We start from the raw sequence: 288,358 nt of genomic DNA, 5'->3' as shown, positions 1-288,358 counted from the left end.
AAAATATATATATATATACATCTGGAAATACAAATATGAATTACCCCCAAATGAGGATTATTGTTAAGTTAGAAAACAATGAAGTAAATTTTTTGCCATTTATAAGAGGGAACACACTCTAACCTCTATATGGAAAATACCTTTTGAAAATGATTATATAAGCTTTGTGCAGTGGCAGTATCGTAGCCAATGAGGTTTATCCGAGGCGCGATTATTGCTAATTGAAAATGATTATAAAACAGCAAAGCCCTTCAATCAGGCCCCTTTCTGAGGTTATCTAATTCTACTCACAATAGGGGTCTCATGGCCTAAACACCTGAAAAGGGCTCAGTCTCTGAATATCATCCTATTGACCATTATGGTCTAACATTTGGGGGCTGATGCCGTGACTCCACTGGCTGATTGTCTGCTTGCAAGTCCTGGCAGACCACGTAGGTGTTTGTTTGGGTACCAGCTACTCCAGTTTTAATCCAGCTCTTTGATTATGGCCTGAAAAGGCAGTGAGATTGGCCTGAAGCTTTGACGCCCTGTACTCACATGGAAGACCGTGAGGAAGCTCCTAGCTTCTGGTTTCAGATTTGATCAGCTCTGGCCAATGTGGCCAATCAGGGAGTGATACACAGATAGGAGATCACTCACTTTCTGTTTGTAAATCTGTTTTTTTTTTTTTCAATAAAAATAAATAAATCTTTAAGAAAAATAGATTTAACACCTGATTTTTGGTGGGGGCGATTTTCTACCACAACAATAGAGCACATGTTGAACCATGAAATGAAAATCAACCTAAAGAATTCTGGTTATATGAAATATTCTCTCTGATCACACTGAATTAAATTATGAATCAATAAGAGTATAGAACCCTGGAAAGGTTCCAAAAATACTTACAAATACTCAGAAATTAAATAACACATTTCTAAATATCTCATGGATTAAAGGACAATTAAAAATAGAATTGTAATAGAATGGAATAAAAACATGTAAATTGCTAGTAAACTGTACTGCTAGGAGGTTTATAACACAAATGCCTGTTACATTAAAATAATGCTTATTGGGCCCGGCGCAATAGCGTAATGGTTAAGGTCCTTACCTTGAACGAGCCAGGATCCCATATGGGTGCCGGTTCTAATCCCAGCAGCTCCACTTCCCATCCAGCTCCCTGCTTGTGGCCTGGGAAAGCAGTCGAGATGGCCCAATGCACCCGCGTGGGAGAGCCAGAAAGAAGTTTCTGGCTCCTGGCTTCAGATCGGCACAGCACCGGCCATTGCACTTACTTGGGGAGTGAATCATTGAACGGAAGATCTTCCTCTCTGTCTTTCTTCCTCTCTGTCTCTCTTCTTCTCTGTCTCTCCTCCTCTCTGTACATCTGCCTTTCCCATAAAATAAATAAATCTTTTAAAAAAATAAAAAAATAAAGCTTATAAATAAATGACTTCAGCAATAATTTTATAGAATTAGAAACAGAAGCACAAATTAAAATCCAAGTGAGAAGATTAAAGGAAGTGAGAGAGATCAGAGATGTGGGCGTTTAGCATGGGGGGCAGCAGGTGGTGGTTTAAGTCATTGTGCTCTTTGTACATCACAGGCCTTGGTGTGCGTTTAGAGAGTCAACCATTAGAATAGGAGATCTTTCTCTCTCTTTGTGCATGTACGTGTGTGTGTGACTGTATTTCACATGCTTTGTAAGTGAACAAATAGAACAAGTATCGGTGAATATAACAATGAAACAAAAATCAGCAAAATAGAAAGGCAGGGCCAGTACTGTGATACAGCAGGTTAAGCTGCCAGTTTCAATGCAACTTCCCATTTTGAAGTGCCAGTTCTAGTCCCAGTTGCTGCACTTCACATCCAACTACCTGCTAGTATCACTGAGAACTTACTAGAAGGCCACTGAAATATTTGGGTTTCTATCACCCATATTAAAGATTGAAATGGATTTCCTGGCTTAACCTAATCCAAGATGCCTGTGTTTCAGAGAATTTCTGCTTCCTTTTTGATCTAACTTCTTACTAGTGTGCATCCTGGGAGGCAGGGTGATGATTCAAGCACTTGCCTACCTCTCAGTCAATAGGAATACGCAAATTGCACCCTTGTTTGTACCACTTCTTTTGTGGTCATTTGGAGAGTGAACCAGAGCATGTAAGATCTTTTTCTCTCTCATTCTCTTTAAAAGAAATGATATTTTAAGAAAACCTATGCCATGCTGCATTCAAGTGGTGATTCTAACCCATACATACCTGCTATGCATGTGAGAGAAAAAAAAATATGACCCCACAGTTAAGAGGAAATACCGTAATGTCATGAATATGCACAGAAATATCCAAATAGCCAATAAAGTGAAGTTGCAATTTCTCTGGAAATTGACCAGTCAAGCTAATATATAAACAGACTCACACACTTTCACATGTAAAAGTTCTGAGATGGTAATTGGGGACGGTGGTGTGGAGCAATGAAGGCTGTCTGGATTGCACTGATGGCAGTACACAGGCACAACCAACTGGAGGGCTCTCTGCAGTGCCTTCCATTTCCGGATTTCACATTTCCATTTCCACGAAATAATCCTAAAGTGGTACCTGAGACACATGGAAAAGTATGGCTTGTCACAACATTATAATTATTATATGGTTTTAATAAATATAGATAACAAGAACACATTAAAACTATGCACAGAATATTGTTTCATAAAATTATGAAATTAAATATTAACTGTAATAGAATAACTGCAATGATACATAGCTATGGTGTGATAAAAGGCAGATTTGAAATCACATACATTATTATCTCATTTTTGATAAATATTAAGAGTGTATAAACATACAGTATAAAATCTTGATTATAAAAATGCTAACAGAGTTTTGTTTCAGATCCTTTGTTCTCATATTGTGTGTATGTGTATTTAATGTTTTACGCTGTACATGCATTACTATTACACTAGAGTTTTAAAACCCATCCCTTTAGTTTTCCAGCATTGTATGAGTTTCATAATCAGATGATTCAAGGACCTGTTGATACTCGGATTCTTTGGAATTGCAGATGCTTTGCTTTGAGATGCATTTGGAAGCAGCTCAGCAGGATTAGTGTGACCTAAACAACACCCCTGAGGGAGGAACATTCCTTATGTGTACGTTTTGGAGCTATATAAATACTGCTGAGTTGAACAGTCTACAGGTACTTACCCTCTTCTGCCATGCTGTGGAAATGCAGCAAAAGACTGACTCACTTTGTTGAGTCATTTAGCTGGTGATGTGACTGTGGGTTTGGTTATCCACAGGCATTTCTGCTGTGCCATGTATCCTGGGGGAAGTTTTATTTGAACATGTTGACAGAGACTTTTCCAGCCCAAATGAAAGATTGTAAATGACAGTGAGGGAGACCATACCTGCTCATGTATATCTGTTTAGCTTACAAGGACTGGGGCAACCTGGCCTCTCTGGAGTCTCTTCAAGAATTTTCTCAAACTTCTGACTTTCAAGATTTTGACTTCAGGGAATATCTCATATTCAATTAATTCTATACTGTTTGAGGAAGCCCTTCACCATCTACAATGAAAAGTCCACACCAATGCTACCTCTGTACATAGGATACTGGAGTGCGCTTCCTAAGACAATGATCTTCTTTTGCACCTGGGTTGAAAGATCTGTGCTCTGTGTTATGAACAGTCTCTCCATAATTTCTTCAATTGAATCTTTTGACAGCCTTCATTAAAAATAACCACTTATATTTTACTTTGAAAGCATATACTGACATTCAGATATGTGTCAAGAGCTTTGATAGATGCTGAGAAAAGAAAAAATGAATTAGACAAATCCCTGACAACTATAACAGAACCCAAAGATGCTTCATGTGAATAAATATGAAAAGTTCAGAAGACTGGATACATGCATGTAAGCATGTTAGGACATTTCCAGGATATGAAACAAAAATAGCACAGCATCTCTGTGATATGGTATTTATTGTCACTCTGTTGAATATAAAATCGGAAAGTTATATAGTGATAGTACAGAGTCAAACCATAAACCCCAGCGGCTAATCAGCAGCTTGGTGGATGTTAGTCAGGGAAGGAGACAGAGAGAAGGTTGTAGAGGATGATATAAGGTTCTTCAAGTAATGGAGCTGGGATAGGTGTTTCATGTAAAGAACCAGCACTCGAAATGACAGAGTAAGGGTAATGGTTAGCAGAGTATACTTTGATTAGCCATGATCTAAGCCACTGGTTCTCTAACTTGGCTGTACTTTGGCATCTGGTGAAGAATTTTGTAAAACTCTGATCTCTGGTGCATAAGCTACAGATACTCCCTTTAATTAATGTATGTGGAATATCAAGAACAAGTGATAGGAGAACTATTCAGGGAAATATATTACCATGAAACGTAGTATGGGTACTAAATGGTATATAGATTGTATGGACTGACAGTAGTCCAACAGAGAGTTGGATGCTTGATGGATGAATAAAATGTTAGCTGTTAAGTGAAAAATCCATAATTTTGAGAAGTAACTTTTGGAGTGTGATCCTTCTTAATAAGCTTTGGCTAGTGTTCCATAGTGTTGTCTGTTAAGTAATACACATTTTACAATGTAGATTCTAGACTACATTATAATACGCAAACCCAGTTCTTTAGAGGGTAAACTAAATTATCTGCATGAGTAAGAAGAACTTTCCTTGTACTAATGTTTAATAGGCACTTGTTTAGATAGTCTTGGCTAGCTATGAAGGGTCAATTGTCAATCTAATTTGAACAGTTTCGCAATTGGAATGCTTTTGGTACATGTTTAGGCATGACAATTCTTCATTGTACAATATTGACCCACACATCACAAAATATTTAGAATCTTTGGCTTCAACTAATAAATTGTGTGTCACGTCCTAGTCATAATGAAAACAAAAACACCCTATCTCACATTTACAGTGGTGTCACCAAACTGCAAAACACTAGCTGACACAAATTCTCTGCCAGGATTGTATGAAAGGTTGATAAAATGTACAGAACATAATTTATGTATAACTCATGACTACTAGAGATTGGGGTTTAGAGAAATTAAACCATAGCTCCCAAAGTTTGAATCCATACAAGTGGCAAGGTACCATGTAGAGGGCAAATATCACTGAAACTAGGAAACCTTGAGTTTGATGTCCCTCCCTAGCCATGTAGTTTACCAGTATTTCCCCCAGACCTATTTCCCTTACTGTAGCAATAACATTTGGCTCAGATCACTTTAAACACAGTAAATTTACATATAAATAAAACATTTCTGCCTTTGCTATGGGTAGCCTTTTGATCTGAGCCCTCAGAGTACCACAACACTGTGTATTCTAGAAATTCTCAAACAGCCCTGGTAGCACCAGCCAGCAAGCCCTCCCATTGGTTGAAATATGTGTATCAAATTGCTCAAATAAAAATAAACTGCAGCTGCAATTCTAAAGGTTGTTTTTCACTCTAGCCCCTGAATCCTAAAGCCTCTTAGAATTTCCCCCACACACATTTAAAAGCAGGTGGTCAATGGGAAATTCCCATAAGTGCCCTGCATGGCATTTTTTAAGCTTGCCTTAGAGAGTTATGTTCTGCTCTCTCACTTTCCTTTTTGCTATCTTTTCCTGTGTGTCTTGTTTTTTAAGTTTAGTGAGTCTGGTAGAGTGTGAGACAGAAAGAAATTGTAGTGTGTGTTTTTGAAAAAGATATCTTCCATCTCCGTATCAATACTCAGTCTCCATCAGTCTGATTGCAGAGACTGTATTAATATGTCTTCTTCCTTTCAGCTATGTTCAGCCATTGCGCAGCCCCAAAAGGAGATAAGAAGTGTGGAGGACAGAGAAACCAGGCTGTTTTTGGGGGGTTTGCAATTCCTGTAAAATTTGAGGCTGCCAGTATTCCTTACTGAGGTAATTTACACTTTAAAGACACCTCTTCTGTGTATCTCTGTATTCAGATTCATTTCTCCCACCCTCTTGACTCACTGTGGTTCAAGGTATGCCACTTTCTGTGCTTGAGTTTAATTCAATACTATCTCTTGAGATACCCCAATATGCTACCTGTATTTGTATTTAATCTTTTTCTTTGCTTTAAATTGCAGCTCTAGCATATAAGGAAAAATATGGTGTATTTTAATGACCCAGCTTATAAAATGTTCTACTACTACAGTGTTATTGATCTGTATATTTAATCTTTTTGAGGATAAATTCACTATGATTTATCATATTTTGAGGGGGGTATCTTGTATTCTATGGAAAACTTTAATGGGATTAAAAATGAAAGGCAAAACAACAGTGAATATTGGGAAAATGGGCCAACTGTAATGTTTCTCTACCAACAATCTGCCACAGACCTTCTGATTAAGGCATCATTCTTCTTAACTTGTGATAAGTATGTTTTGTTCTTAAAGCTTCCTTCCCTATCCTTCTGGTAAAGAGTTTATAAAAGGAGAAAGTAAGAGAAATTATTGTAAAAACATGAGAATTTGCTAGATTATGATTAGGTGAATTTTGCATGCCTGTGTTCTTTTTACTGTCATTCCATCAAATGTGACTTTTGGCTTCTTTACAGGTGGAAAAGGTACTTTCTGATGTTTGAATTACTTTTGCAATTAATAATGCATGTAGTTCCTGACGGGCAATGTTTTTGATTGTTGTTTGCTTTTTGAAAGTGGAATTTGCATTAAATTTAGAAATCTCTGATTGTCTGTGTTGTCCAAACGTGAATGGTTTCAAAAAGGAAACACAGCTTTCTGTTCTTTTAGACAACATCCTTCATCACCCATCAGTCAATCAACTAACTGTCTTGGAACACATACTGTCACTCATGTTCATGTCAGCTTTTCAGTTACCATTCTTTTGAATCGTGGGAGGCAAAGAAAAGCACCCCGAGAGAGGAAATGACAAGGAGTGGTTGACCATGGCAGCTGTTCATTTGGAACCAGCAGCGCCACTGTTGGCTTCCTTCAAAGCAATGCTGTTATGTTGTCATGTTACAATTCTTAAGTAAATCTCCCTAATTAAAAAAAAAAAAAACTTGCAGTTTACTGTTTTTGGCAGTCAAGATCTATGGAGTTGAATGTTATCCTGTCAAGACTCATTCAATACTCAAAAGCCACTTTCGTTTCATTTCAATCAAATCTAGTGTTGCTCATTTTTCCTCTCCTAGTAAACTAATTCTATTGTTTTCTAACCAAAAGTATTTTATAAATTAATAGAATTTGTATAGCACTTGATATTGTTTCATGCTGCATAATTTTAATTCATCAAAGCATTTTTAAAATATACTTTGGGCTAGAAGCATCTGATAAACATATATAATAGTAAGTCTTTCACATGGATTATGCCACATTGTTTCAATAACCCAAGTCTGTGTATTCTAATTACAAAATGCTATCCACATGCAGCTTCTTCTTTATACACCTGCAATATCTTGCATTATCTGTGTCCCAATAATCTGTCTTCTTGATTTTGCATTGAGATTGATCCCACATGGTGCCCATCTCCATCCCCAAGCTGCCATCAGATTAGTCTTCCTATGATCATGGTAGATGCTCACCAAGGGCTTGTTTGGATGGCTTGTATTAAAGAAGCTGGGCACAGATGATCATGAAAGCATCCAAGATATATTATAGAAGGTTTACACATTTTTCTTGGACAAATTCTAAGAAAGCTCTTCAAAGGAATTTGACATTATAATAGCTTGTGTTGAAGAAACATTCTTACTTCATGCTCCACATTTAAGACTGATTAGTTCTTTTTGCTTGTTTTTGTTGTATTTTGTTTTTGTGATGGGCTATTGGAGAAGAGCATTTAGCTCACTGGCTAAGATACCAGTTAAGATGTTCATGTTCTGGCTCTGAGTACTTGGGTTTCCTTCCCACCCCCAGATCCTCATCCCATATTCATGTTAATACACACCCTGGGAGGCAGCAGGTGAAGGTTCAAGTTGTTGGGTCCCTGACAAACACATTGGAGACCTGCCCTGAACTCCTGGGGTTCAGTTCCTGAACAACTGTGGGCATCTGGAGAGTGAAACATGGCATCAGAGACTCTCCATGTCTCTCTGCTTCTCAGAATAAAATCAAAGCAAATGCTTAGAGTATAAAAGCAACTTGTAAGAGAGTTGCTGTTGTCAGTCCTTGCATTCCTGGTCACTTTACATACTCCTGCTTTAAGTGAGGGTCACACTGTGTGTGAAATGAAGGTTTAAGGCTGAGCCTGAAGCTCTTTCCAAAGGGAAGATTAAAAAAACATCAGGCTCTCAGCCAGCCTTTGTTGATCACACTGGTAGCCTCTCATGCCTAATTTCTCCCTCTGAGCTGACAATCAGAATCTTCCCTTTGAACTTCCCAGCAATGTCTATTCCAGAGCAGCAACAGAACTTACGTCCACCACCAGCAGTAGTTCTCATTCAAGAGAAAAGTTCTAGAACTACAGTCAGAATTGATTCAAAGCCAGTCATTATTATTTACTCTCTATGTGATACTGGGGAATTCACTTTACTAAAAATGCTTTCTCTGTGAAATAACGACAACAATCTTCATTTGGTATAAAGATAAATGAAATAATATGCAATATAGTGACATTAAGTTTGAAAAGTTATATATAAATTTTAGTTGTGACTATTAATATTAAAAAGAAGAGTTTAACAGGTAGCTGTTTCTAAATGTTTCTAAACGACAGTGCTTCCTGTCAATGAGAAGAAAAAGTAAGTGAAAACTGACTATATGCTTAGAGAAGCAATCTTCAGATTGTGGCCCAATTATCCCAGGAGGGAATCCAAAAAAATATAAGAGACAAAAGAGAATGCACAAAACTGTCTATATCCTCCATATCCATATACCATCTCTCCATAAGAAAAATCCCTAAGTCAGGAGCTTGAGGCATTTTCTTTTTTCATGTTATTCTTTACTCTTCACCACCATCACACCAAAATCTCTCCCCAATATTTCCTATGCTATCAGGACTTAATACATAATATTCTCCAGGATTTAGATGTAGAAATTATAAGATTGATATTGCATGATCTATTTTAATGAAAAGCTGCTTTAATGATTTTAATAATTGTTGTGTTGCCTTAGCCCATCAATAATATTTGGCACAAAAGCATCCTATGGCATAATGAATTAAAAATATTCTTAAATTTCCATGTGTACTCTATTGCAGAGACCTAGGTTCTGAGTAGTCTTGTAAAAGATCTCCCTGGGAAACCAGCGCTGTGGAATTTTCACCTACAATACAGGAGTTTCTCATGGATGCTGGTTTGAGGCCCGGCTGTTCTACTTCTTTTAAAGATTTGTTTCATTTATTTGAAAGCCAGCATTATAGAGATATAGAGGGAGTCACAGAGGGATAGAGGTCTTCCATTCACGGGTTCACTCTGCAAGTAGTTGCAATGACAAAAGCTTGGTAAGAACAAAGCCAGGAACCAGGATCACCTTCTGGGGTTCCTCTGTGATTTCAGGAACCCAAGCATTTGAAGCATCTCCTCACGGCTGTCCCCGGCTGTTTAGCAAAGAGGTGGACTGGGTGTGGAACAGTGTCAACTCAAACTACAGGCGGTGATTTAATCTGCTGTATCACAGTGTAGACCCCCACAAGTTACTCCACTTCTAATCAGCTCCTTGGTGTGCCTGGCAAAGCAGGGGAAGATGGTCCAAATGCTTGAGCATGTGCCAACCACATGAAAGACACAGGAGGAATTCCAGGCTCTGGCTTCAACCTGGCCATTGCTTTCCTTTGGGAAGTGAACCTACAGAAGGGACGTCTCTCTTATTCTCTCTGATTTGCCCCCTCTGTATCTCTTCCTTTCACATGGATAAACAAACCTGTCAAAAAATCTGCGCGTGTTAAATATATATGTGTGTGTGTATATATATATACAACCTATAAATAATATAAAAACAAAAATTAATATATGGTTGAGAGAAAAAACAGGTATCCAATATTTCTAAAAAGAATATTTACTCATTTTTTCAAATGCATTTATGTCAGAACACTGCAGTATTTATAATTCAACAACTAATTAAAATTTGTATTGATAACAATTTAATTTACAATGTCAATATTTACAATAGTCTGTTATATTTTTAAATTCTTCCATTTATGATAATCCAATATTTTGAAATTTATATTGCAAACATTATTTAATTTACAATGTCAATATTTACAGTACTCTTTAGATTATTGTTAAATTTTCAAATTCTTCCATTTAGACAAAATTTTTGAAATATCAACTTAAAAATGTGAAGAAAACTACAAAAATTTCAACATTATATTAAGAGGCATGCAAGTAAGTTTTTGAATCAATATGCTACAGTTCTATATTCCCAAAGTTTGATCCTAACATCAGTAACTTTTTAGGCGCTTCTCAGAAACACAGCTGTAATACTTAAACTCACACTTTAAACTTCTGAGAAACACAAATGGTGAGTTCCCTTCAAAGCTTTTTCTTTTTTTTTTCCTTTTTTTTAAGATTTATTTATCTTCATCTGAAAGGCAGATTTACAGAGAGGAGAGGCAGAGCGAAAGATCTCCCATCTGCTGGTTCACTCCCCAGCTGGTTCACAGCAGCTGAAGCTGAGCCTATCTGAAGTCAGGAGCTTCTTCCAGGTCTCCCACATGGGTGCAGGGTCCCAGGAATTTGGAACAAGCTCCAGTGCTTTTCCAGACCACAAGCACAGAGCTGGATTAAAAGTGGAACAGCTGGGACAGGAACCAGAGCCCATTTTGGATTCCAGTGCTTAGAGTAGATGATTAGCCAGCAAACCATTGCACAGGTCCCCTCACAGATTTTCTAAATCAGAAACTCCTGACGCGCAACCTATCACTCTGCATTTTTAAGTCCTGCATGTGATTTTGGTGCATGCTAAATTTTGAGAGATCTTTTCAACATATAAGAAGAAACTTTCTTAACATATTTTAAATGTTAGTCCCTTGCCTTCTTTTTTCAATTTTATTCCTAATATATAAAATTAATGAACAGTATGAATTTTGGAAACTTGCGTGATTTATGAAGCCTCTGTCTGGAGGGACTTGTCACAGCTGTAGACAGAGGTAATAAAGAGTCTAGACTCTAGAACATGTAATTCAGCATTCTTTAATAATAGAATTTTAAAGATTTATTTATTTTTATTGGAAAGAAGATATATAAAGAGGAGAAGAGAGAGAAAAGAAGATCTTTTGTCCATTGATTCACTCCCCAAGCAGATGCAACGTCAGAGTTGTGCTGATCCGAAGCCAGGAGCTCAGAGCCTCTTCCAGGTGTTCCGTGCGGGTGCAGGGTCCCAAGGCTTTGAGCGGTCCTCCCCTGCTTTCCCAGCCACAAGCAGGGAGTTGTATGGGAAGTGAGGCCATCAGGATTAGAACCAGCATCCATAGGGGATCCTGGCACATGCAAAGTGAGGACTTTAGCCACTAGGCTACCTTTCAGGAACATCCTTTAACAACCACAGCATTGGTGAAACTAGCTAAGCTGTCCAGTGCTTACACATTTGCTTCCTTATATGTATGTTGACTGTCTGAAATTATGTTGCAACTGTTCCTTTGAATCACCTCACTGTCTCAACTCCTGCCTCAGGTGTTGGATCAGCCAACTGGCTATCCTCCTAGACACCTCTAATGGAAGCATCAGATGATAGAGAAAGTAAAAGGTCATTTTCAACGGTGAAAAGGAAGATAAGACCCAGACAATGAACAGATGCTGAAGCCTCCTAAGAGACAATGTCATAGTTCCTGATTGATCATTGTTGGGCCATTCAGTTGGAAGTAGTAGCAAGTGATTTGCCAAAGTACCTTCAACTATGACCTCTGCTCATTTTCTGAGGTTCTGCAATAGTCTCAGTGACTAAGCAAAACTTTACTCTTTGCCAAGCTCAATTGCATTGCCTTCCTCCTAATCAGTGTCAGTAATACTGTCACATTCTTGATCCATTACTATGCATTTGGCACTGCATTCAAGTAGTAGTTTTTTGCCTTTAAAATTTTTATTTCAAAATAAATATAGAGGAAAGTACATAGAAGATTACAATAAGCAGAGATTTATAAATTTTAGATTTTTCTATATACACTGTATTTGTAAACATCAAAAATGGAAATATCAATATACATTATGGGATTAATACCAAATAACAAAGTGATGAAAGAAGAGTAAATTATATGATGGATTGAACTCAATAAAGAGAATATTTATAAGTCTGTATATAAACATAGAAATCATGTCCTTCTGTACCTGCTCCATTTTATTTAGCATATCTTCCAGTCATTTTGTTGTAAATGTTAAGATTTCATTATTTCTATTGAGTAAGATTTTAATTGTGTATATCTAAAAATTTTATTCAATCATCCATTCAAAGATATAAAGGTTGATTCCATATATTTATTATTGTGAAGTGAGGTTTAATAAACATGAGAGTACAGATATTATTTATAAATACTAAATGTGTTCCATTAGGATAAATTCTCAGAAATGATTAGCTGGGTTACATGTTAGATTCATTTGATTTGTGTGCTTTCTGAAGAACCTCCATGCTGTTTTACATAATGGCTATATTAAGTTCCGTTTCTGCAAAGAATGTATTAAGGTTCCCTTTTCTCTACAACTTTAAAAGCAGTTGTAGTTTTGACCTTATGACAATTGTCATTCTAATGGGATTGAGATAATATCTCACTATGATTTGCATGTATACGTAATTGATTTCTCTGATGGTTAGTGATCTTCAGTTTTTCAATGCATTTGTTAGGCATTTGTGTTTCCTCCTGTGAAAAATGACTATTCAGTCCCTTTGAATTTCTTAACTGGAGTATTTATTTTGTTGTTGGATTTCTTGAGTTCTTTATGCATTCAGAATATTAATCTTTTATCAGATGCACAATTTAAAAATATTTTCCCTGTTCTGTTAGATAATCTTTCACTAAGTTATTTATTTGTTATTTATTTATTATATATTTGCTGTTTGTTTTGGCAGTGAAATAGCTTCTCAGTTTAATATAAGCATACATACTTGTTTTGGTTTTTTATTGCCTTTGCTTTTGAAATTTTACCCAAAGTGAGAATGTTTCCCTTGTTTTTTTTCTAATAGTTTCATTTCTTGTGTGATATTCTTGATTTACTTTGAGCTAATTTTTATATAGGCGGGGGTCTTGTTTAAAATTCCTGCATTTGGAAATTCAGTGTTTTTAGCTCCATATATTTAAAAGACTGTTTTTACTTCAAAGAATTTCTTTAGCACATTTGAAAACAAGCAAAGGAAAGTTTGTAAGAGTATGGATTTATTTTCAGGGTTTTTGTTCTGCTTCATTGATTCCACTCTTCTGCCAGTGCCAAGCTGTTTGGCTAGGATAGTCCTGAGGGCGTGATGGTGCCAACCTTCTCCTTATCATTCACGATTTCTTTAGTGTTCAGGGTCTTTTATGTTTCCAATATGAATTTTGGAACTTTTATTTCTAATTCTGTGAAGAATGATTTTGGTATTTTGATTGACATTGGATTGAGCATATAAATTCCATTTGATGGCAAGAACATTTTGATAATACTAATTCTCCCAGTCCGTAAACATAAGCAGTCTTTATATTCGTTTTATTAGTATTTTCTGTTTTTCACTGTAGTGATCCTTCACATCTTTGCATAAATTTATTTCAAAGAATCTATATTTGTAACTATTGGGAATGATATTGATTCTCAGATTCTTTTTAAGCAAGACTAACTGTTGTATATTAATTCATATCCTACAAATTTCCTAGATTCTTATTAGTACTTTTAAATACATTTTTTTAAAGATTTATTTTATTTTCATTACGAAGTCAGATATACAGAGAGGAGGAGAGACAGAGAGGAAGATCTTCCTTCCGATGATTCGCTCCCCAAGTGAGCACAATGGCCTGTGCTATGCCAATCCGAAGCCAGGAACCAGGTCTCCCATGTGCGTGCAGGGTCCCAAAGCTTTGGGCCATCCTCAACTGCTTTCCCAAGGCCACAAGCAGGGAGCTGGATGGGAAGTGGAGCTGCCGGGATTAGAACTGGCATCCATATGGGATCCCGGGGGGTTCAAGGAAAGGACTTTAGCCACTAAGCCACAGCGCCGGGCCCCTTATTGGTACTTTTTTAATGATAAATTTATTTTATTTTTGATGATGTTTACATAGTTAAGTATGTATGCCCATGAGAACCACAGATTTGGGTAGGGAGGGTCAAGGAGTGGGTGAAAGTAGATGAAACAACTGCCTCCAATGTCTTTTTTTTTCTCTCTCTCTCTCTCTCTTCCTGTACCTAGCGAAAAAAGGGGAGATGGTGGCTTCCACCAGCCGAACTAAATCTGCATCCAGCGATGGGGGATGGGCACTTAATGTCATCCCAGGGTCCCCACTGTGAAGGTATAGCTCAAGCAGTTTTGATAGTTCTGAAATGCTGTTTATTTCATTGCTCCAAGGTTAAAGAAATTGTTCCAAAGTCCACCTGATATAGTCCACCTTAGAGTCTCCACTCATACAGATATTTGCTGTCAAAGCTTGACCAGGAGAGATGTCCAATTTGTTCTGCCCTACATGGTACTAGACATCCTCTGCTGGTCTCAATGAACTGATTGTCATGTCTCTCATTTGCATCTTGGCTTGCCATCTCCTGAACAACAACAAAGGACGCCCGGTTCTGACACAAGCACTCCACAGTCAGAACACACATCCTATGGTTGGAGTTCCAAGTCTAGTTGTCCAGTTGACAGATCCCCAAAGACACCTCACTAGACACCTCACATCACCAGACCTGATTCCTGTGTATGCCAGCTAGTGTGGGGTCCTGCTTAGTCTGTCACCCACCCCAGCCTACATACACACTGGTGGTTGCAGTCTCCCTGTAGATTTATAACCAGGTCCATCTCATATGCAAACCAATGGATGCTACAGTTCAGCCCATTCCTGCCCACCTCACCCTCAGCCCTCATGCACACCTACTGAAACTGCAAGTTAGTTGGAGTGACTCTCAATGATTCCCATTGGCCCTGCCCCCAGCCTTGGTTCTTGTACGTGACAGTGTGTGTAGAAGACTGGTCCAGTCTGTTCCGCATCCAAATTGTCTCTCACACACATCAATGGATATTGCAGCCATTCTCAGCCTGACCAAACCTCTGTATCCCGACAACATTTATGCTGCTGGGTACCACTGCCAGTCCAGCCAGGTCTGCTTCCAACCCTGATTCCCATGATCACTGATGGGACCAGCAACATATTAGAGGGATGCTGACCTTTTTTCTATTAAACCCACTTCCAGTCCCAGATCTTACACCTTCCAGGGGATTCGGTGGTCTAGCCTCACAAGACTTGCCCCCAGTCCCAGCACCTGTTTGCTGATGCTGCAGCAAAGTCCAACAAGCCCACATTTACTCTGGCTTATGCATGCTCCAGTGGATATGGTCACTTAGCCCAGCCTGGTTTTCCCTCAATGCAGCTCACTTGCAGAGCAATAAGTTTTATAGCTCTGCCCTGCCCTGCCTTGTGTGCCCCAGTCCCATCTCTCATGCTCACAAGCAGGAACAGTGGCCCAGCAGGGTAGTCCTCACAGCCTCCTTACCTGGCTCACCACCCCTGCCATGTCTTATGTGTGGGTGCATTGTGTGGCCGAGACTGGCATGGTTTACCTTGTCTTGGCATTCAGTGGTGGGTGCTATCGCCTGGTTTGGCCTGGTAAGCCCACAGTAACAGGTTACACTGGTGGGTGTTGTTTCCTACCCCTGCCCAGCCAGCATGCAGTCCCGGCCCTAATATCAACTGGCTGGTGTTTTGCCATAACCTAGCCTATTCTCTACCTCATTCTAATTTTCACATCTGCCAGTGGGTGCTATGCAGTGGCCCAACATGCTCCACCCTGAGTCCTGATTCACGCATGTGCCATAAACTGCAAGTTGGCCAGGTCTGGGCTGCTCCCAGCCTTGGTTCTTGCACTCACCTATAGGAAATAGATAGCAACAGAAGTGTTCTCCAGTCTTGTATATCGGGTCACTTTCCAAGGGCAGATCTTGTGCACAGTGGTAGGTCCTTGGCGTAGCCTGACTTGGCCCACCTCCTGTTCTGCCAGTTACAGTGGCCTTGCCTGACCAGCCCAAACCAATTTTAGCTTTTCTACAATCCAGCCCTGCCCTGCCTGGCCCACCCCCAGACACAACTCTTACATGGTTCAGTGGGTGCCAAGGCCTAGCCCAGTCTATGCCACAACCACTCTGGCTTTTGCAAGTACCACTAGGTGCTGGAGCCTTGCCTAGTCTGGCACACCCCAAACCAAGTCGACACTCATGCTGAATGATACTGCACCCATGTCCATCCAAGGTTGCCACCCTCATTCCAGCTGTCACACTTATTACTGGGAATTGCAGCCTAGCTTGGGCATCCCCTCAACTCCCTCACCAGGCCTGCTACCAGCCACATATCTTGTGCATACCAGTGGCTTCTGTGACCCATTTTGGCCTTTGGCACTGATGGTGCAGCTTGACCTGGCATGGCCCACCCCAAATCACAACCTTTTCTGGTGCTTTCTGCTGCATAGCCTTGCCCTGCCTGCCCAAATCCCCAAATTTGGGGTGTGACTTTCATGCAAACCACTCAATATGATAGCATAGCCTATCCCAACGTAAGCTGCACCAGATAAGGCTCCTGCACATGCTAGTGTGATTCGATTTGCCTGAGTCCTGCCTGGTCCACCACCCCAGAGCAAACCTACATACCCTCTGACAAAGGAAGCAGGCCTGCCCAGCCCAACCAAAACCCAGTCAACTCACATGTTCACCAATGGGAGTTACCAGGGGAGTTCCCCAAGTTCCCTGGCCAGGTCTACTCCCAGACTCAGATTTCATGAATGCCAGGGAGTGGTAAGCCCTTACCCTGCACAGTCTGCTCTGCTCCATAGTGTTGGCCTCTGTGTGTGCTGATGGAAATTGCAATATGGCTTGTCCCACACCAAATTCTTATGTGTGCCTATAGGTGCTGCAGTCTGGAATTGCCCAACCCAGTACCCATGAGCATTAGTAAGCTCCATGGACATGCTTCGCTTAGCTCATCATCACTTCCAGCCTTGGAACAAACCAGCTGGTAAGGCAGTCCCATAGGGATTAGCCCACAAATTCCTCACAGAATCTACTTCCAGACCTGGCCCTCTCATTTTCTGAATAGTGTCATGGCCCAGCCTGACATGGACCACTCCCTGCCCTGACACACATTGGCAGGTACTGCCAATGGCAGGTGTTACCCCCAGCCCCCAGCTTTTGTGTGTGCCAGTAGATAATGGTTGACACGAAAAAAACCAGCTCAGGACTCCCATGTGAGCAGATGTATTGCTGCAGCCATAAAATGTACTTTGGTTACATTCCTCCAAATGACCCTGTATTTACCTACAAGTGCAGTAGCCCAATTGGTAGAAGTCTCCCAAACATCACTCATAGCCTGTCACAGTCACTCTTCCTAAACATCCCCAGATCCCCTTCCCCAAGCAATCCACTGCTCCCCATGGCTGTGCGTACACAGATCCTCAGGCATGGTCCTCTGGCAGTGTGTTATGCCACTCTGCCTGGGGCTTGCCTTCCCACCACGTCACATGCATGCTTGGGTACAGGTACCTAGATTCCTTTTGCTGGGGTGCTGACATCTGCCACCACATATCTTAAAAATATATAAATAGTAAAGAATAGGTAACTATACCAGGCACACTGGTATAATTAGTACAAATGTGTCATTATCCAGGCCCAGAATGCCCACCAGCTATTAACTGCTTTTCTTCTAGCATTGTAATACTTGCCTAGGTACCTCCCTTATGGGTAATAGTGCATGAATAGAGAAATGGGGAAGGCACAAAGAATGCATAGGTTTTTTTTAAGATTTATTTATTTTTATTGCAAAGTCAGATATATAGAGAGAGGAGGAAAGACAGAGAGAAATATCTTCCCTCCCATGATTCACTCCCCAAGTGCCTGCATCAGCCATTGCTGAGCCAATCCGAAGCCAGGAGCCATGAGCCAGGAACTTCCTCCAGGTCTTCCATGCGGGTGCAGGGTCCCAAGGCTTTGGGTCATCCTCAACTACTTTCGCAGGCCACAAGCAGGGAGCCGGATGGGAAGTGGAGCTGCCGGGATTAGAAAAGGCCCCCATATGAGACCCTGGCACATTCAAGGCAAGGACTTTAGCTGTTCCGGGCCCAAGAATAGTTTTACGTGGCATGTTATACATGGTAATTTTACATGGATGTTCTCCACCATAAATAATGCACCACTATGGAATCACTTAATAGCCAAGTAGACAGAATAATCTGGCTTGAGGTTGGGCATCTTTTGTCATTTGAACACTGCAAATCTGGCACAAACAATACAAGCATGAACTTGTTACATGGGTAGACATGAAGACTGTTCATAGGCTCGAGTCCAGGGCTTCCCATTGAATGAAGTTGGCTAAACTTTATTGGGTGTCTGTGAATGTCGAAAGTTTCAGGAAAAGACGCAGACACTGATTATTTAATATGCTGTCCCTCCTCTAGGAGATTAACTGACTTCTTGTGGCAAACTACTTTGGTCACCACACCAAAAGACCTAGCAATTTGGCATGCAGAGATTCCCATTTCAGGCACGAACTTTTTCTCCATTGACAACCTTAGCAAGCTCCACAATTCCTGAATCCCTTGTGGAGCCACCTGTCCTCAGTGCAGCTAGGTACTCTTCCCTGATACTGCCAATGCTTCTTTATATACCCCAACTAGATAACTTACTGTAACTATGTACATCAATATTTATAGTTAATAAGTATCATGTGCATTGTTTGACACTAAAATCTCTAGGATTGTTATACTATCCCTATTTCTAACATGAGTATTTACTCAGGCTATGAGAGGATAAGAACATTCCCATAAGACAAAATGATTTTGTTCCATTAGGCTGTAATTATGAATTTTTCATCTGTATAGATTGTAAAACTTCAAGTTAATAGGCGGTTCTTACTGAGTTTAATGTTCTCAGGAGGTGGATTGCACTTACAAATAAAAGGGAACAAGGAAAGGAACACATACTTGGGGGAAAATAAACTGTACTGTTTGTTGTGGAGTAGGAATAAATTGCCATTATTTTTACATTTTACTTCCAATTTCATTGAAGAAAGCACCACGTCACAAGCATTGTATCATTACCATTCCCTTTCCCATTGGTATTTCAGTTCTCTGTTAATGAATAACAGATATCTCCCGTCTACCTCTAAATCATGATTTATCACATGAAGAATGATTGAGGGGCTTATCCAAGCAACACTTCTACTCTACACGGGTAATCACTCAGTAGGTTTAGCAAGTAGATGCTTGGTTTAGAGTCTGAGCTCCATGCATATGCTTTGTGCCTTGGTCCTCATGGGTCAGAGATTGGAACTGACAGATACTTTTCACAAGGGCAAGTACATATTGCAAGTATATAAACATGATGCTTTTATGGCAGTTGACCTTGGACAGTAACTCAGCATTCTGAGCAGCTAATGCTTCCAGGTGCGAATCTTCTTAAAGCTGGCCTTGGAAGCCCCAAGATTTCCATTCTGCCAAGGTCTATGGATCAGGCAAATCAGTAAGACCTGTCTGGGTTTGGAGTTAAGGAACGACTCTCCATGGTTTAATAGAAATGTGCAAAATGTTTTGCCATTTTTAGTTGTCCTCATTGGGTTATGCATTTGCAAAACAATTATTTAACTCCTCATTGGTTGTTATTTTTGGATCTCATCATCAAGCAATCTCTACTTAAACTGATAGATGAAGAAAAGTAGTTCTTTATGTAGCTTTAAAGTTTATCTACTTGTTTGAAAGTCAGAATTACAGGATGGTGGGCAGAAAATGAAAAATGGATTTTTCATCCTCTGGTTCATTCCCCACATGGCTGCAGTAGCCAGAGATGAGCCAGGCAGAAGTCAGGAGGCAGAATCCAGAAACTGCAAGCCTGTCTCATGTATGTGTAGCAAATATCCAACTACTTGGGCCCTCTGCTGCTTTTCCCAGAATGTTAGTTGGTAGTTAAATAAGGATATCCAGGTCACAGGTGATAGCTTTATGTATTATGTTAAAATGCTGGCCCCTTGTCATAAAGTTTTATGGACATTGCAAGAAGCGAGAACAGAGTTTCCAGTCTTTGCATTTTGATCCTTGTTGGATTATTCCACTGTGCCGTCTATTGTCTCAAGGCAGTGATACAGAAGAGGAACTAACTATGTCAAGGACATTGGACTGACTAGTTATACTTCTTGAGCTTAGAATTGCTTATCTTAAAAAGCAGAAGTACTTGCCCAAAGTTCAAAACTGCCCATTGGATTTTATCTTAGTCTGAGAGAGCTGCTGTGACAAAAAATCATAAACTGGGTAACTGATAATTAAAAAAAAAACTTTACTTCTTACAGATCTTGAAACTCAAGGAATCTAAGAACAAGGTACTGGCAGATCATGTGCAAGGTGCAGACCCATTCATGAAAGGCCTCTGAGTGTTCCTGGACTTTGTTATTTGTAAGGGCCCTAATGTCCTTCCTAGGAGTTCAATCGTCATGACTGAATCACTTCTGGAAAGGATACATGTCATAATACCATCATGTTGGGGGTTAGAATTTCAACACCAGAATTTGAGACGTGAACATTCAGATGCACTAATAAGGCTCTCAAGAATGAATATACAGGAATGTTTATGCTATAGATTACTTTAAAAGGCCACCTTTATTAATATAAAAATCAAGTTAAGAAAATAAGATACAATTAAAGTGGGATATAACATAACTACAAACAAAAAGCAAATTTTGCTATGGAATATGGGACGTACCTTCAATCAGCTCCAACCAAAGTTATATTGTTTCAAAGGAGAGAAGGCTTGAATCTAGTTGCAACAGTGAAGAAATCTGTGCTATGGTTTAATGATTCCATTATTTAATTATGCAGGAATGTAATGAGTGATATCATAGTAAAGTTCAGGGAAGTCAAAAAGTCTCTTCATTGCAGCCGCAACTGGAGATTTCTGGGAGAATGTTGTACGAGATGAAAATGATCTGGCTTCTAGAAATTCATCTGGAAAACTCAGTATTGCTGTTAGATTTTCCTCTGTGTCTTTAATGCTAATAAGACCTGTAAAATAATCTGATGAAGAAAGCTAAGGTATGCGAGATCTCATCAGAAAGGGCTGCACCCATGGCCCTTGGGAATTTTCACCCTGTGGTTCAGAACCCAGGGTGCCTATCTGGAAATCAGGAGCCTTAACACCTCAGTCATCAGCCCAGCTCCACAAGCAGAGGAGCATGTTTCCTGCATTAAATACACCTTGCTGCAGCAAATTGACTCAGATGTGGTATTTTAATTGGCATTAGCCTGAATTATTATTTAATTAAGGTAGAGGCCAATTAATTTTCTGAGTCATTGTTTGTGCAAAAGGTGCTCAAATTCAGTCAAAACCAACTTAATTGAATAATATCAAATACTCAATTTGGTGCCTGCAGGAGGTCTATTTTGTTGCTTATATTTTCACAGAGATTTTATTAAGAAAACCTTAAGATACGCTATTTAGACTCATTAAATATCATGTTGTAAAGGAACATGATAGAATTCCTGCATTTTTTTCATTTTATAGATTGCAAAATTGAAATCCTGAGAGCAGCATGCACCTCTTTACATTTCATTTTGAAATATCCCAAGAGCAATATCCATGGTTATATTGTCTCATGTCCCGGGTATGAGTATAGCACTCAATACCTATGCAATGTAAGCCTATCACATTGACTTCCAAGGCACCCAAACTCAACAGATGAAGAACAATTAGATCTCCAGATTGATAATTGCTTATAAGAACTGCCGAGCCAACAAATCTCTATAATCAAGATACATAAGATCTATTTCTTATTTGAAATGCAGAATTTTAGAGAGAAATAGTGGAAGAGAAAGAAGAAATCATCTATCTGTAGTTCACTCCCCAAATGGTCAAAATGGCCAGACCTGGGCCTACCTGAAGCCAGGAGCCAGTAATTTCTTCCAGGTCTCCCATGTGAGTTCAGAGGCCCAAGGCTTAGGCCTTCTTCTGCTGCTTTGCTAGGCCATTAGCAGAAAGCTGAATCAGAAGTGGAACTGCTGGGATTCAACCCACACCCCATATTGGATGTTGGTGCCACAGTGGGAAGTTTACCTTGCTATGCCAAGGTGCTGGCCCCAGGTAGCTGGATCCGAAACAAGACTCTTTCTGTTTCTTACATTCTTGTATTCTATAGCTCAATGAATCATGTTACAGTAGTCATTATAGTACTCCCCCCCCCCCCACACACACACTTACAATATTGCCAAAATGGTGAAGTGAATAAAATATATTGGCCACTTAGATGGTGTCTGGCAAATGGTAATTATCAAAGCAATATAGTTTCATTTTCATGTTGCTTCAGACTCCAGAGACCAAGCTGCTTCACAGCATCTGCTGTTCCAAGAGGACACCTGGCCTGGCACTCCTCAGGAGAGTCTAGGTCCTTCTACTTTGGCTGAGTATGTTGAACAGGCGTGAAGATCATGCTTGGCTCCCTGCTCTGCTGCCCTCTCATCTGAAATGCCCTCATGGCTATGTGTGCAGTTCTCAGAGTGCTTTCCAGAGGCAGGGGCTAGAATAACATCTGTGAATCTGTCTCAGTTCTGACTAGATCTCCCTTGTTTCCCCCTGACTAAACCAAGACAAAGAAGAAGGGACAAAATTAACATGACCCACTGTCAAAAGTTTCTGGGAATGTTTGTATCACACAGAGGAAAGGGGGAAGGTCAGTGTTCTTCGGTTAAGGCCAGACTTAAGCTGGCAGTCTGCTCTTATGTCATGAGTTCAGCGGGAGTGAGGGAACAAGCCTGCACCTGAAATGGTTGTCTTCATGCAATGCACCCTTAATGGCAAGTTATTGGTTGTACATAATCCCCAGCCATGCCCTGGGGAAAGAAGGGCTAGTGCCAAGTTCTCCCTTCAGAAGCACGTGCGTGACTCGGCCTTGCATATCAGGGTGAATTGGGGGCAGCTGGGTGTGTGGAGAAGCAATGTGATTCAAATCTGTCAGCAATTGTTGCATCAATAGTTGTGTGAGCTTTCCTCTACCCAGGGATCGCTGAACCACTTGGCCTGATTTTACCCTTACGTGTGCATCTGTGCGTCTGAGCCAAAAAGCTTGGGGACATTGAAGTGGCTGTGCCAGGGAAAAATACTTTAATGAACTTTAGGGACAAATCCATGAGGAAGAAGCAATCTTCCCAAAAGGCTCCAGGGCCCTTGCAAAATCTAAGGATGGAGGGTGGAGAGGGAACTGTGGGTCTGTCTGGAGACAAGCAAAGACAAGACTGGAAGAAAAGCAAGAACGCCCCTGGGGAAGAGTTTGGCACTTCAGACACAGACTTTGGAGTGAGGGAAAGACTTAGCTATTCCCACAGGTCCAGAGCAAATCCGTCAGGAAGGATTCCCGCAGGCAAGGCAGGGCCAGATCAGGCCATCTGATGTCCTTGCTGCCCTTTGTTCTCTCTGATCTACAAAGAATTCTCCCCTCTTATTCCCCAGTACTCACACCAAAAGGCAGTGCTAACATTTTCCAAGAGCAGCAACAAAACAGGTCATTTAGATTGCAATACACAGTGGATAAATTTTGCATTTTAGAAAAAAAGGAAGACCCAGTTTTGATTCTCTGATCCTATCCTGCAAGTGATTCTGAATCAGTCACTAAGGTTGTAGTCTACATTTTTCAGCTGTAAATGAAGAATGATACTGACCATGAGATTTTATTGTGAACATTAAAATAGATCAGATAACCAGATGTACAAAGCAGCTATTAGATACTCAACAAAGCAACCCTATTGAAAGAAGTATAGCTGTCTCCTCCTTACTTAACCAATGCCTTCTTTCCTATTTCACTGTAAGTACAGAATGATGACTTAGTCAGATGAGGTTGGGACAAGAGAGATAACCAAATCATAAAAAGCAAGAAAATCTTCCCCAAGGAGTGTCTGAGTTTCCTCGTAGTAAAGGAAACAAAAGATGAACTTAAGTAACTTTGAAACTTTTGCTTTGAGCCAAGCATTTTACATGTTTTATTCCATTTGACCCTCACAAAACTCTTCAGAATGGATGTACTACATTTATAGAGGAGGAAACTACGGTTCAAATAAGTTACTTCTCCAAAGTGACACATTATTTCAGATGGAGAAGTTAGGACCCCTTGAGCATAAGTACCCTCTATTCTGCTTCAGGCTGTTCTAACATCTTTTGATACAACAAAGCAAACACACACAGGTATAAAGGGAAGAGTTCCAAGAGACTGCAAAACAGTCGTGCAGTGTTGGCAGGGGTAGTTAAGGAAGTCTTTCTGGATGACATTTGAGCTGAGATTTTGACAAGTATATAGGATTTGGGCCAATGGAAAAATCGTGGGATGATTTTTCCAGAATAGACAGCCTCAGAGAGAGAAATAAGAAGAGTACCTTTAGGGGGTTGTGTTTCAATGTGCACTAGGTATCTCCATTCCTGTAAGTACTTTTTCAATGATTTTGAAAGAGTGGACATGTTTGGCAAATCATTCTCTGCTGACCTCTGGAAGCTCAGAGTTTTTCTCCCATCAAAGAGAACATTCAGGCTATAACTGAATATCTCTCAAAAGAGCTGCGGAACATTCTCCCACAAAAAGAACATATCATAAAAGTTCATATAAAGTTGAGATTCTAACACCTTTTGGAAGCAGTACAGCTTCAAAGGAGAAGAGATGATAATTTTAAATATGTTAGCCACAGTGAAATGGGACTTGATGTACTTTAAGTTCCTGTGTTAATTACAGCAGAATTCCAAGCTTGGGGGAGTTCTTGCTTAAGTCTTCTTGGAAGATGTACAGATTGAGTGTTCACTGTTTCCTCATGAAAACAGTAAGTCCCCAAGTACTGAATGATGTACACTGAGTACCTCCTTCGACCAAGCCAATAAGTGGGGCCAGTGAATGTGCAGGAGAACTGATGGGAGGAAGCTGGCCTGCTTATTCACTTGTTAAGGGATATATTAATGCTGCGGCATTTCCTTCTTGCTTTGTATGTGAATGAACAAAGGAGCTAGGCTCATCTCAGAAATTCAGAGACAAAAGCTGATGGAGGAAGGGTTTCTTTTGATGAATACTTCCATGATTGCAGAGGGAAGATCACTGACTCACCTCCTGATTCTTGAAACTTCCGTTCAGATTCTGGGAATCAAGAATGGCGTCACACTACCTGAGTCTGTAATTCCCCACCCTTTTCCCTAAGGGATTACTAAGCATCCCAGAATTTTCCTTTTTATTTCAAAAGAAATATTATAAATCCACATTTCCCTTTGTGATTCTGATCACAAGACAGCATTATTCCAAACTTTCTGTTTCCAATTTTGTCAGTCCTTGGAATTAAGCTGTGGGTTTTCATTTGTGAATTTTGAACCTAAGAAAGTTAGATCTAGGTAGGTCCTTAGAAGTCATCATCCTTTCATTTTGTAAATGTGGTAAATGCAATTTAGCAAAATAGCTGAGTCTTCTGGAGTGTGTGATGATTCAGCAATGGAGCCTTCCAGACGTAGATTGTGCAACACTCTTTCCAGTGATCTTTCTATTTTTCATCTGTCCCCAGCACTGTTGGAAGATTTAATTTTACAGTGTGTACTGCACATTACATAAATGTGTATGACCTCAGAATTGAAGCCACAGATATGAATAGCTCTCCACAGGACATTCTTTTCTCTTTTGAATAGGCAGAGGTGGATAGCTCAAGAACACAGGACCTCAGACATGTGAATGGGTAAAGACAGATCACTGTATGTCAGAAAAAAATGAAAGTAAAAGGCAAGAGGAGAGAACAAGCTAAACAACACCATGGGTGCTTGGGATCACTTTCTGTTATTGACTGTGTATGCCAATGGTAGCTATACACAATGAATTTATTATGTCTACAAATGCAGTGTCATTGAAACATTGTCACTGTGCTAAACGACATGAGGTAGCCTGATTTACATGCTTATGAGCTCTTGTCAATGCTACCAATTTGATTATAAAGGAGCTTTGTTCCAAAGACCGTGTTGAGGTATCATTGTAAATTGAGGTATCAAATAAATGAAGCTTAATGATAGAATTAAATAAAAGAATAGGGCTTGGCAGTGTGGCCTAGTGGCTAAGGTCCTCGCCTTGATCCCATATGGCCGCTGGTTCTAATCCCGGCAGCTCCACTTCCTCTCTGTCTCTCCTCCTCTCAGTATATCTGACTTTGTAATAAAAATAAAATAAATCTTTTAAAAAAAAAAAGAATACACAGTACCTATATAGAACACAGATAGAGAAAAGGTACTTTCAATATGTAGGAAAATGCATTTCATCTTATCCTGCCATCTCTTCTCCCAAGACCTTACACTGCCCTATGGAAGGAGATACTTCCCACTTGTGCAAAGAGTAACTAAAACAGCATTAGCTTTGCTGTGCTACTCCAGCGTGACAATCACCCCCATAAACCCTTGGGCCCACAAAAATGACTCTCCAGGCCAGATACTATCATTCTGCTACATATCTTGTTCCAGATCCACACCAGCCCCTATTTTGCAGTTTTCTAGACATACTCTCTCTACACTATAAGGTAACGATATGGATTTGACATTTCTGTATCTGCATCAATCAATAAACATGATCCAGGAATCATTAGCATCTGGTAGTTGTACCCTAACCCAGAGCTAGACTTGGCTTAAGAAACTCCATTCAAAGCACTAGGTCACCCACTGCATAACCATGTGTCAGACTCTGGCCCCAAGTAATCTCTCATAAGAGCTCAAGTAACAAGCCCACCAGCAGGTCTTACCAGGAACGGCTCAAAATCTCTGGATCAAATGAAGAAAACTGTTTACTTTTTAAAAAACTGTGCAGACACCAATTCAAAATATGCTAAAGAGGAACGAAAGTATAAGAATATAAAAAATAACCAGAAAAAAATCAGGAATTACAAACATAAATTAAATAACAAAATGACAATAGTAATTCCTTTCCATTGTTCCTTTAACCCCTCTAATCATAGTGACTAAATAAGTTTCATAACTCCTAATGTAATAATTATTATTATTTTTAATTTCATTTTATGACACCTTTTCATAGGCTCTCGGATTCCCTCAACCCCTCCAAAAACCCCTCACCCATACTGAATTCCTCCATTTTGTTACAATAGTATAGTTCATATGCAGTCATGATTCCTGCATTGCGGGCATGGACCATGCAGAGAGTCCAGCATCTTATTGTCTGGATAAATTCAACAGTTTCATTGGGAGACCATCCTGGTCTGAAAGTAGAGCTGACAGAATATCATCCCCTCCAATGAAAAGCCACAACACAACTTCAACAACAATTTACAGCATCATGAAGTTAATTGACATGGTATTGAGTGACCGATATGTTAAAAAATGCAAGTTCTTAACCACATGCTGTGACTACTTCATTGACATTCCAATTTTAGTTTATACACAACCGGCTGCTATAAACCTTAAAATGGTTATAGGGTACTATTCAGCTGTCTCGTGTCTATTTTCATTTTTATGTTTAGCAGCTTATAGTATTCAAGCATGATTTTTACTGAACTTTGCAAATTTTAGGATAGTCCAAACAGGCTTATAACTCAAACATGCCATATGTTAACAATTGAGGAGCAGAACAGCTTTAGGAGGGGTGTGCAGAGAAATCTTCAATACCTTAGTGAGGAGTAACTAATCTTTGTGTTCTACCTAGTAAGGTATGTGGGAGTCCAAGCTGACTGTTCTAAATTTTCTTTATTGGTCTCTGTCCAAAAAAATTAGATCAGATAGACAGAGACTAATGTAATAATTGAATGACTGTAAGACACTCAGACTGAAGGAGAGGGAATAGAAAGGTATCGTTGACACAAATGACAGCCAGAAGAGAAGTGGCTATATTTATGGTCAGACAAGATAAGATTTGAGTCAAAAAAGTGTCTCAGGAGAAAAAAAAAAGTTACTGTTCAGTGATAGATTAAAAAATTAGCTAAGAATGTCTAATAATGATAAATATGTATCAAAAATTAAGGCATGCAAATATGCAAATTAGGGGGCATGCAAATACATAAAGAAGATATGAATAGAAATTGAGAGAAGTAAACAACAATGCAATAACAATAGACAACTAATTCCCCCTTTAGCAATAACAAGTCATCTAGTCAGAAAAACAATAATGCAGCAACAGACCTGAGCAAAACAGCAGCCCAAAGCACTTGGACTACTTCAGCAGCTTTCCCAGGCTTCTCCACCGGAAGCCAGATTCTAAACCGAAATCCACCCAGAATCTGACGTGTGGATGTGGACAATGCATTGAGCATCTACAGGATTTAGTTTTTAATCTTATAAAATGAATAAGCTGGTTGAGCTGGATATTAGCACAAATTGGACATTTACTACATGTCAGAAACCACTGTAAGTGTGTTACATATATAACTAATCATTAAAATAACCCTAGGAGGAATATGCTTCTATTATTGTTGCGTAGCATGCAAAGAAATAAAAGCACATAAGGTTCAAGTAATTCGCTAAAGATCTAACCACTTGTAGGTAGAAAATTTGCGTGTCCAATTAGACAAACCAGCTCCCACATTAGGTACTCTATTAATAATAAAAAAAAAAACAAAACTTGCCTGTCATGGAATTTCCAAAGACAGAGTCAATACAAGCTGCAAAAGGGACTAACTGAATCTGGTAATTACATGTTAGTACTTAATCTTTCCATTTTTTTAGTTAAATACTTTTGAGGTTACCATAAAAATTTTTTGGAATCAGCACTTATATAAATTCATATCTCACTAGAAAGCATACATACTATCTAATGCAGTTGTCTTTGCTAATTGAAACTTTGATAACTACAACTGTGCTGAGTTTCAGCATTGTGCTTTTGTTACCTTAAGATCTGACATGTAAAAACTTATACATGATTTTCTGCCTAGAAAGTTGCTACTTAGCCTTGCTCTCAGAATTGATGCTTAGATTTTAGTTTAGTTACAATGGAGGTATTCTTTTTATTTTGGTCTTAAACTATAATCTGGTGAATGATTCCAGGCAGTTTTGAAAGGCCTAAATATTTGGGTGGGAAGGAAAAAAAACTTAGAAATTTCTGAATTGCTTCTTTTTTGGAATCCTTGGAAAAGGACATATGTACTTATTTCATCTTCAGAAATGCCTAAATCATGCTTCCAGAGAGAATCTCTGTCGTCTGCCAGTGTCTAGATGCTGTAAAGAGGCTGCCAAGAACTGAATGTTTTGCTGGCTGCTCTGGAACTGTCCATTATCTTTTGACCTCCTGGATATCTGCATGGCTGATTTTTTTTTCTTTTTTTTTTTTTTTTTTTAGTTTTGAAACCATGGAAATGTTTAAAACTAACAAATTAACTTGGAATTTCTGACTTCCCTACCTGGAGTAAGAACCCTTGTTCTCTCAGATTTCTATCCTATCTCTACACTGAAAGGAAGGTGTCTAGTTGAATAGCTTAGCTTATCCTCATATTCAGCCAATTCAAGTTCAAAGATAAAGTGGGCCTTTGCACCAAATATGTTTTTTGTTTTTTGAAGACACATAGACATACTTCCCATATCATGTGGCATTATGGTAAACTACTTGTAGCTATCAGTTGGAAAAGCATAGAAAGCTATGATTAATAGTTTGGGTCTACTGTGCAGCCTCAAAATGGTGGCTAACTTCCAGGTCCCAACACAATGTCACTGAACATAGCGTTGCAAAGAATTAGCCAACATTTGCTCCTGTAACTGTGAGCTGGCCCCACTACACTCTGTTAATTCAATGAAAATTCAGTTTATGTGTTCAAAGGAAGCAAGACAGTAATGTTTGTTAATGAGTACTAGCACATTTGGATGTGCCTTACAGATGGGTTCTGCCACTGATCAACTGTTTTAATTGAAAGAAAACCTTTATGTTTTCCATGTATTCCACACTCAAATAGGACATTGGGAGCTTTTTCAAAGTAGGATTCTTAGGAGCTAACAAGATGTTTAAAGTAACACTTATAAAAATGTAAAACAGAATTATCTTTAAAGGTAGGGACTCTACGTTGAAAAGTATATATGAACAGGAAATCACATATGACAGTGGGAAGGGTGGGCCAAAATGTACATAATCATGGTAAAAGACAATTGTTAATGGATGGAACAAGCTCAGACACTCAGCCCTTCTGGAGTGATTGGTGTGTCACAAACATTCTCTTGATCTGTTCAAATACACCGTTGAAGGGAGAATCCACAGGCCAAGAAAGGAGGGGAGTGCAGAGCAAGCCTGTCATGAAATCCCTCAGATCTTTTTTATGGGTGGGAGTTGTGAAATGTGTCTTGCATCTGTAATTAGGGAATGAAGTGGAGCAGATGGCTACAGTGCAGTTATAATTACAGTGTAATGCACAGTAAAATCACCTTGTACAGCCAGTGGTGCATCCACACCTGAAAATACTCTCTTTGACTGCAATTTTAAGCTTCTTCTATGGGCTGCCAGGAAAGGCTCCTACACCATAACAGTGATGCACACATATTTTTCATATCACAAGTTCTGTTTTCAAATTCTGGGTTAATATGTATTAAATTCTATAGCTCATTGAGTCTGCTATTAAATAATGAACACTATTGTTACCATAGTGGTCCATGTTTCATTTTAATAGCACCAAGCCAAAGAGCTGCAATAGATATATTCCCGGGGCAAGGATTCATTTATAAACTGCTCAAATGCACTTGTAAATAATCTCTTAGGGGCAATACTGAATGAAAACAAATGGTCTTTTTATTTATCTAATTGCCAGATGTCAATCTTTTTTGCCTTCTCTGTCAGGAATAATGTAGAGTGGGACTAGTACTGGCTTCAAAGCAGATGGCTATGGTGCTCGTCCCACCTTCCCAATTATTCTAATGTCAGTCATGATCTCTCTTTTGACTTCTTTTTTCTCAGAAGGTGAAGAAGTTGGATGACACAGTCTATCTAGGCCTTCTCAATCTGCTCCTATTTCCCTTGCCCCTCACCTTTTCTCTCTTTCCCATCTTCCTTCCACTCTACCTCCTTTTTCTTTCTATTGCTTTCCTATTCCTGTCATTTATTCCTGAGTTTACTGACGTATCTAATTTATCTATAACAAATATATAGATATTGATTTTAAGTTTTCATTTTATAAAGCTCTTTAATGTGTATTTATTAGAGGGAGCACGAGATGGGAAGACAGAAACCTCCCATCTATCGGTTCCTTCTCCAACAACCATAATGCCTGGTTCCAGGGTCGGGTAAGAGCCATGTGGACAGGAACCCAGTTACTTTCATCATCGCTGCTGCCTCTCATGTTCTACCTTGGCAAAAAACCATGGAGTTGGAGACAGAGTTAGAAATCAAACCCTTGTCCTCCAGTAGGGAACATGGATAGATAAACCACTTGGCTAAACACACACTCATCACACATTGATTTTACCACCGCTTAGAGGAACATAGGAAGCAGAACTATTTGGCATTGCGGTTTTCTTCTAAGTTTCTTTTGTGTTCTCCTGGAGACCACAGGTAGAATTGAAAGAATACTGACCTCCTTTGGGTACAGTTCCTACAAATAAAGAGAAATGAAGAGGTTGCCTTGCTGATTCATAATTTTAAATCTAAGAATGAAGGATGTTCTTAATGTTAAACTACAAATTATTGCAACTCAATGACTGTTTCATTTAAATTTGAGAAGAAATCTCACATCATTAGTCAACATGTCATTGGAAGAATAGTTTTTCTGAAAGCTGTGTGGTCTGACTCAGCCCTGACTATTATAACCATTCTGGGAAGACAGCTGGAGATGGACTCTCTCTCTTTCTGTAACCATTATTTTCAAATAAATAAGTCATAAGAAAAAGGTGCTCACCTAATGCAAGGCTTATTTTTATCTGTCTTCCTACATTACCATTAAGGTATCCAAGACCACATGCAGCATGAAATATTTTCAATAGCTTCATACAATTATTTTCCACAATATTATTATTATGATTATTATTGTTATGATTGGCGCAAATATATACAGAGAAAGGGAAAGAGAGAGAGAGATTGAGATAGTGAGACAGCACTCACTTTGCTGGTTGTCTCCACAAATGCTCACAAGAGCCAGGCACGAGCAGGGTAGAAGCCAAGTCCCCACTGTGGGTGGCAGAGACGTGGCTACTTGAGCCGCAGCATTGCATCCCTGAGTCTACTTTAACAGAAAGCTAGACTGGGAGCTGAAGCCATTACTTGAAACCAGGTTTTGATTGGGAGGATTGTTTATAGCAATTTCTCTAGTGAATGGCATTTATTAAACATAGGGAATGTCAATTTCAAGATATGTATGACAGTGTCTTCTGTCAACCTTTTATTTCATGTTTTCCTAACATGCTTGTTTTGACAAAGCAAACTGGGAAGTTGGAGACGTCCATGTGGCAGAGAACTGAGTGTGACCTCCAGGCAAGAGTAAGTGAGAAGCTTACGTCCTAAATTAAACAGCCTGAAAGAGGCTGAATCCAGCAAGCACACAAGCACACACATACATGCTTAAATTCAAGTCTCCAGATGCAGTACAACCTTGATACTGGAGTATCAGCTGTGTAAGAATCATCAAGCAGACATACAGCTGCATTCTGTCTTGAATCCTAACCCACAGAAATTGAGAAATAATAAAATGATAAAGTTTTAAAACACTAAGTTTTCAGATAACTTGAAATGTAACAATAAGTCATTAATTAACGTGTTTCTTTAAGCGAATGAAAGCAAGTATGAAAACTACATGTGGAAACTATACAACATCCAAACATTTTGAAAATATTAAAGAAATACTAGGTATAAATATACATACAATGAAACTTAAAATCAGCTATGTATTCAGCAGTATACTGACATAGTCGAGTTAACAAAGTAAAAGGCAAATTTGAAGGAATCATCCAAAATGCAACACAGAAGCACAGAGATTTTTAAAAGCAAGAAAAAAGTGTAAAAAAGGAAGTTGAAAGACAAGAATAATGGAATATAGACAGTATTTTAATAGAAAATTGGCTAATGATTTTCCCATGCACATAAAAGATAGTCATTAGTATCAAGAACACCAGGAATCCAAAATGTTTTTCACAGAAACAAATCAATCGCACGGTTAGATGGTTTTTAAATAAAATCTCAATGAAAAATTATGATGTATTAAGCATGAGTGTCATCTCCCAAACAACTAGTGTTATATTGTCATCACTGGAGCTTTAATTAAAATAAGAACAAAGATAGAGAGGGAAAACACAAACACTAGTACCCATGACATAATATTAAAAGATTAAATGCCCCTCTATCATATTCTAAAATGCTGACATGTAAATATAATGATGCATGTTTGATCTTTCCCATTCTTTGCAAATTCGTATGTATTTTTTTCCAACTGTAGAGAACATCAGAATTTGTAACACTCATTGGATTGTCCAAGCCGATTTAATCTACTATTACAACTCCTGGTGCCATTTTCAAAACATGGCAAGATTACCATAGCCCTTGACAAGTTATTATATTACACAGAACCCAGCATGAAGCAACGAAGAAACATCTTCTGTTTTGTATTCTCTTCAACTCATAACCTCAGTGAATAACTAGGAAATTACAGTCTAATGAAAGTGCAAACACCTTCTACCAAACACCTGCTGAGGATTCTTCAGAAGCTTCAAAACCAGGAAATGAAAAAAAAAAAAAAAAAGAAAAGAAAAAAAGAAAGAAAGAAAACCTGACACAAAGCAGAGCCACCACGGAAGCCTCAGTAACCAAGCACTGGGGTGTCATGAATTATATTCTGGGGCAAATAAACAGAAACTACTGGGAAAACTAATGAAAAATCTCTAGTGTCTGTAGTTAAAGCTAACTTTTAGTCTCTTTGCAAATGTTCTGTGAACTTTTATGTATCTTTGAAACTCTATAGAAACTAGTTTTTATTTATAAAAATGGAACATATTTGGTGTATTTTATATATGCAGCTTTTAAATTGGAAAATCAGAGAGAGACAGAGAGGAAGATCTTTTGTCTAATGATTCACTAACCAAGTGGCCTCAAAGGCCGGAGCTGGGCTGATACAAAGCCAGGAGCCAGGAGTCTCCTCTGGGTCTCCCAAGCGGGTACAGGGCCCCATGGAGTTGGGCCGTCCTTGACTGCTTTCCCAGGCCACAAGCAGGGAGCTGGATGGGAAGTGGGGCCACCGGGATTAGAACTGGCACCCATATGGGACCCCAGCGCAAGCAAGGGAGGACTTTAGCCTATAGGCTATTGCATGCAAGGCAAGGACTAAAGCCACTAGACTACTGCACTGGGCCTTTATATGTGCAGCTTTTTTTTTTTTTTTTTTTAGATTTATTTATTTTATTGGAAAGGAAGAAGTACAGAGAGGAGGAGAGACAGAGGAAGATCTTCCTTCCGATGATTCACTCCCCAAGCGGCTTCAATGGCCGGTGCTGAGCCGATCTGAAGCCAGGAGCCAGGAATTTCTTTCCGGGTCTCCCACGCGGGTGCCCTTTGGGTGGGGAGGGAAATCCCAAAGCTTATGGAAGTGTATCGTAAAATAATAATAATAATAATAATAATGATAAATTTTAAAAAATCAGATTCCATATATCGCTTCTATTTTTAATTATCATAGTATCATGAGCATTATTTGATTTCTGAAGTATCCCTACAAGAAAAAGCATTGAGACAAAAGTAATAGACTTGAGTTATTTGCTAGGTGTAGCATCAAATGGTTTTCCAAGTGACAAACAGCAAATTATAATTGTGCGATGGTACCTTCCACAGCATCTAGGATATTTTCTGACTTCATAAATAAAAATGTCATTCTTTTAATAGGAATTCCCTTGTTTGCTAGTGAGATTAAAAACATTTCGATATGTTCATCAACTTTTGTGTATCTTTCATAAGTGACTTGCTCATCTCCTTTGTCTTATTCCACACCTGCACCCATTGAGTTTTGTTAATCCATTCATATAGTTGTCAGAATTTTCCTTCCCAAGTTACTTCTTTTTACTATTATTTACTAAGATACTTCAAAAAGTTGTTAAATAAAATTTTTCATAATATGAAATTTGAATTTTCTGAAGATCCATTATACTTAGGAATAAAAACTTTCATTACTTTTATAAATAAAAGGATGGCTTTATTATATATATTGTTTATTTCAAAAATATGCTGTTAAAATGTAGACAATATAAATTATTTAGAATAAAATGAAGTCAATATTTCTGAAATACTTCTGCAATAGTTGTAAAACCTATAAACAAAAAAGAGCTGTAAATTTGCTTCTAGAGTTAAATATTACAGACACACTTGTTTTACAGAGTGTATTCATGTGATTAAACAGTAAAGAAACAAATTTGAGTACATGTGTGCACACGCACTAACATGTACGTGTATATTCAGGGCAACTCTTTAAAATTAACTTGCTAATATGAATATATTCTTAGATCATTAAGCATTTTTAAATGATTTTAGGCTTCTATATAGTCTTAATTAATTAATATACCATTGACTATTTGATTTGCTTCCATTTTAAAACATTTTTTTTAAGATTTTTTTATTATTATTGGAAAGCCGGATGTACAGAGAGGAGGAGAGACAGAGAGGAAGATCTTCCATCCGATGTTTCACTCCCCAAGTGAGCCGCAACGGCTGGTGCGCGCCGATCCGAAGCCAGGAACCAGGAACCTCTTCCATGTCTCCTGTGCGGGTGCAGGGTCCCAAAGCTTCGGGCCATCCTCGACTGCTTTCCCAGGCTACAAGCAGGGAGCTGGATGGGAAGTGGAGCTGCCGGGATTAGAACCAGTGCCCATATGGGACCCCGGCGTTCAAGGCAAGGACCTTAACCATTACGGCATCGCGCTGGGCCCTGTATATGCAGCTTTAAGAGCATAATGACACACACACCCCCTCATCACTGACTCCCACACTCACTCTCATACACTAACCCTCTTTTCTTATTTTCCTGTAATTTTTAAAATTCCATATTTTCAATTTTCTTCATAATCCAAAGATTAATCCACCATTATTTCAAAAATTTAAAAGGTTATGTCAAGTTTAAGAAGTAATTCGTAAGATGATACACATTGTGACCTTATTTGTTCATTCAAATAGCATTTTCCCTTTGTGAAAATCAAAAAGTTTGTTGCAGTAAAATGTGAAGAGGAGGCATTTCAAGTCAATTCATATGAAGTATAAAAACATGAAATATCTATGAAGTAAAATATCACAAAATGATGATTACGATTATTTTTAATATAATAGAAATTGTTTTCCATCATATGGTTTTTAAATGCGGACTACATGGGGTTGGTGAAACCACTGCATGTGATGCTGACATCCCACGCAGACAATGGTCCCCGCTTGGTAAAGCCCCACTGTTGTATGTCTGATCCAGCTACTTGCTGTTCCTGGCAAAGCTGCTGAAGCTCAGGTGTTGGGACTGCTGCTGTCCACATTGAAGACCTGGAAGAAGCTGCTGGTTCTCGGCTTTATTCAGGTCCAGGGTTTCTGGTGGCCATCTGGAGAGTGAACTACCAGGTGGGAGACATCTCTGTCCCTCTGTTTCTTCCCCCCGCCTCTCTGTTACAGAAATATAAATAATGTTTCCATAAAGTCTAATACACAAAAAGTTTTTATGTTGTTAGTAGTACTATAGTATATGTGCCACTGAAGCGAATGCAAGAGTACTAAATATGTAATATATATTTTTATAATTCAAACTTTCAAATGTCTTGTGAGTAGAAAAATGTGTATGCTTTCAAACAAATCTAGAGGGCAATAACAAATATTGAATAACTATTACAGGTCTATAGTATGTTATATTTGCATGCGTTTATGCATTTTTAAGATGAACAGAGTATGTTTAAATGCTATATGCAATGTTTCAAAATTGAGATTCCATTTTTTTGAATATTTACTTACTTAGGCGAAAGGCAGAGAAATGCAGTGAGAGTGCCATCCACCAGTCAGTCGCCTCGCCTGGGAGTGTGCTGCAGTCCAAGCAGTGAGCTGGGGGCAAATCCAGGTCACCTACACAGGCAGCAGAAGCTCAGCTAACTAATCCATCATGGTTGCTCCAGGGTCTGTATTAGCAAGTAGCTGGACCCAAGGGCAGAATCTGCCTACTGAATCCTCATAGTCCAATGTTTAACATGCTGTCTTAACTGCTAGGCTAAACATCTGCCCTGTGATTCCAATATTCTAATATTTGATGAAAGAACTAATGAAAGGCTAGCAAATATAACTAAATGCCTTATTTAATTCAAAGAAAATACACTAAGAGGGGAAATTTGTAAATTGGTTTAGATGCAAAGATCTTGAATCATAAAAATTCTTGAGATTGTAAGATTATTAATTAGAGCAATCTGTTAAAATATACAATAATCTATTTTGGCCTGTAAAAAGTCATTTACCTTGTAGAAAGTAGTTAAGAAAAAGATGTGTATGCTTGCACACGTTTGTGTGTGTTAGGAAAGATAACCTGTATACTCTTGAAAAACTGGTGAATCTTGAGGAGAGTCGTTTCTTCAGTTCTCCATCACACTGGATAGGCTCTGCATAAAAACCCCAGGTCCTTAACCCTTACATTCCCAGGAGTTCTAGAAATGAGCCCCCCCCCAATTTATTATTTAGCTCATGAATCTGGATTCTTAGACAATTAGTAAGCAGGGCTAATGGAGACAATGATGTTTTCCACAGTGAGAAAAGACAATGACAGATCATTAAACCATGACAGATCAAAATTCCAGAAAGTGCAGGTGATATAAAAATTGCTTCATATTTTGCTATTTTTGTTCAGTTGATTTGACTTTGTTGACATTGAGCCTCATGTCTAAACAAATTTAAAGCACAATGTGACTTAAATACATTATCAGCTATTTACATAAATCATACCTGAAGTTATTTTATCCCATGTTTTCTTTTCAGCTGTAATTAAGAATCCCAATCACCTCTGCCATAATTTGTTTCACAAGCACTAACATTCTATTAGTCTCTTTTCAAAGAAACCCATAGTTACAGCACTTTGGATACTCAAAACAGTTATATATCCTATAAACTTTGTAAATTCCTAACTTTAAGTAATCTCCAATCCTTGATTTAGAAATGCAAGTGTGAATTTAATTAATAAATACAATAAGACTCAATTTTAGGATTCAGAGAAAAGCTATTGTAATTTCATATAATGATATTTTCTTGGCTTTTTCTTGTTATCTAGTTGAGATACTACTAGGCTATATTATTGCCATGCTCTTAAATTGTCTGACTATGTAACTAAGGGCAGTTTTCTGAAGAAAAATATTCACAAACTAGAAACACGAAATCACTTGAATATGGACACTTATTTTCTATTTCTCTCTCTCTAAAATTAATTAATTTATGTAAAAGCCAGTTACAGAGAAGAAGAGGCAGAAGTCTTCCATCTGCCGGTTCCGTACCCGTAAGGTCAGGACTTTCTTAGGCCAAAACCAGGAGCTTCCTTTGGGTCCTTCAAATGGAGGGGCCCAAGCACTCTGGCCCTCTTCTACTATTTTCCCAGGCATGTTATCAGCAGTGAGGAAGCTGAGATTCAACCTGGCACCCACTTGGAATATTGGCAGTATAGCAAGCAGCTTGAGCCACTACACCACAGCAATGGCTTAACTTGATAAGCAAATTCTAATTCAAGCTTATATAAGTCAACGCTTCTTCTTTTGTCTGTTGGAAAACAGCAACATTCAATCTGTTGACACCATTAATAGCATGCACATGAGAATGGAATTACGATACTATTAATGGACTTGTGGGTCATCATCACCCACTGGTTGTTTTAAGAGTATTCCAAAGGACTGCATCTGGGGTTCCCAGGATTCTTTCTGTGACAAGTAGTGCCTTGTATGATCAGCATCAAGGCAACCATCAAGGCAGTTGCATTGGCTCAATAAAGCTAAGTGGAAATGTATTCCTTTCCATTTCTATTGCATTAATACCTTTGTAAGAAGTCCTAAAATATAAGTCCTATGTACACTACTCTCTATACCCATTCCAATTTAATTTCCCCTTATTACTTTTGTTCTTTTGTTTCACTTTCATATTGGCTTGGAGAGTGAAGACTAAAGCTGAGTGTATCTGATTCAAAATTGATATTGCAGGCTGAGTTTCAAATTCTATGTTTGAGAGGATATAGCACAGGGAATGATGTGTTAATGTCAAGCCAGCGTGATTTTTTTGAACTTCATGTATAGCCTATCACAGATACAGAGGGAACTTAACTGGTTAGAATGTGAAAGGCTGGTAGGTCAACTGTGACAGTAAAGTCATACAACTATATAGTTAATTCTCACTCAAGGAGGAAGATGCACTTCTTTGATTGGAATGGTTATTAATGCACATGAGGATCATTGTAGTTTCCTGACGGATCTTTATATTTCACTTCTGTGCTGGAGGCATGCCAGAGTAATATTTTAAACACAATATTTTTACAGTAATATTTATAACACATGTTATATCTCTCAGTAATATCTTTCAAATTTTGCATTACTTTTTAATTAAACTCAGATACTTCTCATGATTTGGTATCTTACTGTATCTGCAGGTGTCAGTCTTCTTTTGTGCCATCACTTTCTCATGATAACCATATGCACTGCCCTCTTTCCATCTGCTGGGTGTTGCTAGCCCTCTCCCACCTCGAGGTCTGCTGTGCCCCACCTGACACCTGCTCTCCTACTACTCTTTCTGTGACACCCTCTTCATCTCAATCACTACTAACTTTTTAGTCTAAACCATGTTCACCACTGCAACTGTACTTCCTTCTTTCCCATTATTCATCTTCCCAGGCTATTTTCATGTTCATCGACTGGTGTTTGTTACATGTATATAATTTTTACTTGTTTGATCCCTTTTTCTGTGTTGTAATTAGAGTTAACATGACAACGCTAGTGGCATTGCCTTTCTCGTATGGCCATAATCTACTTATCTACAGCCTTCCTGACCTTTTTTTTTGGGGGGGTGGCCTCTGATGAGATGCCAAGCCATTAGTCACTGCCCAGTCAATATTTCATTTATTACCTCAGGTCGTTTCTCTTTCACAAAGTAGGTGACCAGGGTCACTACTAACACCTGTACCCTAAGGGAAATTTTCCTCTGTCTAGTGTCTTCCGAGGACATCCTCATGCGTCCCTGAAGGCTGTCACTGTTCAATTTCAACCTTCCTTCACCTCCTGAAGCAACATCTATAAATCAAGTAAGGACTCCTTCTAAGGACAGAGTTCAGTGCACATTCTTAAAAGTAGCCCTGGCTGTAGGTCTGTCTATAGATGCCTAAAGGAATTGCCACAGGCTCAACTTTCCATAGTTTTGCAGGTTACTTTGTCTTAGAGATCCGGTACCATAGTGTTTCTATCATTCTTTCCACCACATTCTTGATGATCTTTCTGAATCGTGTGTGTCTTGGCCTCCACATCTAGTGTATTCCTCTTAAGGATCTTTGACTTGACATTGTATAACTATTTTGGCATGTCTGTTTCACTTAACATTTGGATTTACTTTATGCCATCCTACATGGAAACTCTTGTAAATTTTCATTTGGCCAAACTCCTAACAGCCTACCTAGTAGTAATTTTGCCATATCCACAGAAGTACTTAAAAGGATCAGTGAAAAATGAGAAAATTTGCAGTGTCCAATGAACTCTTCCTTATTTGGTCTTTTATAACTCCCTCAATCGAATACCCTCAAAATCCCATCCCAGGAATTTTCATGGCTTCTGTTAATATATGCAAGGCCATTATGGAAATCCCTTTGTTGCTTTGCATAGAAAGGATTCTGTAACATCTTTTAGTATGAGATTTATAGCTCCAACCCGGAAAGTGTGGTCCCCAGGGGGATACCTGGTGCAGATGTTAAGATGCTGTTTAGAACATCCATATCCTATAATCAGTGTCTTGTTCAAGTGCCAGCTCTGCTGTTATTCCAGCTTCCTGCTAATTTTTTACTCTGGCAAATTATTAGATGACATATACGTGGTCCTTGCTTCCCATGTGTGGAGCCTGAATGAAGTTACTGGCTTCTAATTTGGCCTGACACATCTCTGGATATCATACAAATTTGGGGAGTTAGCAAGAAAAATAATTATTTTTAAAAACCAAAATGTGTCCATCTTTATGTATATGCTTTTTTCTTAGTTTTTATTTGATTTGATGTTTACTATTTATTATACAGTTTTATAGACATACGGCTTTCCCTGTTTCACTCCATTTCCTTCTGTCTTCTCTCCTATTGTCCCCTGTATTTTACAATAGCATAATCCTTCAGCCGCAGTCATGACTCCAATATTCCTCTCTTTATATGTGTTATGACATTGTAGGCATGGACAATAGTAAAGAGTCTAGTATCTTGTTGTCAAGGTATATTTAACAGTTTTGTTGGGGACCTTCTTTTATTTAGATTAGAGAAGCATACCGCAGTGCTTTGCTCCCAGTACTCTGTTCTCCATTTCATCATTTGTCTATGTGCTGAGTTATGTTTTGTATTTTGCATGAACTCTGTCTTGTATCAGAGAGAATATATGATGTTTTTCCTTTTGAGATTGGCTTATTTCACTAAACATATGGTCCCAGTTGGGACTATTTTGTTACAAATAGCAGAATTTGATTCTTTTTAATGGCTTAGTAGTAATCCATAGTGCAGTCAATTAGGGGCTCTGCATCAGAAGAAATACCCTGCATTTCCATTACTGATTGCCGGCTCCTCATCATGAACATATCAATAACAGTCACTTTTTGCTGTGAGTCAGTGATTGTTAGTCAAGACAAATGTGAAATGCTACACTCTGGTCTGGTGATACTATGTCACACAAATCCACAACCATTAACAAAATCAAAAACGCACTGAATTCCATTCAGCCTCATATTATACAGCAAATATGGTCATATTTCACATTAAAATCATAAGTCTTCCCCATTCTTTATTGTACATTCTGAATGTAGAATCATCAGAGTTCATTAAATAAACAACAAACATTCTTGATTCCCTTGAACTCCATATAAATATGGCCACCTTTCTATTATACACATCTTTCAGTGATAATGATTTTTGATTCTTCATCTTTTGATAATTAGAACAATCCAAGGCATAGTTTGTCATATACATCTATTTCATGTTTACACGTTCTCCAGAAAATTATTTTACTGCTTTTTTTCTCTTTTGGATTATATCTTTATAGAACAACAGTATATTTTCATTGTACAAAATTGAAAAACTATGAAAAAGTAAAAAGGAAAAATACCTTTTTCCATTCCAAAACTCAGAAATAACTACTATTTAGGACTAATTAATATCCTGTTCTTTGCTTTGTCTTTTACAATAATTGCCTGGATACATTTTCTACACTATGGGCTTATGCTGCATAGATTGCTATGAATTTTCCATAGCTATGCAAGGGGTCTTTGAAAACTACATAGAAAATATACTTTATGAAAAAGCTATGTGCGGAATTAAAAATATTTTGCACCACATTAAACAGCTTTTTAGATTTTAAGTAATCACAGAACATTAAACTCTAGTAGTATAATATTCTTAACTATTGGTTTGGCAAAATTATTAATGGACTTTTACAAATACCTCCATTCATGCACATATATGTGCATATACACATACATGTCTATATACATAGTATCACTATGTCTTATAAATGTCATCTATTTAAATCTATTATTTCAATTTGCATGTGTCTATGCATACCTGTAGTCAAGTATTGTAATCTGAAAATGAAGGAAGATACTTATTTTGAAAATATTTTCCTGGAATCATTATCAAAGCAATGCTTATTCTGCTTAAAAATGTTTAGGGGTAACTGCGTCTAGGAAGGTTAAATATGTTAGCAGCTGAGTGACAGAAGAGTGTAATAACAACAAAGCTAGCTTTGTTTTCAGATTGAGGTTATTACTTCAAAGGAACAACTTAAATTTATATCCCTTACAAATGTGTCTCAGAGTTGGTGTTGTCAACAAGACTCACTCAAGTATTATTCCATGTGGATTTCCCTGTAAGAATGCCTTAAAAGTCATTTCCATCTTATAAAAGTGCTTTATCAGTGCACTAACCCCCATACAGTTAACACTGTGCATGACCCAGATTTCAAAATAAGCAGTTAACATTCTTGACTTCTGGCCCAAATATGGGTTCCCGTCATGAGCTCATGCCTCCTTTAGGGATTGGCATTTGTGTGGCTCATGTTATCAGAGGTTTACAGAATCAAGGAAAAGATACTTAGGAACATGGGATGCTGAGATTTAAAAATATGCACATGGGCTGTCGTCCTTTTTGATAATCAAAAATGTGATCACAATTTTATGAAAAAGGTTTGTCTGCATTCAGACACTTGTTCTACCACTATCTGGCTGAAGGACTATTGCCAAGTCACAAACTGTCTCTTCCTGTGTAAAATGAAGATAATGGTTTCTAATTTGACTGCTTCACAAAGATTTCAGTGATCTTGCACGTAGATAATGGACATATGATATTTAGGAAATGAGAAATAGTCTAAAATTTCTGGTTTCAAAGATGAAATCTAAGGAGAAGGTCTTTATTCACCCTGATTTCCTCGGAGCCCTGCACAACATCAAGTATAATGTGGGCATTTAATGAATGTCATTTTACTCAGTGTTTGGATTCAACCCTGAGAGTCAGAGCTTGGCCCATTACAGCCACGGAAACTGGTGGTTATATGACTATGTGACTGTGCGTTTGCTCTTAATCTGTCTGAGTTGTGGCTTCCTCATGCACGAGATGGGCGTAATGACATCACTCATCCCGGGCATCCACTCCACTTGACAGTTGGGAGGCTGCAATGAGATAATGTCTGTGAAAGTGTTCTTCAAAATCTAAACCATTCTACAAAGACTAGTTATTTTCAAGTCATTCTATTTGCTGGGAGGATTTCTAAGTGTATTGTCTCTGAATTCTATTTCTAGTTTGAATATGATCATTAGAAAAGACATGCAAAACATTTTCAGTCTCTCTTATGTGAACCACATTCCATAGGTAAACACTGTGTTTCAGGAAGCTGCATATCCAAAAGATGTCATCTTAACATAGGTACTAGATAATGCCAAAGAAGCCTTTGGTTTCTTGGTTCAGTTTCATCTCCTTTTCTTCCAGAAACTGTTGCTTTTATAACTTTGTGATGATCAGTACAGAAATAAGGCACACATTTGCAAATATGTGTCTGTGCTTGAGGTTCAGCCCCAGCTGTCTCTCCAGGGATCAAACTAACCACAGGAAAGTAAATATGAATGTTGCATTCTGTTCTCTCCCACCCACACACATGTTTTGCAACTACTAGTAAACATATTGTTACCAGTATTAATCAGGCACCAGACATCACAAGCCAAAAGCCCAGTAGGGAAATTGGTTATTAGTAACTCAGGGGAACAGCTATGTCATCATCACTCTTTTGCCTACAAAGTTTGAAAAGCAATCAAGTTAAAGAAAATCATTGACAACTCTACTGAGAGCTATTTACACATAGAGGATTATTATTTCTATTCTGCTCTCTGTAACACCAACCAACACATGGATGTCTACACAGGGAAGACTCTCATGAAACCTTCATGTTATATGTATTGATCACTCGTTAAATCAAGGGGTACTACACTGTTTTGACAGAGAATCATACTGTAAAACCATTAAAATTAATCTCATCACATAATTCATGCTCATTAACTTGCAATCAATATTCAAACAAATACTAGAAATAAGCAGTGAACCTACAGATCCATTTGTATGGAATATTCAGTATATTCTATCACCTTAAAATTCATTCAGCAGATATGACTAAACTATTACTGTGTCCATCTCACATAGGCTGCTTGGATGACCATAGACAAGTTCAAACAAATGTGATTTCTTCTTATTTTTGTTAGCCTTGTTATTTATCCTGATTATTAACTTCTTAATTTTCCTACATATCTTTTAGAATTAAATAATGATGAAAACATTTAATATTTACTGTCTTAACTACTTTTAGGAATAAAGCCTGGTAGTATTAAGTATATTCACATCATCATGCAACAAATACAGAGAAATTTGTTATTTCAAAATTGAAATATACCTAATTAAATGCCGTTCTTCATTAGCCCTTTCTTTGTCCCTGAAATTATCTGTCTGTTTTAATCTTACAAATATTTTATAAGGCCTGTCAATGTTTATTTCTCTTTTTAAAATTGCTTTTATTATTATTTTATGATACAATTCCATAGACTCTGGGATTTTCCTTACCCTCTCCTAAGATCTGCCTCTTTACCACCCCCCACCACCACACACACTGATTTCCCCTATATTTTTACAATAGTGTAGCTCTTGATAAACAGTCATAACAATGTAGGAAGGTTGCGGGCATGAACAACGACAGAGTCCAGCATCCTATTGTCCAGATATATCCAACAGTTTCATTGGGAGTCCATCTCTGATCTGGAAGTAGAGATGCACACTGCATTGCATCCTCACATCTAGATATGATAGTCTCCATTACAGTTACTGTACATACCCTTAAATGAAAAATCCACAAAACAAACTCAACAACAAGAAGAAAAGAAACTTATAATGCCCCAAAGTTGCATTCAGAAATGAAAAACAATGCCAAGAACCTTCTTGAAGAAAATTATACTATTGTATGATCTATGAGCCAATGAATAATGTGAGAAAAAAACTGTTTTGAAGAAATGAAAATAAAAATATCAAAGTTCATGAGATACAGTTTCAGCTGATCTTTGGTGAGATGTGCCTACTGTAGGCAACAATTAGATGGGATTTGCTTTTTGACTCAGTCTACTAATCTATGACTTTTGTCTGATGAGTTTAAGCCATTTACATTCAGAGTTAATATGAATGGGTGCTAATTTGGTCCTATCGTTTTAGTGATTTGTTGTTCATTGTTTGATTTAGTCTTTTGTTGTTACTTTATAGGAATGTTTTTCATATTTGCCTTTGGTTTTGGTGGGTGCTATTCCTTTTCTCTGTCAAGAAAACATCTTGAAGTATTATTTGTAGGGCAGGAGGGCAGGTCTGGAAGAGGCATATTATTTGAGCTTTTTTTACTGTGAAAAAAAATTATTCCATTTTCAAAGACAAAGGAAAGCTTTGCTAAGTACATTATTCTGGGCCAACTTTTTTTTTTCTTTTAGAATCTGGAATGTGACACTACATTGTCCTCTGGCCTGTAGAGTTTTCTGTGCGAAGTCAGCTGTGAGTCTGATTGACATTCCTCTATATGTCAATTGATTTTTTTCTTGTGCATATTTAAGGATCTTTTCCTTGCATTCACTTGCAGATCCTTGATGTTGAACAGAATCTCTTAGATTATGAATGCAGCTATTTTTTCTGTGAATCCAGTCTAATACTGTTCAGACATATTTGGTGTTTATGTTACTGCCACATATTTGTGTTCCTACAAGCACAGGATAAGAACAATTCAATTTCCTGCATTTTCATTACAAGTGACCACATAACCTAATATACTTTCATAATTATATATGCTGAGTAATAAGCATGATAAAACCTATTTTGAGTAGCTGTAGATGATACTGATTTATGTGTTCACAGTATTATATGTCTGATAAGGGAAGGGCACAGTTCATATAGTTCTTACCACAATTATCCTAGGAAATAGTCACACTGTGACTTGGATTCTGGTTTTGAGGCTTCAGTGACTTTCCACATAATGAATCAGTACAGAAGCAGTAGAATGCTTGGAAGCCATTCGTAGTGCCAGGATAGGTAGCAATAATTTGTCCATCTAAACAGAACTACATGCCACATAAGTGCATTTTCTCAAACCCAAGCTTAACATATCCTGTACTCAATTTGCTCTTGCCTGGATCCTAAATCGCAAAGCTGTTACATCAATCTGTGATAAATTATGATGAAGGAAAAATCCAAATAGAAAACATTATTAATGCTAATCAACCGTAGTTCAAAATATCACATATGTTTACATTTCACAAGAACATATGACAAAGACAAATAACATTGTGTTGAGGTTTAGTTTTTTCAGGTCTGCAGAAAAACTGCTTCTGAAATGAGGTCTGGGGAAAACCCCATTGTGGCTACTTAAACTTGCTCAATTCCCAATATACATAGATGCAAATAAACTCATTTCTATGATGTTTCTGACAAAAGTGCATAATTGATTCTAACAATTAAGGAACATCAGTTAGATCTAAAGTAAGGTACATTCTACCAAATAATTAGCCTGATTTCTTTCATAACCTTTACATCATGAACTACAAAGACTGAAGAACTCTTCATGAATGTGACTAAAGAAATAGAACAATTAAATGCAATGCATGAGTGAGGACTCTGTCTTGCTATAAAGGACGTTATTGAGACAGTTAGCAACTCTGAATAAAGTGTAGTGATTATAATATTTATGGATGCTAATTTCATGATATCAATGAACTGTGATTGAGTAAGAGATGTCCTAATACTAGGAAACACACAGAGAAACATTTAGAGTCATTGTACATCACAGGCACAACTGACAAGTGGTTCATAAAAAAAAAAAAAGAAACAAAAACATGGCTAGTCCCAAATAAGTACTTCCTGTGTGTCCTTATTTATCTCTCACTGTGGGCTTTGTGCAAAGGAGGCGTGGGAGTAAGGAGCAGCCTCCACACAGCTGTTCGGGGATGTCTGGAAAAGAAGCCCACCCACATTGCTTTCAGACATTGGGTGTGACTTTGAGGGTATCGAGTTTGTCTCTGAGGGAAACTGCCAACTTCCTCCCTCCCCAATTTTCTTCTGTATTTTCCACCTATGCCCTCTGAACAGACGACTAGGGATTGCCCTGCCTGAAAGCATCTCCTTCCTCTCAGTACATTGTGACAGTTGCTTAAGCATGTCTTTCTGGTTGATAAATTTCAATGAGCTGCGATAAGATCAAGGTTAAATTAGAAGAAGCACATGGGTAAACTCATAGTGCCTTTCATTTTCATTAAATTAACACCAAGAACAACATTCAGCCACCTTTCGTATAAGTTAAAAGTTCTGTCGTACTTTATACCTGGTAGATATGAGATTGGCAAATAACCCTTCTGGTTAGCAGGATTTCCAAATTCATGGCTTTGATGTGAGGCTCTGTAAAATAGATGGTAGCTTTGAAATGAAGTTTCATATGAAAAAGTGTCGTGAAACTGAAAATCATTAGACTGCTCAATCTCTTCTATTTTGGTGAATTTCTGGTAAATTTATCCCTTCACATGCTATGTGATTCTTTCCTGGTTCTCATATGGTAAATGCCAGAATGAAGTGGAGAAAATAGGACCTGTTCAGTTTCCCTGACACCGTGGAATCCAGCTTCTCTAATCACACAGTGATCACACAATCATAACCTTCCAGCGTTGGGGAGAAAATGAAGTTCATCTGTTTCAAGGCCCTGCTGGTAGCCCCTGTGGTTTTCCACTGTCTTGTATCTGTTGTCCTTTCTTTGGTTAACAGAACCTCTGTTTTCCTCTGAACACTCTCTTTTCTGGGTCCCAGTAGTGACTCAATCAAGGTACTCAGATATCTCTTGGCTAAACATGAAATCTTTCTTCTGGAAACTTGACTTTAAACTGACTAAAGCAGCGAGTTTGCTCTGAGTCACACCTTGAAGGAATTCTCTGTTCAGTTCTACTTAGAGCACTCAGACTACTGGTTCCAGCCCCTTGTAAGACCTCATTTTTCAACTTTCTTTTCCTTTCTGAATTTTGAAATTTACATATTTTTACATTTGGTGCTTTAGTTAGAGTTGGTTTCTGTTGCTATATCAAAGAATGCTAAGAAAACTGTTACTGAAACTACAACTACAGCCTCGGTTTAAAGGCTGAAGATAGGGATTGATGAAAAGAGACAAGCTGTATTCAAAATATGGCAGTTTTGATCCTTTGAGTATTTTTGTTGTTATCATTATTACTGTATTATATTATTCTTCCTTAGAGATGCTAAAACTCAAAAAGAGTTGCCAGTAGCACTGTGTGTGTGGAGGCTCATCATGGTACATAGATAGGTATTATATTTGGAGTCAAGAATCAGAGAAAGAATCTAAATCAGGCTTGAACTTAAAATAATAACACTTGTGGGAGAACCACTCTTTCAGTGGTGCCCCTAATGTCTTAAGATACCAATTCCACCTCTCAAACACCTAAATCAAACTTGAAATTAAAATAGCAACCCTCATGTGAGAACCATATTTTGAGGGGGTGCCCCTAATATCTTAAGTCACCAATTCCACCTCCCAGGTACTAAATTAAACAATATATTCACCTTTACTTAATCCATCAGCAATTAAGATGAAGACATCACAATCTAAAATGTTGCATGAGTTTGGGAACACAAATGCTGAAGTGCTGCTTTACTGCTAACTGCATTTGCCAAACATCTCCATCTCAATTCTTGGGTTTGGTGAATTACATGGCATGCAATTTATAGCCCAGGAAAGTTGATTCAAATAAAGTGATAGATCGGCATTTGGTACAATAGGAAGATACACGCCTCCCACATCAGAGAGCCTGGGTTTGAGTCCCTGCTCTGCCTCTGAATCCAGCTTCCAGCTAATACACATGATGGGAGGCAGCTCAAGGCGTTTGAGCTCTGCCGCCTAAGCGGGAGACCTGATTGATTTCCTGCTTCATGCATTTTACTTGATGCAAACTTGTAGCTATTGAGGACATTTGAGGAATGAACCAAAGGCATGCTCTCTCTCTCTCTGTATACATATACACTTTTTCTTTGTGTACATATTTGTGTTTATCTGTCCCTCTGCCATTCAAGTAAATTAAAAAATGAATCAAAATTAGTTTAAAAGATAAGTGTTTACAGAAATATTTTTTGATCAGTTGTTATATTTTTTAGATAATTTATGGGAAAATGTAAACATGTTATTCATTCATTGATTAGCATTTTGCCAGTCCCTGTAGATACAGTGATGAACTAGGTAGCAAGTTTTCTTTCAATTATTCATAGCCCAATACAGAACATGAATTTTACTGAAGAAGTTCTGGGATCTAGAAGAAAATTGTAGATGCTGTTGTACAGACATATGTAGATAATGATGATTTAGAGGCAGGGGAAAATTTCTTTTGTCTGGAAGAAATAAGGAATATTAGTGGATGGTCATAAAGAAAATATGTGCAAATAGATTAAAAACACTTAAAAATATATTTATTGGAAATTTAGAATGGAAGAGGTAGAAAGACTAGGAGCAAGAAAAAGAAGGGGAGAATCAGAGCTATCTAATGGCATGCCTAAAAGTATCCTTACTGGAAGACAAAATATTATTCAAAACAAGAGAGCAACTAAAAAATCATGCATCCTAGGGGCGACTGTGTATAAATTAGAGTATTTGTGACATAATTCCCACAGCTATAAATGAGAAGGTTTGTATCATAAATACTTGAGTTTTGCAGTTTATATATTATTGACTGCCAGGAAAATGGAAAGGAGAAAGTGTCTGTTTCTCTTACAATCTGTTCTGTGTTCAGTGTCTTAAATTCTGTTGTTTCCTTAAGCCCTTTCTCATTCACTTCATACAAATCACAGATCTTCCGGACATCAATTAATCAAGTCATGTCTTAGGCTTCTATGCACCCTATTTTATAGTTCCTGAATGAAAGGTTAAAGTCTTAGGAAAGAATCAGCCTTGTATATTGAAGAAATAATTCATACATTTGAAAAATCACATGATTCCAGCGGGGGGAATGCAATGCAAATATAAGAGTCAATTATATAAATTATAGTATAGTTGTTCATTATTTTCCAAGTCTGTGGCTGCTTGGGTGTGCTACAAGTGTACTAATGATTTTTATAAATTTTGCTTTTTTTCATACCCAAGATAATATTATATTCATAACACAATGAAAACGAACACTTTCCATCATTACTTAACAAAATTTGTTTTCTTCCTAATAATCCTTAGATAAGTAATTAAGATTTTGTATCAAATACCGATTCCAGTGGTATTTTAAAAAATATAAAATAACTAAGCTATGAATATTTCAAAGAATATACTTGAAATGCTTACAAGTTAACTATACAAGGTTAACTCTGTAACCTTGGATGGCAATTAAAAGTGTTTAGAAGTGATATTTCTTATTTCCTAGAGCCACTGTTTGATCAATACCAAAGCTAGCAAACTTTGCTACTCTAAAGGGTGGACAAGGAGCAGCACTGGCAGAGCCTTGGAATGTGTGAGCCATGCAGTCTCGGGCCGCTTAACTAGTAGTCTCAGTGCTACTTAACTAGAAGTGCGATGAGCAAGATTTCTAGTTGACTGGTGGTCACATTAACATTGGGGAAGCTATGCATTAAAAACCATCGTTTCATCCTTTGTTTTATAAATGCAGAAAGTGTGCCTCCTGTAATGGAACCACTTAGCTATGGTCACAGGAAATAAATTATTTTCAATTTGGAACTTTGTTTTCAACTCGTGTTTTTGTGAATGGCCTGGAAGCAAACCAACCATTATAACTCCAATTAACAAATCTATAATTAATTAGTGAAATGATCCTCCCTTCAAATTTCTCATTTTTTTTTTAGAACAAGCTGTTTGATTTGGCTGGAGCTCAGGCCAGCTTGTTTGTGAATTTCACAATTCACAGATGTTAGACACTCTTAGGCTAAGTAAAGGAAGAGAATGTCAAGTTTTAAATAGCTTCTCTCTTCCATCTTGGCTGAAGCAATAAAGTATTTTTATGAAACATGTTTTAAACTAGAATTTCCTATAGGGAAATAAGAAATTTATCTGAAAAGGATTTTAAATTGTTCCACAACTTTGTCATCTGGGACTGTCACCAGTTTACAGATGTCCTCTGATGAAGGAATAAATGGAAGACATGGGCTATCCATGTTAGTGACACTGGACACACACCTTTTTTTTTCTATTGCAGTCTAATTTAGCCTCTGAATCATATTTCATTCAATTTCCAGAACCACAGTCAAGATAGGCTTACAGTCATATTCAAAAAAGAAGTAAAGTTTTCTGAATGTAGCGTTTTTCACTGCCACTAAGTTTTGGAATGTCTGAGCAATTTTATGGTTTCCTTCCAAAGCAGATCAAGTAAAAAAAAAAAAAACAACTAGATGACAAAAATAAAAAAGCATTAGTAAGTGAGTCTAATGGGCTGATAGTGATGAAGACAAACTAGAATGCTTTAAGTATCAAATGAAATATTTTTTCATTTGAAAAAATTTTGTCAGCCTCAAAATATTGTAAAATGTCATATTAATACTTACCTTAAAATAACTTAAAGAAAATTATTTTGTGTGTATGTGTTTCAGGTAAGATATTTAAAAAAAAATCAAAACAATTTATTTTCTTTTACTTAGGGTAAGTAATACTTCCAAGGAAGAGGTGAATGGATCTCTCTTTCTCTTCGTTGAGACGAAGAGTGAGTTCTAGGTTAAATATAATCAAGGAATTTCCCTGTCTTTGCTATTTGAGATTGTGACCACAACAGGCGGTTGGCTGAAAGGGAGACTGAAGGGGGAAAGGGAGGGGTGGAGTAGAAAAAAAAAAAAAAGAAAGAAAGAAAACTTCCCCAAGCAGCTCTGCAAAAACATTTTAACCCCGGAGGCTGTCACTGGAGTCTTCAGATCAGAGTAGTGTCCAGACAGAAGAAAATGCTAGTTTGTGGGAGCAGGGTGAACTCTGATCAGTTCAGATCTGTTACAAAAGTCCAGGCTGCTGAAATTAAACTGTGATGCCATTCATGCCAACATCCAATCACAAGAGAGATCAGAAGTTCAGCGATGCCTCCAAATTGCCAGCAAGAAGAGTGGCTACTATATGTCCAGGACTCTAAAGCTGTGCGACAGGGCTAAGAACAAGTTTAGAGAGGATGCCCAGTTGGTAAGAATCTACTGTTTATGATGTCTGAATCACTTGATGGATTTCATTGGCTAAAATGAAGAAACGCTCCGCCTCCTTGTGAATATGTGTGAAGGAAGGAAGTGTCTCCACTTCTATGTCTGATAGCTTTTGACCCTATTGCCTTTGGACTCTTGGCTTTGTATCTATATCTACACAGGTGTATGTGTATATTTTCTATAATTTTCCATTTGTTGATATCAAAGAGAGTTGGAGGAAATGAATTTTGAAACTTCACGATGTGCCACCCTACAGTACTGCCCTGACCCTTACATCCAGCGGTGAGTTTGTGACGTAGCTTCTGTGAAAACTGACTTGTGTATGAGTGCTTCTGCTACGCAGGAACTGTAACCCCTCCTTGTTTACTGATTTCAGTGAGATTATGCCAGAGTTGCTATGGATTGATAGTGGTCTATGATTATCTCTTCTGAATTGCCTGTTTAGTCAATGTCTGGATCTACAAAGTGACAGAAATTGGAAACATTCTCCTCATTTATTAAAGAATATTATAATACCAATTTAAGATGTTAGAAATTTACTACTTTTCTTGCTCAGCATCCTTCCACCCAAGAACAAGATATTTCACTGGGCATGGATATAATGATCTGTGGATGATCTTCAACACAAAATTATTTTGATTTATTTCAAAAATAGATAAATAATCATTGTTATGTCACACACAGATTGTGGCTTGTCATTTGGATCTAAAGAATATTTTCTCTCTGAGTTGGTTCATAACAGACATCTTTTGACAAATCAAAATTTTAAGCTTGTGAATTCTATTCGTATTTATAAAAATATTTGCCTAGCATTGAGAAGAAATATTAGTGAGAGCACACAATTGTGTGTATGTTTGTGTATGAGTGTGAGTGAGTGTTTCAAATTGGGGCTTGCTATTTTTAAACTGGTAAATGAAATCTGAACAGTGTTTTTCCAGTCATAAAGTTATGAGAGATATTTGAGTCGTGTGCAGCAGTGTGATGTTGTTAATTTAACAGCATTAGATTTTATGTTGGGATTTCATCCTTTATAACACTGAGATGTGAGGTCCTCTGTGTTGAAAATGGTAGGGAAACAAAGGGGTTAATTTGTCAGTCACCACCTGTGCCTGCTGGAGCTGTGTCCTGGAAGTGGAGTCTGTTCCTTCTGGACAAGACTCGGTTACAGTGGCATTGCCTAGGGGATTATGAAAGATGGGTGATCTTTCCTCATTAATATGATTTGCCAATATGTAGGACACCAATGTGTTTCTCTTCTTATTGGGTTTCAGTTGGTTTATGTGAAAAAGCAGAGGAAAGGAATTAAGGTAGACAGATAAATGGAGCAATGGAGGGAACGGGAAAATACAAGAGGAAAAGGAAAAAGACAGAAAGGAACAAGCTTGTGGTTGCCCTTCCGGGTAAAAATGTGAATGAATGAGAAAGTGCCTGCCTCTCTCTGATTGCCAGCAATAACCTTGTCTTAGGAAAAGTTAATGACCCTTCTCTGAAATCTTAACAATTAGATTTAGTTGGAGTTTTGGTGATTGGTTCAATAAAAGTGCAAAATAAAGCCTTTTTGAAATACTATTTCTAAGAACATAATTGGGATGAAATATTAACGTTATAACTTCCTTTCAGAATATTTTCCCTAAAGTGGGTATTTGAATTCAATAGCAGCTAGAGAAGAAATGTTCCTCTATTGATGAACAACCCACATTCCAGATTGGCACACCACTGTCTAGACCCGTTAGTAGCTTTACATATATAAAATGAGAGAAGTTGTGTTTACTGTTGTTTTCACAACCTGTCAGTTCATGGAGGATTATCATCTTCATTTTTGACACATTGTAAGAGTGTAAATAGCAGTATTTTATACTGTATTATCTCTTCCTAGATTGCTCTAAACTTTCATCATTTTGAATAACACTCTTGGAGGAGATAAAGATGGTTCTGTCAAGCTGTTAGACTATGATTCAGAGGGATGAAGGAACAATCATTTAAATAATACATTGTTGTGTCCAAGAATACTTTCTGCCTGTTGGAAAAAGAATATAACACAAAATAAACTGAAACTGAAGAGAATCCAAGTACCTATGAAACTGTGTTACATAATACAATGTAATTAATGAATTAAAAAAATAATAAATAAAATAAAATAAAATAAAATGTCAATCCTATCAAAAAAATAAAATAAAATAAACTGAAGAGGAAAAATTCATGTTACTAAGAGAAGAATCCATAGAACACACTGCAGATACAAAAAATGAGTAGACATGGAATAATATTTATTTCTACAGTATGTAAATATTCAATATCAGATATGTTTTCCACAAGTATTTAGCTTTCATATAGTGTAAAGACTCAATTGTCACCAATTTTACTTACCCAATAAAATAATGGACAAATGCAATATAAGTATAGGAAATGTATGCTAAACTATATATTTTCAAAGCAAAGACAAAATAGTATTCTCTTTGGTGCTAGTACGTGAATGGGTTTTTCTAGCAGACAAACCAGTAGTTCTCAGTTTACAAAACCTATTTTAAGAAAGACCAAATTTAATCATTCCATAATCATAGTCTTTACATAGTTAAACTTGTCTTTCCTGACCTTGTCTCTAGAAAGAAATTGTGAAAGGGAAATTTTATATTTTCATTTTGTCTCAGAATAGTTAATTAATTTTCATTTATTACTGATTTTTTTAAAAAAGCTATTAATTTGAACAGCATAGAGAAAGAATGAGAAGAGGTTCAAAGAAGAGTGAAAGAGAGAATCTTCTACCACAGTTGGCACCCTAGAAACCTGCGATAGCTGTAGTTGGCAAGGCTGAAGTTAGTGAACTTAATCCAAGTCTCCTACCCGGGTGATTGAACCCCAGCTAGTTGAGGAATCACCTGCTAGGTGCCAGGATATTCACTAGCAGGAAACTGAAATGGGAATAGAGTTTATCCTTAAATCCAGGCACTCCAAATTGGATGCTGATGTCTCAAAAGATACGTTAATGTCTCATAAAATGAATGCCCAGACATTGAATGTTGATGCCTTTCTCAGAAAGCAGATTATAATACACATTTTTGAATTTTAGGGAGAGAAATACACACAGACATCTTTTATCTGCTGGTTCACTCTCTAAATGCCTTCAGTGGCCAGGGCTGGGCTAGAATAAGGGTAGGAGCCCAGAATGCAATCCCAATGGCTACATGAGTAGCAAGTAGGAGTGCTTAAGCTAGCACGTGGTGCCTGCCAGGGTGGCCAGTAGCTGGAGGTTAGATCAAAAGCAGAATAGCAGGAATTTCAACAAAACATTTTGAAATGAGATACAAGAGGTATATGACACAGCGATTTGATTGCCATGTCAAACTCACACTGTTAATTTGCCTTTTGATGAACTGATGGTTTCAAAGTATGAGAGGAATTGAAAATAATCACTTGTATTACCATTTTATTACCAAATTAAGCCTAGTAGAAATAACATTTATGATTATTTTATTCGATAAATAAGTAAATAGTTTTAGTTATAGTTTTTTTTTCAAACAAACAACACAAGAGTTATATCTCTAGGATGTTAATTTTTCGTAGTTGAACTCTCAATACGAATCTAAATTTCAATAGTTTATAAATTAAATCTTTGTTCCTTAATTTGAATTATATTTGGGCAATTTTACATTCTCTGAGTTTTAGAATTTCCTTCATTACAAACTGATACATTTAATGAGTTAATCACCTTTTACATTTTGGATTAATATTTATTATGTATCAATTTTATGGGATAAATATAATGTTTCAACATGTGCCTATGATGTAAAATGCATTGTAACTGAATAACGGATTAAAAACTTTCAAAATATCTTTTCAAGACATAAGTTAAAGTGATAAAAAAATCAATCAAAATTAAATTTTGAAACATGGTGATCTCTTAGGGCTAAAAATAAATTTAAACATCATTATAGTCTGAATCTGTTGTACAGTGTTTTGTTCTCTTTCTTTTGTTAGCCTGTTCTCAAAAGAAGCATCAAACTGTTAAAATAGTCTATTGATGAGTAAGATGTGTTTCTTATGTGAATTAACAAATTAATTGCAAATTTTATGCTTTCTAGCTTAACAGCCAACTTTATTAACTGTGCTTTCTAAATATACCCTCAAACGGATGGTGGTGATACTGAAATGACAGTGGCAGATCATTTCATTTGTCAGATAGCATCGCATCCAGCAGGGACATGACTTGAGTCGGAGGTCCTCGGTCTGACCCTATGTGTGCAATCTGTGTATATTTTAATCTTCTGTGCCCACAAAGCCGACTCGTAAATACGACATAGACTGTTCTTTCTCTTCTGGTTTCTTGTGGACCTTAATCAGTGGGAACCTCTCAGGACAGACTGCATGGCCAGGGGAGAGGGAGAGACATGGGCACTCCCTGAGGATATTCTCGGAAAGACTGTGGGTTCTATAGTCAGTAGGTTGATATCTGTTCCCAACCCACCTTTTCCTTCAAACTTAGCTATGGTAATCCTGTGCAGCCACTGTAGATTCCAGAGAGCCACATAATATCTGTCTTCAATTATCCTTTCTTTAGCCAGGTTCATGTTTTTTTTTAAGTTTCTTTCTTTTTTCCTTATTGAGAAAGGAGATCTACAGAGAGAAGGAGATATATGAAATGTTCTTTGTTCACTGGTTTACTCCCCAAGTATGCGCAACAGCCAGAGCTTACCCCATCCAAAGCCAGCAGCAAGGATCTTCTTTCAGGTCTCTTATGTATGTGCAGGGTCCCAAGACTTTGGGCCATCCTCTACTGCTTTCACAGGAGACCAGTTGGGAGCTGGATGGAAGTGGAGCAGCAGCTGGAACAGGAACCAGCACCCATACAGGATTCAGGCCCGTACAGGGCATGATTTAGAAACTTAGCCATCATGCTGAGCCCAATTGCATAGTCTTCTTTTCTGCTGAATAAAAACATAGGTGTTTCTGTGCATATGAGAATTTTCAAAACAATTTTTATAAAGCATATAATAATTTAATATGCCTTCTTTTAAGAGAAGATTTATGTACTTCTAAGGCAGTGTGACAGAAATAAGGGGAGACAACCACCTACAGAGAGAGAATCTTTCATCTGTGTGCATGTGTGTGTGTGTGTGTATGTGTGCGTGAGAGTTTGCATGTTTTTCTCCCCACATAGCTGCAAAACCAAGGATGAGCCATGTTGAAGCCAGAAATCACTGAAACTGGGTGCCCCACACAGGTGTCAATGGTCGAGATAATTTGGTCATAATCCTTTGCTTTCCCAAGTGCCTTGACATGTTGCTGAAGAGGAATTAGAGTAGCCTGGGTGGAAATCTGGTATTTGATATGGAATGCCAGCACCACAAAGGTGGCTTAACTGGCTGTATCACCAAGCAGATCATTATATGCTTCCTAAAGTGAAGCAACTATGGTTCATTGAACAAATGAGGTTTAAGCCTTCTCTGATATCATTTAGGGTCTCTATCTGACTGAAAGGAATGAGCCTACATGCTTCGATTTGTTGCCTTTTTTTAATAACTTGATGTAAAGTAAGGTGGAGGACAAATCCAATTGGGGGGTCTTTAATTCTAGAAATACTGTTATGCTTATTTATAGGCTATAACTTCAATCATATTCAAGATAGATGCTATAAATCCTTCTAATTCTCACTAGACTAAGTTTCAAAATACCATTCTGATCTATGGTAATTTGCCAGTGGTGCAGTGCTATGGTGATTCTAACTGCTGGTTTTGAGCAGAGGGAGATATGGAAGTGTGTTACCAAGCACATATAGAATTGTGTACAAATCTGGGTTGTGGTTTTAACTCCACCAATAACTGATAATGAGTCCTTCATGAGATCCCTTTAGCTATCTAAATCAGAGTTCCTAATAAGCAAAGCAGGAAAGTAGGGAAAACAATTTAACCCACTATTCACAACTTGGAACTGAAGCCAACTGACCTCTACTAAACTTACCCCATTAATGTCAACAAGCTGATATTTTCTTCCCAGCAACACCATGTTTTCATGTAGGCCTACCTTGAGTTTGGTTTTATCCTGTAACAACTGGAAGTGAAGAACTAAAATAATTATGATTCTTAGCAACAAGTTGACTTTTATCTCAATTCTTGTACTTAGAATTGAAAAATCTAAATCCAGAGTTGAATTATCTGAGATTATACAGTAAAATTGTAGCTAAACCACAATAACAATTCAAGTCTCTTGAGTTTAATGTGGAACACACCATTTTGTTAGATTTGTATAAAATATTATAATTAACAAAGTGTTTCTCAATGAATTTATATGTTTGGTCTGCTTGGGAGGTAGGCAGTTGTGTTAGGTAGAATAATCTTTCCAAAGACAGTCACTTTACAAGAAATGCTTGATACATATGAGTGTGTTGTATTACAAGGCATAGGAAAATTGCCACTGTAGATAGAATTAAGAGTTTTAATGGACAACTTTTAAGATATGTAGATTAGCACATTTTTTCATGCAAATATGATGTAATTGCAAGTCCATAAAAGTAGAAGGAAGACAGAAGAGTGAAAAATGAAATAATGTGAAAGACTCGACAGGTTGTTCTGAAAATGAAAAGGAGTCATGAGCTGCGGAACCTCTGGAAGGAGGAGAAGGCAATCCGTAGATATTTGCCTACAATCGTCTACAGGTATACAGTCTTGCCAACACCTTGATTTCAATGCAGTGAAACCTATATTAGGATTATTTCTTATAGAACTAAAATGAATTTGTGCTTGTAGAAGCCACTGAATTTATGGGAATTTATTATAACAGCAATAGAAAATTAATCTACTAACATTTATACCTAAGTTGTATTTATGGAAATTAAAATTATGCTTTAATTAATTCTTGAATTAAACAGTTTTATGAATTGTTTTTGTTTGTTTTTTACTACTGAGTGGGAAACCTCAGGATTCCAAAGTAGAATTAAATGTTTAGCAATCCTGATAGGTGAAAGGGAGGTTAGACAGGTGCTGGATGGAAGCCAGAACTGTGGCATGGCAAGTTAAGTCTCTACCTACTAGAATAGAATCCCATATGGGTGCAAGTTGACGTCCCATCCTTTTCAACTTCCATCCAGCTCCCTCTACCCTCTGCTCCTGAATCCATATTGGAGACCTGGAAGAAGCTTCTGGCTTCAGATTGGCCCAACTCTGTCTGTTAAAGACATTTCAGATTGGAAGATCTCCGTTCTCTCTGTCACTCTGTCTTTCAAAAACAGTGGGGTCGGCAGTGGTAAGTGTGGATGTAGTGTGGATGCATTTCAAACAAAAACTGTTTTGCTTTATATGTTTACGAAACTATACTAGTACAATTAGATTTCCAGTTAATTTTTAGTTTGAGATTATATTGAAGTCACTCTTTGAAAGCATAATAATGGAAATGAAGGTAAAACCAGCATTTTTATCAAGCACCACAGATTTTTTCTCTTGTCCATACTCTTAATTTTAAAACTACTACCTACAATGAGACAAAGTGAGACTTAATGCCCTCATGACCTCGTACATAAAGATGCCTGGAGAAAATTCATGAAGAGATTCATGCCCTGCCAGAGACTTCATGTTCTCATTTTATTTGAAAGTCAAGTGGATTGTGAGATTGAAGTAGCAGTTTTCAATCTGTTTTAAGACAGGAGAGCCAAATTCTGATTAGTTGTTTTGAAACTGAAATTTGTTGTGACACACTTTCTATCTTCTCTAAACAATTCAACAAAGAATAGTTCTCAAGCAGCAAGTGATGGATGGATAATGCACTGTAATTATGATCAAAGTCCAAAGACACCGGTCTATGTAATTATGCATTTTCCAAACCCTGAAAGTCACTTTGTTCTATTAAAAATAGGATGAGAAACGGACATGGCTGATGTGTACTTGTTGGTTAGTCAAGGTTTGGAAAATGACAGTTATTAACATTTCTATTTTATCTGAAGCTGTAATATTTGTGGGATAATTTAGATGCAGAGCGCTAATTGTCTTCATTCTTACTCTTGTTACTGCTGTTTGCCTTCTATTTCCCCACTTACAACTGATTCTGTTATTATGAATGATTCTTTGAAGTTAAACTGGAATTATACATTTAAGAAGAAGAAATGTAGCAGTTCAGAATTTCATTGCTTTCATGTTTTCACCTTTGTTTTGGTTTCAAATAAACAAATGTAATCCATCAAGACGAACAGGAAGCACCTATTTTCAATTTCCGTTAATTTAATTAACTCAATTAAGGGCAACATTGATATTTAATGGTGAGACTGAAAAGCTTTTTGGATCTGAAATATAAAATTAAAAGCTGGTGCAATAATTCAAGCAACTCCATGGGTATTCAGCAAAGCTTTTATGATGTCAGATTTTTAAAAAGTGTTATTGTGGATTAGAATAAATAACAGGATTCATAAATGTTCATGCTACAGGTAACACTACAATGAAACTCTTGCGTTTGAATTATGTCACTCTTTAACATTGTTAGCTGCATTAATCCTAACCCCTGCAATATCCTGCTATTTCATCAAAGTGACTCATTTTTAGGTCTTGCTTAATATGCCAAATTTAGGAAGTGAGTGTTCAGTCTAGTGCTCCAGATATCTCCAATCCGTATTGGAGAGCTACATTTTGATTCCAGGCCCTAGTCACGGACTGTAACTTTCTGCCAATGCAGAGTTTGTTAGGCACTTGTTACAGCCCAAGCAATCAGTTTCCTGCTATGCTCTTAGTAGGCCTGTATCATTGGGGCCGATTCAAGTATTTACGGAGTGAATCAGAAGATGGGATCTCTGTGTTTTCTAAGTTAAAAAAAATTACCAAACAAAATAATTTTTCTGCAATGTATCATTAGCTTTTCTTCTTTAATTTTTTTTTTTTTGCTCATGAAAGCCATTTCTGTGCTTAAATTGAATACCGCCATTTACTTCATAACCACATAGAATATGTTCATTGAGTTGTTTATTGAGGAAATCACACTTTTTTAAACTTTACAGCAACTTCTAAATAGAATACCTTCATAAGTTTTATGGTTCCAGTATGACATCTTTCTTTCAATATTTTTGTTCCCTCAGGCAATAAATGAAAACTCTCCAAATGATAAGAATTTTCAAACTACATTTGAAACAGTCAAAAGATTTTCAGTAATTTTTTTTGTTTCAACTTGATGCCAGTATAATTAATATTTGTACCTTAATAAGTTAACTTTTAACATTGCAGGGATGAATGTGACATTAATTCACATTTCTTGATTAATACTGAAATATTAATAAATGACAAACTTCAAGTTAGTACTGATATGAATGTGTACCGTCCTGGTCATGGGGTTTTTACTGATGCTTTGTGTAGACTCATGTTGATTTGTGTCTTCTTACTGAGTATGAATGTGCTATATTGCTCTGTTTACATACATATTACTGGCCATTCCACAGGACACTCAAGGTCCCAAATTAACTTTTTTACTTAAAGTACAAATACAGTTTTACTATTAAAAGCACTGATTACTTTGAAATCTTAACCAGAAAGCATGTTTTCCCCTCTATCTTTTTATCTCCATGGTTACTTTTTTATCACTTTCACAGGAGCCCAGCATTTCATTACTTTGTGAGATAATATACTATATGCCTGAAGAAGCTAAAAATATTGCAGACTATTTTTTTAACCAGTCCTGGCCTTATAAAAGTGAAATTGGCAATTTTATAAGCTAAATTAAGAAACCTTTGAACATTTTATATGTTCAATGTGTATGTGTGTATGTATGAATGTGTGTATGTATGCATACTTATAACAAAGAAATCTCACAAAATAGAGCTGTTTACTTTATAGAAAATTTGTTTCAGTTCATTGTATATCTAATTACATTTTAATGAAGAATTGGAAACTAGCCGCTCAGCTGACAAATGGTGTTTGTGGAGAAAAGGAATAATAGAAAAGGGAAAATAAGAATGGTTTATAGTTCATACTCATTGCAAACTACAGACAGACACAATGATAATCAATAAATATTTACTTTTAGTTTAATATTGTTTATGCTATTTATTTGATAGACACACACATACACAGAGGTAGGTGAGTAATCTCCACCATCTCCTGGTTTATTTTTCAAATGACCTCAACAGCCAAACTGAGCCAGACCAGTCCTATAATATTTTTATGCATAAAGATAGAATGATAGTTAGAAGTTGTTTTCATTATATAAACTGTATAGTAAGTACTTTCTGGTTGTGATACATTTTACTTTTGTCATGTAAGCCGCTCTACCAGGATCGCACCACGCTAGTACAGCTTACTATTTTTGCTAATTGCCTTTTTATTGAACCTTTATGTTGGTTGCCTGTTTCATTGTAGATTTTAAACGTTATTTAAGAACCCAGGTTTAAAGTTATTTTGTTAGCACACACCAATGGGTCATCTATTTCTTAAAAGTAAAACATACAACTTGATCAATACAAGGTATCACATAATTTACTCTTACTAAATCATTCATGTAAATTTTAGTTAAGCGGTAACCCCAGTTTGCAGAGGAAGAAAATAGTTGAACGTAGCTAACTTGACCAAGACCATCCATTTAGAAGTGGAAAGCCTGTTTCATATATTGACTTATTTGAGTCAGGACCACCTAACTCAAAACACTATTTCTGCCCTCAAATATGTGACCACCTACAAAGTAAGACAATTGAAATTAAAATGCTACAGACTTATGCAAAATTCTGGAAAGGGACTGGTGCTGTAGTATGTTGGTTTAAGTTGCTGCCTGCTGTACCAGCATCCGTACATGGATGCTAGTTCAAGTACTGGCTGCTCTCCTGCCCATTTGGGAAGCCGTGCAGCCATTTGGAGAGTGAGCCAGTGGATGGAGACTCTACTTCTCTCCCTCTCTTTCTCTGTAACTTTGCCTTAAAAGCAAATAAAAAGTCTTTTTGTTTTAAAAAAATAAAATTCCACTGAAATGAGCATTTTTTCGTTGCCAAACAAATCTAGCTTTGAATTTTACCTATCGTTTTCAAATTTTACTAACTTAATAGCTAACAATGATAAGTGATTTTTAAGCTCTTGACTAGGAAAACAACATGTAGGAGCCACAGTTACTAATTTTGAAAGATCTTGACTTTTGATTCTGTAACTTTAGAAATAGAGAAATACAAATAGCAACATTTTTAGAACTTATGAAATTCTTGCTGTGTAATGCAGAAACTGTTCTAACCTCTTCACATATTTTATTTCACAATTCAATCTTCAAAACACCTTCAGATCTTTTTTCACTACTAGTGTTATTTGTAGCTCATCAATAGACAGCACACTGTGTCATGAGATCACCGTGGCAAATGTCATTGTCTTCATTTCCCCTTGTCTGTTTTCTTTCTCTTGTTTCAATTAAAACAAAAATTAGTGTTGCCTGCTTAATTTGGTTGCTTTGAAAATTAAATAAATTAATGCATGAACTGTTTAGAACATCATCTGGCACATAGTAAAGACCAAATAGTAGTAGTTATGTTTCTTACTGTGTAGATTAAGAGACTGAGTTACAGAAAGTTTGCGACTTGCTTAGGTAAAGCAACTAGATACTGCTAGAGAAAGTAGGATCCTGAATTCAACTGTATTATTTGTTTCTGTGATCAGTGCTTTAACTTTCAGTACATTTCATGTGGGAATGATTTTTCAACATAAATGAAACTTATGCCTGAGACCTAGAAAACTGCTTATTTTATATTCCAGAGGTGGTCTGATTCTAAAGAACGTGTTTCAATCTCACTATTAATAATACAAGCCCAGAGAGAAAAAATCCAGGGCAAGCTCAACCACTGAAGGGAAATACTTTTATTGAAGTAAGATCTAAGAAAGGATCTCAACTTTAAAAGCTTGGAAATAGCCTATTTGAAAGCTTGGGGTCATTTCTTTAAAATCTCTCATCTTTCATGGATTCTTAAAACTCAATGCTTTTTCTCTTGAATTTTTGTGGAAAACTTTCATGTCTCTTGTTTATTAAATTTCTTTATTGAAATTCATGAGTTTACAAAGAGCACACTTCTACAAATATTCAATCCTATCAGAATCCTAGTTCTTTTCTAATTTTACCTGATGATTCTGAGTTTTCCTCCAGTAGGGTACCTTGATTCACCATCATATATGGAATCAGCTTTTTTTTTTTTTTTTTTGTGGTCCTTTACTCTCATACTAGCTTGTCTTACCTGAAAGCTTCCCATTTTCAGAAAGCATCTATGATGCCCATTTTTCAGTGAAGCAATTCTTTCCAAACACATTACTCCTTTCTTAAGGAGCCAGCAGAATATACTAACATACTGCTCGGGCAACACTGCTGTTATCAAATTATTTAATGCAATGGATCAGCAACCCCATGTCTTCCAAAAATTATGGCAGCAGATTTATCCCCTGAATTTCATGATAACATCACTTTGTTACCTTGTAACATCCCATGTTACTTTGTAATGTGGTTTCTTTTTCCTCTTTACCGCAGCTTCTTTCAATCTGTTGGAAACTCTTTTTCTATTGAGAAAATATGATAAAATTTAATAAATGGAAGTCAGAGAAGTGAACAAATTCATTTGAGAGTGAAAATGTTCACTGGCCGCTGCTAGGATTTATTCTTTGATAAGATATGTTTAGCTGCTGCACTGAAACAGGTGAAAATGTGCAGTGCAAATGCTGTTGGAATTCGAGCCTCACACGGGTCTGAAATCAGCTTCCCTGAGCACAACATCGTGCTATGATTTTCATGACATAAAGAATGCTGTCAAGTTTCAACCAATGACATCCCTGACACTAATTGCCAATCTGGCTAACTAATGCTTCTTTTGGCAACAGAAGCTCATGGGTCCTTTTTATTGAACAGAAGCAGACTATAAATAATAACATCTGTCCAGCACTTTGTCACTTCCAAGAACTCCAACAGCCCTAACAATAGACACCAATGTTGTTTGTCAGCCTGCAGGTGGATAATTTTAAATACACAATGAGAAAGATCATTTTAAACCAGAGAGGAACATGAGTATCAATATTGTCGTTCAGTTTGAGCTAGCAATGGCTATTGTGACATTCATACTGTTTCATAATGAAGCATGTTGTAAGACTTCCTTATGTTCCTGCAATTCTAAAATGGTGACCATTTGTGTTAAGACAGTGATTAACTCATATCTTTTAAGTTTATGAGAAATCCACCAGTTAAAGACAGAATCAGATTTCAGGAATATACAAAATAGTAGAATTGGTATTGCACACTTCTCATTTTAAAATATGAATTTATGAACCACGTCTTACTCTACACTCTAATGAGCAAAAAGACATTCATGTTATCATGGAATTATTTCTTCAGTTCAAAAATAAGGACAGGATATATGGAATAGTAATGTCTCTGTGTGAAAATGAAGCCAAATAAGGGGTATAATGATAGAACAATAGAAATAGTGCTCTATTAAATGTGATAATCTGGTATTGGCACAAGGCTGTATCAGGTTAATTCTCTGCCTGCAAGCATCAACATCCTGTATAGGCACCAGTTCGTGTCCAGGCTCTCTGCTGATGGCCTGGAAAAGCAGCAGAGGATAGTCCAAATGCTTGAGCCCTTGCACCCATGTGGGAGGCTGGGAAGAAGTTTCAGGCTCCCAGAATCCAGTCTGCTCAGCTCTGCTATTGTGGCCATTTGGAGAATGAACCAGTGAATAAAAGATCTTGCTCTTGCTCTCCCTCCATGTCTCTCTCTGTAAACTTTTAATGAATTAATTAATTGTGATAGTCCTCTGAGACTGCTCATATAATGTAACTCTGGACTTTTGAGCAGAAATCTAAAAGAAATGAAAATGAAATTTGTGGTGCAGCAGGTTAAGCTGCTGCCTGTGTGGCAAACATCTCTATAGGTGCTGGTTTACATCCCAGCTGCTCCACTTTTGATTTCTGGCTTCAGCCTGGCTATTTGGTGAGAGCATCTGAGGATAGGTGTCACACACTCTCTCTCTCAACCTGTTTTTTCTCTCTCTTTTTCTTTCCCATCTCTCATTGTCTCTCTGCTTCTCTCTGTATTTGCCTTCAATTCAAAACATGATGTTTTTTTTAACGAAAATTGACAGAGAAAGAATTGCCTTCCAGGCAGGGAATGCAAGGAGTTTGGATCAGAGTGAATAAGAACAGTAAATTGGCCATGAGATCAATGAACAGGACTATTGAAGGATATTAAAAGTGAATTAATGGGGGATTAATTTTTCTCTGATACGGGATTTTATTGTTTTTGTGTGAAGGAATTATTTTTCTTGTGCATTGCGAAATAGATGTAGACACTAAGGTTAAGGATGATTTCCTGTGTGAGAATTCATGGTGCTCAGTTTAGTCTCAAGATGGCTAAGTATGGTAGCGTCAAGGACACATTTCAAAGTCAACCAAAAGAATTGTTGATAAATATGTACTGTACTTTGGGCTTGGATGACATCTTTGGAAACACATCTGCTTCCCACATTGAATTAAAGTACTCCCATATGTCAATCCAAAGCTTGTTCTCAACCTTGACAGCTTAGAAGCCTGATGAGTCAGCACAAACAAGGTCAACGTGTCTTGCTTCATGAAAAACAAGATTAAAATGTATAAACAAGAAAGGCATTGATTTACCTTTTACAATAAAAAAATATGACTGACTTAAATAGAGTTCTATTGGCTGGCATATATTTGTTTTTCCTTGTAGTTGTATCATAGGAGAGTCTTCAAATTAACTTTAAAATGTTGCAGGGAGCTTATGGCATTTTAGAAACTATGAGAGAGATTGTGTCAATTGGACTTTTGCTAGTCTGAATTACACAAGAGGAGCTTCTTTTGAAGGAAAAAAGTTGATTTCAGCTTTTGATTTTGGTAGCTTATGTTCAACATTGAGTGAAGCCATTAGGCTGGTATCAGATGAAGGCAGTGAATAGCAGAGTACCAAAGAAGGCAAGATCACTTGATGAGCAATGAAGCAAAGGGAAAACAGCTAGAACAAATTCGGCTTGTATAGTCAAGTCTTGTGACTTTCCAGGGGCACACTCCCAGTTACCTAAAGATCTTTCCCTAAGTTCTCTCTGACACTATAATAAGGTCAAATCTTTATGTTTAATCCATTGACCATTATCATTATTTTACAAACTGTTGCTAACACACACTTTAGAGATCATGTCCCCAAAATATGGGCCATTAGAGGTCACCTAAACTATTACCCAAACCATTACATACATGTAAAATTAGAAGCCAAATATATTCATCTTATAACTAATGCCATAAAGATATACTCATTTTAGAGACACAATTTGATTTATGTGTTTGGTCAAGAGCACATATCTGGGAAAGACCTGGATGCATTATAATCAGAGAATACCTCTTTTCCTTCATCATAATCAATGACCAACACATCCTTCTTTTACCTGACTAGCATATTCTCCCTTTGGAAATGTTAATGTTTGATGGTAGTCATTCTGTCACCTTGATGACATTGTCATTCAGATGCATATTTTTGCTTTACTCCTAAATGTTATAATTTTTCTTTTCTCTAATTTGTCACTATTATAACTTATTTCACATTATGCTCATAAAATTCCATTCTATATACTTTTCAGCTAAATTTACATAGATCAAATCACACAAAATTAACCTTTTTTTTTTCTTTCCTTGGGAGTATTTTTTTTTCGAATTACTATTAAGTTCCATGATACAATTTTGTAGGTATAGGGATTCCTCCCTCCCCTTTTCCTTCCTCTTCCCTTCTGGCTTTCTGCCATTTTCCCTGTATTATCACAGTAACTGTAGTCCTTTAGTAACAGTTACAAGTTTAACAGTTCGTTATTTGAGTCATGGCCCTCCGGTTATAAGCAAAGGTAGGATATACAGCATCATACTGCCAAAGTATATTCACAGAGACGTTACCCAATTTTTAAAAAATCACTCTTCCAAAGCTAATTTTCCCAAGTTCACTTAAAATTAGATTCTGTTTGGACCCAGCACAGTGTCCTAGTGGCTAAAAATCCTCGTCTTGGATGCACTAGGATCCCATATGGGCTCTGGTTCTAGTCCCGGCAGCTCCACTTCCCATCCAGCTTTCCGCTTGTGGCCTGGGAAAGCAGTCCGGGACGGCCCAAAGCCTTGGGAACCTGCACCCACTTGGGAGATGTGGAGGAGGTGCCTGGCTCTTGGCTTTGGATCAGTGAAGCACCGGCCATTGCAGTCACTTGGGGAATGAATCATTGGAGGGACGATCTTCCTCTCTGTCTCTCCTGCTCTCTGTATATCTGCCTTTCCAATAAGAATAAATAAAATCTTAAAACAAATTAGGCTCTGTTTGCATATATAATAGTCAAATTCCTATGCACTGCAATTGTTAAGTGTATGCTTCTTGATTCATTAATTTTTAAAGTTTTTGTCCTAAATTGTGTATAATTTATATTAAAATGAGTGTCTAGCTTTGTATAGCCTTTTGCATTTTTTATATTATTATACTACATTAGATCCTTAGTTTTTCCTAATTTAGTGACAAAATTGTATGCTGGGAGAGACTTCTCTATCCTTTAATGTGATGTGGGAAAATGTGTGAATTTCAGTCTGTCTTCTAGTAGGGCTGAAAAGATTAAAGAATTAAATCATCAAATCCATTGTATATGTGTGTTTATGTTATCCACAAGGAATGCTGTATATCTAATCTCTAATTTATTTCATAGACAACCTCGTCCTTCTTTGTTAAAGCTGAGAAATTGTGTGTCCCATTTGTCTGTGAAATGTCAAAAAGCATTCAAAATCAGTTGAAAAGTCCTGCTAAATAAATGAAATATTTACTTAGATAAAGTAATGTTAGAACTAAGCTTTAAAAATATGTCTACATGCATTCCAAAGAACCAGAATAGCAGAGGTCATGTCAAAATGCAAGAGAGAAAGAATTGTTAAACTGAAATATCTGTGAATGGTGACACATTTTCCTTTACATTCTATATGACAACAAATCAGATTAATATTAGATGAAATCGTTGTTTTGTTTTTGGCATTTTATGTCAGAACAATAAAGTATCTCATGCTGCTGTTCAAGAAATTTGTTAAGGGGTAAGAAGTGAACAAGTTGCTAGTAAATGTTTTAATTTTGTATGACTTTGACATATATTCTTCCTCTGAATCTTTGTATGAGAGATGCATTACTTATGCTAATGCTGAAGAGACTCGAGTTCTCAGTTGTGCTAATGCTTAGTGACTATTTAGAAAACTACATATAAATCTCTCTATATAAATGAATGATTAAGAGAATAAATAAACCAAAAAATCAGAAATTTTAAAGTAATTTCATATATGTTAATGACACATTATTTAGAAATTTGATCTGGACCAATAGACCATACACAGATTTCAATATTAAAACGTCCTGACCCAGCTTTTTCCATGCCATGTCCACTTATTTTCCATTGTCACATGCCCTTACTGTAGTTTCTTATTCAGCTTTGTGAGCTGGAAGGAATCCTAATTGTATTAATGGATGAAAGCCAAATTTTAGTTTCAACACTGCATTGGGAACACCTGGGTGGAAATATCATGAGGCAAGGATTGATCTATAGCACTCTGCGATGAATTTCTGGTGACTTCAAGCCTTGAACATTATTTACGAAGAAATGCTATAGTTAATCTGCTCAGGAAGTGGCAGCATCTGAGGGAGTGCAAAGAGCACTGATGAACAATTTTAGTTACTTTTAGTTTACTGGAGCACAATGCAAATGGAAATTAGGTATCTGCTACTGTAAATATATTTGAAAATTGTTTGGGGAACCTTATTCAAATGCATCATAGAAGCTTGGAGATTTTCACACCTTCTCTTACACCAAGAAAAAGCAATACAAATGAGAAACTTTTCTTGGCTCTTTCAGAGAACTTATTTTAGGACAAATGGCCACCACAAAATCAGGAGAGGCTGAGGCCTACAGGGAAATGTTTAGCTGGACAGAAGCCACAAAGTTGCAAGAAGCACCTAATTGGAACCTCTGAACTGGTGATTTTCATGAATTCTCAGAGGTTGTGTGGACTATCTTAAGAGGAAGGAAATTCTTAGGCCTATCATCTTAGGGAAAATGCATATTTTTTTAAGACATTGCTACTAGGAGCTCCACTAGATTCTTGTGAGGATCCCAAAAAGATCCTTCAGGGGACAGGAGAGTGTGCAGAACCTTGTGAAACACGCATGGAGATCTTACCAAAACTCCACATGAGCATATTCTCCAGAAGGCTGCACTTTTCTAGAGGCTCAATCCTGCTAAAGCAAAAGATATTTTCCTAACTAGTGTTCCGTCACAATTAATGTCCTGGTAGAGAAAAAAAAATTACATGAGTAATTGGACCGTGCAATCAGTGAAAAATAGAATATAACATATTAGAAATATAGAATAGAAAAATAAATGAAGATAGGATAAAATCCCTTCTAATGCTTAATGGATCTAAAAGAATATTGTCTGGGGCAGTAAAAGCAACAATGCCCTGGGTGATTAAGACATTTAGTTTAATGAACAAAATATCACATGAGTTTAGATATGAATTGGCAGCTCTCTCTATTCATTTAAAAATGATTTGTTTGAAAGGCAGAACTACAGAAAGAAAAGAGAGAGAGGAGAGAGTTCTGTTTTCTAAAATATCCTCACTATGAATGACAGTGATAGAGTGTTATTAGAGGGTAGGTTTAGATAAATCTATAATACATTTTTGAAATCTGGGAAGACTGGACATTCATAAAAACTCATAAAACTTTACAATACAAAGCATGAATTTTAATGAATATGAATTAAACAAAGTTCATTGAGGATATTCAAAATCTCCCAGTGGAGGGCTTAGTGTACAAAAAGAATGTCACTGTAAGACAAATATATAAAAGAACATTAATGAAGGAAATAGGGGAAAAAGTGCAAACCCAAGAGACTTCAGAAATAAACAGAAACTATTACTGACAACATATATAAAGCTGTACTCTTGCTGATTGTTTCAGATTGTTTACCAATTCTATCACATTATGTATACTGATGCTGGAACTCACAATGCAGTGGATGGTGAGAATGAAATTCTAAACACTGAGGTGGGAATCTGCAGAGAAGCAATGGGAGGAGGTGAGGATAATCCGTTTGGTAATGGTTTAGCTATAAATATCGCAAATATGAATGGTTATTCATACTTGTATCTATTTCTGCCTACATATGTGTGTATCTACTCATCTATGTGTCGAGATATCATTCAACAATTAGCTAAGGTAGGCTTTGTTCCACCTCAGAGTGGGTCATTTTATGAATAAACATCAATTATTTGTGTTCATCTGCAGTTATAGTATGTGAATACTGAATGTAACTGAAGTAATTTCTTAGACAAGCTCTTTTTAAAAAATACATGGCATAATATTATAGATATCTGGAAAAATAATAGTATTGTTTGTCATTGATGGGAAGGAAAACAATAATTATTTTTAGGTAAATACTTTGATTTCTACGTCAGCTTTCGTTTTTGTGTGTATGGGGAGGGGGTTGATAGGAATGTCCTCCATCAATCCCTTGAATCTCTCTAAGGATGTGATATGCTTTAATGAGAGGATCAACCCTAAGAAAAAGTTAGAATCCGAATTTGGCCACTAATTTCCTATTTAAATGTGGTCAGGGAATTCCTCTGTGTACAATGAAGAATCTCTAAGATGATTAAGATTATTTTAATCTGTTTTATAGTTTGTGTAAATCCACCAGTAATGTTTGTAAATTTATTTTTTTTGCAAAATGAACATCTTTCAGGAGTAAAGGTGTATGCTTTCAATCATATTTCTAAAAGTAAACTATAAAGTGTCCCTGCTGATTTCTGTAGTTTAAGTCATTCTACGAAGAGCTGAAAGATAATCCTCCTGGATAATTTTTATGAATATAAGTAAATATCAAGGTGATTGTTTTAATTTGGAAGTGAGACAGAAAAAGGCTCAGATAGATCTCCCACTTGCTGGCCCACTTCCCAAATGTTGACAATAGCTAGGGCTGGGCTAAGCCAGAATTGGGAGTCAAGAGCTCTGTTCTGGTCTCCCATGTGGGTGGCAGGAATCCAGGTGCTTGGTGTGTTGCTTGCTGCCTCAAAGAGTGTACATTTGCCAGAAGGTGGTATCACGAACAGAGCTGGAGCTCAACTCCAGGCACTCGATAGCGAATGCCTGTCTTAATAATGGTGCAAATATCTGCACCTCAAAATGTTTTTAAAACATTATTTCAGTTTCACAAAATGGTGATTTAAAAAATGTGTAAAATGCAATTGGAAAGAACTTTGACATTTTTTAAGAACATAGACTGCCTACGTTTCCAGTTGTGTTTTACCAATAGAGGAAACTGAAACTCATTGGAGTATTAGAGGAATGACATCTTAAAGCATTTTAAAGATTCCTACTCGAGTCCTTAATATCCGTTACAGTCCACCAACATTATCTGATAAAGAGTTAAAATAATGTCCTCACTTGTCTAAAGCTATTCTGAGCAGCAGAATTGCATTTCAAAATTAGGTCTGACTTCCTACGCTCTAACTCTATATTCTTTTATGATCACTACCCCATGGTAAGACCTAGTCTTAAAGAACTTAGAAATATAGACTGGTATGAAAGATCTTCACAAATATAAGGCAAAATGTGATTTATGAAAAAAGCTATGTATAGATTTCAAACAATTTTGCACCAAAATAAAATTTTACTAAATTTATGTATTGATTCTGGTGAGAATCTACTTTAAGGAACCGAGAGGTGTAAAGATGCTGATTGAAAAGAGCCTCTATCAGAGCAGCATGAATTCTAAAGGTGAAAACAGAAAAAAAATATCAAATTCACAGTTAAATCTTGGTGCAAAATGATATAATCATTGATCCTTTTGGTCGAGAAAGTGTCTGGGAAACTCTAGGATTATACAAATGAATCTCACGTTTAAAGGGATGAGATAGGGACTGGAAGCTGATTCAATTGGCTAATCCTCTGCCTACAAGTTCTGCATCTCATATGGGCACTGGTTTGTATAGCAGCTGTTCCACGTCTAATGCAACTCCCTACGTGTAGCCTGGAACAGCAGTAGATGGCCCAAAGACTCATCCATGTGGAGGACCCATAAAAAGCTCTTGGCTCCTGGCTTCATATCAGCTCAACTCCAGCCATTGCAGCTTCTTGAGGAGTGAATCATCAGACAGAAGATCTTCCTCTCTGTCTCTCCTTCTCTTTGTATATCTGACTTTCCAATAAAAGTAAAATAAATAATAAAATGTCAGACTTTTATTTGTGCATAAAGTAAAAGGCTATGATTTTATAAAAGCAGACAAAAGTAGCTTGTATGAAACCATGGTGGGCTGGAGTGGGCTGCCACCTGCTCTGGGCAGCTGGATCTTTTACTGTATTTTCAAGAAATTTGCAAATATATTACAAAAGCAGTGATTACTAAAAAAATCACATAAACTTACAACTACATAAATTATATTAGAATGAAAATACAAAGATTCAAAGCCCATCACTTAATTTAGCACAGCTTATTGTTATGTGTTTTATAAGTTATTTCATATTCAATTGCATTTGTATACTGAAAATATTACTTGTAAGAGTGTGCTACTGCAAAGTATTTATCCATTCTGCATTCAGTGACATAATTTTCAGAACTTAAAATCGATCATTTTGGAGTTATTTAGACCATAGACACTGTTTTTTCTTCCAAAGATCCATTTAAAATCATATATCAGCAAGTTACTGAGTAGAGGAATATCAAAAATATTAATCAGCCACAGCTTGCCATGAAATCAGCATTAGTTTAATGTTACAGCTCAGTGTCCAAAGTTCATACCTATTAAATGCCTATGCACAGAATTAAGTCACAGTTTTTACATACTCTGTGCAAAAAAAAAATCATAAATAACTTGGAGTCTTGGTAGCTTAAAAAGGCATGTTGTCATTCAGCAGGTTAAGCTGCTGTTTGTGATGCAGGAATCCTCCATGGAGTACTTGTTCAAGTTTTGGATACTTTACTTCATATTCAGCTATCTAATGATGCACTCAGGTGCTTGGGTCCCTGCCACCCTGGTGGTAAACCTCAAAGGAATTTCTGAATCCTGACCTGCTTCTGACCTAGTCCCAGCCATGAAAGCCATTGCAGAAGTGACTCTGCCTCCCGAATAAAAAAATAAATAAAGCTTCAGAAAAAGATCAGATTAGCTTGAGAGGGAGTCAAATGAAGTATGTGCAGCCTTTGCAATTAGCTTGCAATATGCTGACAATGGCAGGTCAGGAAGAGTAAAAATGGAGGTCTTGATGTTGCTCTTGAACCACTGCATTAATTAATCTGGAGTCACTCTCTAGGCAGTTTGGCGTTTGAAAAACATAGTAGTTTAAAACCCTTTTAACTGGGTTATCTATTACTTGCAGTAGAGTAACTTAACTGGGCTGATGTGAAAGTCTAGTGGCTAAAACCTCGCCTTGCATGTGGGTGCCAGTTCATATCCTGGCTGCTCCGCTTCCCATCCAGCTCCCTGCTTGTGGCCTGGGAAAGCAGTAGAGGATGGACTAAGGACTTGCGACCCTGCAGCAATGTAGGATACCGGGAGGAATCTCCTGGAACCCAGCTTTGGCTTGGCTTAGCTCTGACTATTGTGGCCACTTGAGGAGTGAACCAGAGGATGGAAAATCTTTCTCTCTGTATTTTCTTCTCTCTGAAATATCTCACTTTCCAATAAAAATAAAATAAACTTTTAAGAAAAGAAACCTAATACATCATTTACCCTTTTATACATAAAAGTCAGTTGATTTTTTAGCATCGAGACAGAGAAGTTCATGGAAGGTCTTATTAGCACTTCTATTTTAAAGACTTGTCTGCTTTTTAAATACAACGTTGACTTAATTATAGCTTCCTGTATATGAAAGTGTTATTTGAACCTGTATATTATTTGTGAAATGTAACTAGAAAGAAATTTTAAAAAATGAAAGTATGAATATTTCAAATATATGTTTGTATAATTATCATTGAATATCTAACATCTAACTGAAAGTAAATATAGTTTTCCATTGTAAAGGAAGATACGTTGTTATTCAAATATTTACTTGGGTTTCTTAGTTTTCCATGTTGTTCATGGCCATAAAATGTTTGTGAAATATGTCACTATTATCCATATTTCCTATTTTTGAATGAAGAACAATGTTTAATTAAATATTATCCTTGGAATTCTGCTAGCTATAAAAACAGCAAAGTATTCTTATTTTAGGCTATTAAAAATGTGAGTCTAACAGAGAAATTCATCTTCACTGAAAGAGATAGAAATAAACATTATACTCTGACTCAAAACTCCTGAATAATATCACACCAAATAGTGTAAAAATGATGACTAAGAGAAATTATTCCTTTAATGCATTGAAGGAAAAGAAAAATGAAATAAATGGGTAATGATGTTGGATGTTTTTGCCAAAGAATAAGGTTGAAGCTGTTCAAAATCCACCTACTGTGAATTCCAACATTATACTAGTGAAAAGAGAAAAAAAGAGAAATGAATATTAACAAATGATTGGGAAACATTAAATGGAGAAAATTAGTACTAAGTAATACAAAATAATTGTTGATCTGTTAGATAATCTATTTTTTTAAAAAGATTTAGTTATTTTTATTGGAAAGACGGACATACAGACAGGAGGAGAGACAGAGAAGATCTTCCAACTGATGGTTCACTCCCCAAGGGGCCGCAAAAGCTGGACCTGAGCCAATCCGAAGCCAGGAGCCTCTTTCCAGGTCTCCCAGGTGGATGCAGGGTCCCAAAGCTTTGGACCATCCTTGACTGCATTCCTAAGCAACAAGCAGGGAGCTGTATGGGAAACAAGGCCACCAGGTTTAGAATCGGCGCCCATATGAAATCCTGGTGCGTTCAAGGTGAGGACTTGAACCGCTATAGTATCACACCAGGTCCTAGATAATCTATCTTGTAAGGTATTAGGAATCTCAAACACTAAAGTGTTTAGTCTACATGCCTAGTTCTCAAGCTATATCATGGGAGTAGTCTCATTGCAGGTTCAAGATCTATTGAAAATGTGTAATTGTGCAAATACATTTATTTAGTCATATGCACTTGCAACAAAATAGGTGAGATATTTTGAAATGATAGTAAAGAAACCTATGCCTGTTACAATAACCGAGCATACTAATATTGGAAAGAACACAATTGTACACATTCAGTTCTTAAGAAAATCTCAGGAAGTGTGTCCCATGCTTCATCCAACATTTGGTAAAACAACAATTTGCTACATTTTGAAGTCCAAACAGGTCAGAACAGTTCCACCTGGTTGCAGCAAATATTTGAATTCAGAGTTACTCAAGAAATTAGCATCTGTGGGACTGAGTGAGTGAGTGCTCCTCCCAAATTATCTGGACAAGGGTTGAGCTTTCCAAGCTCTGAAAGAGATTGTTAAGTACTAGAAACTTGAGCAGAGCAGAGGGAATGAAGGGTTAGGGATGGTTTGGGGAGACTGGTCCTCAAGCTCATCCAGAATGGGGAAACTTTATTAATATCCTCAGCATCCATTGAGACATCAAAAAAGCCATGACTTACGTTATGGTCATGCCTTATAATAGAGGACAACAGATAATTTCAGTAAGTGGTCTCTCTTGCCATGATTTAACTCCACTTTTTGTGAAATGAAAACATCCATAGTCAATATTTCAGTAAATGGGTGTGGTTGCATTGCAGTAAATGTTTAATGACACAGTTACCAAGCTTTGGTCTAGATTTGACCCACAGACCATGGTTTGTTGAGTCCTCTTCTAGCGGAAGGCCTTTTATACCTGTTCATTAAAGTTTAGCTTTAATAATCATAGTATAAAAAAAGGTCTAGACACGAAATTTCACCAAAGTGGTAACTGTTGAGAAACAATTAAGGCCTTGGACAGCTATTTCTAACACAGCACAAATGAAACTACCGTAAATTTGTGGTAAATATTTAGCTACAGAGTTTCCTACTCAAATTAAAAATTATCAAAGAAAAAGTAAAAAAATATGGCAAATCTAAAGCATATTAACCAATATAAAATAAAAATTTATTACAGACTCAAAATGAAGTCAATAAAAACCAACTTTGAGATAGCTCTGAAGTTTGATTTGGCAAAGAAAGACATAAAGGAGGCTACTTAACAACAGTTACAGAGGATGAAAGGCAAACAAGTGCTTAGTGTTAAACATGTGAAGAACCTAAATGGAGTAATGATAACTATAAAATGAAATCAAATAGAAGTCAACAGAAAAAAATTAATAGCTGAAAACCGAAAATCTGCCTTGGAACCTCACAGATGACTAACAATAATATCTCTCATGGGCAGCATATTTAATGTTTTTCCCCAGAAATGCAAGATTGGTTTAAAAACTGAAAATCAATTAATTTAATGCACTACATTACCAGAAGAAAGGAGAAAATCACATAGCCTCCGGAACGCATGTAGAAAAGCATTTGGTATATTTAGTATTTGTTCATGATAACAACTCCAGGAAGTGGGAAAAAAGTAGCCTGTTATCTTCAGTTCAACCAGGACTCCGCACCGCAAGTTCCTCCAGCTGCATTTGACCTGTACAACAGGGAGACGATATTTCCTTTGCCAAATATGCAGTGTACTACAGAAGTTCCAGTCAAAACAAGGCATCTAAAAAGGTGAGCAGTATAAATCAGAAAGACTTGAAGTATCTAAAATAATCAAAAAAGTCTAATAATAAAGCACATTGAAATAAATATGTAAACTTGAGAATTTTATATATTTATACAGAAACTCTTCATTTCCTTATAGCATCAGTTAATGATTAGAAAATAAAAATACAGTTTGCCATTGGATTAAAAATAACACCATATAGTATTTAGGAAGAATTTAACAGAAGATAGGCAAGATAGCTCTATTAAACTGCCAAGCACAATTTGGAATGTGTTTTGGCATCTGATCTACCTAGGTTTAAAAACTCACGGTTCTGTAATGTGCATCTCTTTCACTTCATTTACCTGACTTGAACTCAGTTTCTAAATATCATCCTTACCAAAGTTCACATTTATTAGAATTAGAAATTATAAGGTAATTAGTATTATATGGTCTAGTATAAGTTTATCAAATGGAAACAATTTTATTGTATTATGATGCATAAGTTGAAAACTGAGATATCCATATTTATTACTATCACAATCAAGACATTGTAGGCGAGGTTTTGAATACAGCCAACACAATGGGGCCTGGCACAATGGCTCAGTGGTTATATCCTCACCTTGCAGGAGTTAGGATTCTATATGGGTGTGGATTTGTTTCCCATCTATTCCTCTTCCCATCTGGCTCCCCGCTTATGGTCTGGGAAAGCAACAGAAAATGGCCCACATCCTTGGGACCCATAACCACATTGGACATACAGAAGAAGCTCCTGTTCCTGGCTTCAGGTTGGCTTAGCTGCAGCTGTTATGGTCACATGGGGAGTGAACCAACAGATGGAAGATCTTTCTCTCTGTCTCTCCTTCTCTATGTAAAATCTGATCTGCCTTCCTAATAATAATAAAATCAATCTTTAAAAATATCCCACACAATGGAGTTGATAACATAAATGAAAATTACTTGTAATAGTGAGAAAAGCAGGGGCTTTTTTACCCCTTTATTTACTAGTAGGTATTTTATTTACTAATAAATTCTGAAGATAAATAATAAAATACCATGAACTTGCGCACATATATTATTCCAGATCTCTAGGAAAGTGGCAAATGGCACTAGAGAATGTCAGTGTAGGAAATTCTGTCCGTGAGAATGAAACTGCGGTATTCCAGGACTTCTGATTAGGACCCATTCATTCTGAACCACTCCTGAATCTGCCTATTTCTGAAAGTCATAGCTGTCTTTATAGTTTGGTATGATGATCTGAAATGTCTTAAATCCGGTTCCCAAGCTGAGCCTCAAGAAGGTCTTGGAAACTGGTACTTCATGTAAGGGACAGTTCCAGGAAGTAAGAACAGAGGAACAAAAGTTACAGTGATTTGATGAGATTATCACTGTGGACAACAGACTTGTTTCCAAAGAGATGTAAAAGAAACACAGGACTTCTGAGATTTTCTCTTATCAAACAGGAGGCCAGAGTGTTTATGGTCAGGCTCCTTCAACAGAACACCATTTGAGACATTCACTCCCCTGACACTGTACATGATGTGAATGTATTAAGATGAGCAGGTTTCTGCAGTATCTGAGAAAACATTGAAATGGAAAGCATGTAAAATGAAGTTGAGATGGGACTGTATCCAAGTGGCAAGTGAGAGCTGGCGTAGAACTGAGTCCAGTGGCTGAGGCTGAAATGCCAGACAAGCAAAGCTGATGACAACCACGTGTGAAAGAATCGATCTAGAACAGCGTGTAGGGAGACCATGTACATGTTGTTCATTCCGCTGAGGCTGTATTTTGGAATATTTGGAAAGTATTAGCCTTTTATGTTTTTAGGGAAAAAATTCCTAGGTGACTCACAGATAACAGAAATTTGTTTCTTATTTATTTCCAGTAGTACGCAACACACGTGCTAGAGAGTGTGGTACCTGGTGAGGGCAGGTCATAGCAGTACCATCTGTCTGTCTTCACATGGTAGAAAACACTGATTCCATGGAGGATGTTTCATAAATGCATTAATCCCAAATATAAGAACTCTCCCTCATGACCCAGTCACTTCTTAAAGACTTAATTTAAAAATACATTTATTTAAGAGTCAGGGCATATAAGAGAGAAAGAAAAAGAAAGCTCACATTTGCTTGTCCACTCATCAGATGTCTGCAATAGCCCAGATTGGGCTGGAGCCAGGAGGTTAGAATTCAATCTAGGTATCTCATATACAAGGAGTACATTAGCAGATAGCTGGGATCAAGGGCTGAAATCAGGCATTTAACCCAGGCACTCCAATGTGGAACCCCAGCATACTAACCAGTATCTTCATTGCTAAGCCATATGCCCACATCAATCCATCATCTAATATCACCACTAGAATTTCAACATTTGAATTTGACTGAGAGGGTACAAACATTCAGACCCCAGCAGAATGAGTTCTATCAGAAACAAGCATTGTATATTTAGTTGTATTAAATTAAAAAAAAAGTTATGTTCATGGGTCATTTTTTTCCAAAGGTTATAAAAGATTTTTGATTACACTTAAGAATGTAGTGTATCATCATGGGTTGATAAAGATCAGATTGGCTATAGTGTTCCCCAGGTCATATCACTAAATCAGAAGGCAAAATAGTCCCCAGAGCCTCAGCTGAAATATTTTTCTACTAGACCACTTGGTTTGTATCCACATTGCCGCCTTCCTTTCCAAATAATCTTTGAGTCATGAACAGGTTTTCATGGAGGAATGCTGTGGAGCGCTGGTGTGCTTCTGCAGCCCCGTATAGACCAGTGGGCTGAGCAGGCTGCATCAAAGACAAGGAAACCACCATGAAACCACTCAGAGCCTGGAGATAGAGTGTTACTTAATTAAGTCCTCTGATCTACTGAATGTCAGCCCATTTATGAGGAACAAGATAGTGGTTTAGTTCTTACGCAAAATGCTCTTCTGCTTTTTAAAATTAGGTCACCCAAGGAATGAAATTGGCTTATCCTCCCACAACCCCTTTTTCCAGCAGAGTCAGAAACCTTCCTATGGCCATTGACATACTCATTCCTTTTAGAAACATTAGTATTTTTTTCATACTTATCAAGTCATAATTAAAACATCAATTTATGTATACACCATGTTTTTTTTATATCCACCTACACTGTTAAAAATGTTTCTCCATCAAGCAGATTAAATATTCATCTTCCGATGCTGGTTACTTGTGTTTGTGAGATAGGAACATTTAGAATCCACTGTCTAAACTTTTTGCAAGCATGTAATTGACAGTTATTAATTGTAGTCACCATTGTAGTACTTAACTCCTCCACTTGACCTGTCCTATATCACTGAAATTCTGTGCCTTTTATCCAACATCTATTCGTTTACAATAATCCCTCTGACCTTGGCAACCATCATCCTATTCTGTTTCTCTGTTTCACTGATAAAGTATATCATGCAGTACTAGTCTTTCTGTACAGGGCTTATCTTAGTTAGGTTAATTTTCTCCAAGATTGTTGAAGTTGTGAATGATAGCATCTCCTTTCTTAGGAATAGTTACAAGTTATAAAGTTTTTATTTTTAGAGTTGAGATACATTTTCCTTTTTCATTCTTCATTGGTGGAGCAGAGTTTATTTCACATATTGTCTAATGTTAACAGTAACAAATATCTTCAAAAGATACTAAATTTATCTTTTTGTTGTTGTTGGATATAAATCTAGCAATGGTATTTCCGGCTCATACAGTAATTTCTTCCTGAATTCTTTGAGGAAACTGTGTACTTTTCTGTACAGTAACTATTCCAATTAACATTCCTACCAAACTGTTCAATCATTCTATCTTCAAATATTCAACAGCACTTGCTTTCGTTTGTATTTTTGATAGTAGCCATTCTACCAGGGGTGAGGTGATATCTCATTTGGCTTTTAATTCCTGTTACATTAACTATGTTTACCATTGTTTCATAAGCTTGATGACAATTTGTAACGCTTTGTTTGAGAAATGTGTATTCAGCTACTGATCTATGTTAAAAATTAGGTTGCTTATTTTCTTTTCATTTAATTATTTGAAGTTCAATTATAAATAAGTACTCATTAACTGGCAATTGGGTTGTGTCCTAACAAACAAATTATCCATTAAAAATATTCTAATTCAAAAGTGTATTTCAACTGTCAGATTAACAAACATCACAGTTTATCATCTTGTATCTTAAATGTACTCACTGGTAGCAGACAACTGGAAAAAAATTTATTACAAAGCCTATTTTATACTAAAATTTCTAATCTCTCAGGTTGTTCATGTGTAACGAAAGTGAAAGTTATATTAGTTGCACAGGAATATATTTGTACTCTCATAAAGTAAAAATTAAAAAAACATTGTGTTAAGTGAGGAACCATCTGTAATCTAATCATTCAGCATAGGTGTTTTCTGCGACATTTCTAATATTTCCTGTCGCTTCATTCTGTTCATTATTTTCTCTGCTGCTCAAAAACCCTTTCAGTGGGATGCAGTCCCACTGACTTCCTTTTGCTCTTGTTCTCTTTGCTTTGGGGCTCTATCTAAATATTGTCTAGACTGATAACAAGAAGCTTTTGGCTTACTTTTTTTTTTCCCTCTTTCTCATTTTATTGTCTCTGATTTTATGTATGTCTGTAATTCATACTGAATTGATTTTTACCTATTATGTGAGATAAGAATCTAAAGTTTTTTTTTTCAAGAAGATATTTTGAAGTTTTCCTGCAGTGCTTATTGAAGAGACTCTCTTTTTGTGTTCTTGGCACTTTGTCAAAAATAAACCAAGTGAAAGTGCATTTTTTACATTTTAGCACTTATTCTACATATATATGTATAATTCATAGGATATATCACACTATATATGTGATATATACAACGCAATATATATCATAATATATATATGTCATGATATACATATATATAGTGTTATGGTAATGCTGTTTTGATTATTACAGATGTGTAGAAATTTGACAGTCAGAAACTATCATGTCTCAGTTTTTATGCTTTGAGTGCTAGACTTCTTTATCTGTTTTGGAGCCTTCTGTGTTTCCATGTAATTTTAGAATTCATTTTTCCTTCAATTTCTTTGAGAAACATGAATGGAATTTGGGTGCTGATCATATGGAATAGTTAGGTCTTTTGGGGAAGTTTGGACATTTTCTAACATTGATTTTTTCCGATCTAAGAAAACAGAATACATTTCCATTTATTTAGGTCTTAAGACTCTTTTCACTAATGCTCTATGTTTGTGTGTGTGTGTGTGTGTGCACAAATATTTTGCTTATTTTAAAATTTATCCCTGATCGCTTTAATTTGTTCTATTTGTTTATTACATGTTATTATACTAGTTTGTTATACTAGTATTGCTGAATTAGTTGATAAATTTTGTTTTTGATGTAGTTTTTAGGCTTTTGTATAAGTGAGATTATGATGTCTGTGAAAGGGACAAAAGTGTACTCATTTCTTATTTGTGTACATTTCATTTCTTTTTGTTTCATTAATGTTTTTGTATATTGGGCTTTCGTTTTCGCTTTGTCTTCTGATTCCATCTTTGATTCTTTGATTGTTTGGGAGTTCAACTTCTGTATTGTGTAAGACACAAACTCTCCAGTGTTCTCTGAATATTGTTGAGTATTTTCATGCGTTTATTATTGAAAAATATGATTTGAACGTTCTTACATTTCTTAAAAATTAATTTATTCCTGTGATTAATTAATGTGAGAAATTGACTAGTGTATGAGATATTCACTTAGCTAACCACTATTTTTGCTGTGTCTGGATGGGTGTTTCTAGAAGAGAACAACATTGAACTGGGGAGGTGAGTAAAGCCAAGGACCCTCCCTGATGTGGGTGAAAATCACCCGGTGTGTTAAAGGTAGTTATAAATAGAAAAAAAAGTCCTGGTTGAAATGTCATCCTCTAAACTTAAGATAATTATTGACAGATAAGGACTTACCATCCTCATTTTCTTTTCTGATTCTTTTTATACTTTCACTTTCCCCTTCTTATTCTTTCTCTGTGATTTTGTATTTTCTTTTTGAGTGCTTAATTTTGATTCCTTCCTCTTCATCTATTATATGTCTACTTTAAGGTTTTCCATGTGGTTATTGTGGGCTTATATTAAAAGATTTTACAGTTTTAGCAGTCTGATAAATTTAAGCTGATAATGACTTTTAATGGTACAATTTAGCATCTTGTACCACCGTACTGTGAGTTACTAATGTCACAATTAACAGCTTATATACTAGATATAAATTAATGAATTATCGTATCCATAGCTATTTTAATTATTTTATTTTTATTCCTTATGCAAGAACTAAAAATAATTTGGGAAACATTATCACAATATTAGAACATTCAGAATTTAAATATCTTATCATTATGGTGAGTCTTGTACTTCCGTGTTTTTATATTATTAGTGCTCTTCATTTCAACTTGTAGATTCTTTTGAGCATTTCATGTGAAGCAGGCCACTTTATGGTGAGCTTTTTGGGTTTCATCTGAGAAGACGTTTATCTCTCTGTCTCTTTTTCTGGCTACAGTTCTTTTGTTTTGCATTTTTTCATTTTCTTCAACACTGTGAATATATCCTTACACTCTCTCCTGGCCTGAAATATTTCTGATTGTAAATTTTCTGATAGTCCTGGGATTTGAAATATCCTTTTATGTATTTTGAGTAATTCTGCTCTTGCTGTTTTGAAAATTCTCTCTGAGGGTTTGTGTAACTGGCTAATTCTCTGCCTGTTGTGCCAGCATACCATACTAGCATAAGTTGAGTCCCATACACTCTCCTCATGATCCAGCTTCTTGCTCATGGCCTGAGAAAGCAAAGGAGGATGATCTGTATCCTTGGGCCCCTGTACCATGTGGGGAACCTAGAAGAAGCTCCTGGCTCCCAGCTTCAAATTGGTGTAACTCTGGCTGTGGTGTCTTCAGTGGAAGAACACTCTCTCTCTTTTCTCTCTCTCTCTCTCTCTCTTTTCTCTCTCTCTCTCTCTCTTTCTTTGTACCCTGATTTTAAAGTAAAATTTAAAATCTTTAAAAATTAATATGAAAATTGTCTTTGGTACTCATTCAGTAATATGATCATAATGTGTCTCAGCAAAGATCTCTTTATATTTAACCTAATTAGCATTGTTTAAATTAGATCTGAATATTTGCTTTCCTCTCTAGCTTTGAGAAAAATCTGCATTTTTAAAAAAATAAACTTTCTATTCCTTTCTCTTATTATATACATATGTTGTTTTATCTCAAAAATCTTACATGACTATGTTATGGTTTGGACATGGTCTGAGTGTGCCAACACTCATACTTTAGAAAGTTGGTCCCCAGTGGGACAGATTTGGGTGGTAGAATCTTTAAGAAACTGGGCCTAGTTAGAGGTGACTGAGTCATGATCACTTCTGAAATGGCTCATGGGGATCTCCCAGTGTGGCCATTCTCATGAGAGCAGGTTGCATAAAATCAAGGCCACCCCGCTTGGTTAATCTGTTCTCTAGGCAACCATTTCTCCTCTTGCCCTTCCTTTCAACCTTCAGAATTGTGAGATAAATAAGTTATTTTCTTTTTCTATTATTGTTTTATTTTGATAATCTTTACATAGTTGATTAGGGCGCAAGGGGTCAAGAGCTACAGGAAAATGAGCAAGACCATGGTTTCCACATTATTATTATTTTTTTCTAGGTCTGGAGTAAGGGCAGAATAAAGGGAAAAGCCCCACCCAGCCTACCATCCATCCCAGGTCCCTGACATGGAGCATGCTCTGAGGATCTGCTCAAGTAGTTTTGATAGTCCAACAGTTCTGAATTACTGCCAATCTCACCATTCCAAGCATGATGAAATCTCCAGAATCCACTGGCTGACACAATCTACCATAGAGTCTCCTTTAGAACACATGCGTGGGGTAGATATTGATTTGTTCTGTCCTCCATCTTATGTTGTAGTACCAGGCATCCTCTGTAGGCTCCAATGGACTGCCATATCTTCTATGTACACCTGTATATACTGTCCACTGTTACGTTGGAGCCTCTGAGGAGGCTCAGCTCTGACACTTGCACTCCATGGTCAAATCTTGGAACCTGCACTTCTCTTCATGGTTGGGGTTCTGAGATCAGCAGTTCAGTTGGAGGGATCCTCAAAGAAACTTCGTCTGAGGTTATCCCAGGCCTGATTCATATGTGTGTATGCCAGTACAGGGTCCAGCACAGTCTGTCGCCCCAGTCAGCTTACGCATGTGTTGATGGTTGCAATTGCTGGATCAGTTGTTTCCAGCCATATCTTCCACATGAATCAATAGGTGTTGCAGTCCAGTCAGATTCAGCCCACCACACATTCAGCCCACCACACATTCAGCCCATAAGTTCTTTTATTTGTACATTGTTCATCCTGGCATATTTTGCCAAAGTTTCAAAATGCGAAGTAAAATTGGATTCTTCCCAATTACTCCCTCCCTTTTTCTCCTAATTTGCTCCAATATCTGGAGCAAATGATCTCTTTCAAACTGATTCTTTGATTGATCATACCTATTATTGGTGCTCTCTGGGGATTTCCTTTTAGTCATTTTTTTCCACATTTAACAATTTGTTTTCTCTCTGTTGAACTTTTTGTTTTGTCCTGTTTGCTTGATGATTCGTTTCTTGTAGTGTGTTCTTATGGTTCACTAAAGTTCCTTAGTATGATTATTCTTAACTATTTCTCAGAAGTTCATACTTCTCCTTCTCTTGTGAGAAAAGAAGTCAGTGGTACTTCACTTTGTTCATTTGCCAGATAATCATCATGTATGATCCTTGTGGCCCTACATTTGTGCTTACACATCTTGGAAAACAGGGACCTCCTCAAATTTTTGAGTATTGACTTGGCAAGGAAAACCACCCTTCCATCCATCCAGAGACTCTGAGTGGCTCTAATTCAGGGCTCTGTGTTGAATTTGGAGCTGGCATTTTTAGCAAGGTCAGTTTGATGCCTTTGAGTATGCCTGTTGGTGAGCTCACAGGACCCTTCCTGGAGCCTGAGGCCAAAAGAGAAGTCGTTGCATCTGTTTCTGTTGTTTTTGTCTTGCACTGGAGAAGGAACTGGAGAAGGCCTGACAAGTAAGCTTGTAAGGGAGTACTTAGAGTCCATGTCTGTGAGGGCTGTCCTGAAGCCTGGATCTGAGGGGCCCAGACTGAGATCGCATTGAACCTTGAACTTGATCCTACCCTGTGGGTTTTGTAATCACTCAACAGGAAATAAATTTAAAATTCACCATTGAAAAATGCAAAAAGGAAACATGATTTCATGCTTATTTTCAAAGCTCAAGAAGACTACAAAACAAAAGATCATTAAAACTTTATTTTATTTTTTTTAGCTAATGTGTGGTCATTATTACTCTTTACAACTCTTTGCAGTGTTGGGATACTAAGTTATGTTCTTAAGTTAAATGCAATACATTGTGCAGTGTTTAATCATACCAAAGAGCCTTCAGAGTGAACTTGGATTACGTCTGCAGTGTCGGCAGAGGACACTATGTGGCAGGCCTGGTTTCAGGCTCATGCTAGAGTCAGCGCTTGCTTAGTCCTTCACTTAAGTAGGTAGTATTTCCTTTCACACTATACTACCAAGGTTTGGATGGAAGCGCAAAGCACCCATTCACTCTCACCTAGCTTCTCTGACTCCTGTGAAGTTTCATAAGTCAGTGTCTCAAATTATGAAGGGGATGAGAGCTGGAATCTTCTGTTTCAAGATCTTGTTGCTGTCATTCCCGTACTAATGAATTGTATGGTTTGTAATTTAGTTGGGTTATAAATCATATTTAATTACTTAAACACTAGTGTTTTCTAAATAAGTTAGGAAATTATGAGAAAATTGTAATGGAAAAATGCATTATTTAGAATAACACTAGAAACCAAACATTTAAAAAAATAACAAAAATGTACCACATATAAATGATAAAAACTTTAAATGATCATGGATAAATATAAATGAACAAATGTAGGAAAATATAAAAATAATAGTTTCTGACTATTTGACTATGTCAAGATGGAAATGCTTTCCTAGAAATGTAATATAATTTCAATCATAATTTTAAAGACTTTATTTTGTTTTTAGAACTTGATGAAAGATCTGAAGAAATAAGTGATTAAAAATTTAGAAAATGAAACTCAAATTATCACTTCCAAAACCAAAGCACTATAATATTATGTTAACAAAATAGAAATAATAACAAATAGTTTTAGATCTTAAAAAGAAAATTCTCTAGTCAATATGAAGGAAAATAGGCAACTACCAAACCTGATATAAAAATTTAAGTAGTAGATTCTTTTCTTTGATTTATATATCAGAGCTAAGGAGAAATTACCAGTAGTCATTGCCAATGAAAGGCAAAGGAAGGATAAATATTGAAGTGTCCAAGATAAAAAAAAAACAGCTTGGGCCCGGCGGCGTGGCCTAGCGGCTAAAGTCCTCGCCTTGAAAGCCCCGGGATCCCATATGGGCCGCCGGTTCTAATCCCGGCAGCTCCACTTCCCATCCAGCTCCCTGCTTGTGGCCTGGGAAGGCAGTTGAGGACGGCCCAATGCATTGGGACACTGCACCTGCGTGGGAGACCCGGAAGAGGTTCCAGGTTCCCGGCTTCGGATCGGCGCGCATCGGCCCGTTGCGGCTCACTTGGGGAGTGAATCATCGGATGGAAGATCTTCCTCTCTGTCTCTCCTCCTCTGTGTATATCTGGCTGTAATAAAATGAATAAATCTTTAAAAAAAAAAAAAAACAACTTATGTAATTGAACATTATCAAAATTTGAAGGAACAGACTCTCAATGTGAAACTAACATAGATGTCATTAAAAAAGACAAATTGATTTTTTTTTTTTACTTTTTAAACCTCATGGTTAACATAAATTTTTATTATTTTTTTAAAGGCACATTTACAGAGAAAAGGAGAGAGAGATCTTCCTTCCACTGCTTCACAATGCCCAGTAAGGTCACAATGCCCAGAACAGGCTCCCAAGGCAAGAGCCAGGAGCTTCTTCTGGGTCTCATACACTCATACAGAGTTCTAAAATTCTGCGGGCCAGCTTCTACCACTTTTCAAAATTATAAACAAGGAGCTGAGTTGAAAGTGGAGTAGCTGAGACACAAACTGGCATCCACGTAGGATGACAGTGCTGTAAGGATTAGCCAGTTAAGCCATCACAGCAGCCTGACAAATTTATATAATGACACTAGCATATGTAAATTGGAAATCAGACTAGTGGAAATATGTTAATATATGGTAGACTGCAGATGTTAGTAGTAAAGAATCTCAAATTAATAAAAGGCATTAGTAGGTAATTCATCAAAGTAAGAGGGCAAGTGGCCATTGTACTACTGAAAACTGACCAGCTTTGCCAGAAAACAAAGAGAAACAAATCACACACAAGCTATCCTTTTCTGATAAACTAACCAACTGTACATGGTATTGATCATCAGAATACTTACAGTTCCAAAAAAAAATCCTTAGGACAGCAGCAATAAAATATTTTCAATGACTTAGCTAATTTATTTACCTGCCTTCTTCATCTTTAGATCTTCTCTATGTATCGCAAGTGCTCCTTTGTCTCATTGCCCCAGGCACAATTTCATTTTCACTGGGGCTCCTAGAAGTTGACTCCTTGGGTCTCTGGAGCCTTAATCACTGAATGTCATGCAGAGAGAAGATATCATACATGATCCAAGTGACAACTGCTTCGATTACTTCCATAAACTAATTCATTTAATGGTCACAAGTTTTTTTTTCTTTTTTGCTTTAGATGTTTTATCATTTCCGTGGCACAGAAAACCCAGTGATATTGGGAAATTAATTTGCCTGTTCTGTAAATGCTAGTAAATGTTAAAGCTGAGATATAAGTTCAGGTTTATCTTGTTCCATGATTCAAATTCTTAATAATTATGGAGACATACAAAGAAGCAATGCTATCCAGCTTGTATTGAACAACAATATTTTAGGCTTACAGCTTAGTGTTTTGTATGTGTCTGTTCATTTGAGTTTAATAAAAAAGCTTTGAGTTACATGTGCATATTATATATGTTATTATTACATATGTATAAATGATAAAATAGGCATAAAGGAATCCTGTAAATAGCTGAAAACCCATGCGACAATCAATGGCAACATTAGGATGAGGCCCAATATAGTAACTTTGGCTTCGTCTCTCATCTATGTGATGTTTTGTTAACAATTTGTAACATGTGTAATTAATCTAATTCCAGGGACAAATTTTTCTTTGATAACTCAGTTGCTGAAATACAAGATGTCAAAGCAGCAGATGCAGTTGGCTGCAGGAAAAAAAAAATGACATTTCTAAAACATGAAGAGTTATATTTCTTCCCCTGCATCCAGTGAATCATATCCACCCCTATCATGTTTAGTATATTGAATGCCCCACCATAGAATGGGACAGTTTCAGTTCTCAGACACAGCCAAAAAGATGATTTCATTCTCTGCTCCTTTGTTGAGACTTGGTCTTCTCTTTATACTTGAACATGAAGTCATCGCAGTAGCCCGCCAGTCCTATCCTCTGCTCATGACTTCTGAATTTATAGAATCTCTGTCTTGCATGACCTGGAATAACAACAACTCAACACCTGCTCTCAGAGTGCAAAATGCCCACTGTTCTCACCAGAAGGAAATCTGCAGAATTCCAACATGTCACCTAGGAGAAAAAAATAGGTCTAGTGAAGTTTTACTTTCAAAATTTGAATATAACAGGATTTGATTACACCCCAGACATTGGTAGCTTCAGCAACTGCAGCAAGGCAGTTGGTGAAAAATCAATGTGACTGTAAAACAGGATATGAGTGGCTAAGAAAACTGAATGATGTGGGCTTTCTATAAAATCACTACCACACTTTTAGATTAGCTAGTGCTATTACCTTAAAGAGAGATTTTTCATCCTTTGTCCTTCCATTAAGTAACTCAATAGTTACTCGATAACCCTGCAAACCAGGTGTTTGCTAGGTATCATGAATTCAATCCTGTTCAAGAGAAAATCTTTGTATCAAAACAAGCAAGCAAGCAAACAAAAACCTAAAATCCTGCAGTCAAGACAATGAATTGGTCAACTGACACACACTATAAACACCTGAACGACAGAGTGTTTTGAAGGTTAAGGTTGAAGAGTGATCAACTCCATTCAACATATTCAAACAAGTGGGAAAGGAAATTTCAGAAAAGGAGAATTGCTTGTGAGTAGTGATAAAGATTAAATAAAGTTGTGTTTTAGTGATTCTGAATGTTTTAGTGATCCTGGAAATGAGAGGAGGAGACTAGAACAGATTAGGGCAGAAGGAGGATGTGACCCTTGTAAGTAGAATCAAATTAACCTAAACATATTTTAGCATATTACACAATTTTTGCCCTCAGGAAATGGGAGCATGAAGAAATCTATATGTAAGTAAAAATAGAAAAGTATGTGATAATTATGCTGACTGTGAGAATGAAAGTATGGGTAAAATGGAGACTCTCATATGCTACTCTATAATCTTCTCTGTAATCTTCAGCATTATTTGTACTTTTATAGTGAGAATGTGCTCATATACTTGTATGTCAGAGAGATAATCAAAGAAATAAATATGGAGTAGAGTAGTTTAGAGAAAACATGAAAGATGTTATGGGAGGCCACAAAGCAGGAAAAGCCCTAGGCAAAATTAAAAGGAGATACAGCCAAGAAGGATATGCTGAAAGTAATGATTTTTCCTAAAACACATATGGCATTATTTTAAATGTAAGGGAAACAGTGCAGAATGAGCTTCTGAACAGAAAGAAGATTGCAAGAGATGGGAAGGGGTGTGTTACAGGAGAAGGCTGGGAAGGCAACTACGTTTCTAACCGGGAAATCCACGATGCCACTGTTGTCTGTGCTCGCGTTGGCTCTTCCTGTTCTGCCTCCTGTATGTTGTTCTTCCTCTGCTCTCTTCTCTGCTCTCTTGGTTTTATGTGCCCCCATCTCTTCACGGTCCTCTGCCTTGATTCTTCCCACTCCTGCTTCTTTTCTTCTCTAAGACCCATTCAGAATGGAGCTCTCCAAAGTGCCATTGAGTTGTAGATATTCTTTCTCCAATTTTATGTAGCTATTACTTTGAAAGTCTCTGTTAAGTGCATTATGTCCTGTAGAATTCATAAAACCATAAAGTCTGATCTGTATATTTCCAGCAGGTCTGATTTGTAACAGGAATTTAGTAACTGTGTATGTGATGGAAGACTAAAAGAGAATGGTCTCTTTTAAATGGTGGGCCTGAATCCAGATAATTTATTTTTCTTTCGTAAGATAACAGCTCTAAAGCATTACGAACTCAAACATGTAGCTTAAAAATAAGGATGGCACGGTGCAGTAGCCTAGTTGCTGAAGTCCTTGTCTTGCATGTGCCAGAATTGCACATGGGCACTGGTTCGTGTTCTGGCTGCTCCACTTCCCTTCCAGCTCCCTGTTGCTGGCCTGGGAAAGCAGTAGAGGACAGCCCAGAGCCCTGGGACACTGTACCCATGTGGGAGACCCAGAAGAAGCTCCTGGCTCCTGGCTTCAGATTGGCTCAGCTCCAGCTGTTGGGGCTGCTTGGGGAGTGAATCATCTGACAGAAGGTCTTCCTCTCTGTTCTCCTCTCTGCATATCTGACTTTCTAATGCAAATAAATTAATCATTTTTTAATATGAACAGGGAACTGGAAGAGCAGAAATATTGCCTTACAATGCTCTGAAATGCAATAGATGTCTAATAAATACTTATTTCCCCTTTATTTCAATTAGTACAGCACTGTGATTCTATTATAAGTAAAATGAAGAAATAGTTATGTGAAACAAGCCAGAAATTAGGTTCACTGTCATATTTAAGAGACTTGAGGCCAGGGGCAACTGAGGTTTAAGAAACTTTGTTTTTGAAGAAAATGCAAAATAATTAAAATTTTCTATATATAATGTGTGTTAGCAGTGATTTTCTATAATTCTCTCATCCACATTTTAGAGGAACTTGAGACCTATAAGATTATAGTTTAACTCAAGTCTCCAGACCTCTAGGCCCCAAACATTCACAAGTGTTAACAGTGAAGCGTGAACACAGGGTGTGATCTTTCCTAAGATAACAAAGATTTATTCTGGTCCTCCTGTGCCTGGGGTAAACGCCTTGATTACAAGCAGATGTTTAGTTGTTTAAGAGAATGCAGTTTATACAGACATTTGACACTTTGAATATTGTCTACCATGCCCTTATGTCTACAAAACAGCTGTTTGGTCTCCTCTGGCTCTCAAGACACTTCCTGACCTATTCTGTCTCAAACTTCAACTGATTCCTTATCAATGTGCCCTTTTGCTTGTGAAGATGTGGCAGCTGATAGGGCTCAATTCTTCAAAGGTTTATGGCCATCATGCTTGGCAAAGGAGCTAATCCAAAAACCGGATAACCACTGCTACAGCTCCCTCCTCCCTGGAACCTAGCCAGAAGCAAATAAGTTGTCTTGTCAACTAAGTGGTGGCTTGAGAGGTCTTGAAAGAAATTCCGTTTAGAGCAGGTGATTCAAGCTCTAAATGTCTATTAGACAGATAAAGATGTTCCCTGCCCCATCTTAAGTATGGGACATCTTATATTCATTCCTCACTTTTCAGAGGCATACAGAAATCTCAGAGAAGCAAGGTAACTCGTTGAATTGTGTCACTGGTCAGCGGCAGATTTTCTGACTCGTGGTGTATTATCCGCATACTTCCTTCTTATCTATCAGCAAGCTCATGTGATGTGTGAATAATGTCCAAACCTACTTGTGAGAGAGATGGGGAAACTGAAATCCCGAGGTGTGTTTAGCATGTCCAGGGATATAGTACTGACACTGTTGGTGCTACAACATAAATTCTCCACGGAAAGAATTCGTGATTTATTTATGAATTTCTAAGGTCTCCATAAAAATTATGTATGTGCAAATGTAACAAAATTGTGTACAAAATGAGCACTGATGCACTTTATTAGATGGTCATGACCCGAATAGAATAAATAGCACACTTTTATTTTCTTGGTAAGTTCTGATATATATTTTCAAAATATTTTTGTCTGGGAGGTACTTTTTCTTTGCTTTCAGAACTAATGCCTCTCAGTTGCTTCTTTTTCTTCCTATTTTCTCATCTTTCCATCTGTTTTCTACAGATTTCTTCCTCGCATTTTTCTATTTTCTTTTCCTGTCTCTATACCTTTGTCATCTGTTCTTTCCACCTTTTCTCTTCCTTTTCTGTTTTCATTCCCTAATATAGATTACATCTCATTTCAAAAGGAACGTGACATGGTTCACAATTCAATTGGCTGAAGATAGAAAATAGTCACAGTGAAGAAAATAGAGCCTTTTCTCATTCCATACACAGAGATGGATTCTACATTATTTAAAGGCATAAAATTAAGGAGTTATAAAATGCTACACAAATTCAAATACTTTCTTCTTAAAGGTGGGATGGAAAAAAAAAGTCCCTGTGTACAACTGAGCAAAGGGTGCCTTAACAGTCTTTTACATGGAGAGAGTATGGCAGTATGAGAGGTGAAGCTATTGAGATACTGGGAGCCAGGAACTGCTGGAAGTCAATCACACCTACCGATGACCATGTGCCTACTCAACTCCAGGTCAGAGTTTGTCCTTTCTAATCCCTGAAGTCAGTTGCAGTGTGGATTAAATCATTACAGGATCATTGCAGGGCCAGCCATTAGCAAAAGTATAAGTATGTAAATACTACAGCTGTAGTGCAGACACAAAAAGTGATGCCCTTGTAATGAAACTATCTTAAGAAAAAAATGTATAAAAGAATAGACAGTGATGCTTCACAATGTTTATGGATAAGAAAATTAAATGGCTAACAGTATTTTAGTGCCAAAAAAGCTAAAATGAATTCACATGAAAGATCTTCAAAAGATTCATGGTCAAGGCCTGGCATGGTAGCAGCCTAGTGGCTGAAGTCCTCACTTTGCATGCACAGGGATCCCCTATGTGTGCCGGTTCGTATCCTGGTTACTCCACTTCCCTTCCAGCTCCTTGCTTATGGCTTTGGAAAGCAGTCAAGGACAGCCCAAAGCCTAAGGACCCTACACCGCATGGGAGTTCAGGAAGAGCTCCAGCTCCCAGCTTGGTAAGGGTTCAGTTCTGGCCATTACAGCCACATGAGCAGTGAACCAGTGGATGGAAAATTTTTCTCTCTGTAAATCTGACTTTTGAATAAAAAAAAAATCAATAAAATCTTTAAAAACATTCATGATAAAATGTGTATTCTGATAAAACTGTATGGTTTTAATTCTTTAACCCAAAAATAAACATATTTTTAAATTACATGTTTCATATTTTAAAAAGAAAAAAAGACATTTCTCTTGGAAAGGCAGATTCAGGCAGACAAGCAGAGACAGAGAGAAAGAACTTCCACATGTTCTTCAAGCAGCCACAATGGCCAGAGCTGAACTGACAAAAAGTCAGGAGCCAGGAGCCAGGAGCTGTTTCTGAGTCACCCATGTAGGTGTAGGTTCCCAAACCTTTGTGTCATCTTTTACTAGTTTCCCAGGCCACAAGCAGGGAGGTGGATGGCAAATGGAGCAGCCACAACATGAACTGGTACCCAAATGAGATCCCGGCACTTGAAGGAGGAAGGATTTAGCCACTGAGCCATTTTATCAGGCCACATCTTTCTTAAACTTTATGGGGGTACTCTCATATCTCAACCTGTATCAACCAAATGGAATCATGTCTCTAACATAACATGTCATAGGAGCCCGCTTTTGCAATATTTAACTTATGTCCAATTTCAATAATCTCCTCAAGTGTGACTGCAAGACTAAAGAAATGGTAATAGTTCATATTGTTATTTTGATTCCAGAATTTAAATTGTATTATTATTTAAGGAAAAATGGCAAATGGAGAGAAAGTGATGCATTAAAGTATGTTCATTTTAGAATTCAAACCAGCAGTATGAACACTTACCTATTAAACTTTGGTTACTCTTTCCTTAATTATGTTATTCAGAATGATTTTGAAGAATAGATACCCAAGAAATTATTTCCATCAAAGTACACATTAAATAAAACCAAGTAAAAAGATGGAACCATGTATTTCTGCGATAATGAGAACTAAATTCAAATCGATTTTGTACCAGGAACCAACAAATTATTTCATAAAGCATTAAATGCTATGAATGCAAAGAAATGAGCTGTTGCATTAAAGTTGAATAAGGAAGATTATTTGCAATTTGTGCCAATGTGAAAAGCAAGAGAAATACTTATTTGGGTAGAAGTGACTATAGCAAAATTGAAGCAATGCAAGATAACATGCAATAGCATGTGTTTGAACCTGGGGAACGTGATGCTGTCTGATCACTAAGCAATGCTGGGTAGGGTAATTTATCTCTGTGTACATGGTGTTCTCCTCTCTAAAATGGGGATGGTGACGACAAAGATCATATACAATGACCTCACAGGGTTATGGGGAAGATCCAGTGAGTGGAAAGTTGAAAATCATTTTGATGTTTCCCATATCTAAGCAATAATCTTGAAATTTTATCTGCTACTCTGTGATTATATTATTTCACATAAAATGTGCATATATACTGATGTAATTCTGTAAATGGATTATGTCTCAGAATGTCTTAGACTGCTATATTGATGTTATTTCTGCTAAAAGGGTGAGGAGAGGAACAAAAATTTGGCTAAAGAATTAGGTAAGATCAACACAATAGTAAATCCTTAACCATTTTGAATTATTTTCAATCTTTAGCAAACTTTTATATTTAGAACATTTTTGAGACTTACATAAGTATTCAACAGGTAGTAAAGGATGTACCCATACACCCACCCTTAGTTTTCCTGGTTAACAATTTACCTTATAGTACCTTTCCATAATTAAGAGACTCAGACATAATCCTTTTCGTAATTTAATGAGGAGGTAAAGTGAGATTTATATGTTCCAGAATCATCCTGCTTATTTCCAAATTCAGTGATAGAATCAGCTATTCATCCAACTGTACTCACTCCTGGTTACAGGAGAATGATAGTAACAACTGAGTCTGGTGTTCAATATTTTCTTTGCTGATAGAGTTTTGTCCTTCTAGGCTCTACTGGGGACACAGGAACCAATGTCAGTACTCATATCCATAGGAACTTCTTTTTATTAACATGTATTTATTTTACTGGAAAGGAAAATTAGAGAAAAGGAGAAAAAGGAGATACAGAAAGATCTTCCATGTGATGTTTCATGGATAGAACGCTTTGGAGTTCTACAGATCTTGTCATGATTCAGTAGCTCATTACATCTTATTGTTTAAAAATATATATTCTCTAATGTATTAGAGAGCATATTGATTGCTTTCAGTTTGTAGTGATTATAAAGAAAACGCAGTGTATCTTACTATATAGACCTAAGTATTCAAATCAGTTGAGTAAATAGAAGAACAGTTTGGTGGGTGTAACAGTGATGCTGTTATTGAATGTAAGAAGCTGTGTACCTGTGTTACCATGAGTATAGGCCATTTGCATTCCAACAAACACCAAATAAGTAGGTATATTACTCTTTATTCCACTAGCAATTGATGGGTATGTTTACAGATTTTAGCCATTATATGTAGTATTAGCACCCTGTTTTAAAATAACATTTTCCTAAGAATAAATGATGTTGAGAATCTCTCAATCACCTGTATCCATATTTGTTTGGGATTTTTTTCTAATTGTTTGCCTACTTTTTTATGTTTTATTTTTTATTGGAAAGACAGATAATCAGAGAGAAGGCTATACAGAGAGAAAGATCCTCTGTCCGTTAGTTCACTTGTCAAGTGGCCACAACAGCCAGAGCTGAGTTAATCCAAAGCCAAGAGCCAGGAGCCTCCTCCAGGTCTTCCATGTGGGTGCTGGGTCCCAAGGCCTTGCACCATCCTCCACTGCTCTCCCAGCCCACAGCAGGGAGCTGGATCGAAAGCAGGGCTGCTGGGACACGAACTGGCACCCAAATAGGATCCTGGCAGATGTAAGGAATTAGCCACTATGCTATGGCACCGTGCCATTATTTGCCTATTTTATAATAGGTTCTCTTACTGAATTGGGTGTTCTTGTCCATTTTGGAAGCATGTTTGCTGCCAGATATGTGTACTTTTTTTTTTAACAAATTCTTTCCACCAGTCTGGGACTTACTTTTTTATCCTCTTACCAATTTCTTTAATAAAGTGATTTAACTTTAAGAAATTACAATTAATTATTTTCTTTCAGATAATCTACTTTTGGTGTTTTGTGTAAAATTCATCATCAAACTCAAAACCATCTAGAGCTTACCTGTATTTTCATCTAGAAATGTTATTTATATATTATATTGCACATTTAGTTTCATGATCCGCTTTGAGTTTCTTGTTAGAACAGTGTGAATCTGCATCTGATTTAATTTTAAGTTATAGATATCAGATTGCTCCAGCAACATTTTTGACTATTGTTTTTTCATTGAATGATTAATATTTGCTTCTTTGCTGAAGATCGGTTAATGATATTTGTATGTGTATATGTCAGAATCCTCTATTCTGTTCCATTGATTAATGTTCATATCCTTTTACCAGTTCTACACTGCCACAATTCCCACTGCCTCATAGCATGTCTTAAAATCAGGTGGAGTCCCCAGTTTTGTTTCTCTACATCTTTTTGTCTGTCTTCTTCAAAATCTTTATAAATATTTTGACAGGATCAAAGAAATAAGTGAACCCTGCTCAGCAGCCTAGTAGCTAAAATACTTGCCTTGCATGTGCCAGGATCCCATATGGGCACCAGTTCATGTACCAGCGGCCCTGCTTCCCATCCAGTTCCCTGCTTGTGGCCTGAAAAGGCAGTCAAGGACAGCCCAGACCTTGAATCCCTCCATCCACACAGGAAACCTGAAGGAAGCTCCTGGCTCCTGACTTTGGATCAGCTCAGCTCTGGCTATTGCGGCCCCCTGGGGAGTGAATCAGTGGATGGTAAATTTTCCTCTTTGTCTCTCCTCTCTGACTTTCCAGTGAAAAGAAAAGAAAAGAAAAGGAAAGGAAAGGAAAGGAAAGGAAAGGAAAGGAAAGGAAAAATAAAAGGGAAGGGAAGGAAAGAGAGAGAGAGAGATGAAAGAAAGAAAGAAAGAAAGAAAGAAAGAAAGAAAGAGAGAAAGAGAGAAAGAGAGAAAGAGAAAGAGAAAGAGAAGAGAAAGAAAGAAAGAAAGAAAGAAAGAAAGAAAGAAAGAAAGAAAGAAAGAAAGAAAGAAAGAAAGAAAGAAAGAAGCATGCTAGGACTTGAATTCAAAGTGTTGAGTGTACAAATCAAGTTGCAAAAAGTTTCTTCTACATAATGTTCAGTTTCTAAATGTAGAGATATTTCCTTTTGGTATGATTTAATGTTTATAACCTTTAATTTCTGATTTTTTATTTCTGTAAAGGGATATAGCTTCTGTATACTGATTTGTGTTTTAGACATTTCTTTAATGGCATACTAATTTTACATAATTTGAAGAATTTTCTCCCTTTAATAATTGTGTCATCTATGAATAAATGCAGCTTTCTCTAGACCACTAGTTGTACTTTCCAGAAGAGTATTGAAATAAGAGAACACATCCTTGCTTTGTTCTGGGTCTTGGCATTCTAGGAAACATGTATTTTCTCACCATTACATACGATAGGTGTAGATACTTTTTTGTAGATTTTTTTTTTTTTTTTGCCTAGCTGAGAAAGTTCCACTCTGTTCCATGTTTTCTGAGATTTTTTTTCTAAATTGATATGAAATGGTTATAAAGGCTTTTTTCATTAATTGAAGTCTAATTATAATCAAACGTTTTTCAAAAGTTTACAAAGCATATACCACTCCAACAGCTGTCTTTTCCTTCTTCCTTCGTGTTTTCCTTGTTTTGTTTCACCCGAATTACAGGTAGCACTCCTTCCTTCATGTAAGATAGAGGCTATGGGTTATCCCACAAAGGAGGACGTAGAGTACTTAATGATACCTTTCTGAAGACAAATATGCCAGCGTTCACAGGCCAGCTTTACTTTTTAATTTGTTAAAAAGCCATAATGAGATTACTCTTATTCTCTCCATCTATAAATAGGCTAATAATAGTACCATCTTAGAAGGATCAAATTTGCTAGAGTATCTAATATTCTTGGAAGAGCTACATGTGTGATTTTTGTTTTAATATCTCTTTTACTCATATTTGCTATCATATTAACATTATAAATGTTTCTGGGTTTTGTTTAAACCAGATGATATTTAAATTACTTCTCACGATAATGTTCAAATAATTGGTGTCATCTGTGGAGAACAGACTATAGTATACAGTAAAAATAACATGTCTAACATACTTGCATCATAGAAATTATGTTAAAATACACAGAAACAGCATAATTTAATGGAGATATATTAAATGTCTACCAAGTGCTGATGGTAGTGAACTCTCAGGTGCACAGTAAATCAACACATCAACCATGGTTCCCGTAATCACAGAGCTAATAGTTAAACTAGTAAAGAAAGACTACTTTTTCCTACAAATTATTTCTCTTATGTAACATTGTGTCTCCTTAGTCTAAGAATTCCCAATTAATATCATTTTAACACTCATAGTTATCCTCTAAAGTTGTCCTTCATACTCAAATTTTGTTGATAATAAGACTGACACAAAGAAGTTGACGCTTTCTTGAGGTCAGAAAACTAACAAGAGACTGACAGACATTTCTAACTCAAAGTCATTGCTTTTCACGTCCAAATTTGCAGATACTGCGTGCTAACATGTTGTCTGAGAAATATTTTATTAGTTTTTAGCTTATGAAATTTAAACAATAGAAAACTCAAGCACAAATTGTGAACATCTTTCCTATGTTGTGTTGAGACTGAAGGGGAACCTAGAGACTATTCAAATGATTGGATAACACTGAGTCTCAGTGTAGTTATCATCAGTTAACCACTTCCGTACTATCGTGATACAAACAAGGGTGAACACAAGAACACTGTCGTACATAGCTGTTCCTGAAAATAGAACAGAAGTGGTATCTAGAAACCCCAACAACAACGATATAAATCTAAGTGTTCTCTGTTTCTTGAGGAATATGCACCTTGCCAGGTAACATATAAAGAAGGGCCTGAGGTTGCTGCAGGCCATGAACGTCAACGCTGTGAGCTCTCATGCTGAGCTAGCTATCCAGGATCTCTGTAAGCCCCATATCTCAAAGGGCGCTAGGCACAAGCTCAGCTGATTTTCTGACAATGTCCACTCCAAGCTCATAGAGTGAACCTGCGTCTACCTTGCCAAGAATCTTAGACTCTTCTAGCCAGTGGTTAAGGCTAAAACTACAGCTTAAGTTCTAGTTCCAATCTCAACTTTTAGTTTTCACTCAGGCATTTGAACATACTCAGATCCTCAAGAAGAACCCACAAAGTCACAGCACTGTCTGCCAATGTGAGAACAGATGGAGAGGTATTATCCTTGAACTGAATTCTACATGGGGCTGATATCCTCCTGTGCCATTGTACAAGTAAACTTGAGTCAGAAAAATGATATTACTATATATGTAAGTTAAACCTGATATTGTTTATTGAACTGTAAATCTAAGTATTGTGATACGCCCTTGTTTACAGCAGCATTTGATTTTGTTGAAACTCACCTCTGCTATTAGAATTTGACTCTCTTCTCTCGAGCTAAAAGAAAAACAGAATCTTCATACTTTAAATTTTAATAGTGTTAATTAAGCCTGAGTTATGACTCCTTGCACAAATGTTTACCAGTTTGGATGTTAGCAACTAAAGGAATGTATCTTATGCTGTCCCAGTTTGGCACTATCTTGATTTAGAAACACAGGAGTTATGAGTGCTGATGCTCTTTGGTGATGAGGGAACGTTTGTCTGATTACAGTGCTGAGTGGATAAATCCCCTTGTACCTTTTAGAAGTCTTAGCCACTTAATCTGCATGGACATTTGAAGTGTCTGGAGTGAGCCTTGATAAAAGGTGGATCAACAGGTTGTGCAATAACTTGAGGTTAAATGCCTTCCCAGAGGCTCCTAAAGATGATCCTTTTGATTTTTCTAATTGAGGTTGTTAAACAGCAGCTGTAGGGCAGTGCTATGCTGAGTGGAAAAACTGGCAGGATGGTTTTCTGATATGGCTTCATCTTAAGTAACACAGTGGTGATGAAACAATAGTGCCCTGGTCAGCAGATCCAGCTTTATCAAATATATCGACCCCTACTATATAGATATCATTGAAGATCTTACTCTGAGTCAGGCACTGCCTTTGCTGCTTGCTGGGCAGTGCATCATTAGTTTCTATCTATAACCCTGAGACTTCAGTGTTTACTCTTCTCCCAAAATTACAGATGAAAAATGGGAGTCCCACGTGGTGTAGACCACATACTGAGCAATTCTCTAGTTGTGAATGTAGGAACCCAGTATCAGGCAGGCAATTAGGTAAGGCAAAAATGTGTAATCACCACTTAGCATCAGAGATTCATGGGAATTACTGACTGGACAGCTGTCATACAATAAGCTGTTTTATCTCCCTTGATGTGGTCAAGGCAAAATTCTCATTTTTATCTTAATAATGCTGTGATGTGTCTAATGAGATCAGTAGATACACAAGAACTATAAACACAAGTATCTAGTGGCTCTGACTTCTCTACTTCTTGAAGCTATGACAGTGAATTTCTTGATATTCTGTAACTATTCCAGAACTAATTTGAGAAACGATTGTGGGAATGGTAATAATCATAATATCCCATACTGGGATATGAGGAGGCTGGATCATACTAATATCACCAAATATTTTTTTAGAAACTAAAATGTAGCAGATATGATTTTACTAAACTGTGGTTAGGTAGATTACCAAGGCCCATTCAAACCAGAAAGTCCATGGTATTTGATTTCAGAAGGAAGCATAATTATTGGTTTCATAGCTTTTTAAAATGAGAGCTATATGTTGGAACTAGAGATTTCAGTTATTTCCTTGCAATGCCATGATGCAATTCAGAACTATTATTTTCTACAATAAAGAAAATTAAATAACGCAGGCTTAGAAGCTAGTCTAGGTTAGAATGATTGTTCTGCCTGGCTGTCATCTTGTTGACTTCTTAAAGTCATGAAGCTTTTGTGGGACTTAGTGTCCTACTTTGGGAAAAGAACATAAATGGTACGCATCTCATGGCTAGTGTGGAGCAAAGGAGGAAGAAGGAGCTTCTAGTCCAGCACAGAATAAAACTCAATAGAGGTTATTTTTATTTTCATTGCTAGCCTATCATTGCATTACATATGAAGAAAGGCTTTTGTATTGCAGGGACGTCGCTTCAGAATCTACTCATTAAGAGTTATTGTATTACAAGAAGGAATTAAGAATTAGTCTGTGTCTGTGAAAATGTAATGGTTATGGAAATCTCACTTGGGATTACAATGTATTTGAGTCTCCATTCTTAGGATCATAACAAGAGAAAAAGTGAAATTGCTAAAGGAAGAGATTAGCATAAAGTTTGAGTGAGCCATACCCATAATAAGAGCTCAGAGAAATGGGCCGGGCACAATGCTTCTCTTGGCTAATACTGCCCCTTTGAGCACTAGGATCATATATGGGTGCCAGTTGCTCATGTCCCATCCAGCTCACTGTCTGTTGCCTGAGAAAGCAACAGAGGATGGCCCATGCCTTGGGTACCTCTACCCACATGGGAGATCTGGAGGAGGCTTCTGGCTCCTGGCTTGGGGTAAGTTCAGCTCATACTGTTGTGACCACATGGAGAGTAAACTAGCAGACAAAGGATTTTTCTGTCTCTACTTCTTTCTGTAGATCTGCCTTTCCAATAAAAATAAAATAAATCTTTTTTAAAAAGGGGAGGGCCTATTGCAGTAGCTTAGCAGCTAAAGTCCTTTCCTTGCACACGATGGCATCCCATATGGGCACCAGTTCTAATCCTGGCAGTCCCACTTCCCATCTAGCTCCTTGCTTGTGGCCTAGTAAAGCAGTCAAGGACAGCCCAAAGCCTTGGGACCCTGTACCCATGTGGGAGACCGGGAAGAGTTTCCTGGCTCCTGGCTTCCAATCGGTGCAGCTTTAGCGGTTGTGGCCGCTTGGGGAGTGAATCATCAAATGGAAGATTTTCCCCTCTGTCTCTCCTTCTCTCTGTGTATCTGACTTTCCAATACAAATAAAATAAATCTTAAAAGTGAAAGTCCATCTGAACATTGAAAAACCAGCTTTCAGTACATCGGAGTAAAGGACATGTAAGAACCAGTTGAAGTGGGCTAGCTCTGTCAAGTGAAACCACAGAACCACCTGGAGAGTGAATCATCTGGGAGTGGGAGTGGCCTGGGAGGGAAATAGTGGGCTCCTCCTTCCTGGGTTACCACCCCCCATGGAAGGCCACGAAAACTAGGACAGAGGCTGGGGTGGCTAGACAGACACAGAAGGCTGGATACTTGAGCTGGTTAGATGGAACAAGGTTTTAATACCCATTGACATGTGTGAGAGCAGAAGGGGATGTGGGACAGACTGGACTAGTCTGCCACACATACTGGCAAACCAGGGTAGGGGGCGCGCCTGGTGGGGGTTATTGTGGATTGCTCCGACTAGGCTTCAGCTCCCACTGGTTTATGTGAGGGCCGAGTATGTGCTGGGCAGAACCAGGCTGGACTGCAACACCCATTGGTTCCAGTGGAAGACAGGGATGGAGACAGAACCAACCCAGCAATTGCAACCACCAGCTGATCGGGGTGATGGACTGTGCCAGGCCCTGTGCTTGCTAGTACATACAAGAATCTGGTCTTGGAACACCTCAGACAAAGTTTCTTTGGGGATCCACCCAATCGAGCTTCAGGACTCAGAACCATAACCATCAAAAGAGGACGGAACAAGTCAATCAACCACCTCAGGTATATGTTGGCATTGAAAATACTGGGCAAACGGAGACTCTATGATGGACTGTGTCAATCAGTGGATTCTCCAACGGCCTCATCATGCTTGGAGTGGTGAGAGTGGCAGCAATTCAGAACTGTGGAACTATCAAAACCACTTGAGCAAGACCCTTGGAGCATGCCCCACATCTGGGACCTGGGCTGGGTGGGAGACTGGGTGGGGCTTCTCCCTTAAAATCCCCTTTTACATCAGATATGTTAAGGAAACAATACGGAACTAATTGTTTTGCCCATCTTCCTGTAGTGCTTGAACCTTTTTACCCTAATTATGTCGACTGTCAATAAATAAATAAATAAAAAGAACACATGACAAAAAAAGAACCAATTGAAGATACATAATTTTTAAGATTAGTAAGAAATATAGGAGGAATGCAAACTAATAACTGATTGGATAATATTTACTCCAATAGAAATGAAACAGGAGGTACAAATTCCAAGTTCTCATGAAAAGAGGGCTGTACTTGAACTTGATATAGAGGTCACTTTTTCGTACCCAGTACATGACCTTGAATAGGTTATTTCTTTCCTCTGTTCTTTGCTATTTTGAAACAGCTAAGATGCTAATGAGTGATACATAGTGATATTTAATATTAGTCAAATGCATTCTTGAATCTGATAGGCTTTTGTTAATTGGAACATTTTTGATGTGATTATTCTTTCCCAAGTAGATGAACATCTTCTGCACAATTTAGCCTTAACAAAACTTTTCTATAAACTTGTATTTTCTGAGCGTAAATGCATCATTTCAGGGAGCTAGAGATTTCCCTAACAGTGTTGGGTTAGCCAGAGAACTCTGCTTCAGTTACCTAGAGGAGTCTGGGAGCCTGTGTTTGGCTATTCTTGTTCCTGATGATTTGGCCTCTGGGGTTGCTTTGGTTCTGGGGCTGCATTAGCAGGGTAGTTACTAAGCTTCCAGTGGGCTTTTGTTGTTTCAGCGGCTTCCCTGGGGGGAATTAAAGGTTTTAAGTGAATGTTGAACATCAGACACAAACTGCAGGGAAGATTTATGGACAATGAATCTCCACTTTCCAAAGGCGCATTTGAAACCAACTTCCTTCTGAGCCAAAATGATTCAGATTTGAAACCCTCCAGGGGCCCCACTGGAACTTGAGGGCATTAGGGAGCTCTTTGCTTGCTGTCATAGATTATCTCTCTATTGTTTTTTGACTAAGAGAAGAGGAGGTTTGATTGGTAAGTCACCTCTTCCCTAAGGCCTTAAATTCTTTACTCATTCACAAGGTAAGTAGGAATCTAACAGTGCATTCCAGAAAGCTTTCTCCCATGTCTGGGTCCCAGGCCCAGTGACCTGGGCCCCAGCAAGTGTGTGAAACGCAAGGGTATGTGAGACAGGAAAGAGTTACGGAGAAGGATGAGCAGTACAGAAGGTTACCAGGGTTGCTTTGTTGTTGCCAACAAAGTTATGAAACAGGATTAAGTACATCAAGATGCATAAATTTATACTGGAGTGTCTTAGTTCTGTCATTTGAAATGAGATCTTAGGGAACTCAATAAGACCTTCCCCTGCTCTTCTGTAAAGTGATCGAAATAATTTCTGTCCTGACGTTTGATTGATCATACCAGAAATGATCGAACTACATCATTAATGATCAATGATAGACCCTCACTCAGGCAATGTGCGCCAAGCATTGTGCTATTTAATGCACATGAATTATCAAGTTTAATCCTGTTGAGGTGTATAAGAGAAGAGAAGTTATCATTTCTGTTTTGCAAATGAGCCTGGAGAGCTTACATCACTTGCCCAGCCTGCTGGAGAGTGATGCAGACAGAATGAGAACTGGTGTTGAATCCAAAGTCCATTCCATCTCTCGCCGCTGTGTCCAAGCAGAAGGAGAAAAGGGAGGTGGCAGCAGGGTGATTAGGGTTTGAATATTATAGAACTGAAGGAACACATGAAGAGCAGAGCAGTTAGGATCTCAAATAAATGTGATTTTCAAAACCCAGCTTCCCTAAATCCTGACCTAGAGAAAAGCCAGAAGGCACACTGACACCCCATGTTGTGGTTATAGATAGGAGAATTTTGACTTGTGACCACTTGGGATGTCAGTACTGGAGTATCTGATTAAAGTCTCCACTCCTTGGCTTCCAGTTCAGACTCCCTTTAGTGTGGACCCAGAGAGGCAGAAGGCGATGACTCAAATCCGTCCACGTCTCTACCTGATATGGCAGCCCTGGATGTGGTTCTGGGACTCTTGGTTTTGGCCTCGCCTGATCTGGCTGATGTAGGCATTTGGAGAGTGAAACAATTGCCCTTTCTGTTTCTCTGCTTTTCAAATAAAATAGAGATTAATAAAAATGCTTTAAAAGGACAAAACAGAATGTCAGCTTTCTCTTTCCAAAGAAATAATAAGCTAAGAAAGTGGTCATGATTATTCAATCACGCAGTTAATTACTGAAAGAAGTGAGGTCAAAACATAGTCCTTGTTATGTCAGTTCACCCAAAACAGTCTCATCGTCACTGCTGCTGACAGGGCATCATCAATGAGATAAATGAGGTAGCCCCCAAATCTCCAGTACACATACATTTACGTGGAAAATGAAATAACCAGCTACATGTTAGTGTAATTTAAAGGTATTTTTCCTTCCCTATCCTAAAGAAATTTTCTTTGGATTTCCACTGGAACAACCAAGCCATACATACTGTCCATTCACTTATCAATCAGATTTGACCCATACCTCCACACCGCAGCGCAATAAACTGCTTGAAAATCAGTTTATTTTGCTCTGTAATATGCTCTGTACACAAAAGTGTATGTACATACAAGGGCACATTTGTATGGGCTTCTGTCCTGTGGTGAGGTCATGCTGGCTTGTGGCTATTTTCTTCTTAGGATCTCCTTTTTCGGGTACTCTACATGGCAGTATTTGAAGCTGCTCTTTCAAAATCCAATTGTCCTCACTTGCCTTGTGAAAGTACCCATAGCATACAAAGCAGCTTTTACAGCTTCCTGAGCATCTCAGTGCTTAGGTAATATATACTTAGAGTTCCTATTTCAGTTTAAGTATTACCTTGAGATCAGGCAGAGACAGCCTAATGCACATGTTTATTGTACCCTCTGTTCTTCACACACGTGTCAGCATCTATGGGAGCAGTCACTATGCTTCATTGCTGTCTATCTCCTGTATTAGGCTGCAAGTTCAAGCAAAAACAAGATTTTTCTCTCCAGAACTCTGTTCCCAGGGCTTTTCATGGCGCTCACACAGAGTAGGCACAACATATTCCCTGTGTGAAAGCATAGTGGATGTAAATTTATATTGAGCATAGTTTTCCCACAAATGGAATATTTCTTTTCTGACAAAAAAAATTAATTAATTTTTATTGAAAGTGTAGATCAGATTGATGGACAGGAGAGACAGACAGAAAGATCTTCCATCCACTGGTTCACTCCCTAAATGGCCACAACATCCAGAGATGAGCCAATCCAAAGTCAGTAGCCAAGAGCCCCTACCAGGTCTCTCACACTGGTGCAGGGTCCCAAGGTTTTGAATCATCCTTTACCACTTTCCCAGGCGAGGCACAGAGAACTGGATAGAAAGTGGAGCAGCCAGGACAAAAACTGGCACCCATGTGGGATCCTGAAGCTTGCAAAGTGAGGATGTAGCCATTGAACCATCACGCAAAGCATTGAAAAATTATTTATTTACTTATTTGAAAGGATGAGTGACAGTGAAAGAAAAGGAGAGATAAAGAGACAACTCTTTCTCCCTCTAGTTTACAGTCTGCTTGGTTACAAGGGATAGAGCCAAGAAAGCTAGAGCCAGCAGCCAGGCATCTTATCTGAGTCTTACGAGTACCAGGGGTCCAAGGTCACCTACTGACTCTCAGGCACATTACAAAGAAACTTGATTGGAAATGGAGGAGCTGAGACAGTATCCAAGACACTCTAATACAGGATGAGGGTAACCTTTTAGGACACAACTTCTGTCTCTATTGACACTTTTGCTGAATTTGTTTCCTTAGATTGTGTGTGAGTGGAAAATGACTTTGAATTGCTCATATCAGGGTGAAAATGTCACTCTATTGTGAGCTAATGATTCCTATGGTCCAGTAATAGCATCTGTGACATGTTAGGGTCTTTGATGTTCACGAGAAGGCTGAGATACACCTGACTAGCAGAGCTAAAGAAAAAGTTATGATCTTGTACAGCTCACCCACTTCTTGCAATTTACAAGCAGTTGGCACACAATGAAAATGATGAAGAAGATTTTAAATTGAAAAAGGAAAGAAATAAATGTGCCTTTCTGACTTTAGTCTTTAATTCTCATCTTTGGTCTGGAGACTGTCTTCTTGCTAGGAGTTGTCAGTACCTTGTGATGTTCAGCTAACCAACAGATGGCAGGGTACTCTCTTCCACCCAGCACCAACAAATCAGACTCAGAATAAGCTACTTTCTTCCTCCGTACAAGCCAGGTGAAAATTAAAACTAGAACACTGTTTATTACCAGTTTTGTTTGTGGATAAGGTCTGGCCTGAGAAAGGGGTCTGTAACATTGCTTAGCGCGGAAGTGATTGAGAATTCAGACTCCTGCTTCCTTAGCCAGCTTAAACAGATCAAATAATTCTGGGAGGAGTTTGCTTCAATATCTTGCATACTTATTTCTACACACGCAACAGACCCCTAAATGGACAACTCTCACTTCTTTTGCTACCATTCCTTGAAAGCCTTCTCTTACTTGCTGATTTTGCTAACATTTTAGTGGCATATATATATATACAAGAAGTGTTTTAGCTTCGTTCATACTTGTTGTTAACATCGATTACATGTTAGAAGCAAACAATCATTTCTAATATTACGATTTTATGATAAAATTATGTAAAAATAATTATTAAATAGCACATAGCAATATCTGTTTGATCAGTGCAGCAAATTAAACTTCTATTTTCCTATTCCCATCCAAACTCTAGCTAGATGCTTGCATACTATTTGCATGCATGTTTGTAATCACAGCCCAGACAAAATTGTATTACTTAAATATATCATGTACACATTTTTCTAAATTTGCCAGGGACATCATTTTAATGATTATCTATAGTATTAGACTGCATGGATTTGCTGGGAAACACTAAGACCAATCTTTTATGTTGAATTTTCAATGCATTACTTACTCTTTGCTGCCATTGAGCTACAATCATTGTGTACATTTTTATATTTTTACTGTTTTAAAATGCTCCTTACTCTCAACGTACATTTCCAGCCACAGGCATGCCATGTCAGAGAAAAATAATTCATTTACAGCTGTAGTATAATCAAACCTTTTGGTTTTTTTACATGATTTATAATGAAACATTATGAAGGAAAATGCTACTTATTTATAATTTAAATCACTATCTTAGAAAATGATTACTTTAAGAAGCAAAACTGTTATAAATATGAATCTTAATAATATTACAAGTGTTATAAACAATAGCATAATAAAATATAAATCACCAAGGAGGATTAGAACTTAAAATTAGAATTTCAAAAAAAAAGTTTGCTTTTGTGAGCTAATGTTAATTATCTTTAGCAATTCTTTAGAGTGTATTCCCAATAGTCTTGAAAACTAGCTATCAAAAAATAAGCTATTTATATACCAATTGTGCAATATGTACAGGTGAACACACAAACATGCAAAGAAGGTTAGGTTTATAAATTAAACCCAGAATTTCATAAGTAAATGCTTATCCATACTACAGGAAATTAGATTTGCTATACTTTATTTTGTTTTGTTGCACTTTATTCTATTTCATAGTTATGCATTTTTATTGCTTTCTTCTTTGCTCTTCATTTAAATTAAGTTGTTGGGGATTTTTTTTTAAGATTTATTTTTAATTCAATTGGAAAATCAGACTTACAGAAAGAATAATCTTCCATCTGCTGGTTCACTTCCCAATGGCCACAGTGGCTGGAGCTGAGCCAATCCAAAGCCAGGAGCCAGGAGTTTCTTCCTGGTCTCCCACATTGTCAGTGCAGGGTCCCATGGCTTTGGGTCCCCTGCTGCTTTCCCAGGCAGGCCTCAAGCACGGAGCTAAGGGAAGTGGAGAAACTTGGACAGGAAGCGGTGCCCATATGAGATCTTGGTGCATGCAGGGCGAGGACTTTAACCACTAGGCTAGTGTGCCAGGCCTAAGCTGCTGTTTTTATAACCTTGATCATCATATTGAAACTAGTCTTAAAGCAACCATGAAAATAGCCAGCATTTAAAAATGATTGACTTGGACTGAATTCGATAACCGTATGTACTATCTTTTAATTTCAAATTTGAGAGTAGTTTCAGAAGACAATTTCTCTGCCTGTGCTGGTAGTCAAAAGTCACATAATCAATTAAGGAAATCTATCTGCTATTGTGGGAGCAAAACTCTAAAAGAAAATATAGTCTGTGTCTATGTCTGGCTTTCTGGTTGTGTGTTTTATTAGTCAATTTTTTGTTGCTTTAGATAAAATATCTGAGAGGAGCCACATGGAAGAAATGATTTATTTGGACATTCTCATTGGGAGTTCATGTGGCCTCATTAGCCTGGCAGTGGTGGAGCCGGTACAGGGGAGTAGTCACAGGACGAGCCAGCAAATAAAGAATCTGAGGACAAGTCAGCTTAAACAGCTAGTTTTCTTGAAAGAGCTACTAAGTTTTCTTGAAAGAGCTATAGCCAGTGCTTCCTGCAAGAAGCCCTCAGTAGATCAAGTACCACCCTCAATCCACGAAATGTTAACATAAAACTTTGGAGTTTAAATGTCTGACTGAATTCAATCTTGAGACCATAGCATTCTTCACTACCTCCCCCACACTTTTATTTCCATAAAACATCACTCCCTCCCCAAGGTCTCAAAGGCTAAATCAATCCCACATGGACTCAAAAGTTCAATCTCATCTGAGACGCAAGACAAACTCCTTTAGCTGTGAACTTGTAAAACCAAAACAAAACAATGAACCAACAAACACAAACACCAAGTTATGTTTCCAAAATACAGTGGTGTGACTGGCACAGATACATTTTCATTCCCAAAAAGGGAGACAGAAAAATACATAGCATGTCCAGGCCAAAGTAGGGCAGCAGATGAGACGTTGAAACCTGAAACCCTGGGTCCAGCCTGCTGCTCTGTCCAGTCCTGCCATGACACCTTGCCAGTGCCATGGAATGCTTTAATCCTCTCTGTACTTCTTTGTGTTGCTCTCTGGTCGTAACTGTCTTCCACATTGCCACTTGGTCTTCCTTTCTTGGAGGTTCTTTATGCAGCAACTCTTTCCTAGTGCCAGATCTTATCTGACCTCCAGTTCATCCAGAGTATCTTTTGGAATCTATGTAGATGCCACCATATGCTAGGATTTCGTATTCTTTAACCACATGGCTTATTTCTGAGGCTAAGCACTGAGCTTGCCTGGAATATTGCTTACAGCCTTCCTCAGTAAGTCACTGCCACCGCCAGTTTTCTGGGTTTTCTGCTGCATTTCTGTTCTTCCAGCTGTGCTATACAGTGTTCCATGCAGCACCTGCAGGCCTGTAACCCAGCTCTGCCTGGCTTGTGGGCCTTGCTTTGAGCTTCTCATGGACAAACACACTATCACATTACATTTGCAATTTCTAAATCTGCAAAACCAGCATGAGATGAAGAAAATGCCAAGGTTCTGCCCCCATAGTATCCCCATCTGTATCCCAAAACCAGAATCTTGAATCATTTTTGATTGAACAGGATGAGAGCATATCCTAAGGCTCTTGTCTGAAAGAATTCTGCCCTGGTAGTGTTTTGAAGCCTATACTCAAGTATCATCCTCTCATGTCTGTCACTAAGATCTCTGAAATGCCTTCCTAGACTTCTTCCTATTATCTTCTTCTCCAGTAACATAGGTTTCCTATTTATTTATGCACATTACTTTCAGAAGTGGTTCCTCTATCTGGCCTTCCTGTCCTGAACAAGAGTTTTCCACCTCCTTTTACTGGGCAGGCTAAGAATTGCCCAGCTCTTTCTGTCTGCTCCTTTTTGACTGCTGATTATCACTGTAAGACTGACACAAGTCAGTAACACGGAAGCTGCCACCTGATTATTTTACTGCTTGGAAATCTGTCAAACAAGCCCACCTTCCCAAACTCAGCCTTCCACAGTCTCTGAACATAGACACATTATAGCCTGGCTCTTTGCCACAACATAACACACTGATCTTCACTCTGATCCCCAACAGAACGATGACTTCCATCTGAGACTGCACCAGCATAGCCTTCCTGTTCACGTTTTGATAAGCATTCTGGCGTTCTACTCCCTCATCTGAATGGTCCCTAAAACACTGTTAGAGCATTGTGGGCTTCCTCTAGGCTGCTCCTCCCAACTCTCCTTGATCAGTTCCTGCAGGTTGTTTTAATAAGGACAGCTGATTCCAGTATTGAGGGGTCACTCAGAAGAGAAAACTTAGTTTGGTTCACAGTTTGGAAATTCACAATTCAAGATCCAGTGGCCCCTGAATATGGCATCTCATAGCCATCTTACGAGCAAAGGAACATGGTGAACCAGGAAAGTGAGAGAAGCTAAGCCTAATTCATCCCTCTCTTAGGAGTTGTTTTCCACAGGTAAAGCCCTGTCAACTCTTAACACAGGACTTGGGGATTTAAATCTTCCTGACGTTGGCAAGTTGCCATGTCCTGTTCAAACCATAACGTATATTAACTACCAAAAGTATGAACAGCAACAGATGTGCCAGATAACTGAATTTGGATTGATTGGTTAATTTCTTCTATAGACTGTGAAAAATTAGTTTCAGAGAATTAAGTCAAATGACATATCATTAGCGAGAAATAATGTGCCACAGTGGCTAGTGGTAGACTCAGAAACAGGTGTGCAGAACAAAGGGCGAGTTATAGATGAGAGTCTGTGTGTTCAAAAAGACTAACTAGGATATGAAACTACACAGTACCTTGAGATACAGGGTTCCATTATTGATGTACTTATTATTTTATTGTACTCTATAATGGGCATTGCCTAAACTGCTAGGACATACCATTATCTGCCCAGGGAGGATATTTCCTTTCTACAATATTTAAAATGTGACTACTCCTCTTAGATTGTTTTATAGCATGACTCCAAGAAACTGGTAGAACAACAGACCTGCAAAAAGGAAATCTCTCACAGACTAAAAAATTACAAGTGGTTTTCTGCAGTATATATCATTGTTATTCCCATATGGTTGTATATGTTTTTCCCATTCACTATATTTTACTTTAAGCCATTAGCTTATATTATTTATCTTTTGCATAATTTAAATTTGCATGTTTGCTGAAATGGTATTTTTCTTCCAGACATGCTTTGTTTATGTCAATGAATATTATATAACCTTACTGAAAATGCAGACAATGCAGTATTAAATAATTTTTTCCTATTTAATATGATTTGAAATTTTCATATATAACAAATTGTCATGATGCTCCTGTTTTTGAAATCTAAATAGAATCTACCCCAAAACATTTTAAGTTGTGGATTTGGTATAACTTTAATTCACAGAACATTAACAAATAGCAAGTGTGTGTGTGTGTGTGTGTGTGCGCGCGTGTGTGTGTTCATGCATGCCTGATTTTTTTCATTATTCCTCTTCCCTATTTATTCTTTTTCTTTGCTATTTCCACTATGTGTTGGGGCTTGAGCCAGGGAAAGAAAGGGAAAAACAAAACTGCATGCACTTACAAGTTAATTTTATCAGATAACTCTCCTAGGGAGCTACTAGGTAGTGGTAATAACTACACTGCAGAGGAGGAGAAAGTAACCAAACTAACTGGCCTGGCTTTCATGAACTAACTAAACTAACTGGCTCGGCTTTCATGAACTAACTAAACTAACTGGCCCGGCTTTCATGAACATAGGATCCTGAGCTGGAAAAGGATCCTGAGCTGGGATATGAATTCAGCCACAAACCTGAGCTTTGCAGAATACTAGAAGTGTTCTCGATTTCAAACTGCTAATCTAGAAACTTTTGTTTGCAGCCAAATTAAAAAGGGGAACAGATAATTAAGTTGAAGGAAATTCATTTATAATAGTAACCAAAGACATATCTTATTTAGCCTCCCTCAATGTTTCCATTACCATTTCAACTGAAGATCTGGATCATTTCTAATTTTGGCTTGCTGGTTTTTCCAGTTCTGGTCCCTGGATTTACAAAACTACGTGTGCTAAACTTGAGTTACAAGGCAGATCTTATGGTATCATTTCTGTGCTCAGTTATTTATCTTATTAAAACGATTTTCTCGGAGAGTGCCTGATGGAAGAAGGGATAGCTTGACAGCGTTAGGGAAATTCCAGATGCCTGGGATTGCCAGATTTCCTGCTGGCTCTTAATTGCCAAACTCCTCCTCCTGCTCTTCTTGCACAGCTGTGTGCTTCATTAAATAGTGATGTCTACAAATCACAGCAGTGTTAAAATGCAGAGCGGGGGGAATTCCTGCACTCTGGTTGCTGCCAAGTTCCTAGAGTTTTAAAAGCACACTCATCAAACTGCTTTTCTCTCCTCCAAAAACTATAAATAACTTCAGTTTCAAGAGTGTTTTCACCAATTATGCCTCTCCATTCTCTTGGGCATTTGGAAATTGTGTGTAGAGCTGTTGGGAATCATGCCACCGTCTGAGCAACCTAGTGCACGTCCTATATTATAAGGCACGAGACTTCTGACTTTGATGTTGCTGCTGGTATTCTAGTTGACTCAAGGACCTCAATCATTGAAAGCAAATAGCTTCTCTCATCTATATTTTGCTTTCCAGAAAATGTTCTTGTGGAAGTTGGAGCTAAGAACCCAATTGTTACTGCTCTGGTATAAAATGGATGTTCATTTAAATCAACATTATGTTTTGGGAGTTTAAAGTGCATAAGGTCCTTTGCAAGGTAGGTTAGAGATGGACAACATGGTTAAGTCAAGGCTAATGCAGCAACAAGGTTAATGTGAGGAAAATGCTGACGGGTAGTGCACTAGTGCTTTAGGTACTAGAGTATCACAAGGGAATCACAGAAGTTGCACCTGGAGGGATGGGAGAAATTTTGAAGAGGAAGTTGCACTGGCTTCAGGCTTTAAGCAATGGGGTATTAGATGCAAACTGAGGTGTATGACACAGTAGTGAAGACACTGTTTGGGATGCTGTACCTCATATCAGGGAGCCGGAATTCAAGCACCGGCTCTACATCCGATTTCAGCTTCCTGGGCATGTAGAACCTGAGAAGCAGCAGGTGATGACCCAAGTACGTGGGCCACTGCCACTCACAAAGGAGACGTGTAGTGAGCTCCCTGTTTCTGGCTTTGACCATGCCCGCTCTAGGTTATGGGGTTGGGGGGAAGGGCATTTGGGCAGTGAACCTGCAGGTGGCGTCACTGCTTGTTTGTGACTTTTTCATCCAAATAAATAAAATCAAAACAATTTAAGAGATGGAAGTGATTTAGTAGAGGGAAAGAAAAGCAGAAAGAAAAAGTGCTGAGAACTAGAGAGGTTTAGTGGGGGCTATCAGACCTCTGTGATGTTCTGTACTGAAGCAGCGCTTTTAGAACTGGCACCCCTGATACGCTCTGACAATTATAAAACTATCTCCTGGTTACCTTCAGGAAAGCATGCTGTCTCTAGTTAGGCCCAGCTGAATCTTTTGGTATTACTAGTAGGAGCTTTAGTAAAGAATATGAATGACAATTAGGTGGATTGGTGGAGCTTCATCATTGATAGGAAAACGTAGGTAGGTCATTGGATTGACAGAAGAAGAGAGGCAGCAACAAGACAGAAAGTAAGGAGAGTACATAGGATTCCGAAGTAGATCAGTAACAAGCTAGGCAGAACCTGCCTCCCTTTCTCTGGAGAGTTTCAGAAGGAACTTTGGAGAAAGGAAACAGAGAGACTCAAATAAATGTGCTTTTACTGAGTACATATCTTGCACGAGCACTATAATGAGGGAAGTAGTGGATATTGTGACACAATAATTCATTTTACTCTCAACAGACAAAAAGATAGCAGAGAATCATATAAACAACTAAGAGTTGTACAGTTTAGTATTCAGGAACAGCTAGTTCTTTGACACAGAACTATACAAGATGACACAATTACTTTGGGGAACAAAAATAAAACTCTAAGATGAATGTGAAGATAAGCAAGGTGTTTGATAGATTGCTCATTCAGGATGCCCTCCAAAACTACCATAAAGTTGGTAACAAAAGAAACGGAAGAAATTTATTACAATTTTGGTGGCTTCTCAGTCTAAGATTAATGTGTCAATAGATTCATCATCTGGTTAGACTCTATCTTCTCATGGAGGATGTCTTCTTTCTTTGTCCTTACTTCATGAAGGGACAAGGCTAGTAAGGCATCCATTTTATTCAGGAAAGCTCTATCTTATCTAATCACCCGCAGCCCCATGGCTTAAGATGATCCACTGAGATGATTAAGTTTTAGGACATGAGTTTTGGGGCGCATGAACATTCAGGTAACAGCTGTGAAAAGGTATTTCAGATTGAATAAAAGCAAAAGCAAAGAGTGAAGCTATACATTGCAAGGACTTGGCAAATTACGGTTTGGATATAAATAATATTTCATTGCAAGATGTGGTTAGGGTCAGATCATCATGCATGTTCAAAGTCATGCTGTTGAGTTTGGATGTCCAACTTGACAGGGAGCCCTTAAACATAACTGGGACAAGAAGTGACATGGGAAATCTCTGCATAAATGCAGGGATTCTGGGAGGTTTTATGATTGCCACATCTTAAAACACAAAGGAAGGAGTAGGCTTGAGTAGGAATTCCCCCAGATAGCACAGAAAAATGTCAGGCCTGAAATTCAAACACAAAAGGCGAGATAAACAAATCTTGCCTTCACTCTGGCCTCCATGACCAATACATCTCCATCCCCACCCTCTCTTATGGGTTCTTTCAGTATTCTATCCATCATCTGTATTTCAAGCCCTTAACATACTACCTGGGAAGTCACCAATGCTTAGGAAATGCTTGCAGAATGAACAAAGTACTAACTTGTTTCAACAGTGGACAAGAACGTGGTTATCAGCACTTGAATAAATAATTAGTGATTTATTCATTCTTTATGACTATATAATATATTAATAAAAATTCTGTAATAAGCACTACATTAATCAGATATCACATATTAATCATATTTAATCAAGATAGTGAAAAGTGTTGGATTCACTGTAGAAATCTCTCCGATTTGCTCTACACTACATATTTATTTAAAAATTTAATTATTTTATTGGAAAGTCAGTTTTACAGAGAGAAGTAGAGACAGAGCGAAAGATCTTCCATTCACTGGTTTATTCCCCAAGAAACCACAATGGCTGGAGCTGAGCCAATCTGAAGTCAGGAGCCAGGAGCTTCTTCTGGGTCTCCCATGTTGGTTCAGGATCCACCAGCTTTGGGCCATCCTCAACTGCCTTCCCAGGCCAGTTGGATGGAAGAGCTGGATGGAAGTGGAACTACAGGATAGGAGCTGGCGCCCATATGGGATGCCAGCGCATGAAAGGTGAGACTTCAGCCGCTAGGCTATGGCACTGGGGCCTCCAGTGCATATTTTTAATTCTTCCCTTTTATTCTTATATATCTGAAAATGAAAAGGCATTTTGGACAAAGTTAGGCTGCATCTCTCCAGTTTAAATGATATATTCAAATACTAAGTACTATATTATATTGCCTCTTATAGGTGAATAAAGACATCATGTAAATAAAATTGCACATTTGTGTCTGTGAATGTGTATTTGTCATATAACAACACATGATTCTTACACGATATAATGTACTGAAGGCATTACCAAATATGTAAGTATTTTCTCTTCCAAGTCCTGAGTTCAGCTACTTTCCACCCTGACATTTGGTAACTTGGTCATGGTTTCAGTATTCCCTCTTAACCCTGGTACTTCTGTGAAAGCTTCCAGAGTTCTATGCAGACATCAGGGCTTAGGAATTGTCCCAAAGGTTATCCACCTAAATTTGGTAGACACATAGCCCAAGATCTAAATACAATATAGAATATTGCAGAAATGTCAACATCAGAGGATAAGTACAGGGGAAACTATTTTGTTTTGGCAGGGGTTGGTAAAAGTGTGTGCCTGCAGTCAACTGACTGGAAATCCAGGGAAGTTTCCTTTCTTTTCTCTTAGGTGATAAATGACGTTCTTTCTTTTTTTTCTTAGGAATCTCTCTGAAAAGGTTTATTTTTTTCCATCAGTGGTGTACTTCACAGTCATGATAGAGTCTCTTTAATTGGACAGCAATTATTATCTTTCCAACGTTTCCTCATAAATAGAGACCTCTGGTTTCTTAGGTGGGAATATGAAAAATAGGGATAAACATATGCCATAGAGTTAATCCAGCATACCATTAAGAGAAAAAGTTATCTTTTGTTCACCCACATTCAAATGAAAGGCATCTTTTAAAAAGGAAAATAAAAGTTTTTTTCTAAAAGCACAAACCATAACCATACCAAACAAAATCAGAAACACTAGTTCTGTCACCAATTCAGAGAGGTGACAATATTCTCTCTTCATCAAGCAACTTTATTCTTCTCTTGGCACCAGTTGGCAATATAATTCAGCTTCCTGTGAACTTGGACACATCTGTGGGACTCGGTTTCAAGAGATGAGACATGTGCAGGAGCACTTCATGTGACTTCAAGGCTTGTCTTCAGATTACCATACCATCTGCTGCTTTCTTTCCTTGTCCCCTCTCCTCCTCTCTTCACTTAGGGGCTGGCTGGAGAGGGGCCCAAGAGAAGTGTTCGAGGCTTAAGAAAACAGCTGAGTCATTAGATGGGAAAATCTGAAATCTCTGAGTCATCACCTATTGTAGGAAAACTTCACAGAAAATCTCCTCAAAAGACTTGATGCAAATGAGCAATACTATTTGATGGTAGCATTTGCTTTGACATGATGACATTTTCTTTCCATTTGGTGTCAGTCTGCAGCAAAAAATCATTGTGGATACTTCCTGATCAGGTGAAGATAAATTCACAGGAATGATACGCTTAGTATATCAAGGTGCTACATTTCCTTAAAGACTATGCCTATATAAACGCTGACACCTATTAAGCGTAGACATATCAGCACATCATTATAATCATATACTGACATGGATGGTGAATGATTTTACATCCTTAACAAGATCCCAAGAACTGATTCTGAGACCATTGCCATATTGGTAGGATGTATAGCCACCGCAGTATGTTAAATCCTACGCAAAGACTAAGAGCACCTAACCATGTGAAGAACTTAAGTACCACACATAAACCACAGAGAGTGTCATTGTTCAGAAATGAGGAACTCAAGGTCAAATGAGTAGTGTGCCAAAAACACAATTCTGAAAGTTGCACTCTTTATCTTTGTTGAATTTTCTGTTACAGATGTTGATATTCTTTAACTGTACTAGATGCCTTCTTTTTGTGAATAATTCTACTTTCTGTAAAATATATTTGTATTTATCCTTTTTCTGGTAAGGTAAAATTCCAAATTCCAAGGGAACTGTGTTTGTTTAAGACCATGGTTACAGTGAGATTTCATTATAAAACTTTTTCTTCAATTTTTAATAACTTGATTTTAAGAATATTTTGAAAGTTTAATATTTTACATGTTTTATGATAGTCTTCACATATTATAATTTGCGGTTGCCAAAGATCCTGGGATCCTCTTTTTTCCCTTTTAGACACAATTCCCCATCATGATCCAACATAGGAATGTTTCAAAAATATTCAGAAAGAGTCTTTTCAAGTTTCACATTAGTAACTACAATTCAGATGCAAGAAACACATAGTTCTGACCCTGACAGGACTGAAGAATTTTATGAGAGGTCCACATTCTTTTTTTTTTTTTTTAACTACGGCACTAACTCATTTTTCCTTATGTTTTCTTTAGTAATTTACCTATCTTGGCAGTTATCTCATCCAAGAGTTATTCCAATCTTTTGGTATTTTAGGTGGATTTCACACTGTCGATAGCCACAATTCCTGAAACATTAGAATGCACATTTTGATGCTCATACTGTTTTCTACTATAAATTTGTTTCTAACGTTCCACATCTTTTTTAAAATTTTACTTCTTTTTATTATTAGCATGTTATGACACAGTTCCATAGATCCTAGGATTTACCTAGGATTTATCCCCTACCAATTCCCTCCGTCCTCACTGAGTTCCCCTATATCATTACTATAGTATAGTTCTTCATACACAGTTGTTTGTCCATCATTGCAGGCATGGACAATGGCAGAGAGTCCAGCATCCTATTGTCAAGATATAGTAAACAGTTTCATTGTGAGTCCATCTTTGCCTGGAAGTAGAGATGCATAGTGCATTGTATCCTCACATCTGGATATGATAGTCTCCATGTCACAGTTGCTATACATCTCCTTAAATGAAAAGCCACAGTATAAAATCAACAACAGGAAGAAAAATAGAAATTTACAATGCCATGAAGTTAAATAACATGCTACTAGATATGATAGTCCCCAAATCAGCAACAGGAAGGAAAAAAAAAAAGAAATTAACAACACCATGAAGTTAAATAACATGCTACTGAATGAGTAATGTTTTCCTGAAGAAATGAAAAAGAAAATCAAGAACCTTCTTGAAGAAAATGATGCTACTGTACGATCTATGAGTCATTGAAGAATTTAATCTGAAGAAAGTGTTTTGAAGAGGTGAAACCACCAAACAAATCAAAATCCATGAGATACAGTTTCTGCTGATCTTTGTTGGTGAGATGTTTCCTGTAGGTAACAAATAGATGGGTTTTGTTTTTTAATTCGGCCTACTAATCTATGACATTTGATTGATGAGTTTAAACCATTTACATTCAGGGTTAATATGAATGGGTAGTAATTTATTTGGTTCTGTCATTTTAGCAATGGGTTGTTCATTGATTTAGTCTTCTGTTGTTATTTTACTTGGATATTCTTCCCATTTGCCTTTGGTTTTGTTTGGTGCTATCCTCTTCTCTATCAAGAGAACATTTTTAAGCATCATTTATAGGACAGATTTGGAAAAGGCATATTCTTTTAAATTTTCTTTAATGTGGAAGAACTTTATTTCATTTGCAAAGACAAAGGAAACTTTTGCCGGGTACATTATCCTGGGTCAACAATTTTTTTTTCTTTTATAATCTGGAATATGTCTCTCCATTCTCTTCTGGGATGTAGAATTTCTTGTGAGAGGTCTCCTATAAAGGAAGTGAGTTTAATTGGCATCCCTTTATATGTCAGTTGATTTTTTTTCATATGCACATTTAAAGATCTTTTCCTTATGTTTGATTAAAGAGAGCTTGATTATCATGTGTGTTGGTAAAGATCACTTTTGGTCAAGCCGGTTGGAAGTTCTATGCCCCTCCTGGATGTTATTTCCAAATTCTTTCTCCAGATTACGTAAATCTTCCCTTATTATTTCATTAAATACAGTTGTAAGCCTAGCTTCTCTTTCTGCACCTTCTGGGACTCCCATAACTCTTATATTTGGCCTCTTAATAGTGTCCTTCAATTCTTGAATGCTTTTTTGTCCTGATCCGATGTGCTTCCAACTTTCTGTTTCCACCTGGTGACAGGAAATATCTTCCAATTCTGAGATTCTTTCTTCTGCCTCCTTGATTCTATTTTGGAGACTCTTCACTGTAGTTTCAATTTGCTGCACTGCATTCTTCATTTCTGATATACCAGCTTTCATTTGATTCATTTCCGGTGTCACATATTCCTTCAATTCCTTGAATGCCTGCTTTATGTGCTTCTTGTTATTGATAAGAAGTTTTATAACAAATGTTTTGAATTCTGTATCCCCCATTTCTCGAAGTCTTCCTCAGTTAACTCTGAGGTTGGCAAAGGGTTTTGTTCCTTTGCAGGGGAGTTTTTAGTAATATTCATTGTGCCTCTGTCCTTTTGCTCTTGGTCATTGTACTTCCGGTTAGCAGATTGTTCTCCATGGGTGGGCCAGTTTTCTAAGCTGTGTCACCAACAGGTCTACAGTTTGATTTTATTTATTGCAGTTGGTACACGGTTCTTTGTTTCCAGTCACTTGTGCCACTCCTTCCAGCGAGCTCCAGGTCTGGGTTCTTATGTTAGATTTCCACCATGCTCTCTCTAGCCCCAGCTCCTGGCTCACCACTCGCCACCTCCTGTGACACGATGGTGAGGCTGCATCCTTGTCTGTACAGCCTTTCTCTCACTTTTGGTTGGAGTAGGTCCCAGGATGAGGGAGACACCAGGTGTCCTATACAGCTAGGTTGCTGGTGGTGCTGATCTTGTTGGAACCTGTTGGTCGTTAGGTCTGAGGGCCACACGGACCTATTTGGCCCATACAATGCCATAGTTGGTATTATTTTCCTGTGTGACCAGTGTAATGCAGTGAACTCAATGAGTTCACTCCCAGGTCAGCGCATGTGCAACTCACTGTTGTACCCTGCAGTCTTAAATTCTTTGCCACACTGTAAGATATGGTGCCTGATGAGCCACTACTAGAGTTCTTGATCTGCTGGCCATCAGGTCTGAGGGCTACCCAGACCTATTTTTGGTGGAACCTGTAGGATGCCACGTTGTTGCAGTTCACTGAGCGAGAAATGAGTTCACTCCCAGCTCTGTGCATGCGCAATCCTGCTCCATACCCCTTGCCTCCTTAAACAAAACGCCGCCCAATACAGTTCTAGGAGGCGGATTGGGCTATGAAATCCACCTGGTTCCCACACTACCTGTTTAGGACCTGTCACTCTGTCTCTGCTCCTGGTCAAATCAAATAGACCAGCAGGACGGGCAGTTCTTTGTCTGGATTCACCACTGGGGCTCCCAGTGAATGTCCCTTCCCACCTGGTTGCTGGTGGAGTTCTGGCTGCAGTGGAGTTCAGATTGCCCTTTGCTGAATGCTGCTGGGGTGACAGTCAGTGCAATGCCACACCATTTTGTCCATTGCTTTCCTGTGTCTGTCAGTCTCCAGGCACCCCTCTGCTGTTGTTCTTTCCTCTTATAATTCCTGGAATGTGCCCTTTCCGATTCACACTGACTAATATGTCTCCTACTCTTTAAACATGTCCTTGCCCTATTCTGCCACCTTGATTCCAGTTTCCACATCTTTAAAATTAAACACCTGCTGTACTATACAGTAGTATTCACAACAAACACTCTAGACTGGATGATCACAGATCACTCTATCAATAATGCACTAAATATTTCTTTAACACTAAGGAAGAGAGAGAATGCCACATTAACTTAGGACAGAAGAAATAACTTTGAAAAATAATTAAAAGAGAGAATTTTCTAATAACTGAGATGGGAAGTGGGGCTGAATGCTTCCAGAAACACTTAGAAAGAATGGAGAGCGAAAAAAGCTCTACCGTGTCTGGGCATCTATATGAATTTTAATCCATTTGAGCTCAAAACATTAAAAACATAACTATACAAGGCTGTAGGTCACAGAGAGAATTAAAATCAGTTATGGACATCCTAACTCAATGAGATCTCTCTACTTGAAAGTCATCTTCCTTGTCCAATTCCTAAGTGGTGTTTCGCTTCCAAAAATCTAGAAATTGGGTTGTAGAGTATCCATTCTGCACTAAATTAGCCCTTTCTTTTGGAGTTTTCTTATGAGTTCTTTTAGCCTGAAATTAGATCCATCCTCCAGCTCAGAAAGGGAAGACACAGAGTTAGTAATAACAGGAGCAATATTAAATGTAACAGATAAGCATTAAAAGTTATGCTAAAGTTGGAAAAGAATAAAGCTTTTTAAATAATCTGTGACTTTCATGAAACTCCAAGATGATAAAATTTTAAAAAATAATTATTAAGGCATAGGAAATTGGTGCAGTGGATAGAAGGCTGATTATGTTACAAGCATTCCGCACTAGAGTGCCTGGGTTCAAGTCCAAGCTTCGCTTTGATTCCAGGTCCTGCTGATGAGTACGCTAGGAGGCAACAGACAAGGGCTCAAGTGCCTGGGTCCCTCCTTCCATGTCAGAGACTGGCATGGAGTCCTTGCTTCTGGCTAAGATCCACCTCATCTTTGGCTGATCTGGGAATTAGGCAAATGAGCCAGCAGATGACAATTTCTCTTTCTCTCTCTCTCTCTCTCTCACACACACACACGCACACACTTTCCCTCCTCCCCTCTCCCTCTCTCTGTTAAGTGTATGCGTGGAGATTGGAGGAGGTGGGTTGTTCATTTAAGGGGATGCTCTGGTATACAGAGAACACATAGTATTCACCAAACAGATAGGGATCATGTTTAAGAGAATGAACCAGATCAGATAGCCAACAGGTCAGTCAAAAGCATCTACAGGGCAAGGGCTTTGATTTCTCAGTTTCTTTAGAGACAAGTTTCCATGATCAAGAAGCCATGAATGAATAAGAGAACATGAGCTACCGAGAGAGGAATGATCTTATTATTTTGGAATGGATTATTTAAAGGGAAAAATAAATCTAATTATACTACATAAATAGTATTGAGCAAGCTAAGGTTAAAAATCCCTGTCATCATTTAGAAACTTAACACTTAATACATTTTAAGTTAGCTAACTAAAATAGCAATTCTGCTTTTCAAAGTGAGCAGAGAGATTATGAATTTCAAGTGTCATATGCAAGAATCTACAGCATCTCTCAACCATAGATAGACATGACTTAGCCAACTAGTACTAATTCTTTAATTGCTAAAATAAAGATCACAGTAACAATAAACTAGTGACATGTACAAAGTCCAGAGTACAAGAGGGAGGAATGAGTCCATTTTAAAAATGTGTTCCTAGCTGGTTTGTTTGAATCAAGATTAGAAGCAAGGATTTAACTCCCTGGGAAGCGAGGATGCCCGCTTTAACTGCAGGTTCTTTTTTTTTTTTTTTTTTTTTTTTTCACAAACACACACAAACATCATCTATTTAAAATTACCCATCAGCCTGCTTTTGGACTGTCTCCCTTTTTTTGCAGAAGTCTCATGAGCTGATTGTTCAGCAGCTATACTGTAAAGTGTGCCCACACTGCATAATTTCATGTGTTATCATTTCACATCTAATTTGTCCTAAATAGGTTTATATTCTGAAACCATTTGGAAACATTTGAGGAGGGCACTTCAGTTTGTGGAAAATCGGAGTAAAAAGACAAATATGGGGATGGCCATTTGGCCCACTCGTAGTTAAGACAGCCACATTCCGTACTCTAGTGTGTGTCTCACAGCCCTGCTCCAGTTCCTGACTCCAACTGCTGGCTAATGCAGTCCCTGGGTGAAGCAATGGTGATAGTTCAAATCCCTGGGTTCAGGCCACCCTTGGGGAGACCTGGACTGAGCTCCTGGCTTCCAACTCCAGCCTCAGTCCAGCCCCAGCTGTGTGGGAATTTGAGGATTGAATTAGTGGATAGGCATTCTGTCTACATGGACTTGAATGTCTCTGAATAAGATATTTATTTTGTTGTAAAGAGGTTTGAAGTCCATGAATATGCTATATGCATTGCCGTGAATGTTTTGGGAGATCCTCTTAATCTAAATCATCATTAGATTTCCCCACATCTTCTTTTATGATGTTAACTAATCAAGATTATGCAGTTAATTACTTCAGTCAGATCAATAGTTTTTTTTAGCAAAGTGTCAGATAGAAATATTTTCAGTGATCAGCATGAGGCAGTCTCCATGGTGACTCTTCAGCATTGTCATGAGATTGGGAAAAGCATCAGAGACAAAACCCAAGCAAACACATATGACGTCACGACGTTACAAAAACAGGGTAAGCACTTGTGGACAGCAGTTTGTAGACCATTGCTTCAGAGAGAAACAGATGAGCCAAACTTCCTTTCAGACCTCTTTTCCTGTGAAATTATAACTTCCTTTTCCTTTATGTCATTTATTTGTAAAATCCTCCTTTCCTGAGATATAAATGAATATCTGTCATATGATCATATGGTGGGCACTTTGTGTCTGCGGTCAGACTGGGTTTGTCCTCCACATGGCATTGCATTTAAAAAGCACAGAACAAAGGAAACGTGAAAGGGCTTTCACTAATTAATTCTATTCTTCTAAAATTCTCATTTTGTTCTCTGCCTCCAGACAGATATTAAAGAAGACCCCGTTTGTAGGCTTTGGTGACACGTTCTTTCCTCTTTCCTCTTCCCCACCTTAGGATCTGCTTATCTTTCCTCTGCCAGATGCTGCTCCAAACTCCCGCTCACCACAACCTCAGCCCACGAGGTTTTCATTTTTTCCTTGGTGTCCCTTTCTCAGAGCCCTCTCTCCCTCTTTTTTTTATATCTTCTTTTTAATCCTTATTTTCATGATATAATTTTATAGGGCTGGGGTTTTGCCCGTTTCCTTCCCTTTTACAGACAGCCTATAATGCCTCTCCTACATGTGCTTGCTGGTTTTTTGTTTGGTTTTTGTGTTTTTCCTTCCACTGTCCCAGATGCAAAAAGTTAATGAACCAGGCCAAAGTGGAGAATCCAGCTCACTGGAGGAAAGTCTATGAACATTCCTTACTTTTTTTTCAATCCAGTTAAAATAGCATGCCTGTATTATTTCCAGAATCATTATAAGCAGAATACCTTCATTCAATGACCTAGAGGCCTTTCTCACTGATTTTAGGAAGTACTTCTGTTTCAAGGACATGAAGCAGGTAAGGAAAGAAAAGGGCGAGAGAAGCGGCTACTCCTCTGCTACACATTCATCACGCAGCACTTTGGAGCAGACTTAGGTCTCTCACACTAACTGAAGTAAGCAAGCAAACCCATTACAGTTATGAGCAGGTACACCTTTGTGCAACACTGCACAGGTGGAGAGTTAGTACGTGGATGCCTGTCCACAAACCTGCAACGTCTCTTTGAGCCACTTTCACAAAACATTTACCTGTAGAAGATAGGAGTGCTAGAAACGAGGAGGGACTGGCCTTCAGATGGGATGACAATCAGAGAAAGCCAGCATGGAAAGTCTTTGTGGAGTTTCAGAGACTTGACCTCAATTTTGGTCCTATAGATCTTGGGTCATAAGGAAGTTGGAGGAAAATCATATAGTCATGATATTGATGTACACTGAGCTGTCTTCATCGGGTGTCATGAATAGATTTGTCCAAGTGGAATACCTATTAGCACAATGTAGACACAACTGGTGCTGCTTGTGTAAAAGGGCGGGACAATAGATGGTGGGTCTTATAAAAACGACACATAAACTGGGAAGGAAGCTTAGTGATTATCTAATAATCCAATAACCTTCTGTTTCCCAAATGAGAAATGAAGCCAAAAGAGGAAAAGGTGTTCTCCAAGTTACTGGCCAATTAGTGCAGACACTGAAAAAGAATATGGACCGTATTTGCATCTGTTTTTTTTTCCTTTTGTGGTCAGAAATATTCACTTGGGGTTATTCTTTGAAGGTAGGTGGCAGGAGGGTGCAATGGAGGTTCAGCTAGAAGTTTGTTTCTTAAAAGGGCTCCTGCACACCAGCTGGAAGTCATTTGCTTGTTAGCAGCACATGCCTGGACTTCCCCCACGGCAGTAGTGAATCTGCAGCTGCCCAGGTGCTCTGGATATGTTTAATTTCAGCACTTGTGAACCATTGGGCCCAACTTGCAATGGTTCTCAGCTGGTTTAGACTGTCTTTGAGAACTTCTAAATAACACACTTGTCCAGAATCTACTTTTCCTAAACTCTGATTTGAAAGGACTGAGGTCATGGCCAGTCATCTCAACCATCTCAGGTATTCTGACATCCAGGCAGATTTGAAAAAAATCCAGAGTTAATAACCCCACCTGGAAGGGGACGATAGTGACTATGTGAAGTGGTGGGAACAATAGAATGGAAAGTTGTCACCGAGGATGCCTTTGGTCCCAAGAGTGCTGTTGATGAAGAGAGTTGGGAGGAGGGGCCAAGAAGAAGCCACTGGGCCGTCCTCGGAAAGTAATGAGGCTCAAGCAGTCTCAGGTGGATGCAGCCAAAAAGCCAGATTCAATAAAGGCGGCAGGCAGGCTGCAGAGAAATCTGTGAAGACAGGTTTGCCCTCACCACTGAAGGATCTTTGGTTTCCTCGGCAAGAAAGAATAAGGAAGGACAAGTGACTCAGAAGGAAGTATCTTGAACGGGCAGGTAAAAAAGAGAGAAATAATGGGGCAACCCTAGGAGAAGGAGCATGCCTTTGTTGTCGGGAGTCTTTAGGCCTTAGTCCATCAGATAACAAAGTCAGAAGGCTCCCAGGAAATGAATGATAGAATCTTTGGACCAGAGACGATTAGAATTCATCAGAGTCAAGTGCTGAGATGAGAAACCTGAACTTCAGAGAACAGGGACTTGCCAAAGAAACAAAGTAGTGAAAACTTAGGACTGTGAAAGAAGGATCTGCTCTCCATTCAGGGTTCTGACCTGGAAAATTCAGCACAGTGCGAGAGTTAGGAAGCAGTTGGCTAAGTTTGGATATTTGCTCATGTTATTTTCTAGGTATGTAACTTTGGGTAAGTTGGGGCTGGATATGTAAATGGGTCTGAGTTTCCTCATCTATAAAATAAGGTTCTAATAGCAAAATTTTAACATGAGACTGTTAAGGGAATTATGCCCAAAATGCACTTATGGCGATGCCTATCATGAAGCATGTATATGGGTACTAATTGTTATATCAGTTCTAAGTATTGTACCACACTGCTCCATTCATGACATCTAAACCAGAATGACTGTGATGTCTTTCCTGTGTGGGGGTGGATAGAGAAAATCTAAGAGTTAACAGGGTGCTTTGCATTGAACAAATAAGCTAAATATATGGGAATTTAGGTGAATTAAAATGTCTTTTCTACGTGCAGTTGTAAGGGCCTCATAGTAAGTCATTTAATAATGAAATTTCTGGGAGGTAAGCACAGGAAGTAATTAGCTTGTGAATGTGTTCTGAATGATTTTGTTGAGCTTAAAACGTAATGCCTCCTTTCCTTGTGAGGGAAAGTAAGAATTCCAGGCCTTTTCTCCCCTGGTGAGGTTGTGGTCTCTTCTTCATGGTTGCAGATAAGCTCTGACATTGACAGAGCTTGAGTAGCACCCCCAAAATCAGGAACGTTGACAAAAAGCAGACTACAGATTGAGAGCTCGTTTGTATAAAAGCAGAGACCTGTCTTACAATAGGCCAGTAAGCACTTCCTTATCGGCAAAATGGGATAATGTTGATATCTACCTCCTGGGATACTGTGAAAATTAACGTCAGGTTCCCTCAGACTACCTTGCTCATGAAAACAGTTGAACGTTAGCAGTCTACTCTGAATGTTGGCATTGCCATTGGTTGGCATACCTCTCAAATACTTTTGCGGCAAGCATTTACTTGATACTCTGTCAGTTTGTATGAATTAAAAAGTACAAAGACTAGAAATTTAAAAAAAAATTTAAAGGAGTATTTCCACTTGAATTTAGGCTATCCATTTATTAACAGTGAAAACATATTTATCCAAAGTGTAAAATGACAAAATACAGAGAGAGCTTCTACTTTCTGAATGTCAGAGAGGAAACAAAGAGATGCTTTTATATGCTAGTTTACTCCCCAAATACGTATAACAGTTTCAATTGTACCAGGTCAAAGATGTGAGTAGGGAACTCTGTTCAGGTCAGCCTGCCTCCCAGAGTGTTGAATTCAGACGTGGAGCAGAACTGGAACAGACATTCTGGTACGGAAGGACAGCATTGCAGGTGTTGTTGCCATGCCAAGTGCCCACCCCTGAAATGTTTCCTATCTGTAAGAACCAACCTCTGTAGTATCTGTGTGAATAGAAAACTTTCCCATAAGTTGAAATGTGATCTATATCAGCAGGAAGCAAAAAAGACCCTTGACGATTTGGTAAAAAGGAATGTATCTGCATGGAGCATTAATGCTTGTACATATATTCTTAGATAACATTTTATTCTTTATGTGTGAAGACACATTTCTGAAATAAGGCATACTTCACTCTAAAGCAGAAATAGGATCATTGTATAAATTCCTCTTGATCTCTCAGGTTTACTATTGGGAATCTTATCTTATAAATTTTACATTTATAATATATAATTTAAAATTTTTGCACTATATAATTACATATAATTAGATATATTTCTACATGAAATATTTTCCATTTATAAATATATTAACACAGAGATTTATGTATACTTAATATGTTTATGACATACGTCAGATTTAAAAGATAAGTTTCACAATAACAATTCTTGGCGAATCAAGAGATATTTTCACAGTGTACTCTATTTCTGGTTTGGGAAGAAATGAAAGTGCTTACTTCATACGCACATATATTAAAACTGGAAAGTGTTTAGCTATAAATATTATATATAAACATAAATATATAATACAAATATAAATATATATTTATATATAATATAATGTTGTATATAATACATATAATTTTTAGACCACAAAGGCCAGAGTTGGCCTGATCTAAAGCCAGAGGCAGGAGCTTCTTTCAGGTCTTCCACGTGGACGTAGTGACCCAAGGTCTTGGACCATCCCCACTGCTTTCCCAGGCACATTAGCAGGCAGCTGTATTGGACATGGACCGGCTGGGTCATGAACCAGTACCCATATGGAATGCTGGCACCACAGGTCGAGGCCTAGCCTGCAACAGCACAGCACAGCACCAGTCCCAATTAGAAAGCCTACTTATTTGCTATATCATCACACTGAAGTCTTCCTTGGCATTTGGAAGATATCAGTCTTTTCTAAGTTCTTGTGCTTGAGTTTTACAGTTTTTCAAACCCATTTTTGAAAAAATGTTTCACTCTTCACACAGATCATTCTGATGTATCAGAAAGAATAAGTACTATTAAGTCATTCCAACTTTTGCTTTTATACCTACTCTGCCAGTCTATGTGAACTCAAGCCACTCATTTACTTAGTCAATGGGTGAGCATGAATGTCCTGATTGCATGTGAGAGATTCTGCTAGGAATAGAAAGGAAGAGATACATTCCAAAGATCCCCCTATTACCATTCCCAGTGTCTCCATGCTACAGCCCTGACCTGCCAAATCCCAGTAAAATAGCAATGTGATTTTTGACTCCCAGTTTTTCATTTGTAAGTTGGGGCAACAGACTTGCATTAACCAGATGGAAATGGTTTTTTTTAAAGATTTATTAATTTTTATTTTTATTGAAAGCCAGATATACAATAACAAAAACAAAGAAAAAAAACCCAAAAATGGAAGTCAAACATGCAGAGAGGAGAGAAGGAGAGGAAGATCTTCTGTCTGTCAATTCACTCCCCAAATGGCCACAACCCTGGAGCTGCACAAATCCAAAACCAGGAGCCAGAAGCGTGTTCTGGGTCTCCCACGCAGGTGCAGGGTTCCAAGGCTTTGGGCCATACTCAGCTGCTTTCCCACGGCACAAACGGGGAAACTGGATTAGAACTGGTGGCCATCGGGGATCCTGGCACAGGCAAGGTGAGGACTTTAGCAGCTATGCTATTGTGCCAGTACCAGAAATACCTTTTAAACGTTGTCAGATTACCATGGAATGAGACAAGGAAAAGAAGACTTAAAACATGATGAATAGAGAACCTCATGCTAGCTCAACTGGTTAATCATCTCCTTGCAAGGGCCAGGATACCATAGGGGCATCAGTTTTCCTCCTGGATGCTCCAGTTCCTATCCAGCTCCCTGCTTGTGGCCTGAGAAAGCAGCAGAGTTCCGCTCAAATCCTCGGATGCCTGCACCTGCATGGGAGACCGGAAGAAGCCCCTGACTTCTGGCTTTGGATCAGCTCAGCTTGAGCCATTGCAGCCTTTGGGGAGTGAACCAGCGGAGAGAAGATCTTCATGTCTGTCTCTCCTTCTCTATATAGATCTGTCTTTCAAATAAAAATAAGAAATTCTTAAAAAGAGAGAGAGAAAAAAGTGATTACACACACACACACACACACACACACACACACACACACGAGATTATAGTTGATTGAATAATTTAGACAAGTAGGTTTGCCCAAAGGAATGAATAGGCTTTGCCTGAGGCACAGTTACTGGTGAAGTCTGAGGGGGTCCCCTGAAGTAAGTGCTGCCTGTGGGGTGCTTGTCACCCTTTGGATGGGAGAAAATGCTCACAGGAAATGAAAGTAGCACGAAGGCCTCGTGGAATGGAAAGTGAGAAAAATTCACCGCCAAGGCAAAAATTGGCTAGGCTAGAGAATGAGTAACGGAGTGGCAGTGTTAGAGGCTTTAGTGCTTGAAGAGGAAATGGTCAGACCTTTGGAATTAAAGGCTGCTGTGTCACAGCCAGGGAGACCTGGCAGGGAGACCCACCTGCACTGTTAGCTCAGCCTCTGCCATCTTGGCTACATGGGAAAGTGAATCGGTGTATAGAAGAATTCTTTTTTCTTGGTCTCTCTTCTACTTTCCCTTTCAATTCAGTAAACAACCTTAAAAAGAAGATGCTGAATAGGTGTTAAATGTGCAGAATTTTGATGAGAAGAATTTGTGGTGAAAGTTAGAAGTAAAGAGTCATAGGAGAAATTAACTTGGGGTAAAATGGTGTTAAGACAGACCATAGCAAGAAGGGAAAGGGCTTCTGAAAAGGGAGTCACCTTAACGGAGTGACAGGGTGGAGGAGCAATTGGTGCTGAAATATACAAGTTTCCTGAATAATTGAATCAGTTCAGTTATATATAAAAAGGAATTTCTTTTTACATTTTGTTCAAATTGGGGCAATTTTAATACTAAGGCATAAGACACACTAGATACGCATCTTATCTTTCCCTCTGTTGTTTGCCAAAAGTGAGGCTGGCGTGTGGGTTTGAGCTTGGATGTAAGGCAGGAGAAGGAACAAGCTGGTATTGCTTCAACACACAATTGAGAAGAAATTATTTCCATTTAAGTAGGAAAGATGCTAACGGGGCTGATGTCCAGGCTGTCTGTGACTATTTGGAGGCAATTTCTCAAGAACCTGAATAAATTCAGGGAGCTTGGAGACTGCCAAGGCAATTCACTAAAAGGCATTAAGGTATCTTTGGTATCCTTTAAACTAGGTATGACAATAGTTACTCTAATAGTTACTCAAATAGTTACTTAAATAGTTACTCAAATAGTTACTCTAATGGCAGAGTTAAAAATAGGGAATTGGCCTGGCATAGTAGCCTAAAGGCTAAAATGCTCACCTTCATGCTCCAGGATCCCATATGGGTGCCAGTTCTTGTCCTGGCTGCTCCACTTTCCTAAAGCCTAGGGACCCTGCACTGGCATATGAGAGCCGGAAGAAGCTTCTGGCTCCTGGCTTTGGATCAGTTCATCTCTGGCCCTTGCGGCCACTTGGGGAGTGAACCAGAGGATGGAAGGTCTGTCTGTCTGTCCTCTCTCTGTAAATCTGAAGTTCCAATAAAAATAAACAAATCTTAAAAAAAAAAATTAGGGGAGGGATCTAGTGCGGTAGCCTAGCAGCTACAGTCCTTGCCTTAAATTCGCCGGGATCCCATATGGGTGCTGGTTCCAATCCTGGCAGCTCCACTTCCCATCCAGCTCCCTGCTTGTGGCCTGGGAAAGCAGTTGAGGACGGTACAAAGCCTTGGGATCCTGCACCCGCATGGGGGACCCAGAAAAAGTTCCTGGCTCCTGGCTTCGGATCAGCGAAGATCTAGCTGCTGCTGTCACTTGGGGAATGATTCATCAGACGAAAGATCCGCCTCTCCTTCTCTTCTGCTCTCTGTATATTTGACTTTGCAACAACAAAAAATATTTTTTATAAATAGGGGAGTGAGGTATGAACTAAAAATGAAAGGAAATGTGCGCACTTTATGAGGTTAACTGGAAAACTCATTTTTTTTTTTAGAAACTTGAGAGATTGGTAATAAAAGCTTAAGCAGTAATCTGGTAGTTTGGAAGATTAAAGTGGTATGAATAATTTATGGTTAGAATTTTGAAACAGTTTATCCAAGGATTGAAAAAAACTTCCAGGTTAGTTAGCTCTTACTCTCTTGAGCAATATTAATTTAAACTACCTTTTCTCACCACCGCTTTTGAGAGCCTACTGGTGACGTCGAAGCTCCTTTCTGTAACAGCACTCAGCTGTTATTACTAGTAGGATGTTACAGTTTTAACAAATCTCATGCTTACAATCTATCACTTGTTTTGTAATAATTAAAATTAGAAAGTAGATTTGCAGTTTAATGACGCATCTGTTTTGAAATCAGAGGATCCTTATTTAAATCCAGGCTTTATTATTTACTATCTGGATGGCTTTGAACATTTCCCTTACCCGTTCTGAATATAAAGGCCCCCATGTGGGAAGGCAAAGCTGGCGTAGTAAAGTGAAGTCCTACAATAATAATAATGAAGATAATAATAAGAAACATTTATTTATTTGAAAAATTTACAGAGAGAGGAAAAGAGAATCAATCATCGTCCTGCTGTTTCACTTTCCAAATGGCATCAATGGCCAGGGCTGGGCAGAATGAAGCCCAGAACCAGCAGCTATACCTGGGTTTCCCAGTGGGTGTCAGGGTGTCAACCTCTCGGGCCATCTTCTGCTGTTTTCCCCAAATCATTACAGGGAGATGAATCAGGAGTGTACAGCCAAGACATTATTAACCTGTGTCCATATGTGATACTATCTTTGCAAGAGGCAACTTTACCCACTAAACCACAATGCCTGCCCATGCAGTGTGCACCTGCACATTATCTTGTGTACATCACTTGGAAATCATCATGTAAGAAAAGCTGATGCTATTATCTGTGTGTAGCTAAAAGTCATATATTTGGAAATTTAAGATGATTGGCTATCCTAGTATACTCTTTAACCCTTTGTTGTAAACGAAGTGAGTAGAGACTCAATACATTTTATTCTGGTGTAAAATTGATCAAATTATAATGATCACATGCTAAGATCTATTCAATGTCCAAAGTCAGTGAACAAAACCACTGATAAAAGGAGTGTTCCTTTTCAAATATACAGGAATCAAATTAAATCTATGTATACACGCACATGTAAACTGGAGGTAAACTTGAGGATTCAGCAACAAAATGAAGCAAACAGAAACAGCATTCATTTGCAAATTTCAGATGTCTGCTTACCCCACAGTCTAACATAGAATTTCACACTCCAATTAAGAACTACCTACACAGACATCAAGGTAAATAACTGGTGATTAAAGAAAATTCAGAAAGAGAAAGCCTGGAAGTTTAAGTTTGTTTTCTTTGAATGTGAAGCAAAGACTGTACTTAAGGTAGAGGTGATTAATCTGAGGGTGAAATTAAAAGATTTTTGAGCTCATTTCTCTTTTTGAATTCTGCTTTTTAACTGCTGGCCACAGAACTGGTAGATAATCAGTAGAGATATGAATAGACTTAATGATGGGTCAGACTATTTGTCAGGCTTAATGAGGGAATGTTTATTTTCTTTTTGAAACCTACAGTACACAGATGTTGGATTGTGGAAATGCGAAGCATAATAGCACTATTATTAGGAGGGAAGAACTTTGATAACAGAAGTGATTGTCTGGCATTGGAGGTCTGTCTGATTTTGTGGCAAAATGAGGCCTGTGATTTTGCCCAGAGAAATAGCAGTTTGCATCTTGTAAAGGGTGCTAGATACATAAGCATGGTAACATTGGACATCTTCTTAATAGAATATGCTTTAAATGTTCAGCATCGTAAATATAGAAACTATAATCCTACTTTCTCTTTTGTCCTTTTAAGTTTCGTAGAAACCCCAGCTCATTTCTCTTGGAAAGAAAGTTATTACCGATCTGCCATGTCCCAGAGCACACAACCTAGTGAATTCCTCAGTCCGGAAGTTTTCCAGCATATCTGGGATTTTCTGGAACAGTAAGTATCAAGCAAGAAAGAAATTTTGTATTTATTTATATGCAGACAAAAGTAAATAACCAAAATATTTTTACTGGGGCATGTTTCTAGAATCAGCAAAAATTCGTTAAATATCACTTGAAAAATCCTTGCCCTTCAATATCATCTCTGTGTTCAGAGTTTAATGATATTTTTGAGCTTCTAACAATGAAAAAAGTGTACTGTAAGATGATGCACTTATACATTTTGAGAGTCTAAAAGTGTTCTTCTGCCTCTTCCAAAGAAAGTACAATTTTTTTTATCATCAAAATGCATTCCTTTAGTTTGAAAACTTGCCAAATACTACATTGCAAGTATTCTCTGAGACGGGAATATATTGAAATTTGTGGGTCACTTATACATGTATGCCTTGTTATAAAATATTTTTACTTTTCTCAGATGGCAGTTCGGATTGGTGAGTAATTAAGGAGAAGATGAAAACAATATCTAAGCTTGAGGGACCCTAAGAGGCATCAACATGAAATATCCTTGACACATTCCTTCTACCCTGCTTTCTGATCAGAACTTTCTTTGAGAGAGCTAGGGATCATGATGCCCATTTAACAAGCAGGGCTTAGATCCCAATGACCTGAAATTGCCTATCTAGTAAGAGGGTAAACCAGGATTCAGACCTATGGGTGCTTGAATTCCCTGAGTCTTGCTGGCTTTACAACAGGAAAGGGCTCATTGTTGACGCTTGAGTGAGTGTGTTTTCATTTCTTTCCATGTCTAACACACTTTGTTTCTTTCTTTGATGGTAGACCTATATGTTCAGTTCAGCCCATTGACTTGAACTTTGTGGATGAACCATCAGAAAATGGTGCAACCAACAAGATTGAGATTAGCATGGACTGTATCCGCATGCAGGACTCGGACCTCAGTGATCCCATGTGGGTGAGTGGCATGGTCCTACTCTTCAGTCAGGGGGCCCTGCTGTCTACTTCTCTGCCAAAACTTTTAAATGGTACATAGCAAGGCCACTGTGGCAAGAATAAGATGAGTAGCTGTGAGAAGACTCAGTGTCATTTATAGATTGGCCTTTATGCTCCAAGATGTGTGTTTCCTCGGCTACAGGGAGGCTGTGAGCTTGAATATAATTCTTTATCTTTTTGAATTGTTCCTCATTGCCAATTGCGGTTTAGCGTGATTATAGCCCAAAGTTTTGTCTCCCATAAAACTGTCCTTTATTTAATTTTTATTTTTATGACACAGTTTAATAGGCAATGGGATTTCCTATCCACCTCCCCAAATTCTCTCCCCTCTCCACTGATTTGTCCTCTAGTTTTACAATTAGTGTCTTTCATGAACAGTCACAAGTCCATCGTGCTGTCATTGAAATGTCTCCTGACAATGCCGGCATGGACAGTGTCGGAGAGCCCAGCATCCTACTATCATCTTCAACCATTTCACTGGGAGCCCAAACTTGTTCTGTATGCATAGAGACACACTGCTCTCTGTTTACACATCTGCATGTATCAATCATGAAGCTATCCTTTTATGAAGGAAGTAGAAAGAATGTCCATGTGTAAGACAAGCTGAAATATTTGGTCACAGGATAAAAAGAAAGAAGAGAGCTGGTACAAAAGACTGGCTTGTCATTGTATCACTGCATCACTCATGACCTTAGGCTGCAGTTTCTAATTTACAAAATGCACCTTATGTGTCACATACCTCCCAGGCAGCTAAGGAGTTTAATAAGTCAATGAGAGAAAAACACTTGTTGACGGTATTTTATGTGTTTTGCAGTTGATAGTGCTGGAGTTCATTTCTACATTTATTCTACTTGTTTTTCATTGTGTTTGAAATGTTAGAGACAGGAACAAAAATGCAGTGAGACGGATAAAGATTGGTCTTCACCCACTTATTCACTCATTCCCCAAATGATTTCAAAAGCTGTGGCTGGGCCTTGCCAAAGTCAGGAGCCTGCAACATAACCCGTGTGTTCCACCCAGGTGGCAGGGACCCATGAACTTCAAGTATGATCTGCTTCCTAGGTTGTGTATTACCCAGAACTGAAGTCAGTAGTCAAGTCAGGACTGGAACGACACTCTGATATTGGATGTGGGGTTCCTAGATGATAACTTAGCTGTTATGGCAGACATTTACTCCCAAAGATTTTATAAAAATCATGTATTCATGACATTAAGTCCTACAGTTTTCTCCATTAAAACATTTTTTAATGAAAATAGATGGAAAGAGTAATAAAAAGTGTGGGGTGTCATGGAGTACCTACTGACATTATTGAAAAAAGTTTTATAAAATCTTTGGCTTTCTTATTTGATGTACTATTTCATTGCACCTTTTACTATTTATTTTTTGAAATATAATGCAATTCTTGATGGAAGATGATGAAATGGGGAAAGCTAATAGGAAACAACTACACCAGTTTTGATGCTGAAAATACACCAGTTTCATCTCTAAATTGACTAGAGAAAATCAATGTCCATGTTGCATTCTTAGCATCAATACACATACACTTCTCTAAACTAGCGAAATGAAAGAATTCCAAGAGGTAGGACATTCAAGAAGTTGAAAAGTGTTCTTGTTTACCATAGTTGTGTGTACATTCTAAACTAAACATTTAGGACATTCACAAGGAACCTGACTATACAGCTTCTTCATTTGATCTTAGCTAAAAGCTGAAGGAATCTTACCAATAAAGTTTCTTAAGATGATGGTGACACCTGCCTAGTCAATGATATATATTTCTTTTCCTTTCATTGATTTTTCTATTTTGATTCTTGAACTTACCAAAACAGTCAGAAACTTACCTAAAGGTTTTTCACTGTCTTCATTGTCAGATTATTAAAGACAGAAATCTTGAAAGTCAGAAATTCATTTCATTCGTACTGATTTTTTACATGACTTGCACCTTAATCATCAGTTATGAAATTAAATTGCAGTGTTCAGCTCTGATTATTTGAATAGGAAATCAGAGTTACAGGGAATATATATATTCTTATAATTAGATTTTAATGTTTCTAACAGTGAAGTGTATTGGGCCAATAAGTGCAGATGAATCTCATTTGTCTAAAGTTTTCCAGGGATGAGTATTTGTTTTATTGGTTAAGGTGCCATTTGTGACACCTACATTCTGTGTTGGAGTGCATGGATCCTTTATCAAGTCCAGCCTTCTGTTAAGGTGCACCCTGGAAGTCTGTAGTGATGGCTCAGGTAGTTCATTCCCTGCTATGCACCTAGGAAAGCTGGATTAAGATCCCAGCCGCAGGCTCAGTCCCACTTAAGCGCTGTCACAGGCATTTGGTGAGTGAATGGGAAGGTGAGAGATTTGTCTCTTCCTCTCTTCTTTTACTTCATAACTCTGTCTTAAATTAACATAACTAATCAATTAAAATGTTATTTTTTACCAGAAGGTGGCCTGTATTTCCAAAGCCTTTGCTTATTATTTATTATTATTTTTTTTAAGACGGAAAGATCTGATCTTCTGTCTTCTGGTTCCCTCCTCAAATGGCCACAACGGCAAGAGCTGAGCCAATCCAAAGCCAGGAGCCAGGAACTTCCTTCAGATCTCCCATGTGGGTGCTGGTTCCCAAGGTTTTGTGTTATCCTCTATGTAATTCCCAGTATGTAAGCATGGAGCTACATGGGAATGGGATGTAGAATAGCCTGGACATGAACCAGTGCCCATATGGCATCCCAGTGTCTTACAAGGCAAGGATTTAGCCATTAAACCGTCTGACTGGGCCCCATTTATATATTAATTCTGATTTTTATAAAATCACTTTATATTTCAGACTTCTTTTACTTATGAATTGTTTTTACAGAGATGATTTTTATGTATGCCATGAACTATAAATCAAATTCCTCAAAATGAGGAAAAGTTTTGAGTGACTGTTTGAAAAATAACTTCTAAAAACATAATAGTAAAAAATTTCGGTGAATTTAAGAGTGAAGAGCTTGACGAGAGGTTTGTACAGACAATTGATATAAGCTTAAAGATTATAAATCATGATAAAAATGTGATTGTTAATGAACTAAATGTTTAAGATCTAGTAAGAGAAGCATGGAGGTGGACTTTTGGCCCATCAGGTACAATTGTATATGAGCTGTTTACAGACTTTATCAGGGTGCCTGGATTGAAGTCCTGGCTCAGCTCCTCTATGTAGGTCCCTGCTTTTTATACACACTCAGAGGCAGAAGAAAATGCCTCAGTCAGTTGATTAAGTGCCACCCGCTTAGCCAACCTAGCTTGATTCCCCAGCTCCCACAATTTCAGTATGGCCAGACACTGAGGGCTGCAGACAGTCAACAGTGATGGGAAGCTTTCACTCCTTCTATCTCTATCACTTCTCTCTTTCAATCTCTCTATTTCTAAGATCAATACAAAGATGAAAATTAAAGTAATAGATGAATTCCCCCATCCCAGTTGGATAAATCAAAGGTGATAAAAGTACCTCTAACAGATTGTGTATTCTTTTGTTGAATGGAATGTTCTAGAAATTTGGATTACATGCAGTTTATACTACTGTGAAATTCTCCCTTCTGATTTTCCTACTATTTCAATTCTCTACTGAAGAGTATTAAAATATTCACTTAAAGCTATGCCTTTGCTTCTCTCCTCTTATATCTGTATGCTTTTGCTGTATGCATCTTAGAGCTCCGTCGTAGTTACAACTGTTATATTCTCTTGGTATGCTGACCATTCTATTATTATTTAAAACTTCTCTGTGTTTCTGTTAGTAGAATTTGATTTGTTCTAGTTCTATTTTTTAAATTGTTAATTTCTTACCTAAATTCCTTTGATTTATATCTACACATTAAATCTTCATCTTTTCTTTTCAGCCAACATTTGTCATGATATAGAAGTGCTTCAGAGAGTTTATGGAAAAAGCAATTAAAATGTATTTAGTGTAAAAAATTGAACAATATACACACAATATATGCTTCCTGTAACTTTTTAAAAATGCCTTTATTTGATGTGATGTTTCTACACCACATATTCATATGAATGGGCCATTTTTGTGTATTCTGACAATCTGTCCTTTAATTGGTGTATTTACGTCATTTAGATATATTGTAGTTACTGGCATGGCTGTTTTAGTTGCATTGTTTATTTTTTGTTTTAGTCCTCCGTTATTCTTTTGTTTTCTTTTAATCTCTCCAGTTTACTCTAACACTGCCTCCTTCTCCCTCCTTCTCTCTTTTTAGATTATTTTGCCTGGATTATTTAGTGTTCAGTTTTAGTGTATCTGTTGAGTTTTGGCTTTTTCTGTTTTCACAGTCTTTTTTTATGATTACTCAAAGGTGTTCAGTATTCATTACTTCTTGTTGTTTGCTGAGAATCAACATATGAACAATCCAATGGAATGTAAAATCTTTAGTATAGTATTGATGTCAAAAGCCACTCCTCTCTCTGTCCTTTTGTTTTATGTTCCTATTAAAATCTCCACCATTAAGGTTTTCTGTCTTTAACTGCCAAAGTAATAATCTCAAGGGAAGAATGATGGTTATTTTGTTGAGTAAGATATTTACCTCGTTGCTTCTTTGTGTCAAAGTTATAGTTCTTATTGAACATTAGTAAAGGATATGAAACTTGCAGCTTTGGCATGTAAAATTTTTTTTTAAAAAATCTGTATTTTTGGGAGCTGGAGCTTAACCTGAGTCAACACTCTTATTTGCTGAATTTTTCAGTGATCAACATTTTATAAATGTTGCCTCTCGAAGCAGACATTCACAAACGCACACACACACAACCACATTCACTATCAATCACATGTGACGTATTTTGAACTACACTTATTGATATTATCTTATAATACAGAATTATCCATGATGGTTTGATAAGAAAATTACTTTCAATCTTCATTTAATAAATTTGTTTTTACTTCTATCAAGCAATATCCATATGATTTCTGTGGCCCAGTAGTATTTCTCTTCAGTGTTTGTTAGTAATTAAAAATTTCATTCCAGTAGAGCTGCAACCTAGCTTTAGAAAACAGAAAAAAACTCAATTCCTGATATCATGCTAACAACTATTATTTTCTACGTGTGTTTTCCTTCAAGGCTTCTGGATGCACGGAGTCATTCAAATGTGAGTCCAACACCAGTGTTCAGAGCTCGATATATACAAGGGCATTTGTCATTCTTGTCTTTGCCTACACTGATTTCTACAGCCACACTCTCTCCAGCACTACTGCTGTCCTTTTGTTTTCTCATACATTTCCAAGTGGATTTCAAAGCTCCATACATCTTCATAACCCCTTTCCTGTTCATCCAGAAAAGCGCTCAAATTCAGTATAGGCAACATTGATGAATGTTTTTGTTTTAGATTTAGGACCAAATGATACTTAATATGAGTTCAATTATTTTCTGTGAATTATTTTAAAATTATGACATGGGGTTTATAGTCAAGCACTTTAGAGTTCTATGAACCTCTTTCCTTATATGCCTAGTTGGACATCATATCTATCACTATTGAGCCTTGCAGATTTATCTACTTTAATTGGAAAAGCAGATTTACAGAGAGAGGGAGAGATAGAAAGATCTTCCATCCACTAGTTCAATCCCCAGGTGGCCACAATGGCAGGAGCAGAGCTGATCCAAAGCCAGGACCCTCTTCCAGCTTTCCCAAAGGGTGCTTTCCCAGGCCACAACAGGGAACTGGTGGGAAGTAAAGTAGCTGGGACAAAAACCAGCACCTATATGGGATCTTGGCACCTGAAGGGAGAGGATTAGCCAATTGAGCTATTGAATCATCACATTGAACTGTTGTTTACTTCATTTACTTACCTCATTCAAAGTTCCTGGCATATAAATATATACTGCATTGAAAATGTGCCACACTTGTTACAAGTTATCTGTTAGTTTTCATACAAATATTTCAAAGTAAAGATATATTATTTTTCATAAGAAGAATTGAATAAATAAATTTCTGATCACAGAAGGAATAAGCAAATGTTATTAGAATTTTATATGTAGATGTTTATATTTATATATAGATAAGTTTTTGTTTCCCTAAAGTATCATGTTGATTCTCATAATTTATGATTTTTGTTATTTTTTCAAGAAGAAATTTGTATAAAGCATGTTTGGGATAATATATTTAAACATAGTTTGTATTCTGGGTTTCTTTTTATATTATACTGAAACTTTTTTGTTATTTAATAATATTTCAAACAACCTAATTGCTATATTACATATCATTTTGTACATTCATTCATAGATATGCTATAGTTTACTTAATTATGGTCCTCCAAGATTTTTAGTGAAAAATTTAACTGGATAGTATTTTCTGAATGCCAGATATTTAGAAGTACAATTATTGGGTGAAACTGAAAGAACACTAATCTTTCAAATTTATTTTTGGAGTTTTATTGTTGTAAATATATACTCACACAATGTACAAACATATACACAAACAAGAAATCAATTTGGTTATATAGTTTTCTTAAAAATGCAAAAGATTGAGTCACTGAAGATATTCAGCACATCAGGATAAAATAATCCATCTAGATGCACCTGTCTTTGCTGTTTTTGAAAGGGACATTAGCTTTGGCAAGAGATGAGTATGATATCTTGGAGAATACAGCATATATCTCTAGCTATGGGATGAAAAGACCTACAGGAAATGGGAGATTATGAGGAAAGAGGTGAAACCTGAATTGATACTGCATATTGGCAACCTTTCTGATTGGGGTTGGCCTTGAACATGGGAACAGGCATAACAGGAAAACCTCTAACCTTTTTAGTGCTTCTTTTTTTAAAGGATTTATTTGTTTACTTACTTGAAAGAGTTATAGAGATAGGATAGAACAAGAGTGCATATGTATGTGTGTGTGTGCGAGAGTGAAAGCACGCTTCTATCCACTGATTCGTTTCCCAAATGTTAAATGGCTGGAGCTAGGCTGGTTTGAAATCAGAATTAAGTAACGTCCTTGGGTTTTTTTAATATGGGAGCAAAGGACCAAGGATGTTGGGCATCCTCGGATGCTTTCCTAAGCATATTAGCAGGGAGCTAGATTGGAAGTGGAACAGCCAAGACTCCAACCAGTGCCCGTGTGGAAGGTTGGTACTGCAAGTGGTGGTGCCTTTACTTGCTATGCCACAGCACAGGTTGTCTAGTTCTACTTAAGGCTCATTTTCTTCTATTCCTAGTAATCTTACCCCTTGATTAGGACCAGTAAGACATCATGCAAACAAAATGTGAATCAATTTTGGAGCCTTCGTGTATTTATTTTCTGAATATAAATGAAGCAAACAAATAATAAAATGCATTCCCTGTAGCAACAACTGTCTAATTCTTGGAAATGGGTATACAGCTTCTGTGCTGCTTATGGAGTGAGTCCCTGTTCTCTGAGTCGAGCCAGACTTCAGGTGTGCCCATACGAGAAGACTGTTTTTCTCTTCTTTGTATGACTTAGCGAGTAGTTAGGCGTCACTTTGTTTAAGAGTGCCAAGGCTGGGACTTGACGTTAAATACGAGCATGCTTTCAAACCTTGAACAAACAGGCTGCTTAATAAAATAAGGCAAAGATTTTTCTCTTTTTCTTTTCTCTAGAAATTCACAAATATCACCTGACAGGTGACAGCTCTTCCCTTACAAAAGGGGCTGTTTGCTTTTTACTTTGGTGTTTGGGTAAACTGCAGCAGAACCAGTAGAGAATTCATTGCCTAGGGGAAGGTGTTTGCAGTTGCAGTGTTTAATCTGAAAAGAAACCCTTTCCTTCTTTCCCCTCCCTCTTCTTTTGAGGAGAGAGTTGGAAATGATAGCCTCAGGGGAATAGCTCCCCTCACACCTGTCTCTGGTGCAACCCCAGCAATGTTACTTACGACACTGTGCTGTGTGTATGCACTCAGAATGACAGAGTTGAAGAGGGCAGATAAATACAAAGGGATTTCAGTAGAAACCCAGGAGCTGATTCTGCCCTTGCATACTGATCAGGTTGAAATCCTAACATGCTGACTTAGGAAGAATATGATTTGTTTGAAGTCATGCACTATTAGTCATCTGTCCTATCCTGGGCATGAAAACACTGTCATACTCTACAAAAGTTCGAAAATTCTAAAATACTGTATTTAAGCATGTTAGACATGCTCTAGTTCTAGGGCAGTTTTATTTAGTATACAGGAAAACCAAGATCTCAAAAATTACTGGTGGCCTCTCTGCAATTGCTAACAGTTTGCAATAAAGTCTAAGCTAAATTCAGCTCGCTAACTTTCTAGACCTGCTCTTCGTCCATTAAAATAGTTCAAGTTCTGGAGTTGGATGAGTGCCTGTGTTTCAGTCTAGTTCTGTCACTCACTACTTGAGTGACCTTAAGTAAATTTAGAATGTTTCTAAGCTTCAGTACCCCATATGTAAAGTGAGATGATAATAGGGACACCTGGAGGAAGAACTATTTTTTTTAAAATTTAGACAAAGCTTGTAAGAGACTTTGCACAACACATTGCACGTGGCCAGTCCTCAGTGGTAATGGCTGCTCTGGAATGTGATCCCTGGGCCCAGTTCAATACCCTAGTGGTTCAAGTCCTCATCTTGTATGCTCGGGATCACATATGGGCACCAGTTTGTATCTTGGCTGTTCCACGTTCCTTCCAGCTCCTCACTTACAGCCTGAGAGAGCAGAGGAGGACAGCCCAAAGCTTTGGCCTGAACTATATGGGAGACCCAGAAGAAGCTCTTGACTATTGGGAGTCATTCAGTAATCTTTTGTTTTTAAAATATTTGCTATTTGAAAAAGAGGAAGGAAGGGAGAGAGAAGAGTAGAGGAACAAAAAGGGAGAGAGGAAGAAACTAAGCAAGGGGAGGTAAGGAGAGAAAGAAGAGGGAGAAATAGGAAGGGAGAGTGGGAAAGAGAGAAAGAGGATTTCCTTTCTTTTCTTCTTTTTTTCCTGCCCTCTGGGTTCGCTCCCCAGTGGGCTGCAAAGCCTGGGATTGAGCCAGGCCTAAGCAAGGAGCCTCAGAGTCTGCCACATTAGTGTCAGGGGTCCAAGCACTTGATCCATCCTCTGCTCTCTTCTGAAGAATGTTAACAGAAGGCTAGATCAGAAATGGAACAACTGATAATCAAACCAGCACTCCTGCAATGCTGGCATCTTAGGTGGTCACTTAACCAATTACACCACAAGGTTGACTCCTATCCAGTCATCTGGATAGAAATATGGAAATATTCCATTTTCCAATATAATATTTAAAAGGATGAGCTTTATACTCCAATATACCAGAGCTGGCGTGATAGCTCAACTGGCTACCCCTCTGCCTTGCAGCACCAGCATCCTATATGGGCGTCAGTTCTGTCCCAACTGCTCCACTTGCTTATGGCCTGGGAAGGTAGTAGAGGATGGTCCACAGCATTGGGACCCTGTGCCTGCATGGAAGATCCAGAGTTGCTTCCTGCCTCCTGGCTTTGGATTCACTCAATTTCAGCTGTTGCAGCCAAATAGGGAGTGAGCCAGTAGATGGAACATCTTTCTCTCTGTCTCTCCTTCTCTTTGTAAATCTCTCTTTCCAAGGAAATAAGTAAGTCTTAAAAAAAAGAGAAAAAATCAATATACCAATATGCCTGAATTTGAATCTTAGCATGCTAATAAGCTCAGAGCTGCATGGCTCTCTATATAATTTAATCCAGTGGTTCTTAGAGTGTGAATTTGGGGACAGCAGCATCAAAATTAGTTCATTTTTCCAGGAAATGAAAATTCTTGGGTGTTGATGGAAAGGAAGCAAGCAGCCGTTCCACAGCCCTCCAGTTGATTCAGATGTTTGAGTGTGATGCACTGGTTACATATGGTTTTGTAGAAGGAGAAACCTGGGCTTTGACATGTGATTAACCCAATGGTACACAGTTATAGTAACAGAGAAAAAGCTCTTAGTCCAGACTCTCAAATATATACCTTTGATTGTGACTCAACTTAAAAAATGGGAGCAGATTTATGCTTGATTATGCCACTAGAAACATAAAAGTTGAATGTGATGCAATAGGAAAAATAAGCTTAATAGGTGACTATTATGTCTTTATCAGTAAAATATTAAGGGAATTCTCATACCTGGGTTCTTTAATTGCAAAAAATATTTCATTTAAAATTAATCATCATATGGGCCGGGCACGGTGGCTTCGCGGCTAGAGTCCTTGCCTTGAATGCACTGGGATCCATATGGGTGCAGGTTCTGATCCTAGTGGCTCCAATTCCCAGCTAGTTCCCTGCTTGTGGCCTGGGAAATCAGTAGGGGATGGCCAAGGGCCTTGGGACCCTGAACCAACATGGCAGACCTGGAGAAAGTTCCTGGCTCCTGGTTTTGGATGGGCTCAGCTCCGGCCATTGCACTCACTTGGGGGAGTAAATCATCGGACAGAATATATTCCTCTCTCTCTCTCCTCCTCTCTGTATATCTGACTTTGCAATAAAAATAAATCTTTAAAAAACTTCTCATAATTTTAAACTTTTGATCTTACCCATCAAATACACATTTTCTGATTACCTACAAAGTTCAAGACCTCTTCCTGAGGTTTAAGGTTTAAATCAATGAGCTAAGTCTATCACTGCTTCTAACTCACAGTTAATAGAGATGGGTGGTTGTATGTGTTCTAAATGATTGTAACAAGCAAAGTGTTTGCTTCTCAAGTATTGATGGATGAGGAAAAAAGACAACAAACTGGCACCCAACAGTGAACAACTGAACAATTATTGACGATGAGTGCTATGTTGCACAACTTTACTACGCTGTTTCTATCATGACCTCACTTGAATGAATGTCCTTTATGTTAAGGAGTTCAGTGGCCTTAAAGCCAACTAAGATTAAATGCTTCTGATTTGAACTAATCTGGAAAATGAATGAATACATAAAGTATAAATCTTGATATGAATTCCCAATCTTTCTTGTTTATTGTGGGAAATTAAAAGGATATAAAAAACTATTTTCAAAATGCCTAATGCTAAGCTCATGAGAAAGGTACAGATGTCAGGTTTGTAGGTCTTCTAATGATCACTTCCATTTGATAACTCAAGACATAATTTGGTAATTTGAAAGAGAAAGGAGAGAGGGGGAGGAATCACTGAAGTAATCTAATTCGTGAGTCAGCAGCCAGCTCACGTGTGTGATCTAAGTTAACAGTCTTAAGATAACAAGGAATGATGATGCTGTGTTAAAGCAAACTGGGACATTTTTAACTCACCTAAAATATTTTGATCTACTTTATAAAAAATTTCCTGGACATATAGAACATATATGTAGCCTATCAATCTAAGGCATCTGACTTAAGTATAATATGAATTTGACAAACGCTGTGATGTTAAGGGTCAGCTTGATTTGGCTTTCTAGACCTCTAAGGCAATTGTGAAGCTGATTTTCATGGAGTTTGAGTCAGTGGAGATGTGGAGATACCTGTCCACATCCTGGATTGTAGCCTGTGTGCTCTTGTGTGTTTATTGTGCAAAGAAGTGGGTGTCTTGAGGTTATGATTAAGAACCTCTGGCAAGGATTCTTTTCATCTAAGGCTCTATTCATTGTCTACTTTTGTTTTCCCAATATTTGATAATACACTAAGGTCCTTGCTATAGAAACAGATGTGAAGACTGCGTCCCTTAGGTTTACAATCTAGTGGGGGAATACACATCCTGCTTTTAAGAAATGGAAAGTCATATTTGTAATTTGCTCAATTACAGCTATTAAACAAGGCAAATGACACCAATAGCTTGGTGGATTATTTCATATTGGAAGGATTAATTAAGTCTTTTTCAGGTTAAGCTTTAAAGATTAACAAATAAAATACACACCAAACACTCTCCTGCTCCCACAACACACTGTATTGTGTTCATTTAGTTTGTAGACACAGATTGGCCTAGTCAGATGCTCATTTGCAGTAATGGGAGCTTAATTCTTGTCTCTTTTGTTTATTAAAGATAGTCTTTGCGCTTCAGAAGCACAAACAATTCACTTGTATTTTTTTTTTTTTAAGAAAGCAATTCTAACTTCATTTTGTTTACCTATCCTCCTGCCAAAAAGCTGAGAGCTTTTATTGGGTATTATTCAATTCATTCCTCACCACACCCTCTTAAAAAGGCAGAAGGAGAGCAAGCATTTTTTTTTTAATTTTTTTCAAAGATGTATTTTATTTTTAATGGAAAGGCAGATTTACACGGAGAAGGAGAGACAAAGATTTTACATTTGCTGGTTCACTCCCCAAATGGCCACAATGCCCGGAGCTGAGCCGACCCACAGCCAGGAGCCAGGAGCCAGGAGCCAGGAGCCAGGAGCCAGGAGCCTCTTCCAGGACTCCCACTCAGGAGTCAGCTCTTAAGGCCTTGGGCCAGCCTCTGTTGCTTTTCCAGGTCACAAGCAGGGAGCTAGATGAGAAGTGGAGCAGTTGGGATAGGAACTGGTGCCCATACGGGATGCTACTACTCGTGAATAGAGGCTTAGCCAAATGACCCCTTGCACTGACCCCAAGAGCAAGTATTTAACATCTTCAAGTTCCTGGGCTCAAGTCCCTCTTGCACTCCTAATTCCAGCTCCCTGTGGGTGTGCACCCTGGAAGTAGTAAGTGATCCCTTAGGTGTTTGGGTCTCTGTCACCTATGGGGTACCCAGAAACTGAATTCCTGTAACATCGCCTGTAGTGGGCATTTGAGGAGTAAATCCCCCCACTATCTGGATCTCTCTCTCTCTCTCTGTGTCTTCCCAACCTTATTCTCTGTCATTTCTTTAACATCCAATCACCACTCTTCCCTCTCTCCATCCTACCCTCCCTTCTCCTCTGACAACCTTGCAGACAAACTAAATATCACGGGCCTTTATAATTGCATCATTTTTTATAATTTAAAATTCAGCAGTAGTGAAATTTCGTTAATATTGACCTAGTTGCCATGAGTTTTCTCTTCTGGCCTTCATCTTGCTGTCAGTACTTAATTTCCTTTTGGTAGACACATAGCTCCATGTCTTGTTTTCCTTATGGATAAAAGCATGAAGCTGGGCCAGGTGAAAACTTAATTCTTTCATATTCTGTAAAGCAATCCCTTAGGTCTTTATTGTGCCTTATTAGGACTGTTCTTGTGTTTCAGTATGGCAGATTGGCTACTAGCAGCTGAGAGCACATTTTCAAGAACCATTAGTGAAAGAAGAAATAAACCAATGTAACTTATAGGAAGCACTCTAAGATAAATTCACTTCTCAGGTCTGTGGCATAGGATCTAAAGAGCTTGTGATTCTGGCTCGCTTTTCTGTTCTTCAGGGTGGGGAGAGATGCAGACTAAGAGCACAAACACAAAAGCAACATTTTTATATCTGAGAAAATGAATGCTTCCTACCAGAGCCTTTTGTGGAGGTGGGGTGGGCGGTAAGGGATTACCCTAATAAAGATTAGTCATAAATATGAATACTGTCTGGAGCTGGTGAAAGGAGCAGTAACCCGCTCCTTCTGCTACTCCTGCGCTCCTCCCCTAACCTGCCACCTCTGTCTTCCTCTCCAACCCCGCAGGCAGTGTTCCTTCCAAACAACTACTCGTCTAACCAGTTCTTTGGAATGTCTTTCCACAGACTGTCTCCTCATTCAGATTTCTTCTGAATTTGATTCTTTTCAAAAGTGGAAGTCATATATATATATATATATATATATATATATATATATATATATATATATATATATTGAAACAGTGGTAAATATTGGGCACAGGATCTCTTGTTCAGTTTAAAATGAAAAGTCCTGACCTACATACTACTTTTAACTAAGAATAAAACCAAATGCGGTAATGAGAGGAGTTACCTGTCTCAAGTGCAAAGCATGTTTTTCCTTCATTCTGTTCTTTGGGGGTAACAGATATTAAATGCTCTTGATATCATCTTTCTTCCTCATCACTCACCTCGTGTTTCTTCTCTGCCTTGAGCCTGGAGCTGATTTTATGAAGATATTCACTAGAGATCGTCTTGGCTGACATTTTCACTAGCAAACTAAAATGGGAAGCAAAAGGTACAAATTGAATATTGACGTGAATCTCTCCACATAGCAAATTCAGTCTTTATGCAAGCATGTGAAAATTCTTAACCTATTCTGAGAATTCTGATGGCTAGGAAGTATAGATTTCAGAACTTGTCAGCAGGGTACAACAGCATCGTAGGGAATAACTGAACTGACAGTGAATTTTTTTCTTTTTCGCCATCAGTTCATCCAATGCTACCAAAAAATTGATTAGTTAAGACATACATAGCATTTTCTTACTTTTATCCTATGGAGTTTATCACTGAATACAAATAGTTTTTTTGATTTGAGTCCAGCATAAGAGATAAAGAATAAAATTATTCTCTCAGTAGTGCAGGAGAAAAGGAATGCCATTCACGGTGTTGTTCAAGTTGAACTTCTCGATTCCCCTCTTTAAAATATGAGTAGCAAAGGATTCATAGACACTTCTTTGCTGCTTTTGTTTTTGAAGGAATTCCCAGAATCATGCGAGTCACTTTGAACTTTTTTTTTTAATTTTTAACTTTCTTTGGCAATAGCATCATAAAGCTGACCAGATTTATCAATCAAGAAATCCAGCTTAAGAAAAAAGAGCTAAACAGAAAATCATGAGGCTCAAGATTTGCTATGTGGAATCCAGGGTGCTAAATTGCCTGATAGACAAGAGAAATAAGCCTTCATTTTAGGGTGGAAGAAAAAGTTGGAATGCAAACACTCTCACAAGCAGTAGTTGTAGTTGTCTAGAGAAAGCAAGCTCCCTTGGAAGTTTGGATGCAGGGCATGAATTCTGCACCATTTAGATGTGGGAGCTGACACATGTCACTATCTGTCTCTAGTTTCAGTTTTATCACTTGCAAAATAATCTAGATAACTGATAGTCAAATCTAAATACCTTTATGTCTAGATACAAACACCCAGCTTTTTTTTAAAGAATAATTCACAAACTTGGAATTTCATATTGTGTGCTGGCATATAAACCATTTTTAAAAAAGATTTTATTTTTATTGGAAAGTCATATGTACAGACAGGAAGAGAGACCTTCCCTCCGATGATTCACTCCCCAAGTGACTGCAATGGCTAGAGCTTGAGTCAATACAAAGCCAGGAGCCAGGAGCCAGGAGCCTCTTCCTGGTCCCCCATGCAGGTACAGGGTCTCAAGGCTTTGGGCTGTCCTCAACTGCTTTCCCAGGCCACAAGCAGGGAGCTGAATGGGAAGCAGGGCTGCCAGGATTAGAACGGGTGACCATATGGAATCTTGGCGCGTTCAAGGTGAGGACTTTAGCTGCTAGAATATCCCAACAAGCCCTAAAACAATTTTTATTAGAGATTTATTTAAATGCCAAATAGTTTGGGTTCTGTATTCAAGAAAAAAAAACTGAATACAGATATCTAAATCCTTTTGAAGATTTAGATGTTTTTTCTTGTAAAGTTCTATTGATATGTTTATTGTGAAAATTAAATGGTATTGTGATACAAAGTATTGATCATAATAGCATTGCTCAATAAATGTTGGATTTTCTTAAGTATTTATTATTTTCTCTTTAAGCACTGAATAATGTAGCCTGTTTTAAATAAATGCAGTTTATGGCATTGTTTCACATAGATGTTACAAAATTTCATAAATAACAAGATCTAATTCTTCTCTTAATTTTGATAGCAATGTTATTTCTACTACTGTGTAATTTACTTAAAATACTTTAGATTGTACTTTCTTAAAGCTTTCCTTTTGAACTCTTCATTCTGATTTGTCAAATTATTTCACAATCCTGGATGAAATTACAACATACTATTTTTTATTTATTTTTGAAATTATTTTATTTTGATGATCTTTACATAGTTGATTAGGGCTCAAAGGGTCAAGGGCTACAGGAAAGTGGGTAAGACCATTGTTTCCACATTCTCTATCTCTTTTTTTTCCCCCTGTATCTGAAGGAAGGAAGGGAGATAAAGGGTTTTATACAGTTTAATGGATGTTTCAAAAGAGGAATGAATCATGTTATGTTACTATGTCCATTTACATATCCAAGCACATTTCCAACTGACCATCTTAGGCAATTATGACTCTGGGTGGGATTTCTTGTCACTGACCTTCAATGAAGATTTGTTAGAATATAATAAAAATACATCCTTGTTAGCATGATAATTGTCTCTAAATTAAGATATTCTGTCCAACTTGATCATTCACTTTCCACATGAAATTTTATTGAGTGTATTTTTTTAAAAACGCTTGAAAATTTGTCATCCTTGGTAGTATTCCAATAATGAGTCACAAAGCGATTCATAAATTGCAACAGCTTGTTCACCAGGTACACGTCTCTGAGAGCTGAAATTGTGTCTGTCTTCTCTTAAGCATGTTAAAAACTGTATACTTTTGGAGCTCAGCAAATGTTTGTTGAAGGGATTGTGGAGACCATCCGGTCATCTCTGCAACTTAAATGTTAGTTCCTTCAGGAAGGCAGTACAATCAAAGTCGTGAATACTCCCTTGCCATTTTGCTGTAAGAGTTGGAAACTGAACACAAGTCCTTCAATACTGCCTTTCCCTTCTTGGTTGAATTATTTTTCCATTCCCATATGTTGTCTGTTACTTTTCTTCCGGAATGTGTAAAAATCAGTTAAAAATGCTTCTTTGACATCTATTAAGCAATTTGCAAAATAATTAAGCAACAGAAGTTTAGACATTTGGTGAATTATTGAAAAGTATTGTGTGTTGAAGGCTGTTCTTTTTTCCTTTTGAAGAACATTTTTTTTTTTGAGACTATGCAAATTTGAAGTGACTAATCCAAGTCATTGCTACAGATTGCTAGGCAGGACAAAATGTTTAATGCTGCAAGTTTTCTCTTGAAATTCACTAGTCATTTCCAGTGTATAAATCATGTAATATGTCAGAGGTTTTGTTTGAATAATCCAAAGCCAATTACAGAAAGAATTTAGAAAATGATACCTATTCATCAAAAGCAAACAGATAAATAAAATATATTGTTTGAGTAACCTCTGCAGTTTAAAAAATTATTCCACATCCATTATCACTCTTGATCTTCATAACATGCTATGTCTGTCTGAGGCTATTTTAAGTTCATTATCTCTTTGAATTTGGGGTTTAATTAAATGTTCTTAAAAGCCACTTAACTTCATTAGTGTACAGGTTAGTATGTGTGATCTAAAGTACTCATAATATTTTTATATTACTGTTGAGCATGAAAAAATATGGATTTTGTTCTATGGTCCGTTTCCTTTAGCGTGGTTTCCTGTTATGCTTCCTGAAGATAACACTTAGAGTAAAGCTTAGAGAACAAAAATTTGAGGGTTCAAGGCCTCTTCAGTGCTCATCATCACTGAAGACTCCTTCACTTTCATTGGCCTTTTGTGATTACCTTTCTTTTCATAACATTCATGAACTGTTCTAAAACTGCTGAGTAGAATAAGTCCTACTCATGATTTAGTCCTACTCAATTTGGTCCTAGTCACTGATTGAGTACAGATTTGTTTCGTTGATTGCTTGTTTATGTGAGAGTGATATCTTGGTTGTCATTGGGCTAACACAGGAAATACGTGAGCACTGTCTTTTAATGTTGTTCAACAGGTCAGTTCATATAAACATTCAAAAACTTATCATTTCGTTCATTTCTCCTTCAATTGTGCTTCTAACTTCCTGTTTAGAAATTTGTATAGTATTTATTTTACCAGCTAATGGGTTTTGAAATGATATCATCCCAGGTAAGATGTGCTAGCATATCAGAAACTGTATTCGTTGAGCAAAGTGATAAATTATGCTTTTGTTTACATGGCTAATTGTAAGGATTTGGAAACACTTCTTTGATGTAGTAATAGCAGCTAATGAAGACAGTTAAATAAACAAATCATTATAATGACTCTAGGAGTTTGTATAGACTTTCTGCTAATTTCTTCCTGTCCCTGGCCCAAAGCTTTGTGCACATTTCCCCAGAGGAACAGCTATTTGATGGAGAGATTTTTTTTAATAACCTAGTGCTTTGTTCAATTACAATGCTCCAATAGTTGGTGCTTTTTACCAACATGGGGAGTGGAGCGCAGAGAATTAAAGTAACAAACCCTAAATTCCATTGCCAGCTAGTGAAACAACTGCTTTAGAATCCAGGCTTCCTGAACGTAGTATTCCTCCTTTAAAAACTGATGCTCCTGTGTAGTGTTACTTGAAACCAACTGGAACTTTCATCAGTCAACACATCATTCTAACTTGAGAAGGCCGAAGTTTTCAGTATTACACTATTGCCCTCAGAGTGGCGTTTTACACAACTGTAGCACATGCAGACATGGAGAAACTATCAAGACTTCCTCTGATTGTTTGATGCTTAGTTTTGTAGCTAGATTGCATCCTAGCTGATAGAAAAATCACTTCAATTTATTCTTCAAATTTAAGAATTGTACTGTGAGAATAAGTCATCCCTAGCCTTCAGACGGTCTTGTCCTATAGTCTTGATGGTACAATAAATTAGTTTTGAATGATTCTGCTGCTTCTAGAAGGCTAAATGGGGGATCAAATCCTCCCTTTGTAGTAAGACAAGGTGCCAGGGAAGTGGTTGATATTGTAGACAGAAATAGGACTTAAAGGAAGAAATAAGCAGTTAAGTGGGGTAATAAGTACATAACACTACTACTTTGCACTTAGTGTCTTTTATCTGAGCATCTGAAGGCAGCTGTATCCTCAAACTTCAAGGTCCTTCAGTGGGTGGAGAGAATGGAGTCGGTCCTTTAACACCATGGTCTTCCTCCATGATTAGTACCTCAGTGAGGTTTTCCAGTGGTACCCTTTTTTTCCTTTCTCTGGGAAATTAAGCCTGTATGATGTGAAACAATCACTGTTATAGTCATCTTAATCTTAATGCAATGCTTTCTATGTAGTTTTTAATATATTTTTCTACCAAGTAAGGCATTTACTATGTTTTTAAATCTGTTTTTATTGTGTCAGACTTATTCCCTCTGAGTAACTCGCTTTCTTGCATTTATTTTTTGTCCTCAAAAATGTCCCTTGTAAATCTTATTTTAGGTCAGAGTCCTTAGACAGTAAATCTTTCAGTAAGCTTCAGGCCATTATAACTCCAGGCAACCACTGCAAAGTGAAGCTATGTTTAATAAGCTTGATGGACCCTGTTACAGATCTTTGAGGATACTTTCATTAATTTTCTACACAGCCTGTTAATTCAGACAAGAGGGTAAGTTGCCAAACCAAAATTGTTTCCTTTTAGCCCTATGACTCAAATTCAGAAGTTGATGCCCATGAGAAATAGAAAACAATATTAGTTGCCACATGTAGCTTTGTTTCTTATTTAACATACTCTAAAAAGCTATTGTATACATCAACGCTTTGGCCATCTTTATATACTATTGATAATTTTAATCTGTTTCATTTTCTCTTTTACTTTAAAATTTAAAAATATGCTAGACATCATTTGACACCCCTCACTGTGGGTTTCATTTTTCAAAGGTTTTTTTTAAATTTTATTTGAAAAATAGGGTTACATGGAGAGAGAGAGAGAGAGAGAGAGAGAGAGAGAGAGAGAGAGAGAGAAGGAGCGAGAGTGCGAGAGCGCTGTCTCCAGTCATGGGTTGCTCTCCAAATTGCTTCAGTAGCTAGAACTGGGCCAGTCCAAGCCAGGAGCCAGGAGCTAGAAACCTATTCCAGGTCTCCTGTGTGGGTACATCGCCCCAAGCACTTGGGCCATCTTCCACTGCTTTTTCTTCTTCTTTTTTTTTCCAATCTCCATTTGGTTTATGAGTGAAATTACACAGGTAGCTGTTTTCTGTTTCAATAAATGGGTAGTTTCAAGTTTTCCTAAGGGCCATGGAATTTACACATTTAAGAACCTGTACATTAAGCTAGGACTTTTAACTGCAAGGCTTTATTCTTCAAAGCATATAAAGGGATTTGAAAATATAACATCAGACAGAACAAGTGAATTTTTTTATTATAAAGTATGAATGGGATACCAGCAAGTACTGTTACCAAATATATTCTCAAAACCAAGGTCCTCATTTGTTCATTGTAGATATATATTTTCCTAACACAATGAAAATCAACTTATAGAACTACAATTGAACAAGCTGTTTTCCATACTGAGTCCAGTTATTTATTGTTTGAGGGTGTTTATTTGCTGTTATTTAATTAGTAAAGAGACAAAGACAGAAACAGAGAAAGTTCTGGAATCCATTAGTTTATTTTCCATGTGCCCACAATAGCCAGGGTGCATTACGTCAGAGCCAGGAAGCCAGAATTCAGTGTGTGTCTCCGGACTGAGTGGCAGTGACCCGAATACTTGAGTGTTCAATCACTTTCTTCCAGGATACCCAGTAGCAGGAAGTCTGATGACAAGTAAAGTAGCGTGGACTTAATCCAAGCACCCTGATATGGGACTGAGGTATTGCAATTGGTGACTTATCTCCTGGGCTAAGCTCCTGCTCTAAGACAACTGGCAATGAAATTTTTTTTAATATTTATTTTTATTGGAAACTCAGATTTACAGAGAGGAGGATAGACAGATCTGTCCACTAATTCACTCCCCAAGTGGCCACAATGCCCGGAGCTAAGCTGATCTGAAGCCAGGATCTTGGAGCTTCCTCCAGGTCTCTTACACAGCTGCAGGGCCCTAAAGGTTTGGGCCATCTTTGATGCTTTTCCAGGCCACAAACAAGGAGTGGGATGGGAAGTAGTATTGCTGGGACATGAACCAGTGCAAATATGGCATCCCAATGAGTGCAAGGTGAGGACTTTAGCCACTAGGCTACTGCACCTGGCCCTACAATAAAGTCTTTATGATTCCAAAATCAGTCTTCTCCAAATTAGTCTTATTTTCCTATCTTTGGCCCAAACCCAGGAGACAACTGCTGTTCTTGCTAGATTCTAGGTTCAACCCTTCAAGTGTAAGGTGAAAACTATTCCTAGACAACTACCTAGGTCCTAATGTGCTGTGTTTTCCACTTCTGTGTTCATTTAGTTTTTTATTTACTTGGGGAAGATCTTTGGTTCCAATTTTTTGGGGTTTTGTTGTAGTTGTTTTTATTTACTTATATTTTTGTCTCATGAATTCTAATGCATGTGGATGTGTGCTATACTTCTCTGAATGTTTGAGGCATCCTGTTACTGGTTTTTATTGACTCTTAATTTCCATCTCTTATTTAATTCATGCATTTGCTGTATTTGTTTAAGATTAAACATGTAACTGGAAATATTTTCCCCCAAAAAAATCCAGAGATTACCTTTGCCAAATACTGTAGTGCTGTTGTAAAGAAAGCCTTTACTAGTCACCAGACTGAAAGATTTTATTCAAGGCAGAACTAGAGGCAACCACATCAGGTGTATAAGATGCGTTTATGGTGCTTTTGGTATGGAGGCTGTAGGCCAAATATAGAAATAAATGAATGTTTTCATAGTTAAATGCAATTAATAATGTATTCTTAACATGAGCCCCAGTACAAAGCAAATAAGAAGATAAGGAGACTCTGATAATTGCAAAAGTTAAAACACTCATTTTCCATCTTTGGACTTTATGTAGCTTATTTCAAAGACAAGGTTTGGTTTCATGATTCTGAAAGCCTCTTAATGATATAATTATCTTTGGGTTAGTTTCTCTTCCAGAGCTTAGAATTGTTGCTCGAACATCATCACTATAATGTCAGATACTCTCTCTCATCCTTTATCTTGTCATTTTCCTTTAGAAACAATATCACAGCCCTTTTTGCCTACATTGTTGTTTGTGCTGGGACATAAGAAGACAGTGGCATTCTCATGATGGGTGTGTCAATTATAATCCTGAAAAATAACAGAAAAAGGATTTATGAGTGAACGCTTAATTGACCACTAACTGCTCAAGATTCATGGTCCTACAGAAGAGAAATGGATTCTTGTGTTTGGATTTCTGAATTTATCTTAGCATCATGGGCCAGCCCTTGCTTTTCCAAGTTCTCTAAGGCTGGGAATCAGTATGAAGAAGACTTGTTAGGTTCTGTAGGTATGAGTGGAAGTTTTAATTCCAGTCTGCAGAAGGTTTAACTCTGATTAGCCCTGCAAGTCAGTCTTTCAAAAAAAAAAAAAAAAAAGAAAGAAGGATACAGCATGCAGTATCTGGTGGAACTCTTGGTGGGTATATGGTGACAATTGGATGGACCTGGCACATTTCTGTGTTGGGTGGGTGAGAGGACGAAGTTGATGTTGATATTTGATGATGGTGGTAGTAGCAGAAAGTTATTGTCAAAACTTCAGTTTTTTTTGACAATTCTTTCTGTTCACATGAAAAAAATCAATTTTAATCCAAAAATCAAATAAAATAATGCCATATGAAATAAAAGGTATTCTACTATGTACCTTTATTTACAGGGCAGGAAGTCTTGCAATTTAAATTATGTTTAAATGTGAGGAAATTGTAGAGTTCAAATGCACCATGCTTTTCTTCCAGCGTGCCATTCTGACTCCAATGTCCCTTTGTCTGTCCTTCCAGGCTTACTCATTTCTCCAGGTCCCTGTTTTGTTTGTTGCTGTTGTAGTTGTTGTTTTTTGTTATTATTTTATTTTAGAAGTGCTTTTTTTATTCACTTGTTTTCTTCTATACTTTGTTTTCATTTTTATGTGTTTGCTTTTTAAGAATTTATTATTTTTTGATAGAGTTCCACAGGCTCTGGGATTTCCCTTCCCCCATGCTCAAGTCACCTGCATTCTCCCCTAACTGATTTCCCTATATTATTACAACAGTACATTCCTTCATATACAATCATAAACCTATCATTCTGCTTTTTAAGTATATCCGGACATTGCAGGTATGGACAATGGTAGAAAGTCCAGCATCCTATTGCTAAGATGTATTTAACAGTTTGAAACGGGAGTCCATTGGAGGAATGCTTTCTTCCCTCTTCCCCTTTCCTCTTTCTTACAAATCCTTGACTTTACAAGACTAATCTGTGTGCCTGCTAATTGGGAGTGAGTCCTTCTTGTCTCTCTGTTCTACAAGAAAGATTATAGTTGATAGGTAAAAGGAAATGTGAGTGTGCAGAAGTGTAAGTGTGGGAAAAAAAATGGCTACCAACCAAAGATCTCTAATAACCCTTCTTTAACATGCCCAGAATAGATATGACTTAACATTAGAATCACAAAAATAAAACAAAATAATTTTTTTATGCTTAAAATTTATTTTTTAAAGATTTATTTATTTTTATTACAAAGTCAGATATACAGAGAGGAGAGAGAGAGAGGAATATCTTCCGTCCAATGATTCACTCACTCCCCAAGTGACCACAACGGCCAAAGCTGCACCGATCCGATGCCGGGAACCTGGAACCTCTTCCGGGTCTCCCACGCGGGTGCAGGGTCCCAAAGCTTTGGGCCATCCTCGACTGCTTTCCCAGGCCACAAGCAGGGAGCTGGATGGGAAGTGGAGCTGCTGGGATTAGAACCGGTGTCCATATGGGATCCCCGGCGCGTTCAAGTTGAGGACTTTAGCCGCTAGGCCATGCCGCCGGGCCCATAAATTTATTTTCACTGCTTTTTTTATTTGAAAAGTAGAAACAGAGAGAGATCTTCCTTCCAATTCTTTTCTCTCCAAGGCTGAAATTGAGAGCCAAGAACTCATTTTGTTCGTCCAAGGTGGAAAAATCCTAGATACTGGAATCATCACCAGCTACCTCCCATGGTACATTTAAGTAGAAAATTGGTGTTATAAGTTGAGCTGAGATTCACACTGAGGCACTATGATGTAGGACACAAGTGTTTTTACAACATCTTAAGTACTGTGTCAAAATCCCATCCCCAAATCAACTTAAATCAACTTCTATTTATTATTTTAACAAGCTTCTATTTACTTTAGCTTCAAATTTCCTTTTTTTCTGTCTAGATTCCCTATTATGGAGAGAAAGAAGGTAAAAATCATATTTGATAATATTCCAAAATAAGGGAATTGATAAACATTTTTAACTGAGAGTAAAGTTGAAGATCAAAAGTGGCATTGGCATTTGAACATTGTGCATGGGTTTTAGCTGTCTTTTAGTTATTGAATATAATTAAGAATTTGCTATCACGTCGACAAAAAATTAACAATGAGTACTTTTTATGAAAGTGTTAGAAGAAACTAAGTTCACTGAAAAAGCGCTTATATTTAATTCTAAGCCCATGAACTTTGTGAATCTCTCCTCCCCCTCTCTTGTATGTCTCAAAGGGCTGCTCCAACACCTCAGTGCCTTAGTCTGGTCATTGTCTATTCAGACCTTATGACTGACATTGTTGTCATCACCTGAGCCTTCTGACATTGTTAGCTTAAGGCCTTTACCCACAGAAGATGTCAAGAATCAGTGGGTAGAAAGGCATGTAAAAAGAGAATACAAGAAATTCATGAAGATGAGAGTAGTGTTTCCATTTCAGTCACACAACTCAGTTGCATTTTCTTGTTTTTTGTTTGTGTGAGCTAGCTGCCCTATAGTTTGTACATCTCCTTGTGTCTCGTCTCTCTCTTGCTGAACGTGTGAGTTCAGATTATGTATAATAAAGCCAAATTTTGGCATAGGTTTCTTTTGTCATTTTGAAACACCCATACTGGATTCTTTTTCGGGGAGAAATGATTTCATCATTGCTGACAAGAGGCCATGATCCTGAACTTTTGTTTACTTCTGATCAGTACTTGTGATTGCTGGAAATTAATTGTATTTTTCAGATGTGTTACTCAGCATGAGTTTTAAAAATCTGCTTCTGACAGCTGTGCAGTTAATGATTGAAGCAAAAAAGAAAAATGTTTTCTTACAAAATCAAAGCAACAGGATCCATGGGCCAGAAGAGCTGGCTTAACCACCCGGGTCAGAAAGGCACACCTTCTTGGTTGTTCTCTGTTCTAATCAAGCTGTGAATCTGGCTTGGGGAGTTGGAGTCAAGTCAGTTTACAGTATTTGTAACAGTAGAAAGCACAGATGATCAGTGTGTAGGGGGAAAACTGCTGAAGGAAAAAGAAACTATGGGAGTGAGTCTCATTCTCCTTTAGGGTGCAAGTAAATACTAAAGGTGATCTGGTGTGCGACTAAATTCTTCTTCTGTTGGGAAATACCTATGCGAAATGATCCCTGTCAGAGCTGCTTGTGCAGCCAAAAGAACCTGCAGTTTACTGTCAAGTCCTGAGTTCCAAGCTCCAATCTCATGCATAATTTATGTGAGAATTTGAATTTCAGTATCATTTAACTCCTATGTAACCTTATTTGCTTTTCTGAAAATTGTGGGGAAAAAGATCATGCCTAAATTCACATGCTGATTATATGAATCAAGCATCTCTTAAAGTGCTTCAAATGATTTGTGGAAATTGCAAATAAGTTTACTGTTGCTGAAAGTTGTGTTTGAAAAAATCAGCACAATTCTTCCCACGACATTATTTTCCATGGGCTTTTGAAGATCTTTTGCAGCAAAAAGAAAATGAATGCATCCTTGGCCCACTATCCAGGCTGGAGAAATTGAGAACTAAACTAGGTGCAACCCTTGCCATTGAGTTCCTTTTTTTTTTTTTTTTTTTTTTTTTTTTTTTTTTTTTTTGTGCAATGCACAAAAATTGAGTACAAGTAGAGAAAAAAATTCTGTAATTATGTATTCAAGAAAATAGGTGAACACCTATGGATTAAAAGCATTCTACCTGACATTTAGGGTAACATTTAGGGTGATTTCTAGAGATAGGTATCTGTCTATCTTCCCATGAACTATTGTCACAGAAAGAGGACACCAGTCTGGCGACATTTGTACCTTGTAAAGAAACCCATGTCTCCCACTTTTATAAAAGAACATCATGGTTGCCATACCTAAGTCACCTCAATCCATCTGCTGGAAGTAGTAGGGATGCCACTCATCCTGGGTAATGCTATGGATTCTGTCTTTCTCTTTTCTGATCATTTTGGTACTTTTTTGAAGTAATTTTTCATGTTTTGTGTGTTGTTTGGATGTTTTCAACAAAAAAAAAATAAATAAATAAAAACAGTTACAAAGCAAGGTAGCAGTGTCTGTCATAAGTGTCTGAAAAGTTTGAGAATCAGGCCCAGAAAGAAACTTAGAAAGGCTACAAGACTACTCCTATCCTTTGAATTACTTTGTATTTAGGGGCTCAGAAATAGGCTGGAGCTCAAACAAGGTCACTTGGTAAGTCGCAGAGTCAGCAACATGATGCTTAAAAAGATACAAGCCACAATTACATAATGTTTTAAGCATTAGAATGTAAGGTGGTGCAATCCTTAACAGTGTGGCAGAGATGATACGTGAAGTAGGTAACTTGGAGTTGTTTCACTAGACTTCTGTGGTCCGTGATGAACAGTAGAATGCTCTGTACAGGCAGCTCGGGAATTGTCCACACTTTCTGAAGTCAGAAGACTGACTTTTCCTATAGCTGACCTGTGGCTGTGAGAGTGCACTCATACCCTACAACGAAAGGGGAGACCAGCAACAGTTGAAATCAGAGAAGAGTACTGGAATTCTGTAAGAGAAAAATGTAATTTTCCAACCTGGATTTCATCCAGAATTCCAGAATAAATATATCTCCTTTGTACTTTTGCCTAGGGATTTTTTCCCCCCCTGGAATGGGTGGAGACAGTTTACGTAAGAAAGAAAAATGAGATGCTTCAAAATACAGCCTCCAGGAAGAATGAGACATCTTCTACCCCGCCTCTTTCTCTTGCTGAGGAGAAAACAAATAAAAGAACTAAAGTGAGACCCAAATAATCTATACCATAAACTTGGTCAAAACCAAGAGGTGTATGAATTTAACTGCTTCATGATGTGTTAAGAAGGAAAATTCCACAAGGAACAGATACTTGATATATACCTGGAAGGGGAATTATCTTTCCTTATCAACAGTGAAAGTAAGATCATGGTTAAATAGGTAAATGTGAACTCTAAAAAGGCAAGGACCAGTCATTGAGGAGGCCAAGTATGTAAGAATATGAAGTCAGATTATCAGCTGGAAGAACTGAGGGGAGGCAGCAAAAATCTTTTGTTTCAGGTAACAGTTTACTGAAGGAGTCATTGCTGTGCCCAAATCCTTGACAACTGAGGACAGTGCACTTTAATGCATGATCTTTACAGGCAAGGTGTTTCTTTTTTTAAATATTTAATTTTACGCAAAAGACAGTTACAGTGTTAGGAGAGACAAACACAGAGAGAAATATCTTACATCTGCTGGTTCACTTCCCAAATGGCCACAATGGCTGGACCTGAACTGATCCAAAACCAGAAGCTAGGATCTTCCCTGTGTCTCTGATATGGGTGTAAGGTCTCAAGGCTTCGGCCCATCCTCTGCTGCTTTCTCAGGCCACAAGCAGAGAGCTGCGTGGGAACTGGAGCAACTTGGAATGAACCAGCACCCATATGGAATCCTGGCTCTTGGAGGTGGAATATTAGTCAATTGATCTATTGTGCTAGGACCAAAATGTTTGCCTTTTCTGGGGCTCTAGGTAGCATGAATTATTAATACCTGGAATTAGATTGGAATATACCTCAGTGTTATGCAAATAGCTTGACTGAGTGTTTTTACATGAACCTATCATCAAAATAGAATAGCTGAATGTGAAATAGGTGAGACTCAGACCTCTGGTTTCTGTTGCTGATTCCAGAATTCTTTCCATTCATTCCTGGCAACTGACTGTGATTTCTATGACCTTGCATAAGTAGGAAGGAGTAGAACAGAAATATAGTATTAGTCGTACTATTGACAGTAGACAATCTTGAATTTAAAAGACAATCTTGGGTTTAAAATATGATTTTGCAATATGTTAAGATGCCATGCTCAGAACGACAAAAGTAAATAAATAAAAAGATTAAAACTGTACTGAAATTTATTCAGAAACTGTTATAATATGATTGCTGCTAAAATGTTGGGTGGCGGTTTAAATGTTACAATCTTGGCTGATATTTTCTTTGGAGGCTAAAGGTTCAAAAAACAAATGAAACCACAAAAAAGTTCAGACACAAGTACAAGTTGGTGTGAGGTAAAGCATTCATCTTTCCAAATATAGCAGTCAATGGGACTGGGAATGAGGGTATACATTTTTGTGAATAATTTATTATAGTAACAGGAGGAAGTAGTTTTGTTCACAGTGTTTTCCTCTAAAATTCTAACAAATATTTTAGATATTAGCTGCCAGTGCTTTTATAGTGTGGCAAATTCTGTTGTACATTAATGTACTTCATTTTAAAATGGTTTAATATCTGGACATCAATGTGGTGATATCTGGCAGCCCTTAAACTAGTTTTGCTTTTTAAATGCATAATTTGGCTTCTGTTAACACTTAGTTTTATCCTACTTACTAGTGTTTTAAAAATGGAAGTTGGTATGAGCGTTGGACCTAGTGCTTAAGAAGCTGGGTAAGGCAGTTGTACACCGTATAAGATGATCAGGGTTAGATCCCTGGCGCCAGCATCTGATTCCGTCTTCCTTCTAATGCAAACCCTGGGAAACAGCAGTGATTTCTCTGGTAGTTGGGTTCTTGCCTATCTGTCTACCTCTGTCTCTGCCTTTTGAAAGTATTTAAATGTTTTAAAATGGAGGGCCCGGCGGCGTGGCCTAGCGGCTAAAGTCCTCGCCTTGAAAGCCCCCCCGGGATCCCATATGGACGCCGGTTCTAGTCCCGGCAGCTCCACTTCCCATCCAGCTCCCTGCTTGTGGCCTGGGAAAGCAGTTGAGGACGGCCCAAAGCTTTGGGACCCTGCACCGCACAGGAGACCTGGAAGAGGTTCCTGGTTCCTGGCTTCGGATCGGCGCGCACCGGCCGTTGCGGCTCACTTGGGGAGTGAATCATCGGATGGGAGATCTTCCTCTCTGTCTCTCCTCCTCTCTGTACATCCGGCTTTCCAATAATAATAAAAAAATCTTAAAAAAAAAGTTTTAAAATGGAAGCAAATCAAATAGTCAATGGTATATTAATTAATTAAGACTATATGGAAGCCTAAAATCATTTAAAAATGCTTAATGATCTAAGAATATATTCATATTAGCAAGTTAATTTTAAAGAGTTGCCCTGAATATACACGTACATGTTAGTGCGTGTGCACACATGTACTCAAATTTGTTTCTTTACTGTTTAATCACATGAATACACTCTGTAAAACAAGCGTGTCTGTAATATTTAACTCTAGAAGCAAATTTACAGCTCTTTTTTGTTTATAGGCTTTACAACTATTGCAGAAGTATTTCAGAAATATTGACTTCATTTTATTCTAAATAATTTATATTGTCTACATTTTAACAGCATATTTTTGAAATAAACAATATATATAATAAAGCCATCCTTTTATTTATAAAAGTAATGAAAGTTTTTATTCCCAAGTATAATGGATCTTCAGAAAATTCAAATTTCATATTATGAAAAATTTTATTTAACAACTTTTTGAAGTATCTTAGTAAATAATAGTAAAAAGAAGTAACTTGGGAAGGAAAATTCTGACAACTATATGAATGGATTAACAAAACTCAATGGGTGCAGGTGTGGAATAAGACAAAGGAGATGAGCAAGTCACTTATGAAAGATACACAAAAGTTGATGAACATATCGAAATGTTTTTAATCTCACTAGCAAACAAGGGAATTCCTATTAAAAGAATGACATTTTTATTTATGAAGTCAGAAAATATCCTAGATGCTGTGGAAGGTACCATCGCACAATTATAATTTGCTGTTTGTCACTTGGAAAACCATTTGATGCTACACCTAGCAAATAACTCAAGTCTATTACTTTTGTCTCAATGCTTTTTCTTGTAGGGATACTTCAGAAATCAAATAATGCTCATGATACTATGATAATTAAAAATAGAAGCGATATATGGAATCTGATTTTTTAAAATTTATCATTATTATTATTATTATTATTATTTTACGATATACTTCCATAAGCTTTGGGATTTCCCTCCCCACCCAAACAAAACTCCTCTCCTCTACTAATTCTCTCCATGTTACTGCAGTAGTAGATTCCTTCACAAACCATCCTAAGTCCATCATTCTGCTATTTAGGTATATCCTAACGTTGTAGGTATGGACAGTGGCACTGAGTCAGAATTTTCTTGTTGAGATATATTTAACAGTTTCATTGGGAGCCCATTTTTGAATTGGAATTAGAGATGCATAATTTTACTGACTTCTATAAACTCAGGAGGAAGATTATTATTAAGTAGAGACTTTATTTGCCATAATTTTACTGGAGGTTTATAATTGATTTTGTCATTTTTTGTTTTTAATTGTAAGATTATTTGGGGAACATAAAAGGTTTTTTGAAAGAAAAAAAAACAAGGTTTATTAATTTACTTGTAAGAGTGACAGAGACCTATATATATAGAGAGATCTTCCATCTTGTGGCTTACTCCTAAAATGACTGCAAAACCAGTGCAGGCCAAGCCGAAGAGAGGAGCCAGAAGGTTTATTCAGGTCTCCCACATGGGTAATAGAGCCCTAAGCATGTTTACCATCTGCTGCTTCCAGGTCATTGACCATGATCCTGATGGGAAATAGAGCAGTTGGAGCACCAGTCAGTACCCCAGTGGGATACTGAGGGCAGTTTTATCCCCTATGCCACAACAGCAGCCCCAAAACCCCCAAACTTTTTTTTAAAGATTTGTTTATTTCTACTGGAAAGTCAGATATAGAGAGAGGAGGAAAGACAGAGAGGAAGATGTGATGATTCACTCCCGAAGTGGCTACAACGGCCAGAGCTGCAACAACTAAGCCAGGAGCCCGAAGCCTCTTCAAGGTCGCCCATGCAGTTGCAGAGTCCAAGGCTTTTGACTGTCCTTGACTGACTTCCCAGACCACAAGCAGGGAACTGGAAGGAAAGCTGGGCCCATATGGGATCCCAGAGCATGCAAGGTGAGGACCTTAGCCACTAAGCTGGCCCCAACCCCCACGTCTTAAAAATGCACAGGGTCTAAAAAATGAAGAAATCTATTGTCTTTTCCATATGTTTACATACAATTCACTATTTTAGAGCCCTTCCAGAGTAAAGTAGCATCTGAATCCAGGTGAAAGGCAAAAGTGATGTTATAATCAAGGAAAAAGTTTTGTAGTAAAAGGGTTAGTGTGGATATATCATTGAAAGACAGATAGGCCAGAAAGGGGAGAACATGTGAATACCCATTATGACCCTACATCACAGTGTTTGGGACTTGAGCCTAAATGTATGGATTGCATAATTTAGTATCTGTCTAAATCTTAGTTTCTTCATCTGTAAAACAACGATATTGGTGCTTCAATAATAGTTTCAGAAAATTGAGTTGGATACATACAAAGTGTTTTGAATCAGACTTGATGTACAACAAGTGTAAGACAGACTATTTACTGTTTTTACTTTTGATTTGATCATTTATACAAATACAAAATCATATCCTAGGTACAGCTGTTGGATTAAAGGCAGAACACATCCTCCTTCCTCTGCACATAGGGTTACTCTACTTCGGAGCCTTGTTGCTGATCTTAAAATAAAAGTGATCATATATCTTGCTTTGATGAATTAATTGAGTGGTCTTCAGCTTCTACAAACCCTAATTTGTGTCAATTCTCTAAGACAGGAAGCAAGGGAAATTATCTCTTTCAGAAGATGAATCAGAACTTTGGAAGCTATTCATTGTGTTTTGTTAATTGTAATGGTAGCTGATGTTAAAAATACATATTTTACTTTTTCTATAGTATCTTGGAAGTCCCATTATTTATCAGCTCTTGTATATGTTCTAAGAAATAAACCTAATTTGACTAGTACAGCTTTATCAAACTGAAATGTTTATCCCTTAGCAAAGTTTTGGATACTGAGTCTAGACTGAAAGCATGGTTTTACCCTCTTCTTTAGTTAAATACTAAGATGATTCTTAAAGAAAAGTAGCTTGTGTCTGGATTATATAATAAGCACTTTGGTAAAGAATCTACTGTCATGTTTTCTGGATCGCTTAAGGATTAGATTGTTTAATTCAACTTCAATGAGCCTTTACCTACCTCATATGATATGAGAAGCAGAGATGTACTCTGATATAAAAACATTCACAGTGTAATGAGAGATACATAAATTTATATTTCTAGCATTGAAAAGTAGAATTTTGTTACTGTTTTCAGATTTGACTTCAATTAGATAATTGGAAAAGTACTCACAATGGTAAGATTTAAATAGTCTAAAGAATCTTCGATATATAAAATAAAAAGAACGAGGGCCCTGTAAGCGCAGGGACCAGATTGAACAGGGAAGCAGAGTTGGTTGGGTGTGACCAGCAGTGGAACGTAGGGATGATGAAACTGTAAGGTAGCTCAGGGCTAGAGTGAAGGGTCTTGAATTCCAGTCTAAGAAGTTGGCTTTCCTTAATGGTATTGAGGCTCCCTAAGGATTAACATGATCAAAGTTGCTCATTAGGAAAGATGGAGTGAGGGTGATGGAGTTCAAAAAAAGAAGGGGTGAAGTGAAGATGCCATTACAGATTCCCTTTTAAATCTCACTCAGGTACCTTTTCTTTCCTACAGTTTCAATAGTTGCTATAAAACCAGGCCACTGATTTTTTGCTGTTTGAGTCAGAAAGTATATGTGAGATTAAGTTATACATTTTGTGGTTGGGAATGGATTCTCCATTGTTTCTCATAGAAATATTCTAGAAAGTAAAAAAAAAATTGTGTGTGAAAATATTCAAAAAATGTAATTTGACTCTATAGTAATATGCTGCAGTATGATTACAGAACTTTATAAGATTTGGATTTCCACATCCTTTAAATACTTTTTAAAAAAGGTATTTGAAAAGCGGGCAGAATAAAACAGAAAGAATGTTTTATAGAGAATTTTCATGTGTTCCTTCACTCACCAAATGCCTACACCCAGCCAGGGCTGGATCAGGCCAAAGCCAGGAACTCGAAACTAAATCCAGGTCTCTCATGTGAATGGCAGGAAACCAAATATTTGAGCCATTACTCCTAGGAATCTGAAATCAGAACCTGAGCTTGAACTGGATGTCAGGTGTGCCAGCATAAGATACTGGCATCTTAACTGTTGTACTAAAAGTCTACTCCCTCATTGTAGGGACTTTTATTTTTGTTCATTTATTTTTAAAATTGTATTTATTTCTTTGAAAGTTAAACTTACAGGGGTGGGGTGGAGATGGAGGGTTCTTCCATCTGCTGGCTTACTCCCCAGATAGCTGCATCTGCCATGGTTACAGATTCAACCAAGTTTCATCTGTGGATACGGGCATCCAGGCACTTGGGCCGCCCTCTGCTGCTTTCCCATGTGCATTTGCAAGGATCTGGATTGGAATTGAAGCCACCAATACTTGAGCCAGCTCCTGCACAGGATGCTAATCTTGTAAACTATGGCTTTACTGACCAGATGGCCACAAAGTCAGCCCTGCAGAACTTTTTTAGTGAGTAATCTAAAATTCCTTTCAAATTATGCTAAAAAGACAATGAGTCACACAAGAAGATTGATATATTTGACTATGGAGAAAAGTAGAACCTTTCCATGCTGCAAAGAAAATCATGATATTATAAGCAAGTCTGAAAGAAACATGTATGTGAAGCACCGTTATAAGTCTGTTGAAAATTCATGTTATGTCTTAATTGTATTGACACAACCTTTTTGAGGCTTGACATACACATAGAAACATATGTGTAGAAACGTGTTTATAGAACCCATGATGGACTGTTGAGTGTTCAGCAGATAGTTAGCATAATGTTAATATTTTGTTATTTTTGGAAATCATGTGTTAATTACATATTTGGGGGTTTCTACTATTCCATAAAGCTATGAATTTATAGCAGTAATGTTTTCATTGAGGTAGTAATAATTTTAAGGTGCCCTAATTCTGAGGGCACAAAGTTCTAAGATATCTAGAGAAATGACTAGAGGAGGAAATCCTGAGTCCTAGATTGTACTGCCTCCTGAGCCATCTAAGAACTTTGATTTTGTATACCCATCTATAAAATAGATCATGTTATTGACCTAGGTTAGGAAAATCAATATATATTACCAAGCCTCTGACATATATGGATAAGCATTGTTAGGTATAAAGCAAATGTATTTATTACTGCTTTGTAAATGCCCACTTATATAAATTCATGATACAAGTTCCACTAAATATTGAAATCAAATGTTATAATTTAATTTTCAATGGAAATGTTAAAATCTTTATAGAGAAGTTATTCATTGTGAGGATATCGTAGCACAGAAAAATATGCCCTTCTACCCCAGCACAGTATACCTTTTTACATATTTACTTCATTTATGATGTTATTTTATGATGTAGTTCCATAGTCTCTGGGATTTCTCTTCTTTCCTTCCTCAGTCTCTACAACCCATTGATTTTCCCTGTACCATTACAATAGTATTGTCCATCATAATCAGTCATAAGTCCATCGTTCTGCTCTTTCAATATATCCTGATACAGATATGGACAATGGCAGAGAGTCTAGCATCCTATTGTCAAGATATATTTAACAGTTTCATTGGGAATCCATCTTTAATTTTAAAGTAGAGATGCATACTGCACTGTATCTGCACATCTGGATGTGATAGTCTGTATTACACAGTTATTATACATCCCCTTAAATGAAAAGCCATAAAACAAAATCAACAACTGGATGAAACAATAGAAAATTGACAACATGAAGTTAAATAACATGCTACCGAATGACCAATATGTCGCTGAAAAAAATGAAAAACAAAAATCTTCTTGAATGAAATGATGCTACTGTGTGACCTGTGAGTCAGTGGGGGAACTTAGTAAGAAAAAAAAACTTATTAGAATGACTGAAAATAAAAACAAAAAAAATCAAACTTCATGAGATTTATTGATCTTGTATTTTGCATTAAGGTTGCCTTATATCAGAGAACATATGATATTTGTTCTTTTGGGATTGACTTATTTCAGTTAGCATAATAGCCTCAAGTTGGAGCCATTTGGTTGCAAACGGTAGACTTTCATTCTTTTTAATAGCTGAGTAGTATTCCATGGAGTAGATGTATCACCGTTCCTTAACTGATCTGCCATATGTCCCAGGCATCCCACTTGTGGAAATATATCCAAAGGAAATGAAATCTGCATGTGAGTAAAGGATGCATAGTCCTATAGTCACAGCAGCACAATCTACAAAAACAAAGAAATCAAAATAACCCAAATGCACATCAAAAAGCATCTGCGTTAACAGATGTGGCTAAACGTAGCTCCTGCTGTTGAGCATGTGATTCAGGCCTGGGTGTTGGTCAGGCTGGGCAGGGAAGCTCTACCTGTCAGCAAGTGTGTGGATTGGTTCTGGATGTGGGATGGAGCTGGCAGGGCCAAGTCAAACTTAACTCATTGGCAATGCAGTTGGAGTATGGAATACCCGGCTAGACTATCACCCTTACTAGTTTGCATGAGTCAGGGATGGGAGCAGATTGGGCAAAACAAGGCTGAAGTACCTGTAACAAAATTTGGGACTGGAGGATGGGGGCTGGGGTCAGGCCAGACTGCAGCATCCAAAGGTGGTGGTCAGGATGGGATGGGCTGTGCTGAGCTGGGTCAGAGCAAGCACTGGCACCCATACAGCTGTGGCTGGAAACAGGTCCAGTCAGCAGGGAGCTAGGGAGACACCCTGACTGGGTTATGGTTCCCACTGGTAAGCATGAGGCCTGGAATGGGGGTGGCTTTCTGGGCTGGACCTGGCCGCAGTGTCCTTCTGCATGGGTGTGGATTGGGTCTGAGGTTTGCAAGATGAAGCTAGACTCTAGCACACACTGGTACTCATGAGAGCTAGGATAGATGTAGGATGGGCTGGGCTAGGTCTCAGCTTCTACTGAGCCACATGAGAACTGTGTCTAGATTGGACCAGGGGTGGCTGGGCTGTAATTTCCAGAATGGATGTGGGCCAGTTTGGCAAGACCACTGTTCCTGCCACCACAGGAGATAGACTAAGTCAGCCTGAGCCAAAGACCCACCAGTTTGCACAAGATCTGCCACTGGAAAGAGATCTGATAGAGGAGCTTGGGGGACTCTTTTGTCAGGACACAGTCCCTGCAGGTGAATGCAAGAACCAAGACAAACAGCAGTTCAAACCAGGCCAGGTTACAGTATCCACTGGAATACGTGTGGCTCAACACTCTGGGTGGGCCATTATGGCCAGTTCATAACACCAATTGGCAGATCTGAGACCAGGATACCATGCAGGATGGGCTAGGTTGGTGCACAGAACTAGCCAATATACGTTAGTGCCAGGACTAGGGGCTGACTGGGCCAGGTTGAGCGGCAGTACACACAAGCATCAGCTGGAAGTGTGAGCAGACCAGGCCAGATCAGGCTACAGCACCTTCTGGCAAATGCCGTGGTGACATGGGCCATGCCAGAGTGGACCAAAGTACCTACCAGCACAAGTGAGACCTGATGTGTAGGAGAGTGTTAGCCCTGTAGTGGAGCTGTGGAGACTCTCCTGCTGGGCCACTCCTCCTACTGTTGAGCATGAGAACTAGGACTATGGGCAGGCTAAGTTGGGCAGGGATATAGCACCTGTTGTCCTGCATGTGAACTGGTTTGGGGGAGAGCTAGGTTGGCCTAACTGTATCCACTGGTGCAGGCATGAGCCAGAATAACAGCAAGTGGGTTAGACTTTGCCACAGCATCAGCTGGCGATTACTGGGACTGGGGACAAGTCCTGTTGAGCTAGGCAGAAGAACACCTCAAGTGCAAGATCCAGGACTGGGAGTTGGCCCATTAGGGAATCTCTGGGCACCCCCTGTTGGGATGAAACTCCCACTGTGAATATGAAAAGCAAAATGGGCGTGGGTCTAGCTAGACAGGTGGTGGAACCTACTGTCATGAGTGTGGCCTAGAGGATAGAGTTGATTGAGATGACTTAGGCTTCAATGCCCAATTATGTGTACAAGAGCTCAATGGAAGGTGGGACAGAGTGTACTAGTCCACTGCACATGCTGGCAGGCACAGAAACCAGGACTGGGGGCCAGCCCGGTGGAGTTATTGGGGGTTACTTTGACTGGGCTGCAGCTTCCAATATAATGTGAGTGCTGACTCTGGAGGACAGAGCTGGACTGAGCCACAGCACCCATTGGTTTGCATAAGAAATGGGACTGGGGTCCGGCATGGTAGCCCAGCAGCTGGGGTCCTCGCCTTGGGCACATGGGATCGCATATGGGCACCGGTTCTAATCCTGGCAGCCCTGCTTCCCATCTAGCTGCCTGCTTGTGGCCAGGGAGGGTGGTCGAGGATGGCCCAGGGTCTTGGGACCCTGCACCAATGTGGTAGACTCAGAAGAGACTCCTGGCTTCAGATTGGCTCAGCTCTAGCAGTTGCAGCTGCTTGGGGAGTGATGTGGCGACAGGAGATCTTGCTCTCTGTCTCTATCTGTATGACTTTTCAATAAAAATGAGTGAATTTAAAAAAAAGAAATAGAAATGGAGATAGACATGATAGATATGACCTAGTAATTGCAATGACGAGTGTGGATGTAGGCTGATGTGGGTTTGGGTGGCAGAATGAACTGGACCCCATGTAGGTGGGTGCACATACAAGAGATAGGCCTTAGATCAGGTCAGTTGAGATTTCTTTGAGGGTCCTCTCAACTAAACCACTGACTCAAAACTCCAGCCATGGGGAGGGTGGCAGGACCTGTAGTGTGAAAATGGAGTGTATGTGTCAGAACTAGGCCTCCTCAGTGGCTTTGATAGAGCAGTAGATTGATTACTCAGAAGCACATGGAGGATATGTCAGACCAATGGATTCTGCAGGGGACACCTGGTACCACTGCAGAGGAAGGAGGGCAGAACAAATTGATCAACTACCCCAGTGATGCATGACAGCAAATTTCTGAGTGAACAGAGACTCAGAGGTGGCCTGTGGCCTGTGTCAGCCAACGAACCTTGGAAGGATATCCTCATCCTTGAGTCTGTGAGGTCGACAGCATTTCAGAGCTATTAAAACTGCTTGAGCAGAACCTTTGGAATATGCTCCACATTGAGGACTTTGGGATGACATCTGGGTACTGAGGTGGTTGGGTTTCTGGGTGTGGCTTCTCCCCTTATCTTTCTCCTTTCCCCAGATACAGGAAAAGTAAGAAACAATGGTCTCACCCACTTTCCCCTGATCCTGAACCCGTCCCACCCTAGTCAATTATGTAAACATCATCAAAAATAAAATAAAATAAAAAATGTGGCTAAAGTCCTCATCACGCATACGCTGAGATCCCATGTGGGAGTCGGTTCATATCCCAGCCACTCCACTTTCCATTCAGCTTTCTACTTGTACCCTGGGAAAGCAATTGAGTGTGACCCAAAGCCATGAGACACTGCACCTGCAAGAGAGACCTGGAAGACGTTTCTGGCTCCTGGCTTCAGATTGGCTCAGCTCCTGCCGTTGCAACCACTTAGAAAGTGAACCAGAAGATGGAAGATCTTTCTCTCTGTCTCTCCTTCTCTCTATATATATGACATTCCAATAAAAATAAGTAAATCTTAAAAAAAAGAAATGTCCTTTAAGTACCTTGGTGCTTGCGCAACTCAACTGCTTCAGTGGTACGAAACAGAGAGGCACAAATTGAAGGCCAAGAAAATTGTAAGTAATCCTTTCAGTCCCTTCCTGTAGTTTGGACAAAGTCCTAGACTTTTATGTTGGTAATGTTTTTAGAAATTGTTTAGTCCTGTTCCTCATTTCACCAATGAAGACGCAGCAGCAAGGGAGGTTAAGTAATTTGCCCTAAAGGCGCAGAGCTAGCTCAACACAGAGCCAGGACTGCCGCCCCTATCTTTAACTCCCAGTCCAGTGCTCTCTTCCACAACCACCCGAAGTTCTCCATGAGCTATGAAGATATTGCCTTTAGTTTTGTGCAGAATTACAGTAAGTGTGTTATAACATGGAGGGGCTATAGAGAAGGAATTTGACTTGTATATCCACGAGTTCTGCTGGAAATCTTTAGACAGTGAAAAATGGTTTCCTTTTGATTGTATATCATCGACATTTGATACCACAAACCTTAGTTTTAAGGTACAAATTCCTTTAGTTGGTAAAAGAATCCAGTAATGGCTTTGTGGGCAGTTGTGCTAGCAGCCTAAGCTCTGTAGCAGGGGTTCATTCAGATCTGCCTAACAGGCTACATGAAATCCAGCTTTGGGTCTGGAAAGTTAGAGGCAGAGTCTGCAGCACTGGAGCCTGATCCAAAAATATGTTTTTCAAAAGAAGCCTAAAGGAATCTTAGGGCCCCCAAATATTCGTATCACTAGGCTAGAACTTACCTTCAAGGAAGCAACCATCTGCTTTTCACTATTGATCTTTAAACTGTCAATGAGTACAGATTTAAATATCTGGTGCATAGCATTATACTGAGTTTTGTAAGTAAAAGTATTTTCTTTATACACAGTGCTTATCTGGTTAATTATGGGGAACAGAAGAATTAACCTGCCGACCCAATATTTGAATGAACAACTGAATGTTTTGTATGATATGAATGTGTAGTATTACATGATTGCTATATTCTTGAATGCTCTAAAAATTATATACTGGGAGAGGTTCTTTTGCTGTTGTTAAATACTCAACATTAATATGAGTAATTCAGAAGTTTTGAGATTTATAAAACTTCTCTGACCACCCAGACCTTTAAGCACATCCATTTTATGGACAGCAAAGCAGAAGTAAAAAGAAGGTAAATTCAAGATCACAAAAATATTTGTAAAATTTATTTCTGAATAGAATATTCTAATTTTCTTTGAATCTTCTAAATTTTAGAGGAAATGAAATTATTCATTTATAGTCAACATGCCCAGAAAGAGAGGAAATTGACTTCCTGTGTGGTGATAGAAAATGATGCTTAGATATGTCTATTGAATTATGAACATTTCGTAGTAAGGAGATAGTATTGTAATGAATCAAATAACAGCATTCAACCACATTTCATACTCACTCAATTGTGACAACTGAGTCCAAATTCTATATGAATGTTCTTAGCATTTATATAAATATATGTTAAGGTACACAGAAAATTTCCCTGCTTCTTTATGGTCTATTTTATTAATCATTTAAATAACAACATACTTAAGAATATTATTTTTATTACCCAAATCCTGGAAACAGTTTTTTCTAGGAGCATTATTAAAAACAGGATAAGAACACAGTAAAGAAAAAAAAAAATATCCAAGGCAAGATTTTTTTTTTTTATGAATGGCATGTTTCCCAGAATTTTCATTTCCTGTTGTAATACAGGTGTTTGTTTGTTTTTACAAGTTAACGGGACTAAGAGTTTGAATTGTTGCTAAAGCACGCTTTGAAAAGACAAGTGTTTTGTATTGGCATTGCTTGATATGAAACCACTGGTATTTCTTTGAGAAGAGTAAGTTGAAAAGACATCACCTATCAGTAGATTTTAATGTTTATATTTTAAGAAACGACAATGGAATTGAATACTTTCCTCTAATTTCTATTTTTGTGTAATAGTTCTTTTTCAAACCTCAAATCTAGATTGCAAAACAAGCAGACAAAAAAAAAATTCTTCTACAAAACTTTCCCTGAAGTGTTACTTTTCAGTTAAAAGGATAAACTAACTTTCTGAAATGCTTTCTCTGAACCTTGGTGGAATAGTTTGTTTGGGGAGATTTGGTTTTTAGGACAGAGTGCACTTTCTTATGAAAGAGACAGGGAAAGTTTTCCTGTCTGTCTCTGTCCTCTGTGTGTGTGTTTTTTTTCTTTCTTTCTTTTTCTTTTAAAGATTGGTGATAAGGAATTCTAACTACTTAATGAGATGGGAGAGGCCTCACTCCATTGGAGTGGAGGAGTCCAGGTGGAAGTTGATGGATTGGACAGGTAAAGAGAAGAGTCCCGCCCCCTCATGCCTATAGTTGAGTATATATCAGGGAACCTTAGGTTGTGTGCAGAGACAGGAGAGAGAGGGCCTTGAGTGCTGTTACCTTCTTAGGAGATTCAGACTGTTAGGGGTCTCTGAGGGGGGTGGGGGGCTGGTAAAATCCTGGAACCAGAAGAGAAGACAGCAGCCTTGATCAATCTTACAGCTAACATGTTGTACCTGGAAAACAATGCCCAGACTCAATTTAGTGAGGTAAGGATTTTTAGATTTTACCATTCCAATTAGAGATTGCCTTTTTATTTATTTTTTTTTATCGTTTTAGATTAAAAATATGTTTGTCATTCTTGGTCACCCAGTGTAATGTTTTTGCAAGTTGTCTATAGGAATCTCAGTTTCTTCGCTGATGTTTTCTGTGGTGCCTTTAAGATTTTCTATCTTGCTCTTTTTCTTTCTTTCTTTCTTTCTTTCTTTCTTTCTTTCTTTCTTTCTTTTTTTAAGTGGGAGACGAAATGTGGGAGAAAAGGGAAAAGAAAAAAAAATCCTGGGTGACATTATGTCTTTGAAGAAACCCAATATCCAGCAGTTTAGAAAACCACTTTTGATAAGAACAGATGGAGCGGGCAGATCCCAGTGCTGGAGACAGTGAAATGACTACTGTGCTGGGATTCACATACCAGTAAGGCAAACAGCTCGGCTGGCTCTTAACTTCTTAGCCTAGTTCTAGCTCCAGACTTCATCCTAAAAGCAAATGAAAACTTTTTTTCCCCCTAAAACAACAGGTGAGATACTTTTAAAGCCATTTTACTTTTTAATTATCTCGGTGCAAAGACCCGCCTAAATCCCAAGGGGACTTTAGTGAAGTCCCTGTTTTCTGGAGATTGAAGTATACATTTTATGTGCTATGACAAAGTTGTTTTGGAAAAATAATGCATTCAATATATTTAAGAGCATCTATGAAAATGGTTGTTTTTACATGCAGAGTTTAATTTAGGGTACCAATGCCTTGCCTTTCTGAGCTCACCAGGTTTGTCTTCAGGATTTAGCTCACTGGGCAAAGTGATAAGGTGGGAGGGGGACACCCTTCTGAAGAGACGGCAAGGCTTTGAGGAAGTTTCCTAAGGTTGAGGGAGGTCTAGCAACAATATTAGTTTACATTCCTCAGAATGGGGCAGCTATGTTGACACTAATCAGATGGGGGGGGGTGTTGTGGGGAGAGGTCGGTGTTTCCTAGGAAAATACATGCAGGTGAATGCTTGAAAAGTTAGACAAGTGTACTTAACCTGAGATTCTTTAAAAATCAAAACAAGATGCATAGGGCTGTGGTGCAGACCGCAAGCGGAAGAGCCCAGCAAAGGGCAGCAAGGCCGACCGGAGCTGTGGTACTGGCCACACTATTGTCTAGACACCTGAACTGTGTAAATATACCAGGGGAAATATCAAGTGATCAACAGAAGGAAAAGGAAACATCTATGCTCCCTGCAAATATTCAAGCAGACTTGCTTGCCGTCAGGAGAGAAACTCGTGTTTCTTGTTTGGCCTTAACATTTAAAGTTAGCTTTTTAAAACTGGAGGGGATTCTTAAGATGTTCTGTTGTTTCTCTTGGACGCCAATGTGTCTTGTTTTAATCATTAAGAAAATGATTTCTCTTTCACACCCTCCCTCAGTTTGTCTCTGTTCACAAGCTGTCTCTCAGGGTTTATTCTGGCGTCTAAGGTCTGACTATGTGTATCTCTGTATGATGAAGAGAGGCAAAAGTTGGTTCAGAGGTCTCTATAGGAAACTTACAAAGTTGATGCAAAGTGGAAAAAAAAAAAGCTTAAGTCACATTACAATGTCAGGAAAAAACTGTGTAAATGCTTTAAGGAGAAGATAGTGATAGGAATTCCACCTTTTATGACAGGGAAAAAGTCGCCGCATGTGAGAATATGATGAACGGAAATATCTCAACACTGGTTTAAATCTTTCAAAAACTTTAGGCAAATGTGTGGGTAGGAGCTCCAAGGTATCACTTATCTGTTTTCTTTTGGAATGTTGCTGAGGCACATAGAAGATAGCTGTGAAAAACATGGCTGAATCTCCCTACCTCCCTGTGTCGTCTTGCCGCTGTCTTCAGAATTTTCATATCCTTCCGCCGATGTGTGTGCGTGTGAGTGTGTGAGTGATACAGTATCGTCACGGCTCAATTTCCATCCTGTTACTTAGGCCACGTTTCTTTTCTGTAGCGGATTATACTTCCGAGTCCTCTGTGACGGTATAGTTCTACATCTGAGAACTCTACGCGAAATGCCGAGGGTGATAGGACTCTGAAAACCTGGACATTTTATGGAAACTTTGTAACATTTTGGGATTTATGTCTAAATATTCAGTGATATAACAATGGCACCACTGCATGCAAATTGGGGAAGTTAAGACTAACCAAGGTAGACAACTACTACTGAGTTAAAAATCTTTAAAAACTCTATCAGGTTTCTGACTGCAAATGATTTTTTAATTTGATTTAATTTACTGGTAACTTCTCTGAGTTGATAACCGAAAAAATGTAAGGATACTTCCTTCTTTCCTCTCCTTGATTTGGCTCGCTAGGTCTATTCCTCCAAGCAAAATGGGATTTGGGGAAGCTTCTAATGCGGAGAAGAGGGTCTGGAGAGGATAAGAACATGGTCAGGATGTAACAGACAGCACTTGATATTCTCCTGTTGGGTTTCAGGGAAACAGCCTCCAGCAAGCTCCACTGTCTTGTTAGATTGCCCTGAGACTCATCAGACTTGGAAGTGGGGAGGCTTGGTAGGTAGGGCCTTCTTCACAGCTTAATGTTTAGTGCAACACTATTTTCAAAAAACATGGAATGGATGAGTGTGTGTGTGTGTGTGTGCGTGCGTTCGAGGGTGGAGCAGAGAAAACGACAGAGAGAGAGAGAGAGAGAGAACGAACAAACCTCTTTTCAAAATGATGTTTATCACAATTTCCCATCTGGGGTTCTGAACAAAGATGGAAAGGTACTTTGGTGAGTGAGTTCCAGTGCTTTTGAACAGAATTTTTAAGAGAAATTCCAGCTGTCAATACACAAGCACTTAATGTTGCAAATGGAGGTTAGAAATGTTTGTTTATGTGGTTGTGAGAGCTATACTGGCGAAGTTTGTTAAAATGTTAAAGTGTGTATTCTCTTCTAGTTTCATTTTTCATAAAATTTTTGAAATATCCTCATGTAATATGTTCCATTCACTTAATTTTTTTTACTTTAATGTCCACGAGAGATTAAATGCTCTAGAATCATTCCCCTCTAAAAGCTGTTGTGCAAAGCTGGTTGAAAGCAAGACAAGACAGCAACATTAACTCTGGGAGTCAAGGCCATTGTCATTTGATTGACTGTTGGGCCTGCCTGATCAAGGAAAAGTGTTTCCTATCCCAACATGGTTTCCACTAACTGTGGAAACACATTCTGTTTTTACTTGGAGTGATTTTTCCTCCTGATTATTACTAAAAATATTAGTTTAAACTTTTCCCTCTTGTGCTTCTGTGATATTTAGCATCCTGAGCAAAAAAACAGCGCCATGGTTTAAAAGCAGAGTTGCAGGCTTAATTCAGGTGTGTGCCAGGCTGTACTCTTTAGTGAGCTCCGTGGCCTCAGATTGCACTGCTTATTTTCCAATTGGGTGCCCTCAAGCCCAGAGGGGAGTAGGAGAAAGAGATCTTAGATCATAGATCAAACCTTCCTTCACTACTATTGAGAAAAAAACAATTTGGTGATAATAGATAAGGAAAAGCATGTTTACTGTTTTGTTTTTTAGAAGAGCAGTGATCCTCAACAGTGGTGTAGGAAGCACAGTAAGACACATGGATGGGTGTTGGGAGCTTCTGTTGCAACCAAAAAGACGGGGTGCTTTTCTTACATCATATTAACTGTATTTTCTGAATGCAAAGTTGCTAAAAGCTTTCTTGAAAGATATTCCAGAGTTTAGATCCTACAATCTGCCTATTAAAGAAGTATAGATCTGCATTTTTGTTTATCAGAAAAGGACCTCAGTAAAACATTGAGAAAATGTGACCACAAGAGTATTTTAGATTGATTTTATATGCCTATGATTTGTTTGGGTGGAATCTGAACTGATGGAATTTAAACAAATGAGTAAAAAAAAAGTCCTACCTTCATAGTACCATTATGAAATGAAACTTTTTTTCTCCTGCTTATGTCAATATATAAGGAAGAGTGAGTAAAGATAGTAAAGGCATCCCGGTGAAATCAGCCTAGTTATTTCTGTAATGTCCGTCAAAGTTTACTACTCTGAAGATGAAATATTTTCCTAGTTAAGTGAACTCTCAATTGACTTTTGATGCGTGATGAGAAGAGTTCAGATGACTGAAATAACATTCCTGTCCAGTGAAAATTTAATGATGGCTATGAAAGGTATCTAGTAAGGTAATATATTTTGGGTCTGGAAGATAATGGACTGAAGTGTCAAGGTGAAGCAATTAACATAAAAATGAAGTCTTGATTTATTTCTAATATTCTTTTAGGAACACAATTTCAAGGCACATAAAAATAGTGAACTACAGCTTATTAATACGTTACTTCTTTGAATATGTTATATTTTCACTTACCCATTTTGTTTGAGTTGCACTGTGTCAATATTTGTGAAAAATTCCATTTTAAAGGAGAAACATAGGTTATGAAAAGTGACTGACTTACTCTTTTTAAATAAATGTTTACTGAGTCTCTTTTATGTATTAGATGACTTATAAGATTTGAAAATGAATAACAAATATTTCCTCCACTAAGAAGTTTATCGTTCACTGAGTGAACATCCCAGTTATGCATACAGTTACAATATCTGGAAGATACTACTACCATCTAAAATATGGGCATCTGATAGTAAAAAGTGTGGAAGGGAAAAAGTCCCTTGGGGTTGGAGGGTCAAGAAAGTCTCCAAGTATGTGGAAGATGCAGCTGAGCATGAGAAGGCAGGTGGGTCCTTCCAAAAACTGCAAATGTAAGAGGAAAGGGAGATTTCAGGTAAAGAATAAGCATCTGCCCAGAAATTTTAAATAGTTCAGGTGGAATTGAAAGTAGGTGATGACTAGGAAAGTTGGATTTGTAGGATTGAGTGGTTGAAAGAGAGCCACAACACTGGGAGAAGTTTAAATTTAATGCAGTGGCAATACAAAGGCATGAAAAGGTTTTGAATAGAATGTTGATGTGATTGGAGCGCTGGTGGAGAGCACTTTGGGAGGATAAATGATTTTGTTTTAGACAATCTTAAAGTACATGTTTCTTGGAATTGCACATTTGTGTTGTAGGAGTGTCCATTACTTCCTTTGAGTTTTTAGAAAGGTAGGGATGATTTGCTTTGGGATCCTCATGCAAGTCATGTATTCTCTGTCCATTAATCTCTTCAATATTGGATCTCTATAAATATAGATCCTGGTTCTTTATTTCGTTCTTTGTGTACAGTGACCTACCCCAAAGTGAAAAAATAATGTTGATTGAATGGAAACCAGATATGATCATCTGTTTTATAAAGAAGGAACAAATGATTTATATTATTTTCCTCTCTAGAGAAGTGTTTCCATACAACCTAACATTCAGTAAGAATTAATGATGCACAATCATAGTGATGGACACTGGGAGGAAGACGAAGATTCATATGTCACAATCATTAGCCTCTGAGAAGCCACAGTTCTAGGCAGTATGTGAGTTGTTCAAAGATGCTCCAGTATAAAGCAGAATTGGTAAGAAGCACTAACACTCGCAAACAGTGAACTGGAGTTTAACTGTGATGAAGGTAGTGTTTTGAGGTTCAGAATCTAGCCAAGAAAGCTGTTCTGTCTAGAGGGCAGAAAATTACAGCAAAGACAGTGGCATGAGCCAGATGAAACAGCATGGTATATGGATTTGAAAAGAGAATATTTTGACTTAGCAGTGAAATGCAGTTAATATTTGTGTTACAATGCAAACCTTTCATAAAAATGGCAAAAAAAAAAAGATGGCAGGGACTTTTTATGCTACCATGAGCTATGTCACATGTTTTGAAAGTGGACAGTGTTCAGATTTCAAGATTCAAAATTTTGACTATGTGCTCTATGGGTTAAAAAAAATGGCATTCTTTACACAGGAAAAAAAAAAAAGATTCAGCCAAATGATTAGTTGGACTTGGGGAGATAGCAGACTGCCTGTTCCTATTCCTGAACTTCTGTGGAAACAGGTATAATGCCTTATATTGTATTTGGGCATGACATTTTTATTTTATAATTAATCATATATAGAAATAAAGAACAGATCAATTTGCTATGTTAGTTTGTAGTTAACTGTATTTAACAGGAGTCAAAGTATTAGGACACTAAGTCATTTTCTCTGGTTGCAGGTCCAAGTGAACATATTCACCCTAGAGCTAAGTATGTGGGAGGATATATCCAGTGTGTTACTTGTTCAAAGTGAGAATCCCAACTGGAAAAAATTAGGTCAAGAAGAAATCAAAATGTTTCATGCAGAAGACCAACCCAACAAGTTAGAAAATAAGGCAGAAATTGAAGATATTGGTATAGTGGTTTCAAAGTCTTAGCCATAAACATTTCAAATTTATCTCTGGGACAAGGACACACATTCAATATTTGAAGAGAAATATTTGGCATCGACCTGTCCTCATATATATTCATATTTTCTCTTTCCACAATTTCATTCCTCACTTCCCTCTTATCTAGGAAAAAACTAAAGGCTATGAAGAGGAAAATGCTAGAAAAAGAAGGGCAGATAAGGGTGGGTCATGGGTGGGGGAAGTTGTTAGCTGAATTCAAGGCAAAGGGAGTAAATAGGATGAACTGGATTCCATGATAAATGTAAGACCTTTAGGCCTACTTTCCATTTCCTTCTCTTGCAACATGATCCTCCACGTACATATATTTTGAAAGTACCCAACCTTAAACTACTGTTGTGTTTTTAACTCTTTGCTAACTTTAAAAGAAATATTGAGGTTTCGCAAAAGACACTTAACTGTGAAGTAGTGAAGTAATTTTGTGAAATAATTCATGATTAAATGAAGCATCTCTTTGGACTTTTCAGAAATTTGAAAATATCTTTATTTCATGTTTCATAATGACTCACTTTAAACACTGATTTTTAAATAGCATTATTGAAGTTTGATTTCCAAAACTGGAGTGAAATTAAACTATTATGGAGATTCAAACAGCAGTGGTTTCATGAAATTATGTTTGCTTGCCAATTTAGAAACTCAGCAAATGGTGCTAAAATAAACTCTGTGTTGGTTCTAGTGTTGGTAGTGGTGGGGAGAGAAAATACTTTTGGAGTGTGAGCAAATGCATGTAGAACATAAATTGATATGTCATGCAAAACTTATAATATGAATTACATTTTGTCTGTGTTTCTTAAATGGAAAACAAAAAGATCTCCTTAGAAAAGCTGAAAGAGGGAAGTTTGACTCGGCCTGCGTTAGTTGCCAGAGGCAGAAATTTATGAAACAGTCTTGTCAGCTCTTCTGGAAACACTACAAAAGAAAAGGTTCTACTTTCTTATTGGTGCTAAAGCCACTAATAGGAGCAGTTTAGTATAATACCCATCTTAGAATCACCACCCCCAAAGTGAGCTGGCCCTGGACAGAACTCTGCACAGGCATTTTCTTTTCCCTTTTAAGCTTGCGCAAAAACACCCAAAGGGGCCATTTCCAATCCAGGCAGTGATCTTTCTCAAGTTCATTCTTTCTCAGATCACAGAGACAATGGGGAATATGCCCTGTTTACTCAAATCAGTCTGGATTAGTGTCACTCTATTGATGGAATCAGAATTAAAAGGAAAATCATTAGCCCCTCAAAGGGAAACGTGAGATATTTGGAGAATGGATTGATTAGTTTTAAAGAGGATGTGTAAGGCTGTGTCCCCTGACTAAGGTTGAGGGACACAGGGTATATACACAGACAGAAACTGTAATTCTGGGTAGGGAGAAAGGTTGAAATAAACTTTTGGCCTAAGAAATGCTTTACCAGAAAATAGTTGTGTGTTTGAATATGTTTGAAATCAAAATAGAAAGCTCTTTTTCTGACTTTGTGAACTCCAAGCCCTCCAGTCCTAAATACTTAGTCCAATCACTCAGTTCCAGCTGAGGATCAGCCTTACTCTGAAAAACATCTTGGTTCCCTAGAAGACAATAAGCTCTGTATTTGCCCTCTAAGCTCTTTCACTTCTCTGTTTGTTGTTTAAGGCTCTTTGGGTGTACCAGGAGCCTCCCCGCCATCTTTCCAGTGAAGACTGTTGGAGGGCAGAGGTAGTGTTACGATTGTATCTCCCTGTCCTCTGTAGAGATAAGGTTCCTCTAAATTATGCTCCTTGAATGCAGTTGGACTTACGTCATCTTTTATATATGCTTAAAGGAATGTCTTCAGGTAGAAATACGGCAGTTGTATACACTGAAAGACAAGATGAATTGTAACTGACCTGTGCAAAACATAAAGCAGTCCTGTGCATACATACAAGCCTTGTCCATCTGTATGTTCTGCAGGTAACTCAGTTGCATGGTCTCCTTAATACCTTACAACTCTCATTCTTTCAAGTTGACCCAGTATGGTTTTCATTATACTTCAAGTGGCAGTTCCCTGAGTGAGAAATGACTTCTAACAGATGATGTAAACTTTATGCTGTTTGTACATAAGAGATTGCCCAGTGAAGTCAGAAATACATTTGAATTTGAAGAAAGTGAACAGGATTTTTACCTTGTGGCACAGTCACTGTTTGGAAGTGTTTGCTTGTTTCCATGTTGTTCTCCACTTGCATGGCTTCGGATCATCATGAGAGATGTGGGCACTTTGATGTGGGTGAATGGCTTGATGGTTTACAAATACTCTCTTCTTTTTATTTTCCCCGTGTTTACTACTTAAGAATGACTTAGAAAATTTGAAGCTATTTTACTCTTAAAAATAGTGGCCCAACGAATTATTTTTTAACTCAAATGAGCTGTTGTAATGACCAAACTGATTGATGGATTGTTACTTTTAGAATGGGCAAGTAGAATGACATGATTAGATGGGTGCTTTTCAAACCAAGGCCTGTTTTTCACATAGCTGAAACTTCAGTTTTATTTCTGCAGGGAAGAGTGACAGCATACAGGAACACTCCAATGTTACGTAAGTCACCATGTCTAATTGCATAGCATGGCAAATCACCGAAAACTTTAATTACTTCAGATACAATAAAAATGTAGCAATCAGCAGAAACACTTGGCAAGGAAAAGGAAATGAGATTCCATGAAGCCATGTTCCTCATTCGAACACATGCAAATTCTGTGTGTCTGTTTAATAGGCTAGCCCTTGTTGCATGCTTCAGTTTTCCACATGTAAATAAATACCAATGTTTCTACCACTTCAGTGCATGTTGTAGTGTGGGAATGGCATTTGCAAAAAAAAAAAAAAGTTTATAAGGCTGATAAACTATAGTCTCAGTTCCTCAACACAGTCATTTGTAAAGCCATTAAACTGTGTCATCATGCTAGCCTGAATTCTGGCTAACTGGGCAGTAGGTCAGAAAATTAGACAGGAAGGGTCCTGTTTTGTGGCATATCTACTAGAAACGAAACCTCTTACTTTGGGGTTATTTCTGTGTGGTTTCTTTCCAAAATAACTTGCATTTGGCAAAAAGCACTGTCAGTGGGATGTGAATAATTATGTTACCAACAAGATTTGGATTGTTACTGATGATCTAAATGTTTTAGAAACAAAACCTAGACCACTGGGTATAAAGGCACTACCTTGGCACCGAAGTGTACATGTGTTCATTTTAAGGAAGTAGAAGCTCATTAATAAACTTGCCAGCTAGGTGTGAACTACCAAGTATTACTCATTGCGTAGTGAGTGACAGGACTGGCTATTCTGCTACCAGTTCCCATAAAAGCTCAAGCTCAAAGCACAATTCCCACTTACCAAGACAAAGCAAAACACCAAGGTCATACAATTTTTGAGAATGCACTACAATGTTTGCTGATGGGCATATGTAAATAAATTGTTTGTAGACCACTTGTATCATGATAAAAATCAATACTTAGTTGCATTAGAAGAAGTGGTACTTTCTGAAGGGAAATTTTAATGAAGCATTTTGCATTTTAAGTGAACTGATTATTTCTGAGCATCTAGTATGTCTCAGACACTGTGCCAGGTAGTATGGAATCAGCACTACATACACCAGATATAATGGGTTACAAAATTAGACTATAACAGAAAATACTGACATTAAAAATAAGACATTTAATTTCAAAGTGATGGAAAGGGAAAGTGCACTGAGAAGCTGAAATAGGAGAAGAGTCTATGTGACAAAGCAAGGAAGACTTCTGGGGATGACATGTAACTGAAAGCCGAAGCGTGAGTTGGGAAAGAACCTGCATCAACAAAGGGCCTGAGGACTGAAGGAATTTGCTTTGAACAACTAAAGAGGGCCAGGGTTGCGGTGCAGGAAGTTATGCTGCCTCTTGCCATGTAGGATCCCATTTCAGAATACCAGTTTAACTGCTCCCCGCTGCTCATCTTCTGAATCAAGTTGCAGTTAATGCACCTGAAAGAACAGGAGAAGACACTAGAAGCAGGCCAGCCGCAACATATTGTGCACCTGGATCCAGGCTCAGTCTGGGTCCACTCTAGCCCTTGTGGCCATTTGAGGAGTAACCAGCTGGAAGACTTGTCTCTAACCTCCCACCCCCTGCCTCTGTTACTCTACCTTTGAAACAAACAAAAACACAAAACAAGCTGAGTATTTTCTTTGAGTGTAACTTTTATATAAAACTTCCATATAGAAATCTAAGCACTTATTTACATGCAGTCAGAATGAAGGTTGCTTGAGAAAGTGGGTTCCTGAGCCAGATTTACTGGTTTCATAGTCAAGCTCTTGTCACATCCTAGGGCAGGTTACTTAATCCTGTGGAGCTTCAGTTTCCTCATCCGTAAAATATGTATACAGCATGGAATAATAATCCCACCTATCCATGATGATTAAATGGAGAAAACGCTCAAAGCACGTGAATGCTGGAAGGCACATGATAAGGACTCAGTACAAGAATCACCTACCGTAGTAACAGCAGCTAATAGTACTTTCATAGAGCGTATTGAATGTGACTGCGAAATTTATGATAGAACTTTAATTTTTATATTTGATGGGTATCATTAATTTATTAAAACTGATGCCTTCAGTTTCATGTCACAATTGTTTTAAGACTTATTTATTTTTATTTGAAAGATAGAGTTACAGAGAGAAGGAAAAAGAGAGATCTTCTATCAGCCAGTTCGAACCTAAATGGCTGCAATGGCTGGAGCTGAGCTAATCTGAAGCTGGAGCCAGGGACACTATGGGTGCAGAGTCCCAAGAACTTGATACATCCCCAGTGCTTTCCCAGGTCATAAACAGGAAGCTGGATTTGAAATGGAACAGTTGGGGCAAGAACCTGTACCCATATTGGATACCAGTGCCACAGAGCAGAGGGTTATCATGCTGTGTTATTGTGCCAACCTCTACCAAAAACCTTTTATTAAAAATTGCCATGATTATGTATTTCTCCTCTTAATGTTCTTGTGCCTGAAAATTAGATCTATTAAAACATTGGTTGCTGATGGTTTAAAGTGTCTTCAAACATTTTTGTGTTCTAACTTTAATAGCTTTTGTTTGAAACAAACACAAACTCTATTTTTCTGATATCCGGAGAAGGAATGACAAGATTAAAATTATAGATTCTGTCAAAGTTTATACCTGATCAGCCAACTTTATATTTATTTCTTGGACCTTATTTGAAGTTTGTAGGAACATCTCTCTTAAATCACAGAATTTTTACTCTGACAGAATCTGCACATTTTATATCAGACATAAAGCATTCGAGCAAACCCCAAGCCTATTATCTTTCTGTGCTTGTGTGTGCTCAAGATCTTTAGTCTTAATTTTGTTCTTAGAAGGTGGAAGTGTATTTTACTTTTTAAATATTCACTTTGAGGGAAATTTTAGAAGACAAGAAGATTGAAATATTTTATATCTTACAAAATGTTTTTGAGGGACAAAATGAAGCAAAATAAATTTTAAGGTGGATAGTGGTTTAATTTGACCTTATGACACAAATATCTTCTTAAACTAGAATGGGGCAGTTTAAGTCAATTGTGTTTAATTTTAGCATAAATCAAATGCCTGTTGTTTGAGATATAAGGTAGAAGACTTAAAAATGACGAGTATTTCTCCCTTAGGCTGTGCTCGTTCAAAATGCACCATCTCCCTGACATTATGAGACATAATCTTGTCTGCCTGATTATAATTGAATGAATGCTTTGTAAAGCCAGGGTCAGGAAGAGGACTGATTTTTTTTTTTTTCTCAGAAGGGGCTGTAGAATGTTCACAGTTGCTCTTTCCTGAAGCCTGAGGTGAACGATTAGACCAGCTTAAGAAGCCGTATTTGCTGCCTGAAACAAAGCGTATTTTGAGTTTAGTCAGGGAAATGTTCTGCCGTGAGGGCCATGTGAGAGCCCTCTCATGGCAGTAGTTTCTAACAGCTGTACAGATGAGGGTGGACTTACCTAAGGTAGCAAGATATTGGAGGTGGCTCACCTTCTCCACAGACATATTCCACATAGACTTTCTTACAAGAAACTAAGATTCATGTTGTTAGCTACCATGCCTGAGAGTGGTACTAGTGCATTAAAAGCGTTGATGGGATTGAAGTCTTGTGTCCCCACATCTAAATTCATAGCAGGGTCTATACCAGGATGTAAGGCTGACAAATGTCCAAATACCTAGGCTATTTTTTTTGTTTAAGACCTTCCATCTGCTGATTCACTCCTCAAATGGCTGCCACAGCCAGATGTGGTTTGGTCTGAAGGGGCTTCTTCGCACGATGCACATGTTTCAGGGACATACGATCCTGAGCTATCCTCTGTTGCTTTCCCAGGCCATAAGCAGAGGGCTGGATCAGAAGTAGAGCACCCAGGACTCAAACTGATGTCCATATGGGATGCTGGCTCCACAGGTGGGAGCTTATTAAGGCACAATGCTGGCACTATTTATCTGCATTTACGCTCACTCAGGCTTGTAAGTAGAATTTCCTCCAAATGAAATTTGGGCAAATCATCATTTGCTTTAGCAAGGGCTCATTGGATGTAAGCTGAATTATGATTTTGCATCACAATGTGAGCCTCTTTCACCACTGATTTGAGCTCCATTCCTCTTTCTGATATCCTCTTGCTATATATTGTTGGTTTGTGCTGCCGTGTTTGCACAAAATTTGTTGCTGCTGTCTGGGAAAGAGGCTGCATCCGTCTCTGATGCGGGTAAACTGATGGAGAGAGAATTTCAGGTACACAGATTATACTTCTGCCCCTATTTCTGTTACAAAGACCAATGGACTTAATTGGGGTTTTTAATGCTAATTTCTTCTAAAAGAAAATAATTATAGTGCCAACTTTAAGTATGTATGCATCTCAGTATTTACTAGTGAACCCTGTTTATGGCAATATGTAGTTACACACTGCTGAATTCATGAGCAGCTTATTGCTGTTTTAACCCTAGTGCCTAAAATGAAGGTTTTTTTTAAATTATTTATTTATTTTTATTGCAAAGTCAGAGAGAGAGAGAAAAAGAGAAAGAGAGAGAGAGAGAGAGAGAGAGAGGAGAGACAAAGAGGAAGATCTTCCGTCCGATGATTCACTCTCCCAAGTGACCACAACGGCTTGTGCTGTGCCAATCTGAAGCCAGGAGCCAGGAGCCCCTCCGGGTCTCCCACACGGATACAGGGTCCCAAGGTTTTGGGCCATCCTCGACTGCTTTCCCGGGTCACAAGCAGAGAGCTGGATGAGAAGCAGAGCTGCCAGAATTAGAAGCAGGGCCCATATGGGATCCTTGCGTGTTCAAGGTGAGGACTTTAGCTGCTAGCCATTGCACTGGGCCCTAAATTTAAGTTTAGTGAAGAAATAGATTAAACTTTCCAGAGAGAAGCGAGAATGCAGAAGGACTTATGAGTGGAGGAAAAAGTGTAAGAAACCGCTCCTCTCTATCTAGGCATGAGCAGTTGTATTTGTTCTTTATGGTATTAGCAAACAGATGTCCAGACCTGGGTGTGCACTACTGAGTGCACCGAAGCCATGTTGCAGAGCATCATTAGGCAGTTCTGTGCTCAGAGCATGTTACATTGCTATACGCATGTGTTTCACACTTCCGTAGGCAGATCAGGGAGTGTCTGATGAGCTTCCATGTAGATATTCCAACTCTTGATATTGCTGACTTTCAAGGACTGAAACACTGAGTTTTCTAAGTTATTTTATAGGAAATGATGCACGTGTTTGACCTTGGAGGAAGTTTTCTTTGAAACATATAGTAGATATGAGATGAATCATGTTCATCATTTTTTAGATTTATTTTTTTGCTTGTTTATTGGAAAGGCAGATTTACAGAGAGAAGGAAAGACAAAAAATATCTTCTATCTGCTGGTTCACTCCCAAGTGGCCACAATGGTTAGAGCTGAACATATCCAAAGCCAGGGGGAGCTTTCTTCTGGGTCACACATGTGGTTGCAGGATCCCAAGGGTCTGGGCCATCCTCCAACTAATTTCCTGGGCCATATGCAGGAGCTGAATGGAAAGTGGAGCAGCTGGGACATGAACTGGTGACTAGAAAGGATCCAAGTGCTTGCAAGAGTAGGATTAGTTCATTGAGCCTTCACACTGGGCCCAATTATGTTCATTTTTATGTTGCATATCATGAGGAAAGAAGATTGCTTCTTTTTCCAGATATAGTGAGATAGATATATAAGATTTTCACTCACTATGTAAGGTTATTTTGAGATCAAGGTATTTTGAAGTTAGTGAGGGAGGATCTACTAATTTTATTACAAATGTTCTAACAGTTTTTGCCTACTAAAATACACACAGAGAGACACACACGCTTGCGCAGGCCCGATGGGACCTCATAGAGTTCTTCTGAGGGCAGGTGAGTGACTTATAAAGGTGTCTCACCTTCATCTGTGAGACTCTTGTCATTGTCCATCAATGCTGCTGTGGCATTCCAATATAACACATTTCTCCCTTCTGTTTGTGGAATTACTGGGAGTAAATAATAAAACTCTACCAGTTTTATTAGGAGGAAAGGAAGAGATAAATATTATTCACTTTGAGCATGACAAATGATTTTGCTGGTTCTGCCTTGGTGACACTTGTCCTTCTTGGCAATATTGGTTTGTACCTGGCCTCTCACCACACTCAGTTAACACAGGCAATCTCCCTTCAAATCAAGGTGATATGGTAATATGGCTATTTTGCCCAACTCTGAGAGACCTAAATTTCTGCTTTACAAATTGAGGTTTCAGCATAGGGACAATCGTCTTGTTTTGAAGTATAATATTTTACCTTGAATTTTACAAAATCATGAAAGAGACCTGCCTGCAGGTACTGTGTTTATTGACTTTTGGAATACAGTTTCTGCTTCTTTGGTGCCACCCAATATGCTCAGTCGTATTGCTAGCCCAGGGGTCTCCTTTGTAATGCCTTGGTAAATGGAATTTTTCTTTTTCTTAAGTCCTTGGAGATTCAGTGAGTGTTTGCTCAATGGCTTTTAAAGCTGGGCCTCAAAACTTTTCTGTTTATACATACAGGGAGGAAAATTCAAAGGGTCCATGTTTCTTTGTTCTCATCCAACCTCACAATTAGCTGAAGTTTCTTATGTGTAGCTAGGAGGAGGAAGGGGTGGCCCACCAGGCATTTTACTGCCTGCGAGAAAGTGCTCAACCAGTTTCTTTGTCCTTTTTGTCAGGGCCCACTGCCTCCCTAATTGTGCTGCTGTAGGGAAGCACGCGCCGCTGGGAGCATTATCTGATTCCTACAGGACTTTCACGAGTGCTTTGTATACTGACCCTTAACTTGAACACAAATAATGTCTTTTCAATCCCCTACCCAGGCTGTTGCCTCAGGCCTGGATACCTAAGAGCTTTAGTTCAGCCGGGGTGTGGACATATTTGTACCAGCCTTGGCCTCAGGTTTTATTTTTTTTCTCCTCTAGTTATTTTACCTGCAGTTTTGCCACACCTGTCAGGAGGCAAAGCTGAAGCCATGGGGTAGGGCTAGAAGCTATGGAAGCTGGAGGGGAAAGAAGGCAAGAGCAGCAGCTGCTCTTGTCAGCAAGGGGATAAGTGTAAAGAGATTCATAGCTATTTGCAGAGCAAATGGGAACGTGACGTTCGGCAGTGGAATGCGAATGCACGAAGGGAATGGAGTGGGCATGCGACAGTTAACATTTAGACACATGCTCTTTGGATTGAATGGAATGGCAGTGGCCACTTTTCTTCCCCACATGAAAGAATGGAAGTGCAATAAAATAATTTTGTTGATCCTAAAGCTAAAAATGAAACAGTTTCCAACCTCCTGTTTCTTTGAGAGGCTGCCCTAGTCCAGATTTTAACAGAGTCTGGGTTCTCAGGTATGTTTCATTTGGAGATCCAGGGCCCTTGTTTATGGGCTGTGTTCCCCTTCTTGCTTTTCTTCCATTTTTTGCTCTTGAAGGAGATTTCCATGTATCCCAGTAAGTCACAGATGAAATCCTGACCCAAAGACCAGCTGTTCCTTCTAGAAATGGGCTCTCTTTCACTAAGGTAGGGGAATGGCCAAGGTGCAATTTATCTGATCAGACCGAGAGTTGTGATGGCAATGGCATGGGCAGAGCCTGGAACCCAGATGCAGAAAGTTGAATTTCAAAATTCCCACTCTATAAGCAATGCATGGGCAATTGCTTCCCACTATGATAGTAATACAATAAAATTGCATAAAGGTAAATTGGGATGAAACCAATGCCATATTTCTGTTAAAATTTTGCTGAATACCCGCTTTGCACTTGGGCCTGTGCATTGGGGACTCTGCATTGGCTAGAGGACTATACGAGCTAGCATGCTTTGAATTGATCAATCATTGACTCCAATTCATAATACAATGACCTTTTATTTACTTACAAGGCAGAAAATAGTAGCAGGAATTGAAAGAAAATATCCAAAAAGGAGATCATATTTAGATATCCTGTTATGTTCTAATTATTATAGTTGGGTTTTCCTAATATTTTTGATCCATTTTCATTCTTTCTTTTTCCCCCTAATTTAAGATATTCAATCCAAGAAGTAGTCTTTCTCATTAGGAATATCATCAAATACATACACACGTACCTAATCCTGAATACCTAATAAGCAATAGTCTTCTATTAAGAATTCCTAGGTAGTAGTGAGCACTGGGCATACTTGGCATGGTTGGTGAATAAGTTGCCCTCACTTTCTGCCATTACACCTTCTTGAGGAAGTCAGTCTCCAAAAACTCCAAAAGTGGTACAGACAGCATGATATATGGTTGCTATTATGCACACACACACACACACACACACATACACACACACACACACACACACAGAGGGTGGTCTTGCTATTTCCGTTTATTCCAAATCAATGATTAGATCTTTGATGTGAAGTGTTTCAGATGTGAGGCTCTCTTTAGTGGAATGATCTGTAGCGTGTGAGGCTAATATGGGCATTTCTCTATTTTTTTGCAGCCACAGTATACGAACCTGGGGCTCCTGAACAGCATGGACCAGCAGATCCAGAATGGCTCCTCGTCTACCAGCCCCTACAGCACAGACCATGCACAGAACAGCGTCACGGCACCCTCTCCATATGCGCAGCCCAGCTCTACCTTCGACGCCCTCTCACCCTCGCCTGCCATCCCCTCCAACACCGACTACCCAGGTCCACACAGCTTCGATGTGTCCTTCCAACAGTCGAGCACCGCCAAGTCGGCTACCTGGACGGTAAGAGCAGGGGGTGTACTAGTCACCAAAGTGACCCCTAAATGTAAGGATGTCTCAAACTGCCAGGATTAGAGATTCCAACTTCAACGTGCAAATTTTATTGTTGAATGTTTAACATTGAGCAAGAGGAAAAGGGTGGCAGTACCATTTGGTGAGAAAAGTCTGGATCTACCACTTAAACATCCACCTTGGGATTTTAGTCACAGGGTGCCAGCCTGCATTGTATTCATGTGAGCTTTTTTGTGTGAAATATTTTGGGAAAATGTATAGTGTTATCAAAAAGATTACTGTCATTTAAAAATCACATGCCCACAGTCTCCATCAGGCTTAGCACTGCCATTCTCATTACTGTGAACAAGGAAATGGCACAGTGAGGTGCAATTTTCAAAAGTGAAAAGCCTGCTTCATGGCATAACAGGTTAAGCTACCACCTTGAATGTTTGCATCCCCTATGGGTGCTAATGGCTTTGGAAAAGGAGTGGAAGATAGCTCAAATGTTTGGGCCCTTGCTGCCCATGAGGGAGATCTGGGTAATGTTCCTGGCTTCTTCCAGGACCATCCCTGGCCATGGGGTCTACCTGGGAAGTGAACCAACAGATAGAAGATCTCTCTATCTCCCTCTCTATAATTCTTTCGCATAAATAAATGTCCCTTTTTAAAGTGAATAAAGGAAGTATAGTTTGATATCATTTAAGAAAACATGATATAATTGTATTGAGAACAAGTGAATTGGTTACTTATGTATAAAGAATTTATTTATTTGAAAGGCAGAGCAATATAGAGAGAGAAGAGACAGAAGGATATTCCAATGACTGATTTACTCCCCAAACGGACAAGGTTGCCATGGCTAGGTCATTGGGTAGTCAGGAGACTGAAGCTCTATCTCCTCCAAAACAGAAGTGGCAAGGTCCAAACGTCTGCACCATCTTCCACTGCTTTCCCATGTGTACTGGCAGTGTGTTGACTAGGAAGCAGAGCAGCCAAGACTTGAACCAGCACTCCTGTATGGGATGCAGTCATCAGGGGTGGCGGTTTCTTATTTCTTCTACTGGAGTATATTCTTTCTTGCTTTTTCCACCATTTCATGTTGGGTTTTTGAAAGCTTTCTAAAAGTAATTTTATTTTAGCTCTTTCCTTTTGCATTTTATATTTCAACTATAACTGTTAGCATAAACTTGACCTTCCTACCATGTGTTATTTAAATGGAGTCACAATCTTTAGTTTCTTCTATTAGTAATCTTGGAGATGGTTCTATCGGTCAGTAAACAGAAGAGTTTATAGCCTTTAAATAGTTCATTGATGGATTTAAGTGACATTTTACCGAGAAACTACTAAAATAACAATTTTTTGGCTGGAATATTGATGTCTCTTAAGACACCAGTTGAACACTTAAAATTACTGTTCTTCAAGCTGACAATTGTTTCATTTACTCAGCAATCCACTCTATTGTAAAGGTTGGCACAGCTGAAAAGATTGTGGGTGTAGAGGGTCACCAAATGAAAAACCACTTTCCCTTCTGGAATCATGATTCTGAGAATCATGCAGAAATCTTAAGGAATTTTAAAAACTTTCCACAATCCTAAACTATCATCACTCAATGTCCCTCTCCCAGAGAAGTAAATTGTCACAGACAAAAAATGTTGGGTATCTCTGCCTAAATTTCATGTGAAAAAGAAGGAAAATGTTTTGATGGGGCTCACTGGCAAATTGTCCTGCTATGTGGCAACAGTCCTAAGAATGGCCTGAGTAGAAGGGGAGGCCCCGGGGGAAGAAAAGCACCTACATGATGGTCTCCATCATCCCTGTGTCCTCAGCCAAGACCCAACTCACACTGTACCTCAGATGAGACTGAGGACAATGAAACCTACCTTGTTTCCTTACCATGATAGACTTAAGAATAAGCATAAGAAATTTCTGGAAGAACTTAGGTTCCTGTTGACTATTTTGTCTGCCATTCCTAACTGATCGTTGATAGACAGTTTGACTTCTCTTGGATTTCCACTCTGTATTCTATATCTTCTGCAGAATAATTATCCTATTAATATGTAATATTGATATTTTAGTTAAAGTTCTTTCTTGCTTGTGACTAGGCTTATTTTGATCCCAGTAGTATTTTTCTGAACCCAAGAAACTTGGACCTTTATTAACTGGCTGCTGAGATCACCTAAAAACATGTCAGACTTGTATCTTCTACACAGTAGCTTCTCATCGTTTGAATCAAATTACACATACTGCTTCTACACAGAGACTTCACACTTGAAATAATTTTCTTGTACATTTGTCTTATGTGAACTTTAGAGGCAAGTCTGTTTTTCCAGGTTTTATAAATGAGGAAGCTTTAAGAAGTCAAGGCTACAGAAATAATAATTGGACGTGGAAGGAGTTGAACTAGAGGCTTTCTCACTCACAGTGTGAGTCTTTAGCTAATTTTGACTCTTGAAGCAGTGTCTTCCCTTTATTGACAGAGTCAGGGGCATGCTTGAGCATATATATATATATATATATATATATATATATATATGTGAATTTTTCTTTGAATTTTAATTTAAATGATAAATATGATTGTTTCTACAAAAATTAAAATATTTTAAATGTTTCAATGACTTAAAGTATAATAATATTTTTCTATATTCTCCATTTCACAATCACATATATAATTCTACTGCCAAATCAACAATTTAGTTTCAGATTTTCCTTCTATGCCGCAATTTAATTGGCACTAACTATAGAGTCTTATCATTTAACATAGTATAATAGTGGTCTAGTGTTGTAGCTGGGAATCATCCACCACAAAGGCATTTTAGAGATGGTAAGAAGCTGAAATGTAGAATCCAACTGTATGAAACTTTCTAGTAGCATGTAGGGCACTCCCCCCTCAAATCCAATCTTTCTAAATTGATTTTCCCCACCTAAAGTGGAGTCACCAATATTTTCTTTACCGTAAAAATTGCATGATGTGCAAATGTACTGTAAGTATCAATATAGTCTTAGGTCTATTGCTCTTTACTGAATCTGAATTCAAATCCCTTATTTTCAGGAGTTGATTGTAGTTTGGCTGAAGGTTTATTTTTCTGAGAGCCAATACTTTGAGGAAATGGAGAGGAAAATATATATTACTTTTCATTGATGTTTTTATGCTGTTAGCATGCATACTCTGAGGCACTGTGCTATCCATTCTCCAAGTGTAGGGATAGGTGGCTTGGGATGCTAACAGCTGCTCCCGAATGCAGACTGCAGCAGCACCTGTGGGCTCCCCTGGACCTGCCCGAGCTGGTGCAGTTTGTGTTGGCCAGCACCAGAAAGGACTCTTTCCAGATTCAAGGACCTGTTGACTTTGGGTTTTTATTCATTATTTCCAATCTGCTGCTTCATGCTTTTCCATTTGTGTATCACATAAACGAAAACAGTGGTTCTCACTTATTGAATAATTTGCATATTAATTTGTATAAAGTACTAGAACCTAATCACTCACAAGCATGGAATCAGTTCAATAAACAATGTCTAAGGGATGTTTTTGACAGTGATTGGGGTGTCTGTTGGATTGTTGCATGAAATATTGGAATGCCTGGGGTTGAGTCCTAGTTCACTTTTTACTCTAGCTTTATAATAACATGTGTTTTAGGAGGTAGAAGAGGATGGCTCAAGTATTTATGCATAGGTTATTCGAGTTAATTTCTCAAGACCTGGTTTTGGCCTGGTTCAATTCTGGATGTTCTGAACATTTTATATATGAACCATGAATGCTAGATTTTATTCTGGCTCTCTGCCTTTCAAATAAATAATAATTGGAAAGTGAAGACATGTGGCATTTCTACTTCCAAATGGAAGAAGGACTTCCAAAAAAACTCTTAAAAATATCTGGGCAATTTAATACTACATTTCCTACCATTACCTTACAGTGCCTTGGTACACTTACATAGCAGAATATTAAACTTGTAACTGTTACTAAAGAGCTATTCTACTATGATAATATGGTGGAAAATGGTGGAGGAGAAAACTGAGAGGGAGGAAGGTGAAGGGTAGAAAAGAATTCTTGTAGAAGTACATCATGGAAAATTATAATAATAAAACATTTAAAATATTTTACATCTCCTACCATTTGTGGCACATTCCTTTTAAAAATGTTCAAAGTTACTCAAAAGGTAGACAGAGATTGGCTTACTCCACAAATGCCTGTCATAGCCAGAGATCGACCAGACCGAAGCCAGAGCCTGGAACACCATCTCTATGTTCATGTGTATGACAGGAATATAATTGCTTGAGTCATTCATTACCTGCTACCTTGTATGTGGCGCATTAGTAGGAAGAATGAATCAAAAGCAAAGCCAGGATCCAAACAAGGCACTTCCACTGGGAATAGGCACATCTGTAGCACTGTCTTAATCCACAGTGAATGGCATCCCTACGATGAAATACTATATGACCAGGACAAAGAGTCATGTGTCCTGATTTGGAATGTTCTGTGAGCTTCTGATGAGGAAAGAAAAACTCTGTGTGGCATCTGCTTGAATGAAGGAAATACTTCCAAGGAGTACTATGCCGAAACAGAGGGATTTTTCTGTGCTGAATTTCAGTGATGTGGCCTGCTGAATACTGGGCAGTCTGTTTTTATGACTGACTTCACACTCCTTTGTCTGGAGACTTATTTTTCATAGCCCATTGCACGCAGTACTCTGTGCATTCACCATGAAAATCCACAGGCTGTGCTCAGTCGGAGCAAATGATCCTGCCCTTGGGAGGTAGGATCATTTTTTGCTATTGTGTCTTTCTCTTTTTGTAAACTTCAGGGTCTTACAGGGAAGAAACACTGACCTCAGGTCCACCACAATATGCAGTTTGCAGCATACCCTAAAGAAAGTTGGCTTGTATCATCCTGGAGGTTAAAGAAAATAATTGTAGTTTGTAACAGTGTCCCTCCACTCTGACTCTGATCTTTAAGAGTCAGTGAATGTGTTCCCTTCTGCATGTAGCCATGATTTATAGAGAGCATTCTTTCACCTTTCCTAATCGTGACAACCTTGTGTCATGTTCAGAGCTTTGAAGAATCTGACTTGAGCAAGTGGAGAGATTAGGGAGGTGGCATATGAAAGAGGAACAGCCAGTTCCCGCAGAGTCCCATTGATCCCAACAGATCTGTCACAGTCTCGGCAAGCTCACTCCCCTTGGCTCACAAGGCGAGCCCAGATGCCTGCCTGTGGCCCACCCACCCTGTCATCAGGTTACCTGTAATGTTAGACTTTCAGAAAAAGACTGCCAGCTCTGCAGAAATCGAATGCAAGCCAGCCTCTTGCGTGGCCCTCTGGAATTTAGAGGATCATAAGAATAGCCATCAAAGGACATGATGTACAGACAAAGTTTTCAGTGCTCAGTATGATTTATCAGCTTGCTTTCACAAAGAACACTTCCTCCATTCATGTTTAACCCTAACTGAGGTTTGAACCGCTCTTATTTTGAATGACCCCCTATATTTCACTGGGAAAGAACTGAAGTCAGGAACTTATGCCAGTGATGTATTTGTTCAGTTAGAAAGCGTATTGCACTTCTTGCCTAACGATTCTGTAAGTCACATGAGGTATAACGAAGTGGCCTTTTCGTGTACCTCCTGTGGTGAAAAAATGATAATGCCTTGATAACCTGCTATTTCTTCACAGAGTGTTGAGGAAGTGTGTCCTAAATAAAGCACTTGAGGATTCCTGGTTCATGTAGCTTGCTCAACCCTTGGTTTGGTAATTTAATGTGATTGTCCATTGTAAAGCATGCTGCACTATATGAGTTTCCCAGTCTACAGCAGCATCACTAAATCAGCACGCTCACAGGATCTGTAGATTGCCTTCAGGTTAGTGCAAATGCAATAAGCCAATTTCTCCTAATATTTATCACAAACCCACACTGTGATAAATGGTGTGATAGCTAAAAATAGAATTTCCATTTAAAAGAAAAATCTTTGGTACTAATTTATTTCATCTGAATATTATAAGACTACTGCAGATTCAAAATCATTGAACAAAGCTTTTATATTTCTTTTTACTATGATAGTAAAACAGCAACGAAAAAACTTTCTCCTTCCTTCTCCCACTCTTCTGCCACCCCTTTCTCCTTCTCTCCTCCTGCGTGCCTCTTCCTTCTCCTCTATCTGTACCTTCTTCACTTGTGTTACTAGTAGTGGTCAGTTTGATGTTGTCCTCATGATATGTCTATTTTCCTGCTTTCCTGAAGTGATCAATTAATATGCAAAAGATCATGATCTAAACAAATCTGCACGGAGCTTTCTTTCAGGAGCAGGAATCAGATCATTACGCCCTTTGCACTTAACAAATCACCTCAACTAACAGCTACCTTGAGGTAGCAAACCCAGATGTCACTGGGGCTATAGGTTTGTTATAAATGAACCAGATGATCATTAGGTATTGTAGCAGGATGGCCTTAAAATGCAGTGTCTGCAGGGACAGCTGCATTCTAAGCCCGGTCTGTTGTCTTGGGTGCAAAGTAGGCTTAACATGAACAGGTTAATTCATAAAAAAAACATCCTCACTTTGCTTATAATAGTTTCACAACTTTTAATACTAGTGATATTTTTTTAAAAAGATAACTGCTATTAGGAAAAACAGACTGAATGTGGTAACAATGGCATGGAAAGATTGAAGTTAAAATAACTGCAAGCTGGAGTAAGCAGCTAAGTTAAAAATTACTGGTATGTATTTTAGAAAAATTAACTATCAGTTTCAAAATTTGTAGTGAATTGGCAGATGGAAAAATCTCTCTCTCTCTCTCTCTCTCTCCCCGTCTCTGTCTCCACCCCCCACACATCCCTCTATATCACACTGCCTTTCAAATAAACAAGTATTTAAAAAAAATAAAATTCATATGAATAAATTAACTATTATTTTTAACTAAAGAATACATTATTAAATTTATAGTTTTTCAGTGTTTTTAAAAACTAAATTATCTTCCTTGTTTCTAGTTCCTATTAACTTTTATAAGGAAATCAAATGCTATGCAGTGTGGAATATTTAACATAAAGAAAAGATTTATTGGTTTTGTTCTTATTGTTGCAGGAGTTCTGAAACTTTACCTTAGTTTTCTAAAATTGAACAAAGCTATAATTAGAAGAAGACAGTGAAATTTAAAGGACTTTATCAGTTTTGTGAGTTTTGTGATTGTTTAACGAATAGAGTGTGCTGGAAACAAAATTACCTGAAAACTGAAGGAGAAACAGAGAATAATACCCTAAGAATTTTTAGCAACTTAAGAAAAGTATAATATGTTATAAAGCTTGATGGAGATCCATAAAGATTCACGTAAATTTGGAAATCAACCCTGCATGGTGTGTGCATTTTTCTGTGGGGTTGTTACTCTGGGCACATTCCCATATATGATCTTTTCAACTTCTGCTTATATCTCCCCAAATTATCCTTTGCCATTGTTTAACAAAATCTGTGTCATAATTCCCCTTCCCTTTGGTGAATGCCGATTGTATGTTTCTCAGGATGTAAGTCAGATCATGAGGAAAAAGCTTCATGGTTTTATATCAGCTGCCATTAGTTTATCTACTCGAGTCACTGTAGCTGACAGCTTTTCTTTCTTTTTTTTTATTTACTTGGTTTTTTTTTTTTTTTTGAAAGGCAGATAAGATTTACAGAGAAAAGGACAGAGAGAAAGATCTTCCATCCGCTGATGCATTCCCTAAATGGATGCAGCAGCTGGAGCTAAGCCAATCTGAAGCCAGGACCAAAGAGCCAAGAGCTTCCTGGGAGGTCTCTAGTATGGGTGCAGGATCCCAAGGCTTTGGATCAATCTCTACTGCTTTCCAGGCCATAAGCAGGGAGGTTTATGGGAAGTGGAGCAGCCAGGACATGGACTCACCCATAAGGGATCCCGGCACTTGCAACGTGAGAATTAACCAACTGAACCACTGCCCTGAGCCTCAACAACAGCTTTTCTTACCAATACTGCAAATCTGACACTTATTGTAAATTAGAAAGATGAATATTAGATCTTTGGAACCCCAAGGATGTTTTGTTGATATGGTAGGTTTCGTTGTTGCTGCTGTTGTTGTTTTTTAAAACAAGGGGTCACCACGTTTGCAGCTAATGATCTCCATAGAGGTCTCTCCTCTAGCTTTTAGTAGTGATTGTGACTCTCATCAGGCTCATCTCATCTGAAATTTAAAATTTGGTGGTTGTCAGGGACCTTAGTTCTAACTTGTCATGAGACAAACCAGGGAAAGTTTCTTTACAACTAGAATGAGCCTTCTCAGGTTAGTGTGACTCTAATGACATTTTAATTTGTGTTTTCTTTTATGTTGTTTCGCCAGCATCATCTGCACCAGCTCTTGTGAAAAATATAATGAATAAGTTGAGGAGACTATATCAAAAGACATTACTTTTTCTTTGAATGGTTTCCAAGTTGTATTAAAAAGAAAAAGGTGGTTACCTAACTTCAGAGCTCAGATTTGAAATTGACAAGTCATCTGACAGGCTCTTGAGGAGTGTGGCTCATTAAGTAGAATACAGATCTTAGGAAGATGATTTTTGTGTACTAACAAGCTGTCTGAGCTAGGGCAGGTGGCTCTACTTCTGCCCACCTGTTAAATGGGTATTATAATATTTACTTGGCAGGATTGCTGTGAGGCTTAATTAAAGTTTATGAAGTTCTTTGGGAGCCAGGGAGACGAAACTCTAATATGTTATTATATCTTCCTGGATTTTTTTCCCCTTCGATTTGTGTGCTTGAAAACTGCATGGTGTCCATGCTTACAGATCAGACAGCTTTCTTGAGTTTTTACCCACAAAAATTCATGAAGTAAACTAATACATAAGTCCCTGCACATTAAAATTAAAAGAAAGTGTTTGTGTAATTTTCCTAATGTGAAAGATTTTTTGAAAAATATGTGAAATTGGACCCTGTATCTGTTAATCAGCTGTTTTGTTTCAGTGTCTCAGTGTTTTATTGGTAACATTTCATCAAAATCAAGGGACAAATTTTCAACTACAATTATGAGATAATTGCACTTTTTCTTTCAAATGTAAACATAAATGTGCATATTTATACTCATAAAATATATTACTCTAGTTAGGTATAGTGGAATTAATTTACAGTAGTTACAATTAAATAATGTCGGCTAAAAAAGACTTTTTTCTCCTACCTCTTATTTTGTTTATTTATCTCTTCCAGCTTTTTGCTCATTTAGGTTTTGTTTTCTTTTTCTGAAGATGTATTTATTTGAAAGAGTTACAGGAAGAGATGGAAAGTTAGCAGTTTCCATCCGCTGGTTCATTTGAGATTTTCATATTTATGAATCTATAGCCAGGAAGTTGATATAATGCTTCTACAATTTTTTCCCTTGTTTTGTATTCTTGGAAGAGCAAATCATGTTTTCCCATAAGGAAAATGTAATTACACACCACATTTCTAACCAAGGAATCATAATCAAGTAAGTCACACATATGATTAACTGAATGTCAAAAAAGCCAAGCAATTGCCACTATAAATCACTGATAATTTATTATAAGAAAATCTCCAGATCCTGTAAAGTTTACCTAAGTATCTTGCACACTTGTCATGTATGCATTAAGTTTATTTATGTGATTTTTTAGTTATTTTTAAAAATATAACTCATCTAAAGTTGGTTTCTGTCATTAAATATCTTAATATATCAGCCTGCCAGAATCTTGATGGATTTAACATTGAATAAGAAGCCTATATTATTGAAATTTTTTTGTAGGGATATTGGAAAGGTAATTATACAAGGAATTCCTTTTGTTAGGAATAATACTAAAACGTTTGTATAATATAAGCTCTTCTTAACATGCAAAAATTAAATCAATTTTATATTAGTGATAATTTGCTTAAAAGAAAAGAAAAAACATATTATATTGAACTTAAAAATATAGCTTGTGGGGCCCGGCGGCGTGGCCTAGCGGCTAAAGTCCTCACCTTGAACGCGCCGGGACCCCATATGGACGCCGGTTCTAATCCCGGCAGCTCCACTTCCCATCCAGATCCCTGCTTGTGGCCTGGGAAGGCAGTCAAGGACGGCCCAATGCGTTGGGACCCTGCACCCGCACAGGAGACCTGGAAGAGGTTCCAGGTTCCCGGCATCGGATGGGCACCAGCCCGTTGCGGTCACTTGGGGAGTGAATCATCGGACAAAAAGATCTTCCTCTCTGTCTCTCCTCCTCTCTCTGTATATCTGACTTTGTAATAAAAATAAATCTTAAAAAAAATATATAGCTTGTGTGTGTATTCACCCTGCCTCATATGTCCTGCGCAAAGCAGAGTGGTCTTCAGATAATGGACAACTCCTAAAGACGCCACAAAAGGAGAGCTTGGAGTGTTTGTTGGAGAAACTAGTCCTTTGCCTTTAGAATAGAGAAAGAATTTGAAAATAAATCTGTGTTGTGAATCGAGAGTTTGACATTACTCACCATTCATTCAAATTCAGCACCTCCACTTACTTTTTCAATCGTACTTAGCAAATTAAACCCTGAACTTAGCAAATTAACCTGTGGGGACATGGCGGCTAGCTGATAATTAAACTAAGCAAATTGACCAGTGAATAGATAGAAAATATTTTTTCACAACAGAAATTTGAAATAATACTTTCTGTACTTCCTTAGTTAGAATGATGTTTCCTGTACTCCCATAGAATGAACGCTTGAATATATATCCTTGTTGTGATAATTTCTTCCTGTTCTAACCTGCATAAGAAATTGAAATTCTACCATTTGGTAGAATGTTTGGTATATGCTTGCAAAGAGGGAATCTCAACTGAACTTGAACTGTGGTTATGCAACAAGTGGAGGAATCCACCACGGGGGGAGGTTGTGGGGAGGGGTGGGGAGAATCCCAGTAACTATGAAACTGTGTCATATAATACAATGTAATTAATGAATAAATTAAAAAATAAACTATTGGAGATAAAAAAATTGAAATTCTACCATTTGCAATAAAATGGTCTCAACTGGAGACCATTATTTCCAGTGAAATAAGCCAATCCTAAAAGGACAAATATATGTTTTACTGTTATAAGGCAAATTTGATACAAAATACAAGATCAATAGATCAATGGGTAGACATGTATATATGTATATTCTCATAGATGAACTGTATAATGGACACTAACATACCAGGAAGTGAAAATACATTGCAGTATGCATCTCTACTCCAGATAAAAGGAGGACTCCCAATGAAACTGTTCATTGTTCCTTGACAGTATGATACTAGATTTCCTACCTTTTTCTGTATCTGTAGTGTCACGATGCACTAAAATAGCAGAATGCTGGATTTGTGACTGTTGCTGAAGAAGACCTATAATAATATGGGGGAAATGGTGATGGAGGAGTGAGTGGGAGGAAGATAATATAATATATATCATATATAATATATCATATAATATATAATATTGAATATAAATATATAATATACGATATATGATATATGATAATACAGTATAATGGCAGGAATGGCAAATAACTGTTTTTGCCATTTCCCAAATCAATGTTATAAAATAGTTGATGGAGTATTGCTCAACCTGGGAGTCAAGACACTGCCTTCCATTATAAGCACAGCTAGCTTGGCATGCTGCTCCTGAAGCCAGGTTTCTGCAGACGCAGACCCTGAGAGGCAGTGCTTATGGTTCAAGTAATCAGATTCCTGCCACTCACATGGGCAGACTTGGATTGTGTTCTTAGCCCCATGGACCTGACAAATCCTAGCCCTTGCAGGCATCTGGGGAGTAGAGGAGCAGATGGGAGCATGTGTGTTCTCTATTGCTCTCTTTTTCTCTACCTCTCAAACATATAAAGAAATAAAATTGTTAAGATACAATCATCGATGATGAGTGATCACAAAATAACTCATTCTTTTAAATTTTATCTTAATATAAATGAAACAGATGTCATATGGTTCATAGCTACAATTCTAATGTAACGCCATGTCCCTCCCTCATTCCTCCTCTCTTCCATCTCTCTTCTTTCTATTTGAAAAATAAAAAGTAGTACAGATGATCATTCAGAAAGATACAGATAATGGCTACAAAAAAATAAGTAAAACCCAAGATGTAAATTTCACTCATGATTTTTTTTTCTGTTCTATACATTCACTACCACAAACAGGAGAAGGTATGTGGCATTTCTCTCTTGGAATATGGCTTATGTCACTAGGCATAATAACCAGCTGAATCTACTTGTTGCAACAGTCAGGATTTGGTGTATTTTCTGGCTGAATAGGATTCCATTGTGCATATATAATATATATGATTTATCCACTCATCAACTGATAGACATCTAGATTGAGTCCATGTCTTGTTTTGGTGAATTTTATTGGTCTTTCATAATACCACTGGTGATTGATTATAATTACCTTTATCCTCTTGAAGACTACAGTCTGTAACTTTTATATAAAGATAGAACAAAGGCTTATTTTCAGGTATTTGTATTTATTTCTTAGAATCATCACATGCTAGCAAACATTAACTAATTTGTTTACTTTTCAGTGCCTGAGCTACACAGAAAGCACGATAGATGGGTATCCTGAGGTCTAGAGAAAGGTAACTCACTTTCCCAGCATGAGAACTAGCAGAAGCAGTAGGAATTTCCTGGCTGGATTTCTACTCAGGGGTCAATTAAATATATAGCTAATGTAAAATTTCTATAATTCATACATATTCAAGAACTGATTTCTTATCTAGCGCACTGTGGTTTTCAATTCTCATGCTTCTCTTTGCACAGCTAGCTTGGATGCAGGTGCTAATAGTTGTTAACAACTGTGCTGGAAGCAGTCTTCATTTTTATAGACTCTTCTCTCACCCCTCACCCAAGAATAATTACTGTTTTAGAAGCCATGGGATTAGGAGTGGGGGTGGGAAGAGGATAATCAGAGAAAGAACAAGAAAGAACGGGAGGGAGAAAGTGAGAGTGAGAAAGTGAAATGTCTTATTAGAAATTTGTGAGTGGAATTTTTCACAAAAGCACACAATTTTATAGCATGTTTGTGTGATGTTTTCTAACACACTCTAGTGACTCTGATGCTGTATTTTTATGGATGTGGACTTTTATATGGAGGAGGAATCTAGACAAAGTCATATGCAACCTTATCAATCCGAAATCTCGATTCCGTAATCATTGCCTTCTGTCATGTACTCAGTGTGTTTGTCTCACAATGTGAGAATACACCTCTTCTTTCCTTCATTTTTCTTCTTGGGAGAGTTGACTTGTGCCTTTCAGATAAAGAGAGAATAGAGGGTTTCTTTCATTTGCCAAACAAAACTTTTTTTTTTTTGCCAAGTAATACTTTTTAATAACTGCAGTTTCTTCAAAATATATTCAGCACTTTAAGTGATCTTAATTAATGAATACATATGCAATTCTGCAAGCTTTTCTATACTTCTTAGAAAGTTCCATGAAAGAAGGTAAATATTTGTGGTTTAGAAAAAGAAAAATGTTATCAACAGAATCTTAAGGGCCTTTCTCCTTTACTTGTGTCTATGTTGTTAGCTAGAGCTACATTGTATGCTTGCAATGCTATTTTACACAGACACAAAATTTTGTTTATATGCTTTCTATGTGTTAAATCCTGTTTGTTTATTACAGTTATTTTGGAGTTTAGATTTTATTCCCACTAACTCTGACAAAGTGTAAATCTACAGAATATGATTTTGTCATTATGTTTATACTGCCTGCCTTCGAGGCTTCTCCTGACCACCACTCTGATCTCTACTGCGTAGAGAGACACCGAGTCTCCAGATAAAGAACAGACCTGGGCTGCCTTTCCATCATTGCCATTGTCCTCACTAGACTCTCAGGGGTGGAAGATGCCTCAGGACAGAACATGTTAGAAAAGGGAGAATTAGAAGGGGAACTTGCCAGGGTACTGCCCGCGTTGTCCTTTGAACAATGAGAGGTTATATCCTTATATGGCTTGCTTACAAGCTTTCCCAAGAGAACAGATTTTTCTTTTCTTAACTGGTTTGGTAATTTGTTTTGAAACTGTCCTTTGGGTATATGCTTTTGGGCCCTATATTAATGCCTACTTTATTGCTTTCTTAATTCATTTGACATTGGAATTTAGACTTCAAAAACAAAAAAAAATGAAAAATTAAAATCATCTGCACACATCCCTGATTTAAAATACTATACCCTCCACTGCTAAATTAGAATGAAACATAAAGCATGTAGTTCTGTAAAATATAGGAGATGGCTTACAGACAAAGCCTGAAGGTTGTGGGTGTTCAGTACATTCTGGCTTCTGTGAAGCAGAGTCTGTGACTCTTAGTAATGGACAAACCATGGTTCCCTGTAAGGCAGGGCAATTTAAGGGAGAACTCAACTTTGTGCTCAGATATCTAGAGTTGAGTTACACCATACTCTACCAACGTGGCCTGTGTTAGTCACTGTGTCTATGGGTATAATCTTCCTATTGGTAGCAGTGTTATAAAATGTCCAACTCAGTGCTTGGTAAATGCTGTTTTATTATCAGAAATCATAGATTTAAGACTTGAATTTAGATTAAAGTTTCTTTTGCTCCTATTTGGTAAGATTCATAGCAAACAGTTCGTTCTATAGTGTAAGCAGCTTTTATGGTATGGTGTGTAAGACCTAAATTAGAAATAGAGAAAAAGAAAATGTCTGCATTGATTACCCTAAGAGTATCATCTGAAGTAGTCCAATGATACATATCATTTCTTTAAAATTATTTCAAGTTTGCATTTTAATATAAACATGCATTTTAGCATAAACATTTCTTTCTTTATATAAACATTTAACTTAAAAAATGTTTAAAGTTCCAGAAGGACATATAATATTACCATTTGGCCTTGAATTACACCAGAACAAATTGCCATGCAACCCTAAGATACAAGTTCTTCAACAATTCTTTAAGAAGCTGAATTTAGACATAAACTAAAGCATGCTAGGAGAGAGCACTGGAAGATGGTGATTCTGGCAGCTTCCATTAGTCTGGAACTCATACTACGAAACAGTGGTAGAGCTCCTCAGTTGTGTAGAATTCCTTTCTTTTTCCCAGGTTTCCATAAACCAGAATTGTTTGCAGGGCTCATAGTGGTGAAAATTGCACATAAGAGGAATTGACAGAGATGCAGATTCCAACTCAAAGTGATGCTTGCCTAGGGATCTTTGGAAGGACAACACACTGCTTTTGCTGATGATGAGCTTCAATCCCTGGGTAAAGTGGAAATAGAGGTGACACCCTTGATTCAAGTTTTAGATGAAAGACTAAAAAGGAATCTCTGAACTTCTCCTTGAATTAAAAATCTATGCTCCAGAAAGAGGAGTCTGTGTGACCAGAAAGTAAGGAAGCATGGCATTGAGCACGAGGAGTACAGAACCACACAAAGGGCATGAGTGTGGACGTGGTGAGATGACTCACTGCATCCTGGAAGGACAGAGACAAGAGAAGGTGCTTGAGGAGGTCCCTGCTTCTAGAGGCCAGGTTGAAAGGAAAGGCGAAAGACTGAAGAGTGCTAGGAGGGCTTGTGATCACGTTAGTAGAGATCTGTCACTAATGGTTAGACTGCCCTTCTCTGGCTGGGATGTTGGCAAATTGGTTTATCTTCCTGGCACTTTAGTTTCTAATTATTTTTTAACCATGAGGATAATGACTCCTCTCCTTCAGGGTGGTTGTGAGGATGTAATCAGGTGAACAAGGTTTGTAACGTAGGAAGGCTATCTTCGTGATGCTGCTAGTGCTTCCTCAGGATAGAGCCAGCTGGACATCAGTGAAATTTTCTTTCTTGCAAATAAGCATTCATGTGCTTTCACCTAGAACCCACACTGGAGGTATCGATAGAGTTTTTTTCTGGCCTATTTCCCAACTTCCTATCAAAAACCTGCTAACTCCTCCAAAACTTGACCTAAATCTGCTTGCTTTTCTTTTCTTCTTGAACAGAAGCACCTGTAATAAACAAACAAACAAAATGAACCATCTTCTCCTATGCTGACTGAAATGACTGCAAGAAGTAAGCCCTAGTCATACAGAACTCTTGTAACTGGGATATGCCGTGCAAATTGCTGCTTTGTTTTTCTGCATAGTTTATTCCTTATTGACTATTTTCTCATGATGCTTGGCATCTATGCCTAGCTCACAATTTGGACCTAACAGGAAATTACTTTCCTCTTGAAGCACCAGAATTCTCACAACTGAATCATGACATGAGCTCATGTCTCCAACTATATGAGTCAGTGTTGGCCCAGGCATCAGTTCATCAGTTTTGTAGGTTACCAAATAAAATAAAATGAAAGGAAGAAAGCAAGTAAGGAAGAGAAAGAGAGGAAGGGCAGGGGAAGGATGGAAGGAAAGAAGAAGATATATAGGCTAGATTCCACTGTCATCATACTTGTATGGGGACAAAACAGATCAAGCTATTATCTGGCAATGGCATTTAGATATCGTATATTTGGTCCCTCTCTTCTATAAGTATGCAGAATGAGTTGGAAAGTTTCTTTAAAATTTAACATAATAACAAAAACCTTGTGATTTTGTGTGTGTGCTTTTTGCTTCAGGCAAAGTAGATGAAATGATGTGTTTGGGAGATGAATGTTCTTGCAAGAGGCAAGATGTAGCTTGCAGGAGAACATCTCTAACCATCCCAGTTCGTGTGAGATAGGGCCAAGACTTGTTTATGTTTTTGTGCCTGTTCAAACATGTCTACTTAAAAAAAAAGATTTATACTGTTTTGTAAGATTCCTCCTGAGATGCTATTTCATCATTTAACAGGATATATATATATATATATATATATATATATATGAATATATGAATCTTTGTGGTTAAAGTATATATATGTCCCCAGTGATATTTTAAGACTTTTTTATTTATTTGAAAAGAGAGAGAGAGAGAGAGAGAGAGAGAATGAATGAATATCTTCCATCTACTTGTTAACTCCACAAATGACAAGAGCTGGTGCTGGGATATACTAGAATCAAAATCCAGGAGCTTCTTCAAGTCTCACATTTGGATGTTGGGGTGCTATCGCTTGGACAATCCTATGCCCATACATATCAGCATGAGCTGGATCTCAAGTAGAGCAGCTGGGGCATGAGACAGTCCCATGTGGGATTCTGGCATGGCAGTGGTGCTTTGACCTGTTATGTCGTGATGCCAGTCCCTGCCCATGTAATGCTGGCAGTGCTGAGAATGAGCTAAGTAGTGCAAGAATAGTTATAACTATGAAGTGAATTAGGACTATAAGGAATAAATTAATCTATTATTGTGTTAGTAGGCAAAATAAATTTGGCTTTGCAATTATTTCCACTCATCATAGTTTTGGTCTGTGCTAAGAATAGCAGGTATTTTAAAACATTATTTGGGAGGAAACGTGGCCTTCTGTGTTATCAATTGTAGCAAACACGCAGAGTTCAGACCAAAGATTGGTTTTCTGATTGCGCCTGTCCCTATGATCTCTTCCCGGCGGTTCTCCACATCCATCCCTTGCTTGCCTTTCTGTCCTGTTGTGTCAACAACATGATGTACATGCAGCAAACTGTAAAAGAAAGAAGAAAGGAGTAAGGAATACAGAGAGAAAATATTGTGTGCATTTCAATGTTTAGTTCTTTTTTAGTGAAATGAATTTTCTGAGCTTCCATCGGGAAAGTTAGTGTAAATAGAATTGTCTAGATTATCAAATCCAGCCATTTTATGTTGCTGGAGTCAACTGTAAATATCATATGCCGGGACATATGGCAACTTGAAAAACCCATAGGTTTATTGTCATTTAAAGGAATAGAGATTGACTCTGTTTGACCAGCTTCTTAGGAAAAAACATTACTTCACACCCGGGAATTGAATTCTCTTTTGTTCATATATTCTTTAAAAATGATTTTGTGCCTCCAACCCTCTCTCTCTCTCTCTCTCTCTATATATATATATATATATATATAGAGAGAGAGAGAGAGAGAGAGAGAGATTCATTTATTACAAATGAGAGTTACAGGCAGGAGGGGGATTTCTTCCATTTGGTGATTGACCTTGCAGGTGGCTACAACAGCATCCTCAGGGCCAGAGATGGAGCTCTATCTGAGTCACCCACAAGGGTGGTACGGGCCAAAAACTCAAAGATGCCATCTTCTGCTGCTTGTACCATGTGCCTTAGCAGGGAACTAGATTAGAAATAGAAAAGCTGGGACAGGTGATGACTCAACCTACTATACCAAAATGCTGGCCCTCTTTTATTTATTTTTAACTTAAATTGGCCTTCCAATATCTGTATAACTTTTATTTGAGGGAAAAATATATAAAATAAAATATGGGGCCTGATGTAATAGCCTAGTGCCTAAAGTCCTCACTATGCATGCACGGGCATCCCATATGGGTGCCAGTTTGTATCCTGGCTGCCCCACCTCCCTTCCAGCTTCTTGCCTGGGATCTGGGAATGTAGTAAAAGGTGGCCCAGGCCTCGGGACTTTGCACCCATGTGGGAGACTCAGAAGAGGCTCCTGGCTTCAGAATGGCTCAGCTTTGGCCATTATGGCGCTTTGGGGAGTGGAACCAGTGGATAGAAGATCTTTCTTGCTGTCTCTCCTTCTTTTTGTAAATCTGACTTATCAATAAAAATGAATATTTAGAAAAATATGAAGAAAATATGAAAGTATTCAAATGTTAGTGAAAATCCCAAATAAAACGATGAAAGGATGCTTTGTAAGTAAATTTCTAGAGTGAACAGCTATGTAAAGAGGTCCGTTGTTATTAGAAATGTATCAAATATTTTGCTGTTAATATTTAAAACTGATATTCTCAGAAGCTCCAGAATTACTAACCACCCCATGAATCTGAGATGTCCAAGTGAACACTTACAGTGGTTCTCATGGAATTTCCCTCATGTTTTAACACATTTCCCTCATGTTGTACACACATGTGCCAAAGCACCTTTGTTAAAGTTAGGTTGAAAGCCCGTTATTATTAAAGCTATTTCATTATAGTTCCCTGAACCATACCGTTAGTTTCAATTTACATTCCTTGAGGACCTGAAGAAAAAAAAACCTGATGTATCCTCTTTGTTTACTAGCTGGGAAACAAGAAAGTGATCAGATTCTTCTTTGTCCAGTGGGAAATAATATTGCTTTGAAGGTTGATGAAAATGCAAGTATGTTATGCTCACAGTCCAGTGCCAGCTACTTAGCAAACCCTCAGCAAATCATGTTAGTTGATATTAGGAGCAGATGCTGCAGGGTAATCATATTAATAGATAAGCCAGCCCTCTTGAAAGGGATCACAGTTGATCAGGACAAACTTACGAATGTAGCTATAAGTCAGTGTGACAGGTGCTACAATCTGTCTGAAATGTCTTTCTACCTACCACTACTTTGTATTTCAGGCAAACTCCTACTAATACATTAATATGCACTGGAAGGATAAAGATTATTTGACAATAAAACCCTCCCTGGGCACCTTCCTCCCCATCAACGTAGAAATACGGAAGTGTTCAGAGGCAATAGCTTTGTCTCTTCTTCTGTGTCTTAGTGCTAGCACTGGTAATGGGTCTTAACAGATATTTTTAGGCACAACTCCTGTTCTAAACAAAGTGGTGCAATACAGAAAACAGACTGGTGTACTTAGTTTCCAAGAGGACATGATGTTTAAGGTTGTGGCTCAAAGGATGAGCAGGGTCTTGCAATGAGGAACAAGAAAAAGACATTCCAGGTAGAAGATGGATCTGGGTAAGTAAAGATCTTAGAGGGATGAATGTGTTGTAAAAGTCTAAGAGTAGGACATATCCTGACTTGAACTGCAAAATGTTTTCAGGAGGAAGAGTATGGCAGGAAATGTGTCTGGAGAGAGGTCCAGACTAAAATGGGTTCTGAATAGTATCCTTAGTAATTTGTCCGTAGTCTTGCAAACCCTGAGAAAACTTGGAGGGCTTAGAGGAAATAACACCATATTCTAGTGGAAGAAGATAATTAGCAGCAGTTCAAGAGCTGGAAGACTAAAGGTAAAGAGGCTGATGTAGAGTTCATTGCAATGACTTAGATAGGAGATAAAAACAAGGAGAATAAAAGTGGCTGTGGAACTGGGGTGGATTTGCAGATAGAAACCCACTTCCCATTGTTAAGTTATGACTCTTACCCCCCTGTGGAATTCCTGAGCATTTGTTTTAGAGTTAATCTTATCATGATTGCAGCCCAATCAACTCAAATGCTATGCTACTCGAGTGTTTTAGGATTTTTGGGTGCTGTTTTATTTTGTTTAGGATTATCCTTAAGAATTTTTCCTATTCTTCTGTGCATGAGAGAAATCACATATACATAGCTGGAGAGACAAAAAGACATTCACGTTATCTATGACATTGTCATGCTTTGAAAATTCTTGGGCTGAAGTTTTCTTGGTTGAAAGAAGGACAGATTTAACTTGGAACAGAGGGCTGGCATGATTGCTCTGAACAGCCCACTCTGCTTCCTTGGGCTTCAATTTGCTTGTTAAAGTCATATATGGTTAACTATTTAAGCCTGCTTTCTGTTTCTTATCTTAGTAAGTATAGCATTTTACAGGGGAAAAATGCATTTAACAGAAGCTTTTAAAAATCTTCTTTGGGGCCAAACACGGTAGCCTTGCTGCTAAAGTCCTCACCTTGCACACAGCAGGATTCCATATAAGAATTGACTCTAATCCCAGTGGCCCCACTTCCTATCCAGCTCTGTGCTTGTGGCCTGGGAAAGCAGTGGAGGATGGCCCAAAGCATTGGGATCCTGCACCCACTTGGGAGACGTGGAAGATGCTCCTGGATCTTGACTTCAGATTGGCTCAGCTCCAGCCATTGCAGTCACTTGAGGAGTGAATCATTGGATGGAAGATCTTCTTCTCTGTCTCTGCTGCTCTCTGTATAAATGACTTTCCAATAAAAATCCTTTTAAAAGAATCATCTATCACTTTGGTTTGTGGCATAACGAAAAACAGTGCATGGTATTCAATAAAAAATGTTTTACAAAATCATTAATTAAAAATGCATTTGTGGGCCCGGCGGTGTGGCCTAGCGGCTAAAGTCCTCGCCTTGAAAGCCCCGGGATCCCATATGGGCGCCGGTTCTAATCCCGGCAGCTCCACTTCCCATCCAGCTTCCTGCTTGTGGCCTGGGAAAGCAGTTCAGGACGGCCCAAAGCTTTGGGACACTGCACCGCACAGGAGACCCAGAAGAGGTTCCTGGTTCCCGGCTTCGGATCGGCGCGTACCGGCCCGTTGCGGCTCACTTGGGGAGTGAAACATCGGATGGAAGATCTTCCTGTCTGTCTCTCCTCCTCTCTGTATATCCGGCTTTCCAATAATAATAAAATCTTTAAAAAAAAATGCATTTGTCTGGTTGTTCATGATTGGTCCTCAGTGAAGGCTCAGTAAATTGGATTATAAAATACTTCCATTACTATTTTGTTAACATTAGAGATCAGGAATTTTGTGCAAAGGATTTTTACTGTCAATAGGCTTATTTATTTTTACTCTTACCCAAAGCAAGATTCTAAGTTCTGAATCTAGTTCAAAAATTTGGTCCAAGAGAGAAACTTTTGTCAATCATCTACTAGAGGTCACAAAATCTGAAAAGACAATTCAAGAAAACAGTTAAATGTTTCTTTCTGCTTTAGTGTCTGGAACAGTCTGTTCCTAAAGACTTAACTACAGAGACAAGCTTAATTGGCATTTGAGATGTTATGATTAAGAGTTTGAACATTTATCTGGAAGTCTAAGTCCATGCAAATCATCTAGGTTTCATTTGTCATTTCCTAAAAAATCCACTTCACCTTTCACTCCTCTTAATTGCTCAGCCAACATCTTAGGGAAGGGGTATGGAAGAGCTAGATAAGAGCATGCATGTTATTTTAAATTTGTAACTGGACAATGTTCAGAATAGTTGATTTTAATGTTTTTTTATTACCAATTATATTTAGTGCCAAAATCTGTTCTCAGTTTTTAAATATTTACTCTTTTAATTCTTTAGTTGTCAAACAAAAGTGAGGTTTTTTTCTCAACTCAGATGAACTGTTTTTCGGAGTACATCTGTATTCATCTCACAAATGTCTCTTCTGATAGATCACAATCTTTATGCAATCTAGGAGTCGCTAATACTGATTCATTATTAGCTGCCGAGACAACTTTTATTCCCATGGACACTGGAAAGAAAGGCCAATGATTGTTGAGTAGGACTAGAGTAGCATAGGGAAGAGAGCTCTGGTGAGAGAGTAAAATACTGATAGAGGAAGAGAGTTCAAGTACATCTGGAGTTCACATTTTTAGATTTGGCCAGGAGAATCCAGTTGTGAGTAAAGATAAACCTTTGCAGGTTGTAATTATTCTTGCAATAGTCTATCACAGTTGCAGATGTTAATTATTGATATGTATTTCTTCAACTTGATTTACAACTCACATTTTAAGAGTAAATTGGATACATTTCATTCTATATAAACAGAAATCTACATATATTTTGAAACCATTAAGCTGAAAACATTAAACTTATTGGACTGAAAAACTTACATCTTAGTAACAGGAGTTAAAAATTTATAAACTTTACTTTTGTAATTGTGAGTTTCTATCACAGCTATCAATGATATACTTTTAGTCTTCAATATATTTTCTACCTAATTGTTTCATACAAAGTATGACTTTTCTTTTTCTTGCATGAAATTTTGTCATTGTAACTATCATTTTAGCATGCCTATCAGGTGAGTCAAAGATGAATAAGGTAAGATCTCTGGAAATTTAGCCGTTTGGCAGGGAAAATAAAGTCCTATAATTATAGTAAAAGACACATTAATATGTGTCATAGAAAGAAGTAAATGTACATTCTTTCGTACCCTGAAGGAGGTAAGGAGTAAAGGCATTCAGTAACTATCAGCTGAAAACAGGAGTGAATATGTAAATAGAGAATGAATTAAAGTTTGGGACAATGAAGTGCAAAGCAATCTGTAAAATTCTGTACCCTTTGAAAGCATTTTGTAACACTGTTCCTTTACAAAACTAGGGAAATGGAAACTGCTCAGCCTTTCCTGCCTCAGCTTTTGCTGGATCAGATTGGCTAAAGTGCCAATGCAGAGGAGCAGCCGATGTCTGTTGTCTGTGTGGTTTCCTTTCCAGTGCCAATCCTGCCAGCTTCTCAAAATGAAAACCTGTAAGGGTGAAGAAAGAGTCTCATTAGTTCAGAACAATCTTGCCAGTACTGCAAGTCCTTATAATTTTCTTGTGAAACATAGTTATTTAAGTCTGCTGCTTGATTTCCTTGGGCCTTGAGTTCTTTTTGGTGTTCTAAATGTTTCTACTCATTGATTAATTATATTTATTATTATCCCATTGGAGTCAATTGGCTTAAAGTATAAATCTATTGCAGAAAATGATACAATCCTAATTCTATTTAGAATATTTTTTATTATTTTACTAAAATGATTGTTTTGCATATATATTTATGAAACAGGATATTTTCAATTCTCTATCATTTAAATGTCATAACAGTACTCCCAGCTCAGTGTTGTTACAATTATTGCCTTGTGGAAAATGAGGACAAAAAGCTCTTGTGAAAGTGACAAGCCTGTCTGTAAACTACTAAGTAGTAAAGTTAGGGTTATGGTTTTCTGATCAGGTGTTCGTTTTACGACAGCAGTGAAAATCTGCTTAAATTTGTACTGTTTGAACACTGTACCACTTTCCTGCCTAGTACTATTTATCTATTACAAAAAGCACCGTAAGTAAAGAAGCAGCATTTTGTTGGCAAGAAGTAGAGTTTGATTTATAATATATAAAATTGTTTTTAGAAATTTTTTTTGACCTGAAACATGGTGTGCTAAGAAAGTTTTAATGCTTCGGTTGAAAGAAGTGAACCTTCAGATGATGTCAGCATACTAATTTGCTCCTCCAATTGCAAACTACTAAATGATTGTATAATAGAAAAAAATGTAAGTTGTGAGATTTTGCTGCATGGGGCTGGATGGACTGTACTGACAGGTTATTCTGTTTGTGGTGTGAACTGAGATTTTGGCAATACATAGACATTATAGGCAAAGCACAAGCCCTAGGAAATCACTCAGGACCAACTTTCTTCAGTACTTGCTTGCTTAGATACCAGTATACTGATTCTATTGACCAGATAAAATAGCTATAATTTGAGACAGCTAGAAGCAAAGGTTCTAATCATGCATGAAAAGGTAACATAAATAGCTCTTTACATCTGTCTTCACTTTATCATAAAAGATGTTTGACCTAGATTTTTAACTTTAACAGTACAGTCAATTTATGTCTGTTCTTCACCATATGTTGTAATATCTGCAGTTGGCCAAGGAAGACCCACTCCTCAAGAGTTAGACCATGGACATAAAATTGGCAGTTACCATTTATTTATTGGGAATTATATAGAGAGCTCTTTCAAACATCTACGTTGTGATAACTGGTTTTTACAGTGGTTCTGTAAAGTAGATATTAATATACCAATTTTATAGAAACTGTTATTTATGGCTCAATACCTAATGTTATTTACCTAATAAATACAGAGCTTTGCCATAAATCCAGGAGTAGATTAGCTCTAAATAAGGGGCAAGAGTTGGGAGCTGGCATTTTGACACAGCACTGGTATCCCATATTGAAACATCAGTTTGAGTCCCAACTGCTCCACTTCCAATGAAACTGCCTGTTAAAGTGTCTCCAAGTACAGCAGAGCGTAATCTTTAGGCTGGGACCTTCCCACTTAAACAGGAGCAGAATGGAATTCCTATCTGCTGGCTTCAGGCTGGCCCAAATCTGGCTGTTGCAGCTATTTAGGGAGTGAACCAGTAGATGAAAGATCAATCTCTCTCTCTCTCTCTCTCTCTCTCTCTCTCTCTCTCTCTCTCTCTCTTCTCTTGCTCACTCAAAAATTGTGTTTCTCTGTAACTCCACCATTTTAATCAATCAGTCTTTGAAAACAAAAAGCAAGGGTAGGACTGGAGGTTCCTTCCCTCTCGACAGATAAATATTAACCAATAAAGTTAGATTTTACTTAGGTACATTCTCTTGCCTGGTTGCTTTACTTTATCCTCATCAAAATAATGTTGATGAATAATACGGATTTCCTTGCTTGAGACCTGTACTACTCATAGTTTAATTCTCTTTCCATTTCCCTGTTCTACGTATACCAAATTAAATATGGTAAGGGGAAGTGATAGTGGTGATTGTAATGACGGCAATAAGAATACAGGGTGAACAAGTAGAAACAAACAAGTTCTTCAGAGCATAATATAAATAAGCTCATCTCTAATGTAAGCAGTATACTTTTGGCTTGAAAACAGCCTTGCCAATTTGTGAGCATGCTTAAGATTATGTAAGTGCATTGTCTTAATAACAAGTCCAACACCTCTTACCTGAAGAATGTGAAGTGCCTAACAAACAAGAGAATGCAATTCTCCTGTGATTCAGGGACTTATCTGAGGGTGGTCTTCAAAATGTCATGGAAAATGCGTATTATGAAAAAAATCATGATTCCAACTCTCCTCCCCACCAACTAAGCTCATTTTTCAAATCCATTTTCCAGGAAATTTTTGAGTACCTTCAAATATGTCTAATGCCCAGTGTTTTAGGTTTGGAAGTGAATGCTACGAAACCAATCCAGCTGTACACATGGACCAAATAGGTTTAGTGCTAGATTGTAACTTTAGCCTTCTGTCTGCCTAAAAGTAGATCACATGGAAAGACTAATCTCATGTCAAGAGCAGTAATTTTCTCTCTCTCTCTCTTTTTAAAGAAAACTCCAAATTATACAGTAGAGATATAACTGTATAAAGGTAGACCTTGAAAACACTTATTAACAAGACTGTTTATTTCCACTGACAAAATGGTCAAGTCAGAACTCTGTTCCAGTAGATTTCAAAACTAGTGTAAAGTTTTAGCAATCTAAAAGCTAGGTTTGGGTTTTTTTTTTTTTTTTTTTTTTTTTTGCACTGCCATTTGTCTTCATGGGAAGAATGTATGCATTTAGAGCAGAAAATGCTGTATTTTCATAGTTGCATGAGACAAAAAGGGTTGTTACAAAGCATATTTGGTAAGAAAGTACACACACTAGCTACCAGCATAAGTAAGGAAACAAGCGGAATGTGTGTGCATTGTGCATATGTGTAGCAGATAAAACCGATCTTGAAGGTTAAGAGACATGACGATACTTGTAAGGTATGAAGGAGACAAGACCAGAGGCGCCGGGAAGCTTGACTACCGTGGAGTGCTCAGTTGAGACTTGCCTTTACCCCATGGCCTGCAGCATTTATGTAGAAATTGGGGACGCTTTTACTCGTTCCAAAGCCTTACCTGATCAGACCTGCCCAGGTTGGAGTTTGGGAAAAAAAGTGTTTGAAGTAAACAGGAAAATTACTCACCTTAATGATGTGTTTTACTGGCACTGACAGTGCTTTGATAGTCTGACAGATTCTTTTTTTTTTTTTTAAGTTTGGGAGGAGAGACTTAGAGGGAAATTGTTAATGCGCTATTTGAAAAACAGATTCTTACACCTACGTACTTGCTAGTAACGGGGAACTTTGAACCATGTAAACGTATGGAATTGCCCCTGGTGAATTCTAAATGAAGAACTTTCCACCAGAAATGTCTACTGGAATTAAAATGCAAGACTGTTTAGACGATTGTGGATTGTGTTCAGCATCTCCACCATCACACTGCTGCGGTTCCCACTGAACGGATCCTTCCCAGCATTTGTCATCTGGGCTCCCCACCTTGAGCGTTGTTTCCATCCACGTGCGGATTATCCTTAATACCCAGCTTGCTTAAGAGGAGAGTTTGCTGCAGTAGACAGAGCAAATGCAGCCTCTTCTTTTTTCTGAAACAGAACTGTTAAATCTCTACACCTAAACCTTTGCAAAAGAGCAGTCATTTCTTTGGGGGAAAAGACAATATCTCTATGTGAAGGTTTTGTTAAAATGCTACAATCAGTTACTGATTTCATGTTCATTCTTCCCTTCTCTATTTTTTTATCAACTCTGAAAGATTACAAATTTTCTAACTTTGAGGATTGAGAACTAGGTTGTAATTTCTAAATGCGTTCATTTTGATGGGCTATAGGACGAGTGGCCTGCTCCTAAGAAAGATGTTCTGTGAGATTGAAACCTTCAGTTCCCTCTGACCTGAGTGAAACCTTGTCTTGTGCCCAAATTGGAATCTCACACATGTAAGATCCAGAAAGATCTAAGAGGGTTCCAGGAGTAAAATCCTCTAGTTTTACATTCTCAGATTCTATATAATCTATTATACTAGATAAAGTGAGAAATGCATAATGAGAAATAATATGGTTGGATTGTTATATTTACTCAAGTTATAGTCTAAATGAGGGAGAATAAATTACAGGTTATTACAACATTTAAAACAGGTGATCTTGGTCAGTAGTCACCTTAGCTCTCTGGGAATACCTTGTATTATTATTTGGTCTGAGTCTTAATTAGGACTGGTGTCCAGTAAGATAAAATGAGTAGAAATATTGACTACGGTATATGTATGTCAGCCCCTTGGTGTCTCAGACATAAGTAATGTACTGAAATCATTGTAGTGCATTTTCTCCTAGTGCTCAGCAGCTTTTTTTTTTCATCAGAAGCTTTTTGTTTGCAACTGGCACAAGTCTCAGTTCAAGCTATTACATTGTTGGGGCCTAGGGAAGATTCCGCTCACTTACTCGAATGTTGCTAAGCACTGTGTCTATCTTTGAAGCTTGAAGCAAGTGCTTCAGATACCTATCTCTTGGAATGGATAGAAGTTTATTTCCATGGGTATTTCCTGTTTATAAGAGATTTTATCATTGGTTCACTCCATTTTCCCCATTCATGAAAACATTACCACTGGAAAACAAGATCATTTTACTCGGAATTTTGTATGGGCATAAGTCAAATTTACACATATTTGATATTCAAAGTCAAGAATACCAAACGATTTCTATTTTAAGAGTATATATATTAATTGCAATATGAAATTGAGTATATACTCAGTGTGGGAGGGCCATTGGTAGGAAATAATTCTGTGATTGTTAGCATTGGAAACTGTAACTTGCTAGGGTTGGGCAAATCAAAACATATTTGTTCCATGATTATGAAATAATGACATTGATTAGCTATAGTATGCCACCATTTCTCATCTCAGAAACTTAGAGGATGGCATCCTGCTAATTCCATTTTGGCAACATCTCATATCCCTGTTATTACCTTAGTCCCAGGGTAAGCCCATCCATATATGTACATACCTATTGTTCAGCTGGCACAATTGGTGCCATCCATCATTTCTTTTAGAATTGGATTCTCACGCTTCCTCTTCAGTGTCATGAAAGTGTTTCTAGGCACGTAACTCGGATCGTGGATTTCTGATAATGCACATTGACATCTTGGCATGTCATACTCTGGTCAAAATGTTCCTTTTGGGATATCTTTCCCATTTGTGGCAATAATCCTTTTTCTGTTTGTAAATTAACCAGAATTTGTCATATTTAACTCTCATAACTAATTTGTCACATTGGTAGGTGTGACAAATTTCACTTCTTAATTAAAATGCTATGCAATTTTTCTGACACTTATACAAAAGTTTGAAGAGTACATGAGTAAGCTGTGAAGAACACTGTGCCATGGTTCTAAATATGTGCTCTGATCAACATCTGGAAGTCGTGCTTCACAGTCATGGAAGGAGTAGTTTTGCTTTATCAACAGCCACCTTCTTCTTCTCTTCCTCCTCCTCCTTTTTTTTTTTTAGAGATTTATTTATTTTTATTGGAAGGACATATTTACAGAGAGAAGCAGAAACAAAAAAGAAAGATCTTCCACCCGCTGATTCATTCCCAAAATGGCCACAGCAGCTGGAGTTGAGTCAATCTGAAGCTAGGATCCAGGAACCCCCTCTGGGTTTTTTATGTGGGTGCAGGCTTCCAAGGCCATGGACCATCTTCCACTGCTTTCTCAAACCATGAGGAAGAAGTTGGGGAGGAAGTGGAACAGGCAGGACACGAAACAGTGCCCATATGGGATGCTGGCACTTGCTGACAGAGTGTTAGCTGACGGAGCCATCCTGCCAGGCCCTTGCTTGGTTTTCTTGCCCTCAGAACTGATTTTCTGCTATCCCCTCTGCCCAAATTATTTTTTCTCCCCTTCATTCCAGCCTGTGAAATTCTCACTAGGTTATAAATGATCTGCTAAATTTTAATAGCTTTTGAACATATGTCGTAAGTATCCAGAAATCATCCAGTATGAAAGCTTTTCTAATAAATGTCTGAGACTTGTTGTTTGTTGAAAATCATGATTAATGGCAAATGAAGCCTCTGAGTACAGAGTGGATTAAAATTATTTCTGCAAAACCTGACTGAGAGGGAAGGGAGGAAACTGGGGTGCTCTGATGGAGAGAGAGGGGAGAAGGGGACTGTGATTATCTTCTTGGTACTGTACCTATGGAAAGCAGGAAATCAAGTCGCTTTATATTGCATATGAAAAAAGAATGTACATATTCTTTATCATCCATTTTTTCCAAACTTAAAAAAATTCAAGCTACTCTTGCTAACTAGAATTACCAGATATAGTAAATAAAAATCCAGAACTTGCAGATAAATGTGAATTTTTGATAAATAATGAAAAGACAATTTTAGGGCTATATGCTTCTCATGCATTATTTGGCAATTATGCTTTAAAAAACGCAAAAAATGTAACCTTTTTGTTTGTTTTCATTAGATGTGTTGGATTTTCTGTGACAACTGTATTCCCAGCCCAAGTAAAAGCTCTTTAAGAAGAGTCAGTTTTTCATCTTTCTCAATACTGTGGCCTGAGCAATAGTGAGGCAACAAAATAGTTTGCCCAGGAATTTGAACATAAACTGAGCTATCATACTTGCTTTCTGTGGCCACCTGGGCTTCCTCCTGCCTTCTTTTTCCAACTTCCTTTGAACCTCTCTTACTTCCTCTCTTCTTTAACTTCCTTACTTTTTATTGTAAATGTGTTAACCTATTTCTCTCCCCTTTTTATTCTGATAGTTCATCAAATAACTGGAGATGGAAATTGCTCTTAGAGGACTTATTATTGTTGTTCTTTTCTTACTACAATATTTCCACAGAATCCTCTATAACTTCCTGGCGTAACTGAGATGGTTATGTTGCATTCTTTTCCTTGTTGTAGCTAATTAGAATATTAAGTTTGTAAAGAATTCAGAAAAAGTGATCAAGATGAAGCATGCTTCCTTCTCAAATGCTTGAACTCTAAGACATAGGAAGTAACATGATGATAAGCTTTTAAGAGGTTTTCTAAGTAGAGGAAAGGGATTGTTTGAATCTCTCCCAACCTCCCAGTCCCTGTTAACATAGGCATCTGTCAATGTTCCCAGCTGAGTGCCAAATTCACAACCAGGGAAGCATACATCTCAAAATTATTTCCATTCCTGTATTTATAAAAGGAGGAAGAGCCAAAGTTTAAGACTTCGTTTAAAGGTACCAAAGAATAAATTTGATCTAATTTATTATTTTACCTTTATTTTTTGGCAAAATGTTAACAGTGATTCTTGGATCTCAGCTTTTCAGCATGTTGGTTTTCTATATTTGTATGAAGCAAAGAAGGTTGGCAGTTTATCTGTAACCTGGTAGAGCCATGAAATAAACTGATCTCATCTTTACTCACTTGCAAGCAGCTGTAGTACAAAGATTTTTAAAGTTCTGTAAGGTTTTCGTAGCATTTCATAGTATTTATAAATAACTATTATGGCACACTAAAAAGCACCAAGTATTATAAGTTAAAATATGTTTCATATATAGTATATATGGTATATATATGTATGTATACACACACTATATATGTGAATGTATAGTGTACATGTATACTATACTATATATACTATATAAATACATACATATAAATATATACATATATTTATATAGTATAGTATATGAATATATACATATATTTATATAGTATAGTATATGGTATACTATAAATAGAAAGTTGAAAATGATCAACAGGCATGTTCTCTCCTATATTGATTCCATTTGAGGTACGTTTCTCTCATGTTTAAATCCTATTATATTTACACCTGGGCATCCATTTTGCTGCTGTGAAAGGAATAAAAGATATAAAATATCATAGTAACAATGATTCTCAACGATTATTGTTGGTGCACTTTCATGAAGAAATTTAAGACTCTTTGGTATTCCTAGTTTCTGTCTGAAGCATAGTATAGCAGGTCTGTAGTTTAAATGCAGTGTGTAGAATCATAGAGCCGAGCCTATATTTCCCCCAACCTGGATAAAGCAAGGAGTTTCCGGAGTAGATTGAGAGTCCAATTAGAATGAGTTCAATTAGAATGATAGCATGCCCTTTCCCATCACCCTAGGAATGTAAGTCCTCCTACACTAGTAACAGCTATTACCGTGCAGGCTGAACTTTCAGAATTTGTCCTTAGAATATCTTACATCACTAAAATAATTTAGGTAATTATTGCTCTAACAATAAAGGTGCAGAGTGGAAAAAACTGCTGAGTCTAAACCAGGTGACACAATAACCCTGACTGCTGTTCATCAAGCATTTATCTTGAACCAAACGTTTGTGAATGAACATGCTGAGCTTCTTTCCACTAAGACTTAGAATGAATTTGTAAAGGACAGTTGTGTTATCTCCATCTTAGAGATGATGACTGATGCTCATGCAGTTATTTTGCTTGACTAAAGTAACACACGGGGGTTTACAGCAGGTGCTACTGTCCTCATTTCCAGTACCCTGGCTGTTGCTATACAGGGTGAAGGACCAGGCCATTGCATGGTGAGAGATAGCTGATATGGAACCTGGCTGTTCCTACCAGCAACTGTGAAGAAATCTCAACTCACAGAATTGGCAAATGAAAATACTAAATTCTACTTCACGAGTTGCTTTGAAAATCAGTGAGACAGAAAAGAACTTAGAAAGGAACCTACACTATAAATTCAATAAATATTAACTTTTTTATATCAAACATGATTCATGTTTGCTATGATTACTTTATCACTCCTTCCCTTCTATTTGGAGTATATGAATATCTGCCTAAGGGCAGTAAGTACTGTGGCTCATTGAAAGTTAGAGCTAAACTTTTTTTTGAACATGATAAGCCTCAAAATAGTTGTCTACCTATGATTCAGGGTGGATTGAAATTTGAAATTGGAAGCTATAAAGCTGTTTCAGAGATTAGTTGCATTTTATTCTTTCCCTCTTCAAATTCAAAGATTTTCAAACACGTGAGGTATTAAAAACAGCTTAAGAGAAAGTGTGTGTGTGTGTGTGTGTGTGTAGGGTGTTAAATGCAAGAAAGAGAAAGATGGGGAAAGTGAGCACATAGAAAGTACATGGGAGATATTGGTCAGGTTGCTTACAACCCTGTGTCTATGAGAAATGCTAACTTTAAAAGGCTTCTCAACAATTTTCTTGGATTTAGAAGCTAGGAAGTATTTTGAATTCAAATGTATTACATCTATGTCTTAATCTTTTCTTTTTCTTAAGAAGATACACATTTTTATTTGAAAGGCAAATTTTACAGTGAGAGAAGGAGAAAGAAGGAGAGGTCTTTTATCCATTGGTTCATTGATCATAAAGCTACAATGGCCAGAGCTGGATTGGTCTGGAACCAGGAGCCTGGAGCTTCTTCCCCATCTCCCACATGGGTGCAGGGACCCAGGGATTTGGACCATCCTCTGTTGCCTTCCCACACCACAAGCAGAGAACTGGACTAGAAGTGGAGCAGCTGTGACACAAACTGGCACCCATAAGGGGTGCTGATCTAGGAGGAGGAGAACTGCTGTGCCACTGCCATTGCCCCCATTCTGTTTTCTATTTGATTGTAGGTCAGCACTGGTGTATGATGGGACTCAGTCTCCACCTCATTCCATTGTCACATTTGGTGCTTATACAGTAACTTGAACACAGCAGAGGATCCATACATGCCCAGGAGATGGCATACAGTACACATGTATGAGCATATGTGAAACACTAGGAGTCCTGAATATGATGTTTAAACTATGTTAGAGGCTTTAACTCAGTATTCTACTTTTGTATTATTGTATGAAAATTACTTTAACTACTTGGTCCTCTGGTTCTGAGTCTTCATTGACAACAGAGGAGTGAAGATGATTTTTACAGTGTTACCAGGGGTTGAAGTAAATATGCTATGAACCTGTTATTTGTTAGGAACTACATAGGTGGGTGATGATGTCATTCACAGTAATTATTAGATGGCATTATCTTCGCTACTGTGAATACATACTGTTCTATTTTACTAGCCTACCTAGTATTCTTACTCTTCCCACAAGGAGGATCCCACAGATACAAATAAATAAGTTTTATTAAAATAGAGAAATCACTTTTACAGTAGATGTTCAATAAAATCCCAGAGCAAGCAACAAATCCACAGTGAAATGAATTTAATATGTTAATATTTTTAGTGTTACTTTGGCAAGAGTCTCCGGGCCATTGTATGGGAATGGGGTCATAAATGCCTCCAGAAATAAGTGTCTCTGTATTTCCCTCTGTTGGGAGTGGTATAACTGTCAATATGGATTAGAGATTCAAGATAAATATAACCATTTCAGAAATAAAGCACAGGTATGCATGTAGAAATACAGCCCGTGTTCTTCAACTGTAGCACTGGGGGATGAAGAGCAGTAGCTACATAAAGGTGAGACTCCTGGTCCTTTGGGTGCCACTAAGTGAGACTGTGTCTTAGACCAGAGAATCTGTGGCACTGTGGGCGGTGAGCTCTGGAAACAACTGCTGTCTTTGTGACTGATATTTCCCTTTTTGGTATGCCAGGGTAGGGGCTGTGTAAGGACCAAATCGTGTGTTTGGGCACAGAGGGTAGCGAAAGAGTAGATGTAGTAGCCCAGGCTCTTGTAGGCTCTTGGGAGAGTGAATCACATGAGTCGGAAGGAATGCCAGCTCCTGTACCTTAAGGGCAAAGGATGCCTCAAACCCAAGGCAGTGCCCAGGGCTAGACATGCTGCTGTGTCAGAGATGGAGGATGGACAATGCTGCATTTAGTCTCTAGGCTGTGTGGGTGTGTATGTATTCCAATGTACACAATACTGTTTCACCTGGCACCCATGTGACCACCAAGATAAGTCTTTTGGAAGAAAAGATATATTAAACAGTAAAAAACTGATGAGGTTGGATATTAGAAGTCAGCTTCTAATTCTGATTTATAGCTCATTTCTGGTGTCACTGTTTCTTCTTTCTTTTATGAGGGACTTACAAACTAGATATGTCTAGTAGGAGTGAGGCTAAGAGTTCTCTGACCATCAGTGTTCTACTGGAAGAACAATGACTCCATTTGCCTCCCATGTGGCTGGGGGGAAACCCAGGTCTGTTTCATGGGAAGGAGTCAGGAAGGTCCTAGGCAGATGCTCCATCAGTCCTTTGAATATAAACCACCTGCAGCCATCGCTCAACGTTGTCATTTATCAGAGTATTGCTTAGTCTCTGAGCTCTGATACTTCACATGTAAAACAGCAATCATATCATCCTGACCTTTTTTTATGGTTGTTATGACTTAAAACATATCAACATAAGCTAACCTATACTGAGCACTTGTTGTATACCTGGTGAGTGCCTTCCAGTGTCTGCCTTGGGAAGGTGACTGTGAATGGTAGTACTGGTCAGGCAGGGTTAGCAGAGATTGCATTGGCAAGAGACACTCAATGAAAGGCCACTTTACTCTCCAGGGGAGATAAAGTTGCAAAATTACTGATCAAGTCTGGCAAATCTTCAAACTGATTTCCAAATTCATACCCTCGAGCAACTTAAATGAGACTGGCAGGCTTTGCCCCTTCCCAATGTTGGTGCCAACACACTGCCCTCCAGCAGAGAGGTTACAGTTGCTTCTCGAACTAGTGCCCAGGGCTGGCCTCAGAGCTGGCTGTGACTTCTTGGTGCCAGCTCAGGACACATTCCTGTCTGCAGAAGTTTTGCTGCTTTCTGACTCAATCCAAGGATCTCCCAACCCCCACCTGCCAGGCCCACTGGGCTCCCAGCTGGTCTTCGTGGTAAGCAGGTAGCAGACAGCCCACCTGCCTGATGTCAACATTTGTGGGTGAGGCTGCATTAAGAATGTGCCGCTCCCAGCCTGGGCTCAGGTAATTAATCCCCAGGACTGACAGGTGGCAACAGGCGGCTCTTTGGCTAGGGGCGTTAAGAATAAGTGCTTGGAGGAAGGCTTTTTCTTTCTTTCTTTTCTTTTCTTTTTTTGCCTAAGTCTTACAAACACGATTTGTATATGTCTGGCAGCCAGACTGCAAAAGCAATAAGCGAGGCAGGGAGGAGAAGTGAATACCTTGCCAAAAGACAACGAAGCCGATCTTGGATCTGGTGCTGTCTGATCTTTGTGGTGGATCTAGTAGGATATGCGACTGAGGACCTGTCTGCAAGCTGCCTTTGCAAAACCTATTCCCTTTTCAGCAGATCGAGTTTTAAGGAGGAAGGTCTTATGCATATATGAAAAGTTGAGGCTGAAGAACAGAAATGAATTTTTGCAGATGATACAGAAGGTCAGTTGTGCAGCGTAGGACTAGAATCTTTCCCTCATGATATCCTGTCTGTGATTCCCAGGGCAACGTTACCTGGCTCTGACCCGTGTACAGATCAGCAAAAGAGATGATAAAACAGTGAGCTCAAGACAGCAGCGTCTTTGGGTGCTTCTTGAATGATGCTTTCAATTTCACCCTGACATATATGCATTCACACCCACTTTTTATTCTGGATATTTTAAGACATTATCCAACACTGAAGTGGAATTTGTTTGGAGTGGATATAGTTAACCTAAGAAAATTTAAACCTCACTTTTAATCATTCATTAATAATTCCTGGAAATTAAATGTATAATGTTTCTTAGGTGAGTTTATTTGTAGAGAACAAATCTGGAGTACATCGAAGTATATTTGTAGTTTATTTAATATACTGCCTCAAAGTTATTAAATGAGTACTTTTAAGCGTATTAAATGGTAGTTGTGTCAAGCCTTTGGTGACTTGCATTATTTTTGCATTTTAGTATGTTGACCTTTAGAATCCATTTTGCTAAGCCTTGTGCTCAAAATGTATTTTAATCATTATAGTTTTCTGTCCATGTATCTTATTTTTTCTTCTTAAGAATCTTAGCCAGGCCCGGCATGGTAACCTATTGGCTAAAGTCCTCTCCTTGCATGTGCCAGAATCCCATAAGGGCACCAATTTGTATCCTGGCTGCTCCACTTCCCCTTCCTGCTCCCTGGTTGTGGCCTGGGAAATCAGTTGAGGACAGTCCAAAGCCTTGGGACCCTACATCGCATGGGAGACCAAGAAGTTCCTGGCTCCTGGTTTTGGATTGCCTCAGCTCTGGCCATTGTGGCCACTTTGGGAGTGAACCAGCAATGGAAAATCTTTCTTGCTGCCTCTCCTTTACTGTAAATCTGACTTTCCAATAAAGATAAATAAGTCTCAAAATAAAAAAAAAATCTTTACCACACTCAGAACATACCAAAGTTAGCTGGTACAATTATATTTTGTCCTCATCAAATAACCCATCTTTGTTGTATGAATTTAATTTCAGTTATTATTTTTATCATTTTCTTACCCTTATATAAGGACATTTGTTTGAAAACTTGCTGAAATACAGTTTTTTTAAAAAGTAAGTCATTGAGTTTTAAAATCATGCTGCTTAAATTAGGACAGGCTTTTTACTCCATCATGACAAGACTTGGATGAATTGAACTGCCATGATAGCTTTACAGCTTGCTTTGTTTTCCCTTGTCAAGTCATTTAGTTTACTTGAGTTAGAACAGTCCGCATTTTGCCTGCTCCATTCTTTTGAACTCTTTAGAAATAGGAAACACAAATTAGGAGTGTACCTAATATTTCACCTTGGCAAATGATAGCTATTTTTTTTACTATTTTTTAGGCCTCACTATTTTTCATTCCTTAAAAAAATAAATCAAATGTATTCATAAGTCCAGAAATAGACACTAATTATTAATTATTTTCTTGGGTTATCTCTCTTTTTAATTTCCATTCAACTGGAACAGGAGGGGTAATTTGTCCTAAGTATCAATGGGTTACAGCTGTATCCGTGTTTACAGGTCAAATGTATGTATTCTCAGAATTAATGAACCAAAGAACATAATGAATATATCATTACAGTAGAAAACCATTTGCAAAGCATTTCTTTGGAGTGTGAAAGCATTCTAGATGTGTGTTGATCTTGAATGATAGCATTGAGATAGCTTTGAGCTTGTAACATCGCTTCCCGTGGAGAGGGAGTGACTGTTGAGGGAGATTCTCAACTTATTGCTTCAATCGCTCTGAAGAAGCTTATTTTGTACACATTCTGAGATACATAAGCATCAGGAACACCATCTGATTTGAAATTTGCTTATGCATATGACATTCTTTCCAGGAGAGATTGAATGAAGTAGTTTTGTTTTTTCGTTTATGTTGTAGTAGGGAAGGAGAGTCTTTCCTTTAGCAGAGGAAGCTATAGAAGTCATGCAGGTGCATGCTGGCATTCGCTGGCATTTTTTGGCATGTCTATGCATTGTGATACTGAATTACCAGTCTGGCAGCCAAGATCATGTAATATAGTATGTCACTGAGGCAGGTGGTGATGGTTAGATCCTAGTCACTGGGATTGTACCCCCCTAGCTTCTTTATGCAACATATTATTAGTAAAGGAGCTGAATTTTCTCTTATTTTCCAGCATCTCCAGTGGTTATTTTATTTGAACATGATATTTGGCTTAAACAGCTCACCCCTTAATATGCCAAAGCTCCTCCTCTTCCTCCCCAAAGAAAACACACCTTAGACACAGCTTGCTTTTCCCTTTTGTCAGGGCTGTTGTTTAGCAAGATAGCTTGTTCATTTTCAAATAGTTCTGTTCTGTGACATTATAAATGGTCTTTATTCAGGATTGTTCCAAAGTAAACTGGGTTTGAGTAGTTTCCAATTGGAGAGAATGCCTGTTTATTCATGGTCATGCTTCTGTGCAATGAGCAAATTATTCAGTATGGACACATGAATATAGAAATGCAGTGAGTTCTCTTTTGATGTGTTTCTGATTAGAAACCAAATCAATATGTTAGGTTCTACATTGTTTTATAAAGAGTTGGTATTTGAATGCAGTAAATGTGTTCTGACAAGAATTTATACCAAATCATTAAATATAAGCGCCAGTATAGCTCATCTGACAAATGTTTCCCATTTTTCTACTTTGGTTTATTTAATTCAAAGTTCAGGGAGATCACGTAATTTGCCTGCAATTTATGAGTATGTTAATATTCACATGCTCCCATATTTGGAAGTATGTTCTTTTAAATATGTGTTCTTAATTTTTATTTTTTCTCCATTTTTATTTTTTTCTTCATCATGGTATTTCATGTTCTGATTTCCAAATAAGACATATTTTAAAGAGCCAAACTACACATAATGGGATATCTAAATACAGAAATGTAGAAGATTGTTGTCAATTATCTCACACCCCTCACTCATCAAAACTGTAAAATGAGTGAAATCATTTGCAAATAAGAGTATGGACAAATCTCTAAAGTAAGGGAAGAGAACATAGCAGATCACTAAGGATAAATACAGTGCAGTGTAATTCAGGTAAATATAAGGACACAGAAAATTATATCACACATATTTACTGATAGATGAGTATATATTCTAAAATGTGTATATGTGGATGAATCAAAGTCTTTGTTAAACAAATGACTCTAGTAATTTGACATGGTCGAACTTTATTGTCTATATGCAGATAAATATGGATTAAATTATAATTGGGAATGATTCATATTCAAATTCTGGCAGATTTTAATTGTTCGGCCACGAGCATTTCCCTACTAGGTTGAAATAATGATTTACAGTTTTCCCAACATTATTTATGCTACATTAAACACGCTATGCAGAAATCTGAGAAATTATGAGCTTTTATAACAGACATTACATAAGGGAACTCCAAAAATTGTATAGGAAAAATGTTATGAAAAAAATGAATTAAAACAGTCTAGCAAAATAACTAAATAGTTATTTATCTTAAAATTTTTTAATAATATTTACTTATCTATTTGAAAGTAAGAGTTACAAAGAAATAAGGTAAGATGGTGAGTGAGAGAGAGATCTTCTGTGTACTGTGTTCTGGTGTACTGGTTCATTTCCTCACTGGTCGCAAACCTGGGACTAGACTGGGCTAAAGCCTGAATCCTAGAGCTTCATCCAGGTCTCCCCACATGGGTGACAGGGTTCCAAAGAGACTTGAGTCATCTTAGTTTGCTTTCTTCAGGTGTACTAATAGGGAACAGAGATCAGCGTAGAGCAACCTGGACTCCAACCAGTGCTCCTATGTAATCCAGTTGGCCTTTGTTGATTAGACTTTTCACATAACTTTTAAAATTGTTTTTAGACTTCACTGAGGGTTTTCATATCTGTGATTTTTTTCTCTCACTCTAAGATGTATAGTTTGGGTTTTGTTTCTATTTTATTTTTGTAGGTAGCATAAGGATTACATAAAGACACATGAAATAAATAGAAAAGGCAGAATTTTAATCTGATCTTTTTAAGTACCAGTCTGGCAAATGTTCACAATTGCTTGTCTTGGAAAAAAAGATTGATTTCTATTGCTATTGGTTTGAAAACTGAACTGTGTTTCCACAACAAAATGGCCTATTAATTGCTGTGTTTCCTCATAATATCTTATTTTTCCAGCATTAAAATCATCATTTCCTTTTTCTATGTGTTGACAAGTCCATTTGCTAAGTAATCAAGCAAGCAAAACTACAGAATTATTTTCTTATTCCTTTTCTAAAACCAAAGGAAAATGAGTGAGTTAGATTAATCATAGAGCTTTTGTATTCAGTAGTCACTTGAGATATTAAAATGAGTGCAACTTTTTAAAGATTTATATATTTATATTGCAAAGTCAGAAATAGAGAGGAGGAGAGACAGCAAGGAAAATCTTCTAAAAATTGATTCACTCCCCAAGTGGCCACAATGACCAGAGCTGCGCCAGTCCGAAGCCAGGAGCCCAGAGTCTCTTCTGGGTCTCCCATGCAGTTGCAGGGTCCCAAGGCTTTGGGGCGTCCTCGACTGCTTTTCCAGGCCATAATCAGGGAGCTGGAAGGGGAAGCAGGGGCACTGGGATTGGAACTGGTTCCCATATGGGATCCCAGAGTATGCAAGGTGAGGACTTTAGCCAGTAGGCTACTGCACTGGGCCCATGAGTACAGCTTTGAAAGGAAGAAGAAAAGCCTCCTCTTTTGCATTTGATATGATTAACTACGTAGAAAATCCTAAGGTGTCTACTAAAAACTAGTAACAGTAATCAGTAAACTTAGCAAAGTCAAAGGAGAACCTTCACAATATAATCAACCATGTGTTAAATACTTCAAAAAGCCTGAAAATAAGTAAGTATACTTTTAAACTTGTAATTTTGACATAAAAACAATATATTTTGCATTTTATAATGGAAAAGATGAGTCTAGCAAATTTGCACAGTATTTGAGAAAAATGTTGAGAAAAAATGAGAGGTATAAAACATTCTTAAACTAAATTAAAGGTATTCTAATTAATTGGCAGTTTTTCTAATTAATTGGCAGTATAAACTGTGCTGCACATGGATTAGGAAGCACAATACTTTTAAGAGGACATGCATCGGACACACCGTCTACTTGTGAAACTTGCATTCTGTATGCACACCAGTTTAAGTCCAGACTGCTTCACTTCAGCCCAACTCTCTGTTAATGACCAGGGAAAGCAGTGGAGGATGGCCCAACATCCTTAGAACCCTTCCTCCACTTGGGTGATCTGAAATAGGCTAGTTTTCCCGACTCCGGATTGGCTTATCTCTGGTTGTTGCAGCCATCTGGGGAAATAAACCAGCAGAAGAAGAGCTCTCTGTATGTTTGCTTCTCTCTGCATCTTTCAAGTATAATAATTAAAAATTCAAAATTTGTGAGCATAAATGTAAAAATAGCTAAGATATAGAAAATAAGGAGAATTAAATAGATACTTCAAAAAGGAATAGAAAAACGTGTAAGTCTAATTAATAAGTATGCATATTATGTGTACGTAAGCATGAAACAAGCATTTGAAAGGATCTTAACAGTTTTATATATCAGGAAAATGCCAGTTTAAATCACAATGAAATCTACATGTATATTAGAATGATGTTAAGAAAAAAAGTGATAGCATCAAATATTGACACAAATGCCCTCATTTATTGCAGTGGTCAGTGTGAAATAGTACAGCATCTTGATAGCATCTCACCAGTTCTCCATGAAGCCAGCTATACCTTTAACCAGGAATCATAATACAAGATAAGAAAGAATTATACATGAATGTTCATCATAGTTTTGTTCATAATTTTAAAATTAGAAATGATTGATGAATTGATTTTAAAAAAGGCTAATCTTAGTGAAAAATCAGAATGGTGGCACATGAAGCAACATGAATGAATTTTAAATTCATTATCACATAAAATTATTTACCATATTCCATTTATAAAAAATATGTAAACAAAAATCTATAGTGAGAGTAGGGGCTTAGGCAAGAATTGGGAATTACTGATTTACATTAGATAAGGAAAATTGAGTTTAGTATTGTGAAACACATCTTTTAAGAATCTATTTGTAAACAGTGAAGCAAATGTGATGGTAGAGACTTTGTGAAGAACAGCTGTTACCAGGCTCCAGCATGTGAATAGCCTGTCTGGTACTTACCCAGAGGCAGCCATCATGATGCATCTGAGCCCTGGTCAGAAATTTAAATTGAAAAATAATGTCCTACAGCACAAGGTGCAGTTCTACTTGAGAAATAATATCTGAGCTACTCTGGCATTTTTAGGGAACAGAGGAGAAACAAGGGCATGGCACTTGGGGAAAGCATGTTTGAGTAATGAATGTGTGTTGTCTTTAAGAAGTTTTCATCAAAAAGTGTGTAGAATGTGGTGTTGGAAATAAGTTCATGTTTGTGGTATTGTTGAACGGGTGTTGAGAAGTTGAATAATAAGTAGATGGCAGTGGCCTGATACAAGGTCGTTAATAAGTCAGGCAAAGGAGCAGGCTCTGACTCTTGTTGACCAAACAAAGACAGATGGTGTTCCAGGATACATCTTCCTCCTAGCTTGGCTGTTTTAGCTCCAGCTATTGCAATCAAATGAGCAAATATTATACTGAGGAATAAACATAGAAAGTGCCGATGTGAAGGAGACCACTTTTGAACTCTGTTTTAATCCTGGGAAGGTGGTATAAAAAAAAAAAATCGATGCACAAGGGGGCCACTGTGTTAGGATTCAGAAATACTAAGGAGTGCGGCAATCCAGACTGCTGAGCTAAGAAAGCTGAGAGCTAAGAAACAGTTGCTATAAGACTGCGACAGAGCAACATCTGGGTGACCTCAGGCAAGTCCTTTCCGTACCTTACTTTTCTTATCTGTGAGACTGGGATAATAATATAGGCCCTTTATCTGTTGTCTGAAATTCTGAAACGACCTCTTTGAAACCCCAAAATATTTTTATTTTGTTTCCTGAGTTTGTGAAACCCAGCCCAAACTCCGAGGCTTGAAAGCACTTCCCAGTGAGTTCGCACATATGTGATTTCTGCAAAAATATTCCTGCGTGACCCTGGATAAATTCCTTCATTCTTGCCGCAGGTGTACAGAATACACACTACATGAACAAGCCCCCTTTGTAAAAGCCACACCATCCTGGGTTCTGAAATTTTGGCCCCACAAGCCTCATATTAGAGGCTGCATGCCTGTGATAACTTCCCCAAAAGGTTGTAAGGGATTATGCTTTTAACAACAGATCTCTATAAAGGACGCAGTCATGTGATGCTTCAAAAAGTTCACGTAAAATGGAGTTGAGAAAAATTTATTGTTTCTCAATTAATTTTGGTCCAAAACTTATTTAAGTCCATGCAGCTTTCTTTCATAATACCCATATTTATGAGCTTTGGACAGTTCCTTATATACATGTACTTCAAATATTTTTATGCCTAATGAATATATTCTTTTTCCATGAACCTTTTAAAGTTCCCTGGAATTATTATGCTTAAATCCAGATATTATATTACCTATTCCCATTCCTGAGACTGAGTATGAATTATTTTTTGACACTATGCAAACTTTTTCTTGGTACTTGTATATCTGTTCTGTCATGCTTGATTTGTAGTGTATTAATTATTCAGCTGGAATGTTTTGTCCCTCTATGAACACCTATCCTTCATTTCTGCAATCTTTACATTCTTGGAAGAATGCCTTTTTTGCCTTCAGGTGTAAGCTGACAGACTTATTTTTCAGGCATCTTTTCTAAGGTTCATCTTAAGAAACTCATGGTGACATTATATGTCATTCATCTGCTAACAGAAGTCCAAAATACAGTAGTCAATACAAACCATTTTTACTATGTCCTAAAATGATATCCCCTCAGATCAAGTCATTGGTTAAAAGTACAGCAGCAGAAATATCCATTTAGATTTCATTCAGGGTTTTCCCAAGTAGAATTTTATTTTTGTGGCTGATTTTTGGCATGTTTGCTATTACTTCAAGCTATCTAAAACCCTTTTGCTGTGTTTAATCCTTGGCCTGTAGGCATGGGGAATGGATTTTGCAATCCTCTCCTTGCGTTGGAAAATTTTAACTGAAGATTTTTTATATTGAAATAGGGGGAAAGGGAGTATAATTTAAGTAAATACTGTATTTCTAAAGGAAGAAGTAAAATAATTATTTTAAATATGATTTGGGATAAAATATTTGCCTTTAGTCAGAGTTGGGCTGAGGCCTATCAATAATGAATCTCTGGCTCCCATGTCCCTGTGTCTCTCCTCTGGAAAGATGTTATTGCCAATCCATGATTGCTACGTGTGTGTGTGTGTTTAGCCTTTGTGTGCATAAGTGTTACTAGATGCCCCACTCTTGGCCAGCAATTCCAGTGAATGCTGAGAGAGGAGGAATACCGGGATGGGTCACTGACCCAGAGAGCAGGGGTGATAAAGTTTGAGAGTGGAAGGAGACTTGTACTGTGCAGGTAGAAAAAGAGTAACACCACAAGATAGGACTTTTTTTTCCGCTTTGGATTGGGATTCGTGCTTTCTCCACGATGTTTTTGCTAACTCTACATCTAGCCAACCACTGCTCAACTTCCTCGCCTGAAGAAGGAATCCTGGGAAGGAAATATTTTGCTCAGTCAGTGAAGAGATCTGTGCCTGGATCTTTTGGTGCTGTGGCTAGTTATATTATACTAGGCCTGTCATTTGCAAACTGTAGGATTGGATGGCTCTTTCCAACTCTTGCAGCATGACAGTGTCAGTGGAGTATCCAAGGGGAGCACTTGTTTTGTAATTTACCAGCTGGCCAGCCACAGGTCAAAACTCAAACAAAAATAAATTTTTTTTTAAATCTCTTCACTGTTGACCAGATAGTCCATCTTTAAGAAAAGAAAAGAAAAAGATTAATGAAGCCTAATTTTTGTGAGTTTCGCTGGAATATTATGAGGGCGGGATAACTAGAATATCCTAAGCTGACATCTGTCACTTAATGTTTGCTGTCAGTGCATGAAAATATTTTTCTCCATTTAATTTCTGGTAATATTTGAAGCTCCTCATGATATTGTTTGAAGCCATACTTTCATTCTACAGGGAAGGTAACAGGCAATAGTGATATAAACATACTCTGATAAATGTTTCAAACAAACATCAACTTAAAATTGCACAAAATTATTCACTGCTTAATACATATGAACTTTCATATAAGATTGCCAGAGATTAGAATGCCCAGTGGTATAGTTGTGAAGGCTATAAATGTGAATGTGTTTTCCTTGTTCTGATTTTGCATATAATATAATCTCCTGTTGGTTCTCTCCTTTTCTCTACTCCCACCCAATTTCTAAGCAGTATTCCACGGAACTGAAGAAACTATACTGCCAAATTGCAAAGACTTGCCCCATTCAGATCAAGGTGATGACCCCACCTCCTCAGGGAGCTGTCATCCGTGCCATGCCTGTCTACAAAAAAGCTGAACATGTCACTGAAGTGGTCAAACGGTGCCCAAACCATGAGCTTAGCCGTGAATTCAACGAAGGTAAGAAGTGAAATCTATAGCTAAAGGCCCTGTGGGCATCACTGTTTGGACTCTTACTTGTCTGATTCAGTTATGCAATCTGAGGGAAACTCAGTTTGCCTGTCTCATTAATGGAGTGTCTAATGATGATTATAAATAACTGTGGCTTACACAGTGACTGAACTATTCATTTACTATTGATATCTACTGTATAATCTGAGTTAGGGTTAGACATCAGTCTACTTCCAGTTCTTCTTTCCTCCCATCCTTCCCCCTCTCCTTTTCTTCATTTTTTCCTTTTCTCTTTTCTTTAAGTAAAAGGGTGTATAGACAGGAATGTGCGAGCTGATCTGTTTGCCTCAGGCTACAAAATCTTTCATCTTTCATCTTTCTCAGAATGATCTGCCCAAGGATAGCCTAGTAGAGAACTAGAGGGCTAAGCAGAAACAACCAGAGCTGAGTCAATCCAAAACCAGAATCCACAAGCTTCTTCAAGGTCTTCATGCAGGTGCAGGGGCCCAAGGCTTTGGGCCATTCTCTATTGCTTTCCCAGGTCACAAACAGGGGGCTGGATGGGAAGTAGAGCAGCCAGGACAAGTTCCCAATTGGAATCCAGTCCCTTTTAAAAAATATATATGCTTTTCCTTTATTGCACAGGTCATTTCTTGACTGTCAGCATTGTGTCCTTGCAATTGCATTCTGAGAAAAGAACTAATGATATTTCTTTTCTGTTCTGCAGGCCAGATTGCCCCTCCTAGTCATTTGATTCGCGTAGAAGGGAACAGTCATGCTCAATATGTAGAAGACCCCATCACAGGAAGACAGAGTGTGCTGGTACCTTATGAGCCACCACAGGTATAATAATAGCAACAATAATACATGTGTAACTATAAGTATATGTATATATATGTATGTGTAACTATAAGTATATGTGTGTGTATATATATATATATCTATATATGTAGATATATAGATATATATATATATAGATATATATAAAACATACATGAGAAAGTCCTGATAGGAGTTACTGGGAATGCTTCTAGCATCTATCTATTGATATCTTTTTTTTAAAGATTTATTTATTTTTATTACAAAGTCAGATACACAGAGAGGAGGAGAGACAGAGAGGAAGATCTTCCGTCTGATGATTTACTCCCCAAGTGACTGCAACGGCCAGTGCTGTGCCCATCCAAAGCCAGGAGCCATGAACTTCCTCCAGGTCTCCCACACGGGTGCAGGGACCCAAAGCATTGGGCTGTCCTCAACTGCTTTCCTAGGCCACAAGCAGGGAGCTGGATGGGAAGCAGGGTTGCCAGGATTAGAACTGGCGCCCATATGGGATCCCGGTGCATTCAAGGCGAGGACTTTAGCTGCTAGGCCACCCCACCACTGGGCCCAATATCTATTGATATTTTAATCCTTGTGATCAAATGTGTGACCTTTCCATTTTCTTCAATCCCACCTTTCCATTCTCTACTTTCCAAACTCATAAAAAGGAATGAAACAGACTCATTAACATGATTCTGTACTCGTATTCCCATCTGAAAGGCAAATCATGATTCAACTAGCAATTGGGTTTATATATAACTCTGTTTTGTCCAACCAGCAATTGAACTGGTAGTGATTATATATGAATAATGGGTGTAAATATTTTACTCTATCTGGAAATTGAAGAGCCTCAATGCAATGTCTTAGCTGAAGTTTGAATGCATAGGTAGCACATTTGTAAGTGCTGTTGAAGGTAGAATGGGATGGTGGATGGTACGTAACAGTACCAAGACCACAGCAGTTCTTTGTTTTGCTGCTTATTCGAACCTCTGATGTGTAACTTGCTCTCTAGACTTCAGTTGCCTTGATTTTAGTTGAGGATTGCACAAATAATTACATTTTCAGGAATGTTTGAGCTCTATGGTGTTATTCATAGAATTGTATACTCAACTATTTGTCATTCCATTTTATCTACTCTCAGAAATACATTTGAAGCACTACTGCTAATTTTGATGATTTTTAACCCTTGCTTTTCTGTTATATTTGCATATGTAGTATAGCTCATTTGAATTATTGTAAAGATTAACTTGCCTCATTTAATGTACCTCATTTAATCATGTATCCACTATTATAAACATCAGGTTTTAAGTTTTCAGAAGGCAAGGTCTACAGAGATGGGCAATAGGTTTTGAAGTTTACATTCCTAGAAGGAAGTATCTCACTTCATGAGAAGTGGAATTCTTACATGAAAGTGTAAACTTTTTGCAACTAAAGGCTCTTTTCCCTCTTTACTCAGGTGGGCACTGAATTCACGACAGTCCTGTACAATTTCATGTGTAACAGCAGTTGTGTTGGAGGGATGAACCGCCGACCAATTTTAATCATTGTTACTCTAGAAACCAGAGAGTAAGTGACATATGTAGAACTGTTCATTCTAATACAATTTCATGGGCTAAGGGCAAAGTGAAATTGTGTCTGCTTTATTGTGGACTTTGCAAGTGCCTCAGAGAGCTACTGGTGCTTTTTGTCCTTTGTGCTTTAAATCCATGCTGCAAATGCTTACATAAAAGATCTAAGGAAGTGGAGTCAGAATAGGGTGGGTAAAGGTAGAGGAGGCAGAAAGAGCTGAGGAGGTGTGCAATTCACTTCATACCTGAATTCTTGACATTCAACTGGAATTGTTTCTGATTAGACAGTGTTTGTTTTCATGGGGCCCTCAAAGCATTTAGCAGTTTCTTTGAGTAAGTCTGGGCTGCCTTAGGGGATTTCATCACAAGACATCCACTGGCTTAACTCAAGTTTCCTTCAAAATATGTAGCTAAATACAGCTGTTCAGCTAATGGCTTGGAGGTTTTTTGCAGAACAAATGGAATGTTATTTTCTAATGTTGCTTGTGGCATATAAGCACTTTTGTGTCCTGCCAAGTAATTTTTGGTCCATCCTCCAAGAAGCCATGGATGAGCTGGTGGGAATGGCCAAGAGTAGAAATAGGGGAAAAGTCCAGATGACCTTTCAAATTCCTTCAACTTAACTCTGTATCCTCTCTTCTCTTATTCCCAAGTGGGCAAGTCCTGGGCAGGCGTTGCTTTGAGGCCCGCATCTGTGCTTGTCCAGGAAGAGACCGGAAGGCAGATGAGGACAGCATCCGAAAGCAGCAGGTTTCAGATAGCACAAAGAATGGTGACGGTACGAAGCGCCGTAAGTAGATGTAGTGGACGAATGGGATTGGAGTGAGTTCTCCACAAACGTTGCGGGAAAGTAGAGAAAACTTTTTAGAAGATCCTTGAGCTTTAGCGGGCAAGATGACGCCCCATATTTGATGGGAATAGTTCTGGCATTGACGGAGGACAGCAGCTGTGCACTGTGAACTCCAAAAAGCAATCACTGTTAGGATTTGTTGATGCAGGGTTCCCATAATGTGACTTCCACATCAACAGCATTAGCACTGTCTGGAAACTGGGGGAAAACAGAAATTCTGAAGTCCCAGATATGCTCTATCGAAAACTAGAATAGAGATGGAGCAATCTGTATGTAGTAAGCTCTTCTGGTCATTCTACCAGTTAAAGGTTGAGAATCAGTATCTTACTGGTTGGTATCAACACATCTTTGTTGCTGAACATGAGGCTGAAAATAACATCTGCCTATCTCATGACTTTGGAAACAGTGAGACTTGGAATCTATGTCCTAAAGCCTGTTCTGGAGAATATGCAGATCTAAATTCAATGTGTGTTTCACTTTATGACTATCTCAAGGTCTCTCTTACTTAGTTGCTTTCCAAATTTCACCTTTTAATCAAAGAGGTTTTTTGCTTTTTGTTGTTTTGCTGTGTTTTAAGTGAAATATTTCAAAGAGTATACAGTGCAAAGTAAATGGAAGCAGGGTTACTGCAGCTGGGAGTTGCAGGTAGCTTCTGGCTCTGTGTGCTAATATCAAACACAATTTGCTGATGGCATGTACCACCACAGAGCTTACAATTCTAGGTCATGATGTATGAAAACCATATATTTACAGGATGTTCTAACATGCTTGCATTTTTCTCCCAGCAAATATATTGCATAAGCCTGACTTTATTACAACTTTTTAAGTTTTATTTATTTTGTTGGAAAGGCAGATTTATGGAGAGGAGAGTAAGAGACATCTTCCATCCCTTGGTTCACTCCCTATAGGGCTGTAATGGCCAGAGCTGAGCCAATTTGAAGCCAGAAATCATGAGGAGTCCCAAGGCACTGGACCATCCTCAACCACTTTCCCAGGCCACAGGCAGGGACCTGGGTGAGAGGGGAGCAGCCAGAACACCAATCAGAGCCATTAAGACGAGCTGGTCCAGAGGATTAGCCAATTGCAACATTGTGCTAGTTCCAACAAATATTTTACAGTATTTTGTGTAATAACTTATTTTCTGACAAAGATTTAACCATTATCATTCAGAAGATGCAAAATATTTTATAGGAGAAACTCCTATCACATCAAGTTTAAGTGTTTGATATGACATGTTTTTCTGTTAGGTTGTTTCTCTCTTTAGTCATTCCTCAAAAAGTTATGTATTTATTTGATAAAAATTATTTTACCCTTAACTTTGTATGGTAGAATAGTTTTTAAACTCTTCCCTGGATTGCAAATTAATTATCTTCAATAAGAAGAAATTATCTGAATTTTTGTAAAAAGATCATTTCTATTCCTTCAATCCTGGATAAAATTTACATTTCAGAAAACTATGATAACTTACCACTCATTCACTTGAATAAGACAATGTCCACAATACGCATTCACCTACTTGAATATAAATGCACAGAAAAATAAAATGCAAAACTGATTTCTGTTCTTTTACTGAGCAGTTATTCACAGAAAGCCCCAATCAAGGCAGAGTTCCTTCTGCACCACCTAAGCTGAAGGCTGTTGCTCAGTGTTAGAATCATCCTCTTGTTATTGCTCAGATTGCATTTGGCGTAAAAGTAATCATCACCAATTAAATGGATATTTAAGATTAAAATCTTTAACATGTTGCTGGTGCTACTGCGTGTTTAATATGTATTTAATATTAATATTTAACTGTTGAATACGTTTAACATGCATCATTGCTTTAGAAATATTCCCAAGAGGTAATAGTATTTTTTTTTCTTTCCAGCCTTTCGTCAGAACACTCACGGCATCCAGATGACATCCATCAAGAAACGAAGGTCCCCAGATGATGAGCTCTTGTACCTGCCAGTGAGTCTCCCTTGGGTGTTCGTTATTTTACTTCATTGTAATGATATTTGTGGGTGTTTTTCTATACAACCATCCTCCAATTACCTTTGGAAATGGCAAAAGAGGTGTCTTAGCTTGGACAGTTCCAATAAACTACCATAATCAGAGAGCCAATTAAAACAACAGACAGTTATGTCTTAAACTTCTGGAGGTTACAAGGCCTCCCTGCAAAGGGTCAACCTGGATGGGTGCTGATGAGGCCTTTTACCCATTTGTAAATTTCTACCTTCTCCTGTATCTTCAGCTGGTGGATGTAAGACAGAAGAGTTCAGTAGGGTCCATTTCAAAAGGACCCAAATGCCATTTATAAAGACTGCACCCTTATGACCTAAATTACCATCCAAACACCTCACAAGTTAATCCCATCATGTCTGAAGTTGGGATTTCAATATACACATTTTGAAGGGGGTTTTAAGCATTTAGTAATAATGGCAAAATGGTGGGAGGGAAGCAGGCTAGTGAGATAAAGTAAGTGTGATTTATTATTATTATTATTATTATTGTTATTGTTATTTAAAGCAGGAGGGTCAGGCACTTGGTCTGGTAGCTAGGGTATCTCATACCATTCTTATATCTTGTATTGCAGTGTATAGGCTTGTTTACAGCCCCACACCTGATTCTAGTTTTCTGCTACTGCACACTCTGGAAAGAAGCAGGCATTCTCTGCCACCCATCTTGGAGATCTAAATTCAGTTGCCAGCTGATGGCTTTGGCCTGAGCCATCCCTGTACATTATGGACATTTGGGAACTGAAACAGCAGATGGCGGTTGTCTCTGATTCTCTGTCAAATAAATAATTAAACAATATGGAAATTTTATATCTTTCCATAATTTAGAATGTAATAATAGAATGAGTTCCTTTTCTTACCTATCCACTCAATCAGAGCTATCTTCACAACAGAATATTTTTATTTATGTCTAAATTTAATTTGCACTTCATTATTTCATGATAAAATTATCCTGGAAAGTATGGTCTAAATATTGTCAGGAAGACTATAAAAAGCTAGTAACACAGCAGTTCTAGAAAGTTTATTTTTATTTTTTTAAAGAAGTTTTATGAAAAACACCTCAACAAGGCACAGTCCTCAGTAGTATGTGCATAGCTGGAAGCTTCAGTCCTATTGTTATGTAACAGATTATTCACTTCCACGGGGAACGTTGAACCTCTCTAAATCAGAAGTTAGGCTACACTATTAGACTATGCATCCAGTTGGTTGAATTCCTGCTACATTAGTTCTTTGTTGTCTAGAGTGACAATAGATTTTTGGTGGACCGAATAGTCCTTGATGCAATGTAAACTAATATTGGACACAGGCAAGCAGGATGAAAACAATCTAAAAACTATCACCCTGGGATTGAAGTTCAAGCAACTCAACAGGTTTGGGTGTGTCACAGCTTTCGTCACACGTTCTTTGGGCCACAGTACTTAAGGAAATAAACTGCTGGTTGGCCAACTGTACAGTGAGTTACCTGGAATTGTCCATGTGTTGTTTGTAAAGCTGAATACAGAAACTCACTAGAGTTTTCAGTAAAATATTACACTGATGTATTAATATCCCAAAAGATAAAATATACTTTCAGGTGCTGAGATAAATATCTAAGAAAAATCTAAAATCATTTATTTATTTATTTACTTACTTGAGAAATACACAATCGGGGGGGGGGAGGCAGAGAGAAAGAGAAAAGGGGGGAGAGAGAGAGAGGAAGACATAGAGAAGGAAGGGACGGAGAGAGGGAGAAGAGAGATCCCAACTCTTGGTCCATTCTGCAAATACATGTCAATGGCTGCGGGTTAAGCTGGAAGCTCGAAATTCTGTCCAGGTCCCAACATGAGTGAAAAAGACTCAGTTACTTGAAGCATCATCTTTTGCTTTCTTTGGTGAGTATTTTCTGGAAGTTTAATTGAGGAGGCAGAGTTTGTAATTTAACCCAGGAATTCTGATATGGGGTACACATATTTCAACCTATATATTAGATTTAACGTATGTATTAGTCTAGACTTGTCCCTGAAAAAAGCTATATTCAATGAAATTTCAGTCTATACTCTTGGAAGCAGCACCGTGTAATGGTTTGTATCTTAAGTGAAAAACTAGCAAAACCAAAGTATGTAAAAAATTACTAATTTAGTATATATTTTGTTGGTATTTGTTAAATACCAGATGGGCTGGACCTTGGGCATTTAGCGATTTATAGGACACAGTTCTGCTTTTAAAGAACTTGCCTTCTACTGAGGACACAGGCAGCTACAACATGATGAAGTAACTGTTGGGCATGGAATGCATAAGACACAGGGAAAGCCAGATACAAACCAAATGTGTACACTTTAGGGAGGCTTCATAGAGAGAAGGTTCCCCAAGGCTTGGACAAGGAGAAGATAATCCAGACAAATTAAGAAAATCTTTCATTTCTGAAGTTTTACATGTTATGCTTCTTTCCTCAGGCTGGGATAGAAGTGACATCAGTAAGATGCCACAGTGCATGCTGTGAAGAGGCTTTCACTCAGCACTCTGCAGGGACATTGCTTGCCTGTGGTCCTAACTGTGCTTTTTAACACTTTTGCCAGGCTGAACACCTTTGTCCTTCCATGGATAGAAGTAATTTATTCTCAGTTTTCATGGTAGCTTTGTTTTCATCAATGCTCCTGCAGACAGCAGAAATTTAGAATCCTATGGCCCTCTGACTTCAACACTTTTCTTTTAAGACTTATGCATGACCTTTCTTGCGTGTTTACTGGAATACTTTTCTTATTTGATCTATAATATTGACTCAATAGCATGGAATTCACAGCCAACAGCACTGGAGATAGCCCATGCCTAAACAATGCTCATCATACACATCTATTTTCTCTCAAGGCATTCTGTCTTGCACATAAGGGTACTAAACAGCATGATGGCTTTACCTTAAGGGCTGTTATAAACAGCAAGATCACCAAAAAGAAGCAGAAAAATGTGGAAAATTCAATGCCAAATAGAGTTCACAAAAGACCCTTACTTAAACTGTAAGAGCTGAAGCAAGACAGGGCATCTCCTTGTTGCCCTCAGCTTGAACATGTTCAGGTGATTCCAGCTTTGGTTTACACTCTGCAGGTCTGTGAATGATCACAAAAGCACCAGTCCTGATTTCTGATGTCACAAATGAGTGTTAGTGAGTGGCAGGTTTTGCAAAGCCCGAGTCCATACATCATGGATTGCACTCCAGCTCTTTATTTTGCCTCTTTGCATTTACTCTCTTACACAGGTGAGGGGCCGCGAGACTTATGAGATGCTGTTGAAGATCAAGGAGTCCCTGGAACTCATGCAATACCTTCCTCAGCACACGATTGAAACCTACAGACAACAACAGCAGCAGCAGCACCAGCACTTACTTCAGAAACAGTGAGTGTGTCCACATGTCCTGAGGGGAGCATGAGCAAGACTGGATGCTTTCCTATTAATAGTAGGGAGCTAGATGGGCAACAGAGAAGATGACACTATGAGGCAGCAGATTGCATTAGCTTGACATTAGTTGGTGTGGCTTTCATTTTTAGTTTCAACTTTTCTGTGTTCTGATAATGACTCCAGACTAGTGAATCACGGAGAATACGTCTCAATTTCTGATCAATACATATCTACCAATGAATGAATTTCCAGGACACAGTATATGTATATTTAAATGTATATTATGTTTTATGTATATTTAAAAATGTAGAATCTTCCCTCATCCTAGTGGATTGTCTCATGCATCTCCTAGGACATATAAGGTCCATGTCTGGGAATAATTCTGTAGAAATACAGCAAATAGGTTTTACTACAGGATTTCTTATGTGAGTGCTGTGTTCAGAAAGATTCTAAAACCTAGTGCATGCTTTTTGGAAATGTGTTGGTACGAGAGGACAAAACAGTACTATGCTGTGATTTAAAATCATTGCTCTATGGTATCTTCTAGCACACATTTATGTGTGAATCTGGCAAACATATTAGCATTACACACAGCCCAATTTGTTTTTGCCCATTATTTGAAAGACAGAATTACAAAGAGGGAGAGACAGAGACGAGAAGAGAAAGATCTTCCATCTATTGATTCGTTGCCCAAATGGCTGTAATAGCCAAGGTAGACCGAAGCCAGGAACCAAGGACGTCATGCAGTTCTCCCACATGAATGGCAGTGGCCAGATACTTAGACCATCTGCTGCTGCTGCTGCTACTTTTCCCAGCACATTAGCAGAAAGTTGGATTGGAGCTGGAGCAACCAGGGCATGAATCAGTGCCTGTATAGGATACCACCATCATAGGTAGTGGTTTTTACCAGCTGTGCCGCAAAGCTGGTCACCTAAACAACTAATTTGTATGTTAAATTTTACATTGAATGTTGAATCTTTAATAATGCCAATTGTTTCATGACTAATAAGAAGAGTAGATTTTATGAATGGGTAGAAATTTCGTTAATCAGAACTCTGTTTATACTTAACTTTCAATGGTTAACAATAATCATTTGCTAATTGAATTAAGGTTTTTCATATGTGTAAGAAGAATTGCCAGTCTTTGCAGATAAATATAAAGTATATACCTTTTGGGATCTATCTAATACAGTCAACTTTACAGAAAAAAAGAAACAAAGCCTTAGTTTACTCTAAGTTTAAGCAAATTAGTAATAAAATAAAATAAAAATGAAGAAGTTACAAAATAAGACATTTATCTTTCCTGAAACAAAGAGTACCTTTTAAAATAAATTCATGCAAGCAATAAAATAATACCCTTTCCCAATATGTTATTAGCTACTATAAAGACACAGCTATAGAGAGTGTAATAAACAGGTCTCCTACTTCTTTTATTAACCCGCAAAAGTCAATGTGGACTAGAATGCCTCTCAGATAGTCAGGAGGTATTGGATAGCATCTATTGACTATGGGCTGAAGTGGGCAGCGAAGAAAGAGAAAAGAAGCATGTTCTCTCTTCACAGGACTTTTAGTTGTTAGGTGTTTAAGACCCTTTTGGCTGGAAAGGAACTCACCATTTACTGTTTAGCATGAAAGCTTTGCAAATTGAAATTACAGGGGATTTTTACCTAAGGCTGTGCAGAAAGTTTAATCAGCTAATTCCTTGGGGACACAAAGTATTCTAATAGAGAATTAGAACTCAGGGTTACAGGCAGAATTCCTAGTGCTGATCACGTGGATTTGCTGTGAAATCATATGGAAATGCATGTTAATATATTCAAATACAGAATCAATTTAGTTCTCATATAAGACATACAAGGATCAAAGAAATGGAGACTTATAAAATCATTTATAGACTTACGGAAAAGAACTGCCTTTCCCAAGATTGGTGGTTCATCATTGCATTAAGAAATACTCCAAATTGCTTCCAGTTCACTCTGGTGAGGTTTAACTGGCCGAAAAATCCTCAGGAGAATTATACAGTGGAAGCACACTATGCTGAACTGGTTGATCTGCTATTCTGTCGCCTGTTTATTTTTTGTTGTTGTTGTTTTTCCAGTTTACGGGAAGTCTGGTCATTTAGCACAAAGATAGGTCAGTTTTTGTTTCTCATAAAATATTGATCATAGACACTTTAGATTGTGCCCTGTGATCACTTGCAACTACTCATCCCATGATTCCAGTACAAAAACAGATACCTGGAATACATAAGTGTGACGTGGGAATGGTTATTACAATAAAATCTTACTTGTGGACCCTGAAATTGAACTTCATACCTTTTTTTCTTAGATTCTGTGAAATACTGTTTTCCTTTTGATTCTCACTACTGCATTTATATGCCTAAAAACATTGTCAATTTATGAGCCCAATTTGGCTTCATCACTGTCATTTATACGAATCACTATAGTCCATAGTTGAGTGGTTCTTCTTTAGTTGGTTCTTGAGGCTCAGATGTTATTTGGTAATTACAAGCTAATACATATATCCAAAATATGGAGGTATTAGCACGACTTTAGAACGTTTTGAGCAACATTCCATTGTCTAGCAAGCACTGTAACATTTTTTAACAGAGATCTCATTCTTCTTAGAAAGTGAGGTATGTCCATGTAGAAATGGAATATGGCTAATGATGCAGCCCCTTTATAGATAAGACTAAATAGTTGATTCATTTAAGTTTTTCCATCAAAGATCTGCCATGTGATTGCATTAGTATTAAGGAAAAAGAAGAAAGATGGGGTTCCTATATTTCTTTATCTGGCAACACAATGGGTAATTCCTAATTAAAATATGTTTTGAATATTAATAAAAGTCCAGAAATTCAGTCTCAGAGTTGTCAAAATTAGTAGTACACACTTAAGTAACATCCATGGATCATACAAGAAAGGGAGTAGTTTGGTACAGTGGTTTTAGAGACTTTGTAATCCAGGAGGATAGGCCTCCATTAGAGCCGAAGCTATCTGTGTTTGCTGAAGTGAGGCACATACAAATGTGTGGTCCTTTGTTCCTACATGGTGAGTGACACTGTGCTTCCTGTCTCGCTGGTTAGCATCGCTCTAAATAAAGTTTATTTATTACCCATATTCCTTAAAATAATTTACTTCATCTGAAAAAACTCTTTTATTTATAATCGAGTTTGTTAAACAGACCGTAAGACTTTAGGGTCATATTTTTATTTGGTTTTTGTTTGTTTGCATGTGTGGTCATAGAAAAACAATGAAAAATGAATAACTATATTGATTTTTTGGTGTGATCCTTTGAAAGTAACATATGCATGTTTTTGAGTTATATCTCACATCTCTGGTAACTTGTGCATGAAAATCTAACAAACTGTAAAGTGAACATTTCAGAAAATATACACATTTGGTCTAATTATGCTTTTACAACATCACACATATATGGACCTCCTATGAATGATATCCATCAATGTAAATCCTCTAGCTGACATATTTTTCTGCTGAGTTTTTTTTAATTCTTTTGATTTCATGCTAATATGAAGAAAAAGCTACAATTATTAGAAAAAATGGAAATATAATTTTCTGGCAATGATTTGAAAAGAATAATCTTGGGAAATGCTGTTAATAGCTTGCAAGATCACAGTGCCAATTTTATACTGTTCAGGAATCAATTTTGTATTTTCATTTACAGTAAAAGGAAAATTAGTGTGAAGGCTTGGTTTTCTAATAGGTGACAAATATTTTCAGCTTAACTACTTTGTTAGTTTTATGCTGTATTTTTTTTCTGCTAACTTTTTATTTGTGCATGGTTTTAAAAAATCTTTCAAAATTGCCTTCATGATCATAAGCTTTTGTGAATGTTAGATCTCTTGTGAATCAAATTGTCACAAATATAAGTAGTCTCTGCCTTCTTTTTGAAAGACATTTGATTTTAGGTGATTTGCTCATATGGGTGTAAATATGTAAAATTAGGTTTACAGAAGGCAGCATTTGTTGGGGAAAAATTGGACTCCTTTTTGTACTAGATGGCTTGCCTTTATGTTTTCAAGGGATATTGATTCTTCAGACAGTTTTGGAAAACTCACTTAACACATATTTTGGAATTTCTATATTTCAAAGCAGATTCATCCTTTTTTTTCCACTTTCTTTTTTACTTCATCATTTATCTTGCCTGGTGTCCTGATTTCAGGCCTACATCACGTTGTTACAAAATTGCATTGCTATTTCTCAGGAAAATTATTCTTATTTATGTATTTATTTATTTTAGTTTCTATAGGGCAAATTTTTAATTTGAATGCAAGTGTCTATCCTGTGCCTTTAGTGCATTTCTTTATGATTTGACCATTGTGGCTCAGTAGCAATACAAGTCAAGCAATAATGCTACAAACCGAGTCCAGAAGGCTCTCCAGTCTCTCCCACTATATCTTGTCAACTGACACCCAGGGACTCTACTTGTGATTTCATATAGAGTTTACAGTAATGTTACAGAATCAGATTGGAACATAGAGGATTTACATTGCAGTCTCTGGTCTGCCTAATTGGTTCAGCAAATTTTCATAAAATTGGCTGACACATTGGCTCAACTGCCTAATTCTCTACCTCCAAATGCCAGAATCCCATATGGGCACTGGTTCATGTCCCAGCTGCTCCACTTCCAATCCAGTTCCCTGCTTACAGCGTGGGAAAGCAGTGAAGGATGGCCCAAAACTTTGGGACCCTGCACCCATATGGGAGATCCGGAAAAAGCTCTTGGCTTCTGGCTTCAGATCAGCTCAGCGAGGGCCATTGCAATCATATGGGGAGTGAACCAGAGCATGGCAGATCTTTGTGTCTCTCCATCTCTTGGTAAAACTGCCTTTCTAGTAAGAATACATTTAAATTATATTTTAAAGTTTAATGAAAGTAAAGCACAAACTACACATGTGTTTCAAAAAATTCCTGGGAAAAGCAATTAAAAGATTAATTTTTTGGTTAAAAAATTCTTGTGGAAATCTCTGCATATAAGGAGTTTCCTCAAGATTTGGGGAAAATACATATTATGAAAAACTCTGTATGGAATTTAATTTTTTTATTTATCTGAAAGACAGGAAAAGAATTGGAGGCCAACCTGTCTCATCTTTTGATTTACTTCCTATAATGTTCACAACAGCCAGAGTAGGGCCAAGTTAAAGCCAACATCCAGGAATACTACACAGGACTCCATTGTGAGAGATCCAAGTGCTTGAGCTTTCACCTGCTCCTGGCCAGTGTGCTCAAGCCCATCAGATGGTACTGGACTTTGCCATTTCCAGTTAAAGTTCTATCTCTTTAAGCTAACTTGGTTGTGATTATCACCAAGAATACTGACTTTTTTTTCCCCCTCCATCACATTCATGTAACTGAAAGAGAAGAAAGCAATATTTCAGGATTATCAATTTAGGAGAGAACAGAGGACAGAAATCTCCAAACCGATAGAAGGTATTAACATATTTTTGCAGCTGGTAGAAACCTACTTTACATTTCCTGAGTGTTTGTTAGAAAGTCCAGCTTTCTAGGTAAAATCGGAAGAATACTGGAAATTTAATATGGTTCAAAATAGATTAAAGAAACAGCAAACATTTTTACTATTGACATATTTTTACTTTAACTTCACAGCTATGTTATGAATTTTTCAGAGTAATTTATTGGCTGTGAATTGGTAATGAACATAAAAATCAAAGATGAACTCACTTTCTCACATCTCAATAGTGTAAGTTCTAGGTTAGAAATTTTAAATATTTATAGTTCACATACTCTTTTAACACTTGTATGATCTTAGCATGTTTTTGTATGTTCATCTTTGCTTTAAGGGAAATTATCAATTTTAATAACCAATCCAGAGTTTGGAGCTATAGTGTTTCAGCTGGCAGTAAACTGATTCCTTATGAATTTGTATTGTGTCATATAAACAAAGATGATACTAATTCTTGCTGATGAGATGGCCTGCTGACTTCCAGCCGGTAAATAGAACCGACCTTTTCTTCTGAACATAGCCAAAGGTGATTTAAAAAGCCATTCTGGGAAATAACTCCTAAGCATTTCATGGAGTTGCACAACCTCTAAAAAAATAAAAAGGGCTTTTTTTCCCCCTGAAATCCTATGACATAATTGATTTCTTAATTATGCAAAGGCTGCTTTCAAGAGTTTGATGTATGCATTTATAGGCCAAGTTTGTGACTGAAAGGATTAAGATATTATCCGTCTCAATGTGGGCACATAGACAATACTCATTAATAGTGCTTTATAATGTGTGATGACACAGACACTGTGCTGAAAAAGATCATATTTCTTCATATTGCATAGTTAGGATAGATAAGAACAGTAGTGAGGTTTAGTAATTGAAAAGATGATATTTTTACCAGGTTGAAAGCTTATTCTTGTTTCTCCATTGCCTTCTTGAATTAATTGCATCCAATAAACCATGCTGATAAGCACTGTGCTAAGTGGAACTTGTTAAACATATATGTACTTGGGCCTTACCTAGTCTCAGAAGGGATCTTGGAACACGCATTCTTTCTGTGTAAATTGCACAGGCGGTTCTGAAGTGTACATCCGATTATTTCCTACTGCCTTATTTCATTTCTTCTTTGTAAAAATAAGAAATTAACTGAGGAGTTTTAAAGAAGGTTGAAAAGAAAAAAAAAAAAAGTAACTTCCCAGGCATAAAATTCTGTCTGTTACAAGTGCTATGATCATGAAGGTATGAGGAGTGTTCTGAGCTCAGTCGATTTGAATACATGACATCCTAAGCCTTCATCTTTTCTTTTCTCTGGTTCCTCTCTGCAGTCTCCTTTCAGCCTGCTTCAGGAATGAGCTTGTGGAGCCCCGGAGAGAAACTCCGAAACAGTCTGACGTCTTCTTTAGACATTCCAACCCTCCCAACCGATCAGTATATCCATAGAGCCTCCCTCTGTGTTTGAAGTGTGTGTGTGTTGTGTGTCCTTGTGTGTGTGTACTTGTGTATATGTGCGTGAACCAGCCCTTGTAAGCAGGACTTGAAGACACTTTGGCTCAGAGACCCAACTACTCAAAGGCACACAGCCTGCAATTAGAGAATCTTTGGAAGGGACTCAAAACATTACTTGGAAGGGTGTTTTCTGCAGATTCGTGTCCTGAGATCTGGTGTTGGCCATTCAGGAACTTCTGTGTTTGTCTGTGGGCTTCTACTTGTTTCCTGGGAGGAAAGGAGTCAGATGGGGAGAGGGGCATTAAGATGTTTATCGGAACTTGTCTCTATGACCTTCTGTTGTGTTTCTAAAACCCATAAAGAAGCTTTTGAGCAGGTCTCAAACTTAAGATGTCTTTTTAAGAAAAGGAGAAAAACTAGTTTCTGTCTGTGCCTAGGCAGATGGTAGGTGACTTAGGCACTCAGTCAAGCCCTTGAATGCTGGTCATGCAGTAATATTGCAAATGGTGTCAAACAAAGGTGTCAAATGTACTGCTGGGCAGAGGGGTGAAAATTCCTTAGTACAAGGACTTCGCCGGGTGAGGGAGAAATAGGTCTCTGTTTTTTTTCCCCTGTTGAGAACTTACCTTATTATTATCTTCTCCTCACACAGAAATGAAAAGCTCAGTAGTGCTCTGTGAGCTCCTGTGTCTGCCACCATCTCAATATAACTGGTCTAATATAGCCTTCTGGTGCATGAAACCGTGGAGACTTAACATAAAACTATTGTGTGCACCCCAAGGTTGGTCACCTTAATATTGTGGTTTCATTAAGAAGAGAGAAACCACCCCAGTCTCATATTGTCTCTGGCACTTTCCATTATTAAGTGCCGCAAATGGAGTTCAAAGACCTCTCTCCAAATCTGTAACTAATTTGGAACTTCACGCCCTCATTGCTACCCACTATAAAAACAATCATGTTTCTGCCACTGTTCACAGGTATTTCCCCGGGTTCTCCTTCCCAATCTTCCCACACCAAATCAGTTCACTCTGTATCACCAAGACAACCATATCTTGTTACTGAGGCTATTGCTTTAATGGATGTGTGCTTTAAATTTCCAATAAACTTTTGCATCTTGGTTTATCTTGCAAGGTTTTTTTTTTCTGTTTGTTTGTTTCTGTCTCTTTTGCTCGCCTTCCCCCGCCCTGAATTTCTAAAATATTCTTGGGTAAACACTGGAAGTGCCATGTGTAGGCCAATGAGTAACAGAACAGTCATTTTGATCGTGTTGAAATGTATTCTGTCATTGTTTATATTTTTATTTAATGAACATTATATCAAAGTGATCAATCCTAAAAATTCACTACATTGGTTAAATTGCCTTGGAATAGATTTTAGATGTAATAGTGTTAAGTTTTGATAGAGGGAACTATCCGATAATGTAAATGTTTGGTGTGATTATAATATCTCACCTGTAACTGTACATAGTTGAATTGATGGAATTATGTAAAAGTGGTATTTGGCCAAGCTTGGAAATAGCTGTTGCCCTTAGCCTTTCAAAGTAGCTGCATCCATCTGGAGGAAGGTCATAGTGGGACAGTATTGAACTGGGCAAAATTTAGAGGAGGCGCAGTTCTTTTTCTTATGTTTCATGACTCTTTTTCTTTTTTGACCTTTTTCATACAAGCAATGTTCAGTTTTATCTTCAATATCTTTTTCCCTATTCAAATTCTATACTTCAGAAATGGTTTATTCAAGTAGTTTTAGCTTTAAGTAGTAATACACTTTACAAGGGAATTATTTGATATATTAGAAGTGGAAAATTTTTCAAAAAATAAAGAAGAAAAGCATAGGTATAATGGAATTCACAGCATTTTGTAGTTGGAGAGAATAACTTGTGCCTTCTCAGGAATTTTGACATCTTACTGTGTAATCACCAGAGCTGGAATCAGGACACTTACCTTCTTTTTTTTTTTTAAAGATTTATTTATTTTTATATGGACATAATAGTATTACCCACTTCCCTATACCGCCTGACCTTTTTTTTTTAACCGTAGTTAACTATGTAAAGATTGTCAACAACAATACAATAAAATAAATTCAAAAAAGATTTATTTGTTTTTATTACAAAGTCAGATACACAGAGAGGAGTAGAAACAGAGAGGAAGATCTTCCATCCGATGATTCACTCCCCAAGTGACCGCAACGGCCAGTGCTGTGCCCATCCAAAGCCAGGAACCAGGAACTTCTTCTGGGTCTCCCACATGGGTGCAGGGTCGCAGAGCATTGGGCCATCCTTGACTGCTTTCCCAGGCCACAAGCAGGGAGCTGGATGGGAAGTGGAGCTGCCGGGATTAGAACCGGCGTCCATATGGGATCCCGGGGCGTTCAAGGCGAGGACTTTAGCCGCTAGGCCACGCTGCTGAGCCCAGGAAACTTACCTTCTAATCCCAGATGATCTAAAACCAATAGCCCTGAAATTTGAGATGCTAGCAATGTGTAGAGATGCTTACCTTGTTAGAGCTATGAACTACAACTTCCCTTCACCTGAAATTCTCTCCAAACTGAAGAGGCATTGCATATGACTTGTGATATCCTGTCCACTGAGTTCCTAGAGGAATCTGATCAACATCTAAAGAAAACAACGTTAGGTGAACATAGTGTTACTTTTCCTGAGGGGCATTGTGTCTTCATGTTCTGGACTTTTATTTTGGTTTTGTGTGGATACTGGGTAAGAAAAATCAACTGCACAGATCTTGCTGTTGCAGAGTGCACTTTGCTGCTCTTCAGTTTACCCCAGAAATCGCTGAGACTGTTTATTCAAGGACTGTGACATTATGTCTGTAATGGTGGCAGAGAGAGAATATGGTTGTCCTACAAGGTCTTGAAATTGACCATGAATTTTTCCAGTTCCATTTCCTTTTAGTCAATGTGCAGAGGCTATCAGAATGCTCTTTTTCCTCCTGACATTGTAAAATTAACAACCTACTACTTTATCTGCCTTCTTTTGGCTTTAAGACACTCTACGTTGAAAATATTTTCAGAGTTTCTGACGTTTTCAGATTCTCTTATCCCCAATCATTTGCTTGTCTTGATGTCTAGATTTGTCCGATTTACAATTTTTATCTCTCTGGCTACTTTCAGTTCTTGAATTTGGACCTCCCATTCCCTTAGCCATTTACTAGAGTGTTCAACATTTGGGGCTGTAAGTAAGAGTGAAAGCAAACCTTGTTGCATACTTAAGAGTCAGTGGTCAGCATCCATGACTCTTGCATTTTCTCATTTAATCATCAAGAAAATGATCCCAGAAAAGTTGTTATGCCTTTTATATAGATCAAAAACATGACACTCAAGAGACTTATTTAATATTCAAAATGACATAATTAATTTGTATCAGATCCCAAAGTTGGCCCAGATGGTTTAGTTGACTCCAAAATCTATATTCTTTCTTTGTTCATCTGTGGTTTATGACCTACCCTCCTTAAATTAAGTCAATTGAAGTAAAAACATCACATTAACTGATGAAATGGTTGTCAAAATAAATAACCTAGGGAAATGGAAAAGGATGTTGTAACAGAATTCAGAAGAAGGCGCTTATGATAACTGAGGAGCCATGGAACACCCAGACTTTGTAAGTGCATTCTTATTTTCCTGATTCTGAAAACTATGGTTCAAGTGATGTTTTCATTAGTCATTATTGTGTATTCAATTGGCTTGGAATTGCAGGCTGTATTAGTAAAGATATTCAGGCAATAAAAGACCAACTTACATTGAAAAATTTACTTTGCAGCATATTAAGTACTGAATTGCTGTGGCAAAGAAAACTGAAGCAAAAACAACTAGCAAAACTTCTCTCTGCTGACTTGCCCTGTGTTTTCCTACACTGTAGTAGGAGCTTGAGGATGTGCCTAAATATATCAATGTAAAGGAATAGCGTGGTAATGGAAGAGCTTGCTAATAGCTGGAGTGACCCCTTTACTGTAGATCTTGCTCCTTGCTCTAATTCCAGTCTCTTGCATTTCCTCTTCCACTTCATTTATGTTTTCATCCTATAACCTACTTTCCATTACTGTCTTATTTCTAAGTGCCATAGAGTGAATTAAACTCTTGGACCAGATACCAGAAGACCTAATTTAACCCTCAACTCATCCATTTAGCATTGTATAATCTTGAACACACATATATCTCAGACAATATTTGTACTTATCTATGTACAAGAAATCATGATTTCTGTCTTACCATATTCTGCTCCAAAGGGCTGTTGTGATAATCATTGAAATAATGTATGAAGGAAAGCTCGGTAACCTGAAGTGTATTACACCTGAGAGGATTTATAATCCTATCTATAAATGCTGGCTTTTATAATTTGGATCTATAATTGTACCTGTGACGTGCTAACTAGATGAGCAATGCCCTCCTGTCCTGCAGGCTGTGGTGGTAAAATGAACTTGACTTGTATATCATACATTAAATTTTGTCCTGCTATTTTATTCCAATGTTGTGTGGTTTATGACTTTTACATTCCCTTACCTATAGCACTTCAGAGGGATGGAATATAGAATTCCCTGATTCCATATAACTGTGGAGAAAACACAGTGGCAGTCTTAAAAATCAGCATTGCAACTATAATATTTCAAACATAATCATTTTACATTTAATACTATTGTATGATGATTGCTATGATTGTAACTGACTGAAGCACATGTAAAGAGTATTCAGAATTAGAGGTTTTTTTTACAATAAAACCCTAAGAAGACATTTAGACATTTTATTTGTCCTTCAAATATAATTACAGGAAAAAAGGAAAATAGGAATAAAGTAATATATCAGAGGATTGTTAAAAGACAGCTTGTCTCAGTACAGGCTTAGAAAAATGGTGAAAGCCAAATCTTCATTCTGTGGTCATAGTAATTACAAAGTATGAATGCTTCATAGTCTAGAAAGTTCTTCCTCAGCTTCTGCTTTTCAGTTCTTATAATCATCATACAAGCTAGGATGGACTACCATCCTCATGTTATCTGCCATTCTATGAGCATCTCAAAGGTGTTGACCATTTCACTTTAGTATGCCTAGTTTAGTTCTGGTAACTAATTCACACAGAAAGTGTGTATGTGTATAATTTACATTAATACTGGAGGAATATTTTGTGAGAGTATAATTCAAGGCCATACTTTACTGTGAGGCTTGTTGGAAATTACCAGTCCTTGCTCTTTCATATCCCATGCTGATCATCTTTCCATGTTTGTGTTCCTAGGACCTCAATTCAGTCTCAGTCATCATACGGTAACAGCTCCCCACCTCTGAACAAAATGAGCAGTATGAACAAGCTGCCTTCTGTGAGCCAGCTTATCAACCCCCAGCAGCGCAACGCCCTCACTCCCACCACCATTCCTGATGGCATGGGAGCCAACAGTAAGAGCACCCTTCCTCTTTAATCAGCAAACAAGGAATGAATAGGACTAGTGTAGTTGAAACTCTGCTGTGGATTGGGAAAAAGGATGTTTCTAAGATAAGTGGGTGAATCCCAACAAATCTGAATGGTTTGGGTGTATGATTCATTAGAGAGCACACTAGTGGACTGGGAAAAGCTGTTCCTTCTGTGGTGATCTGAAAGAATACATTTCCTAGGACTTTTGCAAGACTCAAAATGAAATGTATCCAAATTGTAGGATGAAGCATAAATACGGTAAAATTAAAACTAGGCAAATTTTCTGCTGTATTACTCAATTTTGAATCAGTAAAATTGCCACTCTGCCTCCTTAATCATTTATAAGCTAATTTCCCTGCAGACTTTGCCCTCTGAACTCATCTGCTCTATCTCATCCATACTATGGGATTGACCAATAGAGGGATTTGCCTTTTATTTCTTCACATACAAATCCTTCATATTATTTAAATTAAAGCACAATGAAAATTGGGCCTCCAAATATATGTTGATTGGCATATAGTTTTGCTATTAAAATAATTATCCTACCCACTAGAAAAGTAGATACCCAACTTAATAGAAGAAAAGGATTGTAAAAATCCAGAAGAATTTATAATACATTTTGGGATGCAGAAGACTAAACAGGTACCTTATATCCCCACTCCACCATCTTTTTCACTGAAATCCGCAGTTGCATTTCCATATCACTTTGAGTGGTCTCTCAAAGAACTCATGGTAGGTTTATGACTGAATGGTTTGTTGGAACAGGTTCACATTTCATTGAGATTTGGTTATGTATGGTATGGTTGCATGATGTGGCAACAAAGACTTTAGAACCAAATCATTCTCGCAGTAGTGAAGAATGCATTCTAGAGCTTAAAACCAATGTTTTTACAGATCTGCTATTTTGACAGTGAAAGAATAGGAATATTTTGTGTTCTCCTTTTTTTTCCTTCTAGCAAGATCTAAGAATCTTCAACTTGATAAATAGGATGACAAAATAGTAGAAATTGGATGGTTATTTTCATTTTATATTTTATCTGCTTTGAGTATTTATGCTTTGTGATTCTTTGGTTAAACTAAGAAAAGTTAGAGGGTAAATCAGGAAAATCTGCTGGGGTTGTGCTCTATAGTTAGCTAGTCAGCAGAGGCCTTTACTCATGGACACACTGCCATTCATCAAGCAAAACAAAACATAATTATCTTTTTCTATTTATATATCCTTAATTCTTTTGTTAATTGAAAAAAATCTTGTTTCCTAAATAGCATTCATATTAACCTTCTCTTCTGTATCAGTGAATGCTTATATATTTTGAGACTTAGTGATATCCGTATTAGTGATATCCGTGCTAACAACCATGCAGTGTTCCATAAGAGAATTGGAATATTTAGTGATGTCCTTCCTTATTACGGATATGTTTGCTTACAGAAATTACAGTATGTCCTTCATAATTCACAAATAAATATGACAAATATCACATTCACTAGCAAGTTTGTCAATTTATTCATTTAGTTGGGTATGCAGTGCTGTGCTAATGTAGGTAGGAGTCTGAACATAGTACCATTTGATCTCTGAGTTTGAGTAAATTCATATAGTGAGAGAGATGAAGTAAAACCCATGGAGGCAAATAGAAAGGGTACTGTATAAACATTAAGAATAATGTGCCACTAGACGGAGATGTAGACATAGAGAAAGAAGTGGAAACAGATTGCCAGAGGAGCTATAGAGGTCAAGAAATATGTAATTATTGTGGAGTCCAGTGACTATTCTATATAACTACATACAACATGTTTGAAGGGGACAGGATAATGAAACAAAAGATAAAAAAGAAAAGCCAGTATCTGAGTCCCTTCCCAACCTTAAACCAGGCAGGATGGGCCCTGGGATGCTAGAATGTGATGATGGCAGTAACCCTCTCTATTCCTCCTGCTTCTGTTCAGTTCCTATGATGGGCACCCACATGCCAATGGCTGGAGACATGAATGGACTCAGCCCTACCCAAGCCCTCCCTCCCCCTCTCTCCATGCCATCCACCTCCCACTGCACTCCCCCACCTCCGTACCCCACAGATTGCAGCATTGTCAGGTGAGTCCATAACATGTGCCCCTGGGTGCCTATCCTAAACATATCTGGTTGGTGGAGGGTGGACACTGGCAAAGTTGATAAAGAGTTGGAGAAAAAAAAGCAGCTCTTGATTAAAGTTCAGCCACTGTTTGATCTGTCATGTAGCCAATAATAGTAATTGAGGAGAATTACTACATTAGTATAATGAGCGTGGGAAAAGGTGAAAATGTGTGTTTATAGACATATGGTTTTCATGTCTATCTTGCCCATCTTCACTTACTCCCTGCCTCCTCCCTCACATTTTGCACTGTCAATTGTGGCCCTCAAGTTGGTGCTCAGGGCTGGGTTTCCCAAAAGGGAAGTACACTTTCTGTCTTGCTCCCTTTCCTGCTCTCTAGGCCTCACAGCTCTCAGCTACCAAGGGACCATAATTTTGGAGTTGGATGTCCATCAAAACGTACACGTTAGCAAAGTGACATTAATTTTTTAAGAACCCAAAGGCTTCTACTGTTTTGCATATGGGAAGTGGATACAGACCAACATAGAGGAGTTCAAAAGAAAGAAACACATAAAGCTGGAAATACATATATATATTTACACACACACACACAGAAGCAAAGGGAGCTTCCCAAATTTTGTGATTATTGCCTCTGCCTCTGCCTCTAGCTGCAGATTGATTTACATTCATGCCCATGCATGATAGAGATAGAAGAGCCCGTGGGCTAATCCTCCAAGCACCTGGAGTTGTTATGATGGTAGCAGCATCATCCATCTCAGAGAAGCACCAAATACAAGGGGTTGAAGGAGGATACACTTTAAAAACCATCAATGACTTTATAGAGTAGTGATTTACAGTTTTTCTTTACTATATCAATCAGTCTCAAAAACCACAAATACAAACACAACTAGATGAGATGCTCTTTTTGAAATGAAGAGCCATGAAGCAAGAGTTCTGACAAGTTCACAGACTCCTTCATTTTATCTTCCACAATGGCTGCTGAGACACACCACAAATAAATTTAGAATTCCACAGAATACAATTTTAAAAAAAGCAATAACTGAGTACTTGAACACCTATGGCTGATTTTCTTTCCTAAATACTTAAAGTGCAAGTCACTCATTAGTTATAATCCTCAAATACCGCATGCACATGTATTTTATCTTACCCTACTCTGTGATGCAGGGCATCCAAGGGCAAAATGTTGGGTTTTCCTTTATCCCGCCAATGCAGTTGGGGTGAACTTTCTTTATCTGTTTCTTCCTTCCTTCTCCCTCCTCCCTCTGCAGTTTCTTAGCAAGGTTGGGCTGTTCATCATGTCTGGACTATTTCACGACCCAGGGGCTGACCACCATCTATCAGATTGAGCATTACTCCATGGATGTAAGTAACTGCTAGCCTTTTCTTTTGAGTTGTATTTCTTCATGTCCTTCCTCTAGTAACATCTACCTTGGAGATCCATCCCTACAAGTTTTATTTATTTATTTATTCTTTCCATGACCCCAGTCCTGTTTGGATGGGACCCATTACCATGTGATTAAGATTTCTAGACCTCAGACTATTCATAAGAGAAGCAATAGAGTAATTAAGTTAGATTTCCTTAGGTGTCTGACTAGTCGTTTGTATATTGTACCCATCATATACAATATGGGAAAGAAGAGATTTGATACTACCATCAAGAAATGTGTAATCCTTAAATAATTAGCAGAACTTTTGATGTTCTCTTTAACATCATAAGATAGTATGAAGAAAATATTGTTCTTTCTTAATAATATGGAAGAAATGACAAAATAGTCACTTTTCATGATGAGATGATGACATAACCAGGAATAGAATCCTGGCTTATAAATGTCTAGTACAGAATTGTATCAATGTGCCTTTTCTCCCTCTCCTTAAACTAGAATCTTTAGGAGATTGACCTGTGCTTAACTAAAAATCTAAGTTCCTTAATTTATTTTCACCAGAATAGGATATGATCACTCATAATGGGTTTAAGTCCTATCCAAGCTCTTAATAGCAATGAGAACCAAGAGTTACCTAGGCTTCAGTTAATGATATTGGGTTGAAAACCATTCCCTCTGGCTGTGCTCTCTGATTTCTGTCATAAGCTGAAGGGGAGGACACTTTTTTCTTGCTTCCTACTCTGCAGGTAGGAACTGCTGTTGCTGCTCACATGGGAACTACTGTTGGTTTTCAGCAATCCAAGTGCTCTTTCATCCTGTTCTTCACATTGCTTTCTTTGAGGTTCTCTGTGCTCTCTCCTTGCTTCCAGAGGGTACTTTGGACTGGTGGAAGAAGACTATCCCTGCCTCTGCTGCTTCTGTAATTGGAATCTCTTTGCTCCCCTCCTTGAGCACCGTTGCTTGAGATACCCCTACAGCATGAGGATGCCTCAGCTCTGTGCTGACAAGTACATGCTATGTGAACTCTTTATCCACCCTTCTACACCCCATAACTGCTGCCCCGTGATAGAATAAACTATTAGGGAAAGCTTTACAAGCAGGTTCCAATAAGATTTGAATATCTTTGCCATCACTTCTCTCTACTATAAACAGAGTTGTCTTTTATTTGAGAGAGCTTCCTGTCTAAAGTCCTGAATGACAGCGCAGAGAAACTTCCGCTTGCCCTTGTTTTTGAAGTCAGATGTTCCATTTACTCTCTTGTCCTACTGGAGGGTATTCAGGATGCTTCCCTGGCTGCTAGGATCTGCAAACTGTCTTCAGAAGACTGTCTCTACTGGTGTTGACCAAGTCTTGTGCCAGTGTATAGGCCAAGCTTTTAATCTGTCAGTCACTGGTGAAAATCTATCCAGAGAATCCTAGAGATTAGGGGATGATAGTTTACAAAGAACTTTAGACATATGGAGAGTAGCATAGGTATAACAACTTAATAAGCACAAAAAGGTACACACACATTTATCTGTTTGTGGGCTATTTTCTTCATAATGTATTTTTCTGCTACAGAAGGAATTTGGAGCAAATCTGATACCTGAAAATTTACACAATTGGGAAATTCTGACTGCATTGGGAATATTGAGAATCTGTACAATTTTCCTATTTACACCTCAGTTTTTTGCTATATATTTCTAGAAATAGGTATCTCTTTTTCAGCTTATCTCTCATAATAGATCTAGTTATTTAGCATTGCTTTGTAAAAGAAGAGTAGGATTAAATATGGAAGTTTCCCCAAAATATTCAGAGCTAATGATATACATTCTTAACATACGTAAATTCTTAAATGTTTGTAATACTTTTGTAGCCACATTTACATTTACATTTACATTTGAATGCATGTGTTGGCTTTAAAAAGGAGATATGCCCATTTGCTACTGAAGAAACAGTCTAAAACTGCTAAAAATCAATAGTTTGTTAGTGATGATAAGAACCTCAACCTGTATTTTTTTATTCCAAAAACAATGTTTTCTAATCATTAGGCTGTTGTATAAAAATAAGTGAGCTACCACTGAAATGTCACCATGATTAGTAAAGATGGAACCTACTTGTCCATCTAACCAATTTATACAGTGTGCACACAATTACTCTGCCTTTTGATGCCTTGATTTATCCAACAGCAAGAGACCTTTTGATCAATAGGTCAACTTTGGACTCAGAGGTCTTCCTGTGTCCTGTTTATTCACGTCAACTTCTCAGAACTTGAGTTTCTCCATCTTCAAAACATGTGTAGCAATATATACTGAGAATCTGAAAACCAAATGAGTTCATGAATATCAAACAATGACCTCAGTGCCTGGCATGCTAATGGTGCTTAAGCTCTATTGGGAATGTTTCTTGCTCCATCCCCTTCCTCAGTAGGGGTGATATTCCTTTAATGATACCTTGCTTCTAGTAGCTAGGACCAGCTCGATTCAAGGGCTGGAAAAAACTTACATTTATGGTTTGGAATCGTGTATTCTCATATAATTATTACGTCTGTGTTTACCAACAAAGGAAATGAGGCTAGTAGAGAATAAGTGAAATATCTTCCACAAGTATTTTCTAGAGATGGCACCTCACACCTGTGTCCATGTGCTTAGTTATAGAACACTGAAGCCTGTTAGAGAGTTAAATTTTATTTCCTAATTTAAAGGTAGGAATATTTACAAAAATCAGAGTGCCAGAAAATAATAATGTGCTGTAGAATACATGTCAAATTGTCTCTTTGTTCTACACCTGCCTGAATCCCTTCCCTGTTACACAGGATTTGGCAACTCTAAAAATCCCTGAGCAATTCCGACATGCCATCTGGAAGGGCATCCTGGACCACCGGCAGCTGCACGACTTTTCCTCACCTCCGCATCTCCTCCGGACCCCAAGTGGTGCCTCTACGGTCAGTGTGGGTTCCAGTGAGACCCGAGGCGAGAGAGTAATCGATGCTGTGCGCTTCACCCTCCGCCAGACCATCTCTTTCCCACCTCGTGATGAGTGGAATGACTTCAACTTTGACATGGATGCCCGACGAAACAAGCAACAGCGCATCAAGGAAGAAGGGGAATGAGCTTGCGTGGATGGGCTCTCCGCGTGCTCTGCTATTCCTCACAGGGTTCTTCTGCTTGATCATTAAAGCATTCTCCCTAGCTCCACCTCTCTCTCTTCTCAATCTGAATTCCTAAGGGGAAGAGAAGAGGAGTCCTTTTACCCAACATCTGACCTGGCCTCTGAGTCTAACTCTGGCTTTAAGCCTTCAAAACTATTGCTTGCTGGACTGAGTTGTCATGGCTAGGTAGAAACGAGCACAAAAGCAGTGGGTGTCTCCTTAAGCTGCAGAGATCTCTCATTGACTTTTATAAAGCATTTTCACCCTTATAGTCTAAGACTATATATAAATATATAAATATGCAGTATATATTTTGGGTGGGGGGCATTTATTTCTAAAATGTAATTTAAAGCAAAGGAAATTGAGTTGCACTTACTTTTTTATTTACTTTTTTTTTTGGATGGCTTGTCTATACTTCCCTGTTCTCAAGAGGTGTCGTGGATGGTAATAGGTATCTGCAGTTTGGTACACAGGAGTGATAAGGATATATAGTTCCTTAAATCCCTTGAATGCAAAAGATATGCCACAGCAAACACTGGGTGGGTCCAGTTGGTTTATCCTCAGTTGCTGAGTGTTTGAGACTGTATATATGTACACGATTTTCCACAGTTGTGTATTTTTCATTACTGACATCCCTTCCAGTAATGTTAGTTCATTTTGCTAACGTTAAGTTCAGGCACAAGAAAAAGCCCATGTTCATGTTGTTACACACTAATGGAATCATCATGTATATCATCTCTTGCATTTGGGTAAGAATGAGGGATATCGGTGTAAATTTCTGCTTAAAAAGTCATCTAGTTTCAAAGCAACTGATACCATGTATCTGAATTTATCAGGAACTCCTCAAATGTAATGCATGGCATTTTCATGTTGATTGGGAATATTTTTCCACTATTATGCAAACCTTTAAATACAGTTTTTTTTTTTACTAGTTTCTCTACTTTAAATACACATTTAGTATTTTTTGGAGGGGGGTAGAATTCAAGTTGACTTAATTGGAATAGATACCTTAGCAGCAATCCAATTTTTACTCTATTAGGATTATCCAGAAAAAGTGGGAATCATTCAAAAAAATTGAGTCTACTAAAAAGTAAGGTATCTCAGTGAGCTGTGAGTTGTAGTTCCTGAACAGTCTTTCAAAGTAAAGATAATAGTGTTTCTCGGTAAATGTTCTTTTCAAGGACACTTCAGTCAAGAAACTGCATGTCTACACTCATTTCCCTTTCTCTGTTGAAGATTTAAAATAGGCAAATGATTGGGAAGACGCCAAACTGTGAGATCAGCATTCCTGGGACACTGGGACACTGTTTGATTTTTCTTTTCTTTGTTTTTTTAATGAATAAGAGTATTAGTAACTCTCACTTTGGGACTGTGGACAGATATAAAAATGTGTCCCTCTCACTTTGGGGCTGTGCACAGATATAAAAATACTTCTGCAGATCCCAAAGTCAACCTCTAATGGAAGCTGTTGTTGCAACCATGCGACCCAAATTGCTTCAAAACTATTGGGATACATCTCTAGAACAATATGCCCTCAACCCCACCCAGTTTTTTTTTTTAAAAAAAACATGCTCTGTTTTCTTCAAAATATTAAACAAATATTTTGTATATATGCTAATGAGCTTTGAAATATTCCCCTACATTTTGGTAAAGGACTGTCATTGCAATATGCTACCATTTTTATTTCAAAGTGCAAAGGGGCTAATTTGGCTTAAAAAATCTAATGTATGAGTTTCCTCTGAAAAGTGTGTGTGTGTGTGTATATATATATATATATATATATATATATATATATATATATAGTATATGCAGCATACTTTGTGTTTTGATTAATTTTTCTTGGGGAATAGTGGGTTTTCCAGAGCCACAATTGAAACTTTTTGTATTGTTTTTGTATTTTCATGAAAATACCATTTAGTAAAAATATCATGCCAAATAAGATATAATATCATAATTGAAAGGGGAAGGGGAGGGAAAGTTTTTTAATTTTTTTTAATTTTGTACGTTAAAAAGAGTGAGTCCTTGATTTCAACATTATTGTGCTTAAATAATAAGCACGGTTAATTTCTGGAGCAAACATGCAGCTTTGCGAATGCATTAAAGCTGTGTCTTGGTAATGTTAGGAGGACAAATGACTTCCTTTACTTGACATGAGTGTTTGAATCAACCTAGGACTTCTGAACTATTTCAGCACTATTTAGGCGGTTCTAGGGACTCAGAAATTCCTGTACTCTTTCTCATGAGTTTAGCATTGGCCAAAACTGGGCACAACTTTCTGGGTGGTGATTCATGCTCCTTTGAGTAGCCAGCATAAGAGGTTGAAGATTATTAGGAACAGGCCACTGAAACACGACTTAATGGGGTTCTTGTTGACTCAGTTTAATGCAGTTAGCTAAAGAATTGAATGTTGTTTCCTTGGAGGTGATTATAAACAGAAGTGAGGAGCAGAATTTTCTTCTTTAAATTCATCAAAGCTTCATTTCCTTGATATTGCCCTAAAGTACAGTATGTGGGATATTGAATGTTTAAGAGATGTGGTTTTTTTTAAGTATTTTTATAATTGTACAAAAATTAAGCAAATGTCAGAAGTTTTATATGCCTTATCGATGTTTGTCATGTTTCTTTTTCACAGATGTGATACTTTTTTTTAAAAGTTTCAGTTGCTTGTCTTTTGGTATTTTGTGCTACAGATTTTGATGAGCTAGAGGCAGATCTTGAAGCCATTTATGTTTACCAGGACATGCAATAAAATTTAAAAAATAAAAATGCATTGAGAATTCACACTGGTGTACGTGTATGTGTGCTGTCTACCTGTTTGTCCATCCTTCCCATCTTTAGGTTGAATTTATATTGGATGAAGAAGAAATAACATTGACACAGAGGGTTTTTGGTTTTGTTTTGGTTTTTGCTTTGTTACTGTAGCACGAATAATCATTCTTGTCTCATTGTGGCTAATTTACTGAAGAGGAAAGATGAAGACATTTTCCATTTTCATTTGGGATCTGGGACAATTACATGTTTAGTACTTCGTTTACTAGGATCAGAAAGACTTTGTTTCCACAGGGGACCTACACTCCACGTACCTCCAGTGTTCCGTGACCTCTCCATACTGCTCAGTCTGGGCCGCAGCATCACTGTGGAAATGTGATACACATGGCCTTTGATCTCTGTGAGAGCTCATCATGGATGATGGGTACTAAATAGGTCATTGTCTCTTTTAAATCCTGTGTTAAATATCATCTTTCAGTTATGAATATCCATTTAATCAAAATATCAACTCTATCAAAATGGCCTAATGGTTTTTAGTAAATGGGTAATTTGTTCTCTCATGGACTATCATTGATAATATGAAAACAATGTAGTGCCTTACAAACTTCACAGAATACCATATACAATCCATGATATTTAAGGGTAAGATTTTGTTTTCCTATAAGGCAAGGCTGAGGCAGTTGAAATTAAGGATCTCAAAGGCTCCTTTATTTCCATCAGATATCTAAGTAATCTCTCAAAAAGAAATAATTGATACAGTGGTGCCATTATGAGGAAGAGAAACCCAAAGAGGTATGAGAACTGGTTATAATTTTATTTACCATCACAGATTTTTGACTCAGTGTTTATTTTCAATTTTTAGCAATTCTTTTTGTCATAATAGGAATCTTATGATTTTTATTCTTCCTTGTAGGTCTTCTGAAATATAAAGAAAAGAATAAGAAAATTTATTTTACGTGAGTTACTATAGAATCTATTAAAGCATTTTCAAGTTTAAAATACATTATGTTCAAGTAAGAGCTGGGGCCATGGGTGAGCTGGGCTGGGATAGACAGCTGCACCCATCATGAAAAGCTTGGACTGGAGGCGGGCTGGGTCCTGACAAGACTGCAGCACCCACAGGCATGTGTGAAACCTGGGGCTCACAGAGACTCAGCTAAGGGTTCTTCCATGCCATTATCACTAGCCTGGAGCACCTGCCAGTGCACACAGGTGCAGAGGCTGGGGACAGCAAGGAGTAATACTTTATTCTTGGATACCTCCCTCAGACACAGAAATAAAGACTGAAACATTTGTCTCACCCACCGTCTTGCCCATCTCAGTATGATCTATCCTAATCAGAGACCAATATCCGTCTGCAACCCTCTCACCCATGTAATCAATATGAACATAAAAAATAAATTTTAAAATGTTATGAGCCTGAATGAGAAAAGGAGAGGAGAAAAGGAGGGAGGGAGAAGGAGAGAGAGAGGGAGAAGAGAAAGAAGTTGCTGATTCTCTTTCCAAATACCTGCAATAACCTAAGCGGAGTCAGGCTGAAGTCAGAAGCCAGGACCCTCAGTCTGGCTCTGCTGTATGAGTGCCAGAAACTAACGTGCTTGAGCTACCACCAGCTTCCTCCCAGAGTGTGTAACTGCAGGAAGCCAGATTCAGGAGTGGAGCAAACTCCCCAACTCAGGCACTTAGATATGGATGTGGAAGCACCCACCACATTCTTCCATTATTACACATGAGATGGATCATATTTTATGCTAGGAGCTTCTTCCACGTTTCTTACATGTGCAGGGGTTCAAGGATTGAGGCATCCTCTGCTGCATTTGCAGGTCAGAAGCAGGGAGCTGGATCAGAACGCAAACTAGATGCCCATACAAGATGGAGACACTTCAAGTGGAGAATTAGAACACTAGGCCGTAGCACCAATCCCGGATTTCTTTTTATATACATCTTCCAGTCTGCATTGACTATTATTTATTTCATTAGTACAATTACTATAATCAATAAATATTTTAGAGGATAGGGCTAGCACTATGATACGGGGAGTTAAATTACAACCTACAGGAACTGACACAGTAGCCTTGTAGCTAAAGTCCTCATCTTGCACCCATTAGTATCCCATGTGAGCACCGGTTCTATTCCCAGCAGCTCCACTTCCCATCCAGCTCCCTGCTTGTGGCCTGGGAAAGCAGTTGAGGATGGCCCAAAACCTTGGGAGCCTGCACCTGCATGGGAGATCAGGAAAAGGCTCTTGATTTTCGATTGGCTCGTTTCTGACCATTGCAGCTGCTTAGGGAGTGAATCAGCAGATGGAAGATCTTCCTCTCTGTCTCTCCTCCTCTCTGTATCTCTGCCTTTCCAATAAAAATAAATCATAATTTAAAAAATTACAACCTACAATACTGGCACTCATAGTATTTATTCAGGATTTTAGTGTTCTTCTTCGTGTTCAGTTCCCTGCTACTGCACTGAGAAAAGCAGGGGTGGATGCCCAAATTTGTGGGCCCCTGTAGCTCATTTGAAAGATCCAGGTGAAGTCCAGCTTCCTGAACTCAGATGACCTATCCACGCCTATTGTAGTCATTTGGGAGGTAAACCAGAAGATGGAAGATTTCTCTCATTGCCTCTCTCTCTGTTACTCCATTTTTACAATCAATGCTTTCATTTTTTTAACTTTTTTTTGAGAATTAGATATACAGAGAGGAGGAGAGACAGAGAGGAAGATCTTTCACCCATTGATCCACTCCCCAAGTGATCATTATAACCAGAGCTAGCCAATCCGAAGCCAGGAGCTTCTTCCAGGGATCCCACATGGGTGAAGGGTCTGAAGGTTTTGGACTGTCCTAAACTGCCTTCCCAGGCCACAAGCAGGGAGCTAGATGGAAAGCAGGATCCATATGGGACTGGAATTGTGCCCATATGGGATCCCAGCATGTGCCAGGAGAAGGCTTTTATCACTAGGCAACCGCACAAGATCAACAAATTTTTTCTATAAAAAATTAGGATGGTTAATTACACCTAGAAGATAATGGATTATTACTACTTTTTTCTGTTATAGGCAACATTTTTAGAATGTTACTTAACAACAATGATTAGAAAACAGAAGATAATGTTGATTACATATACTTGAGATGCCTAAAATTTACATGGCATGTGTGAGATCAAGAAGCCAGATCTCTCCTATTGGGTAGAGTATCTGCATTTTTTTTTCTTTTTTTTTTTAAGGATTTATTTATTTTTATTGGAAAGACAGATATACAGAGAGGAGGAGAGACAGATCTTCTGTTTGTTGATTCACTCCCCAAGTGGTTGCAACCACTGGAAATGAGCCAATCCAAAGGCAGGAGCCAGAAACTTCTTCAGGATCTTCCACACTGGTGCAGGGTCCCAAGACATTGGGCCATCCTCGACTGCTTTCCCCGGCTGCAAGCAGGAAGCTGGATGGGAAGCGGAGCCACCACTACAGGAACCAGCACCCATATGGGATCCCGGTGCGTGTAAGGTGAGGTGTTTGGATTAGGCTAGGCTGCCAGGCCAGGCCTGAGCATCTGCATTTTGAGCCTGGGTGACCTGGGATTCAAGTTGTATCTTTCCTAGACAGGTGAATGTACTGTTTCTCTTGAGGCAGGATGCCACTGCCTGGCAAGAGACTGGGTTTATTTTCCCTATAGCCATCCTTTCTCTTTTTTTTTTCAAAGATTTATTCAGTTTATTACAAATTCAGATATACAGAGAGGAGGAGAGACAGAGAGGCAGATCTTCCATCTGATGATTCACTCCCCAAGTGAGCTGCAACGCCAGTGCGCGCCAATCTGAACCTGGAACCAGGAACCTCTTCCGGGTCTCCCATGTGGGTGCAGAGTCCCAAAGCTTTAGGCCATCCTCGACTGCTTTCCTAGGCCACAAGCAGGGAGCTGGATGGGAAGTGGAGCTGCCGGGATTAGAACCGGTGCCCATATGGGATCCTGGGGCGTTCAAGGAGAGGACTTTAACCGCTAGGCCACGCCGCCGGGCCCCATCCTTTCTCTTTCATATTTTATAGTTCTTTAATAGTTAAACTATAACACTGGACAATTAGAGCTACAATATAGATTTCTCATCATCCTCTTTGTAAGTATATAATATGCAGTGTCCATTCTCTTTTTTTGTATGATTGACATCACGTTGTCCTGTTGTGCTTTGAACTCATGCATCCACCAGAAGCTATGTCGATGTGTAAACTTTCATGGAAATATGTAAATATGGAATAGAAGGAACACTATACAAAAAGAAGTCTGGTGACCTGGACAGACATTTGATGCCTTGCACCCCAAAATCTTCAATAAAATGAGATGTTTTGGAGCTGGTACCATAGTGTAGCAGGTTGTTTTTGTTTTTTTGTTTTGTTTTGTTTTGTTTTGTTGTTGTTGTTTTGCCTGTGACACCAGCATTCCATGTGATCTCCGTTTCCAGTCTAGCTCCCTGCTACTGTGCTTGGAGGCAGAGGAAGATGGCATGGCGTTTCTATGCAGAAATGACATAAGAGTTCTAAACAAACTAGCTTCAAACCTTTAAGCTGAGTTAAGTAGAAACCTAAAAAAATCTAGGAACCTATCCCTTCTCTAGGAAAATTTCTATAGAATATGAAAATTCACACACAGAGACACACATATGCACATGAGGGGACTTCAAAACATGTCATAAGAAAAAACTATTAATAGATTTTAATATTTTATCTCCAAGTTCCATTTTCCCATATTGGTGAAAGCTCCCGTGTGTGTGTGTGTATGTGTGTGTGTGTGTGTGTGAGAGAGAGAGAGAGAGAGAGAGAGGGAGAGAGAGAGAGAGAGAGAGAGAGAGAGAGAAAATGTGGCTTTTATTTTGTTGCTGTTTTGGTTTTTTGGTTTTTATTTTCTAGTTTGTTTCGTTTTAGATCAGAGTACTTCATTTATTTCAAGTGGTGCATTCATTTTTGCTGGGTGTGTCACTGAATTTATGAGATTCATAAGTTCTCTCGCCGACCCTGAATCTGTGTGCCAAGTGGCAGGTGTGGACTGGCAGGTTAGCTTTTCTCTTGAGGTTTTGATCAAAACTCGAAGACTAGTATTTTGTACAAACTGCAATTTTTACTTTGAACAAAAGTAAGTTTGAATGAAAAAGTGCTAATGACTTTATAATGATTCAGTATTCCTGTACTCTAGAAAATGTCTTCATGTTAGATGACCACTCCTTCATTCATCTTTGCTAAATGTGTATCAGGCATATCAACTACTTGTGCAGTTTATCAATGCCTTCGTAACATTACTTTGCTGACTAATGATTAAAAGGTGGAGGCAGCATTTGAAAGCTTTCACAATAAACAGGATACAGAAAAGGTGAAATTGTAAAATAGAATGAAAGAAAAAATATATGGGGAACAACCCATAGTCAGATTCTGTGTTCTGGAATGCATTGAAAATTCCGCTGTGTCATTCCACAGGGCTTACTGCCAAATATATTTGAGAAATGTTCAGAAGTTTTGTTCTCAAGAATTTTGGAATTATAGTGGCATCCAGGTACCAGCACATTTGGTTTAGAGGAAATACCAACACTTGCAATTATCCAAAACAGAAGTCAGGAAAGAATGCTTCAAGGAAGTGCTCTCTTTTGTGAATCTCACCTATGCAATACAGGCCCCAGGCAATACTTGCCAACACCACTCTTCAAAATGGCTTTCAGAGAAGTTCATACATTTTGATAATCCCTCACGTGCATTAATCTCAAACTTTTTTGAAATAAAATAGACTTTTATTTCCTCTTTCCTTGAACTTTTTGAAGCTCCCTCATGAGTGTATGTATGTGTGTGTGTGTGAGAGTGTGTGTGTGAGAGTGTATGTGTGTGTGAGTGTGTGCGTGCGAGTGTATGTGTGTGAGTGTATGTGTGTGAGAGTGTATGTGTGTGTGAGAGTGTGTGTGAGTGTGTGTGAGAGTGTATGTGTGTGTGAGAGTGTGTGTGAGAGTGTGTGTGTGAGTGTATGTGTGTGTGAGAGTGTGTGTGTGTGAGTGTATGTGTGTGAGTGTATGTGTGTGTGAGAGTGTGTGTGTGAGAGTGTATGTGTGAGTGTATGTGTGTGTGAGTGTATGTGTGTGAGTGTATGTGTGTGTGAGAGAGTGTATGTGTGTGTGAGTGTATGTGTGTGAGAGTGTATGTGTGTGTGAGTGTGTGTGTGAGTGTATGTGTGTGTGAGTGTGTGTGAGAGTGTGTGTGAGTGTATGTGTGTGTGAGAGAGTGTGTGTGTGAGTGTGTGAGTGTATGTGTGAGTGTATGTGTGTGTGTGAGAGTGTATGTGTGTGTGTGAGAGTGTATGTGTGTTTGAGAGTGTGTGTGTGAGAGTGTATGTGTGTGTGAGTATATGTGTGTGTGAGTGTATGTGTGTATGTGTGTGAGTGTGTATGTGTGTGTATGTGTGTGAGAGTGTATGTGTGTGTGAGAGTGTGTGTGTGAGTGTATGTGTGTGAGTGTATGTGTGTGTGAGTGTATGTGTATGAGTGTATGTGTGTGTGAGAGTGTGTGTGAGTGTATGTGTATGAGTGTATGTGTGTGTGAGTGTATGTGTGTGTGAGAGTGTGTGAGTGTGTGTGAGAGTGTATGTGTGTGAGTGTATGTGTGTGTGAGTGTGTGTGTGAGTGTATGTGTGTGTGAGTGTGTGTGAGAGTGTGTGTGTGAGTATATGTGTGTGTGAGAGAGTGTATGTGTGTGTGTATGTGTGAGTGTATGTGTGTGTGTGAGAGTGTGTGTGTGTGTGAGTGTATGTGTGTATGTGTGTGAGAGTGTATGTGTGTGTGTATGTGTGTGAGAGTGTATGTGTGTGTGAGAGTGTGTGTGTGAGTGTATGTGTGTGAGTGTATGTGTGTGTGAGTGTATGTGTGTGTGAGAGTGTATGTGTGTGTGAGTGTATGTGTATGAGTGTATGTGTGTGTGAGTGTATGTGTGTGTGAGAGTGTGTGAGTGTGTGTGAGAGTGTATGTGTGTGAGAGTGTATGTGTGTTGAGAGTGTGTGTGAGTGTATGTGTGTGAGTGTATGTGTGTGAGAGTGTGTGTGTGAGAGTGTGTGTGTGTGAGAGTGTATGTGTGTGTGAGTGTGTGTGTGAGAGTGTGTGTGAGTGTATGTGTGTGTGAGTGTGTGTGAGAGTGTGTGTGAGTGTATGTGTGTGAGTGTATGTGTGTGAGAGTGTGTGTGTGAGAGTGTGTGTGTGTGAGAGTGTATGTGTGTGTGAGTGTGTGTGTGAGAGTGTGTGTGAGTGTATGTGTGTGTGAGTGTGTGTGAGAGTGTGTGTGTGAGTGTATGTGTGTGAGTGTATGTGTGTGAGTGTATGTGTGTGAGAGTGTATGTGTGTGTGAGAGTGTGTGTGTGAATGTATGTGTGTGTGAGAGTGTGTGTGTGAGAGTGTGTGTGTGAGAGTGTATGTGTGAGTGTATGTGTGTGTGAGTGTGTGTGAGTGTATGTGTGTTTGAGAGTGTGTGTGAGAGTGTATGTGTGTGTGTGAGTGTATGTGTGTATGTGTGTGAGAGTGTATGTGTGTGTGTATGTGTGTGAGAGTGTATGTGTGTGTGAGAGTGTGTGTGTGAGAGTGTATGTGTGTGTGAGAGTGTGTGTGTGTGAGTGTATGTGTGTGAGAGTGTATGTGTGTGTGAGAGTGTGTGTGTGAGAGTGTATGTGTGTGTGTGAGTGTATGTGTCTGTGTGTATGTGTGTGAGAGTGTGTGTGTGAGTGTATGTGTGTGTGAGAGTGTGTGTGTGTGAGTGTATGTGTGTGAGTGTATGTGTGTGAGTGTGTGTGTGTGTGAGTGTATGTGTGTATGAGTGTATGTGTGTGTGAGTGTATGTGCGTGTGCACAGAGGAATATTTCTTACTTATTTCTCATCTTCACTTTTCATTTGTTATTCTCAGAGCCCTTACCACATCTATTACCTTTTTCTTCTCTGCTACAGCCATATTGTATTCCACTTCCTATTCAGTGATCATTCATTCCTTTTATGGTAGATAAGACACCAAGTTTGGGCCCAGTGTGGTGGCCTAGTGGCTAAAGTATTCATCTTGAAAGTGCCCGGATCCCATATGGGTGCCAGTTCTAATCCTAGCAGCTCTACTTCCCATCCAGCTCCCTGCTAGTGGCCTGGGAAAGCAGTCAAGAATGGCCCAACGCCTGGGTTCCCTGCACCTATTTGAGAGACCTGGAGGAGGTTCCTGGCTCCTGGCTTCGGATCAGCACAGCAGCAGCTGCGGTCACTTGGGGAGTGAATCATTGGACGGAAGATCTTCCTCTCTGTCTCTCCTCCTCTCTGTATATCCAACTTTGTAATAAAAATAAATAAATCTTTTAGAAAAAAAAAGACACCAGGTTTACTTGCATTTTGCCTGTGATTTCGAACCATTCTTTGTGGGTGATTTCTTGGCAGCACCTTGTTACCAACCACCACCCTCAGACCTGTGATACCTTGGAGAGTCCTACACCAGGCAGGAAGTCATGTCTCAGCTCAGTTCACCAAGGCTCACTGGAAGGCATCACACTGTCTCATGGCTGGCTGATGTTCAATCAGCATTTGGCCATCAATGAGAGGTCTGTCTCCTCAGATACTGCTCTTCTTCTTCCCTAGCATAATATCCTATTCATAAGAGCACATTTTGGCTGGCTTTCCCCCTTCGTCTTTCATCTGCCTTGCCTCATTACTTCTTTTCCTTCAGTACAATACCACAGTCTTTGCTCATCCTCACAGCCTCTGTAGCACTTTGACCTCCCTTATGAGGGTGGCAGGAATGGAAAATGTCTACATCCCTCCCATGATTGTAATCTATCCTTTCTTTCCCTGAGGAAAAGAGCTTTCCTGTCTCTTCACCGAGACTATTTGCTTCTTAAACTCCACTCTAATTATTTCCATGATACTCTTATATAACTCCTCTCCTCTTCGTATTAAATAGGTTGTATGCATTATGATGAGGAAACCAGGGGCAATAAATCTTAATAAAGTGAGAATTGTGGTGGATAGGTGGCAGCTTGGCTAAGATCTGTACAGGGGTGACACGTGGGCTTTGCTGCTATGAGTGTTTGTGCTTTTTGTCTTGAGTTACTCAGCATCTTTTGATGCGGACAGGTGGAAATCACTATGCAAAATTCATCATTGAAAAGAACACGGTTCTGTGAAACACACTTATGTCATCAAAGGACTGGCCAAGAAGGGACTTAAGCATCACCTAACTTAAAGTCTTCACTTTATGGACTGGAAAACTAGCAGAGTTACAAAATGAAGCTGTCAGCAGCTAACATCAGGCCACACTCAAACAATGAATGACATTTTAGGACTAGCTGATCCAGTCCTCCCTTTTCCATTTTCAGTACAATCCAAACTAAACTCTACTTAAAAGAGATCTCTCTTCTATGCCACATAAAGGTCTTTTTTGTGATTAATTAATCTCATTCTCAATGGAACTTGTCAGTGAATACTTTTGAGTGCTATTTACAAGTGGTTCTTTCTCTCCCTCTTTGTACACTTTGTTGTTTTCCACCCTACCCTGCTGGCTGTTTATCCACCAGCATCCTTGGCCTGAAGAATTCAGCAAAGCACACAGTGGGAGTGTTGGAACAAATTACGCTTTGTAAGCAAGCCATGCACGTGATAGTGTGTTGCTTCTGTCACTTTGTTGAATATTTTGGTTATTTTTTTTTTGCTTTTGTTTTTAATCATAAAATAGAATCTCATTTGCAATGATGGGCACCATCTTTGCCCTCAGGGAATGAAAACAACACAAAAATCATGAAACCTGACTATCCAAGTAATAAACTATATATTTGCATAGCCAGTTCCATGGTGCTCTTTGGTCCAAAGATGACATCATTCTTGCTTTAAGCCTGGAATCCCTAAGAGATATTATGACAAGTGTCTTTCCCAGCTCAACAATCTATGGAAGTCAGAGAAAGTCTAATAATTTAAATTACAACTGTTTACAATGTTATATTCACTATGTAGGATTTACTATGTCCAATATTTTTATATTAAATTTATTCATGGAGTTTTCATGGAAGAATGGGAAATGCATGCTATATGAAAGAGTAAGTGTAAGCTTAATCTCTGTATGTTACAAGTTGGTAACATTTGGAAAGTTACTGGTTCTTTGTGGTTAGCTTGCCTTATGCGTAAAATAGAGACAACTATGTTATCTCAAAATTTTGTTCTGAGAACCAAATGGATCAACATCTGAAGAGCTTTTAAGCAGGGCTAAGCACAGTTCAATGGTTTCCATTTGTCCATTGTATTTTATATTTCGCATAAGAAACCTCTTTTATCTTTATCTTGGGTGAATTCTTGGTTCCTACTGGTAAAGTCCCCTAGTTGGACCTCCAAAGTTTGAAAGAAAAGCTGTAAGGAATGTCCCTTTTAGCTACCACATTACTAAATGGGAGACTGTACCCTGGAACATTTGTTGCAGTAAATGTTACCCCAGGCTTTAGAAGATATACATGAAGTTTTCTTTCTCTATTTGATTTTTCAGATGTATCAATGATTCCAAAACCAGAATGAGGAGATAATAAGAACAGAGATGGAAAGAGAAATTCTTCAAGGAAAGAAAGGGACATGGGCTAGTGCAACTAGTGCCTGCTATGGTGTAATAATTCTGCAAGAAAATTGTAGTTTTGGGTGGTACATATGGGTCTTGGTTTTCCTAATTTCTAAGAAAGTAGAAAAATAAAATTTTAAGCTTTCTTGATTTCTTTATTCCAGAAATAAATAGTTCCATATTGTATAGCCCAATATTTGAAGAAAAATTACAATTACTGACATTAAATAGTGGAATTGAAGAAGCCATAAGGAAAATTTTCAGAGGATACTAGTAGAAATGGTTGACATAAATGCAAAAATTGGGACAGAAGTTATAGACATCTTCCATGATTATGTTCACACCATGGCTATCCCAGCTGGGAACCATTTACTATTCTCTCACAAAAAGAAAAAACAATATCAATCCAAGGGTGGTGGGAGGGGAGTTGTGATTTTCTAGGTTTTTCATAAAAAATAAATAAGAGTACTACCAAGAAAAGGAAAAGGAAACCTGATAGCAGTCCTGATGCTATCAGGACTTCTATTAGGTCTTAGAAGGATTACACAAGTGAGTAATAAATCTTTATGTTACTCAGAATGCTGATTCATGGCGTTTTAAGAAATTTCATGTGAACTATCTCTTGTATCAGTAATCACAAAAAGAATAAACTGAACAATCATTACGAAGTACACAGTTTGAGGAAGTTCAGCTTCGGATAACTTATATACAGGCACCAGAATCACACAGACAAATTAGTTGTAGAATCAGGGACACACCAAATCTTCCATTTTTATTTCCAATCTCTGGTATTACTGTCTCCAGTGAGGGAATGATTCCTCACTGGTCATGCCCTTGTCCTGAGCACTCACGTGTTCAGGAAGCAGAAGCCAGGACTGATGCTTAGTGTTGGCAGAAACCAAAATCTGCCAGTCCCAGATTAGATCCAGTCAGCCCAAATTCTTCAGACCGCTTTATCAAAAGAAAGCCTTCAATGGTTAGCCATTGCCAGCAGTAGGGAGTCTATCTGACTTTGCCACTGACATACTCCCAATGGCAAATATCATCTTACGTACCAACCATTTTTGATTACTCAATGTCCATCTTCACAAAGTAAGTCTTTATACTGCTCATTCACCCATTCCAGTAGTAATCCTTCAATAACTATTTATAGGATGAACAATCTGAGTATTCACAATTGTGCTCATTTCTTATGCTATTATTTCTGATAGAATGCATTGTGTCTACCTGATTCCATCTCCACCTATCTCTCTATGGCCATCATTCAAGAATCTCTCTCTCTCTCTCTCTCTCTCTCTCTCTCTCTCTCTCCTGGTGTAGCTACAACCAAATTTTGTTTTTAGGTATGACTCCTACACTGCTAGACCACTTTTGTTTTGTGAGTTTTTATTTCTTGAATTTTCCTCCAGCACAGTGGTCATTTAATTTTCTATTCATTTCCCTTAATGAAGCATTTAAATCATACAAGATGTTTAATGTAGGATTGCTGGATTTTGATTCTTCATTTTCTCATTGTTTGAATAGCTTTTAGTGAAAGTAAGTAAAAGGTTGAGAATATACCAGATGAAGACATTCAAAATTCATCTTAAGATGTGTGTATCTTTCTTTCCTTAAAGGTTCGTTTTTAATCATGCTGCACTCATAAGAGACATCCGCTACGGAATGGTGTCTGCTTATTATAGACGGGACAGAACTGTGGTGATGGGTCTACTCTTAATTCTAGAAACAAAATAACCTGTGAGGAGCTGCAGTTTATTTGCTCTCTTCATGTTCATCTGATGTCCTCTCAGAGTCTTCCTGAATCTCTAAAAATACCTTACTTCAGAACCTGATTGATTCTTTGGCAGCTTGCCATGGTTATGGTTCCTGAAGAAAAATAATAATATCAACAAATCATACCTTATGCTCTGTGGTGTGATATGAATGTTTTATTTTATATGTATAAAATTATATTTTCTTTTTTTTTTTTTTTTTAAAGATTTATTTTATTTTTATTACAAAGTCAGATATACTGAGAGGAGGAGAAACAGAGAGGAAGTGGAGCTGCCGGGATTAGAACCAGCGGCCATATGGGATCAAGGCGAGGACCTTAGCCACTAGGCCACGCTGCCAAGCCCTAAAATTATATTTTCAATATAGAAATATTTGGAAAGTAATATGATTTACATTTAAATGTTTATTCCCGGAAACCATGATTCTAAGATTTTTCCTACTTAGTAAAAAGCTATGTGTAGTTTTTTTCCTATAAAACAAATACAGTGGCAATGTAAGCATCCTGTTCATCTTCTATCAGGTCTGTACATCATTCCCTGTTACTTGCTCCCAGTGCATTGAACTAAAAGCAATACAGCTGTTAAATTTGGAGTATTTTCTTCAAGCCATTTTTGTTGCTTCCTTGTAGTATAGATACTTATCATAGAATTATAATCATAAGAAAATCACGACAGTGGCCACATTAGGATCTATAATTTTATTCAGTTTCTATAAACCCACACAGTCCTGCAAGTCAAGTGAAGTGATGGTTGCATTTCAGATCATGAAACTAATGCAAATTTTCCTATGAAAGATTGTAGTAGTCAGGGCTTTTAGAGAGAAAAGACCAACAGGAAAAATAAGAGTCTGTGCACATGACTATGGAGGATAAGGGATCTCATGATCTGCTGTTTACAAGCTGCAGGACCAGGAAAGCAAGTGTTGGAATTCTTCACGAGTTGCAAGGTAAAAGAATGGAGCCGGGACATAAGGGTGGATGATGTAATTCCCTGACATCTGAAGCAGTGAAAACATGTGTCTTGCATTGAAGAAAAAACAAACCTATCCTTCCATCAGCTTCTGCTTTTACTTAGGCCCTCAATATATTATCGGTGCCCATGTTGGTGAGGTTGATACTTCCTTTTCAGTCCACCGATTCAAGCATTAGTCTCTTCCAGAAACACATACAGTATACAGTCTCACACACGCACACACACACACACACTCTCTCTCTCTCTGTTTGTCTCAGAAATACGGATTCAGTCATGTGAGCATTTCTTGAGTCATTTAAGTTATTGCTTAAATTTGCCCATCACACAGACAAGAAAAATAGAAATATGACTATTTAAAATGTCCTTCCAAAGCGATTCAGACATGAATTGAAAAATGTTGTAATGATATTTTTATTCTGAAACATTTTTCTCATTTGCATATTATTGACTCTTTGAACATGAATGAAAACAGCATGTGCTAATACTATCAATCTTAGAAGTCCATGATATATCATTGTATGTCCGTCTTCATGAAGCACTATTAGCAACAAGAGATGTTAATAAGGCCTGATCCTTATTTTTTTTTTTTTTGGTTGACATAGTCTACAATTTGGTAAGATAGTATCGGATAGTCAGATGCATTAACAAATATCTCTAAGAATGAGACTGCTCTGAAGAATGAGTTACTCTGCTTAGGAGTAACTAAAGGAAAAAAAGATACTTTTAGTTAGAAAAGTATTTTGATGGCAGTGTATGATGAACATTATAAAACCATAATATCACAACACTTTAGGCGGCATGTCAATAGGTGTTTTCATTGAGCTAAGACACTATAGTAGATGCTGGCAGTTTTTCAGATAATTAGAAGTCCAGAAAACAGAGGTAACTCTGCCAATTTGGGCAATGTTTATGTTTGTCTCTGAAAGGAATCCAGCATTGCAAAAAAAAAAAAAATATTTTTCCTGGTTCTCTACAGCTCAGCCAAACTTCTCAACTTAATAGTTGATCTATCCACTCTCAGATCTTTCAACTAATACCAAGTTATCTGAAGTTTTGATACCAATACATGTAGGACAAGCAGGAAGTCTCCTGTGCCTTAGTGTGAATGATGCATGAAGAGTTTCAGTCTTGTGTGCTACAGCTAGGCCATAGAAATTATTCCAAGCCCATACAAATGCTGGATATTGTGACAGAGTAATGAAATTGTAAAAAAATTGACAATAGAAAACACAAAGGATCCACCTCACTCTGCAGGTGAATGCTCTATTGCCCAGGTAATGTAAATTCGTTTTCTAACATCATGAAGCTAGTCAAAGACGGAGCGTGGGTGACATCTGAGGTCCCTTCTTCCTATGTGGACAATGCACTTGCCATAAATGCTAAATGTTTCTCTGATTTTCTTGTGCAAAGCAATCTCCAATTCAGCTTGAGCCAAGTAATAGTAACCTATCATTATCCTGAAAGTCAAATTCAGTCCCTGTGCTACTAGGTGAGGCCTGCAAACTACCTTTACTGTTCAAGCCTTATATGGTTCAGAGATTGGTGTTTTCTGCCTAAACCTTCCTATAGATTAGAAATCCCACTTGGGTATTACAAGGAGAAGACTTGTCCAGATCATCTGTTGCAATTAGCTTTTACTAGTGTACCAATCTACTGTTGTGTCTGGGTTTTTTCTAAAGCAAAGAGAAAAAATGCTTCAGAAGATGAAGACTTCTATGGGCTTAGCTGGACAAGCAGACCTGACAAACTCAGAAAATATATTCTTCACAAACCTAAGTATTTATGCTACTCCAATACAGCAAAAGCCTGCCTTGAAAGAAGATACAATGTATTTTTTGCAGTGAAGTTAATCCTCTTGAAAGCTTCTTCAATTAACCCAAGCTCTAGGGACAAAGAAATAGACAAGTAAATTAAGCTTAATGACACTCAACCCCTCCCTATCCCTGCTCTGACTTACCAGCCAGGAATGTAGGAAGGAAATGAATTATATCAAATCTATGCTTGAATTCAATGAAGCAATGAATCAGGGTCTATGAACACACCCAGGTGATTTTCCTACAATGATTTTTACCTTCAAAATATGCTTAACTTTATGGTAAGTCACCCCTAGTACTTGGTTTGAGTAAGTACAAATGTCATATTTACAAATTTGAAAAGACTATGAATGAACAGAGAGGCATGAATATCCATAAAGATAATTGAGATATGGCTGGAGCATTCACTATGGTACTCCTGGGAGAAGCTGATTTCGCTATCTTATGTATGATTCTATACTATTATACACAGAAACAAAATTTCAGAGTGTAAAAGTGACTTACTCTTGAAGTTACTCAAGGGAAAACAGTAACGGAGTAGGTGGAGACTGGCAGGGAGGTTAAGGAAGCCAACCAAAGGCTTAGTGCCAGGCAATGTCCTGGCAATGTAACCACAGATTGAACTTGAAGCAGAACTCTGTCATGTCAAATTGCCCCCAGAAGATCTCAACCTGCGACCATGAAGCTAGAGATTTCAAAATCCTGTACTTTTGAATCTAAGAAAAATTTATCTAAGAATTTCTTGGAGTATCTAGACATTAACCCAATAATATTCTCTCAGATACTGTCTCCCAAACTCTTTAACTTGGGGATCTGCGTTTAAGACAGCTACTTTAATTTTTGCAATTTCTATAAATTGTACAGATGCTTTTATATATGCTCTGTGGTCTAACATGGTGGTTATCACAAATAACGGATGGAGCAATAGGAAAGTGAAAGTTCAGCAGTCCTGGGTTTGAATCCCAACATATCTATGTACTGGTTATGTGACATTGCTCAAGTTTTTTCCCCCCTTTTGCATGACTGAGGTTTTGGAAATGAATTGTGAGAATTCAATGAAATAGCTTAATGCAACCTTTAATAATACATCCATGGCAGCTAGTATATTCTCAAATAGTGATTAGTAAAAACACTGATGCAAATAATATCAATCATAACATTATTTGCTTGTTTATTCAAATATTTATTGAGTCCTAAAAGTATTAAGTGTCAAGCCTGCTACTTTTTGAAGTTTTATTTTATTTACTTGAAAGACAGAATTATAGAAAGAGAAATAAAGAAATTGTCCATCCACTGATTCACTTTCCAAATGGTCAGACGAAGCCAAGCCAGTAGCCGAGCCTTATCTGGGTTGCCTACATGTGTACAAGAACCTGACCCATATTCTGCTACTTTTTCAGAAACATTTCTAGGCAGATGGATTT

General features: G+C 38.0%; 1 protein-coding gene and 1 non-coding gene across 6 annotated transcripts; both read left to right on the top strand.

The window, feature by feature from the left end:
* The first annotated feature begins 160 nt into the window (after positions 1 to 160).
* LOC118758914 (U4 spliceosomal RNA) lies at positions 161 to 297 on the top strand. The gene has a single exon (XR_009245189.1). It is a non-coding gene; the product is annotated as a U4 spliceosomal RNA (small nuclear RNA).
* A 52,394-nt stretch (positions 298 to 52,691) lies between these two features.
* TP63 (tumor protein p63) lies at positions 52,692 to 270,324 on the top strand. Of its 5 annotated transcripts, none has more exons than XM_058662120.1 (14): positions 52,692 to 52,860; positions 136,904 to 137,032; positions 137,812 to 137,944; positions 196,257 to 196,511; positions 241,342 to 241,528; positions 242,247 to 242,362; positions 243,795 to 243,904; positions 244,560 to 244,696; positions 246,624 to 246,706; positions 249,983 to 250,119; positions 262,273 to 262,430; positions 264,385 to 264,529; positions 265,796 to 265,889; positions 268,704 to 270,324. In XM_058662120.1, exons 1-14 carry the CDS (start codon positions 52,850 to 52,852, stop codon positions 268,998 to 269,000), a joined length of 1,992 nt encoding a protein of 663 aa, XP_058518103.1. In that variant the 5' UTR covers positions 52,692 to 52,849; the 3' UTR covers positions 269,001 to 270,324. The 5 variants fall into 5 exon arrangements, with proteins under 5 accessions (XP_058518103.1, XP_058518105.1, XP_058518104.1 ...); XM_058662119.1 differs by lacking the exon at positions 52,692 to 52,860 and adding an exon at positions 52,936 to 53,159 and having other exon boundaries at positions 244,560 to 244,684; XM_058662118.1 differs by lacking the exon at positions 52,692 to 52,860 and adding an exon at positions 52,936 to 53,159.
* Positions 270,325 to 288,358: the final 18,034 nt, after the last annotated feature.

Source organism: Ochotona princeps, chromosome 3 (genome assembly GCF_030435755.1).
Source record: "Ochotona princeps isolate mOchPri1 chromosome 3, mOchPri1.hap1, whole genome shotgun sequence".
Classification (NCBI taxonomy): Eukaryota; Metazoa; Chordata; class Mammalia; order Lagomorpha; family Ochotonidae; genus Ochotona; species Ochotona princeps.
The sequence above is the reverse complement of the archived record's forward strand: the minus strand, read 5'-3'. Positions and strand labels throughout refer to the sequence as shown.

What these genes read in the sequence shown, in the direction of transcription:
- TP63 (XM_058662118.1), top strand. Translation starts at nt 53,098, where the DNA reads ATGAATTTTGAAACTTCACGATGTGCCACCCTACAGTACTGCCCTGAC. An exon ending in CCAAGTCGGCTACCTGGACG is followed by an intron (nt 196,512 to 241,341) that starts GTAAGAGCAGGG and finishes ATTTCTAAGCAG; the next exon opens with TATTCCACGGAACTGAAGAA. An exon ending in TACCTTATGAGCCACCACAG is followed by an intron (nt 242,363 to 243,794) that starts GTATAATAATAG and finishes CTCTTTACTCAG; the next exon opens with GTGGGCACTGAATTCACGAC.